Source organism: Xenopus laevis, chromosome 2S (genome assembly GCF_017654675.1).
Source record: "Xenopus laevis strain J_2021 chromosome 2S, Xenopus_laevis_v10.1, whole genome shotgun sequence".
Taxonomy (NCBI): Eukaryota; Metazoa; Chordata; class Amphibia; order Anura; family Pipidae; genus Xenopus; species Xenopus laevis.
The window spans coordinates 103,830,673-104,119,030 of NC_054374.1; the positions used below are offsets into that span (position 1 = coordinate 103,830,673).

The 288,358-nt window shown below is 38.3% G+C and overlaps 5 protein-coding genes across 18 annotated transcripts; 3 read left to right on the plus strand and 2 right to left on the minus strand.

Moving 5' to 3' along the window:
• Positions 1 to 3,477: 3,477 nt before the first annotated feature.
• On the plus strand, positions 3,478 to 55,412 carry mgat4a.S (alpha-1,3-mannosyl-glycoprotein 4-beta-N-acetylglucosaminyltransferase A S homeolog). Of its 3 annotated transcripts, none has more exons than XM_018249799.2 (16): positions 3,478 to 3,658; positions 6,103 to 6,405; positions 27,998 to 28,165; positions 29,201 to 29,341; positions 32,120 to 32,253; positions 33,910 to 33,956; positions 35,230 to 35,343; positions 36,607 to 36,682; positions 39,200 to 39,314; positions 42,195 to 42,325; positions 43,546 to 43,653; positions 48,246 to 48,439; positions 52,817 to 52,895; positions 53,100 to 53,166; positions 53,781 to 53,893; positions 53,982 to 55,412. In XM_018249799.2, the coding sequence occupies exons 2-16, from the start codon at positions 6,312 to 6,314 to the stop codon at positions 54,009 to 54,011; spliced, it is 1,611 nt and encodes a 536-aa protein (XP_018105288.1). In that variant the 5' UTR covers positions 3,478 to 3,658; positions 6,103 to 6,311; the 3' UTR covers positions 54,012 to 55,412. The 3 variants fall into 3 exon arrangements, with proteins under 3 accessions (XP_018105288.1, XP_018105290.1, XP_018105289.1); XM_018249800.2 differs by having other exon boundaries at positions 3,502 to 3,519; XM_018249801.2 differs by lacking the exon at positions 6,103 to 6,405.
• Positions 55,413 to 68,268: 12,856 nt separating this feature from the next.
• unc50.S (unc-50 homolog S homeolog) lies at positions 68,269 to 79,892 on the minus strand. Of its 3 annotated transcripts, none has more exons than XM_018248423.2 (6): positions 79,683 to 79,892; positions 73,626 to 73,911; positions 72,496 to 72,616; positions 70,928 to 71,067; positions 70,742 to 70,843; positions 68,269 to 68,482 (listed from the first exon to the last, which is right to left on the minus strand). In XM_018248423.2, exons 1-6 carry the CDS (start codon positions 79,725 to 79,727, stop codon positions 68,346 to 68,348), a joined length of 831 nt encoding a protein of 276 aa, XP_018103912.1. In that variant the 5' UTR covers positions 79,728 to 79,892; the 3' UTR covers positions 68,269 to 68,345.
• LOC108709722 (cytochrome c oxidase assembly factor 5-like) lies at positions 75,901 to 81,521 on the plus strand. Its single transcript, XM_018249802.2, has 3 exons — positions 75,901 to 76,152; positions 80,197 to 80,280; positions 81,206 to 81,521. Exons 1-3 carry the CDS (start codon positions 76,051 to 76,053, stop codon positions 81,245 to 81,247), a joined length of 228 nt encoding a protein of 75 aa, XP_018105291.1. The 5' UTR covers positions 75,901 to 76,050; the 3' UTR covers positions 81,248 to 81,521.
• A 10,147-nt stretch (positions 81,522 to 91,668) lies between these two features.
• Positions 91,669 to 171,295, plus strand: inpp4a.S (inositol polyphosphate-4-phosphatase type I A S homeolog). Of its 9 annotated transcripts, none has more exons than XM_018249803.2 (26): positions 91,669 to 91,877; positions 113,807 to 113,867; positions 114,899 to 115,039; positions 116,812 to 116,856; positions 119,888 to 120,006; positions 121,276 to 121,392; positions 121,767 to 121,846; positions 122,532 to 122,646; positions 123,480 to 123,570; positions 125,096 to 125,243; positions 126,089 to 126,219; positions 127,330 to 127,434; positions 135,029 to 135,137; positions 135,868 to 135,909; positions 141,477 to 141,660; positions 141,755 to 141,973; positions 142,797 to 143,049; positions 146,565 to 146,600; positions 147,664 to 147,836; positions 148,246 to 148,369; positions 149,150 to 149,276; positions 151,559 to 151,699; positions 152,107 to 152,204; positions 153,373 to 153,485; positions 159,700 to 159,854; positions 170,413 to 171,295. In XM_018249803.2, exons 3-26 carry the CDS (start codon positions 114,949 to 114,951, stop codon positions 170,543 to 170,545), a joined length of 2,949 nt encoding a protein of 982 aa, XP_018105292.1. In that variant the 5' UTR covers positions 91,669 to 91,877; positions 113,807 to 113,867; positions 114,899 to 114,948; the 3' UTR covers positions 170,546 to 171,295. The 9 variants fall into 9 exon arrangements, with proteins under 9 accessions (XP_018105292.1, XP_041440157.1, XP_041440154.1 ...); XM_041584223.1 differs by lacking the exon at positions 135,868 to 135,909 and adding an exon at positions 138,812 to 138,829; XM_041584220.1 differs by lacking the exon at positions 170,413 to 171,295 and adding an exon at positions 164,984 to 165,867.
• A 15,889-nt stretch (positions 171,296 to 187,184) lies between these two features.
• tmem131.S (transmembrane protein 131 S homeolog) lies at positions 187,185 to 280,034 on the minus strand. Of its 2 annotated transcripts, none has more exons than XM_041584227.1 (41): positions 279,453 to 280,034; positions 259,381 to 259,442; positions 255,568 to 255,608; positions 247,414 to 247,482; positions 238,469 to 238,592; positions 236,054 to 236,170; positions 234,033 to 234,155; positions 232,059 to 232,139; positions 230,940 to 231,090; positions 230,789 to 230,845; positions 229,793 to 229,854; positions 228,283 to 228,391; positions 227,914 to 228,022; positions 226,807 to 226,960; positions 226,537 to 226,707; positions 225,096 to 225,206; positions 224,644 to 224,778; positions 221,299 to 221,403; positions 219,350 to 219,436; positions 217,790 to 217,942; positions 217,192 to 217,267; positions 216,708 to 216,822; positions 213,908 to 214,046; positions 213,647 to 213,756; positions 212,372 to 212,438; positions 211,589 to 211,740; positions 210,297 to 210,439; positions 206,964 to 207,147; positions 204,089 to 204,274; positions 202,620 to 202,778; positions 201,569 to 202,152; positions 199,943 to 200,121; positions 199,608 to 199,738; positions 198,946 to 199,067; positions 198,682 to 198,837; positions 195,751 to 195,910; positions 194,468 to 194,586; positions 194,253 to 194,352; positions 194,020 to 194,123; positions 191,174 to 191,334; positions 187,185 to 188,001 (listed from the first exon to the last, which is right to left on the minus strand). In XM_041584227.1, exons 1-41 carry the CDS (start codon positions 279,748 to 279,750, stop codon positions 187,711 to 187,713), a joined length of 5,757 nt encoding a protein of 1,918 aa, XP_041440161.1. In that variant the 5' UTR covers positions 279,751 to 280,034; the 3' UTR covers positions 187,185 to 187,710. The 2 variants fall into 2 exon arrangements, with proteins under 2 accessions (XP_041440161.1, XP_041440160.1); XM_041584226.1 differs by having other exon boundaries at positions 195,751 to 195,913.
• Between the last annotated feature and the right edge of the window lie 8,324 nt (positions 280,035 to 288,358).

The following is a 288,358-nucleotide window of genomic DNA, read 5'->3' on the forward strand; positions in this document are numbered from 1 at the left end:
TTAAGGCATTGAGTAAAATTGAATGTCAGATTTGGCTTGCTACACTAGATGTGGCGAGCTTATACACATCTTTACCTCACATGAGAGTTGCTTTGAGGAGGTGCACGTTTATCATGGTGTCTTGTTTACCAAGCACTGTGTGGCTTGGTGGGGGTACATCGATGACATGTTCCTCCAATGGAAGGGTGAATTGGATTCCTTGTCCGTCTTCCGTGATGGGTTAAATTGTGATCATGAGAATATCAAATTTACTATTACAGCCAGTTGCTTAGAATTGGCCATTCTATAACATACTTAAAGTTACCTTAAAGGTGAACCACCCCTTTAAATGCTTTTTTACTCACCTAAGTGCATTTTATTTTTTCCACCCCAAACACAACCCTGTGTTCCATAGTTGAACACGCGTCAAGGGCAAGAGAATGCAACATGCTGCGTTTAAACAAACATGCTGAAATGCAAATGGAGTAAAACACAACTCAGAACGCTCATGAGTACAACCAGGCAGCATAAATGTTATCAATGCACAAATGGGTTTATTTGTGCACAAAGCTGAGCTTAAACACATATGAAATGCAGGGGAAAAGCCTGTGTGTTAAAACCCTAAGAGCTGCAGAATAAAAAGCTAAATAACTTAAAAAAACAGAAATAAAAAAAAGAAAGCCAATTGCAAATTGTCTTAGAATATCACTCTCTTCACCATAAAAGGTAACTCAAATGTGAATAACCCCTTTAATGGGATACTAAAATCAGCCCTGCCATAGGAGAGTATGACTAAATAAAACCTCTGTACCAAGTCATCTGATGGTCAGCATTTTCCTATGTATTTATGGGGCACTACATAGTGACTCATCATAGATACCTACCCTATGGTCAGTGACCTTCTGCTGACTAGAAAACTGTGAATGTTGGTACTTACAAGCACCTCCCCCTCTATCTCTGGCACTGTAATAAAGGCACAATCCCCAGCTATAACACAATTCCCCTCTCCCTGGCAGCCCCAGTGCAACATTGTCAGTTCTTTCACAGTATGCATACAGTATGGCAGCCGACACACCCCAGGGCCCCATACCCACCCTAGCGGTGCCTCCCCTCAGGGCCACAGCTCACCAGCCAAAGGGGTTTCCATGGTGACAGTTGGATCCACCCACACACTCAGCACCACTCCCCCTGGATATGAGGTCTGAATGCAGGTCAGAATGTTCTGGGGATTACAGTCGAGGGAATCACTCTCACTGAGCTTTATCAGTAACTGACACGGAACATTAGCATCCATTGATATAATAACACTGTCTCATTACAGAGTGTCAGTGGGACATATCGGGGAGGGATCACGGGCCTGGTGCACTCCCTGCACATTATGAACGTGTAGTCTCCGGCTACATAATAACTCTTGCCAGTCAAAGGGGGCCCGGCTATTTTGATAAGTGCACCACGGCCAGGCTCTCCTTCAGGCCCGGGCCCAGTACAGTAGTACCCCCTGTGCCCCCCTGATGGCAGCCCTGGGTATAGTTTTCCTTTAAGTGGAGTGTAGCAGTAATAGCAGGCCTGGATTTGTGGAAAGGTCACCAAGGCCCGGGCCTAGGGTGGCAGGATTTTAGGAGGTGGCATGCTGCTGAACCACACACACATTGGTTCAGAAACACTGGGGATGCATTACATTTCCCGTGCGTCAATCCTCATTGCTCTGGTCCCAATGATGAAAATTTCCGTGGATAAAAGGGAGGAGACAGGGCGAGGAGACAGGGCAACAGACGTTAGCAGGCCTAGGGGCGCCAGCTTTGTAAAACCAGCCCTGGAAATGTGTTCGAACTTTCACAACCTGCCAAATTTTGTAAAAAGACATGTTAATTAAAGGGGAAGGAAACCTGGTTGGCGCAAAAACCCTCCTCCCCTCCCGTGTGTTGCCCACCCTCCCTCCTCCCCCCTGGCCTACCTGTCCCGCTGGGCAAATGCCCCTAACTTGTTACTTACCCTTCTGCGCAGGTCCAGTCCAGGGAGTTCACAGACGACATCTTCTTCCACGCGATCTTCTTCCTGCTTTGAACGGCGTTTTGGCGCATGCGCAGTAGGAGCATTTCACCGGTACGCATCTACTGCGCATGTGCCAAAAGTCACGAAGTACTTTTGGCGCATGCGCAGTAGATCGTACCGGCGAAATGCTCCTACTGCGCATGCGCCGTTCAAAGCAGGAAGAAGATCGCGTGGAAGAAGATGTCGTCTGTGAACTCCCTGGACTGGACCTGCACAGAAGGGTAAGTAACAAGTTAGGGGCATTTGCCCAGCGGGGCGGGTAGGCCAGGGGGGAGGAGGGAGGTTGGGCAACACACGGGAGGGGGGGGTTTTTTGTGCCGACTAGGTTTCCTTCCCCTTTAAGGGGTGTGACCATAAAATGGGCGTAGCCAAAAGTCAAATGTTGGGAGATATGCAGTAACTTAACTAGCGCACCCAGGGCCTAGCTAGGTGCAGGCCGGGCAGCCATGCCCCCCACCCCTTCTCTGGATTCAAATTTAGCGCCAGATTCCTTATTGTGTCCAATTGGCCCAAAGGGGGTGTGGGCCTGGGTGCGATTGCAGTTCAGTTATACCCCAGACAGACACCAGTGACTGTGGGGTACAGCAGGGAGGAATGTAGAACTGTCAACATTCAGGAAAAATTATAATGACCTTCTTATCCCTGTTATTTTTACTTACTAATAACTATGTCATGAAGTATCATTTTTGCAGGCATACATGGTTCCCATCTGGCCTGTATGCTAAAACTATAACCAAGTGGCAACTCAACTACCAACCAGATGGTAAATTCCCAGTCGGGTGTAAAGAGCAAGTGTTTCTAGCTAAGCTTGACTGTATGGTGGATAATAATATCAGGTTCAGGCATATGTAATATATGTACCACATGTACACTTCCACACTTGCTTGACGTCACGTGATTACTTTTATGTATGGTACAAGCGCACAGGAAAATGCGGGATTGTTTTAACTTCATTTTAACTAATCTTTAAACATAAAAACCCTATTCAATGCAGTGGCTCCAGTAAGACGCAGAAGTCTCCAGTGTCGGACTGGCCCACAGGGATACCAGGAAAACTCCCGGTTGTGCCCAGGTGTCAGTGGGCCCTCCTGCTGCTAAACATTTGGCCTATTTCATGGCCATTCCCTATTTCTATGAGAATAAAGAGGCTAAATAGATTGAATAATAGATTATAATATATAAAGAAAAGAGACTAGCAGAATAGAGGTTGTGTGAGGAGAGGAATTATAATAGTACTGAGAGGTGGGCCCCTGGTCTAAGATTTTTGGGAGGGCCCCTGGAGTCCCAGTCCGACACTGGAAGTCACCTTATTACAGGCCATTTCTTTTGACAGCAGCACCAAAGAATAAAGCGGCCACACACAGGCCTAGCACAGACACACTTAGCCCTGCCCCTCAATCCTCATTTGGCCGGCGCTTTCAGTGGGTGGGGCCAGATGCAGCGACGTAAGTGCATCTTTCTTGGTCGTGTCAGAGAGTGCGCTGAAGGGTGAGTCGGGAGGGGTCTGCATCGGACTGGAAGAATATGTCAGCAGCGAAATGGGCACAAGGATAAGCGGAACACAGCAGCAGCAGCAGCACGGATCGCGATATAGTCCTATTCAGGAAGTTCCAGCGGGCTCTCGCCGGTATGGTGTGTGTAGTGTGGCTTTGTTCCATGTATATGAAGGGACGTATTTGTAGGCACCAGCTGGGGTCGCTCCCCACGTACAAGGACACGGGTCTGTGTGTATGTGCAGGTGGTGCCTAATAACGGCCCATATGGAAAGCTGACTATGTACACGCCTTGTTACTGGCTTGTGCGCAGAATAGCATCGAATAACGGGGTGACTGGCAACCTGCTGTGGGCTCTCGTACTCGGGCTGACCCTTGAGCAGGAAAAGGCAAAGCTTCGCCATTGCTCGTGAGAAACTACAACTCCCAGCATCTCTTGTTCCTGCGGATTGCTAGTGTTGCGGCGGCGGCAGGGAATATGCTTTTCTGTGCCTTTAGCATATCCAGCATCCCTGGGGGGTGCACAGAAGACATGAATGTATTGCATCATAGAGCCATGAGTATCCTGAAGCCTTATCACTGGTGCTTGCTGATGTCATTTCTGTCACATGAGCCACTAAACTTGTCTATTCTGATAAATAATACACAGTTACAGGTCTTCGACCTCTTGCTTTTGTTAGGTCACTGAAATTATTATTGATGCCTTCTAATATCCTTTTATATTTTACAACAGTAGGTATTTAAATCACTATGTAAACAGGGCTTAGGATTGGCATCAGTTATAATTTTTTTTATTAAGCGCTGTCCACTCATTAAATCTAGTGTATTATAAAACATTCTGTACTCCTATATTATAACTCTATTAAACTTCTCCGGTTTCTTGTGCCTTTATATGGTCATTAAACCCCTCTATGACTGTGCCTTATTGCTAAATGTTCCCCTTATAAACCCCCACCTTCTCTATATTTACAAAATATATAGTGAATAAAGTACCCCTTATTGTAAAATATAAGGATATTATAGTCACCGAGGAGTTCCAAGACCATATAAAAGCACAAGGCCAAAGGTCGAGTGCTTTTATACAGGTCATGGAATGCAGACGTTACTTATAATATCCTTATATTTTCCAACAAGGGGTACTTTATTTATTATAATACACAAGCATTATTGAGTCATGTGACAGAAATGACATCACTACTCACTGTTTATAACTGATTACATCACTAGTCACCATTTATAAGGATATATTTTACAAGATATTCATGGCTTTTGTGTATTATATGTTATTATACACTACTATAAGCCTTATAAGGTATTTTTACAAGTGTGGGTATGAGCACATATATATATATATATATATATATATATATATATATATATATATATATATATATATATAAGTTCAGAAAGTACCTGCACTTTAACCCTCTCAGTTCGTAGTGGGTGCCCGGTCAAGTGGTATTATGCAGCTTTTCAAGATGGACCAGCACTCCAGTTTTGTTCAATCAAACGTGAATATTTATTTGAATAGTCACTCTCGTGTCCAACGTTTCGGCCCACATCTGGGCCTTTATCAAGGATAAAGGCCCAGATGTGGGCCGAAACGTTGGACACGAGAGTGACTATTCAAATAAATATTCACGTTTGATTGAACAAAACTGGAGTGCTGGTCCATCTTGAAAAGCTATATATATATATATATATATATATATATATTTGTAATTATTTAAAGGGGTGGTTCACCTTCAAGTTAACTTTAAGTAAGTTGTAGAATGGCCAATTCCAAGCAACTTTTCAGTAGGTCTTCATATATTTTTTTTATAGTTTTTGAATTATTTGCTGTTTTCATCTGACTCTTTCCTGCTTTCAAATGGGGTCACTGACCCCATCTTAAAACAAATCATCTGTAACGTTAGAAATTTATTGTTATTTATACTTTTTATTACCCCTCTCCTATTCATAGTCCAGTCTCTTATTCAGATCAATGCATGGTTGCTAGTGTAATTTGGACCATCGCAACCAAATTGCTGTTATTGCAAAGTGCAGAGCTGCTGAATAAAAAGCTAAATAATTAAAAAACCACAAATAATAAAAATAAAAAAACAATTGCAGATTGTCTCAGAATATCACTCTCTACATCATACTAAACGTTAATTAATTCACAGTGGCTTGCTTGGGCAAGACAGCTGTATTACTGACTGACAGTGGAGTAACTATAGATGAAGCCGACCTTCCTGTATAGTATTAAAATCCTGGTGAGACCAGCAGAGCAGCGCGTGCCCCCAGGGCCCTCCAAATTTTTTCCTAGACAGCACATGCTTTCAGGCATAGAAATGGAGAGAAACAATTTTTAACAGGCATAAGTTTTTTTTAAAATTTCAGCACACATCCCTCTCACAACTTGTAATACTGATCAGTTACTCATGAAGAAATCGGATCATAGCTGGCATTGGCAGTAGTTGAATTTTAATTAAGGTGAATGACATAATAGGAAGTGGGAATTGTTTCTTGCTGTAACTTACTGTAAGATTTGTTTATTCAAAGATGCCACTTTGTGTTTTTTATTTTTAATAAACAGGGGAACTCTAAGAAGAACAGGAGATTAGAGAAGCAATGTTAACAGATTCCTTTATATTTATTAAAACATGAAGACTTCCACTCTTTCCTGGGGGCTGTTGCTGCAGCTTTATTAATGCATTGTTTGGATTGTGGATAAGAGCTAATCGTCGCCTTTCAACAGAGAAACTGCGTGCAGAGAACTGTAAACCAGTGTGATGGTGCAATGAAATGAGGCTCCGAAATGGAACTGTGGCAACCGCATTAGTGTTCATTACTACATTTTTAAGCCTTTCCTGGTATACTGCCTGGCAAAATGGGAAAGGTAAGTCACATGTCCTGTTCTTTTAACAATTCATGTGTTTCACTTGTTATAGTATAGATAGAACCTGAATACAGTCTGGTAATAATATTGCATGAAATTTTATTTTTAGCACATGTCTTGTCCCTATCTTGTTTGGAAAACAGAAAGGATAGAATAAAACTCTATCCCCACCAAAAAAACTTAACCTACAGATGCTAGGTTTGACCAGACTGCAATTTCTAGGTTGTAAATTAAGAAACTAAGGAGAAAGCAGCCAGGATACATTTCGGAACCATCAGAATCATTGTACGTTATGATTGTTTTGGAGAAACTACGGTTTGTTCTCTTTACATTGTTCTCACACAAGCATTAATTAAAAGTGGTAAATAAAAGACACATGTCTGTTTTACTAGCAAAGAAGGACCATCACATTTCTACTTTTACTTACAGCTGGGGGATACACTAAAGGTGGCCATACACGGGCAGATAAAGCTGCCGATATCGGTCGTTTGGACCGATTTGACAGCTTATCTGCCCATGTATGGGGGCTTCCGACGGGTCTTCCCGATCGATATCTGGCCACGATATCGATGGGGAAGGTTGGATTTTTACCCGACCGACCCGTCGGAGCCCCATTCGGCCGAACGTTCGAATTACCCCCGATATAGCCATGCCGTTAGTGGCATATCGGGGAAAGATCCACTCGTTTGGCGATGTCGCCAAACGAGAGGATCTTTGAGTCTATGGCCACCTTAAGCAGGGAGACCCATTCCATCAGTCACCCTGAACTAGGGTCAGTGTGATCCTTCTGTAGATTAGAATTCAGTGAAAGGCAGTACTGGAGCTACCCAAGCCCAGAATGAGTGACAGAACTGGCTTATTTCATACTATTAGTGGGCTGGGTGATGGGTTAGAAGGGAATTTTTAAAAAATTAATTGTCTGAATTCTTTTCTATTAGTCATACTGATGTATTCATTTTGTTTATGGGAGTTTATTGATCATTATAGTGATTCATGTGTAATTAAGTCTTGGCATTTTTCTAGTTCATAACGTTTATCTTTCTTATCACTCATTTCATTACACATAAAATGTGCAAATAGTGAAAGGAAAGTCTTCTGATTGCTGGAGGGTGTGTAAGGGTAAGGTCACATGGGGAGATTCGGGGAGATTTAGTCACCTGGCGACTAATTGCCTCTTCTTCTGGGCGACAATCTCCCCGATCTGCCTTCCCCTACCTTCCCGCCGGCTATAATGAGAAATCGCCAGCGGGATGGCACTCGCGGTGCTTCGTTTTCCAAAGTTGCCTCACGAATCTCCCCATGTGCCCTTACACTAAGGGGCAGATTTGTCAAGGGTCGAAGTGAATTCGAGGGAATTTTCGAACTAAAAAATTCAAAGTATTTTTTTGGATACTTTGAACATCCAATAGGATACTACGACTTCGAATTTTCTTTGACTAAACCTGCTGAAGTGCTATGTTAGCCTATGGGGACCTTCCAGAGCATATTTCTACGTTTTTTTTGTATTCGAAGGAAAATCGTACGATCGTACGATAAAATTGTTTGAATCATTCAATTCAAAGTACGATCATCGTACGGTAATACTACAATCGGAATACGATCGTACGATGTATAGAATCCTCCGACTTCGAATTCGAATGTCAGAGGATTCTATTCAATGGTCGAATCTCGAAGTTTTTTTCTACTTCGAAATTCGACCCTTGATAAATCTGCCCCTTAGTGAAATGTGTGTTCGTTCCTCAACTCACATTTATGGACTGTAGCTCAGAGATAAACAGCTGTTTTGTAACTACTTTAATTGTGTTTTCTTTTTTTTAAACCCCGCTTTTATGAATTTGCTGTTTTTAGAAACAAATCCAGATTTTTTGCTAGATAAAAGAACACAAAATTCCAAGCAAATTTGTAGTATACATTGATTACAATGTTTCAGTGGTTTTAACAATATTTCTAAATGTAATTGTTGCACCTTGCAATTCTTTGTATTGTTTCTGACCAGTTCAACAATGCAGCAGAAGTCCGACCTATGGACTTATAATTAATGTATATTGGAAAGCTGAAAAGAGATCAAGCAGTATTCGTAGTGAGAAGTGGTTGTTGGCCTTTTCTATAAAAGGTTGTTAATGAGTTAAGGCTTTGATTAGACAGGGATCTGCATTGTGGAGAAGTTTGGAAGGAATGGGATCAAGTGGGCAGGTAGTAAGGTGAGAGGCCAAAAGTTTTGACAATTCCTCATCTGTCACAGGAGCACAGGAGAGACTGGGGAGTGTGGAGGGAGGGTGGTGGAAGTCTACGGGGGTTGAGTAGTGTTATGTCACTTCTGATGGTGTCAATTTTGTTTTTGAAGTGCTCAGCAATACCTTGAGCAGAGAAAGATGTACACGGAGGGAGTGGAGAAAGGGTAAGAAGTGTTAAAGGTAGTGAAAAGGTGTGCAAGTTTTTTAGAAAGTGAGTTAATGAGTGTAGTAAAGTATGTTTGTTTGTCTTATAGCTCCAGAAGTCTGATTCTAAGCGGGAATTGGGTCAGTGACGCTCAAGTGCACTTTTAGAGTGCTTTTGTATGAGCAGTATGCCAAGGTTGAAGTGGTTTGGGTCTAGCATTGTAAGTGTGATTGGCATGCATTTTAATGACTTGAGTATTCTCTTTGCTGTGCCAAGGGAGCAGCATGATCTGAGGGCTTCCATACCATTATACACGTCTTCGATCATCTGCTCTTACGGATATTTAGCAGTATAAACCTTTATTTCAGAATGAATTATTGCACCAACAAAATAGAGTAACTGTAGTCTCACTCAGATTTATTGGTTCTATTACTCCATTTTTTATCTGTGTTGTTATTCATAAATTAAGTAGTCATGGAAAAAAGTAAAGTAAAATAATAGCACAGTTTAGCTTTTTGGCCAGATTATTTTGTGTGTGCGTGTGTCTAATCTAGAATGCTAATAATATGCTACCAAACTTGCTATTTAAATACAGCAGTGCTTTCTGCTTGTTTGTACTGACCTTGGGCAGCATACACAAGGGAACAAGCTGCCCGCTATCCATTCAGGACACTTGATATGGACGAAAGAAGACAGGTGGCGACTTGATAAAAAAAAAAAGTGGCTCCTTCAGTATAAATGTTAAATGTAACTTCTTGTTGTTGGACACTTTTTGCTAATATTAAAGGCAAAAACTCCAGAGATGTGTGTCCTGTATTTTACTTCCAGTAGTGGGCCGATTCAGCTCTTATGTCCTTGTAAAAGTTGCTGAGCTAGGCAGATCTATATAATGCATATAAACAATGTGCTCTGAAGAAATCTGCATTGTTTATCAGTTGTGTGCAAACTAGAAATGGCATTTGGAGTTGCTTAGTTTCTATCTCAGGCAACTATAAGGTCGTAGAAAAGTTTTGTTAGTACGGGTATGAGACCTGTTATCCAGAATGCTTGGGACCTGGGGTTTTCTGGGTAAAGGATCTTTCTGTAATTTAGATTATCATACTTAAAGCCTACTTAAATTAATTTTAACATTAAATAAACACAATAGGATTGTTTTGCCACCAGTAGAGTTCAATCAGCTTAGTTGGGATAAAGTAAAAGGTATTGCATTCTGGATAACAAGTTTCCAGATAATGGATCCCATATCTGTATCTTTAGTGGGGTATGACTAAAGCTGGCCATAGACGCAAAGATCCGATCGTACGAATCGAGGATTTGTGCGATTTTTGGACCATGTGTGGAGAGTCCCGTAAATTTTTCGTCCGGCGGAGATCGGTCATTTTGACGATCGGACAGGTTAAAAAATTTCTGTCGGCTGCCGATAATATCTCTGCATGTATTGCCAATCGTATGATTTTGAGTGGGAAACTGTCATTAGCTTTTGTCGGCCATAACTTTCATACGATTGCTGTCAGGGGCAGAACATCGGCTGATCTGTTCTTTTCTACTTTATTTGATCTGAATGGTTAGTGGCAGGTCGGGAGATTGGGATTGGGATGTCTTTGCATCTATCGCCAGCTAAGTGATCCCCAACCATTGACTAGTGAGCAACATGATGTTCAATAACTCATTTCATGTTGCTTCAGTGGCCTTAAAGGAGGTGCTTATTTTTAAAGGGGAACTATCGCGAAATTCATAATGCTTAAAAAGCATCCTTAGGTAAAGTTAAGTATTTGTCTAAATGCTTTTTATTAAAATTTTTTTACCGTTTTTGAAATATTTTCATTCTTTATCCCTCACACTGCTCTGAGCTTCTCCTCTCCTGCAGTCTGGCGTCGGAGTCATATGCAAATGAGTGACAGGCACACCTCCTGTCTTATTGGCTAGTCTGCTTGTCACTCAAAGGCAATGTTACTAGGCTAAACATGCCCAGCGATTTTCCTTTCAGCAGCTCCAATGCAGGTTTTGCCCATCAGTGGCAGGGACAAAGCTGCACAGTCACAGCCAGCAGCAGCCCTACAAAACCCTTAGAAATCAATACTTTGTAAAAGATAATTTTTATAGTGCCGAGCCCATGTAGCCAGCAGGTGAATGGGCAGTATCAGACAGATCAATGGTTGCTGGATGGCTGCTGCGTGCCGAGCTGATGTCCTGTGCAGGCTGATATGCTCGGGCACGTCAGGGAGAGGAGGGCAGCAGGAGGCTTGAGGCTCAATCTCAAGTCGGCAGCAGCAGCTCAGCACCTCTCCCTACACACAGAAACACAAAAGTAATAGTCTGCCGGCTGAGAGCAGCTACCGGGACAGGTGAACAGCCCACAATACTTGTGAGGGGGGAGAACTTTCTCAAACACAGCTGCACTGGTTGGTTTCTAACAGCAGGACAGATGGATCAGATTACATCTCCCCTCCTTCAAACAGCTACAATGGTGCAGTCTGGGCTTGAGCTTCAGAAACTCAGCATGTGATATACGGAGATCCAGAGGAGCTTGTTAGAGGAAGAGGTGAGGTATAAGGGCAACATAACTTCATTCCACTGTTGTTCTGTTAACTCTTTCTATGGGAAAGCTTCATGCTGCCTTCAGGGGCACACAGACAGTTTACACAATCTATACATCCCACCCCAGCAGGTGTCTCTATTTTCCTTCTAGCTATTAAAGGAGTAACATACCCTTTTTTTCTCAAATGAGCATTGGTAACTAACTTTATTGTCATATAAACATCTAGTAAAACATATTGGCAAAGTTTTATTTCTGTTTATTCATAAAAGAGTGAAATGGGCGATGAAGGTAATGTTAGCCCTGTTAAGTGTTAAACAGTAAGGACAGTCAAGCTTAGAGCTGCCCTCTGGGTATGAGCAAACTTTTTTGCTGGGTGCAGGTTTAAGGTGAACTTCATAGTGTCACAAATGTCAACAATTTTCAGATATATGAATTTCTGTTTGGCTGTAAAAAAGATGCAGGCGTCATTATTATCCACCCCTTTCCCATCAATCAATGGGATAGTAGCTCACCACTTGTCTATCTATAAAGCTGTCCAGACCCCATATTTGGAAGTGCTGAAGCCTAATCTACATTAATGAGAATTTGCCTCCTGTGTCCATATACTGTATCTGAAACGTCATAGTGCAATATGGAACCCATGTTGAATGATTGTATTTTCTTTTCATAGCCACCTATCATCTATCATAGGCGCAAGTCTCTTGCAGTCTCTGGCTGATGCAGTGGCGCTGCTCTCTCTCAGGCGCTCACATAACAAACCATAAGCAATCACTTGCGGTTATCAGAGGGACTTAAGGTGGCCATACACGGATAGATCCGCTCGTTTGGCGATGTCGCCAAACGAGCGGATCTTCCTCCGATATGCCCACCTTGAGGTGGGCAATATCGGGCTGATCCGATCGTGGGCCCTAGGGCCCAACGATCGGATCCTAGCGCTCGCAAACGGGCGGTCGGATCGCGGTACCGCATTAACGAACAGATGCGGCCGCGATCCGACGGGATTTTTAACCCCATCCGATCGAGATCTGGCCGACTTTCGGCCAGATCTCGATCGGGGAAGCCCGTCGGGGGCCCCCATACACGGGCCAATAAGCTGCCGACACAGTCTGTCGGCAGCTTTTATCGGCCCGTGTATGGCCACCTTAAGGCTTGAAAGCTCATGCAGCGTCCCTAGGATATTTCATGGTCATTGGCTTCAGCAATAGCTTCACGTTCAGATGGCAAAGTGGCATCTAACCCTTTGCTTGCCAAGCATGTACAGCCTATGTGCTGGCAGGCAAATGCTCAGGCTGCCAAGAACGTACTAGGTACGTTCTTTAGCAGCTGAGCTGTTCTCGCTGCATCTGTGGCTTTTGCCACCGTCTAATCTGAGACGCGATCGTTTCAGGTCTGACTTCCAAAGTAGCAGACGCAAGCGCATGACGCATCTGCTACTTCACTTACCTCCTCCTCCCTGCAGAGCCACCCACGCACTTTCTGCTTCGCAATAGCTCTGCATACTCCACCTCCAGGGATTGCAGCGATTGTATCTCATTGTGTGAGATAAATGCGGCAAACTGCAACATTTTTAGGCAATTTTCAGAAATGTAAAAACCTCTGTTTAGAATAGATTTGTAGTTTGGTATAGAAAGATGTCTTTATCTTTGTTGGTTTCATCAAAATGTCTACTTTCCAAAAATATATGGTTTTGGGGGGTCTTTCTGCTGTTAGGAGAATCTTCTGGCATACAATGCGCAGTCACAGGTCTTTGTGCAAAGAAGGCAAATCGGCAGCGGAGAAACTCATATGCACAATTTTTATTTGGGGCCCGCACATGCCAGCTACTTTGGTATATCTGTGTAATGTGTACTTTCTGAAAATATATGGTTTTCTGGGGTGAACATACTTTTTTCTATCTCCCCCCCCCCAAAAAAACTATGTAAATGTGTTGATTTTGCAGTACCTTATAGAAGTCTTCATTTTGGGGCCCCTATATGCCACCTGCTTAGGTAAACCTATACATATTGGGCATCAAACTGTTCGATGGACTCCTGGGTACATTCGTCCTAATGATGTGTGGGAGATATCATTTTTCAAAAAATTCACCAATTTCTATATAAAATTATAAATTTAGGAAAAAATTGCAACTTGGTAGTTTGGAGTACAACGATATATTTACCCATTTTTGATTTCCCAGAATCTGCTCTTTCTAATAATGGGTAGTTTTCTAGTGTAAACCTACTGTTAGTGGAATGTTTGGCCTTGAAATCAGAAGTATGCCATTTTGTGGAGCGCTGCTTTGGAAATCTGGCCATGTACTGCTTATAGATATTGATATATACAAGTGAGAAATCTCCATAAAACTATATATTTTGGTATTGTGCATTCAGGAGACAGAATTATACAAATCGGCTGTGTTCTTGTACATAAAATAAATTATGTTTCTGATATATGTGATTGTACTATGTGAAACATGATTTTACACTTAGAAGCCTATATATTTTTACAGAAGTGGACACCAAAATTCTAGCATATTTTGAAAACTCAGGTTGTCCTGAAAAAAACAATATATTGTTTTCCTGGGTAAACTAAAAGACCCCCCCCCAGGAAAAGCCCTTAAAGTGAAAGAGTACAAAAAGTCTAAAAAAACTGCTTGGCAGTAGATGTTGCATTTAGGACAAAATGGCTGGCAGGGAAAGGGTTAAACTCACATCCAAAGCTTTGCCACTGGGTAGCAGACTGAGCAAGTGCACCCTTTTTTATTTTTGCCTGAAAAAAATGTTTTATTGCCATTGTGAATAGCGTATTCCCTAACAGTACTGCGCATACCTTTTGCATGCTAATTCTGTTATTATATTGCAATTTTGTGATTTCGGTGCATTTTTAGCCATTTTATAGTATTTTTTAGCTATTTTATTGCATTTTCAGCTCTGCATGGGTGTTGTTTGCTTGCTTCTGTCTGTAAAACATATGTGGCCAAGCTAAAATATTCAAACAGTAATTCTGACTGCTGATTATACTAGGTGGGAAAAAAGCATTGCTTTTTGTGGTTTTTATTTACCATTGTTCTTTGTTGCTTCTTTTTGCCCATGTAAATTTTGTCTAACATATATCCATTTGGGGGTCACTGTGCGCAACATAGTTTGGTAAATCTATGCATATTGGGCATCAAACTGTTTAGTAGACCCCCAGCATTCATATTTAGGATGCTTTATGCTGATAATGATACATGGACGTTGCTGGAAAGTTGAAACTTTGAGGCAATTTTCAGTTATTTCACCAAAACCACCATTTTTGGGAAAGCCTTTTGACTCCGTAGTTTGGTGCAGAAAGGCATGGGTCACCATTTTAGGTTCAGTAGAATGTGTACTTTCCAAAAATATATGGTTTTGGGGGGTAAACATATATTTCTGTGTTTTTACCCCACAAAAATGCAGTCAATGTGTTGATTTTTCATTAGCTGAAGTTACCCACAGGACTATTTTTATGCGCTTACTTCATATTGGTGTCTCTAAAAGCCATAAACTTTGGTAAACCTATGCACAATGGGCATCACCTTGCTCAGTGGACCCCTGGCAATCATATTCAGGGTGCTTTTTCTTGGTACCTAATACAGTGTGGATATCAGGGGCAGCAAAATAAAATCTTTGAAGTGTTTTTTTCAGAATTTTAATACATTTTCATCAAAACTGCTAAATTCAGACAAGCTTTTATGTTTGGTAGTTAGGAGTAGAGAGACACAGTTACCCATTTTGGAATCAGCAGAATGTGTACTTTTCAAAACTAAATGGTTTACTGGGGTAAACCTACTGTTTCAGGATTTTTTGGCCTTGAAAACTAAAATATGCCGTTTTCTGCCTTAGTAGTTTGAAAATTCGGTAATATACTGCAGGGAGTTTTTGCTATACAGAAGTACTAAATCTCACTAAAACTATACATATCTGGTATTGGCAATGTTCGAGCGACATGAGGCTTTCCAAAGCAGTTGGATTTTCATGAGTAAATAAAAATATTTTTTTGGTATAAATTCATATATTATTAAAAATAGGAATTTTTCATTGGTATTTAGCGCTATAAATCTTTTTGCAGAGGTGGAAATACATGAAACTCGGATTTAGAAAGCTCAGGTTCTCCCGAAAAAAACAATGTATGTTTTTCCTAAGGAAACTAAAGGTTTCCCCTCAGAAAATGAAAGAAAGTGAAAGAGCACAAAATGTTTCAAAAACGTCTGGCATTTCGTGAAACCGAAATGTCAAATTCTGCTGGCACTTAAAGGGTTCATGTAAACTATCCAATCTACAAGCATTACACCTATAATAGTAGCTCTCTAAAGGTTCTCCCTAGTGATGTGCGGGTCAGGTTTTACCCACACCTGCCCAATACCCGCCCGCCTTCCCCCTACCTTTTATAGACCCGCACCGCCCCGCCAATAATGTCACAAAAGGGGAGGGCGAACAGGCGCGCATCTATAAAAAGGAATAGGAAGAAGAGCTCAACCCAGACCTGCCTGTGACCCGGAAAGGGGGGTGCAAGGTTGGCCCGAACCTGCGGGTGTCAGGTAGGCCCACACATCACTACTTCATGCCCTATGTTTGCTCCCTGGCCTTAGGATAGGCAGCCAACCAACCCTCACATAGCAGCAAGGAGTGTGAAATATGCGGAGGTCACACCATGCACTTTAAATCGTTACTAAACCTGGGGCGATCCTGGCCCCTCCGCCGCCTGAGGCAGCTTGCTGTTGCAGGGGTGAGTGTGAGAGTGGATGGTAGTGGTTGCAGTGGTGAGCGTGAGTGGATGGTAGGAGTTACAGGGGTGAGTGTGTGAGTGCATGGTAGGGGTTGCAGGGGTGAACATGAGTGGATGGTAGGAGTTGCAGGAGTGGGTATGAGAGTGATAGAAGTAGCAGGGGTGAGTGTGAAAGTGGAAGGTGGGTGAGGCAGGTGTACATATAAGGAGGGTAGGTGTAGCTGGCAGTACCAATGCCAGTATGTGAAAGTAGCAGTACCAATGCCAGTGAACACCTGAGGTGCCTGTAAGGAAGTCCTGGTAACAATGCCAGTGTGTGTGGAGGTGCCAGTGGTTGTGCCAATGTACAGAAGTGCCAATGTCACAGTTAGGGTTGCCACCTGACCAGTAAATATTATGGTTGATCCAATGTTATTAACCCTTTAAGTGCCAGCAGAATTTCACATTTTGGTTACGCGAAATGCCAGCCGTTTTTGAAACATTTTGTGCTCTCTCACTTTAGGGGCATTTTCTGAGGGGAAACCTATAGTTTACCTAGGAAAACTATACATTGTTTTTTTCGGTAGAAACTGAGCTTTCTAAATCTGCCTGAGTTTTCATGTATTTCCACCTGTGCAAAAAAATTTATAGTGCTAAATACCAAAAAAAATGAAAAATTACCATTTTTCATCGTATATCAATTTATACCAGAAAAATATTTCATTTTACGGATGAAAATCCAACTGATTTGGAAAGCCTTATGTCTCTCGAACATGCCAATACCAGATATGTATAGTTTTAGGGAGATTTAGGACTTCTGTACCTCAAAAACTCCCGGCAGTATATTGCCGAATTTTGAAAGCACTAAGGCAGAAAACGGCATGCTTTAGATTCCAAGGCAAAAACTCCTGAAACCGTAGGTTTACCCCAGAAAACCATACATTTTTGAAAAGTACACATTCTGCCGATTACAAAATGGGTAACTATGTCTCTCTACTCCCAACTACCAAACATAAAAGCTTGTCTGAACATAGCGGTTTTTCAAAAAAAAATTCAAAATTCTGAAAAATCATTTCAAAGGTTTTATTTTGCAGCTCCGCATATCCCAAACTATATTAGGTACCAAGAAAAAGCACCTGAAATATGATTGCCAGGGGTCCACTGAACAGTTTGATACCCATTATGCATAGGTTTACCAAAGTATCTGGCATTTAGAGACACCAATATGAAGTTAGCACATCCAAATTGATCAGTACTTTACTTCAGCTACTGAGAAATCAACACATTGACTGCATTTTTTGTGGGGTAAAAACACAGAAATATATGTTTACCCCCCAAACCCATATATTTTTGGAAAGTACACATTCTACCGAATCTAAAATGGGTACCCATGCCTTTCTGCTCCAAACTACTGAGTCGCAAGGCTTTCCCACAATTGTCGGTTTTGGTGAAATATCTGAAAATTGCCTCAAAGCTTCAACTTCTCAGCACCATATCACCCATGTATCGTTATGCACCAAGAAAAAGCACCCTAAATATGATTGCCAGGGTTCCTCCGAACAGTTTGGTGGCCATTGTTCATAGGTTTACCAAAGTATCTGGCATTTAGAGGCCTCAAAATTAAGTTAGTGCATACAAATAGTCCTGTGGGTAACTTCAGCTAATGAAAGATCAACACATTAACTGCATTTTTGTGGGGTAAAAACACAGAAATATATGTTTACCCCCCAAACCCATACATTTTTGGAAAGTACACATTCTACCGAATCTAAAATGGGTACCCATGCCTTTCTGCACCAAACTACGGAGTCAAAAGGCTTTCCCAAAGTTGTCGGTTTTGGTGAAATATCTGAAAATTGCCTCAATGCTTCAACTTTCCAGCATCGTATTGTCCATGTATCATTACCAGCATAAAGCATCCTAAATATAAACATACGGGTCTACTAAATAGTTTGATGCCCAATGTGCATAGATATACCAAACTATGTGGCGCACAGAGACCCCCAAATGACAATATGTATAGACATTTTCACGGCTGACGCGCTGGCTGCTGCAACATAACCACCCGGTGTGTGTATTATGCGACATTAGACCACCTAACAGTACAGAGACCCCAGAAAACCATATATTTTCAGAAAGTACACATTCTGACGAATCCAAGATGGGCAAATAAGTGTTTCTACTACAAACTGCCAAACTGCAAAGCAATGCTGAACATAACGGTTTTTATCAAATTTCTGAAAATCGTAACAAAGATTGAATTTTACCCCATTATATGCTCCACGTTTCGTAACGTATCAGCATAAAACATCCTAAATATGAACGCCAGGGGTCTACTGAACACTTTGATGCCCAATATGCATAGATATACCAAACTATGTGGCGCACAGAGACCACCAAATGACAATAGTGTATATACATTTTCATAGCTGACGCGCTGGCTGCTGCAATATAAGCGTCTGGTGTGTGTATTATGCGACATTAGACCCCCCTAACAGTACAGAGACCCCAGAAAACCATATATTTTCAGAAAGTACACATTCTGACAAATCCAATATGGGTAAATAAGTGTTTCTACTACAAACTGCCAAACTGCAAAGCAATGCTGAACATAATGGTTTTTATCAAATTTCTGAAAATCGTCACAAAGCTTGAATTTTACCCCATTATATGCCCCACATTTCGTAACGTATCAGCATAAAACATCCTAAATATGAACGCCAGGGGTCTACTGAACACTTTGATGCCCAATATGCATAGATATACCAAACTATGTGGCGCACAGAGACCACCAAATGACAATAGTGTATATACATTTTCATAGCTGACGCGCTGGCTGCTGCAATATAAGCGTCTGGTGTGTGTATTATGCGACATTAGACCCCCCTAACAGTACAGAGACCCCAGAAAACCATATATTTTCAGAAAGTACACATTCTGACAAATCCAATATGGGTAAATAAGTGTTTCTACTACAAACTGCCAAACTGCAAAGCAATGCTGAACATAATGGTTTTTATCAAATTTCTGAAAATCGTCACAAAGCTTGAATTTTACCCCATTATATGCTCCACGTTTCGTAACGTATCAGCATAAAACATCCTAAATATGAACGCCAGGGGTCTACTGAACACTTTGATGCCCAATATGCATAGATATACCAAACTATGTGGCGCACAGAGACCACCAAATGACAATAGTGTATATACATTTTCATAGCTGACGCGCTGGCTGCTGCAATATAAGCGTCTGGTGTGTGTATTATGCGACATTAGACCCCCCTAACAGTACAGAGACCCCAGAAAACCATATATTTTCAGAAAGTACACATTCTGACAAATCCAATATGGGTAAATAAGTGTTTCTACTACAAACTGCCAAACTGCAAAGCAATGCTGAACATGATGGTTTTTATCAAATTTCTGAAAATCGTCACAAAGCTTGAATTTTACCCCATTATATGCCCCACATTTCGTAACGTATCAGCATAAAACATCCTAAATATGAACGCCAGGGGTCTACTGAACACTTTGATGCCCAATATGCATAGATATACCAAACTATGTGGCGCACAGAGACCACCAAATGACAATAGTGTATATACATTTTCATAGCTGACGCGCTGGCTGCTGCAATATAAGCGTCTGGTGTGTGTATTATGCGACATTAGACCCCCCTAACAGTACAGAGACCCCAGAAAACCATATATTTTCAGAAAGTACACATTCTGACAAATCCAATATGGGTAAATAAGTGTTTCTACTACAAACTGCCAAACTGCAAAGCAATGCTGAACATAATGGTTTTTATCAAATTTCTGAAAATCGTCACAAAGCTTGAATTTTACCCCATTATATGCCCCACATTTCGTAACGTATCAGCATAAAACATCCTAAATATGAACGCCAGGGGTCTACTGAACACTTTGATGCCCAATATGCATAGATATACCAAGCTATGTGGCGCACAGAGACCCCCAAATGGATATATAGTAGATAAAATTTACAAGGCAAAACAAAATAAGGCAGTAAAGAGTGAAATGAAAAAAAATCCAATAAAACCACAAAAATCAATGTTTTTTTTCCAGAATAGTGTTATCGGCCATCAGAATCACAGTTTGAATATTTTAGCTGGGCCAAACAGGTTATACGGCTAGAAACAAGTGAACACAACATATGCAGAGCTGAAAATGCAATAAAATGGCTAAAAATTCAATAAAATGGCTAAAAATGCACCAAAATACCCAAAATTGCAATATAATCACCGAAATAACATACAAAAGATATTGCACAGTACGGTTAGCGAATACAGTATTCGTAATGGCAATAAAACATTTTTTTCAGCAAAAAAAAGAGACGATGCGATAAGAAAAAAAAAAAAAGCCACAATGCCATGTATGTGCGTGTGCGTGTGTACAAATGGTAAATTACATGTTATGTGCGCGTGTGTGCGTGTGCACGTGTGTGTAAGTGCAGTGAGTGTAAGTGACCCCCCCAATCCCCAAAAATGTATGTGTAAGTGTGTGTAAGTGTGAATCTAAGTGTGTATTACTGTAATAAGTGTGTGTTGGTGTGTTTGTGTGTGTAATTGTTGCACTAACCTGAAAAAGTCGCTGAAGACTGTTGCACACGATGTGGAGGGGTCCCAGGAAGACATCTGCGACGATCTGCGTGTCTCTGTGCTGTGGGGGCGGAGGTGATCATCGCAGTGCAGGCTGCAGCAGCAGGACACGTAAGTAACACGTGCCTGCTGCTGTTTTTGGGCCCCAGGGGCCACTCGATCCCCTGCTCTGCTCGTTGCCTAGGGGCAGGGGATCGAAGCGGAACGGAGCGAGCGGCTCTAACAGCCGCTCCTCCGCTCCAGAACCCGGAAGTGCTACAGAACGTAGAATCTACGTTCTGTGGCATTTCAAGTTACTTTTCCACAGAACGTAGATTCTACGTTCTGTGGCACTTAAAGGGTTAATAGGGAAAAGAGATACATATATAGGAAGGCCAGTATTTTTGTCCAGAAAAGGTGGCAACCCTAGTCACAGTATGAGTTGGCGCAGTACAAATGTGCGGAAGTGTCTGAGTATAGAAGTGTCAGTACCAATGACGGTATGTGTGAAGGTGCAAATGGCAATGCCAGTGTATGGAATTTCCAGTACCAAATGGTAATGTGCGAGTACAAATCAAACTGTATGTGGTGGTGCCAGTGCCGATGTATGGGAGTCCCTGTGTATGGAAGTACAAATGCCAATGGTAATGTATGTGGTGGTGCCAATGTATGAAAGTGCCTTGAAGTGTTTGAAGTACAAGTACCAATGCTAGTGTATGCAAAAGCCAGTGCTAATGGCAGTGTGTTTGGAAATGCCAGTGTATAGAAGTGCCAGTGCTACTGCCAATGCATAAGGTTCCAGTACCAGATCACTGTTTGGGCCACTTCCCTGGGCAGCCCACCCTGTGGCACCTTCCCAATCAGTGCCAGATAGCTGAGCCCAAAAGTGCCTGAGCTGTATCAATGTCCTGCAGCCTGGGCTATGATTGCTACCAGTGAATAACCCATGCACATGCATACTACTTTACAGGCTCAGATCTTCCATACAGGCCATATGCTCAAGCATGAAATAAGGATGAACTCTTGGTTCTCTTGTAAAACTGGAGTGTTTGCCTCAGAAACATTACTATTGTTTAGAAAATAAAAATAAGATGCTTGCTAGCCATGGAAGCAAATAAGCGGGCAACAGATAAATGAATACAATAGGTTTAAATACTTATAAAATAACTAAATCCATTGTATTGTACAGAGCTTATTTGCTATAAAACCTGTGCCTTTTAGCCCTATTTCAACTTGAATTGCGGCTCCATGGCTGTTTCTGAAGCAAACACAAGCAAGTTTCTGGGAGACTAAATCACACACAAGCACACTGTCACACACATACATGTATAGACAGAAAGATGGTGATTTCAAACCAAGGTGCTAATTTGTACCAGTTCAATTACCCATATTTTGAATCAGTAGTAAGTAGACTGTTCAAAGTGAATTGCTGGCTGGTTGTTATTGACCTACAGAGACATATGCAACATGTGAGGCGAGGTGCAATGTGCAAAAAAAAAATACCATGCACTGTCCTGCCTTTGATCTGGGAGAGTGTGAAAACCTAATTCTGCCAATAAAATCAGCATTTTCACACTATAAAAGAATAACAGCCTTACTGTTCTCAGAATGAGATTCCAGAGAATGCAGTTGGTGTGTGGATGCTTTGACTTCAGCATGAAGAGGGTGGGACTTTGCTAGTTGCTACGTGACATCACAGTTGGGGTATAGCCACTCCCATTCAGCAATTGCTTGAACTGGCTCTCAGAGAAAGCATTCTAACTCCCTGTAATATTATTGAATGCCCTTCAAAAAGTGAGCATTTCTGTTAAATGAATATATTTGAGAATATTATTATTTTCATCCTATCTGTCCGCTGGGAAAATTAGATTTTCGCGATAGTTCCCCTTTAAATTCTTGGCTTGGATACATGTTTTGGTTGCATAGTAATCAGATAAAACTGTAGGCTGCCAGTTCACATAGGGACCTTGAGACTGCCAATCATGGTCCTTACTTGGCACCCTTGAAACTTTTTTTCCAGGCTTGTGTTGCTCCCCAACTATTTTTATATTTGAAAGTGACTCACAGGTAAAAAAAAAAAAATGTTTGGGGCCCTGGACTAAGGTTTAACAAGTACAATGAAGTCTCAAAATGTTTTTTTTGCTTTTCTCAATCTTATTCTAGGTAAATATGAAATCATGTGTCTGTGTTCCTTTGTCTATATCTTTCAGCTGTGTGCAGATATGACTAAGCTAATGAAACATGAGGAATTTTGATTACTTCTGTGGTGCCCTCAGGGCAGCAGTAATAGCACCCCATCACTGCCTGCAACAACCCCTTTCTACTTTGTGTAGAAGAGAAACATGCAGTGTAAAAACAAAAACAGGGTGAATAGATAGGCTGTGCAAAATAAAAAAATATTTCCAATATACAGTAGATGGTTAGCCAAAGTCACTGGATGTCTAATATAATAGCCAGAATACTACTTCATGCTTTCTCTTGGTTTCCACTGATTGGTTACCAGGCAGTAACCAATCAGTGACTTCAGGGGGGGCACATGGATCATAACTGTTCGCTTTTGAATCTGAGATGAATTCTGAGGATAAATTTCAAACTCACTGAACAGTTATGTCCCATGTGCCCCCACCCTTAAAGTCGCTAACTAACTCAGAGTTAGAGAGCTGAAAAGCAGGAAGAAGTGTTCGGGCTATTATGTTAGACATACAGTCACTCCAGCCTTTATAGGTTACATATTTGGCTACCTAACTATATTAGAAACATTTTTAATTTTGCACAGCCTATTTACCCAGTTTTTATTTTTAGACTGAACTGTTCCTTTAAGGGGGGGGGCGCAAAGCTTAGTGCAGATTTACTATATTATGTACTACTATTTGCTCAAGAGAAAATTACAATGAAACTAGAATGAAGTGTGTTCCAGAAAGGAAAATAAATTGTTAAATCCTAAGGTGCGAGTAACATTTTACTAAATGATTGCTTGCCATTTCATAAATCTGTCCCTAAGTTGGTGATATATATAGAGTGAGTTTTCTAACATTACCATGCCAGACATATTGGTTTTATTGAATACATTACTTGTTTTGATAAAAACAGTGATTTTAAAACCATAACATTAAATTTATAATGTATGCTGTTCTGTGGGACAATTCACAATCCTGTTTCTTCATTGTATTCTCGAAAATGAGGGAAAAATGCATTGCTTTAAAAGTAGTCAAAATTCAATCAGAGCATGCCTTTGTTTTCTTTGGAGTAGGTGGTTGCCTTATGACTTTTCCCTACATGATGAAACATGTATTTTCTGTGGGTTCAACAAATAACAAGTTTGCAATTCTGTGTAATGAAACTGGCAGTTATAATTGTTGAGATGATATTTCTGGGATTAGAGTTTGAGTTCGATGGGTTGGTAAAATTGCTGAAAACCGTGGGCTTCATCATATGAAAGTGAATGAGAGTTCTTGGATTAGGCGTGTAGGCGTCATCTGGAGAAGGCTTTTGTAATGCAGAATAAATACTAAAATGTAGTACTCTTGCAGTAAATTTAAAGGGGAGCTAAACATAGAAAAAGTTAACTTGTGGGGAGTCCAATTTATCTACATTACGTGGTAGGTTTATCAAAGTGTGAATGTATCACTACGCGAAATAAAACACACTCCCTTTCTATTCATTCCTATAGGATTTTTAAAAGCATATTCATCAAATGGTGAACTCCATTGATAAATAAGATTCTAAAAATCCCATAGGATTTAATAGAACATGGGTAAATTTTTTTTCTGTGGTGAGTTCTCTCACACTTTGATAAATCAGCCCCTCAAATTTTAGTGGTTTTAGAGTTTAATAAAACTCTTTCTCTAAAATCAAGAATACCTTATACTTTATTAAAATATCTGATTATAAAAAGTAGGAGCAAAAAATAACTGCTTAACGATGCACTAAAAATTTTGAAAACCTTTTTTTTTTTTTTGCACAATTTCCAACAAAAATTCTAGAAAAGTCTGGCAACAAAAAGGTACAGTAGGATAAGTGTCACTCCCATAGTTGTCTTTAGGACCTTGAGTTTTATTTGCCAAAGTTTTGTATTATATTTTTTTTGTGGGTTTTACACTTACATTTTTTTAGTTTTTTTTTAGAAAAATAAAAAAGAGAAATTTTGATTTGTGGGGGAAAAAAAATGTGAATGTTAGTAAATAGGTCATATCTGTTCAGTGAGTTTGCAGTTGATCCTCGGCATTCAGCTTAGAATCAAAAGCAAACATTTATGACCCATGTGCCCCTCCGGCAGATCGGCCAGATATCGATTGAGCAAGTTTAATTTTTTTTTCTGCGATCCAGGACAGCATTGGCTAGTTGATGCAGTCAAGTGACCTGTCGGTGCCCATTCACAGCACTGTAATCTGATTGTTTGGCCCCAGGCCCCGAAATCTCCAAGTCCTGAGCATTCTGGATAATAGGTCCCATACCTGTATATTTCCTGATACTCATGAGTGCCCCTAGTAAAAACAAATGTTGTGCGGTTTAAAAATTGTAGGCAATTTGCAAATTTTTGGCAAAGCAAAATGGGTCCGATTCACCCATCGCTACTAGCTGGTTAAAGATTATTGGTCTGGTGTCTGGCTCTTAGAAGAAACCTAGGATCAAGTAGCAGAGACTGGTGGTAGCTGGTACATGCCTTTTTTAGTGTAGCCAGAGTTTTGTTCTAGGCCACTTTAATTATGGTTATTTTGTTAATATATTAGTTTGCATGGGAAAGTTATGTCTCATGAGCTCATCAAGAAAATTGTCCAAATTAATAAGATCCATGCAGCAAGTCTCACTGTACAGTTTGAATAAACAAATTGGTTCCCTTATAATTAATGACAACTCTTCCCCACCCCCTCCCAAGAGAACACTTAAGCATGCATGAAAGATATGCTGTATTAAATAAGGCTATACCCGGGGATTTACTTTCTTTGATGCAGTCCTTTTGCTCAGTGGTTGGGGTTCAGCAGAATTCCAATCTTGAGAAATAAATCTAAAAAACAAAAATGTTAAAGGGGCTGTTCTCCTTTGAGTTCACTTTTTTAGTATGATGTAGAGAGTGATATCCAGAGTCAATTTGCAATTAGTTGTCATTTTTTATTATTGAAGGTTTTCAAGCTAGTTAGCTTTTTATTCAGCGTTATTATTTATTATATAGGGGTGTATTTTACAGTTTGATCGTGGAGGTTATTTAATCTGTTTGTAAGAAGCTGAGTCTACTAGGAGGTTAAACGGGTTACTTATGTATCACAAGTTTTGCCTCAATAATACTAACCCATAGCAACTATCCAAATAATTGCTTTCAAACAGGTAAATAGTAAACACTACCTGCTTATTTCTTGCAACTTTTGTTACATTAACCTCCGCTGCTTTTTCTCCCATAAGACAAGCTGAAAAACCTGCTTTGGACCAGAAGCCATATCAAGTTGCCTGGTAACAGGAGCTGAATTCCTTTTTTTTTAAGCCATTTTAGCAATGGCGCAGTCTACACAAGCAATCTGTTTAGAACACATCCCATACCCGTGTTTATTATATTCTCTAAATGTAAATGTTTTCTGTTAAGTAGAAATTCTGGACTTAAAACTGATCTAAATGCTTATGTAGTACTTACCTGGTGATATTAGGGGGCATTTACAAAGACACATGCAATAGAACTAAGAACCTCCCTTAGAGCTGTTTCTAAGAGTACTTGATTCTGGTTGCACATAGCACCTATTGCTGGAATGGATTTCAGGTGCAGAGCGCTGGGCTGACACTCACAAGGCTCCGTTGTGGCCTGTACTTTTAAGTGCACAGACCTGTAGAGATTTCTTAAGGTGCATGGTGCCAAAAATGATAGATTTGATCCAATTTTTTATATCTTGCACCCTGCCCTACACGAAATAAATGACCCATGATGCCTCTTGTAACTAGCGTCAAATGGCAATTGTGCCTCTATAAAAAGAATCACCAGACACTCGACAGCAGGTGAAGCGAGGCGAACCCCTGCGTGTTTAATCCAAATCTTGTGATCTAACGTTTTGGGGGCGGACCCCTTCGTCAGACATGCAAAACCTCATAAATAGCCATCCCAATTAAGAACAATTACAACGTGTTGACACAACATACTTGCCTAAAACATTAAATTACTAGTAATTACTTGTGTATTACTAAATGTGATAAAAATTGGGAAATAGCATTATTAATAAAAGACTGTACATAAAATCATCCTGTGATCCGCATATTGTGAAAGTGTCCAATGTTTTCTTCTTTTCCATTATCGGTTAATCCAACATGTTAATTCAAGAAACAAAATAACCTAAAAACCAGTGATAATAAAGTTAAAACCATTTACACATATCGAAAAGAGTACAAAGTTTAAAAACAATAATACTAATAACAAAGGAAAAGAAACAACTTTACTCTGAGTGAAAACTTTCCCTGGTCTTAGTCTCGTTCACTGAAACAATCTGAAGGGGATAAATGAAACATTGTAACTACAATGAGTTAAGTGCAGGAACATAATGGATACAATTATAAATAACAATTCAAGTTAAACTACTCGTTTAACCCCCGTTTCTGTTTTGTCTGTAGCAGCCATATTCAGAAGCACTCCCTTGTAATAGCCTCTTTTTTATTTCCTTCTGGTTGCTGCCACTTACTTTTTCTAGCCATCTCAATTGGCAAACCCTATGTCCCTGTTTGTGAAAATGTCGTGCCAGAGACGTTTCTTTTCTTCTCTGACCCTGTTTTTTCGTCTTTGGGGGTATATAGTTGCGGATAACCAATTTGTGTTCATTTAAACGTATTTTTATACTTCTACCTGTCTGACCTATGTACGCCAACCCACAAGGGCATTTAATGCAGTACACAATGTTAGTGCTGTCACAAGTAAAAAAAAACCTTTGACATTATGTTTCGTTCCTTTGAGGGGGTGTTGGACACTGTCACCCTGTATAATACCATTACAGTGTCCACAATTTCTACATGAGGATCCCAAATTGCTTTCTTTTTGTGTGCCTGTTTCTTCCTGTTAAAATGATCCCCTATACTTCTCCCTCTTTTATACGAAAACACTGGTAACTGCGCACACAAGCTCCCATATATAACATTAGCAATTGTGCTTCTATACACGCACCTAGGAAAAAAGACATTTCTTACATAAAATAGGGCTGCTGCTGCTGGATAAACATATATAAGCTTTACATGGGAAGACAATTTTTCCACTTTTTTACTGATGTTGACCCTGCAAAGTACTTGTCTAGGGTCACTAGGAGTTGCCACAGACAGTCTCTCCAGGACCGAGAATGATGGGAGAACAGTATTATATAAATATTTTCCTTTTACTATTCAGGCAGTGTTTCTGCTTGGTTCCCACAGAAAAGTTGATGGCCTACCAACGGGAATTTCATGCACTGAAGGAGCGTTTACGTATTGCCGAGCACAGAACTCTGCAGCGCTCATCAGAGCTGCATGCAATTCTTGACCATTTCCGGAGAATGATAAAAGAAGCCAATGGGAGTAGGGATGCGTTAAGTCATTTTTCAGGTAAAGTCCCACATTCTTCTTCTTTCTCCCATTTGCTGTTCGTGCATTACTAAATTTTGCTATGTCTGTTGTCCTTGGAAGAGAAATTACTCTAGAAATGATGCAGAATGTTTAACAAGTGCAGGATATTACCCTGTGTATGGGGCATTTTTGTTTTCTGGTGTTGCTGGCTGGTAGGGATGATCAAAATATTTCCCTCTTTCGCAGAGAAAAAACGGCCATAGATAATGGATAGTAATAACAAATGTTGTGCAGTTTAAAAATTGTTGCACGAGAAATTGCTAACTTGCCAATTTTTTTGCTGGTCTGCAAATTTTTGGCAAAGCAAACGGGTCAGATTCACCCATCACTACTAGCTGGTTAAAGATTATTGGTCTGGTGTCTTATTTGCTCTTAGTTAGAAGAAACCTAGGAGCAAAGAGCAGAGACTGGTGGTAGCTGGTACATGCTTTTGTTAGCGTAGAGTGCTAGCCAGAGTTTTTTTCTAGGCCACTTTAATCATAGTTATTTTGTTAATAGATTATAGTTTGCATGGGGAAGTTATATCTCATGAGCTCATGAAGAAAATCGTTCAATGCATAAGATCCATGCCATAGATTTGTTGCCCTTGATCTACAGTTGGGCTTACAACACATGTTACTAGTGCAGATTCAAACTTTCTTCGAAGCGGCTGTAAAACCAAAAATACAGTGTTGTCTAATAAAAGAAATTATAATTCCAAACATAATATGTTTATGGTCACCAAAGTCCCCAACATATACATATACACCTATGCACACACACACAATTTCTTGGGAAACCTATTAGCCTTTTTGAAGTACATTATTTTTGTGTTGTAGTTTTTATTTCTAAATGACACTGTTTACATTACAAATCATTCCACCATTTAAAGTTTTATTCTTGAACTAATATTTGCATTCTTATGGAACAGTTTATGGCCTGTTTTTTTTTTCATTCAACTTCAAAACTTTTTTTTAAACAATACTAAAATAATTACTGAATAATAAAAATGGCCTGTAATTGTTTTTGTTTCAGATGAAACTCAGAAACTGATAAAGGATTTAACTAACCGAAAAGCTCTTCAAGTGCCAAATATATATTACCATATGCCTCACTTGCTAAATCATGAAGGGAGCCTTCAGCCTGCTGTGCAGGTTGGTCTTGGTAGAACTGGAGGTAAATCATTTAGATTGGGATTTCATCACCTAATCAGAACATTCTTTACATCACAAAACTGCTTCATGTCTACAGAAATAATGGATTTAATAGATTAGAATAAAATTGCTGCTTGACGTTCTTGAGATTTATTAATGCAGTGTTGCAGATGAAATTAGGGAAAACGTAGAGGAACCTGCCTTAAAGGAATTGTTCAGTGTCAAAATAAAAACTGGGTAAATAGACAGGCTGTGCAAAATAACAAAATGTTTCTAATATAGTTAGTTAGCCAAAAATTTAATGTATAAAGACCGGAGTGACTGGATGTCTAACATAACAGAACATAACCCAACTTCCTGCTTTTCAACTCTCTGCTTTCCACCGACTGGTTACCAGGCAGTAACCAATCAAACTTAAAGGGGGCCACATGGGTCATATCTGTTGCTTTTAAATCTGAGCCGAGTGCTGAGGATCAATTGCAAACTCACTGAACAGATATGTACCATGTGGCCCCCCTTCAAGTCGGACTAGCTCAGAGTTATAGAGCTGAAAAGCAGGAAGTAGTGTTCTGGCTATCATGTTAAGACATCCAGTCACTCCAGCCTTTATACTGTACATTACATTTTTGGCTAACCATATAAGAAACATTTTTTATTTTGCACAGCCTATCTATTTACCCAGTTTTTATTTTCACGCTGAACTATTCCTTTAAATGAAATTAACTTTTATAGCTTGATATGATCTAGATAGGAAAACGGAGTCTAATGCAGGCAATTTCTGGCAAGTTTTTATGCCCATTTGCAGCATGTGTTAATGATGGTACAACAAGGTGCTTCCAATGGTCATGCATTTGCTAATGAGAGAGGATAGGAGTATAATATTGATATACTTTATTATGTTAGTGAAGATTATTAAGAGCAGCGGAATTAACTTTTAAATAAGTAATAAACACTTAAAAATAAAAAGGGGTCAAATATTGTTGGCTTCTATGACCTTAAAGGAAAACTAACCCCTAAAAATGAATGGCTAAAACTGCCATATTTTATAAAGTGAACCTATTGCACCAGTTTCAGCTTCTCAATAGCAGCAATGATCCAGGACTTCAAACACTCGCATGCTCAGTGGGCTCTGAGCAGCTGTTGAGAAGCTAAGCTTAGGGGTCATCAAATTATCCTGGTCTGTAATATAAGCTGATGCTACAGGGCTGATTTAAATTAAATTCTGATGCTAATTGCACTGGTTTCTGTGCTGACGTAGTAATTATCTGTATTAATGACTAATGACTAATGCCTTATATTGTGACATTTCTATTCTATGTGTACTGTATATTGTGAGTGGGTCCCTAAGCTCAGTAACTGACAGCAGCACAGAGCATGTGCAGTGAATCAGCAGAAATGAAGATGGGGAGCTACTGTGGCATCTTGGGAGACACAAATCTTTACTGCTAAAGGGCTGCGGTTACCTTGGGCTGGTACAGAAGTCCAAAACATAATATACAACATTTCTACCTACTTCTTTAGTTTAATTCTTCAAACTACATGAGTATTTCTAAATATCACCTTTCTAAAATGAAGTTAACTTTATATGTAAGTAACTATATGTCTCCCTCTCCTGTTTAAAAACAAACAAACAAATAAACAAACAAACCTGATCTAAAATCCCTTTTTATTTTCCCTTTATGAACAAAGAGCAACTGGCCATACCCAAGCATAACAATGAAGGGAAAGCCATTTATATGCAATTGTTATATTGTGCCAACTCTACAGTACTGGAAAGGCAATGGAGACTAATTTCGAAAGGATATTTACCCCAAAAGTGGATATTACTGCAAAATTCCTTCCTCTTTGGTTGAATGTTCAATAGAAAATATATATTCAGTAAGGCTTATCGGGACTGAATGGGAAGGTTAATCATTAAAGGAACATGAAAAAAATGAAAGGAATGCCAATATAATATGTTTTCTGCACTGGTAGAAATGCTGTGTTTGCTTCAGAAACATGACTATAGTTTATATAAACAAGCTGCTGTGTAGCAATGAGGGTAGCCATTCACGCACAGGATACACCGTAGATAACAGATACATTCTGAAGAATCCCTTATTATAATACAGAGCTTATAAGTTACCTACTGATTATCCTGTGCATTTTCTCCTGTTTAAGCTTTGAATGGCTGCCTCAATGGCTACACAGCAGCTTGTTTATATAAGCTATTGTAGAGTATCTGAAGCAAATACACCAGTTTTACTAATGCAAGGCAACAATACATTCCTTTAAAACACTTTAAATTTTTTAGTGTTACTGTTTCTTTAAGTGCTCCAGTGTGTGTGTGTTTGTGCTGATGATGATCTGAAATGTCACAAATAACCTGATTTTTTTTTTTTGTATGTGATGTAATTAAAAGCAACTGTGTAAGCAACTGTTAGATTGAGATGAATATTAATTGTAAATAGAGAAGTGGAGCAGGATGATGATGGAAATCTAATCTTGTGTACAGAATGTTTAAAATTTGTTCGGTCTGAGACACAGTAAAGTCATTTAGGGGGGAAACAGAATGGGTGAGAAATTCAGTAATTAATAATAATTAATTAATAGAAGCTTCACATAAGCCATATTTGATGCAATGCAATATATAAACTGAAATGCATTCTGTATGTCGATTTTAAGTATTCTTTTCCAGAATTCGATAAAAGTTCAGTGTAATAAGGTTTTTTTTGTGATAAAATATGATTTTCTCTATAAATGTGACAAAGCCATTTTAAATTTGTCTTTTTAAAGCTTTTTGTATTTCTTTTTTATATAGTGTCAGTTGTCATGGGAATTCCTACTGTTAAAAGGAAAGTTAAGTCTTACCTGAAAGAGACCTTGCATTCCCTGATTGATAAACTGTCTCCAGAAGAGAAACTAGACTGTGTTATAATAGTCTTCATTGGAGAGGTAACCACCTAAATGATTGATTGTCTAATCAAGTGCAGATTGAATAGTGTCGATTAATAACTGCCTTTCTATAACATTGTTTAGTTTATTTTTGGGAAAACAAGTAATTGGCTCAGTGTCACCATAGAATGCATAACATTACAGTCATGTCAAATATAATGTGCTCAAAGGGCCATTCCTGTGTATTGTTTAAAAGTTAAACCCCAAAAATAACATTTTCAAAAGTGATTAGCATGCCATACGGGTGACCAAACCTTACTCCAAAGTAATTCAAGAAACTTGTAAAAAAAAATAAAAAAAAAATTAAAAAGAGAGATTAATTAAGACAACCCTGACCTACACAGTTATTATGGGACAATGCACAGAAACTAATGAAAGATTTGGGATGCTTATAATTTACATTTCCTTGTCTTAAAAATATTTCCCAAAAATACTTGTAGTGAATATATGAGATGTGGGAAGCTTAAAGGAACAGTAACACCAAAAAGTGTTTTTAAAGTAATGAAAAATAATCTAGTATTGCACTGCACTGGGTAAAACTGTCATGTTAGCTTAAGGAACACTACTATAGTTTATAGAAACAAGCTGCTGTGTAGGCATGGGGTCAGCCATCCAAGCTGGAAAAAAGGAGAAAAGGCACGGTACACAGCCGACAAAAAAGTTCTGTAGTACACAATGGGATTCTTCACTTATCACTGTGTATCCTGTGCTTTGAATGGCTGTCCCATGGCTATACTAAAGCTTGTTAATACAAACTATAGTTGTGTTTCTAAAGCAAGCAAACCCGTTTTGCTAGTGCAGAGCAACAGCACATTTCTTTAAAACATTTACATTTTTTGGTGTTACTATTACTTTAACTACTGACCATAAATTACGGTCTTCCCCCAAATCTAGAGAAAAACTAGGTGAATTCTGAAGTCACTGATTTTCAGACACCTTACCGTTCTATTCTATTTAGGCTTGTTGAACATTTCAGAAAAAAAAAATTGTTGTTTTGTTTGTGAAAAAAAAACAATAGATGTACTAAATGTACTCCATTGTCATAGTGTACTCCAGAACAGGAAATATGTATAGTACAGAAATTTAAAAGTCACCAGGCAAATGGATAAAATAGGTTACATTCCTTTTCATCCAAACTAAATGAATAGGGGCATCTTTTACACACTCTTATTTACTAAACTCCAAATGCCAAAAACCTGAAAATTTGTGTTTTTTTAGTGGGGGAAAATTTTTTTATTATACCCCTAGGATGGAAAAAGTCAGAATCCAAAAATCCAGCATCTCAGACCTACTGAGGTTGCATATAAGTCGATAAGAGAAGTTCCAAAGATTTTTTGATCTGGCCTGGGTTTCATGCAATAATCCGAAGTTCTTGGGGTTTTTAGGCAAGAGTTTTCAGGGATGGAAATTCCGAAAAATTCGTATATTTCAAGATTTTTTTCCCACAAACAAAATTATTAAGAAAGTTTACTAATAAGTAAGCTGAAAAAAAACATGCGAATTTGGTCTGATTTTTGTTAGAAAATATTGAGATAAATTCGGACTTTTATAAATAACCCCCTAAATGTAGTATATTCTAATGTACCTAAATACTTTGCCTGGGGATTTTAAAATTGTATTTTTAAACATGCATTCTAATTTTTTCTTTCCCTGCAGACAGATCTGGAATATGTTAACAGCGTTGTTGCCAATTTGGAAAAAGAGTGAGTTCAATATATATACAAATGTGATATTTTATACATTTTATTTTTGTGTGTTCGCTTTAAAGACATGTAAAGCCTGCATTTTCCTACCATGTATATAAGTTGGACACATCTCCCTCACCCAAAAGGCATTATTTGTACTGTATACATCCCCTCTGTTTGCCAGCGTCATTACATTTCCCTAAAACAAATAGCAGCTTTCACACGGGAGCATTTTCCCTCTGACACATCATCAGTGCATTTATATCTGCAAACAGCACATATGCAATGTAAAGTTCTTGCAATTGAATAATGCAGGCTAACACATGCAGAATTTACTATGATGACAAGTTCTGCTTGGATTGAGTACTGTAATGGTTACTCTGAGCTCAGGAGAGGGGTTAGGATTTGAAAATAGGAGCAGACAGCTAGAGCAGAGTTTCTATGTGAACCATCAATGCCATTTCTTCATTGGCTGTTAGACTGGAGGTTTTATTAATCTGAGTTGGGAAGAACTGAGCATTCTCATGAGCCAACAACCAAAGCAAATTCCCGAGGGAGGGGGCAGAGTGGGTTAGAGAAGCAGAAGGAATCCTAACAACCAGAGGCAGTTCTGTAAATATTTCTGTGGCTGTTCACTACATTTTTGTGTGAGGGGTTTACATCTACTTTAATTATGCAGAAAGCAGGGTAATGGAGAAAGATAAGTCAAAGTGTTGTTCAGTTGCCATATAATGCACTGAGACAGTAAGTCAAATTAAATATTACATTAAGTGGTATATTGTTATCTTTATATTTTATTGGTTTATTCATAATGTGCAACCTTGTGCAAAAGATTTTAGGGCATTTTTTACCCCATGTTAGTTCAGATCAAGTAGCATAAGCAATAATATCAACATTGCAGCTTTCAATTCAACTTTGAAGAGTAAGAATCTGTTCTTAGTTGGTCTCTGTAATCTGTAATAATGGCTTTATAGTAACAGAGGGTAGAATGTGCTCTGAATAATTCATGAAGTAATTCATAGCAACCCATCAGACACTATCTTACATTTTCCTTGTGCAGTTATAATAACTGAAGCAGACTGTAGTTATGAGTTTGGGCAGGCATCTCTAATTCAGATAGAAGAAAGCAAATGTCTGATTGCTTAACATTCATTACCATGTGGGTCAGGTTCTGCCTGCATTACTACATAACCATCAGTTAAGAGTTTTTTATTAGTTGTAATTAAATTGACTTCTGCATAAACCTTCCTTTGTGCAATTTCCTGTAATTCACTAAATAATTTAATTTCAGGTTTGCCACAGAAATCAGCTCTGGTTTAATAGAAGTAATCTCTCCTCCTTCAACATATTATCCTGACCTAAATAATTTAAAGGAGACTTTTGGAGACTCAAAGGAAAGAGTTAGGTGAGTAGCAAAATGATAAACTATAGTTCAGATACAGTAGAGTGTCAAAGTGTCCAGAAAGTATCTGACTGCTGTTATAGGTGGGTATGGGTGCACTGTCTGAGCCATTAGCTGGGGAGCAGATCAGTTTGAAAAATGAGTGTCAGGCAGTCTGTGAGCAACTCCACACCAAGCTTATAAGATCAATTTAGTGATATATTGAGAAAGTTACAGCCTTACGTGTTTCTACTAGCAAATACAAATTGTTGATCACACAGAAAATTGTATGTACACACAAGCTTTTACAAAATGAGTGCAAAATATTGTTTTTACCAAACAGTCTCAAAGAAATCTGAGACTGTGTTGATGTAAGTCTTCAAATGCAGATGTTTGCCCATATATCTGAGCTGAAACACTGGGTTGCTCTGTGAGTCTAGAGGTTAAGTAAGCAATTGTAATTGGTGAAGTGGATCACATGAATCCTGAGCAGAACAGATGCATACAAAGACTCCCTTCTTCAGCTACAGTTAGGTTTGTCTTTGTATACTTAAAACAAACTTAGACCTGTCATAATATGTGGGGTTAGCTACTTGATGTTAAAGGGACAGTTACACCAAAAAATGTAAGTACATTGGTACAGCTGGTGTGTTTGCTTCAGAAACTCTACTGTAGTTTTTATGAAACAAGAAGCTGTGAAGCCATTAAGGTAGTCGTTCAAAGCTGAGAAAGGAGAAAAGGCACAGACGAGAATCCCATTATATACTACAGAGCTTATCTGTTATCTACTGTGTGTCCTGTGGTTGAATGGCTGTCCCCATGGCTACTCAGCAGCTTGCTTATAGAAACTATAGATATGTTTCTGAAAGAAATGCATATGTTTTACCAGCACAGGGCGAACATTACATTATATTGTCATTCTTTTAAAACACAAATTTTTAGATGTTACTATTCATTTTAAGAGGAATATGGAGAAAGGTTGTGGTCTAAATTTGGGAAGTAAGCTATGGTGGGGAGTGGCTTTTGAATTTTCTTTGCATTTGTTTTGAGAGAACATACACAGGCATTAAATATAGGGGTTCATTTGTGACTGTAGATGCACGTGTGGATGTGCTAAAATTAATGCAATTATTGCACTTATTGACATAAGTTTAATTTTTACTTTTATACTTGTGCAGCATCCCTATAAATTAACCATTTTATTATTGTGACAGCAGACCCAAATTAGTTTAGAATACTTTTGCACAAAAGCAAGCATTTGAATCACTTTTTACTTTTTTCTTACAGGTGGCGAACGAAACAAAATTTAGACTATTGTTTTCTTATGATGTATGCGCAGAGGAAGGGCATTTACTACATCCAGGTAAATCCTAAAATCCAAAGATGAATGCTAATTTATAATTTACCAACAATCAAATTTCGTTTTTTTTTTCCACAAAACTTGAGAAAAAAATTTGTGGTTTTCTCCCATATTTCTAAAAACCACAAAAAACTTGAAGGCAAAACTTTGCCAAGTAAAAGTTGTCTAGCTGCTATAGAAGTTTTTATTTGGATCTTTTAATAAATTCAGAGACAATCTTGGTTTTAGAGTTTGTGAGCTTAGTCACGGGTTTCAAAAACTTCTAAAACCACTAAAATCCAACCTTAAATAAATAAGGCTCCATGAGTAAGTAGTAGATCAGTGTCAGCATGTCGTGCCATCAGAATATGTTCTGCTGTTGAATGTTGAGCAGTTAAAAGCTATTTTGCTTTGTGGAGTGGAAATACTCAGCAAAGTTGAACACTATCACCCATCAGAATCCTTACTTCCAAATATGTACAATGTGTGTGGGGAGAAATGATTCAGGCAATTCTTTTCTGCACTGGAACATATTGTTCTGTAATGTTTTACTGAACAGTATTGAAGCTACTCCTCAGAATTTAAATCAGAATCATAAATCAGCCTCCTTGTCTTTTAAATACTGGTTTGATGTGGTGTTACTATTATAAATTTTGTTTACCTTTCCTCATGCATCTGCTGATTATTTTTTTTAAATACTCAGCTTTTAAAGTATAATTTATAAAATACAAATTTTAATTTCCCCTTCATACAAAAATGTAATCCCTTTGTCATGTAATGAGAACTACAAATCATGTCTTTGGCTGCTGCTGTTTAAGTTATACCAGCTCTGTATAAATCTGAATGGAGGTGTTGATTGATTAATGATTTAATACTAATACATAAGGAAGAACTTCCAAGATCAAATCCTAGGAGTTATTGTTGTTAGACAAAAATTAAATGCAGCTCTTTAAATACAAAAAAATGCAACCAGGAGGTCATCAGGAACTGATTGGGGCTTGAGCAGGCCCTGTAGCAATGATTAAATTGTTGGACCTGTGTCAGTTTTGACATACTACATTGCAGGGAACTGCATGTGTAGGGCATGTATAAGGGGCTCATTTTAAAAAAATTATGGTAAAAGAAACTCAATTTATTAAATAAAATGATTTTAGCAAAATCATGTTTGGCAGCTCTAGGAAATACTATTTTGAAGCTCTAGTCAATCATCCATATAATGCTGTCATTGCAATTTGAGTTGAATCTGTATTTTTACCTCTTTGTGACATGGGATGGACATTTACACACATGGTACGGACATTTACACACTAAAGGGTAAATGTCAACTACACTGCATTTTATTGGTTCATTCAGCAATTCAACAGTGCCCGATATGTAATTTAACAACTGCATAAAATATTTTGGAGAAGATTTTATATATGTCAAATGCTAACATGGCATCTATCTTTTAAATTCCATTTTGTACAAACAACAACAAACAAACACTATACAGGTATGGGACCTGTTATCCAGAATGTTTGGGACCTGAGGTTTTCCGGATAATGGATCTTTACGTAATTTGGGTCTTCATGCCTTAAGTCTACTAGAAATTCATTTAAACATTAAATAAACCCAATAGGCTGGTTTTGCTTCCAATAAGGATTCATTATATTTTAGTTGGGATCAAGTACAAGCTACTGCTTTATTATTACAGAGAAAAAGGAAATCATGTTTAAAAATTTGGATTATTTGGATAAAATGGAGTCTATGGGAGACAGCCATTCTGTAATTCGGAGCTTTCTGGATATCGGGTTTCCAGATAAGGGATCCTATACCTGTATAGACTTTGTAATGGATTCATTCGATTATAATATGTAGATCTTGTTATGGAGAGTATATCCCCTTTTTTCAACTTTGGTAGCGCATGTGCTGAACATGCTTTTTGCTAAAAATTTTTATTAAAAACTAAATATTGACTGATGGTCTAAACAGGGAAAAAATGTTTTAGAATGAAACTAAAGCCACATTTTGATTCCATATTCCAAAAAGCAAAGTCAAAATCAGCAGCCCACTGAAAACATCTGTATAAATACTCCCCACCACCACCCCTGCTACAGCCTGTTACCTTTTTAGCTAAACAGCAGCTAATTATACAAAGGCTCCACAGTGGACTGCTTCTTTCTTTTTGACTTTGCTCCTTGGGATCAGAAAGTAGAATGTGACTTCAATTTCATTTTTAAAATTTGCCGTGTTTAAAGCTAGAAATAAACACCATAGCTGTTTCCTAATTAAAAGGAATAGGCATAATGTACTGTATGTTCAACACACGCCCTATTTACTGAATCGGTGTTAGAAAGGGTGGTACGGTATATTGTCCCTTGCCAGAATTATGCCAGAAATAAAGAGGCAACTTAAATAAACCCCTGCACGATCCCCACAAAATAAAATAACAGTGAAAGTCTTTATAACTCCAAATTCCTATCTGCTATGAAGTAATTGCTGGCTAGCTTTCTCCAATTCAGATTTCATGTGCCTGTACTTTGTGCCATTTTTTTTGCACAGCTAGAAGATGATATTGTTGCCAAGCAGAATTATTTCAGTACAATAAAGAATTTTGCACTTCAGCTTTCCTCTGAAGATTGGATGATTCTAGAATTTTCCCAGTTAGGATTTATTGGTAAGTTAGAAGGAACTGCTTTGCTTAATGCAGCCTTCCATTTTTTTTCTTTGTTACTGGTGCTACATACATGCTACATACATTGACTTTTTCTATTTCTGCACCCATGCACGGATCATAATAAGGTTACACATATATTACATGTTGCTATTTCAACCTTCTTTAAATAAACTTTTAGTATGAACTGGAGAAAGTTTGCAATTAGGCTTCACTTTTTATTATTTGCAGTATTTGATTTATTTCGCTTTTTCCTCCACAGAAAATCTCTAGGTTTTACAAGCTATCTGCTGGCTAGGGTCCAAATGACCCTAGCAACCAAACTGTGGTGTGAGTGAGACATTAGAATATGGATAGGAGAGACTTTAATAGAAAGAAAAGTAATAAAATATAACTATCTATTAATGTGTAGCCTCAAAGAACAGTAGTTTTTTTTTACTTCTGGGGTCAGCGACCCCTATTTGAAAGCTAGAAGGAAGTCAAAAGAAGATGGTAAGTATTTAAAAAACTATAAAACCTGAAGACCAGTTGAAATGTTGCTTAGAATTGCGCATTCTATAACAAACTAAAAGTTTATCTGAAGGTGAACCAATCAATAAAGGACAGTTAATGAGCTGCATTACTTATAACACTAATAGAATACATAGGGGCTTATTTATTGTGACAGGGTCAGGTATTTTGATGGGAAAAAAAGCTAAAGAACTAGTTTTTCTTAACAGCAGTTGCTTATTGAGCACTATATTGTTTTCTCTATCACCATAGTTTAGCCAGTAAAGTGTTGCTTGCAAGAGCAGAATATTTGAGAGCCTTGGAACTGAAATCTACCTCACTGACAGGCCTTTCTTTCTTTGCCATGAGTATAGCAGGAGCCTAATACAAATATAAAATTTATGTTAATAATAAATACTTAGACTTGACTTTGTGTTATTCCTTGTTTGAGTGTGATGGTTAATAAAAAGCACCCAAAATACTTTTTCAGAACTACTTGGTGAAAAACACAAAATGGGTCAAATAGATTAGCTGAAATATTTGGGCCACAATAGTACTGAAAGAAAAAGCTGGAAGCTGCAGAATAGTAGAGAGCGCCTCATTAGCAGCTCTCAAAGCAGATTAAAAATGTTGTCTTACAAGCAGCCAGCAAGGGTTTAATACCACATTACCTGGTCAGAAGAAATAGATTGTAAAAGCATTGGAAAACATCAACATTGACACTAGCAAAAGAGTGACTATTGTCAAAGTACAAAAATGATTGCATTTAATAACTAGTAGGGAAACTGCTTCTAATTAGAAGGAAATGCTTATTTAATGGAGGCTTGGATGATCGACGAGATACATGTCTGGTTATATGTTTCTGCACAAAGAGAGAGAAAAAATTTGCCAGTACACGGTTTGCCTTTGAAAATAATTATCACAAAAAAATGAGGTGGTAGTACCACACTTTGGCCAAAATGTGCTATGTCAAGTCCCCTCATTGTACATAAATCCTGTTTGTGAGCATTATAAGTTTGTAGTGCATTTAAAATCAAGTTCCCCAGGAACCAGAGTGACTGAGTAGTAAGACCATTGTGCGCTTATCCTTGGCTCAGGAGCTCTAGTGGGAAAGCAGGGAGCTTTTAAGCCCCAGCCAACAAACATACAACTGTGAATAATTACCTTCCTACACTATCTATAAGCATTCAAGTCCCCCAGTAAACAATGTGCGTAATAAGACCATGATGCACTTCCCCTTAACTCAGGGGCTATAGTGAAAAAGCAAGGATTGTATGTTTGTTGACTGGGGCTTAAAAGCGTTTTTTTGTAATATTTTTTAGGGATGCACCGAATCCACTATTTTACATTCGGCCAAACCCCTGAATCCTTTGCAAAAGATTCGGCTGAATACCGATCCGAATTTGCATATGCTAATTAGAGTTGGGAAGGGGAAAACATTTTTTACTTTCACGTGATTACCCTCCCGGTCCTTAATTTGCATATGTAAATTCGGATTTTGTTCAGCCGGGCAGAAGGATGCGGCCAAATCCGAATCCTGCTGAAAAGGCTGAATCCCGAACCGAATCCTGGATTCGGTGCATCCCTAATATTTATAAAGGCAAACCGTGTGCTGGCAAATTTTCACTTTGTGTACAAATATTGGCTTTTTATTATTAACGGGAGCTGGTCAACTTCAGAGTTGGTTAGACTGAGTGCTGGGACAATGGTGTTTACGGCAGCTGGTCAACGCCACATTGTGAGTTAGACCGATCGCTGAAGATTTCTTTCTGTATATATTATGTCTGCCTAGGTCATGTCAAGCACCAACTGAATTATGCCATGTCTTGGTCCCATGTTTATGTAGCTACCCTTCCATTAAAAACCGAGAATCCTGAGAGAGGAATACTAAAAATGCTCTTATGAATTTTTTCTAATCTAATTGTTGCAGAGAAAAATCTGCTGTAAGTTCATAGAAGACCCTCACATTTCTTACCCCCACATTTCTTTCCCCTTTTCCTCAAAACCATGGAGAATAAATGTTACAACAACTCTCTTCCTGCTCTCTCCATCTCTATGCATTCACTCTCTTCCACTACTTCCCTGATATGTTCTCTCTCTCCTCTGCCCTCCATACCATCATGCTTTCTCCAGTTCCCACCCACTCCTTCCCTCAATGTCTGTTCTCTTCCTTTGTACACCTCCATGCATTTGGCCTACAACTTTGTGATCTCTCCTGCTCCAAGATCCACTTTCTTCCATGCTCTCTCTCGCTTCCAAGCATCCCCCACAGTTACCTTTCCATTTAGTGGATGGTGGGAGATTTTATGTGACATGGCATTCTCTCACAAGAACCGTCTCTTTTACTACATTCACAAAATGATTTAATGATGCTTTTTGCTTCTTGTTTTTCAGGTAAAATGTTTCAGGCCCCAGATATTACACTCATTGTTGAGTTTATATTGATGTTTTATAAGGAAAAACCTATTGATTGGCTTTTGGACCATATATTGTGGGTAAAAGTTTGTAATCCTGAAAAAGATGCAGTAAGTACGATAATAGTGCACCTTAATGATTTGACTTTACTGGCTGTATCCAAATCTAAATTGCATGCAGATTAAAGGAATAGTTCAGTGTGAAAGTGAAAACTGGGTAAATAGATAGGCTGTGCAAAATAAAAAATGTTTCTAATATAGTTAGTTAGCCAAAAATGTAATGTATAAAGACTGGAGTGAACAGATGTCTAACAAAACAGCCAGAATCCAACTTCCTGCTTTTCAGCTCTATAACTCTGAGTTAGTCAGTGACTTGAAGGGGGGCCACATGGTACATTTCTGTTCAGTGAGTTTGTAATTGATCCTCAGCATTCAGCTCAGATTCAAAAGCAACAGATATGACCCATGTGGCCTCCCCTCAAGTCTCTGATTGGTTACTGCCTGGTAACCACGGTAACCAGTCAGTGTAAACCAAGAGAGCTGAAAAGCAGGAAGTAGAGTCTGACTGACATGTTATATATCAAGTCACTCCAGCCTTTTTACATTACATTTTTGGCTAACTAACTATATTAGAAAAATTTTTTATTTTGCACAGCCTATCTATTTACCCACTTTTTATTTTTACACTGAACAATTCCTTTAAGCATTTAACCTGCTGTGAATTCTAAAATCTATGGTGCCGGATGGAAAGATCCATGCGGTTTCCGTTTTGCTCTTTGATCAATGCCGTGCTCTGTGCTGTCTGGTTAAAAGTCTATTAAAAAATCATGTAAACATTAAATAAACCCAATAGGCTGGTTTTGCTTTTAAAAAGGATTAATTATAGCTTAGTGTGGATCAAGTACAAGGTATTGTGTAATTATTACAGAGAAAAAGGAAACATATACTTTAAAAATTTGGATTATTTGAACAAAATAGAGTCTTTGAGATATAGCCTTTCTGTAATTCAGAGCTTTCTGGATAATTTGTTTCCAGATAACAGAACGTATACCTGTAGTTCTAAAGGGCTTTCTATACACTGCACCCTACACTTGTATAGTGGAACATACAGGGAAATGCAGCTGAATTCTATCATTTCCCACTAGCCATCTAGCAGAAGCTCCTGTGTTTGGAAGCCTACAGCACTTAATGGATAATTATTTATTTATTAAAGACCTGTACGCTGTACATTCACATTCTCTGGGTTTTAACATTGACCAAATAAACAATAATAACTCTGGTATGTCAAACCATTCTTGTATTTGGTAATGCTTTATGGTTTCTATTTAAAGAAACACTGCGACAGACAGAAGTCCAATCTGCGAATTCGTTTCCGCCCATCCCTTTTCCAGCATGTTGGACTCCATTCATCCTTAGCAGGGAAAATACAGAAACTTACAGTAAGTGGCAGAGTATCTATTGTATATTCACACCCTTGCATGACTTGTAATGAGGAAGCAGATGTTTTGCACGTTTTCTTAACAAACCACTTAGACTTGTTCGTTGTCAGCATTTTAGCCAAATTCTGCTATTTTCTCTTGCCTAGATTGGGGGACACAGGCACCATGGGGATGAAGATCCTGTTGCTTGGAGAAAGGACACTAAAAGGTTAAAGTGGCTCACCCTCCTGCTCTCTCGGCTTCATCCCCGCCTAACTCTTCAATCCTCAGTTTTCTTTTAGTGTCCTCAGAAGGAGGACGGACACTTTGTGGCTGGGAGCAATGGTACAGATTTAAGTATCATGCCACTACTGGGGTCAGTGTTTCTCTTCCAGAACCCCTCCAGCTAAGGACTTCTGATCTGATAATGCTCTGTAGCCTTCCCGCTCTATGGCGTCTGCAGGCTGGGGAGCTCCCCCCCCGACACTACCCTGGGCAACTGGTTCCCGCTGTCCGGAGGCTGCACCAGTAGCCACAACGGAGGGTATACCTTTTATTGAGCATTCCTGGCTGGCACGAGGAGGTAAGTCAGTTCCCTCCTCCCTCCCCCCACTGCTATTTTCTGACAGATTTCCCTAGGCATTTCATTTCACTTTCACTGCTTTTCTCTGACAGAGATTTCCCTAGGCACATTAGTTTCACTTCTATTCTCTGACAGAGAATTCCCTACAGGGGGACATAGGACACAGCTTCTTCTATCCCTCTCCCTCTTGTTCCTGTAACTGCATTTTTACCTTCCTCCCGGGTTCTCATCGCTATTTCCCAGCGACCTTTTGCGCCACTATCTGGCGCTGCGCCTATTTCATTGTGCACGCGTCACTGCACACACGCCTCACAGGCGCCATCTTATTAAGGTACTATACCAAAGCCCGGGAAACCTCTCAGGTGGCCATTTTGGTTCCGCATCTATCTCCAGCGCTGAGCATTTCCAGCCTCACTGTCTCTCACAGGGAAGAACAAGGCACCATTCCTTCCTACCTTGGTGAACAGGTAGTTACACTTCCCTTACTCTTTCTCTAGGGGATTAACACTTCCCTCTCTCTATGGGACCTACTGTGGGGTTTTTCACTACTTCCCTCTGTCTCCACAGATCACACTGTAAGGGAGAGGTGGTTCACTCCTCTGGACTCTCCTAATATTCCCCAATATCTTTACTTACTGGGTGGCACTATCTACATAGTATGGCCATGAAGGGCAGGGCAGATGACCAGTCACTTCCCAAGCAGGCAACTGCACGTACGACCAGTGCAATTTAGTATTTGGCATGGGCTACTTGCAGACCTAAATTTGCTAGCGTTTCGGCTGAGCCAATATGTGAAGCCTGTAAGACTGCACAATTACAATCCCACACAGCCCTACGAGCCAGCTCTGCGATAGCTACAGCTAATCAAACGAGCTCGGATTCTGAATTGGTGTGCGCTCTATCTCTAGTGGGTCTACAAAACCTAGCCAGAATTCCAGAGACTCTAGATAAGGTCCTACAGCACCTATCCACACAACCTCACAGACCAGTCACTCAGCAGTCGGCCACAAAGCGACCTCCCCTTTCCCCACCTGTTTTGCCTGATGAACAGGAAGAGGCATCGGGAAGAAGGACAGATCCTATCCGCAGATGAATAGGATCAGGATATCCCTAGATCACAAAGAGAAGTCGAAAGCCTGATTCAGGCACACCCCACCTTCAGCAGAGCCAACCAAAAACATTTTTAGGGGCAAAAGATGTCTTGTGTCTTTACAGCCAATGAACAGCTGGATGACATTGTTAAAGCACAATGGAAAACGCCAGACCATAGAGTCCAATTTTCCAAGCGCTTTACACAAACTTGTCCTTCCAATCATAGAATTCGCTCAGCTATCCCCGAGGTGATTTTCCATCTCAAGGCTCCCTACCGGAGAACCCAGGCACACAGCGTTCCAAGGGGTTCTACAAACCCTGACTGCCTCTGCGGTAGTAAAGACGGTCCCTCAGAGGGAAAGGGGCTTCGGTTTCTACTTAAACCTGTTTATAGTACCCAAAAAGGATGGATCTTTACGCCCGGTGCTATTCCTAAAGGCACTAAACGACCATGTAAAGAAGCACTTCTTGCAATGCTGCCCAACATCAAGACCTTCCTCCAGGGAGCATTGAGGATGATACCTCCATACCGTCATACAATCCCTCCCTGGGATCTCAATATGGTACTTTCCGTATTGCAGGAGCAACCGTTCGAGCCAATGGATTCAATTCCATTACCTCTGCTGACTCTTAAGTTAATTTTTCTATTAGCCATCACTTCGGCTAGACGAGTTTCAGAACTAGCAGCTCTATCCTGTCGTCCACCATTTTTGATTTTTCACAAGGACAAGGCGGTGTTGAGACCTACCCTGGATTTTCTTCCTAAGGTGGTGTCAGAATTCCATCTTAACCAGGACCTGGTGGTTCCTTCATTTTGTCCTGAACCAAAGACAAAGTTGGAACAGTTACACAACGTAGATGTGGTTCGTTCTCTCAGAATATACACCAGGGCTACCAAGAGCAGAAGGAAGCTAGACTTCCTCTTTGTCTTACCAGAAGGACCACGGAAAAGCATTAAGACATCTAAGGCCACCATTGTAAAATGGATTAGGTCAACAATCTTGAAGGCCTACGAGGTAAGGCCACACCCTTCTGGGTTCAGCTCATTCTACTTCTTCGCTCAGCACTTCTTGGGCGGTTCGCCACCAGGCTTCAGCAGAACAGGTCTGTAGGGCAAATTGTACAAGGTGCACATACTTTTGCCTCAGCCGAATCGAACTTTGGGAGGAAAGTGTTGCAGGTGTTTATTCCCTAAACACTAGGGGTAAAAAGTCCCACCCTCATGGGTAACTTTGGGACGTCCCCATGGTGCCCGTGTCCCCCCAATCTAGGCAAGAGAAAAATAGATTCCTTTTCTCTTGCCCTACATTGGGGGACACAGGCCTTCCCTCCCTCACTGTATTAGTTCAAGTTAACGTTGATCAGTTAATAGCTTATATAATTGTTATTGTTCAAATACCAACAAGTTCAAACAGCAGGTGGTTCATACTGTGCTTAGCTTGCATTAGGGAGGTGCTCCTTCTCTTCACATGGGCAATTGGTAGGGCTCGTCATCTCTTCTTCGTCAGAAAACTGAGGATTGAGGAAGTAGGCGGGGATGAAGCCCAGAGCAGGAGGAGGAGGAGCCACTTTAACCTTTTAGTGTCCTTTCTCCAAGCAACAGGATCTTCAACCCCATGGTGCCTGTGTCCCCCCAATGTAGGACAAGAGAAAAGGATTTAACGGTAAGTACACAATCTATTTTTCTGGGCATAAACATACCTCGTGGTTCCATGGTATAATGGTATTGACATTGTTACTGTGGTGCCTAAATGGTATAAATAGCTATTTTCTGGCATTATTGTGATAGGTTACAGGGCATGCTGTTAAAGGAACAGTAACGCCAAAAAATGAAAGTGTTTTTAAAGGAAAACTATACCCCCCATACAATGTAGGTCTCTATTAAAAGATACTGAGTAAAACAGCTCATGTGTAAAACCCTGCTTCATGTAAATGAACCATTATCATAATAATATACTTTTCTAGTAGTATGTGCCATTGGGTAATCATAAATAGAAAATTGCCATTTTAAAAAATAAGGGCTGCCCCCTGAGATCGTAAGATTCACTGTGCACACATACAAACCACATGTAAGGTCACATGAGTCAATTAACAGACAGAGTTCTGCCTTTTGCTTCCTCACTTCTTCCTGTTACAGTTAGTGTTGTAGTATTTCTGGTCAGGTGATCTCTGAGGCAGCACAGATAGAGTCACGAAATGGTGGTTCAAGGCAAGAGATGTAAAAGGGCAATATTTATGTAAATATATATTCCAGTTTGGTAAGATTCTTTAATATGTCATACAATTTGATATAAACTATCTGTTGCTTAAGTATTCATTTTGGGGGTATAGTTTTCCTTTAAGTAATGAAAATATCATGTACTGTTGCCCTGCACTGGTAAAACTGATGTGTTTGCTTCAGAAACACTACTATAGTTCATATAAACAAGCTGCTGTGTAGCAATGGTGGAAATTCAAAAAAAGGCTATATGGCACAGGATAAATAATGGATAACTGATAACATTATGTTCTACAGAGCTTATCTGCTATCTGCTGTGTAACCTGAGTCTTTTCTCCTTTGAATAGCAGCCCCCATTGCTACACAGCAGCTTATTTATATAAATAATAGTAGTGTTTCTGAAGCAAACACAGCAGTTTTACCAGTTTTACCAGGGCAGGGCAACACTGCATTATATTTTTATTAATTAAAAATACTTTCATTCTTTGATGTTATTGTCCCTTTAATGCTCTGGGTCTGGCTTTGTCTGCTCAACTTTGATAATGTAGGAAATAAATTAGCAATGTGTTCTGCTCATTCTTTATGTATGAAATATTTTACCTGAATCTGTGACCTTCATGTTTGTGTAGTAGCCTTTAATAAACATAACCACAGCATTTTGCTATTGAGAAGTGCTCTCCTCATCCTTTAATTTTTACCCTTATGTTTCCTATCAATTAGGATAAAGATTTTCTGAAACCATTGTTGCATAAAATTCATGTGAACCCACCTGCTGAAGTCTCCACTTCCCTAAAAGTCTATCAAGGCCACACGCTGGAAAAGACTTACTTAGGAGAGGATTTTTTCTGGGCCATTACACCAGTTGCTGGAGACCACATTTTATTTAAGTTTGACAAGCCAGTGAATGTAGAAAGGTGAGCTTTTATGTTGTCTCCCGCTGCCTTGTTGTTCTGTGCAGCATCCTGTTGTGTAACATTTGTATACTGAATAAAAGATTGCAGGTGCCAGCCATAGGAGATAATGGAACCTGAATAATGTTATATCTATCTAAGCAAAGCTTTGCACTGCTTGTATACAATCATGCTAAATCCTTACTTTACTGCCAAAATGGCTTGTGGTCTATAATATGACTTTTAAATAGTGACAGCAACATGTTGCACAAAAGCGTAATTGCTATTAAAAATGCACTTTTTGTGCACAACACATACATTAAATACCAATTTCTTGCTTTGAAAGTGACATTAATATGTATGAATAATGTAATATAAAATGTAGTTTACAGTAATTATGTAGATTATAGAAATGTGCATGATGAACACAGACTGTTTTGTAACTGTAAGCAGTGGAGCCTTGGGGCCTGTTTACTAGCATAGCTGCTAAACTACTCTAGTTTTGTTATCAAAGGCAATCGATCAGCAATTTAGTTTAATTAGTCTTCAAAGAGAAAATTAAGGGAAAATCATATAGGCTATTACTGGTAAGAAGCTGTACACAGATAGCATTTGCCCACTATAGGGGTTATTCTGAAAGTCCCTGGGCACAAGTGCAAGAGCACTAAGGCACAAGAGCACTAAGGCACAAGAGCATGACTGTAGTGCTCATTCTTAGAGCACTTGTACCCAGGGTGCATTGCAAATGCACCCTTTTCTATTCCAGCTATTTGTTTTGTGTTCGATAAAAGCCTGTTTTAAATTTATTATGATTATTCTTAAACACTGCATAGTTTTGTGATTCAAAAAAGTTTTGTGAGGCAGTCATTTTGGGGTGCAGGATACTCCCTGCAATAGATGTTACAGTACACACCAATGGAAAAGACACAACCTCAGTGGGGTCTTCATTTTAACTCTCTATTTAAAAGTGCCACATCCTGCACAAGTGTTGGACCTATGCATGCCAGCTAAACTGCTCATCACTGTAGGAAATTTGATGTTCTTAGCCAGTAAATAGTAGGGGTGCACCAAATCCAGGATTTGGTTCGGTTTTAGGCCAGGATTCAGCCTTTTTCAGCAGGATTCGAATTCGGCCTGGCCGCACCGAATCAGAATCTTTAAAATAATATGCCCTCATGTGCATATACAAATTAAGATCCAGATTTGGTATTCTGATGAATCTTTCACAAAGGATTTGGGGGTTCGGCTGAATCCAAAATGGTGGATTCAGTGCATCCCTAGTAAATAGAGGGTGTGCTCTGTGGATCTGGAAATCTATGGGGAAATTAGTATAATTTGTCCTTTAAGCAGAATAAAATTTATAATTTTATGATGGGCACCCAGGTCTGACATTAGAAACCAACTCTTCTTTTGGGGTCCTCTTTGACACACTGAACCATACACAATATTGCTTTTTAGAGAGTGCATTTTTGGGCGCCATACAGTTGGTACATACATACCTTTAGCCTCTAAATGGCTGCCTTGTAGTCATCCAAGCATATCTGTCTGTATAATTCTCCAGCAGAACATTTAAATTACAGGTGTTTTAGCTGTGCCTATTTTAATAAAACACCTTTCAGCCTTAATGGCTATGCAATTAATCTGATGTATTAGAAAAATGCTGATGCTTGGCAGCCCTGTCTGCATTATGTATCTGTAGTGTTTTATTCTGAGCCAAAGGTGCCTTTAAGGATTCTTCAAATATATTTAATAGAAAGAATGCAGTAGAGAATGCTTTGGCCTTTTGAGGTGTGTGTGCAGAGTGCTATAGTTGGGGCTCACTCGTCTCTCCCGGCAACAAACACGTCCATGTTCCATTTCAGCTGCAATTCCAGGTGGTTACAGTGATCTTATAACAGGGAGTTGATACATCAGCATGTTTTTTTTTTTCAATATGAAAGATTCATTGTTTTTATAGATTATTCTTAATTGGAATTCTTTGACTAGGCTTAGAACTCCTGGAAATGAAAATGCCTTGGCTTGCATAAGATATTCCAGGAAGCCTGTGACAGAATGTTTCCATAAGTTATGTGCTCTGCATTACATCCACATGTCTCTGGGCCACATTATAATATCATTATTATGCCATTATCCCTATATATACCCATATGCTTTACAGAGAATTCACTGCAAAATAAACGAAATGCTGATGATTTAAAGGAAAACTTTACTCCAGAACAATGTCTCTCTAAAAATATATTGCATAAAACAGCTCATATGTAAAACCCTGTTCATGTAAATAAACCATTTTCATAATGATATACTTTTTTAGTAGTATGTGCCATTGGGTAATTCTAAATAGAATATTGCCATTTTAAGAACTAAGGGCTGCCCCCTGGGATCCTAGGATTCACAGTGCACACAAACAAACAAACAATACATGTAAGGTCACATGAGCCAATTAACAGACAGAGTTCTGTCTTTTGCTTCCGCACTTATTCCTGTTACAGTTAGGTGCAGATTTATCAAGGGTCGAATTAAGAATCTGAAAAACTTCGAAATTTGAATTCAAAAAGACCAACCAAAATGTATTTAAAAAAAAAAAAAAATAGGCCAGTTTTCAATTAAATAGATCGTACGAATCGATGTAATAACGCATTCGATCAAATTAGATTCAAAGTTTTTCCTAAAAAAAACTTCTATTTTTCAAAGTCCACCAATTGACTCCAAATAGGTTCTAGGAGGTCCCCCATAGGCTAAAACAGCAATTTGGCAGGTTTTAGATGGCGATTGGTAGTCGAATTTTTAAAGAGACAGTATAAATTTCAATATTCTAAGTTTTCAATTTTTTCAAATTTGAATCGAATTTGAATTATTCACTAGTCGAAGTACACAAAAATTAGCTGACTCCAACAATGGGTAATTCCAGCCTTAGGGGCATTTACTGCTAACACCGGTGCGAGGGGACTATGGAGGGTAGGGGTTAGAGGTTTTTATAAGCAAAGGGGTTTAGTTCTTCTTTAACACTTTCCTGCCACACACTAGATGTAATTTTGATACATTTAACCATACAGTATTCATGTATCTTAAACCTCAACCTGTAGACTGCAGTAAACTGCAAGTTCCCTTTTGTATGATTTTGTGGCATATTGATTTTGCCAGAATTAAAAAAAAAAAAAAATTGTACCCTGTGATCTGGTTCCTTGGGCAACTGCTAAAAGACTTGGCCTTGCATTTCCCAATTTGGCATACCAATTGTGTTGCCAAATAGATTTTGACACCAGCGACAATTTTGACACTGGTGTTAATCGTCGCCAGCGCCGAAACGCGTGAATTCGCGCCATAAATATTGTTCACACCTTTTCACTTTTTTTTTCCAATTACTTTCTATTTTCTATTTGTGATAGTTTTTCCAATATTGAAGTGTAAATTTAAATTTTTCACCTTCTAAAGCAGCTCGGGGGGGGGCGTCGCCAACACATTAACTGTTCTAAATTGATACATTTAGGTGATACATTTGTGAGCAGAATTTGATACAATAGTTGCTAATATTCCACACATACTGTTAAGAAATGTATCCACTCATTGTATCAACTAATTGTAATCAGCAAATTGTAACAGTTCAGAATCTGCACCTGAATTATTTAACTGTAGTCGGTTGGGTTCTAGCTAGGGATGCACCGAATCCAGGATTCAGTTCAGGATTCGGCATTTTTCAGCAGGATTCGGATTCAGCCGAATCCTTCTGCCCGGTCAAACTGAATCCGAATCCTAATTTGCATATGCAAATTAAAGGCGGGGAGGGAAATCACGTGACTTTTTGTCACAAAACAAGGAAGTAAAACATGTTTTCCCTTTCCCACCCCTAATTTACATATGCAAATTAGGATTTGGTATACGGCCGAATCTTTAGTGCCGAATCCAAAATAGTGGATTCGGTGCATCCCTAGTTCTGGCTGACCTCACACCCCCATTTGCGGGCGGGTCCGTGTCAAGCTCTTCTTCCTGCTCTCCCCGCCCGCCACCTTGCACTGACTGCTTCTGACTTCCGGTTTTATAGCCATGCGCCTGCTCACCCCACCCCTTTTGTGCAGTCATCGGCGGGGCGGGTCTATAAAAGAAAGTCAGGCTCGGCCGGCTGCAGGTGGAGGGAGGGCGGTTATTGGGCAGGTGTGGGTTGGGTTAAACCTGACCCGTGCATCACTATTGAGCTGCCAGACTCCAGAGACAAAACCATTCAACTTTTAACTTTAATTTTGAAAAAACTGTAAAAAATAAAAGTAATTGAAAACATACTTTATTTCTGGTGAACAATCTGAAAACAACAGAAAAAAAAAAAGTGTTGGAAGGTGAACAACCCCTTTAAGTTGGCACTGTATAACTATGCCACATTTAATATATATGTATTTATTTTGGTTTTAGATATCTTTTTCGCAGTGGGAACCCTGAACATCCAGGAGATCAGTTATGGAACACAACAGTGGAGGTCTTTCCTTATCGGGTATGTGGATATAATGTGCTGGCCGTATTGACTGTTTTTCCACATTTATGATATCTGTGCCTATCTCAACCATGATGTATATGGGAGTCTCCTTGCAGCAATCAACAATACTTAATGTTGTTCCTAGATGGTAAAAAATGTGTCTTGGTCATGTTGAGCAAAAAAATGGGGCTAATTATAATAATGTTGCATTTTGTGTCCTAGAAAGACATTGTGGAGCTGAGGACTGACACCAAAGAGAAACGCTTGCCAGATGGCTTCTTTAGAATAGGTACAATTCTGCACCTTCTTATACTGCTACCTTCCAAATTCACATTTGTATTCATATCAGATGTGGTGGTGAGGGACAAGTACACTGTATATCTGAGTGGTGTAGGGTGCACTAAGGCACATTTACATTGCACATCTTCCCCACTGTCACATTTATTTATAAACTGATAAATATATCATTTATTTAACTGGGGCCAGCACAGTTCATTTAGGGTGATCTTTAGTTAGGACTATTGAGTGCTTTTATTGAACTATAATTAATGTTGTATTAGAGGGTCCTGACTGAAGAACTGTTCCACTGCAGTATAGTTAGGACGTGTCTTTCACATACAGAAGAAACTAAGGAACTGGCGTACTAGCATTAGCACTAGCAGCACAGCTCTATACCTCAGCAGTAGAAACGGCACGTTTTTGTAAATACTGCACAAACACTGCAGATATGAATAAAGTGCTTTCTAGTTAGTACAGTGCTTAAAGCTGCCATTAAATTAATCGAATTTAAAGCCCTTTGACGAGAATTGATCTGCCAGTAAGTGAGGATGGTGCAATAAAGGTGGGGAATGCATATAAAATCACGTTTATTATGAAAGCTGACCACTGTTTTTGTATTCCAAGGTAAATTTGAAGACGGCTTAGCAGAGGGGCCAGTGAACTCAAATTTAAACCCCATTTCTGCATTTCGGCTTTCAGTTTTACAGAACTCTCCTGTCTGGGTCATTCTGAATGAGGTTAGTATTGCCCTTTTATCCACAGAGCCTGTCTTTTTTTATTGAAGTTAACGAATCTGTCACATTCATTTTCTTATTGCTTTTCTAGATCCATATTAAAAGGAATCCTGGAGACTAATACCCAAAAAAAAGATCATATCAGAACTGTCAAAAAGCAGCCAATGTTCTGTCATCATCACTGCCTATTAGGGACTTCTGCATGCACCTCCATATCATCCTGTTGTTTGGACTCTACCTCTGTGAGATCTACTGTAGCTAGGATTACACCTGCTCTTGTGAAAACCCAATGGAAACAATGTGATTTTGTTTACCCAACAAACCATCCATATCTTAGGCGTAAACCATTTTTAAGCCAACATACAGATTTTTTTTTTTTTAAAGGAATATCCTGAAATATGTACATATACATTCCATGAACCCCCCCCCCCAATGCTTTTTGTGCAGGAATCAATTATCCAGTTCTATTTTGCTTTTATTATGATACAAATTATTATGATACAAATTTTGTAGATGATCAGGGAAATATTAAATATATTAATATAGATATATGGATACAACCAGCTTATACAGATTATTTATTATGGCTTAGAAAATTGATATGTTCAGTAATATATTTGATTGATATCTGTTTCTTTAATTATATTTAACATGTTATTTGATTGCTGAAGGTTGCCTATTTTCCTTGCTATGTAAGTATAGGCACTGATACCACAACATTTATGCTTTTTTGCGAGTAAAACAATTCAAAGTGGACAACTATATTGTTTTTGTAGTTGCACATTCCCAGTTTTCTGCAGATAACCTTTCAATTTCTCTAGTAATTCAACAAAGGGTTCTTATCCCTAAAGAGCAATTGTAGAGAAAAACAAACATTTTGTGTACTTGGACCATCCTGTTATTGCCGGCAATATATTGTATTCTAAGATTTGACTGTGACTGCAAACAGGATCTCAAAGGTTGTCTTCTCTGGCATCTGAGCAATTACTCGCTGCATGAATGGTGTTCCTTGTGGGTAATTGCCCATAGTGCATATAGAGATGATCCTTTTAGCAGTGGGGGTTGGTAGGGGCAGTTTTGAAAGATGGAGCCTCTTTGCAGCTGAAATACTCCATTGGAGAAATGCCCTATGTGCCAGGCTTAGACTTTTTTTTTCTCCGTGCCTCAGAGCAAATCATCAATATCTTGCTTTGTAGGGAAGTTTCTATTCTGCAATGAACTGCCTTCAGAAAAGTCCCTTGTGTGACATGAGCCTAGCGATTGACATAACCACTCAAAATGTCAGTCAAGTGGTCACTTCTGATGCCAAAAACTCATCTTGCCAATAAAATATTAGGAAAGTTGACAATTTGTGCTTACAGTTAAGTTAAAAGTAGCTTCCAAATTTTCTCATTCCTTTAAATTGGAGATCCGTAATTAATTTGTGTTTTTGGTTTATTACTTCTGTTGTTAAAATATTCTGCAATGCGTTCAAATTGCCTAAACCTGGCATTGTTTATAAATACACACTTTATATAAATGATTGAATGCCTTTGTTCTTGTGCTTCTTATATTTCTAATATTTCAGCTTTGCAATAATGGTGGGATAGTTGCCAGGCATTTTGGGAAGCTGAATAGAAAAGATCTAAATGATGAACAGCATGGCTAGGAAGGGAATAGGGGTGTTGGTAGGCTTACTGGATGCAGTTGAGGAGAGCGATGGGGTGGGCAAGCATTGTAGGTTGCTAGCGGAATATATTGAAAGTGCTTTGGAGCAGGCACTGAAATGAAGGCAGTCTTCCACCTTGTTGGTGAAGCAAAGTAAGAGTCTACTGTGTCCACAGCCTTACGCGGTTTGTTTTATAAACACTAAGGAGCCGATTTACTGGGGGCGAAGTGGCAAACGCTGGAGACAATTTAGTAACGGGTGCAGGCACCAATTCCCTAGCGAAAGAGATAGACGCTAGCACTCATTTGCACTCTATCGCCAGGCAACAATTCGCTCTGGCGAATGGACGTTACTCTGCAAATTCACTAAAATGCAGATTTTACGGAACGTCCCCTCTTTCACCAGACTTGCCTATGCCAGCTCAGACCAGGTGAAGTGCACTGGAGTGCATAGATCTTCCTCATTCTTCTGTTATTTACATCATATTCTTTAGTGGAAAAAAGCATCAAATTTCAAAAAACGCTGGTGTCTTTTCTTTTTTTCAGAGTGATAGCCTGCAAAAGTCCTTAACCAGTTTCCCCCATACATTTGGAACATTAATTATACAGTGGGCTCATGTGTAGGACATTTATAACAACTCTATTGTCTTTATCAAGGTTCCCTGAACATGTTCAATTAACAGTGGAAATGTAATGTATTTGCTGCAACATAAAGACGTCCATTCAACTTTAAATTTCCCCACCGTATGCAAATTAACCTGAGCGCAAGACTTCTAGCTAATTTGCGCTAGGCAGAAATGAAGGCTAGCGAATCTTCGCTTTGAATTGCTCGCATTGGTGAAGTAAGGCTAGCGAACAGTGTTCGGAGTCCATGATGAAACTCCGCATTTTAGTGAATTAGCATTGTCTGAGCGAATTTTCGTCTGGCGAAGTGTACCGATGGGTGCGAAGCGGTCGCTGGCGACTTTTCGCTGGTTAGTGAATCTGCCCCTAAGTCATAGGCTTGAGCCTATTTAACACGAAACACATAAGGCTGTGGACACAAACTCTTACTTTGTTTCAACAACCTGGTGGAAGACTGCTTTCATTTGAGTGCCTGCTCCAAAGTATTTCCGTTTATCCGCTCCCCATGCTGAGGGCTCAGGGCGGTGCACCCTTTTGTGGTGAGTTACAACCTCCATTTAAGTTTCATTATATTATAGTCCTGCTAGCGGAATATAGCCAGCAAAGGTAGTCCTAAAGGTATTACGGTTGATGTAAGGCCTTATGGGCAAAAAAAAGTGGGATTTAATTTGTTACAGGCTGTAACATTTAGGTGGGCCATAGGCTTCAATGTGAAATAAGCCCTGGAAAAATTACCCTTATCTAGGTGTAAGATTTTCAGAGCATTATATTAACCTTTTAACTCCCTATTATCCTAGTGTGAATATGGTATCTCAGCTAATGGGAGAAACTGTATAATGTGTGTTTACTGTATAAGGGCAAGATTCTTGCTCCAATTCCTGCCAGACTGATTGTGGGAAAGGTTTCACATGGACATGATTTATATGTGCACACCTCTTTTCAGTCAAAATGTTGCCACGTGTATCGTGCATCAAGGGAATGCAACCGTTTCACATTAAAATGCATTTTTGCCTTTTCGTATTGTAGTTGCAGGGGTGTTAAAAAGGTGGAGTAAAGTATAATTGAACATAAAGGCCTCACTAGGGTTTCAAGAAAAACAAACTTTTATACGATTTGGCATTTACAGTGGTTACTATTTGCCCCCTTCCTGATTTCTTATTCTTTTGCATGTTTGTCACACAAAATGTTTCTGATCATCAAACACATTTAACTATTAGTCAAAGATAACACAAGTAAACACAAAATGCAGTTTTTAATGAGGGTTTTTATTATTTAGGGAGAAAAGAAATCCAAACCTGTGTGAAAAAGTAATTGCCCCCTGAACCTAATAACTGGTTGGGCCACCCTTAGCAGCAATAACTGCAATCAAGCGTTTGCGATAACTTGCAACGAGTCTTTTACAGCGCTCTGGAGGAATTTTGGCCCACTCATCTTTGCAGAATTGTTGTAATTCAGCTTTATTTGAGGGTTTTCTAGCATGAACCGCCTTTTTAAGGTCGTGCCACAACATCTCAATAGGATTCAGGTCAGGACTTTGACTAGGCCACTCCAAAGTCTTCATTTTGTTTTTCTTCAGCCATTCAGAGGTGGATTTGCTGGTGTGTTTTGGTTCATTGTCCTGCTGGAGCACCCAAGATCGCTTCAGCTTGAGTTGACGAACAGATGGCCGGACATTCTCCTTCAGGATTTTTTGGTAGACAGTAGAATTCATGGTTCCATCTATCACAGCAAGTCTTCCAGGTCCTGAAGCAGCAAAACAACCCCAGACCATCACACTACCACCACCATATTTTACTGTTGGTATGATGTTCTTTTTCTGAAATGCTGTGTTACTTTTACGCCAGATGTAATGGGACGCGCACCTTCCAAAAAGTTCGTCGGTCCACAAGGTATTTTCCCAAAAGTCTTGGCAATCATTGAGATGTTTTTTAGCAAAACTGAGACGAGCCTTTAATGTTCTTTTTGCTTAAAAGTGGTTTGCGCCTTGGAAATCTGCCATGCAGGCCGTTTTTGCCCAGTCTCTTTCTTATGGTGGAGTCGTGAACACTGACCTTAATTGAGGCAAGTGAGGCCTGCAGTTATTTAAATGTTGTCCTGGGGTCTTTTGTGGCCTCTCGGATGAGTTGTCTCTGCGCTCTTGGGGTAATTTTGGTCGGCCGGCCACTCCTGGGAAGGTTCACCACTGTTCCATGTTTTTGCCATTTGTGGATAATGGCTCTCACTGTGGTTCGCTGGAGTCCCAAAGCTTTAGAAATGGCTTTATAACCTTTACCAGACTGATAGATCTCAATTACTTTTATTCTTATTTGTTCCTGAATTTCTTTGGCTCTTGGCATGATGTCTGGCTTTTGAGGTTCTTTTGGTCTACTTCTCTGTGTCAGGTAGCTCCTATTTAAGTGATTTCTTGATTGAAACAGGTGTGGCAGTAATCAGGCCTGGGGGTAAGTACAGAAATTGAACTTAGGTGTGATAAACCACAGTTAAGTTATTTTTTAACAAGGGGGGCAATCACTTTTCCACACAGGCCCATGTAGATTTGGAGTTTTTTTCTCCCTTAATAACGTAAACCTTCATTTAAAAACTGCATTTTGTGTTCAATTATGTTATCTTTGACTAATAGTTAACGGTTTTTGATGAGCAGAAACATTTAAGTGTGACAAACATGCAAAAGAATAAGAAATCAGGAAGGGGGCAAATAGTTTTTCACACCACTGTAAATGTCTTTTTCTGGGCACCACATTTATGATTTTGCAGTACCATTTAAAATCACTAAATCTGCCAGAACATATAACTTTTAACATAACTCCATTTTTGCTTGCATCAACCAGCTTTAGAACATTTGTTAATTTGGTGTTGAATGATGATCTGCCATAAATGATCATTTTATTTAATTTCGACTTCAATTGCAGATTAGCTGTTTTTTACCACCATCTAAACTTGCAAATATACATTATTAAAGGAAAACTATACCCCCCCGAACAATGAAGGTCTCAAAAAGATATTGCATAAAACAGCTCATATGTGAAACTCTGCTTCATGTGAATAAACCATTTTCATAATATACTTTTCTCTTACAGCTCGGGGGACACAGGAACCACGGGGTTAAGCTCCTCCTCCAGGAGGCAGGACACTGATAGCAAAGCTGAAACTCCTCCTTCTCCCTCTTCTATATACCGCCTGCTTAACTCCCCTAAATCAGTTTTTCAGTGTCCTGCTTCCAAGGAGGTAGGGACTAGGCCTCTAGGAGGCCCTACTGGTAGTGATTCTACGGTAAATGAATAGCATTGACACCCGGGGTGAAACTGGAGTCAGGGACAGTCCTGTTCTCCAAGGTTAGCCCCCATCGCGGGATTCCTCGGCTGGGGTCTGTAAGTCTTGCTTGCAAGCTGGCCATCCATCACATAGGGCCTGCCAGCATGGCAGGACCCTGACTGGCCAGTCTGAGAGGCTTCTGAGGGGAGCTCTGGGTCCCTGGAATATCGGTAAGTACACCGCTAGTGCCACTTCAGGGACCGCACTTATCCTGCAGCCCTCTCACCAACGCACTGGGGGGAGGGAGAGGTAGCGGTGAGCAGCCCCGTGCAGGGGGGGAGGAGTACGCCGTCAGGAGGGGGCATTAGGACCCAGAGCAGGCGGCAGTTCCTGTGCGCTTGCCTGACGACGTCATTTCCTTCCCGGCTCCTCGCGTCTTAGCACGGCTCTGCAGTCACGGTCGGGCGTGTGGTTTAGCGCGCACGGTTCTTCAGGAACGCTGTTGGCGCGCGGAGAGCCTTATCCACGGCGAGGTGCGGGAATATCCAGGCACGTGTGGCTGCTGCTTCATCTTCTTCTCCGTCGTCTAGCAGGTGCGGTTGGTGGGGGAGGAGGTTAGGTGCGGGAGTACACGCTCCAGAGGCCTAAGGCTGCAGGGAGGCCATGTTTCCCAGGGGAGGGAAGACTAGGTCCTCTGCCTCAATTACTTACCTTGCCTGCGCTTCATGCGGCGCCAAATTTCCCAAGGGTCAAGGGGACCCGACCTGTGCAGTTTGCACAGCATCAGGGGAGACTTCTAATCCCTCCATAGCTCTGGAGGTCTCAGAATTGGCGAGTGATGCTCCTGCTGGGGGCTCTTCAGGGGCTTCAGCTTCCCATTCCTATTCTATGGGGGACAATCCTCCTACTTGGGCGCTACAGCTGTCCCAATCCCTGGCTAGCCTACAGGGAATTGCAAACCTGTCATCGTCTCTGGATAAGTTTGTTGCGCACTTATCTGTTCAACCTCAGGCTAAGCACAGGAAGGCCCCGAGCAAGAGAAGGGTACCTTTGTCCGTATCATCGGAGGATTCAGCAGACGATATCGGTGACTCTTGAGTTTAGCGAGGGTGAGATTTCGTCCGCATCTTCAGAGGGTATTCCTGATCCTGACAAGGAGGTGCCACATAATATTCAGGGAATTATCAGAGCAATCAAGACCTCCCTTCAGTTGGAGGACCCATCTGGAGCGGGGTCGGGAGCCAAGGGACCGTTTAAGCGACAGCGTAAACAGAGTGCTGAATTTCCTTTTCACGATCAGTTGGGTGAGGTTATCCAACAGGAATGGGACTGCCCAGAGAAGAAGTTTCAACCTTCACGCAGGTTTTCTCGTTCTTATCCCTTTGCCAGGGATTTAACAGAGAAATGGGGCGTTCCTCCAGCAGTAGACGCTCCGGTATCACGCTTTTCCAAGAATACAGCTCTTCCTGTCCCAGATGCGGCAGCCTTTAAGGATTCCACCGACAAACGCCTTGAGGGGTTCTTACGTTCAATTTTTATTTCCGCAGGCTCCACCTTTAGGCCTATCATTGCAGTGGCGTGGGTCAGCAGGGCTATGGCGGACTGGGCTCAGGAGCTCCTAGATGGCCTCAAGAATAATTTGCCCAGGGCAGAATTATCTTCCCTAGCTGATCAGATGGTGGACGCCAATGCATTCCTGGGAGACGCTCTTCTGGACTCATTGCAGGCATCCGCTAGAACGTCGGCCACTGCAGTAGCAGCGCGCAGAGCACTCTGGCTGAAGCACTGGACGGCGGATCTCAGCTCTAAGAAGGCTCTAACATCCATGGCCTTTAAGGGCAGACGTCTGTTTGGTGACGAGTTAGAGAAGATAATTTCTCAGGCCACTGGGGGAAAGAGCACTTTACTGCCCCAACACAAATCCCGCATCCATACCGGCCAGAGGCGCGGCAGGTTTTTTCGTGGCCAAACCTCCAGATCATCTAGAGAAGCTCGACCCACCTCTTCCTTCCGATCCAAGAACAGGTTTCAACATAAGAGCCATCAGGCCTGGCAGCCTCGGAAGAACCAACAAAAGCCCTCCCCTGACAAGTCCTCTTGGCAATGACGGGACAGGCCCTCCGGTGCCAGATCAGGCAGTGGGGGGTCGATTGCTTTGGTTCGGGAGGTATGGCACGACTCGGTGTCAGATGCGTGGGTTCACGAGCTTGTAGCGGAGGGGTACAAGATAGAGTTTCTATCTCGTCCTCCAGAACGATTCTTCCTTTCCAGGATTCCTCAGAGAGACCCAAAGAGAGAGGCTTTTTTCACAGTGGTTTCGGGACTTCTTCAGGCCGGAGTTATCGTGCCAGTCCCAGAGGACCAGATCTTCCAGGGTTTCTACTCAAATTTATTTGTGGTGCCCAAGAAGAATGGCTCCTTTCGACCAGTTCAGGATCTAAAGGGTTTAAACAAGTTCATCAGATACCGTTGATTCCGCATGGAAACTATTCGCTCGGTCATAAGATCCTTGAGCAGGGACGAATTTCTGGCATCCCTGGATATCCAGGACGCTTACCTGCATGTTCCCATCTGGCCAGGGCATCACAAGTTCCTACGGTTTGCTTTTCTCCAACGGCATTACCAATTTGTGGCTCTCCCGTTCGGACTCTCTTCGGCTCCACGGGTGTTCACCAAGATCATGGCAGCAATGTCGGCGGTCCTACGCCTTCAGGGTATTTCCATCACGCCATATCTGGACGACATCCTGGTAAAGGCGGCATCCCTGGAACAGGCTCAGAAGCATCTGGCAATCACCATCAGGACATTAGAGCAATTCGGGTGGTTGATCAACCGGAAGAAATCCTTCCTAATTCCATCCCAGGTAATGCAGTTCCTGGGACTTATTCTGAACACACGTGCCCAGAGAGTAGTTCTGCCACAGGAGAAGCAGGAGAGGATGCAATTGCTTGCTCGGCAGCTTATCCAGATCAAAACAACGTCGGTGCGTTTTGCCATGCAGGTACTGGGATTCATGGTGTCAACCATGGAGGCAGTACCATTTGCGCAGTTTCACCTGCGACCTCTGCAACTGTGCATTCTGCGGAACTGGCGGAGGTCCTCTATGAATCAGAGGATCAGGTTGGATCAGGTGACTTTGCAGTCTCTACGGTGGTGGATAGACCCAGTAGATTCGATCAGAGATCGGCCCAAGGAAGTTGGTCTCCCGCGGAGTCCAAGCTACCCATAAACGTTCTGGAGCTACGAGCAATATATCTGGCACTGCGTCATTGGGAGGTACCCCTGACGGGTCTTTCAGTAAGAGTACAGACAGACAACGCGACCGCAGTCGCATACATAAATCACCAAGGGGGAACACGCAGCGCCGCAGCCTGGTCAGAGACAGTTCAGATTCTATCCTGGGCGGAGGAACGGATACCAGAGATTTCCGCAGTGCACATTCCAGGCATCCAGAACTGGGAGGCGGACTACCTAAGCAGGCATCGGCTGGACCCAGGAGAGTGGGAGCTCCTGGCGGAGGTGTTCGACATGGTAGTCAGCAGGTGGGGTCAACCAGAGGTCGATCTGATGGCGTCTCGACACAACAGGAAGACTCCAAGATTTTTCGCCAGAAGCAGAGACCCGCAGGCAGCAGGAGTCGACATGATGACCCTACCATGGCGGTTCAAACTCGCATACATTTTCCCTCCAATTCCAATGCTTCCTCGAGTTCTAAGACATTTTCAACAAGAAAGTTTGCATCTCATCGTCGTGGCCCCATTCTGGCCTCGGAGAGCCTGGTTCACGGACCTAATATCAATGTCATCGGGAGACTGGTTCCACCTACCAAGACGTCCCGACATACTGCGTCAAGGGCCCATATTACATCACAACCCAGGACTACTATCCTTGACGGCGTGGCTGTTGAGACCGCTATCCTGAGAGGAAAGGGCTTTGCAGATACGGTGATCGATACAATGATCAGGGCTAGGAAGCCGTCTTCGGCCAAGGCATATTACCGGGTGTGGAATGCCTACGCATCCTGGTGTGAGACCAGGGGAGTTCCCTTTGACCAGCTCGATATTTCTCGAGTCTTGCTATTCTTACAGAGGGGTCTCGAGGGCGGTCTAAAGTTGGCTTCCCTCAGGGTGCAGATTTCCGCATTATCAGTGCTCTTTCAGGAGAGAGATTGGCACTAAAGGACGACATACGTGTCTTCCTCCAGGGGGCTGCCCATGTATTGCCTCCTTTCAGACGATCGGTTCCGACATGGGATCTCAACCTAGTTTTGAGAGCCCTCCAAGATCCTCCGTTTGAACCTCTAGGGTCGATTGAGCTCCCGGTGTTGACCTGGAAGGTCATTTTTCTGGTGGCCATCTCATCGGCCAGGAGGGTCTCTGAGTTGAGTGCTCTCTCCATAGATCCACAATACATGGTTTTTCATTCCGACAAGGTCGTTTTGCGAACGGTACCATCCTTCTTACCTAAGGTGGTGTCTGCATTTCACGTCAACCAGCCTATTGCGGTTCCATCCTTTTGTCCGAATCCAAGGAACGAAAAGGAGGTTCGTCTACATTCCCTGGACGTTGTCAGGGCGTTATCTACATATGTGAAGAGAACAGCTTCGTTCAGGAAGTCCGAATCTTTGTTTGTAATTCCCTCAGGTCCTCGGGTAGGGACAGCGGCATCGAAGGCCACCATTTCAAGGTGGATCAAAGAGACTATTCGGCAGGCTTACATAGCGGCCCGCAAGAGCCCCCCGGAGGGGGTCAGAGCTCATTCGACTAGGGCCCTAAGCACTTCCTGGGCTTGGAGGAATGAGGCCTCCGCTGATCAGCTGTGCAAGGCTGCCACATGGTCCTCAGTACACACTTTCACTAAATTTTATCGTTTTGATACCTTTTCATCTGCTGAAGCGGGTTTTGGCAGAAGAGTCCTGCAATCAGTAGTTTGTTCAGACTGAAGCAGGCAGTTGGTTTCTGTTCTTCCCTCCCTGAATTATCAGTTAATGGGACTGCTTTGGTAAGTCCCCATGGTTCCTGTGTCCCCCAAGCCGTAAGAGAAAGGAGATTTTTAGTATAACTTATCGTTAAATCTCTTTCTCTCTAGGCATCGGGGGACACAGGAACGCCCACCCTGAAACAGGTCGTTTGTTGGCCAGACATGGGAAAGGTTCTCCCGTGGCCTTGACTTTTGTTGCGTGTATATAGTTTCTTGTTATCTGCTTGCTATCTAACTGATTTAGGGGAGTTAAGCAGGCGGTATATAGAAGAGGGAGAAGGAGGAGTTTCAGCTTTGCTATCAGTGTCCTGCCTCCTGGAGGAGGAGCTTAACCCCGTGGTTCCTGTGTCCCCCGATGCCTAGAGAGAAAGAGATTTAACGGTAAGTTATACTAAAAATCTCCTTTTTTAGCAGTATGTGCCATTGGGAAATAATAAATAGTTGCTTAAGTGTTAATTTTGGGGGTATAATTTTCCTTTAAAACATAAGTTTGCCATATTATCCCCTTTGAAATGCCATGCATTTATTATATTGGCAAATGTAATTAGTGGATGGAGACGGAGCATGTGCTGTGCAAATAAGAAAGATGGCAGACTGTATCGTGAGCATCATCAGGGGCATGATACTGTTAAATGAAATAGTACCAGAGGATTACCAGGAAAGAATAAAGGCTTTCATTTTCTGTTTTTGGCCATCACAAAAATACAAAGGTTCATATGCGGATTTTCATTAAGGCAAACCTGCCTGACCCCCACGCAAAAAAAAATTCTGTGTTCCTTCTGACGGCACGGAGATAGTGCTTGTAATGGGAAGGGTTGTGCAGTGTTCTAGTTCAAACGATTTTTAACATCAGGCTGCTAGATTTTAAACATCTTCCTCATCATAGAAGATGCTTTAAAGGACAAGGAAAGAAAAAAAAATAAAATCCCATTTTTACTTTCTTTAATGAAAAAGAAACGTATCTCCAATATACTTTAGTTAAAAAATGTGTACCATTTTTATAAGAAACCTGACTGTATGCAGTGAAATTCTCCCTTCATTTACTGCTGTGGATAGGAATTGTCAGACGGTCCCTAACTGCTGAGCAGGGAAACAATCATACTTATGAACAGCAGGGGGAGCCCCGCCTTACTTCCCAGTCATGCAGAACTCAAGCAGCTTTGTATATGATGATCCCTAAGCAGCCCAGACCACACTGAGCATGTGCAGAGTCAGGGTCAGGCAAAGATATTTAACAAAGTTACAAGATGACAGCCCCCTGTGGCCAACTTTGAAAGCATAAATCATTTGTTTGATTAGGCTTGTGGTGCAGTAAGTTCATGCTTATGTTTAGTATACAAAATACAGCATTTCTAGCCTTATTATATTAGACTTTCCTTGTCCTTTAAACTGTAAAACATCGGGGCAGAGACAGTTCATGACGGATTGCTTCCCTGGCGTCACATATCGCCAGTGTCGAACAAATTTTTTTTCTGGCGCTGCGCAACGCCGCTTACGCGCCGAGCCGCGCTGTTGCTGAGCCGACGTGTCTTAGTAGGGGGGGGCCCCTGGACAGCAGTCCCGGTGGGCCCCGAGCCCCCCAGTCCGACCCTGCATATTGCTGGAGCCGGGAACACGCTGCGAGAAGAAGGTACACACCAACTTATACTGAAGGAGCCGTGTGCACACTAACCCTGCTTCGTAGCAGGCTTAAATTGTGACTTGAGACCCAGACGCGTATTCTTGCCTCCTATTTGTTTGCTAAGAAGTCAGATGCTTGGTATGTCTGCTACAATCAGCTGCATAAGTATTTGTTTTTATAGTGCTGGATGGGGAGTATGGGAAGTGGCTGTGGTGCAAGAAGTTTGTGTATGGGGAAAGTTGATGTGCTTAAAACATCAGCACAAATTCAATGAGCAAATGCTAGAACACTTCTTGATGGGTCACATACAGTATAAATGCCTCTCTTTTATAAGTGGATTGGGCACTTCTGGTTACCTGTTTGGTTTAAATAACACCTTTGCAAAATAGCACACAATAAACGTTCTCTGCCTCCGTTTCCGATTAACCTGACATCTGCCTGTCAGTGCACACATACAAGGTTGGCCATTTTCTAACCAAAATCCTTGTGTGTGGGGGCTAGCGCAGCTCATTGCATTTTCTCCACACTGTGCACCATTAGCCTTAAGCCAGAGAGGTATTTCAAAGATAGGCTGGTAGGGCTGTGTAGTGTATGTGTAGTTGCCATGAAATACATAGAGTAGGTATTTTTACTTCTGTATAGATTAAAAATGAAATCATTCTGAATGTTGGCAAATTATGATTTAATAAAATAATCTGTAACACTAAAGGTAAAATTGATTGAAAGGAATCAATATAATGTAATGTTGCTATGCATTGGTAAAACTACTGTGTTTGATTCAGAAAAACAACTATTATACAATCAAGTTGCTGTGTAGCCATGGGGGCAGCCATTCAAAGCTCAAAAAAAAATGGTGGCTACACTCATTCCTCTCTTTAATCTGCCTGAGCTCTAGGTACCTTTAAAAACCCTTTGACTTCAAAACACACTTAATATCTCACCTTGCACATACAAAAGTTCCAGAACAGCAGACTAACCTTTGCATAGGCGGAGGGTGATTTTTTTGTTTGGGGAGGCTATAGGTGGCCATATTTGCACAATCAATTGCCGACAGTCTGAATGGTTAAATGAATAGCAATATCAAAAAATGAGTGTTTTAAGAATTCCATTGTATACTACAGAGCTTATCGGTTATCTGCTGTGTATCCTGTGCATTTTCTCCTTTTTCTAATGCCAAACTGTAAAAATCAACAATAACTGCAACAGGGTCTGGATTTGAAGGGATCACTTTGTGGCTTTGCCCACTGCTATCATTTGGGAATATCACAGGGCTGAGAATGTGGTACCTATCTCATTCCAGCAATCTTAAAAATGTCAGTAATAGCACGAAACATAGTGTTCTATGTGTCTGAAGCTAAAACAGCCCTTTGTGTTTAGTGGTCCAAATAAAGATTTTTTTTTAAAGTTCCCTCCAAAACTTTTTCAGTTTCTTATTCACAGCAGCAAACACTTCTTAAAGCGGACCTGTCACCTACACATAAAATGCCCTTTGCAAACTTAACATGAAGCCAAAATTCTTTCATTAAAACACTCATACCTGTTATAAAGGTGTTTAAATATCTGAGCTGTCAATCAAATATTACTCAATCAAGTGATTCTTTATTTGGTAGCACTACATGTTTCGGATCTATCTGATCCTTCCTCGGGTGCCAGTGTTCACTGGCACCTGAGGAAGGATCAGATAGATCCGAAACATGTAGTGCTACCAAATAAAGAATCACTTGATTGAGTATACTGGTTCTCCAGAGTGGTGATTTGGATTTATGAAGATAAGGAGAAGTGGCGGCTCCTATGCTCTGTTGGAGGAACCAAACACAATAAGGATAAAAAGAGGACCTTTACTTACACCTGATCTAACCAATCAAATATTACCTGTCCTGCCTCTATGCCTGAGGCAGTCAATTACTTTCACTTTCCATTCAGCAATTCCTAGATGTAAATAACTATAGTGTAAGTAAAGTTTATTTTGTTCATCTAACTTGATAGAAAATTATTAAGAATTATTTCTTAGGGTGACAGGTCCCCCTTAATGCCTTGGGTTACAGTGTTCCATAAAAATGCCAGTACTGGTGCGAGTGGCATAAAAACAGATATGGCTTTTGTTTTTTCAATGGGGTTACTATGAAAATACAGCATGGAAATGTAAAATTCCACATTTTACATTTCCAAACTACAGTTTCTAGTTCTTAAAGTTGAATAAGAAATGAAAAATCGGTGAAGTAAAAAGCAAGAATAAGCAGACGAGACACTGATATTTCTTAAATCACCTCATTTATCTACAACAAAAATATTTACAATCTGTACAAGATGGAACTGTCCAGCCCAACAGTTTTACCTGACTCTGTACTTGTAAAACAAACAGAGCTTTGCTGTAAAGTTCCATCCCAAAGCCAAGGAAAGTATGTACAGAAGAGCCAAAGCCGCAAATGGGTACAGAAGGACCACTGTGTTTTTCAGGAACGGCAGAGCTAAGGAGAAAAACAGAAGACAAACCAGGATTTATTTAGTTCAGGATTAAACAGGCAGAATAACATGTTGCTTTTTTAGTGGTTGGCAGACACATATCTAAAGTAAGGTTTAGTGAGACTACACACAGATGAACTAGAATATAGGTCTTTCTTCATATCTACTGCATTACATTTGGACTGGTTTCCCTTGTAGCCCCCCTCCCCACAAGCAGAAATGACGATAACACAAATAAGGACCCATACAGGATACTTTACCCCCCCCCAAATAAATGTATCCAGAAAGCGCTGAATAGAGGAAAGGGCCATCTCCCACAGACTTCATTTTAATCAAATAATTCAAAATGTTCAAATTGATTTCCTTTTTTCTCTGTAATAATACAAAACAACATCATACTTGATCCTAACCAAGCTGCTTGAATCCATATTTATGTAATATTTTAAATGATTTTGGCAAACAAAGTATGGTGAGCAAAATTACGGAAAGCACCCCTTTCCAGAAAACCCCAGGTCCTGTGAATTCTTGATAATAGATACCATACCATGGAATAAGGCTCATAGTTAATATTCAGTCATATTCAGAACAATTGCCCTTTAAGCAACCAGCAAAAGGAAAGTGTTAGAGGTGCAATATTCACTTAAATAGGAATCTATCAAAGTGACCAGCATAAGAGAGAAACAAAACAGCTGTATTCAAATACAAAGACTGCATATTGCACAGAAGTAATAAACGGAAAGCTTAAAAATAGCATGTTCCTCCCTGTATGTTTGGTTATTTAAGCAATATTCACCTTGAGAACATGTATACAAATTCTAATCATAATACAGGATTTTTGGGGGAATATTTGAGCTAGAATCACAAAAGCAACTCAGTGAATAACAGCTTTGGTCATATTATCTGTCCAATAACAAAGATACTAATTAAAGGACCAATAAATTAAAAATGTTTTTTTTAAAAAAAATTCATTAGTATACAATGAAAAAAAAAAAACCACAAAGACAAATGAAATTTTGAAATCACTAAGGGGCACATTTACTTAGGGTCGAATATCGAGGGTTAATTAACCCTCGATATTCAACTGGGAATTAAAATCCTTCAACTTCGAATATCGAAGTCGAAGGATTTTAGAGCAAATAGTTTGATCGAAGGAATAATCGTTCGATCAAACGATTAAATCCTTCGAATCGAACGATTCGAAGGATTTTAATCCAACGATCGAAGGATTATCCTTCGACCAAAAAAAAACTTAGGCAAGCCTATGGGGACCTTCCCCATAGGCTAACATTGGGTTCGGTAGGTTTTAGATGGCGAACTAGGGGGTCGAAGTTTTTTCGTAAAGAGACAGTACTTCGACTATTGAATAGTCGAACGATTTTTAGTTCGAATCCTCCGATTCGAAGTCGAAGAAGCCCATTCGATGGTCGAAGTAGCCCAAAAAACACTTCGAAATTCGAAGTTTTTGACTTCGAATCCTTCACTCGAGCTTGGTGAATTGGCCCCTAAGTCTTTATTAAGAACGAACTTACTGAAACTCTGCTTGCGCTCCTCTTCAGAAAAGGTGATCCGCCAATCCATCATGCAGCGCTCGATTTCTCCTCCCTGCCTTCCTTATAGGAGATAGCCAGTGAGGAGAAATTGAGCTCAGCACATATGATCAGCGCATTGCCTTTTCTGAAGAGGAGCGCTAGCGGAGTTTCGGTAAGTTCTTTCTTAATAAAGACTTAGCGATTTCAAAGTTTCATTTGTCTTTGTGGTTTTTTTTCGTTGTATACTAAAAAATTTTGAAATAAGAAAAACATTTGCTGTTACTGGTCCTTTAACAATGATGTTAGTTCAATTGTTTTATGTGCAAAGAAAAACTGGCAAGCCACAAGGAATGTGGTCTGTGCAAATGGTGTGGATAGTATCTTAGTAACTCCTTCAGTTTAATAAAAACCATTACTTCCCTCTGTTTTATTAGTTACCATTAATAGTTACATTTGGGAAGCTTGGTACCACTACTGTAGATGGAGCACACAGTATTACAGTATAACGAATACCCTTCAATGAATAAGGGAACAAACACCTTAGTTTATTCAGCTCAAAAGAGATCTTGGTGGAACAGTAGAATGATTGCCCTTCAGGGGTTCAGTGGAGCTCAGCAAATAATGAAATAACCCCTTTTCTGAGTGCCTTTGTTTCTTAGATGTGCAGTGAAATCTAGGTGAGCTTCAATCTTTTCATGGACTTTTATGCAAGTATAACATTTCCAACATGCTTACCGCTGTATCCAAGGAATGTTATATAGATGTAGTAGCCAATTGCAATCAGCCATAATGTATTTCCAACAAAGCAACCAATAAACCAACCAGTTAAGATCACATCTAAAGAAGAAAAAAACATTTTTTTAGCTTGGAACAAAAAAAGATTTTCAATGAGAAGCTTCAGTAAGGTAGGTGTGTACTCACGGTTGATAAAAAACAGTTGGATGAAATGTAGGATGACCAGAAGAGGGTAAAAGGCATTCAAGTGTACATCAAATGTATAGCCCCACTCTACATCATAATCTTTCCCCTGGCGATTGACCATATACTTGTTAGACACAAACCTGGCAAAACACAAGATAAAATAAATGTCAAATGAGGTTTTATTGTTATCCTTTATTTATATAATGCTGAAACATACAAAGTGCTTTACATAAATTACACATTATTATCTATTGTCACTTACAATGTAATTGTATCAGGAGCCAATGAACCAACCTGTATGTTTTTGGAGTGGGGGAGAAAAGCCACATAATCACTGGTAGAACATACAAACTCCTTGAGGTTAGTGCCCTGGTTGAAATGAAACCCAAGGACACTAGTGCAGCAAGGTATGGATCTAACCACTGGTTTTGCAATGGCAGGCCTTGTGCTAAAGCACAACATGATTCACATGATTACTTTCCAATATTGTGCTCCTAGCTCAACTAGGAATGGGTATGGAAATATAACTGGATATTTTTGTTCTGACGCTTCCATGCAAACTAAACTAATAGTTAAATCCACTAATAATGGTGACACCATTCTTTGAAAAGAAGTTTAAAGGGCTTCTGTCATGATTTTATTTCTAAATTACACTGTTTACTCTGCAATAATTTGACAGTACACTGTATGAAATGTAATTCCTGAACCAGAAAGTGTATTTTTTAGTTGTAATACTGGTGTGTAGGAGCCATCTCAGGTCATTTTGCCTGGTCATGTGCTTTCAAAAAGAGCCTGCACTTTAGGATGGAACTGCTTTCAGGCAGGCTCTCCTACTCAATGTAACTGAATGTGTCGCAGTGGGACCTGGATTTTACTATTGAGTGTCGTTCTTCGATCTACCAGGCAGCAGCTATCTTGTGTTAGAGAGCTGCTATCTGGTTACCTTCCAATTGTTCTATTGTTAGGCTGCTGGGGGTGGAAGGGACGGGGGTAATATCACTCCAACTTGCAGTACATCAGTAACGATTGACTGAAGTTTATCAGAGTACAAGTCATATGACTGGGGGCAGCTGGGAAACTGACAATATGTCTAGCCCCATGTCAGATTTCCAAATTAAAAATAAAATAATCTGTTTGCTCTTTTGAGAAATGGATTTCAGCGCAGCACTAATAACCGATGCGTTTGGAAAAAACAAACAAAAAAAAAACCCCCATTTTTTACCATGACAGTATCCGCAGGGCTGTAGAGCATTCGATCAAATGGGGCTCATTGCATTAGTAGGGTAGGCATGTTTGGCTGGGTGGGCCTGGTGGGGTCAGTTTGTATCTGAGTTTTAATGTTAATTTAAATAAAATGATATTTTTTTACTGAAAAAAGCCTCGGGACAGTTATCTTTGGATAAAGGAATTTTTTGCATATAATTGCCTGAGAACTGGGGCGAGTCCCTTAGGCTTAACTAAGTTGGAAATCAGATGTGGACTCCCAATTGATGTATAATAACATGTTTGGCTGACACCTACAAAGACTCTAAAACCAGATGGATGGAAAAAGAATGAGCATAACATACCACATAGAGGTTGCAATCAGTAGTCCAACACCAACACAATCTATAAAAACAACCCAAAGGAGCAGTGTGAAGGTCTCAAAAAAGCTCATGTCAAGGACAAATCCAAACCCTACAGTAGAAACTTAGGGAGAAAAAAAGGAAAAAGCATTAGATGATACGTCGCATTCAATTTCTTTGTATATATACAGTGCTAATACTCAAACAATGTATTTATTCACCTCAAACAAAATTACATTACAAATTTACATTAGTAAAAGGGAATTCCCTGCACACTCTGCAATTATCACTCTGGTGAGGAACAAAAGATGACTCTGGCCTTCATCTGCTGTGGGAAGTATTACCAATGACCAGCAGCCATGACAGCAAGGTTGTCTTCCAATATTAAATAAAAAACAATACATTAAACCACAATAAAACCAAAGGATGGTCCAAGTTGTGGCCATGAATTCTTCTTCATATAAAGAAAAATAAAATGAACAGTATTCACTCAGGTTGATGGCCCATAATAAGTTACCATAGAAAAAACAAATGGGAAGCCCAATGCTCACCAAAATTGCTGTAGTGTTGACTACAGTTTTTGGAGGCCAGGAACTAGGCAAAGGTAGGTTTAGGCCCCTTGAAATGTTCTATACTGTGTCAAAACTGTTTGAATAAAGACAAATGCTGCAACATTTTTGGTGAGTGCTGGGCTTCTCTTTTGCGTGTATTGTGTCTTGTAATACAGGTATAGGATGCCTTATCTGGAAGCCCGTTATCCAGAAAGCAGGTTGTCTCCCATAGACTCCATTTTATCTAAATAATCCAAAAATTTTTTCTCTATAATAATAAAACAGTACCTTGTACTTGATGCCAACTTAGATATAGTTAATCCTTCTTGGAAGCAAAACCAGCCTATTGGGTTTATTTAAAGTTTAAAGGATTTTCTAATAGACTAAAGGTATGAATCCAAATTTCAGAAACATCGGTTATCTGGAAAACCCCAGGTCCTGAGCATTCTGGATAACAGATCCCATACCTGTATGGTTATTTTTATGCACAATATCACACGTCCTGAAGTAGCACCACCTTAATATTAAGCACATCAAGTGTGAGGAGTGCTCCCATGAAATTTGATGGCCATAATAACTTACCACATAGCCAGATACCCAAAAGAACCAAAAATGCTGGATCATCTCTTGCCCACTGGTCCTTTGTCTGCTTTCTGTAGTGAAAGTTTCTGTAAACTTTTTGTGGTGAAGTAAAAAGATAAAGCATCTGCCAAAGAGCAAACTCAAAGTCCATCTGCTTGAAGTGAAAGAGCCGCCGGAGGTACTTGTAACGTTTGGCTCCGGCTGTATGTCTGGTTGCATCTCGTGGGCTTAGTATCCCGTTGTCTGGGCTCCTGGGGCTAACCGAAGTGGTCGGTAGCATTTTCTTCTGTATGAAAAAAAATAAATCATGTCAACCACTTACCATTATAACCAACAAGAATTTCTTGTGAGTATGGCAACTGTACCCTGAAAAGTTCCTCTACAAATGTACAGTTTCCATTGATTGTAATAGGAAGTGATCTATGAAATGATTAGGTATTGGCTAGACTTTCTTCAAAGGAACGTTAAAGACAATACAAGAACAGTCATAGATATAGGCACCCAAAATATAGAGTTTGTTTAAAGGAAAAGTACACCTCCTATTACTAAAACCTTTTACCACTGCAAATGCCTGCAAAGCCTGAACCCCTACATAAATATTTTGAAGTGATCAGTTTCTCCCCTATTCCTCATGCTTGAAAGGCTCTGTTCCAGCATCTTGTAGCTGGCTGCCAAGTTGATGGGTCATGTTTGCCGTCAAGTGCTGTTGTTCTTCACATTCACCAAACTGTGCCCCTGTGTTAAATACCTTACAGGACTATAGGTTTTTTTCAGAATTCACCTGACTCCAAAAAATGGGGGAAAAAAGACATTTCCAATTTAAATATACAAAAAAAGTATAACCTACTGAAATATCAACTGCTCCTGAAATAAGACAAATGAAATTTGAGGAAAAACATTCTGGGAAGATTTGTTTTTTTTTTTTTTAAGTCTAGCATTTTAAAAATAAAATGCTCTATCAACATTAAACTTCTGCCAAAGTAGATTACAGGTCCTTCATGACTTTTTAAAGGAACATTAACAGAAAAAAATGAATAATGAAATTATAATGTAGTGTTGCCCTGCACTGATACATCTGATGTGCTTGCTTCAGAAACTCTACAAAAGTTTATATGAACAAGCTGCTGTGTAGCAATGGGACCAAGCTTGAGAAAAGGCCAAACAAGGCCTGAAACGTCGCTGTATCCAGATTGTTGCCATGTGTATCGAATAAAGGCTTTTTATTTTTAAACACAGACCGGTGCTGTGCCTCAAGTATTCCATAGTATGCGACTGGATGGTGGCCATTAATCGCACTTGCACTGGGAAATTCCTCTTGAATTTAAAGGTATAAACGGAGCTGACTCAATCAAGTTTACTAGCAATGGGACCAGCAATTCTAAGCTGAATTTATACACAGCGGCTTGTTTATATAAACGGTAGCTGTGTTTCTATAGCAAACACACCAGTTTTACCAGAGGGGGGAACAGTATATTATAGTTTTATTCCTTTAAAAGACTTATTTTTTGCTGTTACTGTTCCTTTAACCAAAACTTTAATATGTAATAAAAGGCTGAGAGTACGCCTAGGTGCAGCAACCAATCAGACGTTTGCTTTTCCACAGTTGGCCAGCAAATGGTACGGTTGCTATAGGTGACTAGACCTGTTGCAGATGTTCCACCTTTCATTCCGTTTCCCCAATCATCTGTAGGGTCTCTAATACACTCTCTTCACTTTCAGTGCCCAGCTTTATTCTGTCAGAGGAATCACCCAGTGTATGTATAACAAATAAATATGCAGATTTAAAGTTGCCCCTTCGCTTTGCAGGGGAACACTGTATTCTGTCCCAGGATGCCTGTCCCTGGGAATGTACCATGTTTAGAAAAGTGGGCCAATGTTTTCCCACATCTTAGCAGAGAGCAATTGTCCTGGTTAAATATCCATCTCTATCAGTCAGACCTAACTGATATACTATGCACCAGTCTATTGATCACATAATAAAGTACAGAGGAGAGCCACCTACAGGCGAGGTATTCCCCTTGTAATAAACATCTCAGTTTTGGATCACGGAATTCATACACTAAATAATTGCTCAAATGATTGAACCCGATTAAAGTCAACAAAGCACTAGTTACCGTTACTACGAGAAGAGGAAAGCGATGCTCGCCGTGCCCAACTCAGGCGCCTACAGCACTGACTGCCGCAACTTCCTGCAACACAACCCAGTACACGTAGCGCCCAGTGACGTCACGCTGGGAGCCCTAGCACAAAAGCGCTCGCTTGGCACGCTGGGAAATTATCTGTTTCCGAAAAGCGGAAATGACCACAAACTATTCTGACGGAAATGGTCGCGGAGTATAGTGCGTAAACAAGATGTCGCTGTCCACAAGAAGGTGTCAGTGAAGTTCACGTTCTTATCACTGGAAGTTGGTGTACGTGATTAAACATGCCTAAATATTATGAGGAGAAAGAGGAGGAGAAGCACCCGTGTGGCGGAGTGAAGGAGGATTTGAAGAGCTGTCTGTTACAGAGTGACTGTGTGCTGCAGGTACAATTCAAGGCTGTCACATATAAAGGACACATCGGTGATGTCTTTGGTTGCCTTGACAGTGACTGACACTGATACCACAAGTGGTGATTGTTGCCCAGCATTCTGATTTTAAAGCTTTTCTTAATTGACGTCTCTGCAGAAAAAAATATCTATAAATCAGCCATGTAAATAATAATAACCAGCGCGAGGGATAAAACAATGGCGTCTTATACTGACAGGGGTTTTGGATTTTGCATGAATAAACCTAATCATGTAAAACGCAAACCTATCAAATGTGGAAACAGCAGCAAATAGTTCAGTTATCCATTTAGTTTGTCCCAGCGTGATTCATAATAGTTACAAGCTACAAGTAATTTACAAAACTATTTTTCTGTCATTGGTATTTATATAAAACCATCAGCAATTTCTATGGGTTCTTTTTATTTTAAATCATTAAAAAGTACTTTGTACACACCATTCAGTCTACCACATTGCTACCTCAAAACATCAATCTAAACCCAGCACAATGTTTGTTTGGTTCTCAGGCTCCTCATGTTTGGGCAACGATTGTAGAATCTACGTTCTGTGGAAAAAAAATACCGAAGTGCCGCAGAATGTAGATTCTATGATCTGCTGCACTTCTGGGTTTGGGAGCGGAGGAGCAGTTGTTAGAGCTCCTCCATCCCCCTTAGAGCGGCCCCAAGGCAGCAGCAGGCACATGATTTTTTTATTTGCATTGAGAATAGTGTATTCGCTAACCATACTGTGCAATACCCTTGGTGATTATATTGCAATTTCTGTGATTTTGGTGCATTTTTAGCCATTTTAAAGCATTTTCAGATTTGCATAGGTTGCTGTTCGCTTATATCTGTCCGTAAAACCTATTTGGCCATGCTAAAATATTCAAACTGATTCTGACTGCTGATTACACTTGGCGAAAAAAAAAAGCATTGATTTTTGTGGTTTTGTTGGATTTTAGTGATTTCGTTGCAATCCGCTCTGTTGTTTGTTTCTTCATTTTGCCCATGGAAATTTTGTCTGCTATATATCCATATTGGGGTCTCTAAATGCCAGATACTTTGGTAAACCTATGCACAATGGGTATCAAACTGTTCAGTGGACCCCTGACAATCATTCAGGGTGCTTTTTCTTGGTACCTAATATAGTGTGGGGTATGCAGAGCAGCAAAGTAAAAGCCTTTGAAGTGATTTTTCAGAATGTTAATACATTTTTATAAAAAAGGCTACTTTCAAGCTTTGGTAGTTGGGAGTAGAGAGACAAAGTTACCCATTTTGGAATCGGCAGAATGCTTACTTTTCAAAAATATATGGTTTTCTGGGGTAAACCTACTGTTTCGGATTTTTTGGCCTTAGAAACTAAAATATGCCGTCTTCTGCCTTAGTGCTTTCAAAACTCGGTAATATACTGCCAGGAGTTTTTGCTGTACAGAAGTCCTAAATCTCCCTAAAACTATAAATATCTGGTATTGGCACGTTCAAGAGACATGAGGCTTTCCAAATCAATTGGATTTTTATGCCTAAAATAAATATTTTTCTGGTATAAATTCTTATATTATGAAAAATAGGAATTTTTCTTTCTTTTTCTTGGTATTTAGCACTATAAATCTTTTTGCAGAGCTGGAAAAACAGAAAAACCTGGGCAGATTTAGAAAGCTCAGGTTTTCTCCCGTTTTCTTAGGTAAACTAAAGGTTTCCCCTCAATGAGAGAGCACAAAATGTTTCAAAAAATGTCTGGCATTTCGTTTAACCGAAATGTCTTATTCTGTTGGCGCTTAAAGGGTTAAACACAAAAACCAATACCCCCATTGGAGACTACCTACAATAATGCCTTGTTACTCAAGTAATCAATTACTTGGACAAACCTACTACCTAAAAGCAAAACGAGTTCAGGAGCAAAGAAAAAACTTTTAGAAAATATAGTAAATACCTTTTTCTACATGCAGCCAAAACTAACTATAACCTTAGTATGTAATTGTATCTTTGATCTTGAGTATACAATGTCGTATGAAATCAGTTTTTCAATAGCCATAATGAGATTAATTCGCTACCAGTTCCTTAAGGTGTTCTAGAAATATGTATTGTAGCTAATAATCAATATGCCACATATTTATCATAAGCACTCTTACAGATACACTTTCTTTGTGTGCTTGCCACACATTTAGGATGCAAGTTATATTGCACCAGCAAATTGTTTTCATTATATTCTACCTGATTGTACCCACCACCATTCAAATTTGTGTTCTAAAACAGTCTCATTCCATTGCGTTTTTTCTTTTTAAATACAACATACTGCAATTAGAGTGCAGTGTCTTTTTTATACATATATATGTATATATATATATATATATATATATATACAATATTTTTGCAGTACACGTATGGGACCTGTTATCCAGAATGCTTGGTACCTCGGATTTTCTGGATAAGGGATCCTTACATAATTTGGATCTTCGTACCCTAAGGGGCCGATTCACTAAACTCGAGTGAAGGATTAGAATGAAAAAAATTCGAATTTCGAAGTATTTTTTTGGTACTTCGACCATCGAATTGGTTAAATTCGTTCGAATACGAACGAAATCGAACGAATCGAACGAAAAATCGTTCGACTATTCGACCATTCGATAGTCGAAGTAATTTCCCTTTAAAAAAAACTTCGACCCCCTACTTCGGCAGGTAAAACCTACCGAAGTCAATGTTAGCCTATGGGGAAGGTCCCCATAGGTTTGCTAACCTTTTTTTGATCGAAGAATTTTCCTTCGATCGTTGGATTAAAATCCTTCGAATCTTTCGATTCGAAGGATTTAATCGTTCGATCGAACGAAAAATCGTTCGATCGAACGAACGTTTAGCGCTAAATCCTTCGACTTCGATATTCGAAGTCGAAGGATTTCAATTCGAGGGTCGAATTTCTAAGTATTTTTTACTTCGAAATTCGACCCTTAGTGAATCTGCCCCTAAGTATACTAAAAAATCTTTTAAACATGAATTAAACCCAATAGGATTGTTTTGCATCCAATTGAGATTAATTATATCTTAGTTTGGATCAATTACAAGCTACTGTTTTATTATTACAGAGAAAAGGGGAATCCTCTTTAAAAATTTGAAATATTTAATTATAATGGAGTCTATGGGAGACAGCCTTTCCGTAATTCAGAGCTTTCTGGAAAACAGGTTTCTGGATAATGGCTCTGATACCTGTACTGTATACTTTGTGGTTTAAAGGAGAAGGAAAGGTTAAAACTAAGTATGCCTTATTCAAAAGGTCCACCTAAATATACCAGTAAACCCTCAGAGTAATGTTGCTCTGAGTCCTCTGTCAAAAGAAACACATAGGTTTCACTTTCTTTCCTTCTATTGTGTGTACATGGACTTCTATCAGACTTCGTGCCTTCAGCTTAAACCTCCTTGCCCCGGGGCGTGAGCTTGTTCAGTTATCTCATTTCAGCACTTAGGGCACAGGTCAGATACATTATCGTATATTTTCGCCAAGTGATATGGAGTCAGGTAGGCTCTGTTTGAAAACTTTACCTGGATGTATCTATCTCTCATTGAGATGGAAATATTAGGAACCATTTTGAGAGCATCAGACTTTTTCCAGGGGCGAAGGGCCTGCAGTTGACAATATAATGTAGAACCAGGAGAGTAGTTTAGTCAAGTCTTGTCTGTAGAGGTAAGTTTCTAGTGTAGTTTCATCTGAGCATTTGTTTTTAGATGGGGTCAGTGACCCCCATTTGAAAGCTGGAAAGAATCAGAAGAATTTTTTTTTTAAAAAAACGATAAAAAAATTAATTATAAATAATGTAGACCAAATGAAAAGTTGCTTAGAATTGGCTGTTCTATAATATACTAAAATTAACTGAAAGGTGATCCACCCCTTTAAGGAAAATAATACAAAACACAAACTAACCAGTTACAAACAATAAAACATGCAAAACAAACCAAGCCCTGAGGCCCTGCCACTAACCGCTTACACATTACCATACTTGCATATTGTAAATAAGCTTTCACAGTGATTTTTTTTCCTGTTTTTAATTTTACTTAGGAAGGAAAGAGCCCAAAGGAATGTTTAAAGGAAGGATACTGCAAAGCTCTCCAAGTAACCTTTTTTGAGTGCAAAAGATCAATCGTAAGTCTTGCTACAACGGAGACAAATTTGTTTTTCTGTGATTCTTAATTTAGCAGAATTCCTTTTAAAAAGCATATTATTGTTTACTTGTTAAGTCATTACTATAGGTTAACTGTTATCACCTAAAACAATAAAAAAAATCTTGCTATTCGATAAGCCATCTTCTGCTGTCACATTTACAATCACTGGCTAGCCCTATTGTACATCAGTTGTTATGAATGCTGGGGTATTCTCTAGGAGAGGCAAAACCATCACAATGCTTTTCAATATTTGCATCTACTGTCATACAGCAATTACCCTAGCATAGGTTTTTAAGAAAATAGACATTGTTTACCTTGGTTTCTGATGCCTAGAATTGAGTAAGTTTGTTTTCTAATTAAATGTTTTAGTTTAGATTATAATGTTGACCAGCTGAAATAATATTTTGGCAAATAACTAAATAAATAACCTAACTGAACATTTCAAAGCCAGGACCCATCTTTCTAATAGGTTGTCTCTGCTTAACATGAGGCTCAAGAGGTTTTATAAGGGCATATGTTCATTTATCTTAATTTCCTTTTATGCCAAATATTCAGCATTGGCCCCAATGTTACACTGTACCTGTACTTAAGTAAAATGCATATATAGGATTCATCACTGTAGGATATGTTCGCAGAAAAGATCAGGATCTAATGTAAGCTTCCTTAGACATGAGATGTGTTACTATTATCTGTTATCGTTGGTTTTACCTCTTTTAAGGGCTTGTGTACAAACATAAGTGCTAAATTGCACTAGTGTGGATGCTGATAGCAAACAGTCAGCAATAAGTTGATCAGTCTACCATGAGCAACAGCACTGGTGCAATTTAGCACCTATCTTCGTTATTCAGCCCTTTTGTAAACTACTATGTTTGTAGTGACACTTAATATTTTGTTTGTTCTTTTAGCTGGACAACAGAGCAAGATTCAGAGGAAGAAAGGGATACTGATGGCTGGAAACTTCCTGTTTCATAAAAAGATGCCTTTAACATACAGAAATTTTCCTCATTGTTGGCACTTGATGAACAAAAACAACATCCTCTCAGTCGCAGATTTAAGAACATATCTGACCTGTGAACTATTACAGGTATAAAGCCAAACACAGATCATCAAGTCTAAAAATTGTAGCCGTTGCTAATAACAAGGGGGTGGAGACCACTGTTTGTGAAATTACACATTTTATATATTATATATAACTGCATTAAATACTTATTTGATTTGTAATATAGATTCTTGCATTTTTTTACTACAAAACAAAACTTTTAAAAACTGTAGCCTTTGATGATTCCTTTGTCTGGATTCTGGATGGTGGTATTTTTGACCATTTGTCCATACAAAATCTCTCCAGTTTAGTTAAATTTGATGGCTGCCGAGCATGGACAGCCTGCTTCAAATCATCCCATAGATTTTCAATGATATTCAAGTCTGAGGTCTCTGACCGACATTCCAGAATATTGCACTTCTCCCTGTGCAAAAATGTCTGTAGATTTCCAAGCAGACCAGGACTGAGAATAAAAATAGGCCCTGGCATTTCAGATACCCAGAGGCCCCAACAGGCCACACAGAGGCCCAAACAGCCCCCCACCAGCCCACTAAATAGTGACTTTCTATGGCATCTTACAGCAGCACCTCTGGCATTTGCCAGAACCCACAGATTGCCAGTCTAGGCCTGTTTCCAAGTGTGTTTAGGGTCATTGTCTGGTTGGAATACCCAACCCCTGTATAACTTCAACTTTGGGACTGATGTTTGAACATTATCCTGAAGAATTTGTTGATATTGGGTTGAATTCATCCGACCCTTGACTTTAACAAGGGCCCAGTCCCTGAACTAGCCACACAGCCCCAAAGCATGATGGAAAATTTGACAGTAGGTAGCAGGTGTTTTTCTTGGAATACGGTGTTCTTTTTCCGCCATGCAAAGCACTTTTTGTTATGACCAAATAACTACATTTTTGTCTCATCAATCCAAAGTACTTTGTTCCAAAATTACTGTGGCTTGTCTAAATGAGCTTTTTAGATCACTTCTTTCTCATCACCCTGCCATACAGATGTTCTTTGTGCAAATTGTGCTGAATTGTAGAACGATGTAAACCAACTGCAACAAAATGTTCTTGCAGGTCTTTGGAGGTGATCTTTGGTTTGTCTATAACCATTCTCACAATCCTCTGCATATGCCACGCCTGTATTTTTCTTGGCCTGCCAGACCTGGGTTTAACATTCCTTACAGTTGAAACTGACAGTTTAAAACTCTGAGATAGCTTTTTGTAGCCTTCCCCTAAACCATGATACCCCATTGGGGGGAGGAGCAACCAAAGAGAGTAGTCTTATCCAGATTTCCTAATTTGGAAGCCCTTCTGAAAATTGTCTGCCCGGGTCAAAACATGACAACCCTTCAAATCTTTTGAGAGTTGCTTTGAAGATCCCATGCTGTCACACACTGAGAAGAATCAAACAGAAGCACAACATGCAATTGGCCACCTAAATACCTTTTCTCATGATTGGACACACCTGCTTATGAAGTTCAAGGTTTAACAAGCTAATCCAACCAATTTGGTGTTGCCAGTAATCCATATAGAGCAGTTACATGTATTCAAATTAATAAAATTACAAAAGGCACCCAAATTTTTGCAAGGCCAGTTTTCCACATTTGATTTAATTTCATATAACTGAATACTGCTGTCACGAACGCCACCCTAAATCCAGAACCCAAGCTAAGCTCCCTGGTCTCGGCTCTTGCTTCTGCCTTTAACAGCCGCCTTTCACCTCGGGAGGAGCCCTCGGCTGGATGGTGCCAGGTCTTGCTAAGAGAGGAGCAAAGATACATGTTCTGGACGAGCAAAGGGGCACGATCGTCTCCCCAAGGATACCGGATGGAAGAACACAACTTGAATGGCAGGCCAGACAACACAGTGTGGAACAGGCCGGGCCAGCACAAGCAGAGTTAGAACGGTTAGACAGGCCGGATCAGGACTGCAGAGCGTAGAATAGTCAGACAGACAAGGATCAGCTTGGAGAGGTCAGAATAGTCAGGCAAAACAAGAGTCAATTACAGAAGATCAGGCAGGTTTCACTTAGGAATAGCAACAGGAACAAACTAATTGAACCTAACAACGGGCAATGTGTTTAATTTCAAAGCCCCTTTAAATAGTTTAAATCTCGCCCTTGCGCGATGACGTGATCACTCCGGCGCATAAACCAGGAAGCGTGCAGCCGTGCCATAGGAGGACCAACGCTGAAGAGAGCAGGACGCCTGCACCTGGCGTCCCCACCAGAGGCCACAAGACCACCAGGGATAACCACTGGACCACCAGGGTAAACGTTCGTTACATTTACTTCACTAAAAATCTTTGTTCATAAAACACCCCAGTACTCAGATGTTCCTGGGAAACTAAAGACACTGGGGCTCATTTATTAACGCAGCGCAGCGCTAAAAAGAGCGCAGTGGCCTGACATTTGCCCAGCGCATGCGAGTATTTAATAATGTAGCGCACGATACCTTAACAGTGCGATTTGTGCGCTAATGTAGACACAGACAGGTGCGACGTGTGAAACTGCGTATCAGCTGTCGCAGTGCTTATAATAAATTGTGCGCACAGGAAGATACCGCAAAGGTAAGGATTAGTTGTGCTCATGTATGAATGCGCTGCTTTAATTAGTTGCGTCACATATTGCGCATATTGCGTTCACTTAAGACGCATCTGCATTTGTTTCTGTGCTAATATTTGTTTGGTTGCAAAGGTGTTTAGCCTACCTGATACCCTTAAAGGAACCTTGGTCAATATAAACATGTTGGGTGGAAGGCGTGGTTAATATGCACTTTACAGGGGTTGTTCATCTTTGAGTAAACTTTGAGTTAACAAACATCCCCACCAACAGCAGCACCATTGTATTTGCCAGAACACAGTTTAGCAGTGTGGCTCTGCACACATATATAAAATTCTCTTTTAAGCAACATGAAACGCAAAAATGTGAATATACTAGCACAGCTGGGCAGGAATGCGCATTTTGAAGAGCGTTACTATTACGCCACGAAGAGGCAGTCGTAAAAATTGTGGTGCTGTTGCCCGGGTGCAGTTTTGCACATATACAGACGCAAATCTGCGACGGGCGCAGTGCAAGCGCATTGTAGCCACGCCCACAGCCACGCCCCTAACAACCACGGCATCGTTTGCGACATAAATGCCCAATCTTTTGCGCAATGCGCATAAACAAAACCATCGCAAAAGCTCTGTGTTATGCGCAATATCACGCAAATATATTAGCGATCACGCTCGTGATGGCGCAGACAATCTTTTGCGTCCACTTATGCGCTGCGCTGCTTTAATAAATGAGCCCCACTGTTATCTTTTTTGTTGAAAGTGGAGTAAATTATTATGCAGACTTAGAGGGGTTCCTAAACTTTTTCATATGACTGTATATTTTCATACATGCAAATGCATTGGGAACACTGCACATTCTAATCAAAATCAAAACATGAAGAAAAATGTATTAAATTTTAGTTATTCCTTACAAAATGTAAAGAAAGGGGAATATTAGGCTGTTCCAAATAATAGCATTGTCTGCATTCTTCTATACATTCACTGTATTAACTGAAACATTTTCAAGATTTTGCTGTCCTTTGAATCAAAGAACTAATATTTAGTTTTAAATTCACTGTTACTGAAAACTGCTGCAACATCTGTGTTGTATGGAGTCCACCAACCTCTGGCACCTGTTACATTCCACAATTCTTATGCATTTCTTGCTTTTGCCTCAGAAACAGCATTTTTGATGTCACAAGTTTTCTATTGGAGTAAGGTCTGGGGATTGGGCTGGCCACTCCATTGGTCTGGAACCTAGATGTTTCTCATTACTGGTGTGTTTGGGGTCTCTGTCTTGTTGAAACACACATTTCAAGGACATTTTCTCTTTGGCATAAGACAACATGACCTCTTCAAGTATTTTGATGTATTGAAACTGATTCTCGATCCCTGGTATGTGATAAATAGGATCAACACCATAGTATGAGAAACATCCCCATATCATGTGTCACCATGTTTCACTGTCTTCACAGTGTACTGTGGCTTGAATTAAGTGTTTGGGGTTGTCTGTGGCCCCTAGACCCAAAAAGAACAATCTTGCTTTCATCAGTCCACACAATGTTGCACCATTTCTCTTTAGGCCAGTCATTGTGTTCTTTGGCAAATTGTAACCTCTTCAGCACGTCTATTATCAACAATGGGACTTTGCGGGGGCTGCATGCCGATAGCTTGGCTTCACATAGGCGTCTTCTACTTGTAACAGTACTCAGAGGTAATATTAGGGGGCCGATTCACTAACTTCGAGTGAAGGATTCGAAGTTAAAAAACTTCGAATTTCAAAGTTTTTTTTGGGCTACTTCGACCATCGAATGGGCTACTTCGACCTTCGACTACGACTTCGAATCGAAGGATTCGAAGTAAAAATCGTTAGACTATTCGACCATTTGATAGTCGAAGTACTGTCTCTTTAAAAAAAAAAACTTCGACCCCCTAGTTCGCCATCTAAAAGCTACTGAAGTCAATGTTAGCCTATGGGGAAGGTCCCCATAGGCTTGGCTAACTTTTTTTGATCGAAGGATATCCTTCGATCGTTCGATCGAACTATCTGCGCTAAATCCTTCGACTTCGATATTCGGAGTCGAAGGATTTTAATTCCTAGTCGAATATCGAGGGTTAATTAACCCTCGATATTCGACCCTTAGTGAATCGGCCCCTTGATCTATGATCTTCCTGAAGCTAATCATTGGCATTTTAGCTATTCTATCCATTCGAATGGTAGTTTTCTGTTTTCTTCCACGTCTTTCAGGGTTTGGTTGCCATTTTAAGCATTTGTCTTTATTTTACTTCCTTGGACATTTTTAATAATAATTGGGCACTTCAAGCATTTGCACCAACATCTCCAATACAGGCGTCTATTCAACCTATATGTACCCTCCCTATTTAAACTGACCTAAGCATAAGAATACTAACGAAGTTTCTCTAGCCAGAATTGAACGCTAGCAAAAGATCTCTAAGAAAAGCTTGCGCTGACTAATTAACACGATACTTTGCCAGCATTCGGCTGCTGAGACCTGGCAAAAATTTAAGTTTTACCCCCTCCAACATCAGTTCCACTTACTCCAACCTACATGCAGAACTTAGCTTTGAGTGTGCAAGTGCCTGCTTACTGATCGGCAAGTATGTTGGAATCAGAAGGTACACTACAAAAGGTCGCCAACTCTGCTGCTCAGCTCTGTAGTTCTGGGGGGCACAGAGACAATTAAGCAAATACAATTGGGAGGGATATTGGGGGGCCTGTGCACAGAATGGAGCTTGGAGAAAATAGTGTATGACAGAAGAGCTGAGACTGAAGCTTTACTTTATTTTGAATTTTTTTGGGGAAAATGTTGGTAAAAATTTTTTTTTTTCATTTTTTTTTTTGTTGTTGAAAAGACAAATTTACAGAGGTGTAAACTTTCTTTCAACAAACAATGAAAATTGCAGAGTGAGAGGGAATTTTAGCAGATATATTCACACCAGCTTTAATATCACTTTTACTCCAAAAAAAAGTTTATTTTCCCCATAATGTCAGTGTTAACCCACCTGTGGTCCTTAAAATACAACTCCTAGCACCCACTAACAATAAAAAGCCATTCTCCCCCAAAAATTGTTTTGCAAACTGATGTACTAAAGTATTCAGAGATGTCTTTTGGGTCTGTGATGCCCTAGGCACCAGACCTCTTTGCACATGCAGTAACATCAGCAGAAGCGTGATGTGCTTGTGTGTGTGATGTCAATTCTGCTTATGACCTGCAAAGTTTTAATTACCATATTGGCATCCAATGGGAACCCCCTAAAGCTGCCTCCTAGCTATAGGCCCTCGAGTGGCTTTATGGTATATATGCCCTCTGTCGGACTGGCCCCCCGGGGTACCAGGAAAACTCCAGTGGGCCCTCCTGCTTCTAGACATTTGGCCTATTTCATGACCATTCCTTATTTCCTTAACAGAGAGGCTAAATAGATGGAATAATAGATTATATTATGTAAAGAAAAGGGACTAAGAGGTTGAGTGAGGAGAGAAAGAAAATAGTACTGAGAGTGGCCCCTGGTTGCAAATGTAGTTTACCGAAGAAAAATTTGTTTTTTTCACCGAATTTACTCCCACTCCCCTGCCAGGGACTCAACAGATAACCTTACATAACAGGACCATTTTCAAAATTATTTCTCCACCTCTCTTTACTCACTTTTGTATTCTTATAATCTCTTTATTGCTTACCATCATCTGATCATCTCTCTATTTATTCATTGTTTTTATATAGACATTGGGAATGAGACCATGCTATAAGCATAAAAGGCCAAAAGAAGAGACCATAACTTGGAAAATCATAGAATGAATCAGGTTGTGATGTAAAGCAGATCGCAGGTCTGGGCTCTTATTACATGGGAGCAGGAACTGGGCTTCTATATGTTAAAGGGATACTGTCATGGGAAAAAACATTTTTTTCAAAATGAATCAGTTAATGGTGCTGCTACAGCAGAATTTTGCGCTGAAATCCATTTCTCAAAAGAGCAAACAGATTTTTTTATATTCAATTATGGAATCTGACATTTGGCTAGACATTTTGTCGATTTCCCAGCTGCCCCTGGTCATGTGATATGTGCTCTGATAAACTTCAGTCACTCTTTACTGCTGTACTGCAAGTTGGAGTGATATCACCCCCTCCCTTTCCCCCCCAGCAGCCAAACAAAAGAACAATGGGAAGGTAACCAGATAACAGCTCCCTAACACAAGATAACAGCTGCCTGGTAGATCTAAGAACAACACTCAATAGTAAAACCCATGTCCCACTGAGACACATTCAGTTACATTGAGAAGGAAAAACAGCAGCCTGCCAGAAAGCATTTCTCTCCTAAAGTGCAGGCACAAGTCACATGACCAGGGGCAGCTGGGAAATTGACAAAATATCTAGCCCCATGTCAGATTTCAAAATTGAATATAAAAAAATCTGTTTTCTCTTTTGAGAAAAGGATTTCAGTACAGACTTCTGATGGAGCAGCACTATTAACTGATGCGTTTTGAAAAAAACATGTTTTTCCATGACAGTTTCCCTTTAAGAAGGGCATGGCTTTGTTGTGTTTCCTGGATTAGCCAGGCTCCCCTTCAGCTGCCGAAGTAGTAGCCGCTGCCAAAAGTTCCACTGAAACCAATAGTCATTTTTTTCACTTGTACAGGGGCCCCGGTCACTGTTTTGTTTTTTTTTTACTTGGGAGGGGGGCTGTCCTTAAGGTTTTTTTGTACAGGTCCCTTGACACCAATGATTTTTTTTAACTTGTGGGGGAGCTCAGAAAGTTTTGTTGTACAGGGCTGTGAATTCTGATAGCGGGCTTGCTGGGCGCTCAAATCCATGTAACTCCAACACTTTTGGGAAAAGTGACGAGGGGTCTAAAGGCATTAACCATAATTTTTACCGGCCAGGCCCTAAAAGCGTGGCCGCGGGCCAGCCCTACTTGCCCAGGAGAGTCCGTCTTTCATATGGGCGGCTTCGTTTCCAAATATCACCGTATTGTCCGCTCCCTTAGGGCTCTTACACATGAGCGTTTTTACCTGCGCTCCCCTGCGTTCCGTTTTTCGGCGTTCAGCCGCAGGGGAGCGTAGGAATAGACGCATTTAATTATTTCAAATGGGGCTGTACTCACACAGGCGCATGTAGGCGCCGAACGCAGGTTGAGACGCAACATGCTGCATTTTCCCTGCGTTCGGCGCCTACATGCGCCTGTGTGAGTACAGCCCCATTTGAAATAATTAAATGCATCTATTCCTGCGCTCCCCTGCGGCTGAACGCCGAAAAACGGAACGCAGGTAAAAACGCTCATGTGTAAGAGCCCTTATGCTGAAGGCTTGGGGCAGAGCACCTGAGCCTCCTTTTCTAAGTGGTGAGTCTCTCTAAAAATATATTTTGTTTTTTATTAGAAGTCCAGCACAAATAAACTAATGTTTTCACTTTTGAAATGATTTATTAATGTTGTTAAAGGTAATATACATATCCAAAAAGATATTGATATATATATAAAAATCTTTAAGGTTCATTTTTTCCAGTATATATTACATGAACAGTTGTAAAAGAAAGGCTATTTGGTGAAATCTAACATCTATTAGGATGAGTGGATGATATTTACCTTTTTTTTTAAACAACAATAACAACAAAACAAATAAAATAGTTTACTTAAAATTAAACATGCCCATTATTTGCCCTGGAAGTAAATATGTAGAACATCCATAATCACCCATATGTTGGTGGACTCTGGTTGGCAGCTATTGTCTTCATCAGGTTGAAGTCGTTGTGGTTAGGATTGAGTTTGTACCTCGTAGGCATTCTAAATCATACCATGGAGGATAAAGAAAGGTGGAAACTGTGAGTATTCTAATATTGGAAGTGAGGCTTAGAATGTATGTGGTCCAGGTGTTAGTTTGAGTAACTATTCTTAAGTGCCTCCAATAAAGCGTTCAGGAAGCATATAAAAAAAAATACAAAAGTTTATTAGGACATGGCCTGACGTGTTACTCATAGGCTAAATGACATACCCCTGTACAATGCTTATATGGGGCTGTGACCAATCAGCAGCACCACGTGCATCAACCAATCACAGTCAATAAAGGCAAGGCCTATTAAAGGGCTAATTTACATACAGGCTTCAGCTCATAGATTGCAGTATACTCACACAAAAGAAAAAAGAAAAACTACAAGGAAAAGACAACACTCCAAAAAACTCAAAAAAATATATGTGATAAGGTAAACAAGAACCAAAAAATACAAAGTAAAAACATGAAGGCAATAATGAAAAAGTGATCACATACCTCCCAACTGTCCCGTTTTGAGCGGGACAGTCCCTCTTTTGACAGCTCAACCCACTGTCACGGATTTGTACTGATAAGTCCTGGGTTTCTCTTTGATCTGCTGCACTGAACTGCCAGAAACAGATACAAAGTTTCTAAATGAATTGTGTCTTGGCAGACAGCCCAGAATAGATACTTGACACACTTTTGTGACAGTTTGATAAGAATTTAAGACTAGCAGCTTAAAAGGACAATTCACCTTAATTTGCAAAACTGTTATAACATATAAGAACCACAGAAATGTGTTCAAACTTTCATAACCTGCCAAATTATGTAAAATGAACACGGTAATTAGGGGGTGTGCCTCTTTCTGTTTCCTAAATGTTGGGAGGTATGACGACACAAGTATGTAGAGATCTGAACCTGCATAAAAAGGTGTTACAAACATTTCATGTATAATATTCATTCCTAAGCTTATCCCATACATGTGGGGGCAGATTTACATATGGTTTAATATCGAGGGTTAATTAACCCTCGATATTCGACTGCCGAATGTAAATCCTTCGACTTCTAATATCGAAGTCGAAGGATTTACCGCAGATAGTTCGATCCAATGAAAAATCTTTTGATCGAACGATTAAATCCTTCGAATCATTTGATTCAAAGGATTTTAATCCATCGATCGAACAAAAAACATAGGAAAGCCTATGGGGACCTTCCCCATAGGCTAACAGTGCACCTCGGTAGGTTTTAGGTGGCGAAGTAGGGGGTCGAAGTTTTTTTTAGAGACAGTACTTTGACTATCGAACGGTCGAATATTCTAACGATTTTTAGTTCGATTAGAAGTCAAAGTCGTAGTCGAAGGTCGAAGCAGCCAAAAAAAAACATTCGAAATTCGAAGTATTTTTTATTCTATTCCTTCACTCGAACTACGTGAATGTGCCCCTAATAGTATGTTCAGTTACACATAGCTTCTGTTTTCAAAATGTTGGGAGATAACTATACTGACTAGCTTATCATGCGTTTATTTAGAACAGTGATCCCCAACCAGTAGCTCGCGAGCAACATGTTGCTCTCCAGCCCCTTGGATGTTGCTCTCAGTGGCCTCACAGCAGGTGCTTATTTTTGAATTCCAGGCTTGGAGGCAAGTTTTGGTTGTATAAAAACCAGGTGCACTGCCAAACAGAGCCTCAATGTAGGTTGACAATCCACAAAGGGGCTACCAAATGGTCATTAACAGCACTTATTTGGCACCCAGGAACATTTTTACATGCTAGTGTTGCTCCCCAACTCCTTTTACTTCTGAATGTTGCTCACGGCTTGTAAAGGTTGGGGATCCCTGATTAAGAATCTATATTCAGCCTTGTCCTCTGCTGAACCAAACTATTGCATCACGCCCAGACATCAGTAAACAAACACCAACCTGGAGCTCAAGCTCTAGCACCTGCCGTAATACGCGGCAGCCCATTAAAATTCACGTGACTCGCGGCACCTCGGTGCTGTCATCTGGTAGTCAGGGCGCCGGTGGGCGGGACAAGTAACGTCAGGCCTCTTGCTGGAATCAGTGTCGGGAGCTACAGCGCTGCTCTATAGAGATACGCATAATCAGTCTGCAAGGAGTGGCTGCTGCTGCTGCTGCAAGGCGACCGGATCCCGTCAGCAGCCGCTACAAGCACTGTCTTCCTGCATCTTCTCACAGCTGCTGAGGGCCGCACACTGAGTGCTGGATTGAAATGACGCTGTAAGGTATGAATCTGTTGGGGCTGGTGTATGCATATTTAGTCATGGGCCGTGCGATGAAATGCAGCTTCCATTAGGTTGTATGTAGAGGGATATACGGCCACTTGATGTCCCTGAGAGATGCTGCTGCTATGGTCGTTTCACTGAATAAACATCTATATGATTCTTTGTGCTCCTTATAAATTGGTGACTATGTAATGTAAATGTCTGTCTATCTTTGTGGAACGCTAGCTTTTGTAACCTATGGGGAAAGAGGAACAATGTGGTTCGTAAGCTTTTGTAACCTTGCCATTGGCAGCATCCCATGGATGGAGGAGTCGGGAGTTGTAGTTGTGTAACAGCTGCCCCAGCTTGCTTATACTTCCATGATAGATCTATGCGCAGTATGTGTGTATCCCCTTATACGTTCCTGTCCTGTTTCTCCCATAACATCCTTGAGCTGAGAACGTTTCAGTAGCCTGAATTCTGTGCTGCTGATGAGACCAAGCTGTCATTTCTAGTGGGATCTTGACCATAACAAGCCAGAATAAGTGGCATCACAGTGTTTCCATGGGAGTAATCCAACCCCATGGTCAGGGCCGGATTTACATAGAGGGCACCCCTAGGCCCACTGCCGTTCGTCGCCCCTGCCCCCTCCCCTTTATTCGTGCAAATTTTCATCATCAATGGGGAAATTTAAAAAATAATTGTATCTCCAGCGCATCCCCAGTGTTTTTGAACCAATGTAGGTGTGGTTGGGCAGCATGCCGCCCCCCTAAAATCCTGCCACCCTAGGCCCGGGCCTAGGTGGCCTTTCCACAAATCCGGGCCTGCCCATGGTCCCTGCCCATATTCTGCTGTTAACATTCAGTGACAATAGCCTGCACCCCTTTCATTGCTCTCATTTCATCAGTGTCGGACTGGGACACCAGGGGCCCACACAAAAACCCTTAAGGTGGCTATAGATGCAAAGATCCGCTCGTTTGGCCACATCGCCAAACGAGCGGATCTTTCCCCGATATGCCATTAACAAACATGGCTATATCGGGGGTAATCCGATTACGATGTGCCGTGGGCTCAGGCGGGATCGGTTGGGTCAAAATCAAACCTGATCGATCTCCGCCGGACGAAAGATGTCGGCACACGCCACACACGATCCGAAAATCGTACGAATCCTTGATTCGTACGATAGGATCTGTGTGTCCATGGCCACCTTTAGACCAGCGGCCCATTCTAAGTATTGTTTTCTTCCTCTCCTTCCTCAATCTCTCTAACTGAAAAACCACAATAAAAAATGAAAACCAATTGCAAACTGTCAGAATATCACTCTCTTTTTGGGGGGGGGGGGTAAGTGGATTTCCAAGCTTAATTTGGAACCCCTGAGAAGATAGGTTAAGGGTGAAGGAAATCATTCTAATTGCTTGTCTGAGATCCTGGACTGGTGCACATGTCTGCTGAAAACGGCACCAGATCAGGGTACTACTGTAGGAGCACTATATCACAATATATGTCCTCGTTTTGTATTCTCTCTGCTGCCTGAGTTGGGTATGTGCATTAAAGCGAAAACCCAGCAATAATTATAATCTGCTGATTTGGCAAGGTCTCTAAACTAGTGAATCTTTAATCAATATGCTTACCATAACTTGTGAAATATTGAACTGTTCCAATTCTTTGGCCCTTGGCCCAGTGATTGGATCATAACTGCTGTAATGCCAGCGGGTAGATTGAGAACCGCACATTAGTGATGTGCAGGCCACCCCGATACCTGCTGCTCAGACTGGTTCCTGACGACTTCTACATTTTTCTCGTCGTGAGCAGGTTTGGGTTGAGTTCCTCGGGTTGAGCTCTTCTTCCACTCTCCCCTCCTGCGATATTACACTGCTTGCTTTCCGCTCCGGCAGCCTCCATTTTTAGGCGTGCGCCTGCTCTGCCCCGTCTCGCCTCTTTTGTGATGTTAGAGATGGGTGGGTTGGGGGGGGGTTGGATCTATAAATGGAGGGCCCGTCAAGTTAAAAGAGTTGTTCACCTTCCAAACACTTAATCAGTTGAGTTGTTTTCAGATATTTTCCACAAATAATGACTAAACTGTTACAATTTTACAACATTGAGTTGATCCATTTCTCAGCAGCATATGTGGAGTATTAGCAACTATTGTATCAATTCTAACAGCTGCCTGTAATGAAACCCAGAGATTCTGCTCAGCAGGGACAAAGATAAGAAATGTATCAACTATATGTATCAATTTAGCACAGTTTAGAGGGACGGTGACCCCCCTCCGAGATCTGCTTTAGAAAGGTGAAAAAATTAGACTTAAACTTCAATATGAGAAAAAACATATAGTAAAGTAATTGGAAAGTCTTTATTTCTGGTGAACTATTGGTGAAACCAACTGAACTGAAAAAAGTGTTGGAAGGGGAACAACCCTTTAATGTCAGGTGCATGTTGACATTTTTCGTTCCGCACAACTACCAAATCTCGACTGCACTGTACAGAGGCGCAGATTCATCTATAATTGTGCTACTGCAGATGAAGAAGAATCCTTAATTGTGGATGTATATGATAAATTGTGAAAGGGTTAATAACTGTATAGCGTTATGTAAAAATATAGGGAATTGCATTCTTCCATTCATTTTCAAGCAAGCAAGAAATCATAACCGGCATAAAAATTACAGAAATGAACTCAATTTGCACGAATGTAGAACACCTTCTACCAACTTCTAAGGTATCTTGGAAAGTTTTAGGTGGCGTGTATGCATGTGACATCACTCACATGAGCTTAAAGGAGAACTAAATCCTCTGCAAACATAAGACCCCTTTCACTGCTCACCATCGCCTCCCACACCTGCAGAGTCCATTACAAGTAAAAGTTTCCCTGTTTGTAAATTTGTCCTATGGATGCAGTGAAGCACAGCGGAAATCACTGGTGCCATCTTCTGTACCTTGGGGTTTTCTTCAGATCAGTTCATGCATACAGAAAAGGCTGGTGCATATGCAGTTGAAGATACCCTGGGATTAGCTTCAACTGTGCATGTGCCACCAAGCTCCATGATGACGAACTGATCTGAAAAAACCCCAGAAAATACGGAAGATGGCACCTGTAAACTGTTGTGCTACTTTGCATCTATAAGTCATATGGATTTCAGCGCAGAATTCTGCTGGAGCAGCAATATTAACTGGGGTGTTTTGGAAAAACATGTTTTTCCATGACAGTATCCCTTTAACAGTTTTATTTCTGCCATCTTGAGTGCGGTAGTTATTAGTCCACATCTCTGGTGGAGGAAGCAATTTTACTATGAAAGGTGCTCTTTTAAGGGGATTTCTAATAAACAAAAAAATAAATGTAATTCCAGTATATATTAAATAAAAAATGTCTGTGGTTTTTAAATTTTTTTTGTAAATGTAATTTCTGTTAAATAAATATCTGTATAGCTGTTGGCTATATTCTGTACACTACTGCTTCTGACTCCTGAAACAGTGTAGTATAAGCCAGTTTATTAATAGATCTTGAGGAAAGCTTTTTCAACATTGTTTCAAGAGCCAGAGAACATGAAGGGATAAGCAAATACAGGTATGGGATCCGTTATCCAGAAATCTTCGAATTACGGAAAGGTCATCTCCCATAGACTCAACTTTAGCTAAATAATCAAAATTTTTAAAAATTCTCTTTTTCTCTATAATTCTAAAACAGAACCTTGATCCAAACTAAGATATAATTAATCCTTGTTGGAAGCAAAACCAGCCTATTGGGTATATTTAATGTTTACATGATTTTCTAGTAGACATAAGGGCTGAAGATCAAAATTACAGAAAGATCCATTATCCGGAGAACCCCAGGTCCCGAGCATTCTGGCTTACAGGTCCCATACCTGTACTACTGTTGTTTGCAGTTTTATTTACAAGTAGTTTGAACATCCTGTACTACTGTTATTTGCAGTTTTATTTACAAGTAGTTTGAGCATGTATGTACATTCACACCTTTCTGCTTTTCTTGTATGCAAAAACAGTTTTGGGTTGGGGGAGTTCCCCCTGTAATTCACATAGTTGTTTCAGGCTATATATTTCTGACCAGCGACTTGCACAAACAAGTAAAATGTGATATCTTACCAAAAGTAATAACTCTGAAGAATAATTATTGTGTACGCTGTAAATGTCAATTTCGGTGCCTTTACTGTGTTTCCGCATGAGTGATAAAACTGATAGAGGTGCCATAACCATAGTTAATGTGTGCTAATATAGTGCAGAACAAACAAGCATTCAGTTATAATGTGATTTCATTTGCTTAAGGCTGATGAATCATGGATGATTTGATCACTTTTTTCTGGTTCAAATGGTGCTAAAACAGTACTCGTGTCTGTGTTATTTGTGTCACATAAGGTTGATCTCACGCCAGGATATTTGTAGCATTTTGGAAGCTTGAAAATTGTATTTTTAAAGAATACCAGTGTCATTTTGTTAATGGTGCTTCAAAGCAAGGATTTATTAGTAGCACAGACCTTTGCAGAACAAAATAGACTTTTTGTATTTTTTTTGTCAGTGATTTACAACTAATGGAGCAAACTTTTTGATTGTTTTAAAATTGTTTTTGTTTACAACCCAATCATGGGGAAAAATATATGGAGCAAAACTTAAATATGTTAATAATTGTTAAAGAAAAACAGCCAATCACAAATCGAAATCATATACAATGCCCTTGATTTAGGTCAGCAAATGTTTCACTTTTGTCATAAATTAATATTGAACTGTATTCAAAATTGTATCTTTTCTTTGCTTGTATTTTACTGGTCCATTTGTGGCAACATGAAATATAATTGTGATTCAGTAAAGGCATGATCTGTCAATTCTTGCTGATTCATAAACTCAGCAGCAGCAGCGTCAGACCACTTTTTACAGGAAAACTCAGTTTTCAATAGTTAAATCTTATCAAACAAATCTTTTTGATTTCCTATTGTTGACTGGGGATATAAGTGTTGGACTAACTAGTTGATTTGCTCCAAATTTGCATATGTGTCCACTTCATTAGACATGTGCCACTGGATGGCATGGTGTACACACACTCTACCACAGGAATTAATTGCATAGGAGTTAAATTAATTAGTAGTTGATGGTTTTCAGCCTGGCTGCTAAAAATAGATCCTGATCTGCCACTGTAAATTACTTTACTTCATAGTGCTCCAAGTAGGGATAAACTGAATCCACTATTTTGTGAGTCATCTGAAGCCTGAAGCTTTTTAGCAGAATCCTGAACCTAATCCAAACGCTATGTTTCATATGCAAATTAGGGAAATGGTTAAAAATAAGCACACACATGCAAAAGAGATATTGTAATGTCCTTGTTTGGGGAATACAAATCATGTAATTTGAAGAATTTGGTTCAGCCAGGCACTTGGATTTGGCTGAGTCCTGCTGAAACGGGTCAAATTCTCTCTGAACTCTGGATTTTGGGCATCCCTACTGAAAAGTAATGTTTTTCGTCCATTTTTGTTGATTTTTCTACTATTCCCAAATGCTTGAAAACGTGTTGAGAATTCTGGGAGCTACAGTTACTTAAAGGGATTTTGTAATGATTTTTATGGTGTAGTTTTTATTTCTAAATTACACTGTTTATACTGCAAATAATTCACTCGACAATATAAAATGTAATTCCTGAACCAACAAGTGTATTTTGTTAGTAGTAATATTGTTGTGTAGGCAGCCATCTCAGGTCATTTTACCTGGTCATTTGCTTTCAGAAAGAGTCAGCACTTTAGGATGGAACTGCTTTCTGGCAGGTTGTTGTTTCTCCTACACTGGTTTTTATTACTTGTTGCAGGCCATACAGCAAGCTCTGTAGCAGTTTATTCATCAAAAACCCAGGGGATACAAAGCCAGCCCTTGAGATTATGGCTCAGGCAGTTTTACTGAACAAATAGTGGCAAAGTGGAATTCTCTGGTTGTTAGGGCTATACTGACAGTTACATAGAAATAGATTCAGAAAGCTATTGCATGCATAGTGCTATTGTATATGCAGTGTTGTACATTTAACCAGTACAAAAATAGACAAGATAGTGAAAAGTGCAATAAATGAACATAAAAACATTAAATGATTGATTTTAAAGATTGTGTTGACTCAAAAGAGGAAGCTGGTCCCTGCCCCCCATAGCTTAAAGCAGGGGGTAATCTACCGGTAAGAGTAGGTAATAAGTGCTTTTTTATATGGTGGATTTTATCAATACTGAGGATGTGGTCTGCTCTGCCTACCCATTGGATTTCTAGACTGATGTTTTTGACTTCACTATGTCAGTTTATTGGCCCAATACTTGTACAAAGTTGGGCAGTGCTAAATTCTAGATAGAAAGTGTACCGGAGTAGTAACACTTGATTGTTGTGATCTAATGTTCACTAGGTCAATATCTACTTATATTGCAAGGGGACATTAGGACATTAAATGCTACATGGCATTAGCAGTCATTGCGTTTTCTTTTTTCCATTGTTACATCACATTATTTAGGGTCAGATTCATCAAAGTCTGAAATTAGAACTCCCCACAGAAACTCACTCACTTTCTATTCATTCCTATGGGATTTTTAGAATCGTATTTATCAATGGAGTTTACTATTTGATAAGCATACTCTTAAAAATCCCATAGGAATGAATAGAAAGCAAGTGTGTTTTATTGTGGTGAGTTCTAATTTCAGACTTTGATAAATTTGCCCCTTAATACAATATAACACATTCTGTATTATCTAATACAATTTAAGATAGTCTGTACATAGTGTGTGCATGCTTATGCCTCAGTTACCAAACTTCTTGTTTTATTGTGGCATAGTGATGCTTCCTTTTCTTGGCCCATTAACTTTCCTTTTGTGGTTTAGAGGTATGAAACTGTTGGCTTTACTGTTTAATGGAAAAGTTCTATGTATTATTTTGAAATCTGCCATATTGTTTTGCAATCTGGTGGAACAAGGGTCACAGACTTGTTTAAATAATATATACAGGTATTGGACCTATTATGCAGAATGCTTGGGACCTGGGATTTTCCAGATAACGGATCTTTTAGTAATTTGGATCTTCATACCTTAAGTGTACTAGAAAATCATGTAAACATTAAACAAACTCAATAGGCTGGTTTTGCCTCCCATAAGGATTAATTATATCTTAGTTGGGTTCAAGTATAAGATACTCTTTTATTATTACAGAGAAAAGGGAAATAATTTTTAAAAATTTGGAGTATTTGGATTTTGGAGTGTATGGGAGATGGCCTTTTCGTAATTTGGAGCATTCTGGATAAAGGATTTCCAGATAACGGATCCCATACCTGTATATACTTTTTACAACATTCACCCAGACAGTGATTGTAAACAATTTCTTGTCTAAAGGTGGCCATACATGGATAGATCCGCTCGTTTGGCGATGTCGCCAAACGAGCGGATCTCCCTCCGATATGCCCAGGTGGGCAATATCGGGCTGATCCGATCGTGGGCCCTAGGGCCCAACGATCGGATCCTAGCGTTCGCCAAACGGGCGGTCGGATCGCGGGACCGCATCAACTAACAGATGCGGCCGCGATCCGACGGGATTTTTAATCCCATCCGATCGAGATCTGGCCGACTTTCGGCCAGATCTCGATCGGGGAAGCCCGTCGGGGGGCCCCCATACACGGGCCAATAAGCTGCCGACACGGTCTGTCGGCAGCTTTTATCGGCCCGTGTATGGCCACCTTAAATCATTAGTAGCTCAGGTAACAGCAAATTTGGAATATTTTCTCCTTCGCTGTAACGGAAATAACTTATAGGTCAGACAGTTGTCATATTCTGCTGATTAGGGGAAATGTTCTAAAATTATAAAAACAATTTGAACAAATAAGAATATAATTTACAATTCACAATGTAATATTCTTCCTGTTATTGCGTTGCGTTTCAAATTGCAATTGCTCACTTTTCAAGAAGAGTATTTAAGGTGGCGTAATCTTTTGGCACAAACATAACTTTTTCAATAAAAAGTTTTGTTACATACACTGCACACTGGCGCAAAACTATAAAATTGGTAAGGATGGGGCACACTTGCTGATTAATGGTAATGCTACAGAAATGTTTGTTAGAAGTGTTATGTGTGCAACGATCTGAGGGATCATGTCGATAATCACATACATATGTTCTAGGGAGGAGGGCGATTCCCTGCCAACCATTGACATACAGATAGTCCCTAATATATATAGGGCCTAACTTCAAGTGAGAAATAATTATCTCCACTATTTTATTTGTATTATTTTTTTCTTTTCAAAAGAGGAAAGGTGATATTTTTGACTATGCAACTTGTAATCGTGTAGTCTCGATAGAATACATTAATTTGCACCTAAGAATAGTATCCTTTATAGATGTAAAAGTAATCTGTAAATGAGTTGATACCCAAAAGACAACCTAGTTTCACACTGTATTTTGCAATGCAATAAATAGTATATTGTGTCTTTACCATTAAATGATAAAATTACAGTGTCTTAAGGTGTTTGTGTAGACAGCAAGAGACATATCGTATATCTTAGATTTGGAATACAGCATTTATTACATTTGTAAAGTTGTTTTCTTGACGTAGTTCACCATAATGTGAAAACATGTAAATGTCCCATTACCTGATGGAACCGTGATTTGTTACATGTTTGGCTGTTCACATCATTACAGGTACCATCCAGCAAGCTCCTTTATTTTCATTAAGGATGTATAAATCTTGTACGTGTGATAAAGTGTATTTGGCACCACTGCAAATATGGCAATTACAATTTATAACGTTTTGTTATGATGACATGATATACTGTAACATATGAGAGTATATATATATATATACTGTATATGTTCTAACCAGGCCCGGGCCTAGGGCGGCAGGATTTTAGGGGGGTGGTATGCTGCCCAACCACACCCACATTGGTTCAAAAACACTGGGGATGCTCAGGAGATACAATAATTTTTTTACATTTCCTGTACGCCAATCCCCATTTCTCCGGTCCAGATGATGAAAATTTGCATGAATAAAGGGGAGGGGACAGGGGCAACGAAATGGCAGTGGGCCTAGGGGCGCCAACTATGTAAATCCAGCCCTGGTTCTAACCCTTGTAACAATGTTGCAGAAGTCAACTGATTCACAGACTTGAAAAGAAGCATGCAAGATGTTGTGGACATTCGAGTTTTAGCTGGCTTCTGCTACATTGATTCATGAGTCCGTACCAACAATACATCAATATACCAGTTCTTATTTTATATAAGCTGCATGAAAATGTCACCAAGAACATTCTATGGATTTACCATCAGAGGGAAGATCTAATTAATGTATCTTATACCACCCAATTTTATATTGTCTGGAGCCTGAATAATAACCCCAACTTCCGTGGGTACTTCTGTAATAATGCTAAATATTTATTACATTAATGCAAATAAATCCCAAGACATTTGTAGATTTTTTTGCTGACTTTTATGCTATTTAGGTAACAGCCCACAAGGGAAATCCAGTGTGAGGGAATTTTGTAGCTGGTTTATTAAATTTTGGCTTAGTTGCTAATTTATGTCAGTCATCACAGATTATTTTCCATAGGCTGCAAAGCCCCTTCAAATGCAGGAAATTATAGGAAGCTCCCACCAGATGAATATTTCATATAAATAGGGCATTGAATATAGGGGTTTCTAGCTCCCACAAAATCACACCATGCACAGCATGTTCTTAAAGGAGAACCAAACCCTTGCTCTAATAAAAACCCGTACCCTACATAGACCCTGCTCCCTCCAGCCTAGGTGGTACTTTTGGTAAATGCCCCTAACTCTTTATTTACCCCTCAGTGCAGATTCAGGGCATCAGAGTTCATGGGCACCATCTTCTTCTCTACGGTAATCTTCGTGAATAGAGCTGTGTAATGGCGCATGTGCAGATAGAGCAATCTTCTGTTCCGCACATGTGCCAAATGTCATGGAAATTGCTGAAGTACCGGAAGAAGACACAAATATTACCGAAGAGAAAAAGATGGTGCCCTTGAACTCTAATGCCCTGAATCTGCACCTCGGATAAATAAAGAATTAGGGGCATTTACCAAAGGTACCACCTCGGCTGGAGGGGAGAACAGAGGGGGGTCTATGTAGGGTAGGGGTTTTTATTAGCAAGGGTTTGGTTCTCCTTTAAGACCAAAGACACTGTTTTTTATACAAATCTATATTTTTGCCACTCATACTGCACTCTATAAAGGCTAGTGAAAGGGAAAACAACTGTTTTTGTTACTTGCCTTATACAGTCAGTGTTAAATATAGCTATGTGACCTAGGTCTGTACAGCATTGCCTTAGCAACAGCAGCATCCTAGCACTCCCATGTGAATATTTGTGTATGCTGTGATGTCTCTTTTCTATAAAGGCAAGATCTGATTATCTAATATTGCACACAAATACATTACTCTTGGAAATACGTAAGCTTATCACATGTAGTGAATGTCATGAACAGCAACTACTACAGGTAGGATTAACTTAATTATTTTACAGTGTATTCATTTTCTCAATTATGGGAAGATCGCCCATAGACTCCATTTTAATCAAATAATTAAAATTTTTTTAAATTATTTCCTTTTTCTATGTAATAGTAAAACACTACCTTGTGTTTGATCTCTACTAAGAGATAATTAATTCTAATTGTGCTTTTTTTAATGTTTAAATGATTTTACAGTAGACTAAGGAGGGCTATTTACTAATGTCCAATTTTTTTCTGGTCGGAGTTTTAAAGGCATAAACACCATTTTTTTTGGAAAAAAAACTAGAATGTTTTGAGATTCATTATACCCCGATACTGCTTAAAGTCATAAAAAGAATAAAAAAAAGACTCCATCTCAAGCCTACCAAGGTCATGTAGAAGTCAATGGCAAACATCCCTCTCACAATTGGAAGATATCCTGAACTGCCCTGGGCTTCGTACGAGAATCCGAAAAAATTGTGGTTTTCTGACGATAATCCGTAAAAGTCTGAGTTTTTAGGCATCAAATCTGAAAAAAAATCACATGGCTTGGCTTTTTTCACAATTTTTCAAGTCTTTTCCCAGTTTTTTACGTAAATGTTTTGATAAATTAGGTAGAAATGTGGATGGGCGTTTGGTCAAAGTGATTTTACTAAAATAATGAGAAATTTTCGGATTTTAGTAAATAACCCCCTTACAAAAAAAGGACAAATAACCCCCTTACAAGTAAAGGACAAAGTTCTATTTTAACTTGTGTTCTTTGTGATATAGCCAGTGTTTGCAGCTATTGTACTGTACTTCTACTCCTTCATCAGATCATTGTACAGGTATGAGAGCTGTTATCCAGAATGCTCGGGACCTGAGGTTTTCCGGTTAATGGTTCTTTCTGTAATTTGGATCTTAATACCTTAAGTCTACTAGAACATCATGTAAACATTAAATAATCCTCCACAATAATCCTCCAATAAGGATTAATTATATCTTCGTTGGGATCAAGTACAATGTACTGTTCTATTATTACAGAGAAAAAGGAATAAACTTTTAAAACTTTTGATTATGTGGATAAAATGTAGTCTATGGAAGACTGCCTTTCCGTAATTCTACGTTTTCTGGATAACTGGTTTCCGGATAACAGATCCCATACCTGTACTAAAATGAACCCCCTTAAAGTTTCGCTGTGCCTGCTTGAGGTGTTCCAAATCATGCAGGTTATCATTAAAGGAACAGTTCAGTGTAACAATAAAAATGGGTAAATATGCTGTGCAAAATAATAAAATGTTTCTAATATAGTTAGTTAGCCAAAAATGTAATTTAAAAAGGCTGGAGTGACTGGATGTCTAACATAACAGAACAATACTTCCTGCTTTTCAGCTCTCTAACTTAGTCAGCAAATTTAAGGGGGGGCCACATGGGACATAACTGTTCAGTGAGTTTGCAATTGATCCTCCGCATTCAGCTCAGATTTAAAAGTATTTATGCTAGAATGAAGTGTTCCAAAGAGGAAAACAAATTTTTAAATCCTAAAGTGCCAGTAACATTTTACTAAATTATTGCTTGCCATTTCATAAATCTGTCCCTAAACCAGGGTAAACCAGTCAGTGGAAACCAAGAAAGCTGAAAAGCAGGAAGTTGTGTTCTGTTCTCTTATGTTAGACATCCAGTCATTCCAGCCTTTATACATTAATAATTTTTGGCTAACAAACTTATTTTGCACAGCCTATCTATTTACCCAGTTTTTATTTTTATACTGAACAATTCCTTTTAAGCGAATGCTGATGCCATAAGTGGGGGGTAAGGCTACGTCCAAAATGTTAACGTGTATTATTTGCCAATATATATAAGGTAGCAGGGTCCAACTTATGAGTTCTGCCAAATGGGTCACATTTTCACTATCCATTACAGATGTTTTGGATTTTTATTTAGTGACTAACTGAAAGGGAATCCAGAATACTTAATATATTATCTATTCCTAGAAGAAATATAGGTTAAGCACATTCATCTTTCTAAAAGGTCTTAGCGTACCTGTTTCATTTCAAGCATTACTGTGTCAGTATGTATAAATATGACTTGAAAATTCTCTAGAGATTTTATAAGTAGGATTGGATTGGTCTGACCTAATTTTAGAGTTGCCTTGCAGTACGAACTCACTCCTAGAATATAAATCATGTTCTTTTCTACGTGAAGGGAATTTTACCTTAATGTGTTCGCAAAGTTACAGTGTTCTCAAAGTGACCTTTGTATGGAACTGAATGTGTGAAGGTTCATTTAAAAGAAATGCATTATTTTAATTTACTTTAATACATATACTTGATATGTTTGTATTATGTATTACAATATATTCAAATACTCCTTTTCTACGGACATGTTAGTAGAGCTTGGTTCAGAAGATGTCATGTATAATGGCCTTGAACGCAGTGAAGTTTACACAAGCTGTATTCCATTGGAAAGATTTCTCTTATGGGCAGTTCAATTATTTTCTGACTCCTGGAACCTCAAGTGAATAAGGATAATTGCTTCTGGGAGGATCACTTCTCGTCTGAATGATAAAAGGAATACAGGTATGGGGATCCATAATCCGGAAACCCGTTATCTAGAAAGCTTGGAATTACGGAAAAGCGGTCTCCCATAGACTCCATTATAATCACATAATTTTAAAAAATGATTTCTTTTTTCTCTGTAATAATAAAACAGTACCTTGTACTTGACCCAAAATAAGATATAATTAATCCTTATTGGAAACAATAGCAGCTTATTGGGTTTATTTAATGTTTACTTGATTTTCTAGAACACATAGGGGGTTATCGTCTAAAACTCGACTTTTTTCCGGTTTAATAAAAACAAACTTGACCTAACTCCTATCCACGAGCTTACCTTATTTATAAAGAAATCAGGTTGAAAAAGTCCCATTTTCTTGTTTTTTAATGAAAACAAACTTGACCTATTTCCCATCCACGAATTTAGCTTATTTATAAAGAAATCAGGTTGAAAAAGTCAGATCGGGAAAAAACTCAAAAATATAGTGCAAACATTTCAGTTGTGTGTCTCTTTCAAAATTGTTGCGTGTCAAGCAAGGTTTTCGAGTTTGTTGCTGAAAAACTTGAATTATTTGAGTTTTCGAGTACAAACCAGCATAAAACAATCACTATCTGCATCATACTAAAATTTAACTCAAAGGTGAACACTTGACCAGACAAACCCAACCTTTAATAAATAGGCCCCTTAATGTATGAAAACCCAGATTAATACCATAGTTTTGATGGTAATGCAATGTCTGCTGAAAATATCAAGGTTGTTGGAAGCCACATAGACTTACATTATTACATAGAAACCCCACAAACCTGCTCTTCTCTCTGCCCCAAACTCATCCTCTTTATTTGATGCAGTATTGGTGACACAGGTCAGTAGCAAGAGGCAGAGGGGCACATTTGCAAAAAAAAAAACCCCATAATTAATGGTTACTTAGATGAAGAGGCACAGATATAAGGCATTGCATATTTTTAAATAATGATCATCTGTGACAAATTCCTATGTAAATAGCAAATTAAATTAATTTAATTAATTTATAGTTGTATTGCGCCAACATATTACACAGAGTATTTTCAATCAGTCACTTTCCCACTGGAGCTTACTATCCAAAAATGTTTTAACTAGTTTGAGGGGCAGAGTTTCAGAGCTCCCATTAAGTGTATAGGCTATCAATCAGGGCACATTACATTTTTTTGTTCTTAGAAATAAAGACATTTTTACTAATTCATATTTTCCTTTGTTTTCATTTTATAAAGGGGTAGATGTACTCAAAATGCCTAGAGTCCCTTTTCTTGTCTTATTAAGCATTTCCTAATTAGGTGCTTAGAACTGCTTGTTCCTACAAAATCATGTTCATTTAGGAACGAGCAATTATTTATTGCTGTGAAAAAAAGCAAGCTAGCAATCTTTATAAAACAAAACCAAGTCCTAGCATTTGACATTATTTATTCCATTTATAATACATTAGCGGTTCTAATATACAATTAAAGCATTAGATTACAATTATAAGATTGTAATATAGGTGTGTGTTGGCGGTACTCTTACTCCAGTATAATAAATGAGTGGAGTAGTTGTACTGCTTGTGCTATGTTGGTGCTTTACTCTGATGTAAGAAAATGTAACATTTACAAATCGGGACGGGGGGATAGTGATGCCAGTTATAACCTATAATTGTAACAGCATGAGTTGTAAAGCATTAGCCATGAATCCAAAAATAGAAAATGAACAATGGAATACTTCCCTTGCAAATACAAATCCCAAAGGTTTCTATGTATACCAATAGTAAAAATGCTGCAAGTTTTAATTGTGGTTTCAGGGGAATGTAACAAAGGCAAGTGCTTAATGATTTCTGTTTCCCATTATATAGACCAGTGCTATACAAAATGTTATATGCTGTGGGCCAATTTATGCCAACCGATTTGACATATTTAGGGACCACATCATAGAACAACCATTTAGAAATAGGCTACATTCATAGGCAGATTATCATTAAGGCTTGGGGAGGCTTTTTTAACTCTAATAAATTTGAATATATTCGAAATTCGATTGGGAGGTTGTTTAAGAAAATAATCGAATATCTAAAACTTGAACCCGAAAAATCTAAACGAATTAGACTAAACTCAAATCTAGTTTTTTCTCCATAAAAAACTTGAATGTCAGAAAGGCTATTAACATCACCGAACCTCTCCCATTGACTTCTACATGAACTTGGCAGGTTTTAGGTAGTGAATAGTCTAATTCAAATTATTCCTAGGGTAAAGGTTTGATAAACCTCGAATTTCAAATTTGGATTATTCCCAATTCGAATTTGTGAGTTTTGACCAAAAAAACTATTGGAAGATTTGAATTTGAATTTCCTATTAGATAAATCTGCCGCAAAGTCTACTAATATATCATTTGTATATCAAATAAACCCAATAGTACTGTTATGCCTTTAATAAGGATTAATTATATGTTAGTTTGGATCCAGTAAATGTAATGTTTTATTATTACAGAGAAAAAGGGAATCATTTTTAAAAATTAGAATTATTTGCTTATAATGGAGTCTATGGGAGATGGCCTTTCAGTAATTCTGAGCTTTATGGACACCGGATAACGGATCCCATACCTGTAGAACACATTTTACAGGAGCCTGTAGTACAAAATGGATTATTATTGACATTTTTCGAAGTATTGCTGAACTTTTAAGACTACTGAAATTATTCATCCTTTCCGTTTGTGTTTCTTTTGAAAACTGAAAGGGATCTTCATGGTCCCTGGTGGATTATGTTGCCCCTGTATACAAATCCTGTGGGTTTTCACTCAAAGTGTTTTATTTGCAAATATACATGGCCATTCAGTTGTGTTTTTTTTTTGTGCATGCATGTTTGCACCTCGCCATCCTTGTGTATGTTGCACGTGAATTCATACATATGTACAAACATGTGCCAAACATGACCCCCATCTATGACATATAGATAAGTACAGGCCTTTTCAAAAATGTTCTACCAAAGTGTGGTTTCAGTTTGCTGTGCTTACAATGTTACACATTTTGTAGTTATCCATAAACACTCTGTTTAGCTGACAAGCTGTCAGTCTGTCATTAGGTGAGCTCTGCTGTATGTTTGCCTCATACTAATGATTGTGCCCTTCAGAGAAGTGATTTCCTGCCACTTTAAAAGGCCAATATGGTAGAACACACACTTTATCATATATCTATTCCCATTATCTATATCACCTAGGAGCATGTGCAGTAGCACAAGATCCCAGTTTAGTTTCCAGTGTGTATGGCCTGCTCATTGATCAGCAAGATGTATGCTGGGAACAGAATTGACACATCTAAATGTGGGGCCAACACTGCTGGGCAGTTCTGTAGTTCAGGGCATGATGGGGGATTGGGCTGAATACTGATACAGTACTAAAACTAAAATTTGACAGGGTGGCTATACTCCTTTAAATAAAGATCTGTAATACAGTATATATTTATTCAAAATGCTAACATTTCCTCATTCATTTAGCAAGAAATAGCAAACGAATGCAAATGTGCAGTAAAAACATGTTTTTGTCACCTATTTTATGTTGGAAATAAACTACTTTTATATATAAAATGTCATAAAATATAATTGTTAAAAACCTGTTGTTATTCATTTCTAGTTATACAGAAAACATGGCTTGTACCGACAATAGGCTGTTAATCCTCATTAACATGCTAATTAGCCCTCCATACTGCACCTTAAGGGAGGCTTATACAGACTTGTTAGCCAAGGACCAGATCAAAAAATGTTTGCTGACCAGAAGTCTTGAGGAAAGCAGTTTATATTTACTGTAATGTATTTTTTCATATTTGCATCTAGGCTGCAGAGTTTCTGGCTGCTTAAGTACAATAAGGGGCAGATTTTTGAAAAAAGATTTAATGAAAAAATATTCGAATTTCAGTATTTTTTTGGGTACTTCTACCATCGAATTGGTCACAATGACTCAAAAATTTAATACGAGTTTATTTTTAGTCGAATTCGAATTCGAATTCTTAAAGGGCCAGCGTATGATCTGATAAAGCTTGAATATGAAATTAGAATATTTAAAAAAAAAAAAAAAAAAAAAACTCTAATGGAATTTGGATAACTCCCTAGTCGAATTTGACCGTTTTGACCAAAAATGTTTTCAAAAATTTGAATTTTCACTTCAACCCGTGATAAATCTGCCTCATAGTTGATACATTTCATTTTTTTTCCTGCTGAGCAGAATCTCTGGGTTTCATTAAAGGAAGTTGTTAGAATTGATATGATAGTTGCTAATACTCCAGAGATGCTGCTGAAAAATGTATAAACTAATTGTGAGCCTGAGCCTGAGTTACTGAGCTGCCAGACTCAAAACACCAGAGACAGTCATTACATTTTAAACTTAGATTTTGGAAAAATGTTAAAAAATAAAAGATGGAAAGTAATTGAAAAAAGTCTTTATTTCTGGTGACCAATCTGAAAACAATTGAACTTAAGAAAGTGTTGAACAACCTTTTTAAGCATACTGGTTCTTTACTTATAAAAAGTAGGTTGGAGCTGCCACCCCAATGGCAACAAATGTGTGCTTCCCATATTCTCTACACTGTACTATCACTGCTGCCACATTGTTTTCAGAGGTTATGCCATGCACTCCTGATAAATAGTAAGGTGTCAAAGAAAGTATGAAGACAGACAGAATCACCAAAATATTATTAAACATCATGTGATCTAATTGCTTTTTCTCTAAAACAGGGTCCATTTTAAGTCTTCCATTCCTTTCAATTTGCCCAATAAAGGTGAGAGGATAGCTTTCTGTTACCTTCACTGTATAGTCAGAGTGAACCCTGAAGATCAGGTAGCAATGAGCAGAATAGGGATTATACAGGCATCAAAATCTTCTCATCTGCCAATTTCTTGCTCAGTTCAATTATGCAATGATGGTGGCTGTTAGCAAGAATTTGTGCAATTCTTTCGCTGTTCAGTTGGGCTCATTCCCAGTACATGTAAAACGTATTCATTACTTCCACTGGACATAGTGCTACAAGATTGTAAACCCATATGTAATAAAAGGTACACTATTTGCTCAGGTGCAGTAACCCACAGTGACCAATTAGATGTTTGACCAGTGAATGCTTATTCCTGTCTGGTTTGCATGCTTTTGCTTTCATCTCAAGTTATATACATTTCCCCAGACCAATTCTAAGGTTCCTCCTTCAGCTACATCCTCATTTTGCCAATGCAATATCACTTCTGCTTTCTTGTTTGGTTTTTAATATTCCCATGTCATATTTTTCAAGTTGTTTTGGTTCAGCACTCTTCCTTTTGAGTCATACCTGAAAGGAAAGTATAAATGTATCACTTAAAATTACATTAACAGTAAGCACAGAAACATTATTTTGCATTAAATAACCCCATTGAGGGATATAACCTGGGGTTGACCTACAACTGTTGCAGGCAGCAAATAACTGACCTGTGACATATCTAACAGTATCAGCCATTCTCTTTAATACGGGTTAAGCTGCAGGGGAAATTCCACACATCATTTCACAGTTGCAGCAACAGAAACCTTCCTAAACTCTTGGAGGCTTATGGGGTTAAGTACAAACTAACAAGATGCACGGCTATCTAAACACAACAGACAATTCTGTATTTTGTAGATGAAATCTGCACCAGTCATGTAAACAGAGAATGTTTTTTTTCTGACATTTTGGAGAACATGGAGAAGGTAAACTGCAGGTATTAAAGGATAAGGGTATCGAGGCAGTAAATTACTAATAGATTAGCTGCAATAGTGCAAGCTAGAATGCTATATTTATTCTGTAGAATACTTTATGATACCTGAGTAAAAAGCTCTAGAAGCTCTCTCTGTTTAGCTGCCATATTAGAATGGTGTGATATCACTTCCGCCCGAGTCTCACTCATAGCCCTGGGCTCAGATTACAGCTGGGAGGGAAGAAGAGAGGTAGAGAGAAACAAACTGAGCATGCTCAAGCCTGTGCCCTGGAGGTTTTAGCTAGAAAAGGAGACAGAAACCCATGTGTACACAATAGAAGGAAAGAAACGTGGTGTTTATTTTGACAGAGGACTCAGAGCAGCATTTCTTTTAAGGATTTACTGGTGTATTTATATAACATTTTCTTCTTCTTTGTCTTTTGAGGAATATTTCCTCAGATTCAATATCTCAGACCACCCCAGAAAAATGACTGGTCTGAATTGCTGACTACCATAGAAGTTTAGCTTAATTAGCTAACCTACTCACTGGGAACTTAAAAGTTGTCTGACATGGTGCAATGTATTGTAATTTGAGATAAAATACACAATTCATCATCTAATGATCATAGCAGCAGTTTATATCCTGCTATACAGTACACTCTAGCTGTATCTTTTGAACAAGTAGAACAGCTGCGTGAATACAGCATTTATCCAGTTAAGGCAGTAACATGTGAAAGAGAGTGCTAGATTTGGGAAAATACACCTCAGGGAATAAGTTTAATCACTTACGGTTTAATGTTTCATCAATTTCTATTGCAAATGTTTAGTTTTAAACTGTCTTGCTCAGGGGGTTACTGATTAAGTAGGTTGATTACTGCTTCCAATTAAACAGCCAGAGCTGTCTTTATTAAAGGAATTGTAAATGAAGTCAAACCCTTATTTTTAACAACAATGAAATTGTTTAGAAAATAAATTGTGAGAATTGAATTGGTTTGAATGTTAGTATCAGGGCATTATCAAGGATTTAGATGCATTGATCTGATTATAGACATCAATGTAATGGAAGGTGTTTTCTACTGTTTTTGTGTTTTCTTCTGGTCATGTGACTTGTGCCTGCACTTTAGGAGAGAAATTCTTTCTGGCAGGCTGCTGTTTTTCCTTCTCAATGTAACTGAATGTGTCTCAGTGAGACATGGGTTTTTACTATTGAGTGTTGTTCTTAGATCTACCAGGCAGCTGTCATCTTGTGTTAGGGAGCTGCTATCTGGTTACCTTCCTATTGTTTTTTTGTTTGGCTGCTGGGGGGGGGGAAGGGAGGGGGTGATATCACTCCAACTTGCAGTACAACAGTAAAGAATGATTGAAGTTTATCAGAGCACAAGTCACTTGACTTGGGGCACCTGGGAAATTGACAATATGTCTAGCCCCATGTCAGATTTCTAAATGGAATATAAAAAAATCTGTTTGCTCTTTTGAGAAATGGATTTCAGTGCAGAAAAATAATAATAAAGCAATAAAAAATGTCAGCATATAATAGGCCTTTTAATGTGGTGAGCTTGTTACCATTGCTCTAGTGATAATGCTGCTTATGTTAGTAACAGACATTCAAACCAAAATATATATCCTATTTACAATAAATTAAATAATACAATAAATCATGTTGATTTATTTTGTAATCCATCTGTGAAATATTAACACAGGATATTCGGCCCAGATAACTAGGATTTATTTGTATGAGTCCGACCTCCATCAAACACAACACACAGCAGTGCCCTCTGTTGGCTGTATGTTGATAATATATGGTAAAATGTTTCTGTGCCTATGCTACAGGGCAACCATTTTGAAATAAAAAATAACAAAAGTGGTATAAAGGTGATATGCTAAAAGCCATATCTTGAACAAAGCATCTCTCTAGCAATGAGCGAAATTTTTCATCAAATTTTCGTGAGAGGGGTTCGATTTGCCCATCACCGTATCTCACACACTGGGGTATTATTGGTTTATTGATAAATAAATGCCAGATAAGTATATGGGCCCTTAGGTGTGGCTTTTTATGCACTTTAGCACTTGCACCTGCATCACTGGTAAATGAGCCCTGTTATGTTTTTAAATGCATAATTTGTTATTGTAATATATAGTTCACTAACCTTAGTTAGAGAGTAATCCAATTCCGCATAACAGTGATACAAAATTGTGGAGGGTAATGTACTCAAGGAAAACAAGTATGAACTTAAAGGGTTAAGCAACTTTTCAATTGGCCTTCATTTTTTCTTTTTTTAATAGTTTTTGAATTATTTGCCTTCTAATTCTGATTCTTTCCAGCTTTGACTGACCCTTCAAAACAAATGCAGTGTAAGGCTACACATTTTTTGTTATTGCTTTTTATTACTCATCCTTCTGTTCAGATCCTCTCCTATTCCTAGTTCAGTCTCTCATTCAAATCAGTGCATGGGTGCTAGGATAATGTGGCCCTAGCAACCAAAAATTGCAAACTTAAGAGCTGCTGGAAAAAGCTAAATAACTACAAAACCACATAAAAATGAAAAGTATAGTCAGGTGATCCCAGTGGTGGCCAATAAAAGAGCAACCAAGTTTGGAGTTTTAACCTTGAAAGCAAGTGAGCTGCAGTTAAACTTAGTCCCTGTGTAAAATGTATAATGTAGTAATAGAATTTTAAATTTTATATATATATATATATATATATATATATATATATATATATATATATATATATATATATATATATATATATATATATATATATATATATATATATATATATATATTGCAATATATGGACAAATAATTCCTGTTTTGTTTGATGGGTAAAGCATTTTTTAGTAGCTAGAGGCATAAAATTTGTCAATGTCTTAAATATATTGATAATGGGTTGAGTGCAGAAGTTGTATGAATTTTGTGGTCACATCCTCATTGCACCCCCACTTAATGGTTTGATAACATTTTTGGTGAGCACAACTTTCCCTTTTTTGAGAGCAAAGTACAGTTCCGTACATTTATGTATCAGTTTCTTAGTAATGATAGAGTCACCAGCTGTCTGGTTTTGTATTGACTTGGTCAATAAAAATGATGCTTGATGCCAATGTTAGTAATAAGAGAGATGTGAAGGCATGGATTGGTTTCAGCACTTGTAGAAACAGAGACCTGATCTTAGTAGGATGAAGAACCTGCCTAAATAAAAGTATCAGGAGTTTCCTTTCTAATGAAAATAACCAGATGTGTAGGCGAGTTATGTGTAGAAGTAATTTTTTCCCGTTTTTTCATTTTAGTCGATATACCAGATGATGCAGATGATGTTGATATACCAGAAATATAGCACTAAATGAAAAAGTAAGTAATATGCACAATACCATAACATCCTCAGAAATAGCAGCTTGTCTGTATTTAATTAATTATACAATGTGACATTTTTAGTAGTTTCTTACTATTCCTCTCATGCTTAGTAAAGCTATCGGTGCAGCTGAATATCCACATACAGGTATGAGATCTGTTATCTGTTATTTGGAAACTCCAAATTACGGGACAACCATCTCCCATAGACTCCATCTTAATCAAATAATTAAAATTTTTAAAAACTATCTCCTTATTCTCTGTAGTGATAAAACAGTATTTTGTACTTGATCCTGCCTAACAAATAAGTAATCCTTACTGGAGACAAAACAATTCTATTTTTTAGTAGTCTTAAAGTATGGAGATCCAAATTTTTGAAAGATCCATGGTCTGGAAACTGCCAGGCCCAGATCATTCTGGATAATAGATTTCACACCTGTATAATGTTCAGTTCCAGACCCCTCATATCCTGGTAAAAGCAAATCTGCCACTGAAACTTAAGTAAATAGATAGAATAGTTGTTATACAGTAAGTCTAAAATTTGAAATGCATTGGCTATTTTAAGGTCCAGTTCATAGGTGGGTGGTTATATTGATAACACTAAGGCTACATAGTCACACTCTTGCACCATTTATCAGAACAGACAGGACTGATGTAATATTGGTGCAAATACACACAGCTGGGAGCAGTGTGTTTGGGCACAAGTTCATTTAATGCATTGCATCAATATGCACAACAATTGTGTCCATTTGCCCCACCACAACTGCAGCTGCAGTCGTATCTCTGTCTGATATACTTATTTATTAGTGGGGAAAAGTTCTGGTGCTGGGCCAGTGACAGACTTTAACATTTTAAGTTATGTGCAGTCTCAGGTGCCTTGCTTTAGCTTCCATTGTGCATTACTTTAACAGCGATTGTGGTAAATTCATGTCTATTGATACTTCTTCTCGAATGACCCTCCAAATACCTATTTGTATGTAGCCTAAACTATATTTCCTGTGTTTTTTTTTTTAATTTTCTTTCTTTTTTAGGACTTTAAATTTCACATTCCAGAAAGGAAGCTAGCCTTCCTTCTGACAAGATGTCGGTAAGAGAGCGCAGTCCACGTCATGGTGCCAGGCCTCACTCCACTATTGATGTCAGCTCTGAAATGATGGGCTTGTCATTGGCAGGTAAGTGATTTTAAGGGCTTTACAAAAGGCATTTTAGCTTTCAGACACTATTGTTTACATATAGTCCCTTGCTGTCTGTAGATGCCTGCTCTAGGTTTAATGTTGGACTGTGGTCCCAAAGGGTTGCAAACAGTGAGCAGCTAGACAGACAGAATGAGCACATATAGATAGGGCTGCCATCTGTCCAGTTTATGGATAGCCAGATTTTTTAAAAGCTGTCTGGTCAAAATGACATGTCTGGTTATCCAAATGCAGTCAATCACACATCAATCAGCCAATCACTGATCAATTTTATTGTCCAGTTTCCACTTGGACAAGGAGCTGCACCTTCAAGAGGTCTGCCTGTCACCTTTCCGTTTGTTTGGGTGCTTTACATTCAGTAGAATTAGGAGCAGTAATAGGAAGGTGTGCTTCGTTTGTGCTCAAGGCTACAAATTCACTTCAGAGTGTGATATTTTAGGGGCCTGTTTGAGATTTCTTGTGCTTCTTCATGCAAGAGTTCACTGATCACGCAGGGTTTGGGCAAACTTACAAACATTGTCAGCACGAAACCCAGTGTGAGTTTTCTAATGCTGAAAATCATGAGCAATCTTAAATGCCCCCCCCATCCAGGCCCGGACTGGCAATCTGTGGGTTCTGGCAAATGCCAGAGGGGCTGATATAAGGTGCCATATCAAGTCAGTATTTAGTGGGCTGGTGGGGGCTGTTTGGGCCTCTGTGTGGGCTGATTGGGCCTCTGTGTACCTGAAATGCCAGGGCCTATTTTAATTCTCAGTCCAGACCTGCCCCCACTCATGTTGCAAGTTGAACAAAGAATAATGCCTTCATTTGCAAAATAAACAAGACTGCGTTTTTATATACAGTATACTGAAAAACCTATGGTTTATTGTGATTTTCTAAAATATAGAGTTATTTAATTAATGAAATGTGAACGAGATTACATAATCACATTGCCTCTGTTTCAACAGTAGTTCAATGAATAAGGCTTGTACTGAACATGAACATTTTTTTCTTTTGTTTACATTACACTACATTACGGTTTTGTTATTTCTTGCACTATTCAGGGCAAAATCTTAAATTGAAAATAAAATCACATTCCACTTTCTGTTCTTAGGAGCAGCATAAAAAAAACATCATTAGTTCTCTGTATGACAACCAGTGGTGTATTTATATATATATATATATATATATATATATATATATATATATATATATATATATATATATATATATATATATATATATATATATATATATATATATATATATATATATATATATATATATAATGTATTTATTTTTGGATGTGAGGGGTATGGGGCCGGGCTGGTTGGCGGAAGTGATGTCACACGCACACGCCATGTGCCTAGGGCAGCATCGGAACTAATTACAGTCCTCATGACAACAGTGCCCTGGGGGGGGCAGGCAAGAGGTACATGCCTAGAGACCACCTCCAGCACTACACCCTAGACATGTGCCTTTTCTGCCTATTTATTCAGGCTTTCATGGTTCAAACTAGGAAGAAGAATGTGCCTTTACTTCCACTTTAGTGCAAGAAATAAAAAAAAAATACATACTTCCTATTTTAAAGAAAATGCAAAGATATATTCAGTACAAGCCTAATGCATTACACTAATATTGAACAAGGGGCTACACCGTCACTTTCAATTCAAATATTGAAAAGATACTGTGTTCTTAGCATTTTCATTTGTCAGTTTAAAAAATCTCAACTGTTTTGCAAATTATTTTTACTTATTGCATTATATTCACAGGAAACTTCCAAGACCCTGATGAGCCAATATTAGAATTTAGTTTAGGTAAGATTCCTATTTACATATAATGCTGACATGCTCAATAATTGTTAGCATGGATTCATATTTTCAATCAACAACCTCTAGGACATATAATTACTTGTTTTCTAATATGAATTTAATGCCCCGAATGTTAAATTATTATCCTTCATTTCCTGATTTTGTCTCAGGAAAATTCAGCAGCTCTCAATACCTGATCATGTTTACAGACAAATACAAGAGGTGCTCTGCATTCACCCCAATATCAGAATATTAAGGACATTGATGTTTTGTGCCTTAAAGAAAAACTATACCACCAAACAATGTAGGTCTCTATAAAAATATATTGCCGAAAACAGCTCATATGTAAAAACCCTGCTTCATGTAAATAAACTATTTTCACAATAATATACTTTTTTAGCGGTATGTGTCATTGGGTAATCCTAAATAGAAAATTGCCATTTTAAGAACTAAATAAATATGTTAGGTCACATGAGCCAATTAACAGACATTGTTCTGTCTTTTGCTTCCACACTTCTTCCTGTTACAGTTAGAGCTGCACTATTTCTGGTCAGGTGATCTCTGAGGCAGCACAGAGAATATAAAATGGGGGCTCAAGGGCCATTTTAAGATTTAATATAATATAAATGTTAGGTCACATGAGCCAATTAACGAACAAAGATCTGTCTTTTGCTTCCACACTTTTACCTGTTACAGTTAAAGCTGCAGCATTTCTGTCAGGTGATCTCTGAGGTAGCACATAGAATATCATAAAATGGGGGCTCAAGGGAAAAGATGTTAAAGGTCAATATTTACGTAAATATATATTCCAGTTTAATAAGATGCTTTCATATGCCTCTTAATATGATGTAAACTATTGGTTGCTTAAGTATCTATTTGATGGTTTAGTTTTCCTTTAAGCTGCTAAAAATCCTTTTCCCTTTAATCAAAACATGGATTATTTGTCCATATATTGCAGTATATTAGTATAAGGGAAGGTTCAGTATAAAAATAAAAACTGTGTCAATAGGCTGTGCAAAAAAAAAAAAAAAATATATATATATATATATATATATATATATATATATATATAATTTTTTTTTTTTCAAATACATATAGTTAGCCAAAACAGAACACTACTTCCTGCTTTTCAGCTTTCTAACTCTGGGTTAGTCAGCGACTTTAAGGGGGGCCATATGGGACATAATTGTTCAAGTGCAAGTAATGGTCTGGATGATGCTTTCTTCCCCCCCCCCCTTCTTACTACCCACTCTCTGATTTAAATGTATTTTTCCCTCAATACCTCATATCAGTTAGGATGTGTCCATATTGTTTGTTCCATCTTAAATGTCCTTCTTTATTACACACCTTACCTTACTTCTTTATAATGTTCCTGTGATTTGTTTCCTTGCCCTATAAATGATTTTTACCGCTTTCATTTTTTAATGTTTGTTTACTCTTTCTTGTCCTAATTTAATTTTTGAATATCTCTGTTATTTTCCTTTTCATTTTCCTCCTGTATGTGATACTTTAGTTCTAGTTCTGTTATTATGAGCAATATTCTTTTTCTCCATCATCCAATTCACCTCCTTTATTATCCATTGATCTCCTCTTTTTTTTTACTTAATAATCTCTGCACCATCTACAATTTTACAATTTCTATGTCTATCAGATCTGATGTTCTTTTTTACAATTAACCTCCTTGGGTTTATTGTACATTCTTAAAACGTTTTAATCCATTGTTTGAAAATTTCACTGATACAAACACATTCTTTTGAAAGCCTTATTCATTTTGGTAACTTTTTATTCACCCAATAATATTCTATTTTCCTGCTCTATTTTTAGCTCTTTAGTGTTGTTCTAATTGCCAAATAATTTCTCCCAATTCAACTTGTCAAAGAGTTTTCCTTTATCACAAAAGGAAGAACACTTGTTGTTACATATCAACCTGTGTAACAATATATTTTCATGTGCTTTAAAATGCGATATATTGTGCCCAAAACCCTCACTTCTAGTGGAATTGTTATAGTTTTTTGTACATAAAGCACCTACATAAAAATACTGCAGAACTATTAGGTGGCTACATAATGTGCATCCCTGCACAGCTTAACAGTTTAAATCTTCCTTTTCGTGATGGAGTGCCTATTTTAATGGAATAATAAAATATGGATTTTTAAGCAACATTCAAGTCTGAATTCCTCCCTCCTTGCTGCACCGTGCTTGTTTCTGTGGTTTTAAATCTTTTTAAAGGACTAGGGATTTTAAATTGTTTGTAATATTTATATAACTGGTTTAAGTTATTTGATAAGGTGCATTGTATGTTATAACTGTAATAGAACAAAATATGTAGCTGCCACTTTAAGAGAGAACAAGGAACTGAAGGAAGGAATTGCCCATGAGAAAGTTTACAGGTGAAACAAGTTGGGTAGGTAGTACTGCAGCACACTGGAGATTGAGAAGGAACTCAGCAGAGAGAAAAGCAGCTTAAGGCCAGTACAATAAATAAAAACACACATGAGTGCTGTAGAGATTCAAGAACAATTGTAAGTGTTGCTCTTTATATTTCATTTGATAAATAGCATCATATTTTTGGCTTTTCTATGTTTAGCATATGTCCTACTCTTTGCACTAACATTGAACAAGGACGTTTTCTGACCTTTAAGTTAACGTATGTTACTGGCATACGTATGGATTAAACAACTGCAGCAGCACTCCGATCTTTGATCAAACTTTTAATTCGTGCAACAACGGCAACGTTTCGGTCTATACCAGCCCTTTATTTATTTGATAAAGGGCTGTTATAGCCCGAAACGTTGCCGTTGTTGCACAAATTAAAAGTTTGATCAAAGATCGGAGTGCTGCTGCAGTTGTTTATTCCATGTGAAGAGAACCTGTGCAGAGAGCTGTGCAGAGAGGAGTACAGCGTGCACCCGAGGCTTCAAACAGCGAGTTGTGTGAGTGTGGCACTTTACTTTGACTATGTAATAACTGGCATAAGTAATGCACACTGGCAAGTGGGTTTAACTAATATTATTTTCTTAATTTGTCTTTCTTAAAGCATGCAGTGAACTTACTACACCATCACTGGATAGGAAACCAAATAGTTTTGTAGCAATTAGTGTTACAACTCCACCTCAGGCTTTCTGGACTAAACATGCACAGACCGAGATCATAGAGGTGAGAACTGAGTAACTGTTTCTGCAAAAATAATTAATACTTTTACAAAATATAATCAAAGAGAATTGTATTTCACTGTGATCACACTGAATAGACAAGAAAATTAGGCATATGCAGCCTGTGCTAAACTTTAATCTGTTCAGTGTATAAACAGGGTATAGTGATGTAGTCATTATTACAATCCCTTGGCACAAGGGGTACACCAGGCTGTCTTAAATGCTTGAAACAGTGGTCTATATTTCAATTGTCAGGACTCCATCACATATGTAATCTGCTAGAGTTAGAACATGTGTGCCTTACATGTAAAAATGATCCATTATGAATATTACATATCAGATGTTTAGGATGGGATGATGGTTTTAACAGAACAGTCCTTTCTATATAAAGTAGTGGTAATGGTTGCTGTTTTAAGGAATGTTTTTCTATATTTATAGGCTACAGCTAGACCTCACACCACCCCACCCATGTACATTTTCAAACATAGGTTTGTAGCATATGGCATAGACCATAAGCTTTAGGAGTGATAAGTAGGATTGTGACAAAGAAAACTGGCTTTTATATATGGCAGAATTTGAAAGCAGATTTACAAGTATTTTTGAAGAAGCAAAGGAAAACTCTGATTCAGGGTGATACTCTACATATTTTTCTTTATACAACTCAGAATGAATATTATCATTATTTATGTATATAGTGTCGACATATTGTGCAGCTCTTTATAGAGATGATACATCATTGCCCTCAGTCACTGCCTCATTGAAGACCTTCTTCACAGCATTTCACTGCCAGTATATTTCAGCTGGTGCAAAAATGCCTAGTCCCTCCCCCGCCTGATGCCATAGTTAACTTTAGATGCCTTCCTGTTTTTTGGTCTGAAAATTCTCATTTGAATGTTTTCTGGCATAAGTGCTTGTTACAAGTTATGACAAGTGTATCAGGAGTTTCTCCACCATCATAAAATGCTATGCATAACATGACTAAAGTCCCTATTATATTTATATACAGTATACTGGTTAGTATAATCAGGAACCAATTAATTTGTTTTGGAGAAATCTCATATGTGTCTTGCACTTTATCTTCATCAGTAAGTGCTTCCTGTCTTTATTCTCTGTGAAAATGCACCAGAGACTTTTGTAAAAAAAAAAAACTGGAAGCTTTAGTATGCATCTTCTCTTTAGAAGTGGTAAGATGAGTTTGAAAAGGTAATAAACGAGACTAAATCTTGCTCCTCTGCTGTTTCTGAGGCTGAATTGACAATTTCTTTTTTCTCAGGGGACAAGCAATCCAAGATTTCTCAGCAGCATTGCCTTTTTCCAAGACTCTCTGATAAATCAGATGACCCAGATCAAGTTGTCAGTTTATGATGTAAAAGACAAATCTCAGGGAACTGTGAGTAAATAAAATGCAACCTGAAATATAAATTCTTTTCAAATATATTAAATTATCTAGATCAAATTATGCATAGGTTTTGTTAATGATGTATATCATAATCAGTAAATAAATATTTGCACTTTATACAAGTCATGTGTTGTGCAAAACCTTTATTTAGCAATAGTGGCAACAGTTCACTGTGATCTTTCTAGAATTAGCCTTTTGCTTTTTTCCCCTCACTTATAATCAGATACAGTACCACATTTTTATGATAAACCAGTAGTTCCTCCAATACTACACAACATTAAAAGAAAAGTATTACAGAAGAACAATCACAGCATTTCCAACTTATTTTGTATAAACACGTCTGTTCATTTTCTCTGTCTATTTAGATGTATTTGTTGGGTTTTGGGAAGTTCACTGTAAGAGATGTTCTACAGGAGAAGAATCACAGGCTGTGTTTACCACTATGGTTGGTATTTCATATTTATGGGAAGATTTATCAAAGGTCAAATTTCGAATTCATGTGAATTTTTTGAACACTAATAAATTTGAATATGCTGAAAATGGGAGATTATTTAAGAAAAAACTCGAACATCTAAAACTCGAACGAATATTCCTGATTCGAAAACGCTTCCAACCACAGTAGTCTGTTCATTGATGTGGTCCCGCGATCCGACCGCCCGTTACAATTTGTTAGGATAGGGCCCATGATCGGATCAGCCCGATATTGCCCACCTCAACATCACCAAACGAGCGGATCTCTCCGTGTATGGCCACCTTTAGTCATATATCAGTGTGTCTGTGTTTGACCAACTTTAGCTTCTCTGTGTAGATGTGCCCTTATCTAATGTGTAGCCAGACGTGAGTATCTTTAAGTCAAACTAAAGTAAACGAAAGGAAGTGGAGCCACAACTATTCTCTACTACCTGCAGTTCAGATTTGTTCAGGCTGTTGTCACAAAAAAAACTGTGAAAAGTGACCATGCATATGTATGGCTGTTTGTATGGTATTGCTTAGAAGTGTGTTCATGTTTAAAGCTCCCTTGACACAGTACTGATTCCAAAACCCACAAGAGCACCTGGATCGTGCATCTGTCTTTATTAAAGCAGTTACCGTGAACATTGCTTATATTTCCCCCTCCATCCCACATGCAGTTCTGCAGAGCAAGAACCTGTGGGTAAAATCACTGTAATAGGCTGGCAGATGGAGGAAAAGACTGACCAACGGACTGCTGTGACCAGATCACCTGAAACTACCATTAATGGAAGGGTAAGTAAATTCAGATAATGCAATTAAAACGTATGTAAATAAGTCAGGAACATGCTCGCTGAAGCTTTTCTGCTTCAGTGCTTGTACTTTACCTGGATGCTGGAAATGATTACTTTTTCTTTTTGTTATTCCCTTGAAGGCTACTTAAAAGTAATAATTAAAAAAGGCTATGTAATTGTTTTGCTGTTTATATGGCTTTATGCTTGCTTATTTAGCATCAAGTATAAAGATACTATAAAATAAATAGCAAATCAGTCCAAATTAAGTATGGTTGCTTTATATAGCATCCTAGTGTTTCGATACCCATTAGGATTATTTATAAGGAAATATAAATGCTCTGGAAATGAAAAAACAATTAGTGCAAGTCACCCCCATATAGATTGTAAGTGTACTGGCCTGGGGCAGAGACCTCATCCCAACTATGAATCAAGACACCTAGCACTAAAGTTTTTATTTTTACTGTGACATTTATAATACTTATACTCCTTTTTGTGTCACAAAACAAGGAAGTAAAAAATGTTTTCCCCTTCCCACCCCTAATTTGCATATGCAAATTCGGATTTGGTTTGGTATTCGGCTGAATCCTTCATGAAGGATTCGGGGGTTCGGCCGAAATCCAAAATAGTGGATTCGGTGCATCCCTAAAGCAAAGTACGTTTTTTGTTTCTTAAGGGTTATTGTTAGGTTTATATTTTAATCTTCATATTAATACCAATGTTTAATAGTGAAATCATGCAAAATTGTAGGGATTAGTCACACTTTGTTTCTTCTACAAAAGAAAAATTGTAGTTGCAAAAGCATTTTTTTAAACTCACTTTTTCTTCCCCTTTTAGACTGTTCTTCCTGTTGATGAAAGTTTAACAGAATCTCTAGGAATTAGGTCAAAATATGCATCGCTAAGAAAAGACACATTACTGAAAACGGGTAAATACAATAAAAATTCTTACAACAATCTTCAAGGAAATATATGGAGTGCATAAATATAATGGCCCACTAGCATTATATATTCATTATATTGAAAAAAAATCCAAATAGTTAAAATTTGCAAATAAGGACATTTGTAGCTGTAATTAGAACAAAAATGAATGAAATGTGATTCCCTTACAGTAAACATTCATTTCCAATACAATTAAATTGGCAGGAATTCCTATAGTTGTGTTCCTAAACTGTAGCATTGCTCCCCCCAATAGAAATTGACAATACACAATTTACCCACATTCTATTCATTCCTATGGAATTTTTAGAAGGATATTTATTCATGGGTGAAAATTAGACCTCACCATTTGATAAATATACTTCCAAAAATCCCATAGGAATGAACAGAATATGGGTGAATGTGGGTTTTTATTTATTAAAATCTGAAATGTTATAATATAATTATAATTGCAGGCACATGCTTGCTAGGTTCCGTTGCTGTGAAAGTTGAAAGTAGCAGTCACAACATGCTTACTGGCACAATTTCCAAGTATAAATGTCGCATGTGGATTAGCAGCATTAGCTTCCAAATCTTGGGTAAAGACAGGTGGATATTGTATAAGCATCTGTGAAATTATGTTAACCTGTCAGTTCTGCAAATTGGTTTGAGAGGAAGAACTCCTTTGCTAAGAAGTAGTAAATATGACTTCCATCCTCAGAAAGAGGGCATTGCAAGCCACCAGACAATTTTAATCTCTCCTTACAGCCTGTGTTAACACTACATGGCTCAACTTCATAGTAAGCGTCAATTGAAAACAGTTGTTTCTTTATGACATTTTGGCTATTGTATCCTTCATTATTGTCTGGAACAATAAGTCCAGCAATAGCATAGCCACTGCACCTGCAGCTGGAGTTTCACATTCTTCTAGTGAGAAATGCAATGGTGGCGACTCACTGGCGCTAGCTCATAAGTCATACAGCACTTTGCATTAAACATACGCCTTCAGTGTATATTTCTGTTCTGTTATAGGCCATCTTAAGGTGAAAAAAATTAGCTGTCTTTCCCTGTTTTGCTTCATGCCTTACTTCCCTCCCTCCCCTATTCTCTACCCTATGTTTCTTTCAGAACTCAAGACATACTCCTTCTTTTCTTCCTACTTTATTTTTACCATTAACTCCCCGTTTTGTAGCCTGTAATTTTTTTTTTTTTTTTTAAACTTGTAGTGTCTTTCCGTCCCTTTGTGGTCTCCCCTTCTACCCATTTTTGTTAGCAGTACACCCTTCACAAGGTGTGTTACTTTGCAGCCACCTAATTATTTGTGATTTGACTCCAACTTATTATAAGTCTGTAATCAAGGATCTGGTAAGCATTTATACATGCATGTCATAAAAAATGTGAGTATGTTATGGGAGAATTTTTTTTTTAACCCTTTGATAAATATTATTTAACTGGGCTGTGGTTTACTTATTGTAAAATAAAAGATCCCAGTATAGCTTGTTAACAGCTCAATTATCTTTGCTTCTAACTTTCTAGTGTTTGGCGGTGCAATATGTAGGATGTATAGGTTCCCTACCACAGATGGTAACCACCTGCGGATACTGGAGCAAATGGCCGAGAGTGTACTCTCTTTGCACATTCCCCGACAATTTGTGAAACTGCTTCTGGAAGAGGATGCTGCCAGGTTAGCCATTGTCAATTACCTCTGATCCATAACAAGATGTTACTCAGAGTATATATGTCATTACTGAATGCTGCTTATGGGTTGCAGTTTTATGTTAATCCCACACATATGTAATAACTGTTTGTGGTCAGGCACTTCCTGCTCAGTCATCACAGATGTCTTTTTGTAAAGATCATTTCGCACCAAACAAGTGAGAAATAAGTGCCGGTAATGACTGTATAACACATCCTTTGTTTTAAATTACTAATGTCAAGAATAATTAAAAAAAAAAGCATGGTGGTTCAGCTTGAGCTTCAAAAGTGAGAATCCTTTTTAGCATCATTAGAGTATAGCCTGAATGTGCTACTTTTCAGTTCTACAACTATGAAGCTTCACAAATACAGGCAGTCCCCAGGTTACATGCGAGATAGGGTCTGTAGCTTTGTTCTTAAGGTGTAAGTTTAAACATATATATATATTTACTTAGACAGATGTCTTTATTTATTGTAACCTTTCTGTGCATATTTATTTTTACCTTTCTGTGTTCCACAGTAGGCAACACACACCAGAGGGGATTGGGGCAGGTAGTTTATTAAAGCTAAATGCTAATAAAATTAAGCAAACCACAGTATGTTACTGTAACCGTCCCCTTCTGTAAGTGTGAGTTGTATGTAAGTTGGGTGTATGTAACTTGAGGACTCCCTGTATATTTCCTTTTTTTTAATACCCATATTCTCTAAAAACAACAAGTTGTTCAGTCATTTGTAATGGTTTGTTTCTGATTAAGGTTTGGTGTTCATATATATCCTGCCCATGTGTATTTCCTGATTAGTTAATAAGCCACTTTTCTCCTCCTATTCTGCCAGGGTTTGTGAGTTAGAAGAACTCGGGGAGCTCTCTCCATGTTGGGAAAACCTTCGCAGGCAGATAGTGACTCAATACCAAACCATTATACTGACATACCAGGAAAACATGACCAACCTCCATCAGTACAAAGGTCAGCTGAATATACTTTTCCTCAAAGCCAATGTTATGTAAATAGCAGAGGTTGTGATGTAACAATACGCCATGTACAGCTTGAACAAGGAAGCTGATCTCTATATATTTTCATGTCACATGCTGTTTTTTTTTAGGTTTCAGCTAGAGACATTCTTGTCATTGGTTCTTATCAAATTGTATTATCTAGGTATGTAACTAATCCAGTATTTAAATTTTCTTTCCAAGGAGCCCTCGCTTACCTATAGCTTAACTACCATGGGCAAAAGAGGAAAGTAAATATTTTGTCACAAAAAGTGACACTTTGATCAGAGATATAATTTTATAGTTTCAGTCAATGATCACAAGATTTTTACATGCAGTAGATAGGTTTCAAATTGTAGAAATGCCAATTGGTATGTCTCTACAGTGCTAGCTGTCAACTTAATATTTGGAAATTCTGCCTCCTGTTATTTGTTTTCTGCCTCCTTCAACTTGGCTTAAGGCTAGGGCCAGGCAATTTTCCACAGGCAGAGTCTGCTGCCCTACTTCTTCCCTTTATTTCTTCCAGCAGGGCAGATTTTGGCACAAACTGCAAAGTATATAGTGTCATAGAAACAAAAAGTCTTACACACACACACGCACCCCCACACACACACCCATATACACTCAACCAAGGAAAAAAGGCTAGGTTACAATTTGGAATAAAATGTATGTGTAATGCATATAACGGAAGTTGCTGTTCTTTATAAAGGTTTGTATAGCACTTCATATGAAGATTTCTTTATAAAGGTTTGTATAGCACTTCATATGAAGATTTCAGAAAACTATATTCTGCTGATTATCTGACACCTAAACTACAGTCATTCAGACATAACAACTTGCCTGTATTTATTGAAGGCACCCTGATTCAGACTGCTGTCACTTGCTCTCAGTAATTTGCACCCAAAATCTAACTTACACGGCCAACTGAAATACATAAACTTTCTGAAAATGACATCTCTGGTGACGATAGCTGGGCATTAATTTATTCATGTAATACTACATTTTCCCCACCATCCTGTAACACCTTAACATCAATCATCGGCCATAAGTTTTGTTGAAAAACACTTCTGTTTTTTTCTTCTTATAGGTGTGTCATTTAAAGCAAGTAGCTTAAAAGCAGACAAAAAATTAGAATTTGTTCCTACGAATTTGCATATTCAGAGAATGCGAGTTCAAGATGAATCTGCACCAGGTATTTATGTTATGGAATGTATGCATTTCTTATGCTATATACCCCATCTGCACTCTGCAGTGTCTGCTGCGATTGCATTTACCGTTATGGCATATCTTACCCAAAAACTTGATATCCAGAAAGCTCTGAATTAATGGAAGGCCATCTCTGAGACAATTTTAAGCAAATAATTCTAATTTTAATTGATTTCCTTTTGTGTCTTATAGAAAATCAGTTCCTTGTACTTGATCCTAACAAAGCTGCATGAATCCATATTTATGGCAAAGCAACCCTGTTAGGTCTATTTAATATTTAAATGGTTCTTAGTAGGCATAAGATATAGAGCCAAGTTATAAAAAAATCAGTTCCTTGTACTTGATCCTAACAAAGCTGCATGAATCCATATTTATGGCAAAGCAATCCTGTTAGGTCTATTTAATGTTTCTTAGTAGGAATAAGCTATAGAGCCAAATTACAGAAAAAAAGCCTTATCCAGAAAACCACAGGTCCAAACATTCTGAATAATAGATCCCATGCCTGTTTTTTATTTTTTAATGTTTCTGTTATTGGATGGATATTGAGTATTTACCAAATCTATGCAGTGTTGAGGTTGCAAGTGTACAGTTGTCAAATAAACACCCTTAAAGGGATTCTGTCATGATTTTTATGGTTTACTTTTTATTTCTAATTCGCACTGTTTGCATTGCAAATTATTCACTATATCATTTTATTCTTGAACCAAAAATGTATTTTTTTTAGCTGTAATACTAGTGTGGAGGCAGCTATCTCAGTGCATTTTGCCTGATTCTAAACTTTTAGGATAAAAAAGCACTTTGCTTTGAGACATCTATTGTTTCTCCCCCTCCCATTGTATTTACCACAACCCAGGCCATGTTCCCAAATCAGGGTTTTTTCCTGTTTGGGAGCTATTCTCATGTCAACCACTAGGTGGCAATGCAAACAAATCCTTCAGCAGAAGTGTCAGGTAGCCCATTGTTCTTTTGATAGGCTGCTGGACTTCCGGTTATGGCGCCTGAGAGAGCGGGAGGGCAGGAGTGAAGCTCCGCGCATTTCCACTTACAACAGCTATTTAAATTCGGCAAGATACTTCATTTACTTACCTTTAAGATCCTCTGAGTTCCTGTTCTCTTTTGCGAGTCTTCCGAAGTGATCCGGTTGCGGCTGGGGAGAGCACAGGAGAGTTTTGACTCGGTGCTGGCGGGTGCCCATGGCCTTGGCTCTGAAACGGAGACTTGTTAACCTGTGATCCGGAAAGGAAAGAGAATTATTTCGAGGATTTCAGTAACTATAACTTATATATTAACGATTTAAATAGTTCCTGGCAAAACTAAAAGATTTGGGAGTCATATAATTTTGGGACAAAATGGCTGACAGAAGTATCACCTCATGATAACTCCTTTTACCAAGCCTAAAAGTCTTCAAAATACAGAAAACCAAACTGAGGGAAAGTGAAATATTTATTGAGGAAAAAGTCAGTGACTAAGTTTTTGTAAAGGAGCAGTAATAACCCCAAGTATAACAAAAGTTATTACTGTGAGACGCATTTGTTTATGAAGCAAGATGGCCGACAAGGGGTTCTTTATTTACCTCAGGATGCACCCTTATATTATGCCTTAATGCTTCTACACAAAAAGTATTGAGCTGGAGGAAAAGTTAACCAGTGTGAAGGGAAAGACAAAGCGAGTCTCATTGTTTTATTAAAGAGATGATAAGATCTTCAGTCATACCTAACTTTGACTAATGAAAGACGCATCTGTGTGAGAAAAAATAGGTGGTTAAACTATAGCCTCATGTTACACTCTCTTCACAAATAGTAATATTTGTGTATAAAGACTCTTGTAATGCAAATAAACAGAAGCTGAGGTAAAAACAAGTGAATTATCTGAACCTATTTACTGCATCTTCATACCAGACTGCAAAGAGTATTGCAACTGTGAAGAAAATATATATTTGGGACATTTTATTCCACCCCAAGTTTGAAACACACACCAGTCTACATTGAAGTAGATTAAGTGTTTTCTTGAGATACTGCTTGCAACTATAGTGGATTTCGATATATATATATATTACATATATATATATATATATATATATATATATATATATATATATATATATATATATATATATATATATATATATATATATATATATATATATATATATATATATATATATATATATATATATATATATATATTTTATTTTATTTTATTTTATTTTATTTATTTTTTTTTTTTTTGACGAAAATCTACTGCTGAAATATGGATACTTCTCCTGCCCCCTCAGTTTTCTCTACTAAAAGTAATGGGAAAACCTATGAAAGAAGTAAATTGAAGAATTCCAAAAATTCTGAAAATGACAATGGCTCTATTAAGAGCCCACAACAAAAATCTACTGAAAATTCTCTTCTAGCAGCCGAAGTTGCAAAACTACTTAACCCAACGATTGAAAAGGCTATTCAATCAGCTATTGAAAAAGCACTTGAACTTCTACAAGGCACTATTAAAAGTTTGTCTGAAAACCTTACCTCACAGAATCGCCAGATGCAGGAATTACAATCTCTGGTTTCTGATATTCAAGATGACACAATTTTCACTTCTACGAGATTGGATGATCTGGAAAAGAAGACAAAAGATATGCAATCTAAAATTGATGATCTCGAAAATAGGACAAGAAGAAATAACTTAAGATTTATAGGAATTCCGGAATCTTATAAGATGAGTGACATTATCACTATGATTACTTCAACGATTCCTAAAAAACTAGGGATTTCACAAGACTTGACAAACATTAAGCTGGAAAGAGTCCATCGCATTGGACCTTTGAGAGAACAAGCTCCCCTCAAACCAAGAGCAGTTATTGCTAAGTTCTTAGACTACTCTGAAAAAGCTATATTTCTTCAAGCCTATAAGAAAAACCATACATTGGATATTGATGGCTTCCGAATCCTCATATTCCAAGACTATTCAATTTTGCTCTCTCAAAAAAGGAAGGAGTTCACTACAATTTGCCAATCTTTATTTAAGATGAACATTAAATTTGCACTCACGTACCCAGCTAAATTGAAGATTTTTCTGGCAACTGAAACCCACATTTTTGAAAACCCAAAAGATGCTTCAAACTTCATATTCCGGCTTGAGAAACAATCCTCATCCTCTATTAAGGATCACCCTAAAGATGCAAGATTTGGTTTTCCTGCTTCGACTAAGGAAAGGAGGCAAGAAACAAAAGTTTTTTCTCGTCCCACACAGAAGATTCAAGATAAGAATACAACAGCAAATCCAAGATCTAGATCCAGATCCCCTATTACACAGGAACAATCTAATTTGGATAATATGATGACCTAATTTAACTTGATATTTCAATTAAAATTAAAATTTGAAGGTTTTGAGTTTGTAAGTGGTAGATGATGTGGAATTTTCCCTGCCACTTATCTTTGTAAGAGAGTTTAAGCTTTCTCTCTCTTTAGGAAAAAAGTGAAGTCACTGAACCTAAAATTAATAAAGAATTTATTTTGCATTCTAAAGCTCAAAAAAAGGCATATTTGAATTTCGTTATGCATCCTACTAAACAACATAGTGAAAAATATAAAGAAGCATTAGATAAACTTAAACATTGGGTTAATTTGAGGGACCAATCTTCTTTCGCCTATTGTAAAGCTGGGTTTGGTAATTTACATAATAAATCAAATAGATTTCTCGCCAATATGTTTAAACATAGTAAATGGTCTCATAAACCAATGTTGATTAGAAATCATTTGGGTAAGATGACTAACCTCCCAAAAGACATAGTAAATATCTTTAAATGTTATTTCGAATCTATTTATTCTCCTTCACAGCTAGATGAAACTGAAAGTCTGAATTTTCTTTCGAAGGTTAATTTCCCAAAACTATCTGAAGAGCAACTAGATGTGCTTAATCAACCAATTAATATTCAGGAAGTATTGTCTACCATAAATTCTTTAAAGGATTTCAAAGCTGGTGGGCCAGATGGATTAATTTCTCCTTTTTATAAAACACTAAAATTGGAACTAGCCCCTTTTTTGACCGATCTATATAATGAAATTTACTGTCATGGGAAAGTCTTAAATTCTAGTATGGTTTCTCATATCAAATTAATTCCAAAGGAAGGCAAAGATCTTTCTCAACCGGCTTCCTTTAGACCTATTTCTTTAATAAATCTCGACATTAAAATTTTAACAAAAATAATAGCTGATAGGCTTTCTTTATTGCTTCCTAGTATTATCTCTCCTCAACAAAATGGTTTTGTAAAAAATAGAACAGGGGTTAAGAATATACGTACTTTAATAAACATTATTTACAAAGCCAAGAAAGCTATGATTCCATGTTCAATATTGAGCTTAGATGCTGAGAAAGCCTTTGACAATGTCTCTTGGAAATATCTCTCAGAATGCTGTGACAGATTTGGTCTTAAAGGTCAGTTTATGTTATTACTTAGCTCTATTTATTCTAATCCCAAAGCAAGAATTGCAGCAGTTGGGGAATTATCAGAGACTTTTGATCTCTTCAGAGGAACTCGTCAAGGGTGTCCTTTGTCCCCACTTTTGTTTAATATCTCTATGGAGCCTTTAATTAGATTTCTGGATTCTTCAAATATATTTCAAGGTCTGATGATCGATGGTAAACATTACAAATCATTAGCATATGCTGATGACCTTCTCTTGATTGTTAGTAATCCAACGTTATCACTTAAAAATATTTTTAATTTTTTTGACTATTATAAGACTTTTTCAGGATATTTCATTAATTCCAGTAAAACAGATATTCTGAACATTTGTTCAAACATTCCGAGGCAATTGCTAGCTGATCTTCAAATTAAATCTCCTTCTGGTAAAATTAAATACTTGGGAATTTTGATCCCTTCTGATCTCTCTAAATTATACCCTTTAAATTTTTCTCCATTAAGTCACATAATGCAAACTCATTGCAAAAAATGGATGGATAGTCCATTGAACCTAATGGGAAGGATAGCATTATTCAAAATGCTAATTTTTCCAAAAATTGCGTTTCCTATTCTGAACCTTCCGCTATTGCTAAAACATCTTGATGTGCAGAAGTTAGACCGAATCCTCAGAAATTTTATTTGGCATAACAAAAAACCTAAAATTTCTTTATCTAAACTTAGAAAACCTAAAGGTTTAGGAGGACTTAATGTCCCAGACTTCAGAAAGTTTAATATTGCTGCTAATACTAGATATATTGTGGAATGGCTGTCGGGTACTGAGAAATTTACTAATCTGAATCTGGAATTATTTTTAGACTCAAAAGAACATATTATATCTTCTTTACATAAAAACTGGTCTGAGCAACATATAGATATTAAGAGAAATCCAATTTTTAGGGATACAACCAGTACTTGGAAAATTCTATGTAAACAGAATAATCTAAACTTCAATGTCTCACCTTTTTTATCTCCTTTCTTTCTGAAGGGGTTTCCCATAAAGCAAAGAAATCAATTTTCTTACAAATGGAGAAAATTCGGTATTTCTCAAATTACTCACATTTTAGATCCAATTTTGGGAGACCCAGTCCCTTGGAAAATGTTTAAGGAAAAGTATAGTCTTTCTGAGAAGGAAAGGCTCAGCTATTTGCAGATTAGACAAGGCTTTCAATTAATCGATAATAGAACAAAAACACAATTAAGTCATCATCAGTTTTATAAAGGTTTATTACAGTTGGTTGATGATATTAAACTAAATAATATTTCATGGATCTCATTACATCTTTTAAAGTCAGTCTCCAAGGATTTAGATCCACTAGAGAACTCGAGCAAAAAATGGTCTTCATTTTTGGGAACTGATGTTTCTTCCAGGGAACTCCTGCATTCTTTCCAAAATTTTAGAAAGAATATATGTTCTGAGTCTTGGAGAGACCAACATTTCCGGCTCATTCATTTAGGTTATGGCTTATTGTTCCAAAACTGTGATAGCTCTCAGAAGATTTCTTTTTGTCCAAAATGTACAGAGAAGAATGTTGACTTCTTTCATTATATCTGGGATTGTCCGATTATTAGAAACCTATGGGAAAAAATAAAAGGTTTTATTAAAAAATTGACTAATTTAGATGTCTCTTTAAATCCTCAATATGCTCTAGTAGATGTGAAGGACTTTTTTCAGGTATCTTGCAATGGCTCTTCTATTAATGTCTCAGATGAAATATTATCTTTTTGTTGGTTAGTTATGGCAGCTACTCGGAAATCTATATTCTTGTACTGGATAAAAGAGAACCCCCCTTCTTTGAAGGACGTGCTGTCTTATCTATTTAACTTATGTATTCAAGAGGTAATTAGATTTAGAATGGATGATCTTCTCCAGAGAAATAGAATAAGGAATAGATGGTCTCTTTATATCTCATCTTTAGAGGCTGATAAGAGGTCATTTATCCTTGGTCTTATGGGACAAGATCTATGCTAATAAAATGCTAAAAGAGATATTTAATGCCTTCATTCACAAAAATGTTTCTTCATATATTTTTTGGCATTATCAGACTTTAATTGGTAGGAGATAATACCAGGTCTATTTTTCTAAATTATCTAAATTAATTTTATTTTACTTTATTATTATTATTCTGATATTTCATTATTTTATGTTATTTGTATTTCCCCTTTTTCTTTGTTTGTTTATTTATTTTGTTGTCTTTCATGTCAAATGTTTACTGTAATGTTCATGAATATTTCTTTTGCTCCTTATTGAAACACTGTATGTTTATCATATTGTCATATACTTGTATTTTATTGAAAATCTAAATAAAAAGAATTTCAAAAGAAAAGATAGGCTGCTGAGGCTATAGTGAAGGCAACTTAGAGTGACTAAAGTTTACCCAAGCATAAATCACATAACTGGGGGCACCTGGAAAACCGACACTATGGGGCCGATTCGAAGGATTTAAATCGAACGATTCGAAGGATTTAAATCCAACGATCGAAGGATTATCCTTCGATCAAAAAAACTTAGGCAAGCCTATGGGGACCTTCCTCATAGGCTAACATTGACTTCGGTAGCTTTTAGCTGCCGAACTAGGGGGTCGAAGTTTTTTTTAAAGAGCCAGTACTTCGACTATCGAATGTCGAATAGTCGAACGATTTTTAGTTTGAATCCTTCGATTCGTAGTCGAAGGTCGAAGTAGCCCAAAAAACACTTCGAAATTCGAAGTTTTTTTTACTTCGAATCCTTCACTCGAGCTTGATGAATCGGCCCCTATGTCTAGCTCAAAATTAAATATGAAAAAATCTGTTTGATCTTGTGAAAAATGGATTTCATGCAGATTTCTGCTGAAGCAGCACTGATAACTGATGTGTTTTGGAAAAAAAAAGTGTTCCCACAACAGTATCCCTTTAAATTGAAGGAGTTTGCAGTTTAATTTTTTCATATTAAAATTATTTTCAAGGCTTACATTTTTTGACCATTTATAAAATGTATAGTATTTCTTGCCTGCATACCAAAGCCAACTACGAGCAAAAATAAATTAGTTATTTTATTTTCATTATATCAGAACTGCTCTGAGCAAAACAAAAAAAAAACAAAACTGTGAAATTAGTTATGTTTAATTTTCTGTTTATAATTTATCTTTAGATCAAAATTATGATATAGTAACAATTGGGGCACCAGCTGCTCACTGCCAAGGCTTTAAGTCTGGGGGCTTACGGAAGCAGATGCACAAATTTGAAGAAGCTAAAAAACAGTAAGTTATTTATTTTTTACTGTAAATAGAAATTAATTTTTTTTAAAAACGGTAATAGTTATGTATCAAAATGAAAAAGGAGATAACCAGTGCATATACACAAAGCATTTTTTCTATTATATACAGTAGGTTAATATACCACTGTATACTTTTGTCCTTTTAATATAGGTAACTCCTGAGGGGAGCAGTTGTAGCCAAGGCTTTTACTCAGTGTGACAGTAGGGTAATGATGTTTTCAAGAAGCAAGGCCTCGTGTTTTCTAGCTAATATTTAAGCTGCAGAAAGCCAGGGACACATCACTAAAATCATACATTACCAAACCATTGAGTTTTCCCTCCCCAGGGTGCTCCTATTGATAGGGAAAGGCAGTCTTTGTTTAAGTTATCGTGAGATTTGAGATAAATTAATTTTTGCAATTCTAAGTATTTCACCAAGCTCAGCCAGTAAGCTAATTAGGTTATACCTGATGAGAAAAGGGTAACTGATAAAACAATGTATTTCTAACTATGTTTGAAGGTATTGGGAGCCCTGGCTATGATGGATTTAAAGGAAGGCTTGAGTTAAAAATGTCTGGACAAAGAAAGTCAAATTGACTTGGGATGCCAATTTGTTTGAGACCCCCCCCCAATAATATTGCTTACTTTTTAACTTTAGACTGCTATTTAAAAAGGCTCTTGCCTGGGAAAGTTCCATTTGAACACCATGACACCATCTTGTTTAATTTTCCTAGGGTTCCCTTACAGAGAGAACTTGACTTTCCTCGTCAATGCAGGTTCAAATTTGGTTTATACTTGTACCACATGCTCTCTTTTATCAACACTTGTCTTGAATCTATCCCCATACCTTTATGTTCTTTCTGATCGACAATGCATTTTAAAATGTACAGTAGCTTAAAAAATGTAATGTTTAACTTATTTATATTAAATTACAAATACAAACATTGTAAACAGTATATTAGAATTAGGTTATTTCTGATTTCTGTTTATCTGGAATGTATGTTATTATATATGCATTAACCTCTTCTTGTTGGTTTGTGAAACATTTGTGCACAGAAATCTGGAAATCTGTACTCACAATATTTTCAACTGTCAACATTATGGCTTATTTAAAACCGTAGGTACTAGAGTTCAGTTGCCATTAGAAATCAATCAGCAATTTGCTTTAGATTGTCTACTGCCAGATAGAAAATGAAAGCAACGATTTGAATGGTTGCTATGGGTATCTCCACATGTACATTGTAGCACCTATGTTCATAAATCAGTCCTCATTCTGTTCAGCATCTCTATGATAACACTCTGTAAGGCTCATTTACTAATAATGCAGTGTGCAAATTGCAAAAACAGATACATGGACAATGCCTATTGATTAGCAACTGCAACAACTTGCTTTTGATATGGACACAAATGTGTGTGTTTCTTAATGAGAATGGTGGTGAGATTTAGTAAATGAACCTTTATGTCTTAAATGGGTTGTTCACCTTCAAACAACTAGTTGGTTTCAGATACATCGCCAGAAATAACAACTTTTTCCAATTACTTTCTATTTTCTATTTGTCACCGTTTTTCTAATATTGAAGTGTAAACTGTCATTTTTCAAAGCAGCTCTGGGAGGGGGGCCGCCGACTCTGTAAACTGTTCTAAATTGGTATATTTAGTTCATACATTTCTTATCTTCATCCCTCCTGAGTTTCAATAAAGGCAGCTGTTAGAATTAATACAATAGTTGCTAATACACCAGAGATGCTGCTGAGAAATGTATCAACTACAGTGGTGTGAAAAACTATTTGCCCCCTTCCTGATTTCTTATTCTTTTGCATGTTTGTCACACAAAATGTTTCTGATCATCAAACACATTTAACTATTAGTCAAAGATAACACAAGTAAACACAAAATGCAGTTTTTAAATGAGGGTTTTTATTATTTAGGGAGAAAAGAAATCCAAACCTGTGTGAAAAAGTAATTGCCCCCTGAACCTAATAACTGGTTGGGCCACCCTTAGCAGCAATAACTGCAATCAAGCGTTTGCGATAACTTGCAACGAGTCTTTTACAGCGCTCTGGAGGAATTTTGGCCCACTCATCTTTGCAGAATTGTTGTAATTCAGCTTTATTTGAGGGTTTTCTAGCATGAACCGCCTTTTTAAGGTCATGCCACAACATCTCAATAGGATTCAGGTCAGGACTTTGACTAGGCCACTCCAAAGTCTTCATTTTGTTTTTCTTCAGCCATTCAGAGGTGGATTTGCTGGTGTGTTTTGGGTCATTGTCCTGCTGCAGCACCCAAGATCGCTTCAGCTTGAGTTGACGAACAGATGGCCGGACATTCTCCTTCAGGATTTTTTGGTAGACAGTAGAATTCATGGTTCCATCTATCACAGCAAGTCTTCCAGGTCCTGAAGCAGCAAAACAACCCCAGACCATCACACTACCACCACCATATTTTACTGTTGGTATGATGTTCTTTTTCTGAAATGCTATGTTACTTTTACGCCAGATGTAACGGGACGCGCACCTTCCAAAAAGTTCAACTTTTGTCTCGTCGGTCCACAAGGTATTTTCCCAAAAGTCTTGGCAATCGTTGAGATGTTTTTTAGCAAAATTGAGACGAGCCTTAATGTTCTTTTTGCTTAAAAGTGGTTTGCGCCTTGGAAATCTGCCATGCAGGCCGTTTTTGACCAGTCTCTTTCTTATGGTGGAGTCGTGAACACTGACCTTAATTGAGGCAAGTGAGGCCTGCAGTTCTTTAGATGTTGTCCTGGGGTCTTTTGTGGCCTCTCGGATGAGTTGTCTCTGCGCTCTTGGGGTCATTTTGGTCGGCCGGCCACTCCTGGGAAGGTTCACCACTGTTCCATGTTTTTGCCATTTGTGGATAATGGCTCTCACTGTGGTTCGCTGGAGTCCCAAAGCTTTAGAAATGGCTTTATAACCTTTGAAATTGAACTCAGGTGTGATAAACCACAGTTAAGTTATTTTTTAACAAGGGGGGCAATCACTTTTTCACACAGGCCCATGTAGATTTGGAGTTTTTTTTCTCCCTTAATAACGTAAACCTTCATTTAAAAACTGCATTTTGTGTTCAATTATGTTATCTTTGACTAATAGTTAACGGTTTTTGATGAGCAGAAACATTTAAGTGTGACAAACATGCAAAAGAATAAGAAATCAGGAAGGGGGCAAATAGTTTTTCACACCACTGTATATGTTGCAAAATTGGAACCATGTAGAGTCTGCACCTGAATTACTGAGCTGCCAGATTGAAACAACAGAGACAGGGGCATTCAACTTTAAACTTAGATTTTGGAAAAAAAGTAAAAAATAAATAATGGAAAGTAATTGGAAAAAAAGTCTTTATTTCTGGGGAATAATCTGAAAACAACTGAACTGAAAAAAGTGTTTGGAAGGTGGACAACTTCTTTAAAGTGCTTGGTGTTTTACTTCCTAAACTGCTTTGCTGGTTTCACAGCCACCACAAATTGCCTAGTGTTATATACTATTATAGAAACCTTCAAAACATGTTAGTGTGAATTATACAAACAACTTGGCCAGACACTGCTTGGAGAAGTTAATGCAAAATACTGTTTTGCTTGATTTATTTTAGTGACGGGTGGATTTTTATTTGGTTGTGTTTGTGGCATCCAGTAATCTATTCTTGTGTTGGTTCTGTTTTTCTTTATAGCAGTTTTGAGGAAAGTTGGTGAGTTTTGTAGCATCCTTAAAATCATTTTTATGTCATGCATACCTTTTTTTTGCTAAATCCTTCATTTTGTGTTTGTGATTGGCCAGTGCTTATGACTCCTTTTGTGCTTTGATTTGGTTTGCATTTAAACCCCTAACGATCTAGAACCAGACTGAAACACTATTGCTGTTTTCTGCACCACAGCAAACCTATTTTAGCTCCCTAAAGCTCAGCAAGGAACAGCACCTTTAAATACAACTGTTTGCATGTTGTCTTGTGTTGCAAACACTAACGCTGAATGTTTTTGAGACTGAAATCTTTAAATTTGCCCAAGGAGACATAGAGCACTGAATATTAGTTGAGCTTTCCTGAATGCATACACCTACTAAGTTGGTCCTACAATTCTGCATTCCTTCAGTCATTAAAGTTTCCACCCAATAATATTACAATTTTTGGAATATGCCATATGTTATAACTGAATCAGTGATGATGTAAATATGAAGAGAGAGAGACACCTTATTTAAGAATGCCATTTAAAATACAATTAAGAATACTTTTCAGTGGGGTGGTAGAGCTCAGTGCTGAGCACCTTTACCCATCTAAATGTTTACTTCCCAATGAAATTCAGATGGATTTGTAAATTGCCAAATAGTAACTGCACTGTATACTCTGTAATAAAAAAATAACCGAGCATAATAAACTGACACCATAGAATCGGAATATTCACTGCATAATATTGTTAATTTAATTCTTTCAAGACAATATGTAAAATTCCACTGTAAAGGTAGGTAAAGACATAGGAGACATGTTACCCATGGTCAACAATTAATTTAATAGGGAAGAGGTGGGTTTTTACCATTGGAAGCAAATAGGTACTGATGCATTAGGGCAGAGACAGACGAGAAGATTCGGGGAGATTAGTTGCCCGGCGCCAAATCACCTCTTCTGAAAATGAAGCGCTCCGAGTGCCATCCCGCTGGCGATTTAAACTCTAGCCGGTGGGGAGGCAGTTCAGGAAGATTAGTCGCCTGAAGAAGAGGTGATTTGTCACCGGGCGACTAAATCTCCCCGAATCTTCTTGTCTGTCTCTGCACATTTATGCAAAGCCATGAGACAGGCTGTCTATAAGGGACCTCAATTTATGAATCCTGGCATGCCGAGTTCATTAGGGTTACAGCTGTAGCATTAGATCCCAACTCCTTGAACTTGAACTCCTTGAATTTTCTTGAACAAATAACTTCAAGATCAGTGCAACATAACATGCAAAATAATAAATATACAAGCAGAAACAAGTAATAAACGGAAACAGAGCCGGATTTACATAGTGGGCGCCCCTAGGCCCACTGCCGTTCGTCGCCCCTGTCTCCTCCCCTTTATCCGTGCAAATTTTCATCATATGGACTGGAGCAATGGGGATTGGCGCACAGGAAATTTAAAAAATGATTGTATCTCCAGCACATCCCCGGTGTTTTTGAACCAATGGGGGTGTGGTTGGGCAGCATGCCGCCCCTCTAAAATCCTGCCGCCCTAGCCCGGGCCTTGGTGGCCTTTCCACAAATCCAGGCCTGAACGGAAAGTAACTGAAAATGTAATAAAACCATTAAAATCAATAAAAAAAATTGTGATTGGACAGTGATTAGTAGTCAAAATACCCGATCACTAGTCACACTACAAAATAGCAATTATATGGTTTGCTAGATTAAGTATATAAATCGGGTCTATAATAAAGATTGGCAGTGCTATTATTAGTATTTGGTCCCATAGCACGTTGTACGTTATTAGGAATCATTTATATACAAACCAGGTAATACAGGAGGATTTTCTGCTTAGCTTGCTTATAATTAAAGAAATATCTGGTAATTTGGCCCCTTTTTGCAATAATCAAAATAAACACAAATTAGAAAACATAGGTGGGTTTAATAGTGATTAGATGGGCTTTTTCTGTGAAATGCCCATTGGTTAATGTCATATGAAACATTTTCTCCTTTATAGACATAGCTGGTGCTATGGTTAATTATCTTGGGCAAAGCATGTGTTTGAGACAAAACACTAGTGAGCAACGATTAAGATGTTTTCATTTGAACAGATATCTTGTAAATTCTACCTGCAGATTGTTTTTTGTAGGTGACTAGACCTGTAGCATACATTGCACCCTTTTATTCCATGCCCATTCTATAGTTCTGTGCCACCTGTAAAGAGTTAAATTGTCAGGGCGAATAACTGAGTACAGCTACTGCAGAAAAAGCTATGAGCCAATTAGCAGTTAGCTTTTACTAGAGCAGTTAGAATAATGAATCAAAGTTCCTAATGGATTTTAAGGGCTACTGCTCCAAAGCAAACCTTTACCATTGTCCATTTTTATAACCATTTATGTATATTAAACTGAAATCAGTGGAATTATCAGTGACATGTACGTGTAGATAAGGTACCCTTAGAAACTCTTGTATGCCTGGGGTTTTATGTGGCAAATCACTTAGGGCAACACTTTATCACGTTTATTAAAGCATGATCTCCATGAAGTTAGTCTGACTCCAGATGATCCATGTGGTTAACATCACATATTTCATAAATGTGTCATGTAAGCATATACTCTGGAATTCATTCCTTTTTTCTATTGGGGACATAGGAAAAAAAGCCCTAAATTAATTGTTTTTCTTCACCCCAGTACTACATCGTGCCCACAGTCTATTGTGTACATACCGCAGGATATAATTCGAGCAAAAGAGATCATTGCCCACATCAATACGCTAAAGACTCAAGTCAGTTATTATGCAGAGAGATTGTCCAGGGCAGCCAAAGACCGATCGGCCAATGGACTCGAGAGAACACTTGCCATCTTGGCTGATAAGGTGAGAGATCTTTTTTTATGAGTTTAATTTTTTTCTGGTGATGAAATGGTATCATATGATGAAAATGAGGTATATGGAATTTTTGCAATTTCAGACTAGGCAACTAGTCACAGTCTGTGACTGCAAACTATTAGCAAATTCAATACATGGACTCAATGCTGCTCGACCAGACTACATTGCATCCAAAGCCTCTCCTACATCTGCTGAAGCTGATCAAGTCATGCTAAGGAATGACCAGGACACCTTGGTGGCAAAGTGGACAGGGAGAAACAGCAGGTCATCTTTGCAAGTAGACTGGCATGAGGAGGAGTGGGTATGTTAAAGCTTTATAAAATCTTCATGGGAATGTGCTTTTTTCTGCTTTTGCACCTTTCTATAGTATAGACGGTTCAAATAAAGTTTATTATCTTTGTACAGTAGAAATCCAATTTGCCACCCAATTATTTTGGTCCCACACAGGAAAGCTTTGGTTCTTTTTGTTCCTAGATTTTAAGTTGAGATTTTAAGTTTTCAAGCAGTTGTGACATGGCCCTCTGGCAAACATAAAAATCTGTGTTGTACTGTGTATGAGGTTATTATTATCTTCCCTATATTAACTGTAAGAAACATATTTTTCCACAGTAGTTACTGTTACTAGAGTTATCAGTTTTAGAGCTTTGAGATATTTTATCTGGAAACCTTTTACTGATAACTAGTAATATGGTTCCCCAAAAGTAAATAATGAATAATTTATGCCTGATTCACTGTTTAGATGTGGATACAATTCAGTGCCTTGTAGTTAACTAACCCAACATAATCTTATGTAGAGCATCGAGGTAAGAAAAAAAATCCCGTACTTAAAAACATCTTGGCAACAAGTATTCCATCTAAAAGATGGAAATACAGAGATGGAATATGTCATATTGAAAGCTGAAATTTTTTAGATCAGGGGTTCATAATTTGAAGCAATATTTCTTAAGGTTACTGAAAAACATTTAAATGTTAAACTTGGTAGTTTCCACCAATATAGATTTGTGGAGCTTATTCAACAAAACTTGCTTAAAATGTAGATGTCCTGATAATGGGTTTCTGGCTTTTACATCTAGCAGTGGCATTACATAGTGACTTTTGCAACTCTTGCCTTTGTCAATTCCCAGGATAAAGTGTGGTCGAATGTGGATAAAAGTCTAGAATGTATTATTCAGAGGGTAGACAAGCTTCTACAGAAGGAACACTTGCACAGCGACAGCTGCGACGATGTCTTTCAGTGTGAAATCAGTTGTTCTAGCAAGAAAGGTAATCTGAAAAATCAAGCATACTGGATAAATCCAACAGCCTCCGATGATGAGGCCCTATCATCTCCATCATCATCTCCATCATCTCCTGCATGCCATCCTTCCCAGTTTACAAGTGCGTATGAGTCTTTCTTTTCTAAACCCAGAATATCAGAAATGTCTCTTACATAATCAGGAACTGCAGCACTTTCTTATTCCTTTAGTTTGTGATTTATTCAGCAGTAGTGCAATGTCCTTACCAGTAAGTTAGAGGTCTCAAGCAATATCGTGCAGTTACTGCAAATGTGAAATTAAAGGGACAATAAATTGCTCCTCAACAGTTTTCCCATACAACATGTCACTGAATAATGAGTGCTGTATGTTTCTAAAGACCAATTAGAAGTGATTCTAAAAGTGCAACAATATCTCACTAAGATAAGAGAGCATTTAATGTAAAGTTGCAGACCTCAGAAGACATAGGCACTTAAAATACAGTAATCTGCTTTTTGTAACAAATAATAGATGGGGAAAGAAAGTACAATAAAATGTAATCTCTGAACACCTGAACTACCAGTTTTTGCTTAAAACTGATGCAACGTGTTCTTCAAATTGAATATGCTAATTAGGTTTCAGACTTTTACTTGCATTTACCCAAATCTGTAATGGAGGATACAGTATTTAGCTGAATACAAAAATATATCTCAGAGAGAATCCTAGGGGTCAAATCGTTCATGGACAGCAGATTCCTAATCATTGGCACAAGCTTTTGTTTTTGAACAAGGATTGCTCAGAAATACTGGCTCCCATGGCAACATGAAATGCCTGTAAAATGAAAATTTAAATACTGTATTCTTTTGTTTTTAAAATAAAAATGGATTTGTGGAGTTTAGGAGAGAAAGATATGATTGCTGACACATTATAAGCCTAGTTTACTTTTTTCGGTTTATTTGGGGTGTTGCTAGAACATGTGCGTTTCCCTTTCAGCATACATATACTGCAACGGTAGCATTAGATTTAGGAACAACTGAAGAGACATTTCTGATACTGTGGATACATCACATTCTTTATTTACTTTCCTGAAGCTGCTAATATTTGGAATCTATTCTCTGCTTTCTTCATTGTGTGCGTGTCTCCTTGACATTCTGCATGTCTGTCACAAGTAACTGTCTAAGTTTCAAGTAATTTTCCAATTAAGTCCAAGCTAGGGTCTTGATGTAACTCCTGTTGGTATACCTAGAGCAGTTTATTTAAACCAGTCACTAAATCCCTGAAACAATGTTCAATTATAAGCAGTACCTTATAATTATAACTAGTCCCTCTTGTCGAGATAAGCCATTTACAACAGCACATATCTCAAATTCTATCAAGATATCAAACCTTTGTGTTGAACCAGGCCCCCTGTGAATACAGCATACATACACCTGCCGTACAGGTACAGCATACATAGACCTGTCCGACAGGTACAGCATATATTCATACATCTGTCATACAGGTACAGCATACATACATACACCTGTCCTACAGGTACAGCATACATACATACATACATACATACATACATACATACATACATACATACATACATACAACTGTCCTACAGGTACAGCATACATACATACACCTTCAGTGGCGGAACTACCGGGGGAGCAGGGGGTGCGAGCGGGCCAGGGCCGGCACCCCCTCAGGGCCCCCCGGCAGCTAGCGCACCACTCAGTTCTGTACGGAGGGGGGCGGGGCCCGGCTGCACGTCCCGCGCCAGGGCCCGACCCCCTCTAGTTACGCCACTGTGCACCTGTCTTACAGGTACAGCATACATACATACACCTGTCCTACAGGTACAGCATACATACATACATACATACATACATACATACATACATACATACATACATACACCTGTCCTACAGATACAGCATACATACATACATACATACATACATACATACATACATACATACATACATACATACATACACCTGTCCTACAGGTACAGCATACATACATACACACTTGTCCTACAGGCTCACAAAATGTTTATCTAAAGGACAAGGACATTCTGGGATACCCTTGTTTTTATGTCATGGCTAGTGGTGGGTGAATCTGACCAGTTTTGCAGAAATTTGTGAAACGGTGATAAATTTGGCAAATGCATTGAAGTCTATGGGTGACAAATTTTTTTTGACACGTTTTTTTTTTTCACTTGGTGTCTATGAGCATCTTTTTCACAGCAAAACCTGGCAAAAAAATTCTCATGACTAGTCATGGCACATTGGAGTACACTATGAAAATAAAAATAATGGCGTACACTGTATTTTGTAGTTTGGTCACATAATAAGTATAACAAGGGTCTCCAAGTGACCAGAGGTATTAATGTAGTGCCTCAACTACAAGCTTACCAGCCTATGTTCTTAAAAGTGGCAGCTACTAGGCCCCAGGACTTGACAGATCCCATTGAAATAATAAAAAAAAACATACGGCAATGCCTTATGCTGGGTTTATCATGGGAGGAAAACATGGGTATTTTGGGGTCTACAAGGATTGGGGTTTGGGCTAAATTTAGTTACAGGTGTCGGTCATATTAAATATTTACATTCCTTCTAATTATGTATATTAAAGCCTAGTATTGATGGAAATCCCTTGTTTAAATTATAGACTGTATGAACACAAGCAGGACCCAAGTGTCTAGTTTAACCAAACGTCATGTTTGTAAAAGACTTTATTTGTGTACTAAAAGCCTAACAAAGTAAGATTATATGATTGTCTTTCACATTTTACGCAGACAATATCGTAACCATTAAATACAGTTGAGCTATGCTACAATGTTGGATCTGATCCTTCCCAGCAAAAAATAGTGAGGAATTATGTTCAAGTCTATGGCGCATTGTATAGAGCAATTATATCAAATACTTTTTGACATTGTTTTAGAAGACATTCTGATGTTCCTTACTGGAGGGCTAAAAGCAGTGGCTGCAGAACTCAAGCTCTTAGGAAATAAGGCTGACCGGATGCTTGACTAATGGGGTGGTCTTATACCCAAAATGCCTGAAAAACCTTATTCAGCAGCTCTTCAATTTGCATATTGACCAATCTGGTAACTAGGGCCCAAATTACCCTAGCAACCATGCATTGATTTGAATAAGAGACTGGAATATGAAGAGGAGAGGGCCTGAATAGAAGGATCAGTAATAAAAAGTAACGATAACAATACATTTGTAGCCTTACAGAGCATTTGTTTTTTAGACACAACATAATAAAAGTTACCTTAAAGGTGAACCACCCCTTTAATACATACATACAAATCTAACAGAGCTAATGGTGATTGTGATTAATCCAATTTCAGCTAAATTACAGGTTGTTAATTGTAGAGTGGGTTTTAGTGAAGTTATGCTGCATGTAGCCAATTGTGAGGATTAACTGAGCCTTTGCACTAATAACTATTTTAGTACTTAGACACCTATCCCTGATAATCACAGCTACTGCCTGTCTCCTACCCTGTTGCCAACTCTGTACTAATTGCAGCTGCACATTTTAAGCGCATAACTTGATTTGCTTACGTATGTTTTTTGTTTGGTTTTATTTCTCAGTATATAATTTTGCTTGTTATTTTGCTGCCCCGTAACCATTGCACGTTGCACCTCCATTTCTGTGCAGATTCCAGTTCAGCATCTGAAGATCCCTGCCCACCAGGTAAGTGCCTTCTCCATTCATGGCTTTATTTAAGCAGTACTATGGCTGCACTTTTATTATTGGGGACCTTTCTTTTTGCCACCAAAAGTTATGTCTCTGATGATTTATTCCTAAGTAGTAGTAGGTAAAATGATAATTTAGAGAAGTAAAAAGGATGTAAAATGAGAGCAATGATCATTAGTGTATTAAAGCACCATTGGCTCTTTTGCCCTACATTGCAGCTGATATATTTAGTAATTCCTCAGCTGAGTAACCTTATGTTCAGTGTTCTCATTGACTCCAGGGCAGACATATTTGCACAAAGAAACAGTGTTGAATACAAGGACTGCAGAAAGACTAAAATCTGCCAAAAGCACTTCTTCCTACTCTGTTTTTTCATTAATGACATCTGAATTGTTTTTTAATCTCTGCTTCTCTGTTGGGATACAGCAACTCCTACCTGCCTGTGATGAAGTGAAAAATTGTTGTTATTAATGTCATTATGTCGTTTGTCTAGTATACATTTTCATAACACTAACATTTAAAATTTCTTGCTAAACAAAGATGAAACCCAGGTTGTATCAGTGTGTGGGGGTGTTGAATGGATATATAAGATGTGCTTAATTCTGCAACAAATTAATAAGCTGTGTGAAGTTAGTTTACTGAATATACTGCTGTAATTTACTCTTTCCCTCCAATCCAGTTCTCTTATCTAAGACCGGAATCTTACTACTTCCGTGTAAATTAATACGATACCACCCGCCATCTGTCCCAGTGATTTCAGTATTGCTGGTGCAAGTGTTAAATCAGTAGTGTGTTTTAGATATAAGTACATATGTATATTTTTCCTCTCAAAATAAACTATAAATGGTTTAACAAATCACGTAATCAGTACAATTATTGTATTATGTATATTTTTGTATGGTCCCCTTGTTTAATTCTTCTTTCTTGTAAATGCAAAAATATCTGCATATATACAGTAATTGCAGTATCCAAAATACACAACATGTTGTGGTGAATGTTGAGTTTCAAAGAACCATAATATACTGGTTTTGTGATGTCAAACAATATTCTTGTCCATCAGGTGAATGGAGTGAAGCCCTTTACCCCTTGCTGAGCACACTTACAGACTGTGTAGCCATGATGAGTGACAAGGCAAAGAAAGCCATGGCGTTCCTGCTGATGCAGGACAGTGCTCCGACTATTGCCATGTATCTCAGCCTCCAGTACCGCAGAGATGTTGTCTTCTGCCAGTCTGTATGTACCAGCCATTTTCTTTGTAACCTTTTACCCAGTCAAAATTTCTACTCGGAGGGCAGCATGCGCAGAGAAGCTACATTTTAGAATGTATTAAGGTTGCAGCTGCAGAGTGTTGGGGAGAAAACACTTATCTGCAAATGAATTTCCTGACCTGAAACAATTGTTCACAGAAATGCAGCTCTTATGTGGATATTAGGGATGCACCAATTTCAGGATTCGGTTCAGGATTAGGCAAGGATTTGGCCTTTTTCAGCAGGAGTCGGATCTGGCCGAACTGAATCCTAATTTGGGTCATTGCTGCTTCTCCTGTTATTTGTCCATAAACACAATGATAGAATATAGTTATGTAATCATTTAAATTGCATATTGTAGAGCTTTATGAAATCCATTTGCTCTGTCTTTCCAGCTGACAGCGGTTATCTGTGGCTTTATTATCAAATTGAGAAACTGTCTTCATGATAATGGATTTCTGCGGCAGCTCTACACTATTGGCCTGCTGGCTCAGTTTGAGAGCCTCCTAAGCACATATGGTAAGTTCATCATTCTCAATGTGTCCATTTTGCTTCTGTAAATGCCTAGGTTGGGATTTTACCAGGCTGAACTGAACAAAAAGCGTATAGAAGCATGTACTAGGTGTATAGTGTGGGTTCCAGGAAAGCATTAAACACGATAAATACTCTTATGGATTTTTCTTTTTAAATAAATTGTGTATTTGCATGGTGTCTTTTAGTGGGAGGAGCTATTTTTCTTTCCCTTTCTTAAGCATTTTCAGGCATCTTCAAACCAACCATCTTGATATAAAAATTAAACGTTTTGTTGGTATCTGCAAAACAGAGGGGTTTAGACCCCCTTTGTTGCCCCTTTAGAAGCAGGCTTACAGAAGATTTAAACCATTATAATACTTTAAAAACTATATACAGTATGTACATTAAATTATTTTATTATAATACATACGAGTCACGAATAACCTGTGTTAAATACATAGAGAAAATTGTACCCCTGTTGGGAAATATAAGCATTTTAGAAGTCATGAAGGTTCTTGTTTATTTTATTTTGATAAACGGTGCTTAGTTATGGGTTGCAAGACGTATTAAGATTTGTGTATAATAAAAAATGAACATATCTCTGTATACCTGTTAACTGTATATAGGTTCAAGGCTGCATTTATATGGTCATGAAACACCTTGTGAATTGTAATAAACTTATAGTTTACAAATTGAAAGTTGGATCATTAAAAGCCCTTTTTAAATTTTGAAGTCTGGAACATGCTTTTCATGTAAAATGCTAAAGATCTTTATTTTGCTGGTTAGGAGAAGAATTGCCAATGCTGGAAGACATGAGTATAGGAATCATGGACTTGAGGAATGTAACATTCAAAGTAACTCAAGCTATATCCAGTGCCTCCTCGGATATGCTGCCTGTTATAACTGGAAACCGGTAAGTATAGATCACAGCTCTGTTTCTTTGTGCGTCTATAATAAGGTGCGCTGTCCCTGCATAAGGCAATATAACAAGGCTGTAATCTGATATAGCAGTTATTTTAGATACTTTGCATGATAAAGGGATTATTTTCTTTATGACTATTCTCCTTATGTATTTCACATCAGATTTGTGTTATACAAAAGAACTATAAGCTTTCTCACTGGGACTTGCCTTCTAATGATTCTTGGGATCCATGTACCGTAGAAAATATTTAATTTTCCAATGCACCATGTCAGACAGTGCATGGTACATTAACAGATGAGAAAGTAAAGAAGAGCCACTACTCCACTTAACTTTTTCAGACTACCAAAAAAGTACTGACATTACTAAAGCACCTTATACACGTGTAGCTATCAAAAAGGTTTTGTTATGAAGACCAAAGATGTGAATATTTAGTCACAGGGCATAGGTAATGTGCATATTTTCAGTTATAAGAACTGTAACAACCAAAAATGAAAGGTTTCTAATGAAATGACAGTATAATGTACTGGTGTGTTTGCTTCAGCAGCACTACTATAGTTTATATCAGGGGTGCCCATACTTTATTTTATTAATAGCATTGTTAGAATTCTGCTCCATGGAATACTTAAATATTATATTGATTTATGAGAGAATTTATTGTATCTTGCTAGATTTCAGAAACAACTATTTCTTATGTAACCTTAAAGGGGTTGTTCACCTTTAACCTAACTGTTAGTATGATGTAGAGAGTAATATTCTAAGACAATTTGCAATTGGTTGTCATTTTTTATTATTTGTAGTTTTTGAGTTATTTAGCTTTTTATTCAGCAGCTATACAGTTTGAAATGTTAGCAATCTGGTTGCTAGGGTCCAAATTACCCTAACAACCATGCATTGACTTGAATAAGAGACTGGAATATGAATAAGAGAGGGACTGACTAGAAGGACAATTATTAAAAAGTAGCACAAAAGTAGTGTACAATAAATATAATATAGTTGTAATATCCGTGGACGTCGTGTCCAAATCAATGACGCGGTTCGCAGATTCAATTTGGAACGCAAGCAACTATACATAGTTACCATTCACTGACACAACATATCTTAGCAACCGCTTTATACAATACAAAGTATTAACATTGCAATGTTTAAAACATTGTAACACTCTTGAATCTGCGAACAAAACAATAACAAATCATTTGTAGCCTTACAGAGCATTTGTATTTAGATGGAGTCAGTGACCCCCATTTGAAAGCTGGAAAGAGTCAGAAGAAGTATATAGAAAATATTCTCAGATGGAGGGCACTCTAGTGTACAATAAATATAATATAGTTAACTTATGGGTGCAATTAAGCCCAAAAAAAAGCCCCCATACAAGGCCAAACACAGAATTTGTATTAGCAAGAAGGGCCTGCACTCCAAATAAAAAGACCAAGTGGTATTTGAATAGTCATATATTTAAAAAGAAGTAAATCACATACATAGGTCAAGGCCAAAACATGTTAAAGGGAGCTACCCCTTTAACAGAATAAATATCTGAATAAAAAGCATGAAATAGGAGGATGATTTAGTCAAGCTGTTCATTGACAGTGTCTTAAGATCTACTGATCACCAGCTAAAGGTCTACTGGTAGATCCCAATCTACCTTTTGGGCACCCCTGGTTTATATAAACAAGCTGCTGTGTAGAAATAAGGGCAGCCATTCAAGCATAGGATACACATGCATAGATAACAGTTAAGCCGTGTAGAATCCCATTGTATACTACAAAGCTTATCTGTTATCTGCTGTATAACCTGTGCCTTTTCTCTTTTTTCCACTTTGAATGGCTGCCCCCATGGCTACACAGCAACTTGTTTATCTAGACTAATCAAAAACAAACACACCAGTATTACCAGTGCAGAACGACACTATATTATATTTTCATTACTTTAAATTAGGGATGTACAGAATCCACTATTTTGGATTCAGCCGAACCCCCGAATCCTTTGCAAAGGATTAAGCCGAATACCGAACCTAATCCGAATTTGCATACGCAAATTAGGGGTGGGAAGGGGAAAACATTATTTACTTCCTATTATTCAAATTATTTACTTGTGTAGAACAAATAGTCTTCTGCACATTCCATGCGCTTTTTATGGGTCATGTCATACAACAAAATTGTCTAGAAGAGAGTAGAACCATACTTTTTAGGCACCCAAAGTAGAATAGTCTAGGCATGTTTAGTCAGTTACTAGTGCAGAATGTTGAAGTTACAATTTTGTGTTTCTTTCTTCTTAAGTGATGGATTTAATGTCCGAATCCCATTGCCGAGTGCTTTATTTGATGCTCTTCCACGTGAGCTTCAGAGTGGCATGCTGCTAAGGGTTCAACCGGTCCTTTTCAATGTGGGAATCAATGAACAACAAACGCTGGCAGAAAAGTAGGTAGTCATTCTAAAAGACTGCTTTGAATGTCACTTCTGATTTAACCTTATTTATTATTAAAAAATCATGATTTAACCGGATTGGGGACAAACAGGATTTTTTTCAGGCTTTTTCCCGAAAAGCAAGTATTTTTTAAAAGTCTGAAATAGTCAGATTTTCATGCTAATAAATAATAAATCTTTTGAATAACATTTTTCGAGTTTTTGGCATTCGGCTTTTAATAAATAACCCCCTAGGTTAGGTAGTTGTGCTACTTTACTTAAAGTTTCACTTGAACTTATTAGAATGAATGTTGCAGTTCTATGTTGTGTCACCAAGTAGCTGTCACCTGTGTGTTTTTGCCGTTTTAGCACCAGTATCTCTTAATCTCTTTCTGACAAGTATGCTATTGTGGTTTGTACAGGTTTGGAGATACATCACTTCAGGAGTTAATAAATATGGAGAGCCTGATGCGGTTAAATTCCTATTATGAGCAGTTCAAAGAGGTTTTACCAGAAGATTGTAAGTATTTGGGGGAAATATAAGGTTGTATATGAAATGCAATTGTTTTTGTTGTTTTTTGGGGTTTTTTTAATATATTTTTTTTATATCCAGAAGTGACTGTTAAGGAATTGTACATACAGGTGTGGGACCTATTATCCATTATTCTCAGGAGCTGGGGTTTTCCAGTTAAGGGATCTTTCCATAATTTGGATCTTTATTCCTTAAGTCTACTAGAAAATAACGTAAACATTAAATAAACCCAGTAGGCCAGTTTTGCTTCCAACAGTGATTAATTATATCTTAGTTTGGGTCAAGTACAATGTACTGTTTTATTATTACAGAGAAAAAGGAAATCGTTTTTAATTAAAAGTTCGGATTATTTGGATAAAATGGCCTCCATAATTCAGAGCTTTCTGTCTAATGGGTTTCCGAATAACTGATCCCATACCTGTACTATATTTAAAATAAACTACCAGTAAGAAGGGGAAAGAAGATTTGGCTTCTAAGCTATATTACCATATGTATATTTTATGTGTACCAAGCACTACAATTATATAACATTACTATATACAAGATGACGGGTACATTCAAGATCAAGTGCTGTTAAATAACAAAATGAAGTCATTCTATGCCCCCTAGACTGGGTGGGTAACATATGGACATAAATAGGAATGTAATAAGTGCTGCAATTAGAAAACTATACCCCTCAAACAATGTAGGTCTCTATAAAAAGATATAGTATAAAACAGCTCATATGTAAAACCCTGCTTCAAGTAAATAAACCATTTTCATAATAATATACATTTTTAGTGCCAATGGGTAATCATAAATAGAGAATTGCCATTTTAAAAAATATGGGCCGCCATATGGGATTGTATGATTCACGGTGCACACAAACAAATCAAACAAACTATACTTGTTAGGTCACATGAGCCAATTAACAGATAGAGTTTTGTCTTTTTCTTGCACACTTCTTCCTGTTACAGTTAGAGCTGTAGTATTTCTGGTCAGGTGATCTCCGAGGCAGCACACAGACCATCATGAAACTGTTTGACTGCTCTATGTAAAACAGAAAAAAAAACTCTATGTGACTGCCATGCTTAAATTCAGTCATCTTTTTTGTATAGGTTACAGTATTACTGAAGGAAGCTGTGTGTGTATTAACTTACATTTTTTTCTTTTGTAGTTCTTCCTAGGTCACGTAGTCAAACATGCCTCCCAGAACTACTTAGGTTCCTTGGTCAAAATGTTCATGCACGAAAAAACAAAAATGTGGACATCTTGTGGCAAGCTGCAGAGGTATTGTGTGACTTATTTAAATTATGGAATAGGAAATGTTCTGATACATCATATATTTCATTATACCCCTAAAGATGGCTGTTCATGAATCCATATATTTGGCAAGATTGGTCAGTATTAGTTTTACTGTATGACATGTGAGTTTAAAGGCAGCCATACATGGGACAACCAGGTACCCTCTCCGCCTAATTGGGTATCTGTTGGACTTTTGTGGGGCATCGAACACATACCAATAATCACACAACATTTTGTTTTGTGTAATACTGTGTATCACCATCTTTAGAGGCTATGTGGAACAGAGTCCTTATTATGTGATTTTTTTACCATGATCTAGTCTGCTGGGGTTGCAGTTCCCTGCAGCGTATTTGTTTGCCCTCTGGGGTCCCTTTATATTATTGTTACTTTATCTTTCAAACATGTTTATAGAAGGTGAATTTGCCAAGGTCATGATGACCTATTTCTCTGTCATCATAGGGGGACACAGGGACGATGGGGTTAAGCTCCACCCTCCAGGAGGCAGGACACTTACTAATAAATTTGTGGGCGTGCCTAACCGGCTTAACCCCCACACTCCAGCTTATCCAATCAGTTTTTTAAGTGTCCTGTTACCAGGAGGATGGACGTCCAGCGATGTTAGTCAAGGATGACTATTCTCTTTCTGTGGTCTTACTCTGGGCAGCGCATGTTTGTCCTTAGTACAGTCCCAGTATTTCTCCGCCCACCGGGGTCATTTCTAGCCGTTATAGGCTATAACGACCACCCAGACGTATCCCTGCTAAGTTTGGAGATGGCAGATGGTCTGGCCGGGATGGGCACGAGGTGAGTACCTGCCTTGGGCATAACAACTCACCTCACAGGTATGGCTTGGCAGCCTCCCCCCTAGCAGGGTAGCCCTCCCCCCGTTCCCCCCCTTATCCTTACTGTTTTTGTAAGAGGTGCAGGGCGTGCTCCTGTACTGGCCGGTTCTTTCCCTCCATGCTGTGTCTGGGCGCTCGCTGCGCCTTCTGTCTAAGTGAGGAGACGGCTGAGGGGGGAGAGGGCCGGATCACGCTGCGCTGGAACGCATGCGGCGTATGCGTTCCGGCGGCCATCTTGCGCACGTTGTGCGCATGCGCGCATGCGTTCCAGCGGCCATTTTGCGCACTTGTGCGCATGCGCGTATGCGTTCCAGCGGCCATCTTGCGCATAGTGCTTCTGCTGCGCACCGGATGGTCCATTTCTCCGCTCCTGCAAGTACTAGAGAGTTGTAAGCGGTTGCTGACTGCCCCACACACTCCTACTTACCCAATCTCCATGGCAGAAGGTAGGTCAGAGGGGTTATTTACCAGGGCAGGGGGGAAGGCTGCCAAAACAGCGCAGATTAAATTTTTTGCCTGTGCCAATTGCAATGTTAAGCTGCCTCGAGGGCAGGGGGAGCCGCTCTGTAAGTCCTGTTTAGTGGGGCAGAGTACAGCGCTCATTTCAGAAGATGTTTCAAGTCCACCAGCGGCTCAGCCAGAGAATCCTTCAAGGGAGAGTATTTCTCAAGGTCAGGGGCTCAGCTCAGATGCTGATGTGCCAGCACCATTGTGGGCCATTCATTTAACACAGTCCCTTGCTTCCTTGCAGGGTCTTCCCTCTATTGCTGACAATTTAGGAAGAATGTTAGCCAGACTTGATCAAAAGACTAGCTCTAAGCGAAAGCGGTCTGAAGAAACTAAAGTGCCTACTACGTCTGTTCATTGTTTGTCTGACGAATCTGCAGCTGAGCAGGCATCCTCACAATCTGAGGGAGAATTACTTCCTTCTGAAGTTTCGTCTGGGGAGGAGGAAGAAACTGTGGAGGATCACAGAGATCATGATAGTCAGCATGATGTGGAGGGTATTATTAAGGGTGTTATGGATGTGTTGAATATATCACAAACGCCCAAATCCCAGGATGATTTAGGTTTATTCAAGAGGAAGCAAAAATCCGAAGTTTGTTTTCCTTCTCATGAGCATCTTCTTCACATAATACAAGAAGAGTGGAGTGTTCCAGAAAGAAAGTTTCAGACGACTAGGAAATTTTCTAAGTCTTATCCTTTTTCGAAAGATCTGATAGAAAAGTGGACTAATCCCCCAGCAGTTGATGCACCTGTATCAAGATTGGCCAAGTCCACTACATTGCCAGTCACAGATGCGGCATCCTTCAAAGACCCATCTGACCGAAGATTGGAAGGTTTTCTTAGGTCAATTTATTCTTCGTCTGGGTCAGCTCTTCGCCCATGCCTGGCTTCGGCTTGGGTGGCCAGAGCAATACAAGCGTGGTCCGAATCACTTGTCAAGGACATCCAGAATGCAGTTTCCAGATCCGATCTGTTATCATCAGCCAATGCGATAGCAGAGGCATCGGCTTATTTGTGCGACACCGCACTAGACACAGTTCAAGTCACGGCACGTACTTCCGCTCTTTCTGTTGCAGCACGTAGAACATTGTGGCTGAAAAATTGGTCAGCAGATCTGAGTTCTAAGAAGTCTTTGACATCTCTTCCATTCAAGGGACAGCGCCTGTTTGGTGAAGAGCTCGAAAAAATTATTTCGCAGGCGACGGGAGGAAAAAGCACTTTTCTTCCACAGGCCAAAAGTAAAATAACTACTTCCACCAGACGGGGAAGGTTTTTTCGTGGCTCAAGTAGACGATATACACGAAGAAACAATTCACCACAGCGGTCACACTTTCGAGCCAAAACAAACGACAAAAGTCGCATGCATTGGAAGACCAATCGACCGGTTACCAAGCCCGCAGCAGATAAGTCTTCTTCAGCCTGACGGGGTACCCCTTCCGGAGTCGGGGGAACGTATTGGGGGCAAATTACTCCAATTCCGGGAGGTGTGGATCAACCATGCGTCAGACATGTGGGTGAACGAAATTATTTCCGAAGGTTACCACATAGATTTCTCAACCATTCCTGGCAAAAGATTCATCATGTCCAGAGTTCCTGCAGATCCAGACAAAGCTGCTGCATTTCTAAATTGCATCACAAATTTAGAACAAACTGGAGTGATTGTTCCAGTGCCACATTCAGAGAGATTTTCCGGATTCTATTCCAACATTTTCATTGTGCCAAAGAAAAACGGTTCCTTCAGGCCGGTACTAGATCTCAAACAGCTGAACAAGTTCGTCAGATCAGTACGATTCAAAATGGAGACTCTGAGATCAGTGATAAGAGGGATGGAGAAAAATCAACTGCTGATGTCTATCGATATCAGAGATGCGTACCTCCATGTACCAATCTGGCCGCCGCATCACTCCTTCCTTCGATTCGCATTCAGGAACCAACACTACCAGTTTGTGGCTCTGCCATTCGGACTCTCTTCAGCCCCCAGAGTGTTCACAAAACTAATGGCAGTATCGGCGGCGGCGTTACGTCTGCAAGGGATTTCAGTCACTCCTTATCTGGACGATCTGCTTCTGAAAGCCAGATCAGAGGAAAAAGCAGAGGAAGATCGGAGCAAGGCAATCAGTCTTCTGCAGAATTTTGGCTGGACCATAAATTGGTCGAAGTCCAATTTGCGACCCAGTCATCACATGACATTCCTGGGTCTCGAGTTCAATACCATTACACAAATGGTGCATCTTCCGTTGGACAAGCAAATGAAGGTCATGAAGCAAGTCCGTCTACTCCTCCGAGATCAGAGTCCAACTGTTCATCTAGGAATGAGAGTACTGGGACTCATGGTTGCTACCATAGAAGCCGTTCCATTTGCACAGATTCACTTACGACCATTGCAAGCGAACATTCTAACGTCATGGAGAGGGGGAGCTCTAACTCGCAAGCTCAATCTATCTCAGTCGACAAGAGTAGCCATCCAGTGGTGGCTGCGACCGACCAATCTCTCCAAGGGTCAATCCTGGGCGACGCAAGATTGGAAGATAATTTCCACAGATGCCAGTCTGAGGGGTTGGGGAGCAACCTGGGACAACTTGTCTGCCCAAGGTCAATGGTCTCCAAGGGAGTCCAAACTTCCAATCAACATCTTAGAGCTAAGGGCAATAAGACTAGCTCTGGCCGAATGGACAGAGTTATTACAGGCAAGTCCGGTTCGATTACAGAGCGACAATGCTACCGCAGTGGCGTACATAAATCGCCAGGGAGGTACTCGCAGCAAAGCGGCGCTGTTGGAAGCTCAACAAATTCTCAGTTGGGCAGAAACCAACGAAGTACAGCTGTCCGCGATCCACATCCCAGGAGTTCTAAACACCAAAGCAGATTACCTCAGCAGAATTCGTCTAGATCCGGGAGAATGGGAACTTCACCCAGAAGTGTTTGCAAAACTAGTACTCCATTGGGGACAACCACAGGTCGATCTAATGGCGTCAAGAAGCAACACAAAGGTCCCTCGATTCTTTGCTCGTTACCGAGAGAGACTGGCAGCAGGGGTCGATGCCATGACGCAGAAATGGCAGTTCAATCTAGCGTACATATTCCCTCCGCTACCCATGCTTCCACGAGTCCTCAAGAAGATCAGACAGTCAGACATCACGGTAATTGTGGTGGCTCCTTACTGGCCTCGGAGGACTTGGTTTTACGACCTTCAGGAAATGTCAATAGCACAACCGATACGTCTCGAGAACAGGCCGGACCTTCTGTTCCAAGGGCCCGTTGCACATCACAACCCAGGGTTGTTCGCTTTGACGGGATGGCTGTTGAGGCAGACATCTGGCGAAAACAAGGGTTAACAGAAGAAGTTATTGCCACATTACTGAGAGCTCGTAAGTCTTCATCTTCAAAATCATACTACAGAGTCTGGCAATCATATCGGAGTTGGTGCGAGGAGTTCAATCTATCCTTTCACAAGCTTAGCATTCCGAGAGTTCTGTCTTTCCTGCAGCGCGGGCTCAGGCGAGGTCTAAAACTCAGCTCTCTGAAAGTACAAGTTTCAGCTCTGTCAATTCTATTCCAGTCCAAACTAGCCTTGAATGATACAGTACGCACTTTTCTACAAGGAGTGGCACATATAGTTCCTCCATATCAGCCTCCAGTTCCAGCATGGGATTTGAATGTTGTTCTTGAAGCCCTTCTGGATCCACCATTCGAACCGATGGGATCTATTTCAGATACTTGGCTTACCTGGAAGGTAGTGTTCTTAATGGCAATTACATCCACTAGAAGAGTGTCAGAACTGAGTGCACTATCGGCAGATCCATCTTTTCTAGTGTTCCACAAGGATAAGGCAGTCCTACGCACAGTTCCGTCTTTCCTTCCTAAGGTGGTCTCGTCATTTCACATTAACCAAGACATTGTTGTTCCCTCTCTCTGTCCGGAACCAAAGAATGATAAGGAACGTCGATTACACAACTTAGATGTAGTTAGAGCCTTACGATGGTATATTGAAAAGTCAAGGTCTTTTCGACGGTCTCAAACTCTCTTCGTATTACCATCAGGGCCCAGGAAGGGTCATCCTGCATCTAAAGCTACCATTTCTAGATGGATCAAGGAGACCATCAGACAGGCATACATGGCCAAAGGGAAGATTCCACCGGAGGGAATTCGAGCTCATTCTACAAGAGCAATCGGAGCTTCCTGGGCTTGGCGTAATTCAGCCTCATTGGACCAGATTTGCAGGGCGGCTACCTGGTCCTCTGTACATACTTTTTCAAAATTCTATAAAGTTGATATTTTTTCTTCAGCTGAAGCATCTTTTGGGCGCAAGGTGCTGCATTCTGTGCTGAAGTAATGGTTAATTCGTTTTCCCGCCCTGCTGTTTTGGGGGCTGCTTTGTTAAGTCCCCATCGTCCCTGTGTCCCCCTATGATGACAGAGAAAACAGGATTTTTTATACTTACCGTTAAATCTGTTTCTCTGTGATCAATAGGGGGACACAGGGCGGCCCGCCCTAAAACTTTTGTTTATTGACCATTTGGTCATGTCGGGATAATTCCCTGATTTACCTTCTACGTGGGTTATTATTATTTTGATTAGTACGTAATCCTGTTACAGCATTTTTTGTGACAAACTGATTGGATAAGCTGGAGTGTGGGGGTTAAGCCGGTTAGGCACGCCCACAAATTTATTAGTAAGTGTCCTGCCTCCTGGAGGGTGGAGCTTAACCCCATCGTCCCTGTGTCCCCCTATTGATCACAGAGAAACAGATTTAACGGTAAGTATAAAAAATCCTGTTTTTACGACATTTTAATTAGGAAACTAGAGACATTTCCTAGTTATTGCACCTGCTTTAATATACCGCCTTTTTAGATATGTCGACGGCTGAATGGTGTGCGCTTCACAAGCTGTAAGAGCGCCAAGGACCGTACAGCTATGTCAGTGACACTGGAGCAGTGCCTGATCCTGCAGCATGAACATGGAATGGCCCCCCAGGTTTTCACACAAGCACTAGAGTGCATGCGAAGGTAAGAACTGTATTGCTTGCTGCTCATTCCTCTACCCTTATGTTCAGGAACTATGTGAACTACAGATGTGTTTTCATACACTTTTGGGATGAAAAGAAGGTTTTTACTGTTTTCAGAACTGTTTTAAAGTTAATATTTATGGGTTTTTTAGGTGCCTCTAAAAAACGTCTTCTGGCACCTGGCTTCTGCTTACATATTATACTGATATGGCCTGTGTAGGTTTCTGATTTAGTCAGTGACTGCTCACAGGTAGAATTAGCATTGTGACTTTTTTTTATAACTGGGAACACATCTGCAGGTTAAACTGGTTCTAGAGCTTTACACTACTTTAACCCCTAAGCTCTTTCATCTTCCCTTAAATCAGGCAACCCCTGCTATATGATTGTTTGCCACAAAATCCCATTAGCCTGCTCCATCACACTCTTATTTTGCCATCCTCACATCTATGTTATGTGTCAAGCAGCAGCAAAAGTGTTACTGTGGAATAAAAAAAAACGATAGGGAATTTGCTTCCCAATCATTTGCCAAAAAAGGACGAGAGACCTGTCTGAACCTATACCATGCGTGTACTCACTCCACCCTTATTTTTCATCTTTAATCCTCCGTCATCGTTATTAAGGGGGAATATAGTAAATGGCATATGAGCAAAAGTCTGGAAGAAAAACTTTTTGCTTTAACTTTTGCCCTGCCTGTTGCTCGTGTAAGATGAAAACAAGAAAAATGGCAGATTCCTATAACTATATTCCCTGCTAACAATATCTCCCTGTCCTACAGCTGTAACCTCTCTTATCCTTTTAACCTGTCTGTGTTAATTTGACCCTTTCCTTAGTTTACCAATCACCATAGTCACAAACTTGAGTGGGCTGGGTATGTGCTGATAACTGAGGTGGGTGTTTCATGGGAGTATTAAGTATTGATATATTATTATTAAAAATATTTAAGATATTGACCGCAAATATCATAATTCTATTATAATACTCAAAAGCCATGAATATCTTGTAAATTATATCCGTATAAATGGTGACTAGTGATGTCATCAGTTGTAAACGGTGAGTAGTGGTGTCATTTTTGTCACATGACTCACTAAAACGTGTGTATTATAATAAATAATGTACCCCTTGTTGGAAAATGTGAGGATATTAGAAGTAACCTCAGAGTTCGATGACCTTCGGCCTTGTGTTTTTATATGGTCATGGAACTCCTCGAGGACTTATAATATCCTTATATTTTACAATACGGGGTACTTTATTCACTGTATAATTCCAGAGACTGTGAACATGTTGCTTTTCAGCTGGTGATAACTCACATCATTGTAAGTTTTCCAGACCTATTTAAACAGACAAATGTTAGCTGTGCAATGTGAGATCCACAGCTTTGTCAGGCATTCAAGGCTAAACCAGTGGTGTAACTAGATATTACAGGGCCCCACAGCAAATTATTTTTCAGGCCCCCAAAATGTCTAGAAGTTGACTTGTTTTACCAATATTTATTGAAATTGTAGATGAGTTAGGGCCTCATGGGGCCCCTATACCTCCTGGTCCCCCCTGCAGCCACAGGGTCTGCTTCCTCTCTAGTTAAAGGGGTTGTTCACCTTCAAACAATTAGTTGTTTTCGGACCACCAGAAATAACGACTTTTTCCAATGACTTTTTATTTTCTATGTGCGACCGTTTTTCTAATATTGAAGTGTAAAGTGTTATTTTTCATCTTCTGTAGCAGCCCTGGGAAGCGGGGGTCGCCGACCCTGTAAACTGTTATAAATGAATACATTTAGTTGATACATTTCTTATCTTTGTCCCTGCTGAGCAGAATCTCTGGGTTTCATTACAGGCAGCTGTTAGAATTGATACAATAGTTGCTAATACTCCAAAGATGCTGCTGAGAAATGTGTCAACTAAATGTTGCAAAATTGTAATAGTCTGCACCTGAATTACTGATGAGACTCAAACACAGGGACATTCAACTTTAAACTTAGATTTTGGAAAAACAATAAAAAATAAATAATGGAAAGTAATTGAAAAAAGTCTTTATTTTTGGGGAACAGTTTAAAAACAACTGAATCGAAAAAAAGTGTTTGGAAGGTAAACAACCCTTTTAAGCCCCTGGGCTGAATATTTTTAAACTATAAATGTGTAACACTAATCTGACTAGGCAGACCAAAAAGGGGTTAATGTCCAGCTAGTTGTTTAAGCATGGGTTACATGCGACTCAAAACACTTCAGGCTAGGGCCTCCACTACATGGAAGATTTCCCAGGTGGAGTATTATAACTACAACTCTCACACTGCTACACCAAATATAAATAATGAGCACCAGAAGATTTTTATGATGAACCAAACGAATAACTGTTTATTTGTACAAGACAAATGAGCCCAGGATTTACTTACAGAGGTACAAGGCATACACAATGCCACACAGCAGGCTGAAACAGTTTACATGACACAGCAGAGAATAGTGAGTCCCATCAGGCAAGGTAGTCAAGTATTACATCCATTCCTTCTGCAATATACCTCAGAGTGGTCCGGCTCCCACCCAGTAGAGGTGGTCATGGAGAACACCTAATCCTGACACCCTATGGGTCCCTACAAATGTTAAATAGATGATTATCCCTCTCCCTAAAGGTTTTCTAAGGGGCCTGTCCAGTGTCGGACTGGGACACTAGGGGCCCACCCAAAAACCTTACACCAGGGACCCACCTAAAAGCCTTAGATCAGGGGCCTACACTCAGTACTATTTTCTTCCTCTCCTGCCTCAACCTCTATTCTCCTAGTCTCTTTCTTTTACGTACTATAATCTAATATTCCATCTGTTTAGCCTCTTTGTTTTCATAGAAATAGGAAATGTCCATGAAATTGGCCAAATGTTTAACAGCATGAGGGTCCGACACTGGCCCTGTCCTTAGAGGTACTTGAAGTTGCTTTTAATTTGTAGTTCGTTGCATGATCTTTTCCTTCAACTTGTCAGGCATAGCTCCATTAGAAATGTATATTTTACACTGGAAATGCAAGTCATTTGTATATTTAGGTATGGCACCTGGAGAAAAATGAAATCATTTTTAAAAATGTGCATTATTTGAATAAAATAGAATCTATTTGAGCCTTTCTGTAATTCAGAGCTTTCTGGATAATGGATCCCATGCTAGTACATAGGCAAAGTGGTCACTAGGAGGCTAACAAGTGTTTGTGCTACTGCATAGGTAGATTATCTTGAGAATGTGTTTGGAACTCCACCTAGCCCAATTATCTGTGGATTTAGTCCTCTTCAGCATCAACAGGTGGGGCCAAACAAGTAGTTTGATGCCTGCTTACTCGGAAACTTTATGTACTGCGGATTGCACTAGTGCCCAGGCACTATGGAATATATATATATATATATATATATATATATATATATATATATATATATATATATATATATATATGTTTGTGTCTCTATGTAGGTGTAAGTATTCCATTAGATGCAAGTTTATTTTCTATAGTACACAAAACAAAAGAAAACATTGACGGAGCCTGCTGCAATGCTTCCCAACTGCTAGAAGCACACATATGCCAGATCTTAGTCTAACCTGCACTCTGAACTATTGACAGCTTTTCAACCTGTGTAAATATATATTTTTAATAGTGAATACATTCCTTAATCATCTATTCTCCTAAAGTTGAAGACTTATAATTGACATTTCTCAGGCTCAGTTTCACTTGCAGTTCCAGGGATATTATCATAACATGGTGTGGCCTGTAAAATTCCTTATAAAACCCTATAAAACACATTCCCCATGTACCAGGCGCTTTTTTGGGGTTTTGTCCATAAAGAACTGTTGATTATTACATAAAAAAAGACTTCTGCTATATAATATGCAACAGAGGCCTACATACAATATAGTGTTAAGGAAGTAGGCTCGTTATCTAGGTAAATAAAGAGTATCAAATTATTTGAATGTGTCCTGATAATATTCTTAAGGCTCTTTATTTTTATCACTTAATATAATTTGAGGCATACATATTTCCCACAGTACATCATATATTTAACTTGTTAGTCCCAACATTCATTAACATCCCTGCAGCTCAAAATGAATTAATGGCACTAAACCTTATTTCCCTTGAGTAATACCAATAGAACATTTTCTTTATATGCAGGAACAAACATATTCAGTTAAAAGGCCCACCAATAAATTGTGCTTAGTGGAGGGGAATATCTGTTGTTGTTTTTTTTTTTTTTTAATATATTTCTCTACAGGATATAATCAAACCTATAGGGTTGTTTTTGATTCAGCTATTTCTATGTAAACCATTACCAGATATTTTTGACTGCCCTTGCCCTAAATGATTCGGTTATTCCAATTGTCCAGAAAGCCATTTGCTGTTCTTGATGGGATTCTAAACACTGATGCAAGTGTTAAGTAATTGTGTAGGTATCCGCCTAACTGAACATTCTTGTCAATGACTGAATAGCACCAGCATATGCAGTAGGCAACGCATTTCCACTACAAATGAATGAGAAGCTGCAGAAGGGAAAGACAGTTTTGCTCACAGATTTTCCCCTTGAGATGACATGTGCCATGATTTTTAGTCGAACTTGAAATTGCAATCAGAGGAAAATAATGAATTAACAATTTCAATTAGATGTATACAGGGGGAAATTAAATCATGAAGATGTAGTGGGCCTATGAAATATCCCTTGTGGTTTATTATAGCAAAATGATTGTTAACTGATGATGAAAGGGTCAAATCCTCCAAGTGAGGAACATGTTGCGCTTGCTTGTCTAATGGCCATTGCTTTGCAGCATGCTGATGCATGTCTCACAGCTGTCTAACCCAATATCCAACATGGAAACCCATCCAGTTCTGTCTTTCTTTCCTACATTCTCTAATCGAATATACTGCTTTCTTCTTATGCTTCTCTTTTTGTTCTCTCTCCTCTCTCCTTTCATTTATTTATTTCATATATCATATCTTTAACCTGCACTCGATTTTATTTTGGATTCTCTGCGTCTCCTTTGTTCTATGGCCTTTTGCGTCTGTTTTCTCGTTATACGTTGTTCTGTTTTCCTGCTTCTTTACATTTTCTCCATTATTTTTCCACATAATTTTTGTTTTTAATTCTCATATATTTCTTTTGCTGGACCCCTTTACAGCATTGGAACAAGAGAAATAGTCACGCAGAAGAACTTATGTGGCTTGGTTCCGATCCGAGATTTCAGGCTAGACCCAAGCCTTCTCTACTCTATTCCTTTATTAGCGATGAGCCCAAACTTACTGATAGTCTGGCTGTGCCTCAGTATAGCCTACTTGGTGGCCAGATTTCGCTGCAAATGAAGAGATGGCAGAAAAAGAAATGTTTGGCAATATGGCACCCCCTTTAGGCTGGGGGGAAGAAATGTATCACAGACATGACCAACGAGTGTCATCTGTATATGCCTTACAAGTTGACATTTCAGTTTGTTTTATAAAACTTTCTCGGAATGTAGAAAGGTCTCAGTGGAGAAAAAGAGCAAATAATTTTTGTGCATACGTTTACTCATAATACCTTCTTACCTCACGTCCTTGATGCTGCTTCCTACCATTGCGTTACGCACTGTGTAGCTCACAGACTACTCAATTCATGCTCGTTCCATCCAGCATGCTGTAATCTAAATGTAGCTGTAGGCAAAAATATTAGCATGACTCTGGTTTCTTTCTATAATCTAACAGCGTGATACTGCTTTCTTAAGCCATAATTGTTGGACTAGTCTCTTGATTATGACGTGTATATTTAATACACACACATATATCCACACAAGGCAATGGGTGCTAATGTCTATGTATAATTTAAAGATACAATACCTAATTTACCTTTTAAAACTCACATCAGACACAATAAATACAGTGGTGTGCAGTCACAAAAACCAGTCAGACTAGTGCATATATATACCGATTCCCCCTTGTTCAGCGTAAGTTTATTGAATAGGACTAGTGTGAAAGATTTGTGGTTTTAGATATTTCTTAAAGGGGTTGTTCACCTTCAAACAACTAGTTGTTTTCAGAATAATAACTTTTTCCAATTACTTTCTATTTTCTATGTGTGAGCGTTTTTCTAATATTGAAGTGTAAAGTGTAATTTTTCACCTTCTAAAGCAGCTCTGGGAGAGGGGGTCGCCGACCCTGTAACTTGTTCTAAACTGATACATTTAAATGATACATTTCTTATCTTTGTCGCTGCTGAGCAGAATCTCTGGGTTTCATTACAGGCAGCTGTTAGAATTGATACATTTGTTGCTAATATTCCAGAGATGCTGCTGAGAAATGGATCAACTCAGTGTTGCAAAATTGTAACAATTTAGAGTCTGTGCCTGAATTAATGAACTGCCAGACTCAAACACCAGAGACTGGGATATTCAACTTTGAACTTTGCTTTTGGAAAAACAGTACAAAATAATTTAAAAAAATTTAAAAAAGTCTTTATTTTTGGGGGAACAATCTGAAAACAACTGAACTGAAAAAAGTGTTTGGAAGGTGAACAACCCCTTTAAGCTAAACAGGGGAAATGAGAGCTACTCCACGTCTGATCTTAGTGAGACAGATAATTAGATTCCCAATGCATTGATAGGCGGCTTGTATACTGGTAATCTTATAGTCTACTTCACATGGACCAAGTAGTAGCTTCAGTTTCTTTAGTTGCCCAGTTAAAAACTGAAACTCACTATAAGTGGGCTATATAGGAGAATTGTACAGCATAACATATATACAGTCGTTTACAATTGTTTTTTGCCTAATGTGGATTATAAAGCATAATATGTATAAAATGTCTGAGCATGATAAATACATGAACCTGGTGACTTTCTAAACCCTAAGGAATTGTAGCAGGGGCTACGTAATATAGTGACTACAATACATCCTATTGTAAAATAGAAGGATATTATAAATCATCACCCCTGTACAACGGTACATTATTTATTATAATACACAAGTTTCAGTGAGTCTGTGATAAAAATGACATCACTAAGTGTTTACCTATGGCTCTTGTGTATTATAAAATATAATCACTTAGTATAATATATAAAGTATATATATAAGTGGGCACTTTTGTCCAGAGCAGTCCAACATTGTTGCTAAATATACTAAGCTTGAATATTGTTCACAGATGCATGCTGTTTTCTTATCAATATTTATATGTATATTTTTTAAAAACAAGGAAGCTTTTTGAACACAAAATGTTATATAATGTGCTCTGCTTTTAACCTACAGCCCAGTAGTGCTTCCAAGTTGTACATCAATTCTTCCAAACTAGGACAGAAATGTTGCATGCTACAGTTTGCAGCTTCTTTTGCAACTTAGGAACCTGGAATATGTAATTCACAACTGCTAGAAGGCCAAATGTTTGACAGAACTGATCTTGTTTGGCAGTTTTCATGTGCTTTGTGCCAGCTTTACTTTTAGGTTCATTATACACACTTTTTGCAAAGAATCAATTTTATTCTTGTTGGGGAATGAAGCTGGCATAAAAAATAATGGGGTGATCCTATGATATTAAGTGCCTTTTGCACATAACTGCCTACAATCCAAATAATGTCTGATTATCTGCAAGCTTTTGTGCCAAACAATCATATTGTAATTTGCCCGTATCATTTATGTATCATTTTTTATAGTTTGTCAGGCTTGTAATATCAAAACAGACTGTACATTAAATATAACATTGAACTATACAGCCGTGATCTCTGGCGTTTTTGAGATAGAGAAGAAGTGTAAGTCCTTTTATTGAATAAGAACCAGATTAGAAAGCAAACACTGTTATTAAAGGGGGTTAGATGCATTATTTTTGCAGCCCTAGTAGAGTTGATTCTGAACAAGAAAATCTGTAGTCAAGTTGAACAACAATGTAGTAGTGTGCCTTGCTAAAGGCTGCTGGATATACTGGCACCCTGACTGTGAGACTATGCAGAGCTTTCTCTTCCTATCCAGAATGTATTAAAAAAAAAAAACAAGTCATGTCTTATTCACTGGAGGGCGCCATTATATTAAGCTTTCCTTCAGTAAATCCAACTGCTGTGCTTTTTACCTGGCCAAAAAAATTCACCAGCCCAATTAAAAAAAAGTAGCCCTTTGCTTGCAGTGTACTTACTTCTCCCAGGCATCCCTAGTGGATATACTGGTAATGGTAAAGAGGTGTTTACAGTCAAGTTAACTTTAAAATGTCATATTGTTGGTGATTTTTACATGGGTGTTTCTTTTTTAATTATTTGCATTCACCTTCTGACTCTTTCCAGCTTAAAGAGATTCAGCGACCCCATCAGACAACTAGCTATTGCTCTGAGACTTCAATTTCATTTTTATCCTGACCTTTTATTACTTATTCATCTATTCAGGCCCCTTCCTATTCATTTTCCAGTCTCACATTCAGATCACAGTTTGGTTGCTAGGAAAAATTATCCGCTAGCAACCAGATTGCTGCTAATATTGTGAACTGGAGTCCATGATTAAATAGTTAATTCGGCAATCAAAAAATTGAAGGCTGAATGCATATTTTGTCTTAGAATATCTACATCATTCATTTAACTGTATCTATTCTTACTTGCATTAAAATCTTTCACTTACTTATAAAATGGTTTTAACAATGATATTATACATATTTTAGGTGTGTGTAAAAGGGTATTTCTCACTAGTGTAGCCACAAAACTGCCACATCAGACAGGCATATGAAGTGAGCCATGACTGGGTCATTTTTAGTGTCTTTAATAATAATGAAAAAAAGGGGACATACTGGGGCTAATTTATCAACACTGGGGAAATTTGCCCATGGGCAGTTACCTAAAGCAACCAATCAGTGATTAGCTTTTTGAAGCCAGCTGCAAGTAGAACAATGAATGCAGCAATTTGATTGGTTGCCATGGGTTACTGCCCATGGGCAAATTTGCCCAGTGTTGATAAATGACCTCCACTGATGTGCATTTAGGCAGTGGTATCTTGTAAATGGCATCCTTTCCTGTTTGAAGGCATATTTGTTGTAACATGTTAAAACTACTTCCATCCCTTGGCTAACAACTGTTTTAGGCACCGGCTTAAACTGCTACGGTAGGTGTCGTCATCAGGATCGGGGTGGATAGGTTTGAGCAAAGAGCATCAGGCTGCCTTTTATTTTGTTTCTCAGTAACCATAGAATTTTAATAAGAAAATAAATTCTTGCTTTTTTTCTACTGCCGGCATTCTCATTTTGCATTTTCAGTAGCATTACGTAGTTCAGATGTGGGACCTGTTATCCAGAATGCTCGGGACCTCCAGCTTGCGTAATTTGAATCTTGATACCTTAAAGGAGAATTCAACCCTAATGTTTTACTTACCCCTTAGTGCCGATTTAGGCATCGGAGTTCACGGGCGCTATCTTCAATGTAAAACAGTTCAATGTAAAAATAAAAACTGTGTAAATAGATAGTCTGTGCAAAATAAAAAAATGTTTATAATATAGTTAATTAGCCAAACATTTAATGTATAAAGGCTGGAGTGACTGGATGTCTTAACATAATAGCCAGAACACTACTTCCTGCTTTTCAGCTCTCTTGGTTTTCATTGACTGGCTACCAGGCAGTAACCAGAGACTTGAGGGGTGGCCACATGGGTCATATCTGTTGCTTTTGAATCTGAGCTGAATGCTGAGAATCAATTGCAAACTCACTGAACAGATATGTACCATGTGGCCCCTCTTAAAGTCACTGACTAACTCAGAGTTAGAGAGCTGAAAAGCAGGAAGTAGTGTTCTGGCTACATCCAGTCACTCCAGCCTTTATACATTATATTTTTGCCTAACTATATTGGAAACATTTTTTATTTTACACAGCCTATCTATTTACCCAGTTTTTATTTTCACACTGAACTGTTCCTTTAAGTCTACTAGAAAATCACGTAAACATTGAATAAACCCGATAGGCTGGTTTTACTTCCAATAAGGATTAATTATGTCTTAGTTGGGATCAAGTACAAGGTACTCTTTTATTATTACAGAGAAAAAGAAAAAAAATTTGGATTAGGGATGTACTATTTTGGATTTGACCGAATCCTTCACGAAAGATTCGGCCGAATACCAAACTGAATCATAATTTGCATATGTAAATTAGGCATGGGAAGGGGAACATTTTTTTACTACCTTGTTTTGTAACAAAAAGTCACACGATTTCCCTCCTGCCCCTAATTTGTGTATACAAATTAACATTCAGAATCGATTCAGCCGGCCAGACGGATCCGGCCTAATCCTGCTGAAAACCCCGAATCGAATCCTGGTTTCAGTGCATCCCTAATTTGGATTAAATGGAGTCTATGGCAGACAACCTTTCCATAATTTGGAGCTTTCTGGCTAATGGATCCCATACCTGTATAATCTCTCATGCCTTATCCCGATCAAGATTCACTGTCACAATTTTCAGAAGCTAATTTTTCCACCAGAAACACCATTGCTTGTTTGCTAGTACAACATCTTGTTTTGTGTTAATTTGTATTTTATCCGCCTCAGTTGTAGACAGCCCAGCCCCTTTTGCAAAATGCTACCAATTTGCTCTGTCCAATTGTTATCTTTGTTGCCTTTCTTTCTTTCCATCAGCGAGGGCTGCCGTCGAGAAAACACAATGAAGAATGTGGGCTGCCGAAAATACGCATTTAATTCTCTGCAACTAAAGGCTTTTCCCAAGCATTACAGGCCTCCTGAAGGAACCTACGGCAAAGTGGAAACATAGAATTTGCAGAATCCTTCTGTACCATTATTGTTCATATTCAAATAGATTTTTTAAATACTTTTTCAAGCAACTTTTATTCTATTAAACTAAGCATGTAGTAGGACTTAATGGTAATGTCACTTCTGCTTAGAAATACTGCCCACAAACTGCTGAATGAATGCAACACTTCAAGGAAAAGTGCTACTTCCCTCCTGAATGAGCAGTGACCATGATAATGTGAATAGTGATGGCCTTGCTGTTTTAATGAGGTTTCTCATCAGTATTCTTGTTGTTTCTTCACGCCGTAGCTCAACATGACTGTGTGATCCTCCAGTAGAGTAAACCGCAATCCACAGCATGCCGATCAGGAGAGACTTCCGGCTAAAATGAAAGGCAATGGTTCTTTTATATACGTGTTTAAAGGTAAAATATAAACAGAAAGGTAAACCTGTTTAGTTAGGAAGCCAGAATTGAAGACTTTAATCAAGCTAGGTAGAACAATACAGGATTCGCAAGCAGTATGTTTATGTTCCTGTGTTGTTGTTTTTTGACTGCACACATTGTGTACATCAAGCTATGTAATGTTTAGTTGTACTAATGTGTTCTTCACATTCGAATCTTAGAGGGTCACCGTTCTTGTAATGGTTTGCGTAGGATCTGCTTCTTTATGACACAAATACACCAAAGTTATTGTTTTATTCTAAGAGAACTCAGCTAATGTCACTGTTTGTTTACTTTGTTAAAAGATGATAAAGCTGCTGTGCGGATAAACAAGTAAACCAGCAATGGCAGGATTTTTACAATAATTTTCTCGCACAGCTGTTTTGTTTTCAAGGCACCTGCTCACTGCTTTGGTACTCCTTTAGGTATGTGGAGTTCAACTCTAAATACATCTGCCTATAACAATTCCTCTTTTGCATCAGAGCTGAGTTCACACAGGGAAGGACCAGTTTGCGGCACTTTACACAACAGGGTTAAAACTGATTTTGAGCAACTGTAAAGAAACATTTTATAGGGTCATCAGATGATTCTGTCCATTGTAGGTGTCTGTTCCAAAACAACTTGTAAAACCGGCACAGTGACAACATGGAAAATAACACCTTTTAATGTGTAAATGACTTGTATCATTTAGTGTAGTTTATGGGAGGAGCGGTATAGTAGTTGATTACAAGGGGGAAACTCGCAGGAACGCACTATAAATACCAAAATGTGTGAGTAGTATGGTTTCTTTCTACCAATTATATGTCCATTCTCAGAAGTACCCAAGATGTGTTCTAATGGCCAAAACCAAGCATTTATAATCTGCCAACCCTCAGTTATAAGTCCCTCCTGGAAACCAGACTACTGAACCTGAACCTTTAGTAAGATTTACCTTAGGGGCAAATTGTATATAGTATAAATACTGTAGCTCATTCTCAGAAGACTAAATAGAGTGCTGCTACTCAGGCCATGGTGCTGTCCACCCTGTGATACCAGTGTTGCTGCAAGAATCCAGCTTGCAAAATATTTACCTGCTGAGTAGATTAGGAAGAGCTGATTTGTCAGGATCATACAGAGAAAGGATGGCACTGCTTAGGGTAGGACTACACAGACGTTTTCAATGCGATCCGACACGCTGCGACAAAACGCAGGCGTCAAATCGCATGCAACGGAAATAAAGTAAGTGAATGCATTGTCGGATGAAGTCGCAGCATTGCTCCCGACGGGGCACTACTGTCTGATGCAGACGCAGCGTCTGCATCCGACAGTCATGCCCCGTCAGATCAACAGTTGCAGCGTTGCTCCGATGCTGCATCCGACAGTCGTGTCACGTTGGATCAACACTGCGACTTCATCCAACAATGCATTCACTTACCTTATTTCCATTGCATGCGACTTGACACCTGCGTTTTGTCGCAGCACATCGGATTGCGCCGAAAACGTTCCTGTAGTCCTACCCTTAATGAAATTAGATAATACTATGTGACTTCAAGCAGACCAAGGGGTATATTTATCAAAGAGTGAATTTAAGAGATTGCCACAGTCCTCTAAAGTGAAATTCCGCCACTCTCCATTCATTTCTATGGGATTTTTAAGAGTGTTTATCAATGGGTGAAAGTGAAAGTTCATCCTTTGATAAATACGGCTTTCAAAATCCCATAGAAATGATTGGAGAGTTGTGGAATTTCACTCTAGATGATTGTGGTGATCTCTAACTTCACTCTGATAAATATACCCCCAAGTTTTCATTTATGCGGGCATTTGTCCAGAAGGTTGATATTTGTTTCTGGAAGCTCTCAGGAACTGTTCTCTATGTGGGCAGTAACATGAGTAAGTGAGTCAGCTCTTTATGCCTTTTTATTATAAGCAACTGCCACTTTTGGGACATTTGGCTAAACGCCTGCTGTTCTGTAGTTAATGAAACTGTATACAACTACACAGAAGATACAATGAAATACTTTGGGAGAGTTAAAAAAACGTTTCTCTAAATGTAGAGACAAATGATGTATCCATATATTGTATCGGTTTGCATTTCACTAGTTAAAGCTTAAAAAGGATTATTACACTTTATATTAGAATGTGGCCTATATTAAAATTAATTTTATGTTTGTAATCAAGAACTGAATCAGCCTGAAGTAACAAAGTTGAACAGCAACCGTGACCCTATTTGAATAATCAGTTTTTAATAGTGCTGTTATTTTCCATCATGTAAACAGATCTGTTGACTGTTCCTGGTTTTTACTTTTTTTGCTGGACATGTCCCACATTTCGACAGTCTCTAAAAAATCCTCCTGATTTTTAAATGGGCCAACTGCATAGATGTATTTTATAGCCATAAATAAACTGTCAGTGTCTGCCCTTATTCTGTAATCCAGAATTATTAAATGGATTATGTAATGATTTTTATGATGTCGTTTTATATTGTAGTGTAAACAGTGTAATTTATAAATAAATTCACTCTACAATATAAAATGTAATTCCTGAACCAGCAAGTGTATTTTTTTTTTAGTTGTAATATTGGTGTGTAGGCAGCCATCTCAGGTCATTTTACCTGGTCATGTGCTTTCAGAAAGAGCCAGCACTTTAGGATGGAACTGCTTTCTGGCAGGTTGTTGTTTCTCCTACTCAATGTAACTGAATGTGTTACAGTGGGACCTGGATTTTACTATTGAGTGCTGTTCTTAGATCTACCAGGGAGCTGTTATCTTGTGTTAGGGAGATGTTATCTGGTTACCTTCCCATTGTTCTGTTGTTAGGCTGCTGGGGGGGGGGAAGGGAGGGGTGATGTCATTTCAACTTGCAGTAAAGAGTGATTGAAGTTTATCAGAGCACAAGTCACATAACGGGGGGCAGCTGGGAAACTGACAATATGTCTAGCCCCATGTCAGATTTCCAAATTAAACATAAAAAAATCTGTTTGCTCTTTTGAGAAATGGATTTCAGTGCAGAATTTTGCAGGAACAGCACTATTAACTGATGTATTTTTAAAAAAGAAATTTTTTCCTGTGACAGTATCCCTTTAATATAGAGTGCTTGAAACAAAGTTTCATTGTTATAACCATAAACGTAATGCCCACTTTCAGGTGAAAATTATTTTTAACTATTGGCAACTATGGCAGTGTAGTAAATGTGCCTTTCAGATGGAAGGTAATGTATCCTGCCTGTGTCTGGTGAAATGAATCTCATGCAAGACAAAAATACAGAACTAGAACAAGTAAAAGAAAAAAGGTTTTTAACAATACGCAAATTTGCACGGTATTCTTTTCTTGCCATAAGATCTTGTTACAAATATATAATGACTGGACGCCAGACCGTTGCTTTCCTCTTTTATCCCTCCCGGTTTTGCACAAATCCTTCGTAGCAGTTCCAGAGGCCAGTAATGTCACGTTTATTTTTACATTTATTTATAAATACAGTCGTGTGTGCACTCCAGATAGCTTCTTAGTAAATCCTGCAGATAACATTTTGATAAGGATCAGCCTTATTACTGTAAACTAGGGATATTGCACCTGCAGCTGTGACATCTCCCAATGGCCACGGGACAATTCTGGGGATTTGTGTTTTGGCAAGAGCTGAAGAAGCCCTGGTTACAGATCCCTTTTACTAATTGTAAAATGATGTTAATTCCATTACCTGTTCATCCATGTGAAGTGAAGATATGTTTTCATTACTAGAAAATTGGTGGTTGGGGAGCACCGTCCATCAAACACAGAAAATGGTGTGCAGGGTCAAATAATGAATATAATAGAAAAAGAAGAAAAAAGAGCTGACCCATATAGTTGCACCTTCCCATCAAAATCCAAACTCCAGTGAAGCCAAAAATTATTAAAACATAACCTTTAATAAATTCATTAAAACCAAGTCTAGAAAGCACAATTAAAAATATGGTTAGGTATAGGGGGCTGATTGACACGGCATCAGCGGGTTTTGAACGACATGTGCTGATCTCACATAGATCAATTGCGGTTGGGAATCTGAGTGGTAAATTCTCAGCACACGAGCCAAGTATAATTCAAACACACACGGCCAAAAAATCATTTGCCAAAAATGTGTTGCCAAAAAGTGGACCAAACCACACCAACCCCTTCACCCACTTGGGGATCCCTCCCTTGTGGTATTAAATATTAGGGATTGGAAGCAAACTATCTGGGCTTTTGCTTCCAATCCCTAATATTTTATCTTTTTTCTTCTTTTTCTATTATGTTTTCATTACCTTTGCAATTGTACAGATATTCTTATGTTATAGAAAATTTAATACATTTCTACTTGCCACGCACTGTACACTTTATTTATTTTATTTGGACAGTATTATATAGTATATATGGTTTTCTATTGTCTCATGTAATGCTGTAAATGTGCTAGTCTTTGGGATGAAATAAAGGACTGACCAACACTGCTGACTATTTGCTTTTTTTTAACCTAATACATTGGGCCATGTTTGTCAACTGTCTCACTCTTTCTATTCTCAGTCCCCTCCAGAGTTTCTTGCAAACATACTCCATCCAACTACCCGCTGTTTATTGGCTTTAACCCCCTCCCCACAGCCCTTCACCTCTTGCCCCGTAGGCAGCGGCTTAGCCCTAATTCCATCCCTGTTTGTCAGCAGAATATTGGAAGGATATTTGATAAAGTGATTACCCCATAACTTATCATCTGAACGTTGGTGTTGGAACATATACCCTGCTGTTTATATTACAAATGGATTATCCTTTCTTTTTTTTTTCTGTCTGTCTGTCTGTCTATCTATCTATCTATCTGTATATATCTATATCTATCTATCTATCTATCCATCCATCCATCCCTCCCTCTCTCTCTCTCTCTCTCTCTCTCTCTCTCTCTCTCTCTCTCTCTCTCTCTCTCTCTCTCTCTCTCTCTCTCTCTCTCTCTCTCTCTCTCTCTCTCTCTCTCTCTCTCTCTCTCTCTCTCTCTCTCTCTCTCTCTCTCATCATATATGTATGTATATGTACTGCTCCATTGTGCTCTCTCTCTCTCTCTCTCTCTCTCTCTCTCTCTCTCTCTCTCTCTCTCTCTCTCTCTCTCTCTCTCTCTCTCTCTCTCTCTCTCTCTCTCTCTCTCTCTCTCTCTCTCATCATATATGTATGTATATGTACTGCTCCATTGTCTTGTTTATGGAAAATAAACACATTGTTAAAATGAAATATACATTTAGGAACATTTCCTGAGCCATACATAGTTGGAGAAGGGATGGGAGAGAGAACATACTTCTAGGAAGGAAGGAGGCAAAAAGAGCAATGAGATGCATGGAGGGTAGATAAGAGACATTCGGGGAAGAAGTTGACTGTTCATGTGCATTGAGATTGGTTGTTAATATGATAGCCCAGTCCATCTGTATGTGTGTCCATCTGTCTTAATGTTACTTATGTGTTACTTATTTGTTTGACATGACCCCTTTTGGCATAAAACAGTGACAGTGTTTTCTTCTCTCCCAGCAGGTGCACCTGACTGGACCCAGGGCTGCACATTTAAAAATAAATAAATAAATAATAATAAAAAAAAACATTTAAAGAAAAGTAAATAGAAATAATACATGAAAAGAGGCTAGATGGGCCTCTGATTACTTTGGGCCCTTGTACCATAGCTAAATGGCAAGCAGAAATTGAAGCTCCTCCGTGTTTCTTATTTGGTGCTCCTTACAAGGTAGATAATGTATGTATACAAAATGTAATGTATACAAAAATTGTATTTATATTACTCATATTTAAAGGGGCAGTATACCCTCTTGTTAAACATGAGTTCAGTAGGATCCTTACAGCATTTCTTCATTCAGGAAGTGGTAACAGAACAGCATGTCCTGCCTTGGTCCAGAGGCTGCTTACATTGATTTGAAGGGATTTCTGCAGGGCAGCAGCCTTACAATGGTAGCGATTTCACCTTTCTTTTATTATTCCATGAGAGATGGAGACTTTTTGAGCACAAATGAGCGTGGAGGAGCAGTGGACTCATGCAACAAGGATGATGGTTTTGATGAAAACCAGTAATATGGAAAACTTTGAAAGAAGGCTTTGGCCAATTTGAGCTCAGTAGGTTCTGGCCTTTCTACTCCCAGACTAAAATATGGAGTTTTTTAATTGTATATCAACTACAGGATATGTGCCAGGCTCAACTCAGCCCATGTTAGAGAAACCTGGTTATTTTTGTTTACCAACCATTCTTTTGCATGCTTTTACATAGATGCAACCTAATATACTCATTTGGAATCACTAGATTGATTTCATATTTCTGTTGCTATTGTACAGGTGATTTCATTAAAGGAATTGTTTAGTGAAAAATAAAAACTGTTTATTAGTTGGGTAAATGGATAGGCTGTGCAAAATAAAAAATGTTTCTAATATAGTTAGTTAGCCAAAAATGTAATGTATAAAGGCTGGAGTGACTGAATGTCTAACATAACAGAACACAACTTCCTGCTTTTCAGCTCTCTTGTTTTACACTGACTGGTTAAAGGCGGTAATCAATCAGTAACTTGCGGCCCCCCTTCAAGTCACTGACTAACTAGTTAGAGAGCCGCAAAGCAGGAATAATGTTCTGGCTATTATGTTAGACATCCAGTCACTCCAGCCTTTATACATTACATTTTTGGCTAACTAACTATATTAGAAACATTTTTTATTTTGCACCCAGTTTTTATTTTTACACTGAACTATTCTTTTAAAACCTTCAATATTGATCATGATGTATATGTAGGGGAGAAGAGAAATCCTTCCCCTGCTTTTCTGTCTGTGACATCATTCAGCCCAGTAACAGGCTGGAGAGCGACCTGATTGGCTGGACACCGCAGTGCATCCTGGGAGGAGAGGGTGTGCCAGACTGTGAAGCTGTGTGTGTAGGCCCTGCTGGATCTGTGAGTCTGCAGGAGTGCAGAAGAGAGGCTGTCTGACCCTGCCACGCTGCTAAAGCTTCAGAGGAGGAAAGTGCCATTTGAGAAGAGTTTCCACTGTGATCTGCCTCTGAGAGAGATTGCTGAATAAATCCCTTGAAGAGAGGATTTGCCACAGTACTGAGCCTAACAGGAAGACAGGCCTTGTGTGATTTTGCCTGCTACGTGGGAAGCTGCTATTTTCCAAGGGAAAAGGTACTCTGTGGAAAGGTAGCGCTACCAGGGGAATAAGAGCTCTGGGGAAAGGGACATTGCAATTTGAACTGTGTGCTTTTAACCCTTCCAGACAAGTGGGACTGTGATACTATAAGAACTGTGTTTGAACAGATAGTTAAAACCTAATAGGGATTTAGGTGGTGTCCCTTATATTCCCATACAGGCGTGACTTGTGTATTAGTTACTACTTTACAGTTTATATAAAGTTAAATATTGTTATCCGCAAAGTGTGTGTTTATTATTTCCTAGGGGATTCCTCTGAGGTAAGTTCCTCAGTGCTCCCTAGGTGGAGGCACTGCGCTGTGATTCCTAGTTCCCAGTACTTTTCGACTTGCAAAAGGGACTCAGGGCCCCTGAATTGCCAAGGAAGCTATTATTTAAAGGGACAGTAACCAAAATAGCGTTACATTGGAGGCACTGCTGAGATGTCGACTGGGAAGCTGGGGATGTTTGATGAAAATATGTCTGCCTTTGAAACTCCACAAAGTGTTCGCCAATGGTGTACTGCATTGGGACTTAACCCCCGAAAGGTTGCCGCTGTTGGGCCCATGGTGCCCAGAGTGAAGGAAGAATTTATTTATCAAGTTCTGGATGGGGAACAGATTTTTTACCGCCCAAGGGTGGCTGCGTCACGGCGGGATTCTGCCGGGGTCCTGTTGAATGTTCTTATTGACAGCCCCAGAGAGATAGATCGTGACCGTGTTCCCCCTGATATTGATGCTGAAAGTGAAGGGCCCTGGAAGATTGTTCTGCCTGATATGTCTGATGACGCAGATGAGTTAACTTCCCAGGGTGATGCCCTTACTACCCAGTATGCAGTGAAGGCACCGGAGAGTGTGCAGCTGAACAAGACGTTGTTTGATTCGCCAGCTGAAAAGAGTCACATAAAGAGATGTCCATCCTGTGAGAGCGTGGTCTCCAAGGGGAGTCGCCATAGTTCTGGTGGCCGGCTGGATACCCCAGAGATTGTGAGCGCGCTGGGACAACTTACTGACCAACTGACACAGCTAGCCTGGAATGGTAATTTTAAGAGACTTAAAGTGTTTTCAGGTACCAATCCTGTACCCTCAGGTGAAGAGTCCTTTGAGTGTTGGAGAGACTCCACTGTTGTGTCAGTGAGAGATTGGACTGGGCCCGAGACTACTATGAGAAGGAAGATCCTTGAAAGTCTTCGCAGCCCTGCCGTGGATGTTGTTAAGTCCTATATGGTCGGTCACCCCGATGCTACTTCGGGTGATCTGATTGAAGTCCTGGAGGTGACGTTTGGCCCTGTAGAGAGTGCTACAGAGATGCTCTATCGCTTCCACTCTACCGTCCAGAAAGAGAAGGAAGATTTGTCTGCTTATCTTGTGCGGCTAGAACAAGGCCTGAGACTGCTATTTAGCCGCGGTGCAATTACAGACGATGAAATGGATTCTATGAGAATTTGCCAATTGAAAAGAGGGACCCTGAATAGTGACCCTGTTGCCATAACAATTAGAGCACACTACCAGGATAAGCTACCCCCTGGGTATGTTGCTCTGATGGAGAGAGTTCGGCGAGAGGAGGCTGATGCCTATGTGAGGGTCAAACGGAGTTCCACTGCAGGGCATACAGAGAAATCCCCTGCTGAAGCAAAATTTGCAGAAGAGAACAAGAAACTTCGCAAAGAGTTGGAGGACTTAAAAGCTCAATTGTCTGAGAGAGCCAAACCCCCAGCTGAAACTAAGAGAGTTCCTACGTGTTACCGGTGTGGAAAGCTTGGCCACATCCAGTCAAACTGCCCAGTTCCTGATGAAGGTGAAACCCAATCTGCACTGTGTAAAGTACGCCGTAGGCGTAGAAGATTCCATGGGAGATGTTACAAGTGCCAAGTGATGGGTCATCAGGCCCGAAGTTGTAAGACTTACAAAATTTCCACCATACAGAAGTCTTATTATGAGCCTTCTGTCTGTGAGAGTGACTCCCCTGAAGAGGATAGGGTGTTGAGTCGAGAGAAGACTACTGTGGAGAACCCTATTGGCATGAAGGTGGCCCCTGAAACCTTTGATACCCCCGATAGATCTAAAGTACTGGGTCTGGGTGAGCGCAGGTCTCCAGGTAAGGCCAATGTTAGGGTCCCAGGTAACAATAGTGATAAAGACATTTTTGACTGTTTTGCTGTCCAGGCATGCCAGGGCATACGGCAAGCGAGGACGTTGCCGATTTGTCCAAGGGGAGAATGTAGGGGAGAAGAGAAATCCTTCCCCTGCTTTTCTGTCTGTGACATCATTCAGCCCAGTAACAGGCTGGAGAGCGACCTGATTGGCTGGACACCGCAGTGCATCCTGGGAGGAGAGGGTGTGCCAGACTGTGAAGCTGTGTGTGTAGGCCCTGCTGGATCTGTGAGTCTGCAGGAGTGCAGAAGAGAGGCTGTCTGACCCTGCCACGCTGCTAAAGCTTCAGAGGAGGAAAGTGCCATTTGAGAAGAGTTTCCACTGTGATCTGCCTCTGAGAGAGATTGCTGAATAAATCCCTTGAAGAGAGGATTTGCCACAGTACTGAGCCTAACAGGAAGACAGGCCTTGTGTGATTTTGCCTGCTACGTGGGAAGCTGCTATTTTCCAAGGGAAAAGGTACTCTGTGGAAAGGTAGCGCTACCAGGGGAATAAGAGCTCTGGGGAAAGGGACATTGCAATTTGAACTGTGTGCTTTTAACCCTTCCAGACAAGTGGGACTGTGATACTATAAGAACTGTGTTTGAACAGATAGTTAAAACCTAATAGGGATTTAGGTGGTGTCCCTTATATTCCCATACAGGCGTGACTTGTGTATTAGTTACTACTTTACAGTTTATATAAAGTTAAATATTGTTATCCGCAAAGTGTGTGTTTATTATTTCCTAGGGGATTCCTCTGAGGTAAGTTCCTCAGTGCTCCCTAGGTGGAGGCACTGCGCTGTGATTCCTAGTTCCCAGTACTTTTCGACTTGCAAAAGGGACTCAGGGCCCCTGAATTGCCAAGGAAGCTATTATTTAAAGGGACAGTAACCAAAATAGCGTTACATATATATAATGGCATGTTATACATTGTAAATGCTTGATATGTATAGTGGAAGAATATTGTTTCAAAGGAAGGGCTGCCACACAAGTGCCATGAATATGGGTTTCAGGGGAATGTTTCTTCAGAGAGAGATAGAGAGAGAGAGGAACAAACTGTCAGCTGGAGCTTTGCTGTTTATTCTGCAGGGAGGCAGCTTATTTCAATTCTCTCATAAGACATAACAAATACTGGGACTGCCGAGGGGGCACAAGATGCGGTGCTTATTGATCTTGTTCAAGGCCCAGGCCTCTGTTTTTCCAATAAGAGTTTCTTGTACAGAATGTCCCTGTATTTTGTACCACACACCCATTTCTCTTCTATTATAATATGATTCCCAGTCCCTGGCGATGAAAAGCAGCCATATGTCCTAATGCTATGGAAATGCTGGTACAGACACTGTATGCTCATGTCCTGCAATCTGGGGGAAGTTCATTGTGCATGTGTGTAACTGGTGCAGACCATTATATACTTGATGGGGGTGCCACAACAAAAAATAGTATAACGGTTTCCCCGATCTGAGTGGGAGAATCTAATTCTTAGCAAACAGTGAATAGGTGACAACTGGGTGGAATTTGTACTGTGCTGGAATTGTTCCATGGCTATTGTGTCTGTTTGATAAGACATTATTTTAGAGATGACAAACTGTGCCAGTGTGGTGGTGGATTTCTCATGGCTCTTCCTGCACCTTATAACAAAGGATTTGCAGTGCTTGATATATAGTTGTGTTCAGAATAATAGCAGTCCAACATTACTAACCTGATCATTCACTGGTTTTGGTAGAAATTCTATTTATACATGGTAAATAATTTACTAGTAGGAGTACTAGAGTAACAGAAAACCAACAGACCCAACAGTCATGACATGCTGCTGATTCTGTGTAACTGAATCATTAATTGAGGCTTGTTCTAAATAATAGCAGTGTGGAGTTCAATTAGTGAGGTCATTCATTCTGTAAAAAAAACAGGTGTCCATTCCGGCCCTTATTTAAGGAAGGAAGGCAGCTGATGTTGTACATACTGGTTATAGTGTATTTCTTTCTGAAAATCTGAGTAAAATGGCTCATTCCAGACATTGTTCTGAAGAACAGCGTACTTTAATTAAAAAGTTGATTGGAGAGGGGAAACATATAAAGAAGTGTAGAAAATTATAGGCTGCTCAGTTAAAATGATCTCAAATGCTTTAAAATGGCAACCAAAACCTGAAAAATGTGGAAGAAAAAAGAAAATTACCATTGGAATGGATAGAAGAATAGTCTAAATGGCAAACACTCCAGGAAAATCAAAGGAGATACTGTTGTGATACTGTTAGAAGTAGAGGACGCCTATGTGAAGCCAAGCTATCGGCAAGAAGAACACACTGACTGGCCTAAAGAGAAATGGAGCAATATTGTGTGGACTGATGAAAGCAAGATTGTTCTTTTTGGGTCTATGGGCCACAGACAGTTTGTCAGACGACTCCCAAACACTGAATTCAAGTCACAGTACAGTGTGAAGAGTGAAACATGGTGACACAAGCATCATGATATGGGGATGTTTCTCATACTATGGTGTTGGGCCTATTTATCACATACTAGGGATCATGGATTAGTTTCAATACATATAAATACTTGGAGATCATGTTGCCTTATGCCGAAGAAATGCCCTTGAAATGTGTGTTTTAACAAGCCAGGACCACAAACACACCAGTAAACAAGCAACATCTTGGTTCCAGACCAATAAGATTGATGTTATGAAGTGACCAGCCCAATCCCTGGACCTTAATCCAATAGAAAACTTGTGGGTGAAATAAAAATGCTGTTTCTGAGGCAAAAGCAAGAAATTAATAAGAATTGTGGAATGTAACAGATGCCAGAGGTTGGTGGACTCCATGTAACACAGATGTGCAGCAGTTCTCAGAAACACTGATTATACAACTAAATATTAGTTTGGTGATGCAAAAGAAAGCAAAATCTTGAAATATTTTTCAGGTTGTACAGTGAATGAGTTTATACAGAAGAATGTGGACACTGCTATTTTTTGGAACAGCCTAATATTCCCTTTTTTTCACAAATTAGATTTTTCTTCATGTTTTGATTTGGAATAGAATGTGCAGTGTTCCCAGTGCATTTGTGTGTATGAATATAAAAGCTATTATAAGGACACAAAAGCTTTTCATTCACTTTTTTAAACCCACTGCTATTATTCTGAACACAACTATTGTAATATGCTGGAAGGACTTCCCTACGGTACAACCCTTCTTATGGAATACTTACATTTCATAATAGCTGCAGCTGTGAATGGATGATTGGGCCATAACTTTGCTCCATGTTGCTACTGTAATATCATTTACAGTTTATTGTTGTGGTATTATTTATGCAGGGACCAAACCTGCTTTAGTAATGATGCCTGTGATGCTGTAGCCACTCCTCTGTTTTAATCAATACATGTTTTCTGTTTTTTTTATTACCCCACTGCTATGCCTTGTTGGTAGGACAGTACTTATGACCTCCTACTCTAGGTGTCAGCCACTTGTATGAGCAGAAGAGCACCGTGCAGATGATTTGCCAGAAGACAGGGTAAAAACTCAGTAATTGAACTACAGATCAACTGCAAAGGTCCATCTTTATTTCTTTCACTTCTTTTTTGACCCTCTCCCATTGAGCTTCCATTCTGACTTCTGGACTGTGACCTGGTTGCTGAGGCAATTCATTCCACATCCCAAATTGTCTTTGAATACTACCGTCTACACCGGTGATCCCCAACCAGTGGCTCATGAGCAACATGTTTCTCCCAGTGGGCTCAAAGCAGGTGCTTTTTTTTTTTTTTGAATTCCAGTTTTGGATGCAAATTTTAGTTGCCAAACAGAGCCTCCTGTAGGCTGCCATATACATAGGGACTACCAAATATCCAATCACAGCCCTTATTTGTCACTCCAGTGACTTTATACAAGTGTTGCTCTCCAACTTTTAACATTTGAATATGGCTCATGGCTAAAAAAGGCTGGTGGAGCCCGAGTCAGAGTTGGAAGCAATTTTGGGTATCTGGAGTGGGAGTCTCCAAAAATGTACCTACTCTGAATCCTAAATATACAGAAAATAATCATCAGTTTTAAGTGCTCTATGAAGGAGGATATGGCAGAAGAAATTCTGTTTCTAAGAACAATCAGGGCCTCCATCAGAAATCACGGGGCCCTATACATTTCCTGGGGCCCTGTACAACAACAACATTTTCTGGGACCCCTGGTCCCTTGCCCAGCCCCCACCCCAGATCCTGCCCACCCCACAGTTAAAAAGCCACAGAGACAGCACTAAAAACGCTAAACCCCCGAACACACAAAAGTTATAAAAAAATCATTGGTGGTCAGGTCCTCCCTATAAGTTCAAAACAATATTGGTGCTAGGGCTCCCCATGAAAGTTTTTTTTTAAAAAACATTGGTAGCCAGGGCCCCCCTACAAGTTAAAAAAAATCATTTGTGGCCAGGGTCCCTCTATAAATTAACAAAAAAACATTGGCGTCAGGACCCCAGATGAACGTTTTTAAAAAAAACATTGGTGGCCATGCCCCCCTTAAAAATTAAACAAAAAAACATTGGTGGCCATGCCCCCCTTAAAAATTAAACAAAAAAACATTGGTGGCCATGCCCCCCTTAAAAATTAAAAAAAAAAAACATTGTTGGTCAACCGCTTGAGGAAACATTGCTGCGTAATTGTCCAAGATGTAAGAAAGGCTTTTCAACTTCACTTTGTCTGGCGTCGTCTACATGAATCCTGTGCATCATATTCGACAACATACACACCTTTGACTTTATCATAAATATCACACTGCAGAATTCTGATTATAACAAGCTGCAGAGCAACTGCATAAAAATTGCGCCACATTGCATACCCATTCATTACCCAACATGGGGGCAAATTTACTAACCTCCGAAAATTCGCCAGCGATGGCTTCGCTCATATCGCAGCACTTCGCCAGGCGTAGAATCGTCAGGACAACACCAGTTCACTAAAATCCAAAGTTCCGTCCAGGGCGCTGAACGCTGGCGAAGTTGCGCTAGTGTTACTGCGCCAAGCGAAGCAAAGTTGCGCTAGCGTTGGCTAATTTGCATAAGACGGGAAGTTAAAGTTGAATGGACATATATGTTACAACCAATACATCACATTACACAAGCCCGGGAAACCTTAATAAAATAAAGTTGTTATATTGCCCTACAGCCCAGTGTATAGTTTATGTTCCATATGTTAGGAAATGTAGGGGGGAAGCCGGGTACCCAAAAAATAATGTATTCTCTTTTTCAGCCTATAACCCTGAATAAAGGAAAAGACACCAGTGTTTTTGGGACTTAGAAACATTTTCAACTATTTTTTAGGAAGTCCTATCTACTCTATTGCACTTCGCCAGCTTCGAAGTTACGCCAGCGACCATTAGTAAATCGGCGAAGTACCGAAATGACGTCACACTGCCGAATTTTCGCCTGCGTTAGTCACTTCACCCTTTAGTTAATTTGCCCCATGGAACAAACAAACCACAAAAACTGAATTACTGAAAAAAGCTTCATTTATTTAAGGTACAACATGAAGTTGCATGAATTGCCCCACTAACCTTGTTTTTAGTCACAAGATTTTCGGTTGAGCAATTCAACTTAAAGGAGAATTCAACCCCCTAGGCGCAAAAATCCCTCCTCCCCCCCGGCCTAACCACCCCCGGGCAAATGCCCCTAACTTGTTACTTACCCCTCCTTCTAAGTCCTCTCCAGCGGAGTTCACGGCAGCCATCTTCTCCCGAGCGCTCTTCTTCCTGTAGTCATCGCCATTTGGTGGCACATGCGCAGTAGGAGCATTTGCCGGTTCGGATCTACTGCGCATGAGCTGAAAGTCCCAAAGTTTCTGAAAAAGAAATCGGAAACGTTGTGACTTTTAGGCGCATGCGCAGTTGGAGGCATTTGCCGGTATGAAGCTACTGCGCATGCACCTGAAAGTCACAAAGTTTCCCATTTCTTTTTCGGAAACTTTCAGATCATGCACAGTAGATCCGAACTGGCAAATTCCTCCTACTGCGCATGCGCCACCAAATGCCGATGACTACAGGAAGAAGAGCGCTCGGGAGAAGATGAATGCCGTGAACTCCGCCGGAGAGGACCTAGAAGGAGGGGTAAGTAACAAGTTAGGGGCATTTGCCGGGGGGGAGGAGGGAGGGGCCTACACAGGGGAAGGGGAGGGATTTTTGCGCCTTGGGGGTTGAATTTTCCTTTAAAGGGATACTGTCATGGGAAAAATTTTTTTTTTCAAAATGAATCAGTTAATAGTGCTGCTCCAGCAGAATTCTGCACTGAAATCCATTTCTCAAAAGAGCAAACAGATTTTTTTATATTCAATTTTGAATGGGGGCTAGACATATTGTCAATTTCCCAGCAGCCCCTGGTCATGTGACTTGTGCTCTGATAAACTTCAATCACTCTTTACTGCAAGTTGGAGTGATATCACCCCCTCCCTTTCCTTCCCCAGCAGCGAAACAAAAGAACAATGGGAAGGTAACCAGATAACAGCTGCCTAACACAAAATAACAGCTGTCTGGTAGATCTAAGAACAACACTCAATAGTATAAACCCATGTCTCACTGAGACATATTCAGTTACATTGAGAAGGAAAAACAGCAGCCTGCCAGAAAGCATTTCTCTCCTAAAGTGCAGGCACAAGTCACATGACATGGGGCAGCTGGGAAATTGACAAAATGTCTAGCCCCATGTCAGATTTCAAAATTGAATATAAAAAAATCTGTTGCTCTTTTGAGAAATGGATTTCAGTGCAGAATTCTGCTGGAGCAGCACTATTAACTGATTCGTTTTGAAAAACAATTTTTTTTTCCATGACAGTATCCCTTTAACTATAAAATGCATCCCGGTACATAACCAAAAACACAAATGGAAGAGCTGCACAGCCATAATCTCTCGCTTCTGAGACTCTCATCTTGCTGCATTTTGTTCACAAAGCTGACAAGGATACACATTTTGAATGACAGACAGCATAGCACAGACAGCTATGTGCCTTTATTAGAAACATAATACTGGGGGACCCACGCTTTGTCACATAAAAAAAATAGAGATTTCTTTTTGCTGGGATATGTATATCAAATGGGACTAATCTTCTTTACTCTGGGGCAATTATTACAGGGCTCAGTGGCAACATAAATAAATAAACATAAAGGGAGATGAAATTGTGGCATTCGCCAGAGGAACAGACAAACAGTCTGTGTTGTGTTGGTTACTTTTGTAAGGCAAGGATTTTGCCAGGACTTTTTTTTTTTTTTTTGCCCATCTTAAAACAGAACAGCAATATCAAGTAAACAGAATAGAAGGCAAAAGAGAGAATTAAAATCAGCCTGAAGTTATATGTAAAAGGAAGATTCAAAGAAGGCCTGGGAGTTGGAATTAAAAAAAAACAAATAAAACACCGGTAAGATAAAAAGCCTGTTTGAAAGAACAAAAGGACAAACGTCCAATCAAATAACTGAAAGTGTTTTCCTCTGCCGTGAAAAGACAGAGCAAATGAAGCAGAAGTCTAATTATCAGGTTGGTAATGGGTGTTGGGCCATGGATTGGAGCTTCTTCTCCCAATGGTAGGACTCCAAATCCTCCATGGATCGTAAGTCTGGCCTCCAATGGTGTCAGGGTTGTGTGAAGCAGCTGCTGAAGTGGCGTTGGAGGAGGAGCACGCGCTTTCACTGGTCATCAGATCAATGGGAGGAAGAGTGTTAGTGGTGTAGGGAAGGCTGCTGGGGTTGCTGGACCAGATGGAATTGCTGAAAGGGTTGCTGGTAGGCCACAGGCTGCTGGTGTTTCCAAGGATGGCCTGGAAAAAATAGAAAAAGAAAATACAATTTCCAGCCTTCTAGAATAATAATAAGTTATATATTAAATGTCATATCATAAACACATCGTATTGCTGCTTAAATAAATCCTTGTTAATAATAAAAATGCAATGTTTCATAGCAAAACTTTATTGCCGAGAAAATGAGAAGTCTCCCTGCCGCCTCTTTCAGCCATTTATAACAGAGCACTGTAGGGAAATATTATCCAGAATGTTCAGAACCTAAGGTATTCTGGATAACAGATCTCTCTGTAATTGGATACCTTAAAGGGGTGGTTTACCTTTAAGTTTAACCATCAGTATGTTATAGAATGACTTATTTAAGTAATTTTACAATTGGTCTTTATTTTTTTATAGTTTTTGAATTATTTGCCTTCTTCTGACTCTTTCCAGCTTTCAAATGGGGGTCACTGACCCCATTTAGAAAATAAATGTTCTGTAAGGCTACAGATTTTTTGTTATTGCTTCTTTTTATAACTCATCTTTCTCAGTCCTCTCCTATTCATATTGCAGTCTCTTATTCAAATCAATGCATGGTTACTAGAGTAAGTTGGACCCTAGCAACCAGATTGTTAACATTTCAAACTGGAGAGCTGCTGAATAAAAAGCTAAATAATAAAAAAAACACAAATAATAAAAAATGAAATCCAACTGCAAATTGTCTCAGAATATGGCCCTCTACATCATACTAAACGTTAATTAAAGGTAAACAAACCCATTTAAATCTACTAGAAAACCACATAAACATTAAATAAACCCAATAGGCTGGTTTTGCTTTCAATAAGGATTAATTATATCTTAGTTTGGATCTAGTACAATGTACTATTACCATTAATACAGATAAAAAGTAAATAATTTTTCAAAATTTGGATTATTTGATTATAATGGAGTCTACAGGAGATAGCCTTTCTGTAATTTGGAACTTAGACCCCTGAATTTTTAGGACCTGGAGTTTTCCAGATAAGGGTCTTTTCTCAATTTGGATGTCTATACTTTAAGTCTACTAAAAAGTCATTCAAACATTAAATAAACCCAACAGGAAGGTTTTGCCTCCAATAAGGGTTAATTATATCTGAGTTAGAATCAAGTACAATGGAAGGTTTTATTATTACAAAGAAAAAGGAAATCAGTTTCAAAATTTTGAATTATTTGATTAAAAAGAAGTCTATGGGAAATAAGAGTCCCTCAATTTGGAGCTTTCTGGATAATGGGTTTCCGGATAACGGATCCCACACCTGTGCAAGGTTCACAGCTCAGGGTAAGGCTAGAATGGGTGATATGTGTTTCACTGGTTTTACTGGAGTTTCGATTAAACCACACGTTTAAACAGATATAATTTCTTTGCATGATCGTTTAGACATTATAGATGAACAGTTATAAAATGGAAAACAGTGACACATAAGAAGTTTGAACAAACCATTAGTAAAGAACTAAGACCAACCCCCTCCCCCGTGTTTTTATGTGGACTGTTTCCAGTAGCAATGCAGGTAGAGTATTGTATAGACAATGTTACAACCATGTATCACCTCACCCAAAATAAATCCATGTTGATGGAAACACATGTAGGTGGTCCTTTAGTATGCCCAGGCACTAGGTCTCCCTTCCTGGCTCCACTGGGATTAGTCTATACAGAGTTTGTCCACTAGGTGGCACTGTTTGATAATATAAAGGGGGTTAGCACCATGTGTTCAGGGTCTTTCCCTTGGACCGTGCCTCCCAGTGAGGTGTTACAGGACCAGGGCTCTGGTTCCTTGAAAGATAAGTATTAGACAGCTGTAGTAGTCACACTGTGATAATCACTCTAGGAGTGAAAGTTCAGGGCAGCTAGAGAGCAGCTGCAGCTCCAACGAGGAGAAATAGCGAGGTTAGGACCCGTGGTGTGTGAAACACTAAATCAGGGACACCAGTGGGTGAGTTGAGGACCAGATAGTGTACCATGACCCAAGACCCCAGGCTGAATACAGTGGGTGAGGTGAGGACCAAATCGGGTACCAAGAAACAAGACCCCAGGACCTAGTGCTCTCCACCCAAGAGGGGATATTACCTAGTGAGAGGGTAACTATCTTTTGAAGTGTGAATCATTGCTGCTGGCTATTTGTATCGCATATTGTCTGTCTTGGAGCATACGTTATCCCACTGGAGGGATTATCGCAGTATTCTACTACTCTGTTCAGTTCAATAAATCAGTTAAAGTTTGTGTCTGACTAATTATCCTGCTGCATTGACCTACACCAGGTACCGGGAGTTGCAGGGAGTTGCACGTGTACACTGGGGTCTGGGGCACATTACAAGCAGTTTTAGACTGGTCACACACAGCCTTAATACACAGCAAAAGTACACTCAAAGGTGTGCAACACACAAGAATTTTCTTTTTTTTGTAATATTGACATCTCCTTTTAGGTCTGGTACGCTAAACTACAGAGGTCCCTTAGTCCAGAGAAATAAATATTATATTAATTATAATGAATGAATGATCATGAAAATGACCATTTTATTGTTTGAGTTAATATTGGTTAATTAGTGTGTGATGAGATCAGTCTCATTTTGCCCAGTGCATCGGTGTCTCTTTCGTTCATACGAGCTGATCTTAAAAGTTATGTCCATGGAACACAACGACAAAGGTGGAGCTCTGTTTGTGCAACAGATCAATGACGGCTAAACAAATTAGAGGGAGTTGTTAATACAGTAAAATTATACTTCTGCTTCATATGAAACATTTTTAAGCATAGGAAAGGCAAAACATGGGTGTCATGTTTTGGAGTCATTCATTTCCACAGCATGAGCACTTTTTAATAAAGGTGGGCATTCCAGTAACATTCTGTTTGAAGCAGCCATATTGCTGGCAGATGTGAAGGGATTCCCTCATACACCAATATTATGTTATTATTGTTTTATAATGTGTTTTTTTTGTAATATTAACATTGACAACATAGGAAATGAATGTTACAGTTGTCAATAAACTTTTTACAGGACCTCTAACCGGCGAGGCTAATAGTAAGGAGTCGTGCAAAGACATAGAGCCTAACTCTCAATGCCCATAGAGAAAACACAGTATGCTCTTTAAATGAATCATTTCCATAAGCAGGAATGTGATTGTGAAGGTAGTCACTCCCAGTAAAAGAGCAGTCTTGTAGGCAAGCACAATGCTACTTACAGGTGATGTATGGGTGGGAGATCCTGTGCTGGTTGGCCAGGTGGGGATAGGGTCAGTGCTGGGTGCATCCCAGATTGATGATGTAGATTCAAATTCACGCCATTTCTTCTGAGGATCAGGGCCGTAAGCTGACCTCGGAAATGTCAACTTATTAAACACCTCTGTTGGGAAAAGACAAACAAGACTGTGTGAAAAATAAGGCACGGGGCATGAAAAGCCAGTGGGCAAGAGAAGAGAAAGCTAATGGGACACTATCACTTTTTTCAGTGATATTTTAGTATATAAACATATATAAAACCAAAATGAGTGAATGTGAAATTGACGAGAGTCCTATTCTAAGCATTTTTGCAATTTACATTCTTTGTTTGTTTTTTTTATAAATATCTATTATTATTGAGTTATGTTAAAACATCGCCACCTGCTGGTCAGTTTCCAACCATGAAGTAGTCAAGGAAGTTGTCAAGAGAAAGAATGGGGACTGGTCTGAAGTTCTTCTGGTTAGGGACCACAAAATGTTTTTGCTAACCAGATGAACATCACACCAGTCCTTTCTTTCTTTCTCCTGACAACTTCCTTGACTAATTCATGGTTAGAAAGTGCATGTATCCCTTCATATCTTAGAAATAAAAAAATATTGGGATGGGATTTGTGTGCAACAAAATCATCATCATCATTTATTTATATAGCGCTGTCAAGATACGCAGTGCTTTATACTTTGTATAAATATAAACCTGCAGCATTTTTTCTCTAGGGTAAATTAGAAGCACACCACTCTCATCATGTACAGTTGTGTTCAGAATCATTGCCCACATCATTAACCCGACCAATCACTATTTTAGGTAGAAATTATACAGTAGAACCCCAATTTTACGTTTTTTCGGAAAAATATGGTGTGAAATCCAGGAAAATGTAAAATCAGGGAAATGTATTATGCATGATATATAGGTGGGATCACAAAACAACAATCTAAAATGAGGGAAACTTTGAGGGGATGTAAAATTGAGGTTCCACTGTATTTCTATATGGCAAATCATTTACAAGTAGGTGTAGTAGAGTAATAGTAACCCAACAGACCCAACAGTCATGCCATGCTGCTGATTCTGTGTAATTAAATCATTAATTGAGGTTGTTCTAAATAATAGCAATGTTCAAAATGATAATAACTTGTTACAAATAATAGCAGTGTGGAGTTTAATTAGAGGGTCATTCATTCTGTGAAAAAACAGGTGTCAATTCTGGCCCTTATTTAAGGAAGGAAGTCAGCAAATCTTGTGCCCGCTGGTTATAGTGTATTTCTCTCTGATAATCTGAGTAAAATGGCTCGTTCCAGACATTGTTCAGAAGAACAGCACACTTTGATTAAAAAAGTTGATTGAGAGGGGAAGACATATAAAGAAGTGCAGAAAATGACAGGCTGCTCAGCTAAAATAATCTCAAATGCTTTAAAATGGCAACCAAAACCTGATGGAAGAAAATGGAAAACTACAATTCGAATGGATAGAAGACTCAATGATCAATTCCAGAATCAGCTCAAAGAAGATCTAAAGTTACCTGTGAGTACTGTTAGAAGTAGAAGACGCCTATGTGAAGCCAAGCTATCGGCAAGAAGCCCCCACAAAGTCCCATTGTTGAAAAAAGACAAGTGCTGAAGAGGTTACAATTTGCCAAAGAACACACTGACTGGTTTAAAGAGAAATGGAGCAACTTTTTGAGGACTGATGAAAGCAAGATTGTTCTTTTTGGGTCTAGGGGCTGCAGACAGTTTGTCAGACGACTCCCAAACACTGAATTCAAGTCACAGTACAGTGTGAAGACAGTGAAACATGGTGACACAAGCATCATGATATGGGGATGTTTCTCATACTATGGTGTTGGGTCTATTTATCACATACCAGGGATCATGGATCAGTTTCAAAACATCAAAATACTTGAAGAGGTCATGTTGCCTTATGACGAAGAGGAAATGACCTTGAAATGGGTGTTTCAACAAGGCAACGACCCCAAACACACAAGTAAACGAGCAACATCTTGGTTCCAGACCAACAAGATTGATGTTATGGAGTGACCAGCCCAATGCCTGGACCTTACTCCAATAAAAAACTTGTGGGGTGACACCAAAAATGCTGTTTCTGAGGCAAAAGCAAGAAATGCAGTAGAATTGTGTAATGTAACAAGTGCCGGGATTGGTGGACTCCATGTAACAAAGATGTGCAGCAGTTCTCAGAAACACTGATTATACAACTAAATATTAGTTCAGTGATTCAAAGGAAAGCAAAATCTTGAATTTTTTTAAAAATGTTTCAGTTTATACAGTGAATGTTTGAGTTTGTAAATAAGAATGAAGACATATTTTTTCTGGAACAGCCTAATATTCCCTTTTCTTCTTAAATGAATAGCACAAATTTGATTACATGCTTTGATTTGGAATAGAATGTGCAGTGTTCCCAGTGCATTTGTGTTTATGGAAATAAAAGCTATTTATTCTGAGGTTCTGAAGTTTACTCACTTTTTTTCAAACACACTGCTATTATTCTGAACACAACTGTACATGCACTGCCAATCCCCATCTTAAGTACCAAAATCTTGAGGCATTGACCCCCATATATAATAAAAAGCACAACGTAACCCTTAAGTACCAATAAGATATTTACTTTTAAAATGGTGACCAATAAAAGCTACCTACCAATCAGTTTAGACTTTCAGCAGACATTGTACATAAGCCCTAAGAGTTTCCACCAAAATACACAGTTTAAGGTAAAAATGAAGCAGCTAATGGTCATGACTCCTGATAATGAGCAGTGAGGAATGAAAGTAGTGCAGTTGCTTGTAAATCACAATAAACTCACCCCCTGTTAAGTTGAAGGAATTGCTGGGTCCAAAAGCAGAGAATGACTTGAGTGGAACTAGGTCCGGGCTGTTGGGACTGCTGATGGGGCTCCATAGGCCAGAGCTAAACAGAAAGATAAAATGTAAAAATCAGGCAATTTGTAAACATATTAATTAATAATCTAAGTTTTGAATAAGCTATACAAAGTGAAACAAGAGATAAAAGCTGGAATGAATAGAAAGTCATCCTTACCTATCAGAGCCATTGCTATCAAGGGAAATAGTATGTGAGACACAAATGTTGCTAGGGGCTTCACTTTTAGCAATGGCTGGCTTAGCCACTCCATTGCCACCTGTTAAAAATGACAGAAACACTATAAACCATGTAAACATTTCTAATAATAAAATATGCAGATTATTATTTATTAATAAACTGTTTCCGCGGCCCGCCTTTAAACAGAAAATTACCTGGGTTTTTGTCATATCCTGCAGCTACAGCGGCAAAGGTAGGGTTGCCATTTTGTCCAGGTAAGGAGGCTGCTTTAGTTAGCTTGTGTTTGCTACCAGTGACTTTGCTTCTTAGATCACTAGAACAAAAATAGACATAGCCTATTTTACAGAAAATATTCTGAAGAAATATATTTTGATTCTGTAATGTACTAACCTAGAATGGAAGTTTTAATTTTCTGTATCAGTGGGCTTTGCACTTTTATTCTTTTGAAAAATACTAATGGCATATAGATAATTCTATTCCTCAGAGAGAAGTCACTTTGGTTATTACATACAAGGCATATTGACCCCAAAACCATGGGTACCACTATCATGTACAGGCCAGGATTTGTGGCAATTCAACAAAAGCCTGGGCCTAGGGCAGCATGATTTAAGGGGCACCAATCGCATCTTCTTCCTAATGCACTTTGGCCATGGGGACATTAAGAGGCAGATTTATTAAGGGTCGAATTGAAAATTCACATTTTCAAATTTTTTTTATGGTCAGAACTGTCAAATTCGACTAGGGAATTATCAAAACCTTAAAAAATTGAATTCGATTTTCGAGATTTATCATACTTTGGCCCTTTAAGAATTCGAATTCAACTATTAGCCACCTAAAACCTGCCGAATTCCTGTATGAGTCAATGGGAGCGGTCCAGTGACCAATTTGAAGATGTTTGTAGCCTTCTTGACAATCAAGTTTTTTTCAGAGAAAAAACTCTAATCACATTCTATCCGTGTTTAAATTTGACATATTCGAACCAAAAAAAAAACATGAATCCAAAATTCGACCCTTGAAAAATGTGCCTCCCCGTGTGTGCACGTATGTGCATGTACAAACCTGGAGTGGGCAGGGAGATCAGGGGAGCTGACAGACAGCAGCCAGCCTATGGGTGCCAAAAATAGAAATGCGGCCCTGATCATGTAGCACCAAACTAGAGCAACTGAGCATGGCAAACACTTGTGCCGGTATTGCATGAGAATGCTGATTTTCATGTTCCCAAACCTTAATAGAAAGTGCCACACTGCAGTGACTGTCTCTCAGAGAGACCAGTAAATACAGTGTTGCCCAGTGTCGGCCAGGTCAGGTTTCAACCTGCACCCAACCCCATTGCCTACCAATCTGCACCCAAAGTCCTCCACTGATTTTATCCGAAACCTGACCCAACCCCTCTGATGATGGTTCAAGTGCATTACAAAATGTTGAAGGCTCTGTTCTATTTCTAACCTGCCTGTAGCCATTACTGGTGATTACTTACAGATTGTGTGCGCTGTTGACAATGCTGCTGTAGCTGCCTCTTGCCACAAAGTTTGCTGACGGGGGCGGGGAAGGAGAGGTAGGAGCAGGTGAGGTTTGTCGTTGTTTCAAAAAGTCATCTGCATAGTGTGTTTGTAAAGACAGTTTGTAAAGGCTGTCTGCTGCTAAAACAAAATGGCAGAGAGAAAGAGAGAGAGATTACCGAGTATTAGTAACAAGAAATATAAACTGGCCAAGTAAAGGGATACTATTGTGATGTCTTGAAGTGGACCTGTCACCAAGACATAAACAAATTTATAATAAAAGTCCTTTTCAAATTAAACATGAAATCCAAATTTTATTTGCTGTTAAAGCATTTCATAGTTGTTGTAAACCCATTTAAAAATCTCACATGTCAATCAAATATTATATCAAATAATGATGCAAGGTTTGGCTTAATAACAGTGCCCACAAAATGGCTCCTGCCTGCTTGCTATAATTAGAACATATCAGACTGAATGAAACAAAAGTCAAATAATTTATACAGTATAATTAAAGTTCATTTTGTTTGACTAAGAAATTGAAATATTTTTTTAGGTGATAATATTATCACATCTGAGCTACCTCTTGTATATGTAAAGGCAGTGGCGTAACTACAGATGAAGCAGACCCCGCAGTCGCGGGGGGGCCCAGGAGTACAGGGGGCCCGGTACAGGCTGCTACCTCTACCTTAGGTTTTCGCCAGTTCATTGTGTCGCTGGATGTTTGTAGGGTGAGGGGGGACACTGTGCCTTTGAATTTCTGTGTGTGTGTGGGGGGGACACTGTGCCTCGGAATTTCTGTAGGGGGGGGGACACTGTGCCTCAGAATTTCTGTAGGGGGGGGGGAACACTGTGCCTTCGAATTTCTGTGGGGGGGCACTGTGCCTCGGATTTTCTGTAGGGGGGGGAACACTGTGCCTCTGAATTTCTGTGAGGGGGGCACTGTGCCTAGGAATTTCTATGGGGGGGGACACTTTGCCTCAAAATTTATGTGGGGGGGGAACACTGTGCCTCAGAATTTCTGTGGGGGGGGGCACAGTGCCTCGGAATTTCTGTGGGGGACGACGACACTGTGCCTCAAAATTTCTGTAGGGGGACGACGACACTGTACCTCGGAATTTCTGTAGGGGGGGGACACTGTAATCGGGCACGGTTGCATCATGGACGGCATGGAGGGTTGCATCAGGAACCGGAAGTCCCTTTCCTCTCTCTGCTAGGGGAACACTGTAGCTCTGAATTTCATAAGGGGGGGGGGGAAACTCTGCCTCGGAATTTCTGTTGGGGGGAGGAAAACTGTGCCTCTGATAATTCCAATCCTTTCCTGGTACCTCACCACTAGAGGCATTAGGTCCTTTCTAGGGATAGAAACGAGCTCACTGCCATGTGAATCATCTATTTCCTATCCACTAGGGCAGGGCTGTCCAACTGTGTGGTCCCTCACATGAAAGCCTGCCTGCTGTGTCTTCTTACCATGTGTAAAATATAAAGCCCCTGCTTTGGTTAAACCTTAAATTCAGACTCTAATCACATGCATTGTTCATCCCTGTAATCCCCCCACATTGTTTCACCTGTCACACCTCTATTGTTCACACTCTAAAACCCTGTACACCTGAGACCCAGACTGAAAATGCCCACATTGTTCACACTTTATTCAAAATGCTAATGGGGCACCAGCACTGTGTCACTGTATGTAGTACATAATAGTGTGGTCCTGATGGGTTTCCCTGTCTCCTGCTCTTTTTTTTTTTGCCCTATGCTCCCTGTATGTGCCATACTCTGTCTGTGGAACATAAGCCTGGCATTTGTTCTGGGGTTTGGTTAGCATTTGAAAATTATTGTTAGAGGTCCCTAAGGTATTTTAATCATGTGCTCGGGGAGGGGGGGTGCTGTGTTATCCACAGGGGAGGAGGAGGCTTATGGATTTAAGCGTATGTCTTAATAGGACTTAACTTTTTTCACATATGAGTGATATCCCTGCAGTGAGCACCAACCATTTCTTTTTTTGGTGTGCTATTAAGGTAGACGTGGTTTTGTGTATCATTGGTGTTATCTAAAGTGGGTGTGGTCTATAACAGGGAGGGCTAACACTGGTTTCCATTATAGGCCCTCCACCATGTAGACCAGAAAAATTCCAGCCCTCTGTAGCAAGGAAGTTGGACAGCACAGGGACGGCCCTTTCTGAGAATAAGAACTAGTCGCTACCCTTCAGTCTCCTGCTTTTGAACTTCCTGAGTCCAGGCTGCATTGGGTAGAGAAAGGGGAGAGGGGGGCTGACAGGTGCAAGGCCAGTAAAAGAGCCAAGCGGTGACAGACTCGCTGCCCCTGAGTGATTTAAATTTCCAGCCCACACTGGCTCTGTAAGCTGGGCTATAAAGTTGCTAAAAAGCAAATTGTTGGCTCAGTGACCCCCCTCCTTCCGTCTCAGTACAGGGAGATAACTGGTAAGGAATTGGACTTGAACTATTTCATTGCTGTCATTAGCCATTTTAATTTTTAACCCATGGAAATTTGATATTTATTTTAATATATGTGCTGAGGTTATTATCTATGAATCCACCACAGTGGTATTTATACATAGAATTGCTAGGGGTATTTGTATGTGAAATTGACACTTTACCACCCTTCTATAGTTCTGGGGTATTTGTATGTGAAATTGACACTTTGCTATCATCCTATAGTTCTGAGGACATCATATATGACATGCTCCCACTATTTTGTGCAGAGGGGGCCCTAAAAAATTTTTTTGCAGGGGGGCTCTGGCATCCGAAGTTACGCCACTGTGTAAAGGAGTGTGTGTTTGATGTGTGTGTTTGGGGTGGTGGTGGCATTTGCATGTTTTAATGAAGCCGCCTTGTACATACAGCAAAACTACAGGCAATGCATTGATCCCATTGATGGACAGGTATACTTACCGCTGCCTGCTTTATGAATTGGCACAGAGTCCCACTCTGGAGGTGGGGAATCTTTCTCTCCTTCTGAACTGCTGGTGTTGCCCAGTTCCTGACCAGTGCGACATGGCAGAAATTTTGCAAGAGATTGCCTGTTGTCCACTAACTTATTGTTGGTACCTGCAAACACACAACAAGCAGAGTTAGATGCTTAGTAGGAACAGTGCAAGATAACAAAACACTCATTCGTAATCTGCATTAAAAACAAAAGAAAATAAAGCAAAATACCTCGTCCTTTCTGCAAAGTCTTTGGTTTAAAACCATTCAGCAATGGGTTCTGCACTGAAATCTTCGAGAAATTTTTCATTTGCTTATTTTCAAGAGGTGTGGTATATGGTAATTCCAAGGAGCTGAAATAGAAAAACATATGGTTGAAAATGAGACTAACCAGCAAAGCATCGAGGAAAGGAACACAGTCAAGTCACACTGCTTCCCATGCTCTGGGTACTCTGATACAATGGAATCATTTAAAACACACAGATATAAGGTAGGGATGCACCAAATCCACTAATTAGGATTCAGCCGAATCCCAGAATCCTTTGTGAAAGATTCGGCTGAATACTGAATAGAATCCAAATGTACATATGCAAATTAGGGTCAGGAAAGGAAAAAGTACGATGAACGATTTTCCTTCCAGCCCCTAATTTACATATGCAAATTCGAATTTGGTTTGGCCTAAAAAAAAGGCTGAATCCCGAACCAAATTCTGAATTTGGTGCATCCATAATATAAGGTAACTCGTTCCTAAATAATAAACTGACATGGCATGATGTTTAAGGAATATTCAAGAAGTTATTTGGAATCAGTGACCTCAAGAGTGGGTACAGGAACTTGCAAAATACAGTTGTTGGTGGAAAGGCTACATATTATAAAGTTGTTCTGGTCCTCACCTTTGCTTAACCTCAGTAACATTTTCTTTTTTGTTGTTGTTTAGGGCTTTTCTGCTTTTTGGCTTCACATTAAAAATTTCTTTTTCTGTTTTTACAGGCATGGCTTGTTTTCCCTTTAACTTTTCCCCATCCTGCAAAGAGAGGAATGCTACAGGATAAGAATATTATGTATTCCAAAAATATTTTTACATGATATATTTGAATTTCATAGATCATTTTCACAAATCCATTGTATTCTTATAATCGGATTCTGTTTCCAGCTTTTGGCATAAGTCCCTCTTCATGTAAACATAAATTTTGAAAACTGCTGTGGCACATATACAATAACACCGCACCTCTTTGACAGGAGGCTCAGCATCAGGATTAGAGGTTTCTGTAGTGGTTGAGGAGCTATCATCATCAGCGAGAGAGTCTTTAAATTCATCCTCAGGCTGTTTGCCTTTTATTCTTCTGTCTTTCTCTTCTTGCTTCTTTTGAAATTTGAATTTGTGCTGAACAGACTTTGTTTTCCCTGCTGAGAAAGTGGAAGGAAATGTCAGGAACTAAGCTAATTGGTGCTTCTGGCACAGCCATGATTATAAAGCTTAAACAAAAGTATTACCTTAATTCTAAAAATAAGCCAGAGAATATGAAGGGTTTTTTATTACACCAATTACGCAGTGAAACTTACAAGATTAGTGTTAAAAGTTATAGTTAAACAAAGAGGAATAACTTTGTACCACTCTATCTAGCTTGGTAAGAACTTTTTTGACTTTTAAGAGATACCGACATCAGAAATTAAATCAGTGTGATCTATAGGTAACTTTGGATGTACATTATATTTTAAAAAGTAGGTTTTTAGGGGCAGATTTATCAGGGGTCGAATTTCGAAGTAAAAAATACTTTGAAATTCGACCATCGAATTGAAATACTTCGAATATCGAAGTCGAAGTATTTTTCACCAAATTTGGCCATCGAACGATCAAAGTAAAATCTAGACCATTTTTCTAAGTCTTCACACATCGAAGTAAAATTGCCGATCGTACGCTAAAATCGTTCGAATCGTTCTATTTGAACGATTTTAGCGTACGATCGAACGATTTTACTTCCATGTGTGAAGACTTAGAAAAATGGCCTAGAAGGTCCCCATAGGCTAACATAGCACTTCGGCAGGTCGGCGAAGTATTGAAGTCGAAGTTTTTTTAAAGAGACAGTACTTTGATTATCGAATGGTGGAATATTCGAATGATTTTTACTTCGAATCGAAGTAAATTCAAAGTCGTAGTATCCTATTCGATTGTCGAAAATTCCCTCAAATTCACTTCGACCCTTGATAAATCTGCCCCTTAGTATCACTTTTACATTTAAGTCAAGATCAGATATAAATGGATATGGTAAAAAGGCTATTCGGCATATTAAATAAGAAGTGCCTCCAAAATCAACCCAATATAATTGTATTTAGTTCTGGTAGCTCTACAGAAATAGACAACACAGGACTCTAAAGTAGTGGTTCTAAGACTGTGGGACATTTGAGACATTTTGCAACTGGTTTTCATTTTTTATTATTTGTTGTTTTTGAGTTATTTTGCTTTTTATTCAGCAGCTCTCCAGCTTGCCATTTCAGCAATCTGGTTGCTAGGTTCCAAATTACCCTGAAACCATGCATTGATTTCAATAAGAGACTGGAATATGATTATGAGAGGGCCTGAATAGAAAGATGAGTAATATAAAGTACAATAATAACAAATGTGTAGTCTTACAGAGCATTTGTTTTTAGTGACCCCCATTTGAAAGCTGGAAAGAGTTAGAAGAAGAAGAAGGCAAATACTAAAAAGATACTATTCACCTTTTCAAAGGAAAATTCTCCAAGCAATATATCAACTCCACTTATAAAGGCAAACAAATTTTTTTGGTGGGCGGCAAAATCTGTCTTTATAATCTACATTCTCATAATAACGCAAAAGTCTTGTCGTGCAATTTACCTTTATTTTTAAGTGCTGAAGATGGAGTCTGTTCTGTAAACACATCTGAATGAGTGACTTCTGACTGATCAAAGTCTCTGTCCATAGCTTCTATAAGATTAGAAATATCAGAATCATCTGAGCTGTGCCTGTAATTATTGCTGCCAGCCTGAAAGTACTCTGGATGGGAAGAATTACTGGTGACAAGTCGTGAGATTTCTGCTCGCTGCTCTGCTTGTGGTGGAGGCACTGACGGTGATTGTGTAGATGGGAGCTGGTCCTGTGAGACTTGAGTTTGATTTGCTCTTGTGCCCCTGAAGCGCTTGGTTAAAGCTTGGTTTTGAGCAGCTGTATTTGAGTCTATTTGCACATAAGGGGCTCTACTACCGGGTTGTGCAACAGATGCTTGTGAAGATAATTTACTGGATATATTGGAGTTGTTCTTTGTTCGACTGATTTCTGTATCAGGAGCACTCCTACTGTTTTGCAGGTTGGATACTGGGTTGCATGGCTTCTGGTTACCTGCACCAGTCTTGCTAGAGGTACTCCCTGTGTATAGCCCTCTGTTAGAACTGTGATTTGAGTCTGATCCAAGAGAATTAAAGCTAAAACAGTAAAAGTAATACATTATTGAATAGGAAAACAGCATCTAATTAAAATCTTCAGCAAAAACAGAGTTCCAAACAAAATACTGTGTATAGTTTGTTAAAAATGAACCAATAGCAGTAATAGTAATTCAAAGCCATATCAGCTCTGTAAATTCAGCTTCTCAGTGGCTACAGGATCAGGAGTATGGGCAGCCAAAGAAGTGCTCTCATAAGAAGTCTTACTTTCCCGTATCTAAATTTGAGACATATTTCTATTTGGTGAAACACACTAAACGGACAATGTACTGACCTCACAAGTGCAAAAAATGCACGCACCTTTTCTCTATTTTCCATTCAAGCTGCATGAAGCAAAATAACCTTCATGTCAGATTGTAAGCTCCACTGGGGCAGAGACTGTATTTGGAAATGAGTTGGTGCAATATAAATAACAGATAATATTATACATCCTTTGCAAAGTAACTTGCCTGCTTTCTGACGAAATGCCCACAATTCTTCTGAGGTCAAAGGGTCGTCCAAAAACAATGGAAGGGTGTGTGGATTCAAAGGAAAGCCGCCTTTTAAAGGGTTCCCATATCCCTTGAGCTTCTAAGTAAGCTGTTACAATAACTAATAGAAACAGCAAACTGCAGGGGACAATAATAGGAAAAAGACAGTTAACATTTTAGACTTACTTGTGAGTTAATGAATTTATTTTACTAGGTAATGAAGTTAACATATTACAAAGAAAATGTTTTTCAATAAAGTCATTATTTCCCTGCCAGAAAGAAAACTGCGTTATAGGTGCTTTGTGAAATGTGAGTTACTAGGTTAGCTCAACCTTTCAGAAAGAGCCAGCACTTTAGGATGGAACTGCTTTCTGGCAGGCTGCTGTTTCTTCTACTCAATGTAACTAAATGTGTCACAGTGGGACCTGGATTTTTACTATTGAGTGCTGTTCTTAGATCTACCAGGGAGCTGTTTCAGGTTTATGAAAGGAAGGTTCACAACACTGCGCAGTATGTTGGCGCTCTATAAATACATGTTAATTATTATCACAGCTTTATTTAAATTTACTGAAATTTAAATTTGCAACCATGCATTGTTTTGAATAAGACACTGGAATATGAACAGCGGAGGCTATGAATAGAATGATGAGTAATAAAAAGTGGCATTATCAATAGATGTGTAGACTTACAGAGCATTTGTTTTTTAGATGGGGTCAGTGACGCCCATTTGAAAGCTGGAAACAGTCAGAAGAAGGCAGAAAATAATTAAAATAACTATAACAAATAAATAATGAAGATCAACTTCAATCTTAGAATTGACCATTCTAAAAATTACAAAAAGTTAAATGAAAGGTCAGCCACCCCTTTTAAGGAAAGGCTATGGTTTTGCAGATACAAAAGTTAAAAGGAAAGCTTCCCCCAAAAGAGGTTTCAAGTCTGGGAAACAAGGAGCAGGGTTTTCAGATACATGGAAAGAAGACCATGATGGGTTTCAGATTTAGGAAAAAAAGCAGGATTTTAGATTTCAGAAGAAGAAAGTGGCTGAAAAATAAAGACTGGCAAAGTTTGGTAAAACAGCCCTGAATATACAGAATTTTCCAAATGTTGCACAAATCAAATTATGTCTAGCAATATGCTAACGAATACATGTAAGCTAAAGATTAGAGACCCATAACAGTGAATATGTCAGATCCTTCATACATTTAGTTGTGTGTGAACGGGCCTGTGCTCTCTAACGCTACAGTCTACTCCACACCAGATTTTCTATCCAGCTTGAGGAGCAGAGAGCAGCTTTTGCCAGGGTGCAAGTCTTTGTTAGATTAGTGCTCCGGGGAAACACCTGGACATTATGAAATGTTTTTCTTTTTTGATTATCAAATATGAAAAGCCTCATTTTCATGGCTCACGTTACACATGCAAAAAATACAAACTAAAATAGAGGTACGTACCTCATTATCCCTGAGATGATGACATAAAGTGCCAGTTCCCAGTTGGGTCGTGGAAGTGCTTCTGCACATGTAGCTAGCATGTGATATGGAAGGGATGCATTTAGTTCAAAAACAAATTCAGAACCACCTGCTGTTACAATTCTAAGTTCACGGATCACTCGTGAGGAGGTGAAATCTGGTGTAAACCTTTAAAAAGATCAGAAAAAAGTGAAATGATAAAACTTCGCTACACTATTTGAGCACACATAAAAGGACATTTTTCCATAAAGAACATAATTTGTTGCCAATCTTCAGGATTTGTGTGGGTACGCATTTAGGGAATAGTGATCATAACATGATCTCCTTTAAGATTATGTTGCAGAGACTATTGTATAAGGGAGAGACTTGTATCCAGTTTAGTCACCTCAGCACCTAAGAACCCAAGGGATGGCTGGTAACATTAAAAGGAACAAATGAGGAGCCACCACATGCAAGACCTGTAAAGTTATTTCTATGGGGTCCAGTTTTAGCTCAAACATTACAGGACGCTCCTATCAGAACAATAGCTTTTAAAACTGTAACACTAAAAGGGTAGTATATTTGTTGGAAAGTAAATGCTGTGAGAAACAATATGTGGGCCGCACATATAGGATAAGGGAGCATATTAATTGTTAAAAAAATATGAGGGGTCCACTGTGGGCACACATTTTGCTTTATGTTCCCCAAAAGTTATTCAAGACCTGACCGTTAAAGTCATTGAGCATTTGATTTTCAATATTTTGGTTTTATAAATAAAAAATAGAATTTGTATACAACATGCCTGATTTGATATTTTTGTATGCCTATGATTAAGGGAATAACTCACGAAACGTGTAAGGCATATTACACCTGCAGTATTACTGCAATAAGTCAGCTCCTTTTCTACTGGAGTGCTGTCCTTTATCTTTAGAAAGGGAGAGACTGAGAAAATACATTTTTGCCAATACAACAGCAACATATTACTGGGAAACACTTTTTAGAGGAGAACAGAAGGAAAACTGAACATCTTTAAAATGTGACCTATAAAAATACTGGTCAGTATGTTCCCCTAAAAAGCAAGGAAAGACGTAGCAAATGTTGGTAAGAAATAAATGCTCATTTAAGTTAGCTGGGTCAGCCGAAAATGTAATTACAAGCATCTGTATGGCAGAGTGATGAGAAAGAAGCCATTTCTGTACTCACGCCACAAACAGAGTCGCTTGTTGTATGCAAAAGCTGATTTAGACAAGCCAAAGTCATTTTAAACAAAGTGCTTTGGACTGATGAGACAAAAATGGAGTTATTTGGTCATAACAAAAAGCGTGTTGCATAGCGGAAAAGGAACACCGCGTTTCAAGAAAAACACCTGCTACCTAATGTAGCAGGTGGAGGTTCCATCGTGCTGTGTGGCTAGTTCAGGGACTGGGGTCCTTGTCAAAGTTGAGCAGGGCCGGAACTAGGGGCAGAGTAGGCATGTGTCTAGGGCGTAAAGCTGGGGGGGGGGGCGCCAGGCACGTACCTTCTCTGTGGCCTAACCCATGTCCGGCCCCCTACTCCCCAACTACCACTGCTATTTCTGTGTAATTGCGCTTGTGCGACAAGTCAGGTTGCCTAGGGGGCCTGGCCGGCCCGGCCTGTCTCTGAAGTCGAGGGTTGGATGATTTTAACCCAATATCAACAAATTCTTCAGGATAATGTTCAAGCATCAGTCACAAAATTGAAGTTACGCAGGGGTTGGATATTCCAATAAGACAATGACCCTAAACACGAAATCTACAAAGGCATTTATACAGAGGGAGAAGTTCAATATTCTGAAATGGCCATCACAGTCCCCCCAAATTTAATATCATCGAATATCTATGGGATGATTTGAAGCAGGCTGTCCATGCTCCGTAGCCATAAAATTTAACTGACCTGCAGCGATTTTGTATGAACGAATGGTCAAAAATACCGCCATCCAGAATCCAGACACTCATCAAAGGCTATAGGAGGCATCTAGAGGCTGTTACATTTGCAAAAGGAGGCTGAACTAAATATTAATGTAATATCTCTGTTGGGGTGCCCAAATTTATGCACCTGTTCTAATGTAATGTTAATCCAATAAACTTGATGTCACTGCTGAAATACTACTCTTTCCATCATAAGCATGTTATATATTAAAAGGAAGTTGCTACTTTGAAAGCTCAGCCAATGATAAACACAACTCCAAAGATTTAAGAGGGGTTCCCAAACTTTTTCATATGACTGTACAATGATCAAGAAGAATCCACTGGAGAGCCTTGTATTTGTGCAAAACTTTTTAAGTTTATTTTAAACACGTTTCAGACCAACTGACTCTTCCTCATGTGACACTAGGACCAGGGGTGCTGTTATCATGAGGAGAGTTAAGAAACTAGCCTCGGGCAGATGCAACCAGCAAATAACCAAAAAAAAATGCTGCTGATGGTAATTTCAAGATACAAATTTCACATTTTTAAATTAGCAATGAGGCCCCCTCTTGATCTGCCCAACACAAAGTATTGGGGGCAGCATCAACTTGGCCACCTTAGGGTGCCACTGAGCTCCAAAACATCCCTGACTTGAAACAGAATCAGGTTGGTACAAGGCCAAGAAAGAATACAAGGCCTTCCAGTTGATTCTTCTTTATCATACTAAAAGAGCTTAGCTCTATGTTTGCCAAATTTAATTTGGCCGAAAACTATAGGCTTGACATCAATGGTAGAAAAGCTAGTGAATCAGAAGGGAAATCAGAAATCTTACTTTTAAATTGCAGAGGAACTTTTATTTGTATCAGCATTATATCAGCCCCACAATACTAGGGTACACACAGTACTGTATACATTAGTGAAAGATACCTATGGTTGTCAAGAATACTTACAATATGGTAACCTCCTTTGAGGCATTAGGACCAAGTAATTCGTTGCAATTCAAAATCTTGAATCCATACCCTTCACAGGAATATCCACTGATTTCCATGGATTTAACAATCACGTCAAGCTGTCCTGTGTTTTCAATCTTAAATGTCCTTTTCATTGTGAAGTTTGGTTCTCTGTGTTTAACTTCTAACCAAAGGAGAAAGACAGGCCTTACAAATATATTTAAATATCAGTCTACTCACCTATAGATGCTAAACAATATCACTGCATAAGCTGAACACATTACACGGATTGTAAGTACATACTTGGTTTCAGGTTGCAGGTATAACAGAGGGCAAGTTTAGCACTGCTACTTTTTGGAAATTATTTCAGTGAGAGACGAGGGGTAGACTGTACAGAGCCAATATTTTGTTAACAAGCAAAGTGACAATCTATACTTTGAGATATTTTAAGACTTTTTAAACCTATTTAATATAACTATAATCAATTTGCTATATCACAGATCTTGAGATTTACTTTTAATATTAGCAAAAGGGAACAAAAATAAAAGATATACAAAGAGCATGCCCTGCCTTAATATTTATAAATTTAGTGTTAAAAGACATTATGGAAAGCAGGAGGAAGAAATTGCAGTTGTCTGAACTGGTACCATTCATTAAAGGTACTCTCTTCCAAAACCACTCCTTGCACTTCCGCATAGTTGCACTCAGTGCCGCTGCCTCCTATTCCAATTTGAGCCAAAGGAAATCTAAAAATCCGATGTCGGTTTTAATTTCCAGTTTTTGCCATCAAAATTGTGTCATTTTCAGCTAATTGTACTTAATTTTCCTTAAAGTGCAACTACATGTGCTTTAATGCATTGGCTGCAATGGTGTCAGCTGTTTCACCACCTTGTAGGTGCAATTGGGATAATCACTGCATTGTGGGTAAAACATTGCTTTTTTGTACTTTGCACTTGCACGTGTTAAAATGCTTTGGATACAACTGTGTAAGGGCATTGCTTTCTTATTGCTGTAATTACACTGGGAAAATGGGAAGAAATGGTGCATTGTTGGTTAAAAAAACAACATGATGCCGCGTATGTAATTGCATTGTGCACAAAGAAATTGTTCTTGTAAATTAGCCCTATAAAATGGCACTCACATATTAACATCTTCAAATGGTTTCAACGGATCTCTGCCATTGACTTGTACATGAATTTACCAGGTTTCAAATTCAAATGTGTGAATTGTGACACCAAAATTTTTTTGAAAATTCAAATTTACTATTCGACCCTTAATAAGTCTGCCCCTTATTCTTCTTCCTTCCTTAGGGTTCCATATTTAATACATAGAGGAGAGTGAAACATTGGCTTTATCTTTAATACACGTGGTTTGTGGACTATGGAATCCTGACGTTGATGGGACATACATACAGGGGCCTATTTATTATGATGTATGTACTGATCAGGTTTGTGTATGGATTTTCAGCAACCGCGTACCACTGTGTAAAAATCCCATGTGAAAGTAAGCAGCCACTATGGGAAATGATGGCATTAATGCATCTTGTTTACAAACCATTTTTTTGTGTTTATGCTGTGTAAGATAAAACAAACACATTGATAATGTCGCAATTTATTTTACACAGCTGTTAATCAATTTACACAGCATGATAAATAGGCCCCATATAGTATTCCATGGAGGAAGAGCTGTTTTTTTGTGCCACAATCAATAATGCTCACTGCTATCATCCATCAGGAGAATACAATACTCTCACAGGAAAGTCTTAAATAATATTGCAACAACATGAAGCTGCAAGACAAACAGACTTAACCAACATGAAGGATAATGGGTCCTTCATCCAGAGAACTGAGATGATAGTGAGGCGGGGGTGAAGATTCCTGCATTTATCGCAAAATTTAACCTCAAATTAAGAGAGATCTGTCAAATTATAAACATGAAAATAATGTTAGCTGAACAATATCTGTCAGTAATATTAGATTAAAAATAACCTAGTAGTGTAATTTTAAAAACAAAAAATAAAGGGAGGAGGGGATTAATGAAAAGAGAGTGTGATAAGTTCAATACCACAAACCCAACGGTTTGCAAATAAGACAAACTATAACTTAGGGACATTTCTAAATAATCAAAATGGTCATATATCTATTACTGGTCATCCAATAAAATCATTATTATATTATAAAAAATGATCCGAGAAACCAACTGATTGCATAGACAGTTAGTTAAAGTATGGAAATCATAAGCTTTCAGAATATTAGTTGAATTAGCATTTCCTGACGCTAATGTCTACTTTATGAGACATGTCCCTGTCAGATCAGTTGAGGCAAGTGGGGAAAAAAGATCAATGTAAACTGCATTCTCAGGGGCAGGAATTTTTAAAAAAAATTTTATGGTCAAAACTGATTTGAGTTTTTTTTTAAAAAAATTTGAATTTGATTTTCGAGATTTATCATACTCTGGCCATTTAAGAATTCGAATTAGACTATTCACCACCTAAAACCTGCCGAACTACTGTATAGGTCAATGGGAGAGTTGCAGTGACCAATTTGCAGGTGTTTGTAGCCTTCCTGACATTCAAGTTTTTTTGGAAAAAAACTTGAATCGAGTTTGGTCGAATTCGATTCAAGTTTTTCTAGTCGTTAAAATCCGTCCGAGTTTTACATTTTCGTTTTTTTAATAAACTTTCGAATATTCAAGTAAAAAAAACGTTTTTTTAAACTGACATGAATTCGATATTTGAGGAACAAAAAATGCGATTGTTTTAAAGTAATATAATGCAGTGTTGCCCTGCACTAGTAAAACTGCTGTGTTTGCTTCTATTATTTATATAAAGAAACTAATGTGTAGCAACGGGGGCAGCTATTCAAAGGAGAAAAAGCTCAAGTTACACAGCAGATAAGCTCTGTAGAACATAATGTTATCTGTTATCCACTATTTAACCTGTGCCATATAGCCTTGTTTATATGAACTATAGTAGTGTTTGTGAAACACATCAGTTTTACCAGTGCAAGCCAACAGTACATTATATTTTCATTACTTTAAAACACTTTCATTTTTTGGTGTTACTGTTTCTTTAATAAATGTGCCTCCCGTCTCATATAGCAGTTGGCCATATTGGTTGGACGTTGACACTTGACTGGACACAGCCTTACAGGAGGAGGAAGAAGAAGAAGCATGTGCTAATTATTTATCAATGGTAGGTGGTGTGGTGTGTGCGTCTTCACAACAAAATGCATGCAAATCCAAAGGCTTTCTATGACCTATGGTCCACAGAATATAATGGAAATGAGGTCACATCATTTAAGAAAAAATACAACAGATTAGCTATTAACTTACTATCTGTACAGTCTTTCAGAAATGCTTCTGTGATTTTAAACCGCAATGAGCTTCCAGGGCCTGGTGCTTTTCCCGCAACCTTAAGATTTTCCTTTGCTCCCTGCCCTTCTACTATGATCACATCGATTACAGTTAAATTATTTCTGGAAAATAACAGAAAGCATTGTAGTTTAGTTTTTTTTCAAGACTGGTGAGTATAATATTGCACATGCTACAAAATCGTGTATAATCAAACATACATTTTGCCTTAATATTTTCCTTAGGATGCAGATGGTAAGTTAGATCTATCTCTCCTGTTCAAGTGATGTCTACAATGAAAACCAGAGCCACCTTGCTGTAGAATAATGTAACTTTCACTAATGTCTTAGCACCAGAGTTGTACAAGACTAGTTCTGAGTTGTGATTGGCAGTAGATTTATTCATGTTCACATGAAGGTTTTGAGGTTTTAGGTGGCATAAGATGCCACTGTTGTTGCATTCTATGGCCACCCCCTTATATATCTCTTTCTGTAGATTAATAACCTTGCGATGATGAGAGAAGGGGGCGCAGTAGAATAGCAGACATGTGGCATGGTCAGCTGAAAACAAATAGTATACAGCTTCCACATGTACAGCTGCAAATGTATTTTTGAGTAGTAATCACTATACAATATTTTAATTTTAATTGCCCTTAATGGGGGTTCATTTTTTATTCTGCATTCTTCTTTACTAATTCAAACATTATTTATTATTTTCACTGAGTAAAGTTGAACCTGGCCAGTAACCCATGGCAATAAATCAAATTTGCTTTCTTTGTTCTTCTGGCAGCTAATTGAAAAGAAAAAAACCCCAATTAGATTGGTTGCTATGGGTTATTGCCCAAGTGTGCAATGTTTATGAATAAGCCCCAGTGTGGAGCTATTTACTAACAGTGCATAACATCCATTTCCAACAAATCAGCAAAAAACTTTCCATAGTTCAAAAGTGCATTTTTATTTGGTTTCTATTTGTTAGTAAACTGGTGCACATTTGGTCAATGTTAGAGATAAGCGCCAGTTCGTTGTCATTTCTAATGATTTTCACTATTCAAACAAAGTGCAAATATAAAATGCTTCCCTGAAGGTTGAAAGCCCAACCATATTCACAAATAATATACTTTACTTTATCCATCCGTCTAATAATTCATGCCTGTATATGTCTTTTCATGTCTGTAATTGTAAGCCTATAGGAGTTTGCAATCCTTCAGCTGCTGTTCTGTTTCTTTTCAAGCGAGTTCTAATTACTGTGTATTCCTTTTAAGCAAGTATACTTACCTAACAATAAGTAAAGAGGATACTGTTTGATTTTGAACTGGAGTGAATTTTAATTTCACATTTTGTTTGTCCCCAGATTTCAAAACAAGGTTCAGTACGGAGTGGTGCGAGGAGCCCTCCACAAAGCTGTGACTGCTCTGTACAGGTTTTACCTTGCAAGGGTAAAAAAAAATATAGGTGAATTACCTTACTGAATATAAGTTTACACATTAGCTAACTAGCACATGGTGTCTAAAGTTATTTCACTTTACCCTTACAGAAAAAAACACTCAAGAAAGCATTATGGGGTAGTGGACTACCTGTTCCGTGTTTATCAGCGAGTAATAATGCAATGTAATAATAATAATGCCATGTAATAACATCAAGAGTGGTGCCAGGCAGACATGGGTGCTTTGACTGCAGCTGTTTCCCACTCAAAGGAATCACTGGTCAAAATGAACCAAGTGCCACTAAATTAAATAAGTCATTCCTGCAAACATTGCAGGCATCTTTCTCAGCCCTACATGGGTGAATATGTAACATGCCTTCACTAGGGTATTTCCTTATACAACTCTAATGAACAAGAATACATCACAAGACTCATCCGACCATAACTAAGTTAAAAAGAAACAAATACTATAAGTATTTCCCGGTACAGCATTTCTATCCAGTTTAAGGGAGCATTATGTGAAATTTTGCAATACTGTAAAATGATTTAGGCAGAAATGCACAAACATAAATATAAAACACGCTACTACATATTAAACTATTCCATAAATAAAACAAAAATTCCCTGGAACTTACATTATTTTTGCACACTTGGAATTCAAGGGTTTTCATGTCTATATCAAATGATTTACTAATGTTGAATCTGTGGGAAAACAAAGAAAGTAAAAAAAATAAAAAAAAATTCAGTTTTTCTTAATCTTAAAAACCCAACCCAATGCCGTTACTAAGCGTGGCTTGCTAAAAAGTTTGTGGGATATCATGAAAGATAAGAAAACACACAGATCATTAGTGGGCAATTAGCGCTTAGCTATTTACAAATGAAACACTATAAAAAATGTAGTCAATTGTCATCATTTATTAGTGGCCAAATGGATTAATGGGCACCAACGGAGACATGGTTGTTATGGCAACTGCAAAACAATTAGTTCTGGCCAATGATTTATTAAAACTGTATTACAACTTGTACCCAGCTTAAAGTGATACTGACACTAAAAATTTATTTTCAAAATATTTATCTACGTTAAAAGTTACCAATAGGTCACGTTGATAGTTTTTCACTAATAGTTCTGCTTTTGTAAATAATTGTTACTTCAAGTTTTTAAACCTGACTGTCCCTTCTCAACCTGTCAGTTAAGAGTTTCTAATGCTAATTGCCTACTGCTGCAGAAATATTGCAGCCCCCACATAGAGGAACATGGGGGTAAGAAAGGTAATTTAAAAGAATCTGGCAAATACTTTTATGGCAAAATTATAAATAGTATGCAAAGACAATGTTATCATAGATGTAAAAAAAGGTTAATTTCTGGTACAGTTTGGGATTCGTTATACTGAAACCCGTTATCCAGAAATTTCCGAGTTATGGACAGGCCATCTCCCAAAGATTCCATTTTATCCAAATAATCCACATTTTTAAAAATGGTTTCCTTTTTTGCTGTAATAACAAAGCAGTACCCTGTACTTGATCTATATAATAATATAATTAATCCTTATTAAAAGCAGAAAGATTTTCCAGTAGACTTCTTAAGGTATGAAGATCCAAATTATGGAAAGATCCGTTATCCGGAAAGCCCCAGGCCCTGCGCATTCTGGATAACAGGTCCCATACCTGTATCTCTTTAAGAAGGAAGCAAAATCAGTAATCAGTATTGTGAACATACCGGTCTATTATTCTTTCTAACAAAAACAAATTGTTAGAATAGAGAGCCAGTGGAAGAATCTGGATGTAAACTGGAGCATCAGAAGGATTTTCTAACAAAACTTCTTCTACCTATTGCATAAAAATACAGATGGTCCCATACCTGTATCTCTTTAAGAAGGAAGCAAAATCAGTAATCAGTATTGTGAACATACCGGTCTATTATTCTTTCTAACAAAAACAAATTGTTAGAATAGAGAGCCAGTGGAAGAATCTGGATGTAAACTGGAGCATCAGAAGGATTTTCTAACAAAACTTCTTCTACCTATTGCATAAAAATACAGATTAAAAATGTTCTTTAAAAAAAAAAAAAAAAAACGAACAACAACACATTGTTACTAAAAATCATTCTGGAGACATGGGGAATTTTCTATGAAAACCTTTCTGATATGAACTGCAGCAACATCAACACTCACCGTTGAGCTGTTGGTATTAGTCAATGGAAAACGAATGTATCTTGCTGAACTAACAATTGAAGGCCACATAAGTTCAGCTTTCACATCTGAAAGGATATTTTTCTGGAGGTCAGCGTCAACCTCAAATGCAACTTCAAGTCTGGGGGCACAAATAAAGATACCGATTAATTCAGCACTGGAAATCCTACAGTTGTGTTCAGAATAGCAGCAGTGTGATACACTTCGGGCGATTTAGAAATACGTTGGAAATACCACCAGTGATTCCAATAACTGGCAATAGAGAGGCATTTTCGGGACATTTGACAATCTCGGGCGACAAATCTTCCTGTATGCCACTACTCTTATTAATACAGAGGCTTCTCAGTTGACTGTTACATTTGTTTAACATTGCTCTTTGATATGAGGAAGTAAAATGTTTCATTTTCAAATGTTGCCTTTTTTAGAGCTATAAATAACAAAAAAAAAACAGATATATCCCAGTAAAAACTATAGGCAAGAAGTATGTTCAGCACAAGCTCTACTCATTGAACGAATGTTGGAAAAGTCAGTATAATTGACACTGATTTCTACTTTTCTCGCAAAAACGTATGCAGCCTTTTCGAGGTAGCAATAAGACTGATTGCCATTTATCAAATCTGTTTTAAATAAGTGAAGTGTCTGAACTTTGTCTGCACAGTGCAGCTTTTTAGACTGTGGTAGTAAAGCAATTGTAAATGTGGCAGACCAAACCTTGCTCTGAGGTCTGTAAATGAGAGCAAAATGCATATGCAGATGATGTGATCATTGCTGTTCAAGCTACAGTATATAGGGCTATACAGGGGTGAGTTGAAAGAAGATGTGCTTAGAAACTGCAAACATTAGTTAGTAGACCCTTATTAAGAGCACTAGTATTGAGGTTTAATCAACTGTGCAAGCAAAATGAACGAGGTGGTTGCAGACAATTCAATTTCACTTATTTCTTTGTTTAGGTAAAGTTTAATAAAAAAAAAAATACAGAATAAACAGACAGCAACTTGAAAAGCTCTAGACACAGAAGTGGGTTGGCAAAGATCTGGGTTCCCCCCTACTGGCTTAATTTTTGATTGTTTTACAATGTTTGTGGCCTAATCTTTTGGTTTATAATTCAGGGATACCTTGACCTAGGACAGATTTCCGACTGAGTCTCAGGGCCTATGTGTGAGGATACTATACTGGGAAGAGGAAATCTATCCACCTCTGACAGTATTCCCAGCATTTGGCTGGTTGGCCTTTCCTGATGAGTGCAGATTCATGTTTTAAATCCATAAACCCAATTATCAATACTGTGTGCTTTATATCAAGATTGTGATTGCTGTATGTTTAATCTGTATGCTTTAATAAACGTCCCCTGTGCTCAAAAGAAATAATTAAAAAAAAAGTGAATTGTCTGCAACCACATTGCTCAAATGTTCGCAGATTCTAAACACATCTTCTTTTAACTCATCTCTTTATAGCCCTATATAGCTTTTAACAGCAATGATCACCATTGTCTCCAAGACATTAGAGGACATTATAGACAAATAGCAGGGGAACTTTTTACCCATAAAGAGGATCACCGTAACAGAGCTCACCCCTTCAGACTAGAAGAAAAGAACTTTCATTTGAAGCAACGTAGGGGGTTCTTCACAGTCAGGACAGTGAGGTTGTGGAATGCACTGCCGGGTGATGTTGTGATGGCTGATTCAGTTAATGTCTTTAAGAATGGCTTGGATGATTTTTTGGACAGACATAATAGCAAAGGCTATTGTGATACTAAACTCTATAGTTAGTATAGGTATGGGTATATAGAATTTGTGTGAAACTAGGGAGGGGTGGGCGTATGGATGCTGGGTTTTCATTTGGAGGGGTTGGACTTGATGGACTTTGTCTTTTTTTCAAACCGATTTAACTATGTAACTATGACAGTCTCCATTTCAATGGCCTGCATTTTGCATAATTTCAAATTACAATATAACAGCTCTTTAAAGGAAGTGTTCAGTATACTTCCTGCTTTGCAGCTCCCTTGGTTTTCCAGGCAGTAACCAATCAGTGACTTGAGGGGGGCACATGGGTCATAACTGTTTGCTTTTGAATCTGAGCTGAATGCTGAAGATGAATTGCAAACTCACTGAACAGTTATGTCCCATGTGGTCCCATTCAAGTCGCTGACTAACTCTGGCTATTATGTTAGACATCCAGTCACTCCAGCCTTTATAGATTACATTTTTGGCTAACTATATTAGAAACATTTTTATTATGCACAGCCTGTCTATTTACACAGTTTTTATTTTTACACAACTATTCCTTCAAAGTTTTGTTTATATCTAATCTACACTCCAATACTGTCCCAGGATTACAAATTGCCTCTTGGTCTTTTCCAACTGTCCAAATTTTACCTTATTGTTATCACTGCTCGAACTGTGTTAATGATCTTTCCAGTGCTGCCTTTGTTGATTCCTTCTGATAATACACTGCTCACATCAGCCAAATTGTACAGTTTTAGACCTAGCAGCATGCTAAAATTCAACCTATCCTAAATTAATCAAAATTCCAATCTTTATTGGAAAATTGCAACACCTATTACGCCCTACCACTAATGTTAGCCTTATGCACCTATTCCTCAATTCCAATATTTGAGAATAAATTGCTAACATCCTTTCAGAGGCATCTACTTCTACTACTACTACACATATCTCCATACAGACATAAGCCTAATATATGAAACTAGATATGTTGGCCTTCCATATAATATACATTTATAAGCTGGCTGCAAATACATTCAACTAATTAAAGGTTGACTTACAAATTATCAGCATTTTCACGAATCTCTGACCACTTCTTGTATAAATTCTCATAATTATCCCAGTCTGAATCCCACATGTACTCCTGCATTGCTAAATGTTGTCCCTTTGATTCACCTAAGAGGTAAGAACGCTGTCAAAACCATGTAATGACATACAGCCAAATAAAAAAAAAAATAAACAAGTATTTAATTTAGAAAGATGCATGCTTGAAGTATTTTTAGAAAGGGAGCTTTATTGAGAATTTTACTGTTGTCTTTTTTGAAAACAGAAAACTAGGTTAAAAGTTGAAGGTGCTATATGAGATCATAAACTTTAATTAAATTAAACATAATGCGTCAAGTGTATGGATAGTAATATACATTTTCCACTGGGGGGGGCCTAATGAACAGTTAGCAGTCACATATTTTAATGCATACGTAAGCTATACAGTGATAAAAGAAAATACTTGCTTTTTATGTACCAGAATTTATAAGGACTACTTACTTTTAAGTAAAAAAGGAAGTCCAACATAGCAGTGGTCTCCACAATTTAAAGCAGCATCAAAATAAATGTGTGCAATCTATAAAAACAAAAGAACAAAAGTCCAAACAGAGCAATAAGGTATAGTTTACAGACCCTGCAAAGCAACAGTATTTCTGAAAGAGGATGGAAGTAAAAGCTTTCCCTCATTATGCTTGGCAGTTTAGATGTAGCCCATAACTAAAAATGCAATCCCTTTGGTTTTTTAAAGTGAGCATGTATATTTTCTTGACAGAATAATCTGCCCATGTTTTATACAATAATATAAAGAATATTTCTAAAAAAAGAAAAAAAAAATTACATTCTGCCCAAGGTTAAATGTATGTTCAAAGTTCTATTTTTCTATAAAAATTGAGTGTAATCCAAATATTATTACCATCAACAAATGTAGTGTTAATAGGAAAGTACTGTGCTGTTTCCTTGCATAGCTTACAGCTGTAATGGGGTTTGGTCACTTGTTTATGATTGGAAGATAACTTTCCCCGGTCCTCCTCTGCACTGGATTACCCAGGACAAGTTGTTGTTTCTGTTTTACTTACAGAAGTGTAAAATATCAGATTACCTTTGATTTCTTTCCAGGCTCTAATTCATCTTTATTGCTCCGTAATTTTTTATAAAAAAATCTAACATCCTCCGATAAGGAGCGTATATGTTGTATTTTCACCTTCTGTGAGAAGGAACTCATTATATTTAAACTTTGGTGGACTACTTTTCCCTGCAGTAAGAAAAAAATAGTATGACATTTAGACTTTCTTTCGGATATACAATGCAGTTAAAACTGTTACACTAAACAAAGATTTGCATATGTCATTGAATATGCTACTTGAATATATATACATATATATATATATATATATATATATATATATATATATATATATATATATATATATAGAGAGATAGATATAGATATATATATATATATATATATATATATATATATATATATATAGAGATAGATATAGATATATATATATATATATATAGAGATATATATAGAGATATATATATGTGTGTGTGTGTGTGTGTGTGTGACATCTTGTTTTTCCAGCTCAGTTACAAAAAAAAAAAAAAAAGATTTGGGGTGCACACACAAGTTCTTTTAGGAATGCAGGCCTTTGAAATCTACTATGACAAAGAGCTGTTGAAATTACATTTTCCCTCTTATATTGTGTGTGTGTGTGTGTTTTATTTATGAATCATTTAAAGCAGGCATCTTCAGTTTTTTGGGTTCATACTTTGCTTTGTGGTCTAAAATTTGGCTACATCATCCCCCTTTCCTCCTTAATTCATTAGACATTCATAGACCCACTGTGTTTTATAGTGCAAATATGCACCCCAACAGACTATAACATTCGGCATTCGCCATCCACTTCTTTGGGTCCTCCTAAAAAATGCAGCCCCGCAGTCTGGGTATTAATGATTTAAAAAACATCAGCTTATAACCATCTGCTGAGAAAATGCAGGTGGAGAGAGAAGCTGAGGCTGTGCATTGGGCAAAACTGGTCTTATAAGGAGAACTAAAACTTTATCAAAGAAGTAGGGAAAAAGTTTTGCACATTATGTTTTGAGCTTCTGTTCCAGCCCAAGGCAACCACAGCCCTTTAGCGGGGAAGATCTGTGTCTCCAAAGATGCCCCAGTAGCTCCCCACCTTCTTTTCTGCTGACTCACTGCACATGCTCTGTGCCGCTGTCACTTACTGAGCTGTCACTTTATATATTATAAATATCACAATACAAGGTTTATTAGAAAATCATTCAGCTTATTGATACACAGTAGTTCAGATACCAGCATAATTTGCATCAGAATGTAAATATCAGCTCTGTAGCATCAGCTTATATGAAAGGCAAACCATATTTTTAGCGTGATGATTTGCGACAGCCCCTAAGCTTAGCTTCTCAACAGCTGTATAAATCCCGCTGAGAGTGTGTACCGCACAGTTCAGTATATAAAATATGGCATTTCTGGCTATATTCATTTTTAAGGTTCCGTTCTCCTTTAAATTAGCAATATTTACTACTGAGTGAATACAAAAAGAACAGTCAGACACAAGACAAAATAGGCACATCTTAAGAAAGCTTATAAAATGATACAGTTTGTATTCTGAAATAATTATCTTACCGGGAAGGAAGGTGGAAGAGTTATGCGCTTTGGAGAGCATGTCAGTGAGCCCACAGCTACCACTGCCTTTACAGGAACAGTTAGAATCTAAAAGGAAAGAACAGCACTGAATAAAATGAGGTGCAGTGTATTCACATACATTACTTATTACTAATCATCAAATTACCAATTTCTTTACTATAATAAAAAAGTAACTGTATTATGAATACTGTGTCACAATATCCTATCGGATATAATCAGAGCTTTATAAGATGTTAGCACGGGTCTCTCACCCTTATTCCCTTTTAAATAAAAACTACTTTAACAAGGCACCTGTCCTTTTTGCTTTTGATTTATACACCTCATTAGTTGCAGATTACGCTCTTGTGCTCTCTCATGTCCTATTATTGCTTTATACAAAGTTATCAGGCCCTATACAGGTACAGGATCCATTATCCGGAAAGCTAGGAATTATGACAGGTCGTCTCCCATAGACTCAGTTTTATCAAATTTTTTAAAAATGATTTCCTTTTTGCCTGTTATAATAAAACAGTACCTTGTACTAAACTAAAATATAATTTGTCTTATTGGAAGCAACCTATTGGGGTTATTTAATGAGTGTGTGAGAGAGTATGTGTAATTCAAGCAGCTGCAAACAACCAAAAGTTCAGCAATACCTGGGTGACAGTCCATTTAAAGTTGTAAATAAATCATCAGGTGACAGCACTCCAAGGAATATTACAACCAAAACAAAAAAGAATGATCAAAGTTGAGGTTTATTTAATCCAAATAAGTCTCAACTTTGATCATTCTTTTTTGTTTTGGTTGTTATATCCCTTGGAGTTCTGTCACCTGATGATACATATACATATTTTAACTGCCTATGCTGTTTAGCTGTATGGAGCTGCTTTGAAATATGTTTTTATGCCTGGGTGCACATCGCAGAGAAGTCATATAGAATATCATGTAAAGCAAGGCACCTTGACAAAGGTCTCAAGTCCTGTGAGAGTGCCTTGCTTTACATGATATATATATATATATATATATATACATATATATATATACATAGATATAGTTTTCAAAGTAAAACTCCCAAACTTGGCTGCCCTTTTACCCACTGGTGTCTAATAAAAGGGCAGCCAAGTTTGGGAGTTTTACTTTGAAAGCAGCTAGTAAGTTGCAGGTAAAACGTATTCGTCCCTTTTATAAAATGTATAATTAAACCATAGAATTCTTAATGAATCAGATAAAATTGAGCATAGGACTGGCCAGATATGGGATGACTTTGACGTAGTTGGCCAGCTTAAATATATTGCAATATATGGACAAACAATCCCTGTTTTGTTTAAAGGGTAAGGCATTTTTCAGTAGCAGTATGCACAAAATGTCGGTGTCTTAAATATATTGATAATGGGTTGAGTGCAGAGGAATCTTGTATTTGTCTATATATATATATATATATATATATATATATATATATATATATAAAACGGCTCATATTCAAAACATTAAAAGAACATACTGTTCCAAAAAAAAACATATTTCAAAGCAGCTCCATACAGCTAAACAGCATAGGCAGTTAAAATATGTATATGAAAGCCAAAGGAAAAAACTGCAGTTCATTTAGAACACAAAAATCAAATTAAAATCCTTTAATTTCATTTATGACACAAGGAGAATAGTTAATTGTAACAACCAAGATGAAATAAAGAAACTTTGCAAACTGCACGCTTGCACTCATTCCCTGAAACATGCCATGGTTTCAGCTTTCAGCTATTTTTAGAGCAAGAGGGAGGTAAGAGGTGTGGAAGCAAACAGCAGGCTCACTAGATATCAATTACTGGCAACACACCCAAAAAAAATAACATCACGTTCTATCAGCAAAGAGTTCAGTGCAGAAAAAGTGAGAGATAAAAATATATTGTTTTAAAAATGCAAAACACATAACGCTGGATCTTAAAAAGTAGTACCTCATAATCTGTTGTTACTTGTATGCCTCCATCATAGGATCCTTCCAGATCTTTAGCGATTAGGGAGACTCGGAACACCGCATAGAAACCTGAAGTTAATATAACCTGAAAGCAATATGAAATCTTACTGAAAGCAATGTGAAATCTTACTGAAAGCACATTATTTATTATTATTACTACACTATATAAATGTAATTGCATGTGAAAGTAGTATTTGTTTATCCGTCTTGTTCTCTAGTTCTGACAATATAGCAGAAGGAAGGGCTCCTCCAGTCTGTTAATCAGCTGCATTCTGCTGCATTGTTTCAGGAGACAAATTGTCAATGTAGACAAAAATACTCCCTTTAGGGCTGGGACACACTGGGCGATTTGGGGAGATTTAGTCGCCTGGCGACTAATCGCAGCGACTTTTCTCCCCGAATGCCTCCCCTCGCTCTGCGCCTGGCTAAAATGAAAAATCGACTGCGCTAATCACACGCGGCGATTCGTTTTCCGAAGTCGCCCGAAGTTGCCTCACGAGGAAACTTCGGGCGACTTCGGAAAACGCGCAGAGCGAGGGGAGGCATTCGGGGAAGATTGGTCGTGGAAAGTCGCGGCGATTAGTCGCCAGGCGACTAAATCTCCCCAAATCGCCCAGTGTGTCCCAGCCCTTATGGGGAGAGACACAAAAACCCAGGAAACAGGTTTTGAAAAAAACAGAAAAAGACATGAGTGACATCTAACGAATTTCCTAATCTTGATTAGAAAGAAAAAAAGAGGTGTCAAATATTATTGGAATCTATTCTATGCATTTCTTTGTGGCTACATCAGACATTGCTTGCTGTATGATTTTACTTTTCTATTTTATTGGGCAATGAATCTGTTGCAAAAATGTCCTTCAGTTTTCATGGATTGCTTACAGTGCCAATAAACCTGCTAATTTGATTAACAGTTTAATACTCGTCATTAGCCAGTTGTTATCTTGGAAAAGCAGTCAGCACATCGATTAACTCTCCTTTAGAGAATTGGTGCACGTTCCTCAGTGGCCACTTTCCACTGATATCACAACAACCTTTGTTTGCAGAACAGCACCAGACTGTAAATCTTTTTGTTTAAAAAGCCTTTATTTCAGATAAGGGCATCACAGCAACGTTTCAGGCCATGCGGCCTTTTATCAAGCTTGATAAAAGGCCACATGGCCTGAAACGTTGCTGTGATGCCCTAAGCTGAAATAAAGGCTTTTTAAACAAAAAGATTTACAGTCTGGTGCTGTTCTGCAAACAAAGATTAGCCAGTTGTTAGCAAAGATTGCCTCACTATGCTCATATTTCTAACAAATTATCTGCATGAATTGTTTGCTTTACTCATGAACCTGCTAATCATATGAACTGTTTTACCTTATTCATAGGGTCCAAAAAATATCACACAAACTGTTTTGTCTGAGAAACTGCTAATCATTTGCGGTGAACCGGCATATGTTGTTAATACCAGCAAATAAATACTTGCATGGATTGTTATATTATCTCAAATTAGGCATTTAGAAAAGTAAATTAGGTATTATTTAAAGGCTATGATACACGGTGCTGTCGTGCACTGACAACGGTCTCTGCTAAAGCACTAGTGTCTTAGCACTGACAATTATCAATTTTGTCTATTTTGTAGCCATGAAAAGTAGCTCTGTGTGTCATTGCCCTAAATACTGTGAGCAACATAGAAAAAGTCTAGCTCAAAATGAATAAAAATTAAATTTTGAATAATGTGTTTAGTTTCTAAACATGAAAGCAAGATTTAATGATTACTTATTTTATATGGTTGCTTTATACCTATTTATAAAGATTACATTTTTAATACTTGATTTTTTTTACTGGAATTCTTCAGTATATAATAAAATGGGAGCATGGGCTGGAAGTTGCAGTCCATCATCATCTACGGACCTAAAATTAAAGTAGGGATGCACCGAATCCAGGATTCGGCCTTTTTCAGCAGGATTCGGCCTTTTTCAGCAGGATTCGGATTCGGCCAAATCCTTGTGCCTGGCCGAACCGAATCCAAATCCTAATTTGCATAAGTAAATTAGGGGCGGGTAGGGAAATCACATGACTTTTCGGCACAAAAGAAGGATTTTTTCCATTTTTTCCTTTCCTGCCCCTAATTTTTTACCAAGGATTCCGCTGAATCCGAAATAGTGGATTTGGTGCATCCCTAAATTAAAGGGGTTCCATTGTAATTTTTATGGTGCAGTTTTGACTTCTTAATTACACTGTTTACACTGCAATTAATTCACTCCACCATGTAAAATTTCATTCCTAACTCAGCAAGTGTATTTTTTGTAGTTTTAATATCGGTGTGTAGGCAGCCATCTCAGGTCATTTTGCCTGGTCATGTGCTTTCAGAAAGAGCCAGCACTTTCAGACAGGCTGTTGTTTCTCCTATTCAATGTAACTGAAGGTGTCGCAGTGGGACATTTTTACTATTGAGTGCTGTTCTTAGATCTACCAGGGAGCTGTTATCTGGTTTCCTTCCCATTGTTCTGCTGATGGGCTGCAAGGGAAGGGAGGGGGTGATATCACTCCAACTTGTAGGCAGCAGTAAAGAGTGACTGAAGTTTATCAGAGCACAAGTCAAATGACTGGTAGCGCCTGGGAAATTGACAATATGTCTAGCCCCATGTCGGATTTACAAAATCAAATATAAAAAAAAAATCTGCTCTTTTGAAAAAACGGATATGAGTGTAGAAGTCTGCTGGAGCAGCATATTAAACGAGAAGGAAAGGTTAAAACTAAGTAAGCCTTATCAAAAAGGTCCATCTAAATATACCAGTAAACCCCAAAGTAGTGCTGCTCTGAGTCCCCTGTCAAAAGAAACACTGCATTTCTTTCCTTCTATTGTGTACGCATGGACTTCTGTATCAGACTTCCTGCCTTCAGCTTAAACCTCATTGCCCTGGGCAAGAGCATGCTCAGTTTGCTCCTCTTGCCCCCCCCCTCCCTTCTCTACTGTAATCTGAGCCCAGTGCAGGGAGAGACTCAGAAAGGAAGTGATGTCACACCACATTAATACTGCAGCTCCTATCCTGCACAAACCGAGAGCTTCTAGAGCTTTTTACTCAGGTATGGTAAAACATTCTACAGAATAAATATATCATTCTAGCTTGCACTTTTGCAGCTAATCTATTGGAAATAAAATGCCTCCGTAGCTTTCCTTCTCCTTTAACTGAGGAATTTTGAAAAAAAAAAAAAAACAGTTTTCCCATGACAGTATCCTTTTAAAAAACAGAAACTTAATCTGAACTGCAGTAACACTGCATATAATAGTTATACTTTGAAGACTATTAAGGAAAACAAGAATAAATTTTACAGCACGTACTGAAGTGCGGTCTGACACAGTGGCATTCTCAAACTCTGGAAGGCTTGCAATGATAGAAGTTCTGTTGCCTTTCTCTGTAGTGAGCAGATCTATGGAAAGACTTTCTCCAATTACATGCCAGTTTTTGATGGCTAACTGAAAAAATAAGCAAAGAACAATTATTCAGGAGTGGTCATCTTCACTAATAAAGGTCCTTGATTATGACATTTAGATTTATAAAGTAAAAACATATTCCACAGCTCCGAGCAATAGAAAGATGCATATATCAACCATACAGATTACATACAAATAGCGCTGAAGAAAGGGCCCTGCTTGTTAACAATTTAAAAGGAATATAAAGTACAGGTAAAAAGGTAAAGGTGAAAAGATATTTATTTTCTTATTTACACTGAAAGGAATTATGCAGGAGATAGGAGAATGTTAAAAATAGAAGGATAGGTATGGCTGCTTACCTCTATAGGGTTGCTATTCATGATGGCAATTAGAAGACTGCTAGATTCTAAAGCACTAAGGATGCCAAAATCTAGAAAACGTTCCTTCAGTTTAGGAGGTAAAACAAAGTACTGAAAAAGAAGCAGATGACATCAATGTCAAGGTACAAATGCCAAAAGAATACAGTATATTTCTTGAGTTTAAACATGACAGGGCAAAAAAAATATTTATGTGCATATTTGGAATGTATCCTGTAGATATCTTGTTGACCAGACACTGACCAAAATTGCTCTTAAATAAAGTGAATGTCACTGAGTAAATTATTTTGAAGAAAAAAAAAGAGGATGTTGCTTAGATTAATTGAATAATTGCCAAATATGGTCAATATGCTGGCTTAGTGACACTTGCAAGCTTAATCTTACTTGCAGGGATGTATTTTCTATGCACATGAGGGACCAAGCTATAGTGGTGGTTTTGGGGTGGGTGGCTCTTGTGTGCCTATATAGAAAAACCATCAGCCTGCCTCCATATACTTACTTTGAAAATCCAGGAAGGGGCAGGGTGTGGGTGTCTAGAGCAGTGCAGTCTACCCTGGTTAATTTCATGGGGCAATAGCTCTGATATTAGGCTATGATTTTGACATAAAGCAAGACAGGCTTCTATGGTCAGGTGCCTACCAGGATATACTGTAGATTCCCCCACACAAGCACAAAAAGGGTGAATAACCTTTAAAGCAGTAAAGCAAAACATTTGCTTCCAAAACTGAACTACTTTACACAATATTTTATACTGTTTTCTGGCTAAAGTAAAATGATGCCCTCTGATGACAAAATCCCCTTTAAATTGCTACATTTGTTGCCTTTTATTGCCCAGTAGTGCCAAATGTATTGGTGTGCTTTCACTTGTAGCAATGTTCTCTATTAACAGTATTGCAGTTGTCTGCTTGCATAGGCATATGGCACCAATATTAGTGGTTATGGGAGTTATGGAGAGCTTGCCTATGACTAAGTGCTAGGTAAGCATGAAACGCATTAGGCACCATGAGGGGATTGTTTGATTTTTAAAATATGTAATAAACTTATACTTTTTTAACTTATAAGCATGCTTTGGAATAATTATTTAAAGCTATATGATTGTACCTCTGTTTGGTCACTAGAGGACTCCAGCATGCGATTATAAAGTTTACTGGGCTCTAGAGCCAAGTTAATTAGATATATGGGAATTGTAGCTCTGTGGTAAAAGGAGTGCCAACTGTTCAATATTCTTGTTTTACAAATATGCACAAGCAGGATAAGGGTAAATATGTTGCCATCATATGGAGAAATGGCCAGTAAGTCTGGCAATTTACAAAAAAGTTCCCATAAAATGCAACATTATTGTTAACCTGGAGACATATTGAAATAAACCAAAAAAAAAAAAAAAAAAGAAAAAAAGCATGGCAAGGAAGCACAAAATACTTACATTTAGAAATCCAGTGTATGCACGCAGTGGAAGATGGAACTTTGATGCATTGGTAATAAGTAGTATATTGCTGTCTATATGAACTGAAGATGTTGACGGTGTGAAGAGAAGTGAAAATATATAGCGAGATTCACCAGCTGGAATTAATACATGGGAGCTGAAATTCTGAATCTATGTTTAGAATAAAATGAAACAGAAAATTAGCTATGAATGGAGCACACAAAGTACATATAACATTACTGCAAAGCTTTAAAAGAAACCAACACTTACTTTAAACATTGGTTTTGCATCTTCAGGCAACAAGACATCATGTATGAGGATGGCAAAATTAAAGGTGTTTGTTAGGAATATTGCTCTATCCACTGGATCAGATGGACTATCCCTTATGTGGAATAGTGTGGCAGCATGGTCAAATCCCAAATACCTTTTTGTAAAAATCAAATAGAAAAGATCCACTCAACAAAGATGATTTTAAGTACAGGTTACACAAAGCATAATTATGTATACTGGGGTGGCACTTTTTCATCCAAACTGCTGTAGAACTAAAGCATCTCAAAGCTAATGACCAGAATGCCTACAGAGCAATAGGACTTATATCACAAAGTGTGTTTCCTCTACTTGCAGAAAAATCAGATCCACCCCATGTGTAAAGGAGCAGGAATGAATGAGTTATGCCTGGAGCTGCACACACAGGGCAGATTTTGTCCAAAGACACTTGTGTGTGTATTTTCATGGTTCCCATGTGCATAGTGGCATGCAGATATCATTCACCCTCTCACTACAAACATATGACAGGCGCAACACAGATCAGCTTTTTCTCACACACTGTGTGACATACAGCAGTTAGGCTGCTATCCACTCCCAAGGGAATAATGCAGAGAAACCTGACGTTTGGTCTAATAACACACAAAAAAAAACAGATTCTTGCTTTCAGATACCAAAATTCTACCTGCTGTTTGGTGCTGGGTAACTATATTTTCTTTAAAAATATAGCCCCTTTCTGACATGAGCACATTTAGTTGGGCTTATGCAGAAAGGGTGCATAAAAACTATAAATACAGACTATAATGGTTTTGTTTCTGTGTAATCAGGTATATGTGTGTAAAAAAAGAAAAATAGCTTCAAATCAATAGGTCATACCCCCTATGTATGATAACAGGCCTTGAAAAAGGGGTCAATGGTTCTAGAAACAGTTCTAGTCTATGTGTGAGTAACAGATCACTTTCCAATGTTTTATGGAATATGAATATTCTAGAGAGTTTCCTACAAGTTAGTGGGAGAATCATGATTGGAGAGAAAATCAAGTATTTTTCTTTTAAAGGGGATGATGTGCAGGTAGGTTCTAGGGTCACTTAGTACACTGATGCTGGTACTAACCCATCCAGAACTTCTGCCTGATACGGAATTTCCAATTTGGAATAACTTTTCTCTTTAGCTTTGACAGTAATTTTTCCAGAAAACTGTGATGGCTTCTTTGATTTTGATGCTGTAGCAATCAGGAAAAAAAGAATAATTCATTTGAATACAAACATATTTTACAGTGACAGTATAAGCAAGAATACTCTAGTATGTAATATTCCCTCACATTTAAAAAGTAAACTTGTAAAGCATGCACGATGCAGAACTTAGCTGTGCTTCAAATAATAACACAGAAATGCCTCCTGGCATTGTTGAGATTAAAATAAGCGGAATGGCTACATTAAAGTACAAAAAATAACTGATAACAATAACAAAGTTACTACTCACCATCAAAACTGATACTTGCTACTTTGGTGTATTTGCTCTCCGAAGCTTTTAGCGTTATTGGCTTGAAGTGCACTGTTACTGCATCATTCTGAGGTGTTGACCGGACACTCTGTACAAAATAAATAGTGGTTATTACAAAAGAAAGGTGTATAGGCAAAGCTACAGCGGAGACAGATTAATAGGAAAACCACAGTGAAAAGGGAAGTTAGAAGGGAAAGAGTCTGACCAAAAGGAAAACATCAAACTTAAAAACATTTACAAAAAGGAATCAAAAGGATCAAATGCAAACTCCTTGATGAACAGGATGTATAATATAATTACCCAGAGAGCCCCTCCAAATTCTACTTCTTCTAACTTTAAGAGCCGAACTTCCGGGTTTTAACCCCAGAAATTCGCCTCCGCTAGTGCAGAGAGCACCATTGTGCTTACTGCACTAGCATTACTGCCCCCTTAGACCCGCTCCAATGCTAATTTTTAAGCGAAGAGCGGGAGAGGAGGGGGGCGGGATGTGGGCTGCCGCAGCCCCAGAATCGGCGCGGTCTGTTAATCAAATTAACTGCAAAACCCTTAATAAAATCTTGTTAGAAAATAATAACTAATATGTGGTATTAGGAATCTGCCAATTACAAAAAAACAAACACCAAAAGGTTTTTTTGATGGCTTTTCTCCAGAATTTCAAATCTAAAATAAACTGAGGGGGCCACCCTTCTGCTTTTTAATGAGCACATGATGCAGAAAACTTACACCAAAATGTAATGCAAAATTCTGCTACATATCTGCAAATGCACGTCTGTGCCCCCTGAAATCTACTAAGCTTTGGCAGAGTTTTTTTTTTTGATGGCTTTTTTGATGGCTTTTCTCCAGAATTTCAAATCTAAAATAAACTGAGGGGGCCACCCTTCTGCTTTTTAATGAGCACAGGATGCAGAAAACTTACACCAAAATGTAATGCAAAATTCTGCTACGTATCTGCAAAGGCACGTCTGTGCCCCCTGAAATCTACTAAGCTTTGGCAGAGTTTTCAGGAATAATGGAAATAGTTCAGAGGTTTTGTTCCTTTACATTCTGGAGATGTTAACAGAACAATTCAGTGTAAAAATAAAAACTGGGTAAATAGATAGGCTGTGCAAAATAAAAGAATGTTTCTAATATAGTTAATTATCCAAGACTGGATGTCTAACATACCGTAATAGCCAGATACTACTATTTCCATTTATTCCTTTAAAGTAGTCCTTGGGTAAACAACTTGCTTTAAATTTTCTTCATAATTTCATGAACATCTTGTACTGCTGTAACATAACTCAGGAATTGTATTGCTGCCAGTCACAGTGAGCTTAAGTCCCCAAGCAATGCAAACCTTCAAAACTCTCAAAGAATCTAAGTGGCACAAATGTATACTTTTATTCAAGATTAATTTATTTTTCCCTAGCTGGCCAGAGATTGGACATTACACCTTACTTGTCCAGTAGTGCTCTATTTATTTTGATATAAAAACAAAAATATTACTTACAGTTATAGGAACATCCTTCATTCCTGAATTTAAAAGGTGGAGATTTAAAACTTTTGGCGCATCTGTGAATAAGATTAAGAACATGCTAAATATAGTTGTCCATACAAGTATGATAACAAATGTATGCTTTGTGTCTTTAGAATTAGAAAAAAAAAAATTAGTATGTATTCAGCCCTTCACTTCATTTGAGAATTTAACTTTATATCTAATAGTAGATAGCTACCGATGTACAGTATTGTGATTTACCCAAGGTGTATTGGACTCAATTACAGCACTTAGAGGGGTTGTTCAACTTTAAACACTTTTTTTTAGTTCAGTTGGTTTAAGATAGTTCACTGAAAATCCACTGATATTGCATAAAACAGCTCATATGTAAAACCCTGCTTCATGTAAATAAACCATTTTCATAATAATATACTTTTTTTAGTGGTATGTACCATTGGGTAATCATAATCAGAAAACGGCCATTTTAAAAAATAAGGGACACCACCTGGGATCGTAGGATTCACGGTGCACACAAACAAATCAAACAAACCATACATGTTAGGTCACATAAGCCAATTAACAGACAGAGTTCTGTCTTTTGCTTCCACACTTCTTCCTGTTACAGTTAGAGCTGCAGTATTTCTGGTCAGGTGATCTCTGAGGCAGCACACAGACCATCACAAAATGGTGGTTCAAGGCAAGAGATGTAAAAGAGCAATATTTAGTTAAATATATATACCAGTTTGGTAAGATTCTTTAATATGTCACTCAATTTGATATAAACTTTTGCTTTAGTATTCATTTTGGGGGTATAGTTTTCCTTTAAGTCTACAAAAACTTAATAAAACATGAATTAAACCCAGTAGGATTGTTTTGCCTTCAATAAGGATTAATATTATCTTAGTTTGGGATCAAGACCAAGGTACTATTTTATTATTATAGAAAAAAGAAAATATTTGACTTAATTCATTAAAATAGGAAACGCATTTATTTATTTACAATTGTTCATACCTTGTGTTCGCAAAGTACCAAAATCTAACATCTCTGTTGAGGAATATATCCCAGGGGCTGAAATGACACATAAAACAAACTTAATTTTTTAAACCTTGCTGGCTAAATATAAAAGCCAAACAAGAGAGAGCGAAGGCTTTGTCAAACAAACCTGTGGTGACTTCTACTTCCAAAGGCAGTATAATAAACTCTGTGCTGTCTGATGCATTTGTTTTAATCCTAATAAATGCAGTGTGATTGTCTGCTTCTCTTGAAGAAAAGCTTGCACGCATTACACCTTTTGTTTCATAGGGTGGGATTTCCTAAAAACAAATATATAGAAATTTCACTTTAGTGGAAGATAATCGTTTTTTCTCATCTCTAATACATCCTTTACACACAATATAATTAAACCAAATTGTGCTGTCCTTTTGATCTTGCTGTGTTATAAGTAAGCATGCTATGTGCCTTAGGTCAAAGGGAAACCCCATTAAAATCTACAGTGCTAACACAATGTCAGAACCACAGCATTTATGTTGAATTGCAAATAAAGGGTTAAACACACGTTTTTAAACTTGTGTGCCCTCTTATGGGCGTTCTCAATATCCTGCGTTCCTCTGTGGTGGATCATTCTAAGAGTTAATGCAGCCTGTTCATTTCAACCAGTTTGTACTTACCCTGTGGCATGGAACTGCCAAATGCAGATGGAACACAACTTGATGCATTCCACCTCTGCTCAGTGCTTTCCTATGGCAAAGTGAATACAAACTGGAATGACATTGAAAAGTCAGGTTTCTTCATGAAATACCCAAGAAGGAAAGTCACCTAATATGAACCTATATTATCTTGCTGACAGCAGCTTATTTTTTAATACTTTAAAAAGGGTTGCTTACCTTCTAAACACTTTTATTTTCAGTTAGTACAACAGCAATAAAGATTTTTTTAAGTTGCTTTTTTATTATTTATTTATTTTTGAAGGTTAATGTTTTGTCTATCTGTGATGTTTCAATCTGTCAGTTCATAATCAAGTTGCAGACTCTGATCTATTACAATTTGCTACATTTCGTTGATACGTTTAATTAGAAATTATTAAATGAATTCCAGCAAAACCAAAAAGTACACTGTTTTTTTATGTGAAATCACTATTTGCCTTTGAGTTTATCCAAAACAGAAAAAAAGCAGCACTGGTGCTACAGCTGTATATAATACTGGACAATAGTAGCACAAAAGTCATTAATTTTAATACATAATAGCTCTATTAAAATTTGCAAAAAATATTATTGCTACTTACCCACAGCTTCCTGGTACCCCCCTGCTGACCCGTTGGTAGCTCCAAGTGCAAGTCACCCCCACTGGAATACATTTCTACAACCTGTTAAAGAACAATATTCTAATATGACTTACATGAACTGAAACATTTTTATATGTATTTAATTAAATTGCATTTGTTGTCCATATTAGTATTAGTCCATATTAGTTGAAATGTATGTAAATTCTTTATGATTTCAATACGACAGGCAAAACCAGTCCAGTTTTTTCTGTGCAATATTAGATTTAGTGATAAGCACATTTTTGCACCTGTTATGGATTTGCAGTGAAATCTGCTGTTTCACCCACAGTGAATTTTTGGTACAAATCTGCACACATTTTTGCCATGTCCCATGTGTTTCAAATTCTAAGCATCTTTTTCATTTGGTCATCATATTTTCTTTTTTTTTGAATGATTTGTCGTCTTCTGACTCTTTCCAGCTTTCAGATAGGGGTACTGACCCCATCCAAAAACAAATGCTCTGTACACATTTATTGTTCTTGTTACTTTTTATTACTCATCTTTCTATTCAGGCCATCTTCAAATCATATCCCAGTCTCTCATTCAAATTAATGCATGGTTGTTAATATAATTTGGACCCAACATGTTATGCATAACCATGTTATATAAGCATCCATAAGAAACATTCTGTTATGTATTAAATTATTAAATTAAACAGTTTAAAACCAAAAAAAAGATAAAAGATAATTTGGACCTAGCAACCAAACTGCTGAATAAAAAGCCAAATAACTCAAAAACCACAAATAAAAAATGAAAACCAGTTCTCAGAATATTACTCTCTGCATCATACTAAAAGTTAATATAAAGGTGAAAATCCCCCATCAATGAACTGTGTAATTTTAATACATACAAATATTCTATTTTAATTCTTTCCCCCCTTTTTTTTTTATAACTTGTTTTTATTATATGATAACAAAGTATAATCACATGAAGTAATTGCACATATTTCTATGAAGCAGGCATTATAGTGATTATGACATATATTTCAAAACATTTAAAAAAAAAAACTTTTCAAACAGTCAGCACAATTATGGTGAATAGCATGGGGAGTGGGTCCAACGAAGATTAGTTTAAATAAGAGGTTAGCAATCTGTTAGTCTGATGACTTCTGGGAGGCGCAATGTCCGGCTGCAATTGTTCCTGTTGTAGCGTTGCTAGATATTGGGATAATTCTTTCTCCCTTTTTTAATGCATTTTTAATGCATCTTGCCATTAGTTGAATTGCCATTGTTTTTCCCAATGGCCTTAATGGAATAGTGCAACAAAGATCAGCCAAACACCACAGGCTAGTGTAGCGGGGATCTCCCCTGCACGTTTATTTCGTCAAGTGATGTAACGTTTCGGGGGCGTGCCCCTTCACAAATTCAAATTCATCATCATGTTTTGCTGCCTTAATGGAATAGTGACATGTTGCAGGTTTTAACAGAAATGTTTCACTATGCCTATATAAACCCTAGCTTTAGTCTTTTTTTGTAATGAAGATACCCCCCCCTGCCTCCCACCACCTCATTACTTATTAACTTGTGTCACTCTCTAACACAGTTTGTAGGAGAGTAGTTTTGTAAGTAAAGATGTGCCTGTGGACAAGGCAATGATAGGCTGAACAAAAAAAGTAAACAGTGCCCAAGCCCATCAAAACATACCCCAACATACCTCAGGAAGCTACTCTCCGTCAAGCTATGTTACAGTTCAACAAAGGTTACCCATGACAGAGGTACTTTGCTACACAATGCAGATTTCAAATAGGATGTTTAGTTTTGGAAGACAGTTCCTCAACAATGTTGACGATACTAAGTGCTAGACATACTTTAAGTCCAAAACTTTGTCTTTTACAAGTACTATTACAAATACTGTGAAAAGAGTATATAGATAGCACAGAATGTACCATACACGTTTTTAAATAAAATTGCATATTATACGCATTAATGTACATACCTGTAAAGGTTTACTGTGTGGATTGTGAATATTAATTAAAGGTGAAAAACTGCTATTGACAGGGACTCTTGCCCCAATGAAAGGGCGTAGTCGATAAGGGTTCGGAATCCCAATTCCAAAAACCTGCAAGAAAAAAGTTTTTAAATAAAAAAGATGTGACAAATATTTTTGCTGCCAGAGCAGCATTCTACAAAATCACTGATGTTTATAAAACAGAAACACAGAGAACATCACGTTGGTATCAATTTCATTGACCTGAATGTTGAACAGAATATTCCCATATCATATTTTACCCAACATATTTAGTCAGTTTACATCATCCCCAAGCGTCCCGGAAGTGACACGAGGTGTGGAGACAACGCAGGTCGAAGTCAAACGGCACCACCGGTTCATTAGAAACAGCACAGACAAACTAGGAAAAGAGGGGATTTGATATGCCGTTTTTAACTACACAAATATGAGTGTAATCTTTTAAAAATTTTAAATGTAATAAAAGTAAGTAAGAAGCAACACCCAACAGCCCCACTTCGGTTTCTTTAATGAGTGTGACTTACAGTTAAAGTTAAACATTTGTAAGTACCCATCTGACACGTGGTGATTGGTAAGGATTAAATTGACAGCTAAAGAAAAATGTGGGAGAATATAAAATAGTGGAACTACAACACTGAAAAATTACTTAACTTAGATTTCCCTCTGTGCTGAATTCTTATCCCCTGAGCTTTTTTTAGCACTGACTCATACAGATTTCGACACAATTTTCTACTAAAGGAGAAATGAGGATTGACGAGTAGGAACAAAAGGGGAACGCCAGAGACTGTGGTTACTCTATATTAATTAAATCTATATTTAGTCAAAGGCTGTTCCACGCAAGAACCCCTCCTTATGTAAATAGTATATTCTGCTCCCACCATCCACCTCTTCATAAAATGTTTCCTATCATAACCCTGTTAATTCTACCCCTCTGCTTCAAAAGCCTTAAAAATCAGTCTCTTGACATAAAGGCAATGAAAATTAAGGTATTAAAGTTATACCTTTACGCAGAAAATGTATGCCTTTTGCTTTTAAGTGCAGAATAATTCGTTTTTGTTCTAGTCATTTTTTTTTCTCGTTTGAGCAAGAGTAAGGGGTAATTTACCAATGTTTAAAACTTGAATTTTTGCACTAAAACTCACAAATTCAAATTATATTATCAAAAACTTGTAAATTAGAGGCATTCGAGTTTTTTTTCACAATTGTATTCCATAAAGTTTTTTTTACATTCAGATTTTTTTCATAAATAAGCAAACATTTGTGTTTTTTTTAGAATTAAGAATTCTTTGAAGTAGAAAAAACAATATACACCTGGGTGCAGAGCCACAACACCGTTATTCAATTCCAAAAGAAGTCCTCACACTTAGGTCTTAAAGATCAAAAACATATATTATATATTAAAACATATATATAAGACCTGAGTGTGCAGACTTCTTTTCGATTTATATAATATATATATTATTTGGGACTTTATTAACTGGATCTAATAAAAGTGATGATTTTTTCAACTTTTAAAAAGTTCCCAGTGTGCACCAGTTTATACCAGACATTTTTGACTACCGCTCCATACAGTGAAACCTTAATTTTACATCCCCTGATTTTAAGTTTCCCCTCATTTTTACATTTTCCTGGATTTCACACCAAACAGACTGTTGGTTCAACCATTTTATATTTTTTTCAAATTAATTTTATGAATGTGTTTCATTTTACGTTTTACGTCTTCATCTATCATCAAATAAATAAATAACTGGATCCATAATTAACCTGCCTTATGCACACATTACCAGGTAATAACCTAGGCTATGGAAATCACCATGGCAAGTTGGTGAGCTATAAATACAGGTGTAGAATTTATTACCCAGAATTCTTGGGACCTAGGTTTACCAGATAAGGGATTTTTTTGTAATTGGGAAAGGAAAGATATACGTTCAGAATGAATACTTAACCAACACATAATTAGTATGATGATATTAGTAATTAAAGTCGCTTACCTGATAAGTAAATACCCCATGATTTGAGGTGTTGATAAATAAAGTATTTTCTACGTTTCCCACTACTCTTGCAAGAAACACCACATCAAATGACGTATTCCCACCCGGGAGAATTTTCTGGAAAATAAAGCGAAGTAACCAATATGATGAAAAAAAAATCTTATTTTCCACGTTATATTAAAACTGCAGTTCACCTTTAAATTCACTTTTTCAGATGTTGACAGTAATAATCTTAAAAAGACAGACTGGAAGCTTAATAGGAGATGACTTTTATAGAAATGTAATAAAAAGTTAAATTAAACAATAAAATAAAAATGTACGTTCTCCACACTGTAAATGGGTGTACCATGGCTCCTGTAGTTTCTACCAAGTTTGAGCTGATTTGTTGAACATCTTCCAGTTTTAAATGGAAGCAAGCTTGATGTACTCCTTATTTTAAATGGGTGAATCATCTTTACGTTAACTTTAAGGGGCCAATTCATTAAGTTCGAGTGAAGGAATAGAAGAAAAAAAACTTCAAAGTGTTTTTTTGGCTACTTCGACCATCGACTACGAATCGAAGGATTCGAACTAAAAATCGTTCGACTATTCTATGTACTGTCTCTTTAAGAAAAAACTTCGACCCCCTAGTTCGCCACCTAAAAGCTACCAAACCCAATGTTAGCCTATGGGGAAGGTCCCCATAGGCTTGCCTAACTTTTTTGGTCGAAGGAGAATCGTTCGGTTCGAATGATTTAATCGTTCGATCAACAATTATTCCTTCGATCGCAGTATTTGCGCAAAATCCTTCGACTTCGATATTCGAAGGATTTTCATTCCCAGTCGAATATCGAGGGTTAATTAACCCTCGATATTCGAACCTTGATGAATTTGCCCCTTAGTATGTTATAGAATGAACAAATTACAGCAACTTTTCAGTTGATCCTCATTATTTATTTTTTTGTAGTTTTTAAATGACTTATTTTTCTGACTCTTTTCAGCTTTCAAATGGGAGTTGTCCACGACTAAAAACAAATGCTCTGTAAGGCTACAAATTTATTGTTATTGCTACTTTTTAGTTCTCATATTTCTATCCAGATCCTCTACTGTTCATATTCATGTCTCTTATTCAAATAATTAAACGGTTACTAGACCCTAGCAACCAGAGTGCTGAATCTAGAGAGCTGCTGAAGAAAAAGATAACTCAAAAACCACAAATAATGAAATTTGTCTCAGAATATCACTCTTTGCATCATACTAAAAGTTAAATCAAAGGTGAACAACCCCTTTAACATTGCCATTGCAATGGATAGCACGTAGGGTTTTTGCGCCCAGGGAATAAAACTTTAGCAAAGGCTCACTCTGCCAGCATTTACCTGTGTGCCTGTGATTGTCGTTTTCTTAGACTGTAAGCTCCGCTGGGGCAGGCAGTTATAATAATGATAGATATGCTGGATAACCTTTGTATATAGCTGCAGTATATGTCAGCACTATATATATGACCAAACTATGAATAATAGACTAGCATATCATTAGTTTTAGTGCCACACGGAGGAAGCTGCAATAAGTTTCTAAGTGTGTGCTTCTGTCAACGACTTATGTAAGGTACAGATGAATATGAATTCACATCTAGAGTTTTACTAGCGTGCCAAAAATAATAAGAGCAATAAATGCCAGATGACCTCTGTTTGCTATGAGCTGGGTAGCACTATTATATGTGCTTGGCAGTACTATTAATAGGTATTAGGAGAACTCTAAAATGATAGCTGAACACTAGACATTTATTGAGCCTTTACTACAAATTCTATCATTATAGTTCCAGAACACTTTATTAATGGAGATTTAAAAGTTATCACAGAATACAGCACCCTCCAAAGGTATTTAGACCATTGACCTTTTATCCTATGCAGTGACATTTTGTTAGAAGTCATATTTTTATTCTGATACTCAAACTTAGATAAGAATGTGAACATTAAAAATGTGTTAAAAACTTCAATATCTTGTAAAGCCATCTTTTGCAGCAGAAACATCTTTTGGATAAGCGTTGCACAGTTTGGAAATGCATTTGAACTATTCTTCCAGGCAGATGTTTATTCCGCTGTCAGATGATGTTTGTGAATTTAAATTCTGATTTTAATTTATTTTCACCTGAGTAAACATAACATAAACCCAAAATAAACACAAAATGTTCCATTAAAATTAATTTTGCATGTGCTTTGCTATAGTAGGATTGTAAAAGGACAAAGCTCCAAATATTTTTGTAAGGCACTGTTTTTGGGCAATCCCTTGCAGCAAGAACTACTCTAGAGCACTGTAAACAATGCAATGTGTTTGGTCTTTTCAGTCAAGCACTGCCCCAAGCCCAGCAAGAGAGGGATGCATAGGTTATGGAGCAGGAAATTACAATGGTGGAAAGATGGAAAAGCTCCTACTTACCCTATTTTGAAAAAATGACGCATGAAAATGTGATGTTGTTGCTGATATAGATATTAATGTAATAGTTTCTTCTGAACTAGGATTGTGCAAGTACACTTTTTCCATTTTTGGCATTCCCACTGGCCTGAAAAAAGGACACAATGTATTAATAGTTCAAAGATTTACAGAGAAAGTTAATAAATAATTAGCAAGAGAACATTAATAATCTGACACACACACATACTGATACTGCCCAGTTAAAGGGGACCCATCACCCAAAAGAATTATTCCAAATTCTATTTTTTAATGTTAGTCAAGCAACATTAACTTTAATTACACTGTATACATTCTGTGAATGTGGTTTCCATCAATCTGGGAATTCATAATTATAGCAAACAGGCAGGAGCCATTTTGTGGACATTGTTATTAAGGCAAGCATTGCATCATCTCAGAATCTTGTTTGTGCACCAGAATGGGGGACCTAATGTCCATCCCCATGTACTGGCTACACAATTAAATGGTTAAGAGAACAGGGGGAATGTGGGGAGAGCAGTGACATCTAAAAAGTGAAAGTAAAGCTTGCCCGGAAGCAGCTATGAATGCTTTAATAAAAAAAAGAATTTGGATTTTATGTTTAATTTGAAAAGGACTTTCATTATACAGTTTTTTATGTCTGGGTGACAGGTCCACATTAAAGTACTAGTAGACTAAGCAATCTATCAAACAATATCAAAACAAATTAAATAAAATGAACTCATAGACGAACATAAACAAATCAAGAAGCCATTCAGGGAAACAAAATGTAATCGTCAAGTTTTTACTGAGAATTGCATATGCATTTTTTCCGTTCATGTAAAATTCTAAAACGTATATTTTAGTGTTTTGAAAATATACAATGCCGACACAACTGAAACTTCAAGGCAATAGAAAACCAGTAAAGTTTAACCTCACCACAGACAGGTGTTAAAAATGTAGGTTACAGGAGGCAAAAAAAAAAAAAATCTTTTATGCATCAGTAAACTCAGACTTCTGTATGTGTTGGTTAGCCTAAGAGTTTGGCTCAGCCACACAAATGATAAAATAAGAGTGCAAAAAATGTTTATAATTAATATATTTAAGAAATAAGAACAAGAGCTTAATATTGCGATTTTACAAAGGGCCACCTAGGCTTCTGCACTGGCACCAGTCAGGCAAAGTGGCCCCAACAGTTCTGGGAAATGCAACCAGAACCAGCAGTGTGGAACATACAGTTTTTGGCATTTTTGCTGCAGTTGTAGCTGCATGCAAGCGTGTTTCAAGCAATGATATAAATGAAGTACAACTAGAGTTGCCACTGTCTGATTTTTGCTATTTGGAAGGGCTGTCCGGGTGAAAACTGCCTGTCCAGATTTCCAAATTAGGAAATCCAGAGTCATCCTTGTAATGGTTTAGGACCAAACATAGAGCAGTGTACTGTAAACCATCTGTATTCATAGAGCCATGATTCAGTAAACATTGTGGAATGCTACTAAAGAAACCTGGACTTTCTTTTTAATTTGACATAACTAATTAACTAGGTATCTGAAACACTGTTATTTTGTATCCAGAGAGCAATATTTAGTATGCCACTTCACTATGCAGTTATATTTTTTAAGTGACTATTGTAAATTAATTTAAACTGAACAACCACATGACTGCCTGAAAGTGTGCAACAGTCTCAAGCACCTCTCCAACAAAACAGAAAGAATACAGCCACACGGAGTCTCTCATAGAATTACTGTATAAAGACAGTAACAGCAGTACATAATCATCAGCTAAAGTTAAACATCACAAATAATTCTTGTTTGCGTAGTAAGTGATGTGGTATACAAGATTTAATTAAAAGTTTTGTTTTCTCAGAAGCAGCTTAACAAGGAGGGAAGCGGTCATTTGTTCTCCTAATATTCAATAGATTAGTTGTTACATTTCTTTTCATCAACCCTAGAACCCAAGAACATGTTTTCCAACCTTTACTGGAACTACAACTGATGCTAATATTTCTGTGATGCTGTTGAAAAATGATAGTGATAGCCTTTCTTGCAAATGGTACTCTGCACAGGAGAATAGTAATCATAAATTGATATAGAGCTAACAAGTAAGGCAGCTCTTTGAAAAAATGTTTTAGTAAAGAAGAATTTTACAGTAAATGAAGAAAACAAAAACTGTGATGCTGTGTTAGGCAGTAGAAAAAATAACAAATAAAAAAACAAACAAATACAAAAAGTATTGTAGAAGTGATACCTATATTGGCTAACAATAAAAATAGATTGCAAGCTTTCGGAGCACCAAGACCCCTTCGTCAGGCAAAATACAAATTAAAGCTACAAAGGCACAGCATATATACTGTTTGATTAGTGAAAGGTATTCATGGGCAATAAATTAGGAATTACAGATAGAGATCAATTGTAGACATAATACAATGAATTAGGGTGGGATGTAAATAGCCCAGGTCAGTGTGACATGAAACCTGATCCTAAATTAGGGCCCGTCTTAATGTGTTATATAACTCCATACATTTGAATTCATAAATTTTCCTTTCCCGTTCACTATTAAAGTTCCCTTTTAGAATTAAGACCTGTATGTCCTGAAGACTGTGATTTTGACTGCAGAAGTGTTGCCCCACTGGTGTATCGCATGATTTGGTGTTGATTTTATGTCTGTGATGGTTCATCCTTGTGCGCAATTTTTGTCCTGTTTCACCAACGTATATGGCTCCTGTAGAGCACCTAGTACATGTAATTATGTATACCACATTGGATGAAGCACACGAATAGTAATCCAGAATAGTGTAGACGTTTTGTGTATTCGGTATAGCAACTTGATCTTTGCACTGGATGTATTTGCATTATGACTATGAAGATTTTATTTGATGTATTTGCAGGTTTCACATCTGCTGCTGTTGCAGGGAAATGTACCTGCTTTAGTTGTTTTAGGAAGAGCACTTCTGACAATCATTTTCCTCAGATAAGGTGGTTGTCTATAAAACAAGAGAGGTAGTTACGGGAATATTTGTTTTAGGTGGGTATCTGTATGGAGAATGGGTTGCAGGTCTTTGGCTATTTTTCTAATAATGTTCAGTTGTGGGTTGTAGGTAACTAAAATAGGTACCCTGGTGTTTTCTGTCTTTTCTTTGTAATCCAAGAGTGTGTCTCTGGGTATTTGAGTTGCTCTGTGGATTTGATCCCAAAAAGTTATATAATGGTATAACAATGCAGAGAAGCATATAGAGTTTAGGATAATGGTAGATTCAGTGGTTAGCCCTATGATCTGGGAAGCCACCAAGTGTGAATATAATCCCCTCTAGCTGAGCAGCCTCTAAAACATGTTGCTGGAAAAATCAGATTGATGGTGTCCTTGTGAATAGGGGTATGATCCCAACAAAACATCACCTTATATGTAGTTTCCTTAACTCCAACATTAGGAGAAAGTTTCCTGGTAGATAACCAAACCTTTGGCCTGGTTTCACGTAAAATGGAGGGCCTAGATCAGCCTCCCATGCCAACATGTAGCCATGAGAAATCATTGGCTTTACTTCAATGAGTTGAGAGAAAATTAATGAAATAGTATTCCTCAGTTTAAGAGGGTTGCGGCAATAATGTTCTTCTAATTTCACTTGGTGGGGAGTCCTGCGCGGGTCCATTTTATGGAACCCATACCCGCATTCTTACCCCCTTGGACCCGCTACCCGACCCGCAATTACCTTACCCGCAACCCGGACCCGTGACCCACTGACCATCAAGAATTAGGAAGTGCTGTCATTGTAAACCGGAAGTGACATCAACAGAGGTAGGCGTGATTAGAAAAAAAGGTGTAAAACGGGAAGTGTTGTCGTTGTAAACCGGAAGTGCCATCATCAGAAGTAGGCGTGATAAAAAAAAGGGCGTAAAACAGGAAGTGTTGTAGTTGTAAACCGGAAGTGAGATCTTCAGAAGTAGACGTGATCAGAAAAAAAAAGAGTAAAACTGCAAACCCCCAGAACCGCTGACCTGTGTCTATACCCACAACCCGCAGGGAACCACAGGTTTTTGCAGGTAACCCGCGGGTACTTAAGCCAATATCCCTTCATCTGTCTGAATAGATAATATAGGATGGAAGAATGAACTGCATTGGTAACATTAGAAATGACACATTGGGAAATATAAATATAGTCAATCCAGGAATAGGAATCACAAGGAGCTGAATAAAAAGTATAATGACTCGAGTGAGGGTAAAAGTAACGCTGTATATCTATCAAAAATTATACCTGGAGATATTGTTTCAGTAATGTGGTGCTGATTGTTTAGGATTCATTACTAAATTGAAATCTCCTAATAAAGAACACCTCTGAAACAATTGATGAAGGCCTATTGAAGGTGCATATATATTCATAAATTTAATAGGCTTGCCTAAAATAGTACCATTAAGTCATTAAAATAGTACCATTAAGTCATTAAAACCTACTTTCAGGGTCACATATGACTATTTCCGGAACCAAAGATACATGAGGATGGAACTCTATAGAAACTCCACGCTTTTTCTTGGTATGTGGTGGAGAAAATGTATGGATAAGACTTGTGTAAATAGGGGGAAGGCCCTTTAGCAATCCAGTGGGTCTCCTGCAAGGCTACAACATCAGCCTGTGGTTTAAGATAAAATTAGGCTGCCACTATTTGTAGAAAAGTTAAAGCCTTTAATGCTATGAGTAGCTATAGTTATTTCTGTCTCCATACTGCATAAAATATAATAAATTCCAATGCAAAACCCTTGTGATTAACGAAGAAGCTTAGCAATAACATTATAATATGTAAAGAGGGTCTGAAAGGGTTTAAATTTGAAGAGGGGTGCAACTTGTTTAGCAGAGCCTCGAGACTTGTATCTAGGTCTGCTTTAGTTAGGTTTTGGAACCACTGGAGAGTTAGCTTTAGTGCTGCTGGTTGGAGAATCGCCACCATCTTGGGCCTTGGTCTCAAAAGGGTGCCACTTAAAATAGTTGCCAACCTCTTTTTGTGCTGATTGGTGTTTAGTTCTCACAATATCTTCTGTTTCTCTGAGTAAGCTTAGGGTGGGCGAACTGTAAGCAAGGTAAAAAAACAAAACAAAAAAAAAACCTGTAATGGACCCTAAACGATCCAAAGTTCCAGGATGTTGCAAGAGCCTCTAGCTTAAGCGTCCACTCTGCATGGTCAAGCTCTGCCCCCCCCACGTGTTGTAGCACTGTACCAGAATGTGCAAACATTTTCTTCAAATATATGACAATAAGGGGGTTATTCACTAAACTCCGAATGCCAAAAAACCTGAAAAATTGTGTTTTTTTTAAGTATAAAATCTGAAAATCATACAAATTTTTAGGGATTTATTATACCCCGAGGATGGAGAAAAATCAGAATCCGAAAATTTGGCATCTCAGACCTGCCAAGGTTGCATATAAGTCAATGGGAGAAGTCCCGAAGATATCCTGATCTGTGATGGGTTTGGGGTTTTCAGTTTTCGCGTGGAAAATTCGAAAAATTTGTACGATTAGATTTTTTCACGTTTAAAATTTTTTCGAGAAAGTGTATTGATAACTAAGGAGAAAAAACCCGTGCAGATTTTTGTCAGAATAGTTTACAGAAAATATTAAGATAGATTCGGACTTTGATAAATGTAGTGAAAGGACATAATGTAAGGGCCCTGAGTAAAATGAATTTGCTTTCATCATTGTAACAGCAAGAGACCTGTAGATGCTACCCGCTGACTGGCTGCAATTGGTTAATAGATACAGAGTAAACTTAGTACATGTTACTATTGTACACACCTTGCTAATCACATGTGTGTTAATAAGTAGAATTACATATAAGCATAAACATAAAAAGAGCATAAAGCATAGAAAAATAATTGCAATAACAATGTTTTGCAAGGTCTAAGGTTACAGATAGTTTAATGAAACGTATTAGTCTTTTAGCAAAAGTATGAAATATAACAGGACTTTCACCTAATGAAACCACAAGCTAGTGCATTTGAATGAGTGGTTTAAGGTTTTTGTACAGAAACTGCAGAGCAAAATATGACTCCACTAATAATGTGAGATGTATGTATTAACAGAAAACATGCTTGTTTATGTAGAAATAACGGCATCAACCCACAAATCCCCAGAGGTATCAGCAGATGTAGGGCTGTAACAACAGTGTGCCCCCCCCCTGCACCAGAAAATTATTTGGAGGGCCTGGCACGCATAGGGTCCCCTGCGTGCTCCCACCTCCCACTAGAAGAGGAAACAGACCCAGCAGTCCAGGACCCCCATGACCACGGGAGTCTGCTTCCTCTATAGTTACACCAGTGAGCAGATGTACACTACAACGTTACACAATATCCACTTTGCTCTTATGCTTTGTGTTTCAAGACAGGTTTTTATTCCAACAGTTTTAAAGAGACACTTAGCAAAAAGAGGGGGGGGGGAGGAATGGTCCCCTGCACTGTAGTACTCCAACACTTGTCCAAAACCAACTGCCCCACCTAGGGCTCTGCATAGGACAGACAGAGTATGGCACACACAGGGAGCATAGGGCAGGCAGAGTATGGCACACACAGGGAGCATAGGGCAGGAAGAGTATGGCACACACAGGCAGAGTATGGCACACCCAAGGAGCAGGCAGAGTATACAAACAATCTCTGTAGTGATGTGAATGTGTCTGCAATATATATCTATCTATCTATATATATATATATACCTAGATATAGATATATATATCTATATATATCTATATATATATATATCTATATAGATATATATATATATGCAGTAAGGAGGATCAGCACTCACTGTAGGTGGGACCGAAACGTCGCATTAAGATGTATATCACTTTATAATAAAAAGTATTTTTTCATCTTCAATACAGTGAGTGCTGATCCTCTCTACTACATACATGCATTTTTGATCATGCACCGCTGGCTATACTGTGATTTGAGTGCTGGTACTGTGGGATAATATATATATATATATATATATATATATATATATATATATATATATATATATATATATATATATATATATATATATATATATATATATATATATATATATATACACACACACACGGTATAGATAGAATTGAAATAAGTGAATAATGGTAACATTACTTGCGGAACAGTTACTGTCATTGTGAAACAGCACATCCAAATAAACTATGGTGTATACTATTTCAAATAATGTTTTCTTCACAGTGTATTAATATATATCTATAAAACTATTATGTGGAAAAACCTGGAGCTACATATGTTAAGAATTATTAGAATAATAAATACCCCTGTAAAGTGGTATGATTTACAGGTAGCTTTAGTATTTAGCAGAGAGGGATTAAAATAAGATACATACTCTGTCCCTTGATTAAATCTAGCTTTAGGACAAATAGAAACAATAAAAACTTTTAAGAGGTGATGACTATTCTCATTATTTTCTTTATAAAATCTGTCTAGAAACCTGCTGTTTCACATAATGAGTTCTCTGTAGGAGGAGGTAGGCCCCAAGCTCTAACTGTAGGCATACAATAAGAGAATTATCAACATTATCATGAGTCTGTAGGAGACACACCTGGCAGCTTAACCAAGCATACAAGAGCTTCCATCTACTAGAATACATATTTACAGAGAGCTTTTAGCATTAAAGTTGCAAGAAAAGTCATGTCTACAAAACACGGGGAGGTTCCAAACTTACAGACCCTAAGAAAACATATTTTCAGAGCAATGTCACATAATGAATGCACAGTGATATTCTATCGTAATATACACATACACAGTATACAGATGGAGCAAATCTTATCAACTAGAACACACCACCCTTTCTCCAACTGAAATAAATATTTGCTATGCAAGTGTATATCTGCTTTTATATGGATGTGTTTGTGAGTATGTATAAATGAGTGTCTGCAGACATGAATTTATGTGTTTGGGCATCTGTACATAATATTTACAAAATCCTTGAGAAATTCCATTTCCACGCACAAATTTTATAACTGCAACATTAAAACCATAACAGTACTAATTGATGACTAATTTAAGACGTTGTAACATGACTACTGCTCAATATTAAACAGATTTTCTAAGTTGCACTTTTCAAAACATAGCCTAGCTATCCATTAGCCTAGCTATTGCCCCAGAGTCATGATATCCTGAAGCTCCTGACTGATTCAGAAACTACTCCAGCCACGGAGCTGCACAAGCTAAGAATCTATAAAAAAGGCTGTCTAGATTTAGCTACAGAAAATCAATTATATATCAAGATTTTAAACTAGCAGAGAGAATAGTAGCTTCAAGCTCCAGAGCCGTGCTCCATCTTGATTTTAGCTTTGCACATAAATATATTGCAAAGAATCCGTTTTGCTACAAAACCAGATCTAGCAATCCCTACCGGTAATTAAGTGATGTGGAAAAAAAACTTCAATTATGCAGGTATTTAATCCTGAAAAACTGTGTTTTTGATTTTATTATGAATTATGTACAACAAGCAAACATCTTTAGAAAATTACGTACAAAACGATGTGGAAAAAGTGAAAAGTTTAAATTAGACAAAGTGAAAACACATTCTGTAATTACATATTGTCATGGTATTGTTTATTATTCTATGAAAGTGTGTGTGTGCTAGAATATGTATGTGTAAAAGTGTGTATATGAGCCTTTAACATACGCATCTGTGAACAGTGTTCAATCATAAATCAATCATACATCAGAAATTACAAAAATTACAGATGAAGTCAGAACATTGCTCAGCAAGTGAGACACACATTTTAATTTTTTCAAAAGACCAGCAAGATGTGTACATGATCGAATCAGAAATCACTGCGGCTCCTGTTTTTCAGAAATTGGGTATGATACAACTACAAGGATGGCAGTGGTGTTCTTATTGTGTGCCTGCATTTGGCTGTTAAAACAAATACATTCTGAGCATGAAAATGAGGCAAACAGCAGAATAAAAAGGAAAAGCATTCACTTACTGTTCATGGAAGTCCAGCATGGGTGGCTCGAACCTTATCGGTCTACAATTTCCTCTGTGTAATGACATACTGTGAAAATAAAGAACCAGTTTTAATACAAACAGTGATACAGAGCCCATCTTCTTTACAGTCAATTCAGAACAGGTGTGAGCGAGTGTGTGTCTAACAAAGCAATACCCAGAGGACGGCACTGGTTCCTGTACAAGAAGAACTTGACAAACTTGTTTAACAAGTGAATGATGATTCTAAAATGCTGAAGCTATTGAACGTGACTACTTGGTAACACTGTTCATTGAGCATAACCATTCATTATATCCTTTAGCCATTTATAAACACACTATACAAATAAAGATACATATTAAGTTTGTACTAAGGTCAGTGAATGAAAACCAGTGGCAGCATTACAAGGAAAAATATTTCTATTCACTAGCAAAGTATCTATAATAACGGCATACTAACAGAAAAGGTTTGTGCAAATTGAAAAAATGTGCTTTAATATATGGTGTTTTGAATACGATATCACAATAACAGTAGAACCCCCATTTTATATTTTTAATTGGACCAGGAAAAAACTATGTAAAATACGTTTTTACTTTGAGATACAATATTTACTGTGTTAATAACAAGGGTCAACATTGCAGCGTACATGTTACACTATGGGGGGCATGTGCAAGGCCTCTCTGTCAGTCATATACACAACCTAAAATAATAAGTGATTGGTGCAGGACTGTATAAAGGGGCAGAATAAGTGGAATTGACCATTCACAGGCAGAACCATGGCAAAATATACATCTGGTTAGTATTTTAAACCTTTTTATTTCACAAATAAGATTCATAGAGGAAAACAGTTAGTTTTTGGGTACATCAGGACAACATTTTGATGTAAAATCCGGGAAAACATTACTTAAAATCAGGGAAATGCACCCATTGAAATGCATTATAAATTGGTGGGACCACAAAAAATGTAAAATGCAGGAAAACTCGAGGTTTCACTGTATAATGATAAAAAAAGGCAGCCATCTTCAGCCTGTGGTATTCAGCTGCAGAAATATACAGTTTTTGCAAAGCTTCCACAAACAAAGTTTCAACATTTGCACTAAATTGAGGGTATTAGATGCCTTGTATAATAATAAGTACAACAATTTATGTTGTGTCAGGTGTAGTCCTTTGATAAATGTCTCGGATTGGTGACTGCAACAATGAAATAACAGCTTAACATTATGAACAAGCTTCCCTAATTTGAAGAGTGGGGTTGCACAACATATGTCAGCAAAGAACTCCAACCAGAGAGCGCACCACTATCTGAAAGATAGAGCAGCCAATAACAGTGAGCCTGTCTAGGATGTCAACAATGATATGTTCTAGAAAAGATTTCCAGCCTGTGACACAAACTATTTTAGGCTTTTGGATGTTAGGGGATACAGGGTGTTTAACATTAGCAGGTGGGCTACATGTTAGCAATTCTTTTTAATAATCAGCAGATAATAACAATCAATGCTGCTTATCTCCAACATAATTTATTTAATGCCCATATCATTGTTGCTCCAAATGAAAGGGCAGCAGTTTATGCGAGCTATACATTCTTTAATAATTTATCACTGATCTTCTTACTGTCCAAAAATTAAACTGTTATGGGCATCATACAATCGAGAATACAGCAAAGTATTTCTCCGACTAGTGACCAGTAGGCTGGGGAGTTTACTATAAGAAAAAAACATAATGGTAAAACAGAGAGCAGAGGCTGATGTGCTTGGTTAAGAGAAATTATCATAAAAATATATTTACTGGTACGAAGAAGAACTCTGGGAGATTCACAACCTTTTATATTGCTACCTGACAAAGCAAGGTAAACGTTTCATTGAAGAATACATGGTAGCATAGTAGAACTAGAGAAATGGAAGCAAATTCAGTAAGAGAAGTCATCTATTAAAATATACCATTGACATGTTTGGAGAAAGACACTGCCATGCCAGTGGCTAGGTGCTTCTAACACAGACTATATGTATGAATGAATGAATGAATGTTGCAGGGAAGTCAGATTTCTGAATTAATAGTTTTCATGTTGATAAACAGTTGCACAACTCTATAACCTATATTTGTAATATTCATTCATATCATATCATATGGCAACAAGTGCCCAAAACACTTGCCCTAAGATGCTATAAAAAGCAGGCCAATGAACAACACTATAGTAGATAATGACAGCCATAACGACGATCCAACTAATTAAAAACTCATGTAAAAAGCAGAAGCTGCTTCTAGAGACGGTTAGGTGGAGAGAGCCTTCCCCAATATTTACAATCAACTTCATATAAATGCTAAATCTACTGTATGTTCTGTATTAAGGACCTACTCCGCTGTGGAAACATTCTTAGGTCAATGATATAAACGAACCACAAACCAACACACCCAACCTACAAAAACATAAACTTAGCCTCTATCTCCTCTCTGATATGACAGAACATTGGTATACTTTTTCAGGGTTCGTCTTTGGGCTCCATGAAGGTCCAGCCCCAGCACATAACACCACTCCTAGGGTTATATTTATCAAACAGATTTGTGAGTTTTTTGAGGATTTTTCTACCTCGAATTAACTCTAATTAACTCGAATGTTTGCGTATATATGGAAAAATCTAAATGTCAAAAACTCGAATGCAAAACAACAGAGAAAAAACTCTAATGATTGAATTCATGTCCCGAAAAAAAAACTTGACTCGATCAAATTTATGTAACAAAAAACTCGAACTGATCAAGTTTTCGGATAAAAACCCTCAAATCAACCAATAAACTTGAGCTTTGCCTAGGGCAAAGCCCATTGACTTCTACATAACCTTACCAGCATTTAAGATAGCAAATTTTTACATTGGAATTTTCAATTCTTTTTTTGCTTATTAACTCCCAAACATTCGAGTTTTTAAAAATATAATTGAATTTGTTTGCATGCACACAAAATTTGTGGAATATGTGGAAAAAAATCACAATCGATTTTTGATTAGTCTGTCCCTTGCAGCTTGTAAACAGACACCAAATCACTCTGAAGGTGGTCATCCATAAAGCTAGGTATAGATGCAAAGATGAAGTCATATGAAACTTTGTTTTGTGCAATTTTGAAACTGTCTATGAGCTCAGAATAATCGTCCCGTCATTTGGTGATTGGTCATTTAGCTGATCGGACGGGTCAGAAAATTTCTGTCAGCTAACATATCTGCACATCTATGGTCAGCTTTAGCAGTCAGCTTTGCCAATCCAGACGAATGCAGTAACTTATCGCCCATGTATAGCCAAAACAACGCAATGCCCAATAGGTATTTGAGCCAATAGGCCACATATAAATCAGGAAGGTTAGAAAATCCCATCAGGATGGAACAGTTGGAGGCTCTTGAAGAAGTCCCCTCCCAATAGAACTGCATAAGTTCCTGCAATTATCTGATTGTTGGCCTGGGAAACAATTTTATAGCATCACTTGGACAGCCAAATTGTGCAAAAATCTCTATATAGGGAAACAGAGGGATAAATGGTGTTGACAACTTGTATCTGCAACATATTTTCTTGATTAACCATTTTTGTAACATGCCAGCCCTACCAGTATTATGGTAAATAGGGGTTTATACCACTGGCCAAATATATTTGCATAAAAATGAATGTTTACTCTTTTCCAAAAAGGACTATTAAAAATAGATGGAAAGTAATTTTTAGCGGTGTATTGGCACGGCTTCCCCTATTTTCAATAAATACTGCCTGCAACAAAACTACTGCAGCAGTATAATCAAATGCCAAACTGCAAAGTTCTATTCAGCATTTACGCTATCTTGACTTCATAAAACAGCACAAGCTATGATTGGCACAGAATTAGCATGTGCGTAAAATGCAAAGATATCGATGCCAAAATGCTCCATCTTTTTTCAATCAGGTTTTATTGATCAACTGGCATCCAAAGCATCTGATAAAAGCCTGAAGGAAAAAGAAAACACTCCATCCGAGACCAACAACTTGGGGTCTAGCTGTGTAAAAAGTGGAGTGAAACATTACTGGTGATAATTGCCGATTGGTTACTCTGGGCAACATCACTGGTAATGTTGCACTCCACTCTTTATACAGCATAATAAATAGGTTGTAATTTTGCAACAATTAATGCCTCTGTAAGTCCCCCTGTCCTCTCCTGAAACACATAAAATATTATAATATTCACAGACTGACATCACTAACCTGATCAATCACTATTTTGCTAGAAATTAGATTTCTACATGGCAAATAATTTACTAGTAGGAGTAGTAGAGTAACAGAAAACTAACAGACCCAATAGTCATGCCACGCTGCTGATTCGGTGTAATTGAATCATTAATTAAGGGTTATTCAAAACAACAGCAGTGTTCAAAATAATAGCAGCTTGTTTCATTCAGTGTGGAGTTAAATTAGTGAGGTCATTCATTCTGTGAAAAACAGGCTTCAATTACGGCCCTTATTTAAGAAAGGAAGGCAACAAATGCTCTGCATGCTGGTTATCGTGCATTTCTCTCTGAAAATAAGTAAAATGGGTCTTTCCAGATATTGTTCTGAAGAACAGCGTACTTTGATTAAAAAGTTGATCGGAGACGGGAAATATAAAGAAGTGCAGAAAATGATAAGCTCCTCAGCTAAAATGATCTCAAATGCTTTAAAATGGCAACCAAAACCTGGAAGAAAACTTTACCATTTGAATGGATAGATGAATAGCCAAAATGGCAAAGACTCAGCCAATGATCAACTCCAGGAAGATCAAAGAAGGTCTAAAGTTACCTGTGAGAAGCCAATGCAAAGTCCCATTGTTGATAAAATAGACATGCTGAAGAGGCTACAATTTGCCAAAAAACACATTGACTGACCTAAAGAGCGCAACATTTTGTGAACTGATGAAAGCAAGATTGTTCTTTTTGGGTCTAGGGGCTGCAGACAGTGTGTCAGAAGTTTGACAGTTTTGTGAAGCATAATGGCGCAAACATCATGGTATGAAAATGTTTCTCATACTATTGTGTTGGGCTTATTAATCACATACCAGGGATCATAAATCAGTTTCAATACATCAAAATACTTGAAGAGGTCATGTTGCCTTATTCCAAAGAGGAAACGCCTTTGAAATGGGTGTTTCAACAAGACAACAACCCGAAACACATCACAGTAAACAAGCAACATCTTAGTTCCACACCAACATGATTGATGTTATGGATTTGCCAGCCCAATCCCCAAAACTTAATCTAATAGAAAATGCTGTTTCTAAAGCAAAGGCAACAAATGCAGAATTATTGTGGAATGTAAAGGAAAATAAAACCTTGAAATATTTTTCTATTTTAGTCTATTTTAATAGTGAATGTTGGAGTTTGTAAAGAAGAATGCAGACTCGCTATTTTTTTGGAACAGCCTAATATTCCATTTTTTTCACTTTCTGTAAAGGAATAACACAACTTTGATAAATTTTTCTTCATGTTTTAATTTGGAATAGAAAGTGCAGTGTTCCCAATGTATTTGCAAGTATGGAAATAAAATCTATTATTATAAGGATTGTGGGCTTTATTCACTTTTTTAAACATACTGCTATTATTCTGAACTCAACTGTAAGTGATCAAGCAGGAACATGAGCAGTGCAGCCACAAATGCTCAATGTTTAATCAGCACCAGGGAGCTGGAGTCAGAAATTATGTTGACAAATATAGTGGCCACCAATAACTGTGCATGTCAGATTTTTGAGCAGGACTATTTAAGGGAGTGTTTTTTGGTTGCGTTTGGGAGGAGGCAAGAGGGTTGCTTGCGTGGGTATCCACAGGGTATTGCTATCCCCTTCCACAATATTCGGACCCCAGGATTCTGTCTCCTGGGACACCAGCCTTTTATCTGTGTTTCCAACAACTACTCCATTTTGCAAAAAAAGCAATCCTGACATGGAAGGACATAGAGCCCCCAACTCTTGACTTTTGGATTAAACTGATAGACAACATGCTCCCAAAGCAAAAACTTACCTACATGACACGTGGTTGTCCAGCCAAATTTTGGAAAAGATAGGACTGCTGGTTGGCTTACCCACAAACAGGCTCGGCAGCTCGAAAAAAGGGTAACTTTCCCATGTGTAATACGTTATTGATATGGGCTTGCTATATGTTTAAACTTAGATAGACCATCTCTTTATTCTTCTTATTAATTGTCTTCTCATCTTTCTACTCTAAATTTGAAATCAATAAAGAAAAACTATGTATATTGTTTTTAAATGGAAGGAGCAGATGATATATTTATAAAGGAATAAAATATTCCATTAATATAATTAAACCAATGTTCAAACGCACACACATTAGGGGGAAACCTGCTTGCTAGAAACCATGTTTGTCTTGATATACTTCAGGTGTCAAAAAAAAAACCCCAGATCATAAGTTACATTTTGGGGGGGAAAAGTCTGAGACAAACCGAAACAAAAGAAAGTGTCTCTTATTTAAATATAACCTATGGTTACAGAAAGACCCAGCTAACTACATAGCGATGTTCTGAAAGAGGATATGTGTGGGAGAACATCCCTTTGTATACTATTCAGATTTGTGCATTAACCCCTTTGTTGCCAGATATAAAAAAAATATAGCAAAAAATGACAAGCTGTTTTACAGTCATTGAAAAATAGACTGGCAGCAAATGCTGAAAGCTCCACACCAGAAATAAACATTTGTAAGATTGCATGCATGGCCAAAACATATGTTGAACGTAAAACCAGTTTCATTAATATGCGCTCCTTGCACTTTCTTATAGTTGTGCTTGGCGCCTCTCAGCTCTTCCTGCGTTTGGTTCTGAATCAGGTGCTTCTGTGCCTATCAATGCAGGGGATCCCTGAAGTTACCACCACCACCTCCTGACCAGGTCGTAGCTATAGGGTTCCCTACAAATCCACCATCAATATGTGCAGCACACTTGCACCTAAAGAATCAAGCACAGATTTCAATCACACATTGAACACCAGAAATTATGCCAGCCTTCTGCTGAATTGTGAAAAATGTGTGCCCAATTGTGATTATTTTGTTGAACCCGACTATATTCCTGCAGGTGCAGTGGGGGCCTGTAACAGCTCCTTGACACCACTCCTAAAGGATTCAGCTGCCTAAACTGATAAAGCCCCATGTTACTAAACAGCTACCACTGCTCTGTTTCGAACATCATGTGCTGGTGGAGAAACCTCCTTGAGTTTAAAGGAATTGTTCAGTATAAAAATAAAAACTTGGTACATGGATAGGCTGTGCAAAATAAAAAATGTTTCTAATATAGTAAGTTAGCCAAAAATGTAATTTATAAAGGCTGGAGTGACTGGATGTCTAACATAATAGCAAGAACACTTTTTTTTAGCTCTCTTGGTTCTGACTGGTTATCAGGCAAAAGCAAGTTTACATGCCAAGTATCAATTGCAAACTCACAGTTTAATTACAGTTATGTCCCATGTGACCCCCCCCAAGTCGCTGACTAACATTAACAAGAGCTGAAAAGCAGGAAGTAGTGTTCTGTTTTGTTATGTTAGACATCCAGTCACTCCAGCCTTTATATATTAAATTTTTGGCTAACTAACTGTATTAGAATTTTTTTTTATTTTCCACAGCCTATCTATTAAGCCAATTTTTATTTTTACACTGAACTGTTTCTTTAAACAGAGCAATGGCCAAAGCTGTCCTTGGAGCCACCCAGTTACTTTAGGAAAAAGCACACGTTTGGGGAGCATTAAAGGGCACCTATCACAGTCAAAATCAAACACATATTAAAGGAAAACTATACCCCCAAAATGAACACTTAAGCAATAGATAGTTTACATCATATTAAGTGGCATATTAAAGAATCTTACCAAACTGGTATATACATTTAAGTAAATATTGCTCTTTTACATCTCTTGCCTTGAGCCAACATTTTGTGATGGTCTGTGTGCTGCCTCAGAGATCACCTGACCAGAAATACTACAACTCTAACTGTAACAGGAAGAAGTGTGGAAGAAAAAGACAGAACTCTGTCTGTTAATTGGCTCGTGTGACCTAACAAGTATGGTTTGTCGGTATGCTTGTGTGCTCTGTGAATCCTAGAATCCAGTTTACCAGTTTTACTGTGCATTTACTTTATTATGAAAAACAATACCAAGGAAAGAGAATGACAGACTAATAATCTCACCTTTTCTGCTGATAGGAGTGGAGGCCAATTGTTGTTTCAGCCTGTAAATAGAAAAATCAAGATTAATCTCACACTAAATAAAAACCTGACTATTGTGAGACTGTATTTGAAGCAAAAAATGTTCCATCTGCTCCCTTTAATCCAAGGCACACATCTCCTCACCCTTTTATCTGCAAATAATTCTGTACACCACTAGAAGCAACTATATGAACACATCTATATGGACCAAACTTAAGCACACTAAACATTCAAAGTTACCATTATTTTTACAGAGTTCCCGAAGATAATGGAGGAGGGAGTAAGACCTCCATTCCAGTAGGCCACTCCAGGTAGACTGGTATTCCAGCCAGGTAGCTGTATACTTTATGTATCTCAAAGCATCAGCAGAATCCACATCAAAGCAGAGAACTTGGCCCAATTGGGTATGGAATACAGGTTATTGATGCAATTATGTGCATCCTGACTAAGGGAGAGTTGTGCCCCTTGAAATGTTAATGTTCAGGTGGTCACAATAAAACAGTAAGCTTCCCGTCTGTATAAAATATGGTGTTTATGCAGCTTCTTTATCTATTTTGCAGTTAAGTGTCTACCTTTATTTTGGAACATCATCCATATCTTGCAAAATACAAAACAGCACAATGTATTTTTACTCCTGTAAGTGGTCAAAACAAAAGTCTGGTTTCAAGGCCTTTAAAACAAAGAAGGAATGTGTTGCATTCATTAAAATATCTGCATTATGTACAAAAAAAAATTATGCCTCTGGTATATCCATATTATTGGTACAATTTCAATGACAGCCAATAGGGGTGCACCTTAGAGTCATCTAACACAGGTTGAAATGGCATCAAATATTGGAAAGCACATGTTCAACAGAACATTATAAGACAGGACTGCAAACTAAATGACACCAAACAAACGTGCACCAAGGCTTACTGTTTGACATGTTGCCTTTCACCCATAAGTAAGAAAATAAAGAAAAAGCATAATTAAGCTGTAAACTCATGTGGACAATTGGATAATACTAATAATTACAAATAGTTCAAAGGTTTTAAAGTGATCCAAGGATTAAGATCAGAGTAACTAAAGCCATGGGTATAGCCACAGTAAAAACAATTCCCTTGTTAAGCATTCAATAACAAAAACCATGATAAGACTGAGCTTTCAACTATCTGACTTATTTTATTTTTAGAGTACACATTCTCCTTAAAGGGGACCTGTCACTTAAGAAATTATTCAAAATTATTTTCCATTGTGTATGTCAATCAAAATAAACTTTACTCACACTAAATCTCGTTCCCTTCAGTTTTGGAATTTACAATCACAGCAAAGTCGGCAGGAGCCATTTTGTGGGCGCTGTTAATAAGGCAAGCTTTGCATCATGCCATAATCTTGCCTTATTAACAGGCAAAATCAAAACAGAATGCCTGTGCCTATTCACAGGGTACACAATTAGAAAGTGAGGAGGAATGTAAGCAGTGCAGTGATATTTAAAAAGTGCTGTAATGATACGGGGGCTGGCCCGAAACTCACGGGGCCCGCAGGTTGGTGGGTTCAGACTCACACAAAGTATTTGGGCAGTGGGTGTGTTCGGGCTGAACTCTTCCTGTTGCCTAAACCAAACTGTGCCCCGCTTCTGCATCAATTGATGTCTGTTTATAGACGTGCTCCAGCCCTGCCACACCCCTCTGTGATGTGAGAGACAGGGGCGGGTCAGGCACTGGTATATAAATAGAAGCAGACCCACAGGCCAGGTTCGGGTGCGAGTTTAGAACATGTTTAGTTACTTATTACACATTTTTATGGCTTGGTGAAAGGTCCACTTAAATAAAAACACACACACACATATGATGCAGATGATACCATGACTCAATTAAAACCATGATCCCATGACTCAATGAAACCCAACTGCATGTAGGTGTGGTTTGTATCGTATACTATACATATTACCTCAGCACTTTATAGAGAGAAAACTACATCTCAACTGGTTTAAATGAAGCATAGATTTTGGGGTCTTTGTTTGGTGTATTTATATGGGGAGGTTTTTATAAATGCAAAAACTAAAACTAAATGGTTTATTTGTAAGAGGTCACGGCAGGACTCCCCAAGAAAATTGCTCTTTTTTTTAACCTAGTTAGGACTGGCAAAAGGAAACTTCCTTAATGGGGCATGTCAGTTCATGCACATTTTCCTGTAAATTATACAGGTGATGTCATGTGTTATAATCAGTTCTCAGTGATGTCATTTCTGTCACATGACTCAATAAAACATGTGTATTATAACAAACAGTGTATGCTCTCTAAAATATGAGAATATTAGAAGTCATCTGGGAGTTCCATGACCATGTAAAAAAAAAAAATCAGCCTTCAACCTAGCATTTTTATATGGTGATGGAACTCCTTGATGACTTATCCTAATATTTTACTAGGGGGGACATTATTCACTATATAAAGTCCTCAAATAACTGCACTTGCACTAAAGGCAATGTTACTGTTCCACTTTTTTCTGATAGTTCACCAGAAATAAACTTTTTTTTTTTTCAATCACCTTCAATTTGTGACTGTTTTTCTAGTACTGAAGCTTAGTTTCATTTTTAACCTTCTTATGTCATTGTATAGTGGCTGTGGGAGGAGGAGTCACCGACGCTACAAAATGTTGTAAACTGATACATAAATGGATACATTTCTTATCTTTGGCTCTGCTGAGCAGAATCCCTTGATATGCATTAAAGGCAGCTGTTAGAAATTGATAAACTAGTTGCTAATATGCCACAGAATGTACAGAGAGAGACAGAGAGAGAGAGAAAAAGAGGTCAGTCAACCCAATTTACAGAAGTCTATATGTACATACATTGTTACCAAAGGTCTGTAAATCCTTTGTATTATCCTATGATGAAAGCGGTCTTTCCTTTTTGAACTGTTTTTCTGAAGAAAACTGCCTTTATTTTTCATATACTGCTGCCGGCTGCATAAAATCCATTTTTCTTTAAGAGACTTTTTGCTGTCTTGACAGCACTGTCATATATAACAATTTCATGTTCCAGCTGGTTGATCACCCAGCGAGAAATCGTGCAGTAGTGGATTCCGATATCTGATAATCCCAAACGTATAGCAAATGTGCAAGTGATAAAACCTCTGGGTAATAGTGACCACAATATTGTGTCATTTAATGTTTGTTGCAAAAATCAATCATAAACTGGGTCAAAGACGCTTTCAGGAAAGCAAATGTAGTTATCACATTAAGATCAGTATTTCAGTGCATAGACAGTGACGTTAGGTTTTATGCTAAAAGCATGAATATTGCCTTTTGAAATATTAAATCATCAATGTTATCTGTTAACATGTAAGAGGCCTACCCTATATGGTTTAACTCAGAAGTAAGGAAGCGAACAGGAATGAAGCATCATGAAGCAGAAAATGCCTGGAAAATTACCGACACTCTATGAGCTTGCCTTTGTTTCCAAGAGGTTTGCATTTTGCCCTTTACAAAAACAGCCTGAATATTTGTTATACTGAAGAAAAAATAATTTAGAATTTCAATCACTGCATTGAAACTGAATGGCAATGGAAGTCAAGTGGCACATATCTATGCAGAAGGACAGAGAACTAAGAAACAATTCCATTCATACAGTGTGTGGTTGGGTAATTTAAAAAAACATTCATAACATAATAGCAAGCAATCATAATTGCCAATGATCACTCTTCTACAGATATAGTAATGTTACAAAGTTGCTACCAGTATAAAAGGCACCTACGTCTGCATATAATCCAGGTCTGAAAAGAATGTGTGACAAGGATAACAAGAAAAGAAAATTACCTCTAAAAGGCCTCCATCATCAAAACGTAGCACTTCAATTACATTTTCCGATTGGATGAATGCTGTGGTTGGGAAAAAAAAATAAGCATTTACTAACAGAAAAAAAATATTCAAAGATATTCCACAAACGTCATTTTCAATTATTTTTTTCAATTCTTTGTACAAAAGCCCAGCAGTTACACAGGAAACGTTTCATCCTGGCATATTTCAGCCACTAAACAGTGCCTATAAACACCTTCCATGGGTTGTACTTATTTAAGGCAACAGTTTGCCCCAAAAGCACAAACCAGAGTAAATTTCTGGCCAATCAAATCATACCTAATCAGCTTAGTGTTACTTATTAAAGTGAATGGGGAACTGCATGAGATTATTACATGGGGCTTTGCAACAGGATGGATTATGTCAGGCTGTAAAGTGCCCCGACATCAGCCTTAAAGAGATATTTCCAACAGAAATTAAACCTTTTATGATCTATGATAACATTGTCTGTACATGCGATTTATAATTCTCATTAAAGTATTTGTTCAATGCTTTTCCATTACCCGGGCCTGGGTATATTTCTCATCATGTGTAAAACAGTGGTGAAAAACATATAAACAAGGGGTAGTTCACTTTCACATAATGTCTTAATTTGAAACCGCAAAAAAATATTTGGAATTGGGAGCACACTCTATGGGGCAGATATATGAAAGGTCGAATTGAAAATTCTAAGTAAAAAATAAATAAATCGAATTTCGTTCTATTTTTGTGTACTTTGACTAGGGAATAGTCTAGGGAATAGTAATTTAGTCTCTTTAAAAATTCGACCATTCTCCATTTAAAACCTGCGAATTGCCTATGGGGGGACCCCCTAGAACCCACATGGATTCAATTGGTGGACTTTTTTTTAAAAAAAATACTTTGAATCGAATTCGATCGAATACGGTCTTACTTTGATTCGAACGATCGAATACAGCCCATTCACCAGCAAAAAAAAAAACATATATTTTTGAAATATATTTCGGTTGGTCTTTTTCAAAAAAAATACCATTACTTCGAAAATCGACCCTTGATAAATCTGCCCCTATGTATACAAACTGCTTTATCTCTGGTGGTGAGACTCCCTGAAGTATAGCCCACCAGTCAATCTTGGTGAGTTTTGGACATGAACTACATTAACTGCTGTGTTAGTTTTATTGTGCCATCCCAAAAGAAGCAACATTTTGCCAAGTTACCTGTTCTGTACTACATTATGGCTACTTCATATGTTGAAAGGAAGTGGGTATAAACTAAAGTGGACTGGGAATGTGCCGTACTGCTGTAAAATAAATCATACTTTGGAAAAATTTCTTATCAGCAAAAACTGTGCTAAAAAATGTGGCCAAATTTATGTAGAATTTAATCCAAAGAGAAGAATTATTTAAAGTGGTAATGTAACTGATTGCAGAGAAGCTAAATGTATAGCAACCTTTAACCAGGTCTTGTCTTGAAACCTGCATATTCTTGCAAATGCAACTAGGGTTGCTGTACACTAGAATTCTTTATTGTGGTGGCTCATTGTGTAGAATTGACACCAATTTATTTTACCAGCATGCAGGGGGAGTTGCCACTTGATGCCATCATAGGGTGGTAAATTGGCAGGCCAGTGATGTCACAGGAGCCGATATGGGCGTACTAGGGAAATGTAAGTTGTGGGACAGAGGAGGAAGGTTTAAACGGGAGGTTGTATACTACATTGCCAGTAAATATCTTGCGTTTTTTTAGCTAAGCCAGGAAATAATGGTATACTAAGGATATTAGTTTGGGAATACATTAATTATCAGTGAGCATCCGCACTTTGGCTTCTGCTTTATGATCTCTAGGTACTGTCAAAGTTGTCTCCAGGCCAATATTACCATTACAGGTATTTTGGCAACTGATTTGACTGAAGAAGGCAGAACATGTCAGCAAATAACAACTAGTAATATTATTTATATTAATGTTGTTTTAGAGGCAGCGTTAGTTTACTTACTTGTGCCTGCATGGGGTAAATATGTCCTTATGCTTCTGATTTTATCCCCTCACTATCAAACATCAAGAGTTCTGTTCTGTCTTATAAAATAAATTACAACACTGCTGCTGGGAATGCCTGTGGCTGATTTGACAGTGAGAGCAAATAAGTAAAAGGGTGCTTAACTCAGGGAACAAAAACACCAAACCTACAGTATAAATCAAATAAATAATGATTAAATATAAACAATTAAATACTAATAATAGACACAACTGTTTCTCTGCCAGCATAGAACAGCCCCAAAATGCACGTTGCCTCCTATTGAGTTTATTAGAAACTGCCTGTCATAGATGATACAAAGCTGTGACAGGCTGTTAATATGAAGGATGAAAAAACTAACATGTAACATTAAACAGAGAGCCAGTAGGCTGTACAGTTCCACATCAGGTTATTAACTCATTTAGGACAGATATCTGTGGGCTTTTCTTATCCACTGGGCAGGGAGGGGGAGAATCAGATAACAGAGGGTTCCTTACATATACTGTAAAATGAGAAATATATTCCAGTTTTGTTTTTTAAACTCAAACTATATTCGATACAAAACAGATATATACACTGCTTCTCAAGTATAGGTTTTTAGAGCTGTTTACAAAGCTAAAATTTTTTAGAAATTATTAGCTTATCTGAAATATGCAACCAATGAAAACTTCAGGTACTAGATTATCCGCTAAATAAATTTACTTTATTCTAAAGGCAATTTTTTTTTAACTAGTATATAGAAAAAGCATACCTGCACAACATCACATATGTGGCCCTTGCAAACAAACTGAAGGTGCTTCACATCATAGTAAGTACAAACTATGACCTGTGTCTGACAAAATATCTTACATCTGCTGCTCTACTGCTTACAAACTATTTCATTTCTACAATCTACAATGATTTCTACACATCTAAAAATGCATTGTCTAAAATCAAGCTAGAGCACTCTATGCAAGCTAACGGACTACAGCTTCAAGAAAGCAAATAGGGAGCATCCTGCCCAAGAAAGCAGAATTGAAATCAAATGCTACAATTTTTTAAATTAATCTTATGTAGTTTTCCCAGCTCGTCCCTTAACTTCTTATCTAGTGGGCTCACCTTCTTAATTAGGTCACACCGTTAAGGCCAAATATTCGACAATTCACCTAGCATGAAGGAGGCCACAACATCCTCAGTACTGTGCTGCAACTTTTTATTCCAAATTCCACAACATGTTTCGAGTTGACAAGGACCCTTTTTCAAGTGAAAAAGGGTCCTTGTCGACTGGATACATGTTGTGGAATTTGCAATAAAAAGTTGCAGCACAATACTGCGGGTGCTGTGGCCTCCTTCATGCTATGTGAATTGTCAATTTAAACTGCTGCTTACAACTTGCCACTGCTGTAAAACAATAATACCCACTTACCCAACTAATCTTGTAGGCCTGGTGACTTTGCTGAAGCTGAAAAAGTTTAAAAAGCATTTGGGGGGGGGGGGAATGTTAGGCACCCCCACTGATTAAAAAACATAACTGATAGCCCAGACCTCTAGTCCTGTCAGCAGAAAACTAGAAAACACAGAAGACACAGAGGAGTGAAAAGGTAGCTTTTTGCTTAAAGGATAAAGAAACCATATTTTAAAATACCCTAAAATTACCCTAAATAGCCCCTAGACTAGCATACATTTCTCCCTGCATTGTGTAGATTTTGTATAACAAGCAGCTTAACTGCAGTTCTCTCAGCTACTTCCTTGCATAGCTGAAACTCTGTCCAATCCAGCAACATATTAACACGGCACTATGCTCTTACTAAATGGGAATCAAGGAAACACAGACTTATGGGTGAAACAAGATGATGGGTTTTCTTCAGAAAAGCAAATGCATGGAAGCCTTATTTAGGTAAAAGGAGGTCTTTTGTTGGTCAGATCAGATAAACAGTGTATACCTTGTTTTTAATGGAAACTGTAGAACTTTGTAGAACTATACAAAAATTGCATGAAAGGACAAAAGATTTTTTATATTGACAGAACACAGGACATCTGAATATTGAACACTTTTGGCAAATTCAACAGGAAACTGCAGAAAACATAACCACATAAGATAAATACATCTCTGTTCAGGAAGCAATATTCTTTATTACACATTGACAAAAAGACACCAGTTAAGCATTGCAAAGAACATGCGTTTTACAGACAGGCAAGAAATAATACAGCACATTTTCTCTATTGGCGTTTCTACTCTTTTCCGTCCCATCTTGTGAATGCACTGACAGGCATGGTATTAGCCTGTAAGTATGCACATGTGGCTGATTTTGTGATAAAAATGAATTCTTTCCTTTCCAAATGTGTCCATGAGCAAATGGAGAAGGTGAGCCTGTGCCTGTCGGCATATACACAAGATTGGGGGGATGGGAGTGAAAGTGCCAAGCTGACATAATGGCTATTCAGTTGCTGTTGCATACAAATTCCAGTACCTACTAATAAGAAATCATTGTCATAGGCTGTTGGCAGTTAAAATCCAATATGGATTGGACAGCCATATATTACATAAATAATGGGTCCCCATAAAGTCTACTTTGATTTGACCGCACAACCTCTAAAGATAAGGGGAAATTTTACAATCAGATTTCAAAACATAAAACTATTATTACAATTAAAAATATGTAGTCAACTTGCCCCCATTCAATTTAAGTAATTTTTCCTGCAGACAAAAATGATTATATTTGGTCAAAAGATCCAATAACTGCGTCTGGCAAAAGTAAGTAAAATCTGTTCTCAATATCTGCTGCGACCCCTTATGCAGCAATAACTGCAACTACACATTTGTGGTAACTCTTGATCAATCCTGCACTTCGGCTCGGGGAATTTTAGCCCATTCCTCCATACAGAACAGCTTCAGCTCTTGGATGTTGGTGGATTTCCTCACATGAACCACTCCCTTTAGGTCTTTCCACAGCATTTCAATTGGATTAAGGTCTGGACTTTGACTTGGCCATTTCAGAACATTTACTTTATTTTTCGTTAAACATTCTTTCATAGAACGACGTGTGTGTTTAGGATCACTGTCTTGCTGCAAGACTGTCTCTTGAGATCCAGTTCTCTAAGAAATGTCGACATTTTTCATTAGAAATCACTGGTATAGTTCAGAATTCATTGTTCCATCAGTGATGAAAAGCTGTCCAGGCCCAGATGCAGCATAACAGGACCAAACCAAAACACTCAAATCACTGTGCTTCACAGATGGGATAATGTTCTCATGCTAGAATGCAGCATTCTTCTTTCTCTAGTAATTCAAAATAGTAAAGGAGAACTCCAGCAGCATCTCTATGAAACTTTTATTCCATGTTGTGGTTACTTGACATGTTTCAGGTAGATACCCCTGATAAAGGGTATCTACCGGAAACATGTCATGTAACCAAAACCTGGAATAAAAGTTTTGCAGAGACTCTGATGGAGTTCTCCTTCCTTTACTATTTTGAATTACTGTCACAGTGGAGTTGTTGGCAAAGAACAACTTAATTCAATTCCCCTTCAATTGTACAGACCACCAACAATTCTTTACCATGTTCTTCTTTCTCTAAATGTAATGCTGCTCATTTAAACCAAAATGTTCTATTTTGGCTTTATCCATCTTCAAAACATTATTCCAGTATCCTTCTGGTTTGTCCACATGATATTTAGCAAGCTTGAGACGGTCAGCGATATTTTTGGGGGAGAGCAGTGGCTTTTTTCTTTGCTACCCTGCCATAGTGGACTCATGAACATCAACATTCACCAATCTGTGACAGACCTTCAGTTACTTAGTAGTTACCCTGGGTTCATTTGTAACCTCTTGGACTATTAGACGTCTTGCAATTAGTTATCTTTGATGGTCGACAACTTCTGGGAAGGGAAACAACAATCCTCCATTTGTATCTGTCTGTCTGTTGATTGATCTCTTTAGAGACAGTCTTGTAACTTTTCCCAGCTTTATGGGCATCAGCTCTTTTTCTGAGGACACCTCCTTTGTTCGAGCCATGACACGCATCCATAAATGTGCTGTATGCGTGATCAGATTTTGTTAGATTCCTGTTCTATAAATGTGTTCTATAAATAAAACAATGTGTCTCACTCATTGACTGAAAAAAAAACAGACTGTTTTCACCTTCCAATTATATGATAATCCAAGGATTCATTTACTTTTGCCACATGCAGGTATGCTATTAGATCTTTATTGAACCATGCGCTTGAGAAAGGGGGTTGGAGTACTTGAAAGGGGTGGTTCACCTTTAAGGTAACTTTTAGTATGTTATAGAATTCTAATTCTCTTTATTTATTTTTTATAGTTTTATAGTTATTTGCCTTTTTCCTCTGACTTTTTGTAGCTTTCAAATGGGCGACGTGACCCTTTATAAAAAACAAATGCTCTGTAAGGCTACAAATGTAGTGTTATTGTTACTTTTTATTACTCATCTTTCTATTCAGGCCTCTCCTATTCATATGCCAGTCTCTTATTCCAATCAATGCATGATTGCTATGGTAATTTCGACCCTAGCTACCAGATTGCTTAAAATGCAAATTGAAGAGCCAATGAATAAAAAGCTAAATAAGTCAAAAACCTTAAATAATAAAAAATGAAAACCAATTGCAAACTGTGAGGATATCACTCTCTACATCATACTAAAAGTTATCTCTAAGGTGAACAACCCCTTTGGAAATGTTGTGCTGTTTGGGTCAAGAAATAGTTTTTAATACATTCAAGTTTTTAACAACATGAAGTGAGTGACGTTTCAATTATTTTTTCAGTGTTTTTTGTTACTATGGCAGGGACTGTTATTTTGGTTACGTGTTCCATGTATTAAGGGTGGCATATCTATGTTTTCTTTCATTTTTAAATAAATTAGTGTGCAAATTACATCTTCCTGTTTGGCACTGCATACACACGCACACACACACATACATACACATATACAAGATGTAATTTGCACACACTATGATGTCAACAAAACACTAACAGCACCATAGTATCCATTCCTGCGTTTCCCTACAGAGATTTGTTTTGCATTGGAGAGTCCAGCAGAGTGGACCAGTGACGGGCGGCTGCAATCAAGATTCTTTACACCAGTTTAAGATTTCACAATTTAAGCACTGAATGAACTTTGTTGGTATTGTAGGACTATATTATGGGAACTTGGGTTAGTAAAATTACCCTTTTTATTTTCATGACTTTAAATAAAATGCTAGGATTACCAAAAACATTTTCCTCTGTTACATAAGTGGAGTCTGACCTAAAAATGGCTTTGTTTGTAGTCCTCTGCATCAGCACAGGTTCATTTAACATCAAGGGTTTGCCTCAAAGTTTTATCCACTCAATCAGATTTTCTCTCTATTTATTTAAATATCATTCAAGAAAACAGTTTAAAGAGCAAATGAAAAGACTGACTTCCAGATCACAAAAAAATCCTGGTGTTTCGAATGATTGCTAGAAATACTAGCCAGAGGGAAGGCCTTACTGGATGATTAAGAATGTGAAGTGCAATTTACTGTGTGTGGTTTCAGCCACTTCGTCCTTTGGTAAATCTGCCCCCCTTAAGTCTACTAGAAAATCATGTAAACATGAAATAAACCCAATAGGCTGGTTTTGCCTCCAATAAGAATTAATTATATCTTAGTTTCGATCAAGGTACTGTTTTATTATTACAGAGAAAAATGAAATCATTTTTAAAAATCTGGATTATTTGATTATAATGGAGTCTATAGGAGACGGCCTCTCTGTAATTGGGAGCATTCTGGATAACAGGTTTCTGGATAACGTATCCTATGCCTGTGTATATATTCCTGGAGAAAGATCCTTGTGTGGGACAGAAACATTGGATCAATAAACCTTTTTTAACACACTTATATCAATATAAGCAAACAAAAAATAAACCGCACTCACAGGACTTGCTTAGTGCAAAAAAAAGTGGTGGTTTATTACATCCTGCGAGTGCTCTTTATTTTATCTATCTATCTATCTATCTATCTATATATATATATAGGAACAGAAAGTAGCCAGCACATCACGTAACAAAGTGAACGGTGCCTGGGTGCTAACAGCAGAATACGTGGTGAATAGTCCAAAATTAGGCGAGCACACACAGGTCTTAAGATTCAAAAAAGTTGTGCTTTTATTATGAAAAAATCCTAAAGTTTCGGCTAGCAATCTAGCCTTTCTCAAAGTGCAGGGGAAGTGAGGCAACCAAACATTTAAACACTCAAATGGCGGGAAGGGTAGGGGGGAGTGACGTCATGGTACGTCAGCGTGGAGAAAGGGATGATATAACAACAAAAAAACTTATAACATAAAAAATAGTGTACAAAGTGAAAAAGTACAAGAATTTGAGAACACATCCAACAAACTAAGACAGGAGGTAATAAATAATATCAATATTATGCCGCTACTTAGAGCGATACGACAGAAGAAAGCATAGGTTCAATCCGTGCGATAAGTGTTACTGCCTTTCAGCTTGATACAATGTCATGCCGAAATAACAATTAAAATATAGTATCCGATTATTTTGTTGCAGCTTGCTTACTTATGTAACATACCTTTGTAACTTAATCGCACAGTATCTGTGACGGGCGAAGGTCCCGATTTCTAACTATGTAAAAACAAAGCTTAACAAATCATGGAAGTTTAATTACCTATCAGTAAAATCAGGCGCTACAGGGCTGAACTCCTCCGGTCATCGGTGCGGGAGCTGCTTTACTAGTATGTGTGAAGCGCACATCTGTGCGTCAGCTGGGCTGTCAGGTTGGAGCGGGTGCGTGTCTATGCGTAGTTGTTAGACTCTATACGCATAGTAACCAATTTGCATACTGTGTCACCGAACGGTCTATGAAAAAAGAATTAGAGTCGGAAACTGCAGGTGTTAAAGGAAGAGTTTAGGCAGGAGGAGAAAGTAATGAACAATGAAAATGAAAATGAACAATATAAAGGAGAGAACTGAATAATAAATAAGTATGAATAGAAAATGAAAATGGAAATGAAGGAATTAAGATGATTATGGGACAATAATATTATGCACTCGGGTTTGGTTGCCCTTCGTGGGTCTGAGTGACATAGCAGGTCCAGCTGTGGTGCCACAGATGTCTGTTTATCAGTTATATTTCAGATTAATATGGCAGATGTCTTTCAGATTAATATGGCAGATGTCGTTAGATTATCATTCAGTTGGTAAACGACTGTTGCGGGGTACACTAGGGTTGTGGGTACGGTAAGCCACCGGTTAATGCTGGGGCGATACTACACGTGCCCCCCCAGAATGTGTGTAGCCCAGGAGAGATGTGCCTTGAAATTAAGTTAATACTGAGGATTTTGATGGGGTACACTGGGTAGTAGGTACGGTAAAACACCAGACTTAAGCTGGGTCAAATATACACATACCCTCCCAAAAGAAAGTGTGCCCACCTATGTAGTAAGGGTCTGGGCCGACCGCCCCTATCCAGGGGCCCCGAATGTTATACAAAAAATATATACAAAATGTACCCCATGATTAAGGGGTAGCACCACATTATACAGAGAGCACAAAAAGAGTGTGCTAAAAGAAAAGATTGCAGAACGAAAGAGACAAAGTAAAGGTAAAAAGTGTAGACCGTTATTGACCACCGGCTAGTGTGTAACACTGTTTAACCCTATTTGGAGCTCTGTAGTCACTGCTCTCAAAGACCTACTCTACGTGGGTAAAACCATAACTACATTTCGGGATAGAATGGCGAACCATCGATCAGCCATCCGAGCAGCACTACAGAAGGGTTCAGGCGATACTCCAGTTTCCCAGCATTTTGTGGACTCCAGGCACACCTTGGCATCACTACGGAGCATGATCATTGACTTTGTCCCTATACCCAGTCGAGGAGGTGATCGTGAACGCTTACTACTTCAGCTGGAACTTAAGTGGATACATAGACTGGACACCATCAACCCTAGGGGACTTAATGAACTTATCTCATATGCTCCTTTCTACTAATTGAATGTACCCTCCCGTACTCCTACCCCTGTTTAGGTTCTTTGAGAGCAGTGACTACAGAGCTCCAAATAGGGTTAAACAGTGTTACACACTAGCCGGTGGTCAATAACGGTCTACACTTTTTACCTTTACTTTGTCTCTTTCGTTCTGCAATCTTTTCTTTTAGCACACTCTTTTTGTGCTCTCTGTATAATGTGGTGCTACCCCTTAATCATGGGGTACATTTTGTATATATTTTTTGTATAACATTCGGGGCCCCTGGATAGGGGCGGTCGGCCCAGACCCTTACTACATAGGTGGGCACACTTTCTTTTGGGAGGGTATGTGTATATTTGACCCAGCTTAAGTCTGGTGTTTTACCGTACCTACTACCCAGTGTACCCCATCAAAATCCTCAGTATTAACTTAATTTCAAGGCACATCTCTCCTGGGCTACACACATTCTGGGGGGCACGTGTAGTATCGCCCCAGCATTAACCGGTGGCTTACCGTACCCACAACCCTAGTGTACCCCGCAACAGTCGTTTACCAACTGAATGATAATCTAACGACATCTGCCATATTAATCTGAAAGACATCTGCCATATTAATCTGAAATATAACTGATAAACAGACATCTGTGGCACCACAGCTGGACCTGCTATGTCACTCAGACCCACGAAGGGCAACCAAACCCGAGTGCATAATATTATTGTCCCATAATCATCTTAATTCCTTCATTTCCATTTTCATTTTCTATTCATACTTATTTATTATTCAGTTCTCTCCTTTATATTGTTCATTTTCATTTTCATTGTTCATTACTTTCTCCTCCTGCCTAAACTCTTCCTTTAACACCTGCAGTTTCCGACTCTAATTCTTTTTTCATAGACCGTTCGGTGACACAGTATGCAAATTGGTTACTATGCGTATAGAGTCTAACAACTACGCATAGACACGCACCCGCTCCAACCTGACAGCCCAGCTGACGCACAGATGTGCGCTTCACACATACTAGTAAAGCAGCTCCCGCACCGATGACCGGAGGAGTTCAGCCCTGTAGCGCCTGATTTTACTGATAGGTAATTAAACTTCCATGATTTGTTAAGCTTTGTTTTTACATAGTTAGAAATCGGGACCTTCGCCCGTCACAGATACTGTGCGATTAAGTTACAAAGGTATGTTACATAAGTAAGCAAGCTGCAACAAAATAATCGGATACTATATTTTAATTGTTATTTCGGCATGACATTGTATCAAGCTGAAAGGCAGTAACACTTATCGCACGGATTGAACCTATGCTTTCTTCTGTCGTATCGCTCTAAGTAGCGGCATAATATTGATATTATTTATTACCTCCTGTCTTAGTTTGTTGGATGTGTTCTCAAATTCTTGTACTTTTTCACTTTGTACACTATTTTTTATGTTATAAGTTTTTTGTTGTTATATCATCCCTTTCTCCACGCTGACGTACCATGACGTCACTCCCCCCTACCCTTCCCGCCATTTGAGTGTTTAAATGTTTGGTTGCCTCACTTCCCCTGCACTTTGAGAAAGGCTAGATTGCTAGCCGAAACGTTAGGATTTTTTCATAATAAAAGCACAACTTTTTTGAATCTTAAGACCTGTGTGTGCTCGCCTAATTTTGGACTATATATATATATATATATATATATATATATATATATATATATCTATCTATATATATATATATGTAGATAGATAGATAGATATATATATATATATATATATCTCTATCTATCTATCTATCTATCTATCTATATCTATACGCACACTATTACACAACCATGAAAATTTAAAACCTGACTGTACAATGTGTAAAGGTACACTACGGTATTATTATTATTTTTGATAGACTTTCTCTATCAAATATTGTAACTTATACTGCACAGTACAGTATTAGAATATGATAACCACTGCCAAACACTAATTGCATTATGATCTTTACTTTTCTTTTTTCCGTTATTTGCTCGGGATACACTAAATGTGAGCCTTTTTTGTCAGGATTCATATCTAAGACAAAACCTAGTCCCTGGCTAAACTGAATCCAAACACTTTCACAAATTTGCACTTCCTAGACAAAGAAGATAACGGTTTATCCCTATGTTATCTGGAAAACCCTAGGTCCCAGGCATTCTGGATAACAGGTTTCATACCTGCATGGAAAAGTTCAAATTAAATTCCTGGTCGAATCTGTTCATGCATTGGTGTAGGGGATTTCTAAAAATGCAGCGTTATTATGTAATGCATGGCAATAGCCTAAATCAGCAATTCGGTCAAACTCTAGTATATTCACATATGAGCTCTGTGATCATAAACAAACCACTACTAAGCCATGCCACCATCTTTGCACTTGCAGACTGACCATGAGTCTATGTTCTCAGTCATAGACTCACTATGGCAGTTGATATGGCAATAGATAACCATGCAAGTGGAGCAACAGATTTAGAGCTACATAACAAATGTTTTCTGTGCTACTTACAGAGCTCAAAAAAGCAGCCTGTTTTAGTGCTCTGTAAGCAGCCACAGAAAGAGGATAACTCTGTTGAGGTTGTGTTTGACATTGTGACAGGTGTCCTATAAATTACTTTAAAGCATATATATGTCATACTTGAACAAATGGAATATCTGAAAATTGACCAGAAAAACAACCTTTGTGTATTTCAGACAACACGGTATGCTATGAAAGTCATTGGCCTTATGCACAACTTAAAATTCCAGTTGCAACTTTTTAATTTATAATGACATTGAACTTGATTTTGATTTGACTTTCTCACATTATGGTACTTACTTAAATGAAACCCAACTATATTCATGTGCTTTGAAACCTAACAAGTGACTGTATTTGGCATAAAAGTGGGTAATGCAAGAATGAACACTGAATCAGTGCATCAGGGAGACTGGGGTAATTTCTTGTTTTGCCCTTGTAAGGTAAATACCAGAAACAGATAACCCTCTCTAAATAGTTTGTTGTATACTGGTAATCCAATTACATACCAGACAAGGACCGACATTGCAAAACGCACACTAAATTTAAATTGGTAATAATTTCAGAGTTTCTTAGAATATTGGGGTCTACACAATTTTTTGTTTTTCTTTATGTTATGTTAGCTATCATGATTGGGCACGACTGGTTGAACAGGGAAAGGCATATCAGAGATTTGGGGAGGTTTAAGAATATCACCAGGTTTGACTACATAATAAGGTAAGATTGTTTAAATCAGTTAAATGTACTACATGACACTTTATACTCGTGCAATAATGTAGGATAGGAAGGAGCTTACAATCCGCAGACTTGGCTGCAAAATTCCTTTATTGCCACAATAAGTGGATCATGAGGCTGAATGCATTGTCCCCTAAAGGTTTAAATGAGTGGCAATAAAGGAATTTTGCAGCCAAGTCTGCGGATTGTAAGCTCCTTCCTATCCTACATTATTGCACGAGTACAAGTTTGGCCTGGCTAGTGTGGCCTGAGTAGGAAAGTGAGCTACACAGGTGGAGATCATTTGTACTAAACTTCATTTTTACATGACACTTTATAGGCACTGGTGATGTTTCTTGCTATAGTACCAAAAAATAGTTCAACTACCAGGGTACCATTGAATAGCCATATAGACATTCTGCACAGATTACAAACATGATAAATCTTTAGTACATGGCACTCTGGTGCCTCTGCAGCCAACGCATACCAAGCCTTAAAATCATCTTTTCAGTTGATCTGCTGTTTACTAGCACAAATATTGTGGCAAAGTGTAAAAGAACACTAGTAACCCACTAGACAATCCATACCTGGATGATCCAGATCCATCATCTGAAAACGACAAAGACATTGGGAGACAAATTGCTGCATTTATTGTTCTACTTGCAGCTGGCTTTAAAAAGCTACTCACTGATTGGTTGCTATAGGTAACTGCCCATGGGCAAATTTGCCCAGTGTTGATAAATGAGCCCCACTGACTCCTCTGAGATAAGAGAAAAAAATATGTTTTCCATAAAATAACACTACTCACAGGGGACAGAGGAAATTTGCCAAACTAATCTGTAAAAAAAATTAAAAAAAAGTAAAAAAAAGTGTACAGACAGCATTAAATTTATGGAATCTAAACATTCTGTTTAGGACATTCTTCAATGAAGTCTCTTTTCCCGAGCATGCTATCTCTACACAGACTTGGCAGTATCCTTTTCTGTTTATTAGAAAGTGGTAATGTGAAAAAAATAGAAAAACTGGGAGCTCTGTAAAAATGTTACTGCAGGAATTCATATTCACATTGCTCCCTGTGTTTAAAGGCACCTGCCTTTCTACACTGCTCACAGGGGATGAATAACTAAAGCAGTTTTTTTGCATTGCGAAAATAAATGTTATGCTTAGCAAGTTTCAAATATACTATGAAACTATTAGACATTTTAAAGTATGTGCAACTGTAGTTGCAATTGAAAGCAGTGTATTTATCTCTTTCTGTTGTTATCTCACTGCTAGGTGACTCTTGAAACAATGTAACAGAAGTTCTTCGCCAGGTCTATACATAAACTGGCTTCTGCTATACTGTTTCAGGAGTCATAACCAGCAATGCAGACAAAAAAATGTTACTGCTGCCAACAGCAATGTTCTGATTTTTATTTAATGTATTCTGGAAAGTTGTTTGGAATAACTACCCATTAACTTTTTCCAGTTGATGCGATATTAACTCTTGCCAGTCTATTATCGCAAATTAAAGTCGATCCGTAAAAACTAGTGTATTGTGGTTACATCACTGCAACGAATAGCTTCAGAATGGAGATTAAAAGTTATTTTTTTTTTTTTAGCAGATTCTGCCTAAAAAAGTGCTAAAAGATCTAATGTGAGTAAGTTAGACAAGGATATTACTGTTTATACTTACTGAACAAAACTAGCCACTGTAAAACCACAACAGGAATCTTTCCATGGCAGTCCTGTTCCAATAACTTCAAAGATATCTATGCATGACACATTAGATTGGTCAGCTGTACTTAGTAAACCTCAGCCTCCCAGGGGAACGTCGAAAGTAATTTAGAAAGCAGCAGTTTAGAGAGGAGTTGAGCTTGTAATTTGGGGCTTTAAGACAACTTTTACCTGTGTTTTTTATACATTTATACATCCCATCAAAAATATGGCAACTAAATGACATTACCTGCACTCCCGAAGAAGTTTACTTTTTTTAACTTTCGAATGTGCTTTGTAAAAAAAAAAAAAGCCGGTGGTATGCTAAATCTGCAGCTACAAGTCTTTCTTCCTGTATTTAGTCACTGCACTTGCCTATTTTACACTGGCACACAATACTTATATAATATAAATATGGCACACATCAGAGCAGCTTCATTAATGTATTTTGGTATTCATTAGCCCCAAAATGCTTTACAGCCACAACTACAGCTTTGGACAGCTTATTCTCCATGCATGAGAAACACCACATACTAAAAGCTGTGCACCCAGAAGTTTTTGCCTGGAGTTACATACAGCCATGCTTTCTTGTACATAGTTAAAGGAACAGATACTTCAAAAAATGAAAGTGTTTTAAAGTGATAAATATATAATGCAGTGTTGCCCTGCACTTGTAAACTTGCTGTGCTTCAGAAACACTAATATTGTTAACATAAAAAGCTGCTGTATAGCAATTAGGAATGCACCGAATCCAGGATACGGTTCGGGATTCAGGCAGGAATCTGCCTTTTTCAACAGGATTCGGATTCGGCCAAATCCTTCTGCCCGGCTGAACCGAACCGGAATCTTAATTTGCATATGCAAATTAGGGCAGGGAGGGAAATCGTGTGACTTTTTGTCACAAAACAAGGAAGTAAAAATGTTTTCCCCGTCCCACCCCTAATTTGCATATGCAAATTAGGATTCGGTTCGGTATTTGGCCGAATCTTTCACAAAGGATTCGGGGGTTTGGCCGAATCCAAAATAGTGGATTAGGTGCATCCCTAGTAGCAATAGGGGCAGCCATTCATAGGAGAAAATGCTCAGGTTACAAAGCAGATAACAGATAAGCTCTGTAGAACGTATGCTGTTATCTGTTATCCATAATGTAACCTCTGCCATATAGCCCTTTTGCAATTTCTGCCATTAATACACAGCACCTTGTTTATATGAACTATAGTAGTGTTTCTGAAGCAAACAGATCAGTTTTACCAGTGCAGGGCAACACTACATGATATTTGACACACTTTAAAACACTTTAATTTTTTGGTGTTACTGTTGCTTTAAGTCTTAAGTCTAAGGGTATCAGCATGCAATGATCCTGTTAGTATCAACACTGTAAAAGAAAGCATTCATAAGATTTACACCTTCGTAAAACCATAAGATTTTTCTAACCCTATTTTATGTACATACATATGCACCAGCTATTTACAGAATACATACATCCTCCACATTCACACACATTATGGTTGATCAGGAGCCAATAAACCTATCAAAAGGAAACCCACACAAGCATGGAGAAAATATATATTTTCACAGAATCACACTTGAACCTCAGCTATGTAAAGCAGCAAAACTAAATGCTGTTGTTACTCCATAAGGCCTTGGGAAAATTAACCATACAAGCCGAGGGGGAAGATTAACCGCAATAATATCAAGAATAACATTTTCTTTTAGTAATATGAGGGCTAAGGATAATAAACATCGACTGCATAGAAGTTAAAATTTTACATCTGCAAAAAAAATCTACTAACCGGACCGGGAAAATAAAATTGCACAAATGCTCCAACCACAAAGCTGGCCTGGTCAGTTAAAGCAAACCAGTTACAAAGGAGACCCTGACCCATGAAATGCACAGATGTGGAACACATGAAAATAGCATTAGTAAAGTCAGACAGAGCAATTTTTTTTGTGAATTCTTTTATACGCACATACAGTTGCTTTTCTCATAGAAACCAGTTAAACCTTGTACATAGACTCCAGAGAAACATTGGCCTCATTGAGACAAACAGTCACAAAAATGGCATAATACTTTATTAGCTTTACTGGGCTATTAGTTTTAAATGCTGCACATTTTACGGTTACCCTCTAGAATTGGTCTTAAATGATTACAGATACAGGTATGGGATCCTTTATCCGGAAACCTGTTAACTAGAAAGATCCAAATTGTGGGACGGCCATCTCCCATAGACTTCATTTTAATTAAATAATTAAAATTAAAAATGATTTCCCTTTTCTCTGTACAGGTATGGCATCCGTTATCCGGAAACCCGTTATCCAGAATGCTCCAAATTACGGAATGGCCATCTCCCATAGATGCCATTTTATCCAAATAATCCAAATTTTTAAACATGATTTCCCTTTTTTTCTGTATAAATAATTTAAACGCTTGTATTTGATACCAACTAAGATATAATTAATCCTTATTGGAAGCAAAAGAATCTTATTGGGTTTATTTAATGTTTAAATGATTTTCTAGTAGACTTAGGGCTCTTACTGACGAGCGGTTGAAGCTGCGCTCCCCTGCATTCTGTTTTTCTGCGTTCAGCCGCAGGGGAGCGCAGGCATTACATTTTTTCCAATGGGGCTGTACTCACACAGGCATGTGTAGGCGCGGAACGCAAGTTGAGACGCAACATGCTGCATTTTTCCTGCGTTCGGTGCCTACACGCGCCTGTGTGAGTACAGCCCCATTGGAAAAAATGTAATGCGTCTATTCCTGCGCTCCCCTGCGGCTGAACACAGAAAAACGGAACGCAACCGCTTGTCAGTAAAATCCGACGATCCAAATTAAAGAAAGATCCCAACTAAGATATAATTAATGGAATTTAATTAATTAAAGCAACACAAGCCTATTGGGTTTATTTAATATTTAAATTAATTTTTTTTGTAGACTTAAGTTATGGAAATTACGGAAAGATTCCTTATCCAGAAAAACACCAGGTCCCAAGAATTCTGGATAACAGGTTTCCTAACTGTACTATGCAATATTGCTTTTATTGATCCTGGAACTGTTAGTAATTTATAAATAAACATTCTGGGTCAGCAGATGCTTTCTCAATTTGACCTGAAAAGTTGTGTATGCCATGCTTTATCAAATATTGAGTTGAAGAGAACTGCTAAGAGTGATCAATCTATCCATTTAAAAAAACGCTCCATCTTTCACACTTTTGTCCAAATGGTGTAAAAACCTTGGTTCCCAACAACCGTATATATAAGCAAATGAATCACAAAAGAGGTAGTATATTTATCATAAATAGATATTCTCAATGGAATGCTTCAAAGACCTCTGACAAGAAACTCTTTTTTTGAAGACTAATTTGTGGATGAATTCTTTTATCTTGGTTAGTCAAATATGGGCTATAAAACATTTCACAGGCACTAGGAGGAAGCCCAATAACTCAGTTATTTGCAATTGTGAGAAATACACAAAAGAACTGTATGAATGATACGCCAAATACTGTATCCTGTTGTCCTTTTGTACAATAGTGAACTTAGTAATTCAAAATTTAGGTTCAGAAATATTAGTAAATCATGTATTTTGCGTGAAAACCAGAACACTTATTTTGATAAATTTGACAATAACAGAAAATGAACCATTTGAGTATTCCCAAGATAAACGGTCTCCTATTTTTGTATGGCCTTTTTCCAGCTTTCAAATGGGGTCACTGACCCAGCAGCCAAAAAAAATTGCTCTGTGAGAGCACCATTTTATTGTTGCTATCATTGCACATCTTTTTATTGAGACAACTTTCTCCTATTCATCTTCCACTCTCTTATTTAAACCACTGATTAGTTGCTAGGGTAAACTGGCCCCTAGAAACCAGATAGCTGCTGAAATTCCAAACTGGAGCAGCTGAATAAAATGCTAAATAATTCAAAGATGACAATAAATAAAAAATGAAGACCAACTGCAAACTGTCTCCACTTTTCATTGTGTCTACAGCATACTAAAATGACATTTAAATAGGAACCACCCTGTTTAATTAATAATTTGCCGAGTTCCATTAATTGAGCTGCGTACAGAAAGATATTTTATTATAGGTACAAAAGAGATTAAAAAGTGGCACATTTGGGATTTTAAGGCATCCCAGTACCCTCAGATTTACCAGATCCTTATCATTCAGCTAAATGAAATGCAGTTGTGTTGAGAACACTTACATTTCCTTTCCTTTCAGTGCAGTGATTGGATGAATCTTTTGTGGAGGAGACAATATTCAACATTATCTAATAATCATTACTTTCCAAAAAAAAAGGCTTGTTTTTGGAGTCTGTAAAATCCACCTGTAGTGTTTCTGATTGCTGTCATCAAATATACATAGGGGATCTTGTATGTTCTATTTGAAGAGGTATAGCATTCCTTTTGATGACCAACAATTGTTTTGGGGATGGGGAATCTTTTATTTTTTTTTACAATTACTCATCATTTCTCACCCCCTATTGCCAGGACAAGCATGTTGTTGATGTGTCAAACTCAAAGGCCCTCCCAATGGCTTACTCAGACCAATATCTTTCACACCATGCAAATGTGACAAATCCCTTCAGAAACTGTCACCAGATGAGATTCAATTTTGAGGACCAGATGATGATTAAGCTTGTTGTACTCCCTGTCCAGAAACTGTGTACCAGTCTCTACAGACACACACACACACACAGAAACTGAATAGATTTCTTATTGCTGTAAGATTAGTATGTTGCTTTTTACATATATTAACCATGACCCCTATTGCTTCCTTTTTAAAAACATGGCTACAGAACAGGTATGGGATCCGTTATCCTGGAAACCCGTTAACCAGAAAGCTCTGAATTTTCAAAAATATTTCCTTTTTCTCAATAATAAAACACTTCCTTGTACTTAATATCAACTAAGACAACGGATCTTTATAAAATTCAGAACTGGCTTATAGGGTTTATTTAATGTTGATATGATTTTCTAGTAGATGTAAGATATGGAGATCCAAATTACAGAAAGGTCCATTACCCAGAAAACCCCAGGTGCAGAGCATTGTGGATAACAGGTGCCATAGCTGTAGTACAATTACAGTAGTATCCGATTTCCTCCTGTCAAACCAGGCAGGAGACAGGAAGCGCTCGGTGTGAGTGTAGTGGATATGAAGAGAACTGTATGAGAGCAGATAGGTGTGCGGGAGGCTTGAGAGCTTACCCTCGGTGTGGGTGCGGGCAGGGTGCAGGGTGAGCAGGGCGATGAGCAAGCTGTAGATGCCATTGCAAGGAATGCGACGGCTGCTGCTGTCCTGGCTGTAGTTGTTGTGTCCGTGTGAGGAGCAGCAGGAGCAGCACAGGAGGCTGACGGGCCGGATACGGGCCATGTTGTGTGAAGCAGCAAGGGACGAAGTCAGGAATGAAGCATAGGCACAAGACAGTGCGACTCCCCGGCTGTCTCTGTTCTCCTTCAATCTGGGTGCAAAAGGTGCCTCAATCCCAGTTAACCCCGCGCTCATACAGTCTCTCTGACACCAACTATGTGGCTGCTTCCAGACTTAGTGCCAGCTGGCCGGGTAACTCCTCACTGAGTTTCGGCTCGTTCCTCAATACCCACTGACTGTTTGTTGCCTCTCCTCGTTGTGGGGGTGTTTCCGCGCTGTCACTCAACCCAACTCCCACTCTATATAATATAGTTCCTCTCACCTACACATTACTCCACCAAAGCACTAGAGACTTCACAGCTAGAGCGCCTAGCTCAGTCCTCTCTTTCCCTTACCCACGTCCGGCTTCCGGTGACACAGTGTGCGCCGCCTCTACTCTTTGCACAACAATTACAGCGACACTTAGCTGCTAACAGCAGATTATTAATAGACAGAATTTTCGATTGAAAGGCATAAGCAGAGATGCTGCCAAATCATTTTATGATTATGTGTAGGCGATTCTTGCAGGACAAGATGGGCGCATGCTTATTAATCAGAGTGCTACGTGCCTATGTATCGCATAGGGGCTGATTTATCAAGGTTCGAAGTGAATTCGAGGGAATTTTCGAATTTAAAAAATTAAAAATTCAAAGTAATTTTTGGATACTTCGACCATCGAATAGGCAGCTACGACTTCGACCTTTGATTCGAAGTAAAATCGTTCGACCATTCGATAATCAAAGTACTGTCTCTTTAAAAAAACTTCGACTTCAATACTTCGCCAACTTAAACCTGCCAAAGTGCTATGTTAGCCTATAGGTACCTTCCAGAGCATATTTCTAAGTTTTTTGTATTCAAAGGAAAATCGTACGATTCGAAGTACGATCGTACAATTGGAATACGATAGTAAGTTGCAAAAAATCCTATGAGTTCGACTTCGAATTTAATAGTATTCAATTCGATGCAAAGTATTTTGCACTTCGAAATTCGACCCTTGATAAATCTGCGCCTTATAGTCAAACAGTATAGTAAGGGACCGATTCACTAACTTCGAGTGAAGGATTCGAAGTTTTTTTTGGGCTACTTCAACCTTCGACTACGACTATCGAAGGATTCGAACTAAAAATCGTTTGACTATTCGGCCATTCGATAGTCAAAGTACTGTCTCTTTAAAAAAACTTCGACCCCCTAGTTCGCCATCTTAAAGCTACCGAAGTCAATGTTAGCCTATGGGGAAGGTCCCCATAGGCTTGGCTAACTTTTTTTGATCGAAGGATATTCCTTCGATCGTTGGATTTAAATCGTTCGATTCGAAGGATTTTATCGTTCGATCGAAGAAAATCCTTCGATCGTTCGATCGAACTATCTGCGCTAAATCCTTCGACTTCGATATTCAAAGTCGAAGGATTTTAGTTCCTAGTCGAATATCGAGGGTTAATTAACCCTCGATATTCGACCCTTAGTGAATCGGCCCCTAAAACAACATAAATCATCTATCATTCATACACTGCTGTTCAGTATATCAGGTGGTGTATTTCACTCGTCATTTATGCATTAAAGGGGTGCTTCACCTTTAAGTTACATTTTAGTATGTAATTGAATGGCTAATTCTAAAAAAAGGTTTTCCATTGGTCTTCATTTTTTTTTTATAGCTTTTAAATTGCCCTCTAAAAACAAATGCTCTGTAAGGTTACACACGTATTGTTTTTGCTACTTGTTATTACTCGTCTTTCTATTCATGCCTCTCTTATTCATATTCCAGTCTGTTATTTAAATCAGTGTGTGGTTGCTAGGGTAACTTGCACCCTAGCATCCAGATTGTAGAAATGGCAAACTGGAGAGCGGCTGAATAAAATGCGAAATGACTCAAAAACCTCAAATAATAAAAACCAACTGCAAATTATTAATATCGCCATTTATTTATATAGCGCCGACAAGATACGCAGTGCTTTACTTTGGTTATAACAAACGGGGAATAAATGGTGAATAAATTAGGGTTACAAATTAGAGTTTACAAACTAAAGGTTAGGGTACAATTGAGACATTAGGATTTTAGAAACAATTTTGTGATTTATGATACAGCAATGCTTGATTAATTACGGTACAATGAATAAGCTTCTTTAAACAGGTGGGTCTTCAAATAGTCTCAGAATGTCACTCTCTGCATCATACTAAGGGCTCTTACACATGAGCGTTTTTACCTGCGCTCCCCTGCGTTCCATTTTTCGGCGTTCAGCCGCAGGGGAGCGCAGGAATAGACGCATTTAATTATTTCAAATGGGGCTGTACTCACACAGGCGCATGTAGGCGCCGAACGCAGGAAAAATGCAGCATGTTGCGTCTCAACCTGCGTTCGGCGCCTACATGCGCCTGTGTGAGTACAGCCCCATTTGAAATAATTAAATGTGTCTATTCCTGCGCCCCACTGCGGCTGAACGCCGAAAAACGGAACGCAGGGGAGCGCAGGTAAAAACGCTCATGTGTAAGAGCCCTAAAAGATCATTTAAAGGTGGCATCTTGAATACAAATGCATTTTTGTATTTTATAAATTCTTTTAAATTTAATAGTCAGTTCTAATATGATGCTGTTAAAATGTGCAACACTGTGTGCCTAAGCAGCTTAATATAAACACACACACTATACGAGCAGGAAAGTTTTTTCATAGACAGATGGGGGAACCCGCATGGACCTGCAGAAAATGCCACGAGGAAGCCGGCTATATCACCCTCAGGGACTCTGCAGTAGCCAAATAAAAATACTATATGCGATTACCCCATAAGAGAAATGTGAGTGTGATGTTTGTTTTTATGTGAAGTTTCTAAGATTGAAATAGTATTACACTATTCTTGGCTTTATCTTTGCATTGGAGCCCACGAAACCTGAGCACCAGGAGGGGGATTGACACGAGGACCTATTACATGCGCTACACCACAGCAGTGGTTTGTGATAGGCATTTAGGCCATCCGGTAGAAGTGTTACGTTTGGGATTAAAGCACAGAAATAACTGTTGTATTCACCAACCCCCCCCCCCCCCACGGAATTAAAATTATAATAGAAAAAAGGGGCCCCTATAACACAAAAGGAAGGGGAAACACTCCCGTAGAAATCCATTTTTTGGAGCACTGGGTAATTACGTAAACATACTGCACTATATTGGTTTCTAAAATTTCCATTGCCTTAGGCGCTGATCTCTATACAGGAAATTCCTTTTCCTTGGGACTTCATTGACATAACGGGTAACGCTGAAGATGATATGAAATTTTAAAATATAGATTACAGAAACTTTCCTAGCCACATGTTAAAAGATGCTGGAGGATATATACAGTATCCTGTATATTTGACAAGTTATTCCAATGATATTTGCTCTTTTATGATGTATTTTGGTTAAATTCAACTAACGGCATTATCAAATGCGCAATAAAAACCTTTAAAAAAAAAAAAAAGATGCTGGAAGAAGGATACCCCCTTCTTCATAGAGATTATAATCTATTGAAAGGGACAGTATACCCCCTTTTTAACTTTGATTCAAATGAATAAGGCTTGTGTTGCACATACTTTTTGCCTATTGTTTTAATTAGCAAATATATATCTACATGGTTTCTTTTATTTCTTTCTCTTAACAGGGCAACATTTGGAATCGAAACAATAGTCACTTTCTGATCCCAATGAGCAAACAATCTAGCAGTCCACTGATTACCTCTGTATAATGGGCTGCACTTTATCTAAAAAACATAAAAGACTGTAGCAGGGGGAATGAAGGGGTTTATTTATACTGAGGGCTTCTCAATTGTGTGATTTGTTGTGACGTTGCACAAAGTAGAATGTGATTTCATTTTATTTTCAGATTTTGCTGTGTTTAGAGCAAGAAATACGATAAAACTATAGATATTTCCTGTTTGATGAAAACTGTATCTTCTGTACAAGCCCAGTGCATTGCACTCAAGCTGGAAAAGGTGGTATACTCTCCCTTTAAGAAATCTTTGCTGTAACTCAGTCAGTGGAGTAACCGCAACTGTGGGTTCTGCTTCCTCTATAGTTATGCCACTGAAAGCACTGCTGGCATAAGCATATTCTTATTGCACTAATGTTAAATAATATTGCATTATCATACAAAAAAAACTGAAAAAGCTGTGCATCCTGTATATACCTATTTATATTATAAAGAGAACCTGCCTGCATAATAAATGGGTGTGTGGGCATTTTGTACACGTTTACTTGTCATTCTTAATAACATAGTTCACATAATTAATGCATAATTTGTTTAATACAAGCTTAAAGTAATAGTGACTCACTGGATGTAGTCATAGCAAGTTTGTTGTCAGAAACACTGGTAGAAAACGTGATCTAACTTGAAGGTCTGAGTAATCAATAAATACATTTGGCTATTAACTAAACTGTCTGTAGGTGAAATTGGTTGAAAATGTAAAATAGCTTTAAAAAAAAATTTTTACAAATTGATATATGAGGTATAAAATGATACAGGCATGCTACTTTTCAGCAGTAAATATGGACATAACTGTAGTAAAACAACACTATTACCGTAGAAAGGTTTTAAGTGTTTCAGAGAATGCATCAAAACAGCGTATAATTCTGTAATCCATAACTTTGAAACCAGTAGTAAGCTGCCTCAGTTCTGGGAGAACATACAATCCAGGGGTCTAATAGTGTTAAGTGAAACTTTACAAGCAAACAATGTGATGTAAATGTAGGGCATACTGGTGCAAGCAATTACTGTATTTCAATGATAATGCCAAATCAAGTTTCTTTACCCTATAGTTTCTTCTTGTGCACTTCCTTTTTAGAATCTAGTTGATTTTCCTTTTGACTATGACATATAAAGACTATGACATATATAAAATATATACAACAAAATCTAGCCAGGCATGGATTAGGTTTGTAGTTGTTGTAGACAGATTTTTCTAAAACCACACACGCAGGAAATTCAGTTGCAAATAGTCTCAAAGTCGTATCATTGTCATCTACTGCCCCAGGAACCTTCCTCTTTATCTGTATTGTCTTTTCTTTGAAGCTTGTAGTTTGGGGTCCTTGTAGATGTTTTGTTACCCTGCACTAGTAAAACTGGGATGTTTGCTTCAGAAACACTACTATAGTTTATATAAGCAAGCTACTGTGTAACCATGGGGGCAGCCATTCCAGCTCAGGACACATAGTAGATAACTAATATGCACTGAAAAATCTAATTGTTTCCTACAGAGTGTATCTGTTGTATGCTGTGTTTCCTGCGCTTTTTCTCCTTTTTCAGCTTTGAATGGCTGTCACCTCAGCTACACAGCAGCTTGTTTATATAAATTGAAGTATAGTTTGTGAAGCAAACACAGAACTTTTACCAGTACAGGACAACAGTACATTACACTATACTCTAAAACACTTTAATTTTTTGGTGTTACTGTTTCTTTTAATTGCACAAATAAAGATACCAATTGTTTACTACAGTGTTAACTGCTGTGTTTCCTGTGACTTTTCTCCCTTTTCAGCTACCCAGCAGCTTGTTTATATAAATTAAAATATAGTTTCTAAAGCAAACACAGAACTTTTACTAGTACAGAACAACATTACATTATTGGGGAAATGTAATAAATTCACAAAGAGCAAAACAACTAGCACAAATAAGAATGAAAAGTCTCATTTCGCAATGTAATACTCTTCCTTAAACTGTTATTACATTGCAAATTTTAATTGTGCATTGCTCACTTTTAAGAAGTGCTTGAAGGTGTCGTAATCTTTTTGTAACAATTTTTTCAGTAATAAGTTTTATTACATTCACTGTGCACTGGTGCTAATTATAAAATTTGCAAACCTTCTTCCACTGTCGGAAGTGGTCGCTAAACAGTTTCCGGGTTCACAAAAGCTATATCAAATTCGCACAAAGGCAAATTTGTTCACACAGAGGCATAACTTATTTTTTCCGTTACCGACTTTTATTACATTCCCCCATAAATTTTACTCTAAAGCACTTTCATTTTTTGATGTTACTGTTCCTTTAAATGCACAAATAAAGATACCTTGTGAACAGAAGAAATGTTGACATGTCAAATAATTTTGATACAATGACAAAGTGCACAAGAATTAATTCTAGTGATGATGGGACTTAGACAGGATATGACACGATCCTCTTGGCTGTATCTGATTCAATTTGCTGATTGACTTAGAATGTGCTTCATTAATTGCATATAGAGAAATACAAGAGGTCCTCTGCACTCAACTCAGCAGAGGACCTCTTGTATTTGTCTATATGTATTTTGTGGTCACAGCCTCATTGCACCTCCACCTAATGCTTTTAAAAATTAGTGGTGAGCACAACTTTCCCTTGTTTGTTATTTTCATTAATTGCAGTAAAATATGGAGTTATAGCAAAGTAAACTTTTCTGATAATAAACTTTTCTAACCTTGCCAATTATGCATGTACCTATCTCCTTTCTTTCAATATCTTAGTCCTGGGTTACTTTAGATCCTGCTGTCAATACATGCTGGCCACTTCACCTTTAGTATAAAGCACTGCCTTTGTTTTATGCTGAAGGGTTCTGGTCCAGAAGGGATCTACAGTTCTGTACTTTCACTTGCTCATCAACAACTTACTCTGGGCTCATTGGACTGGGAGCAACCAAAACTTGTCACATATCTCATAGAAAATTCTCATTTTTCCAGGTGCGTTGTGGACAAGTGGAGGCATTTTTATTAAAAGTTGGATTTAATAGCTTTAGAGGTTTTTGAAACCATGACTAAACTCACAAAAAACACAATTGTCATTGAATTTATTAAAAGATCCAATTATAAAAAGTACAAAAGAAAAAAAAGCACTGAATGTAGTGTAGATAATTATAGGAAAACAATTATTTTTTTGTGAATTGTGGGAAAAAAATGCAATTAGATTTTTTTGTAAATAGACTCCATAGTCTTTCTGGTGTTTGCCCATGGGTTAGTGAGCTGGAGCTAAGTATACAGTACAGCAGGGTACTATTTTATTTTTTCAGCCCCCATCCAGAAGGTATTTTGGGTAATAATATAGTAATGGGGCACATGTTGTAGTCAAATGGGAATGCTGTATGAGAGGGGAGCTGGGGTACAGGAATAGTGGTAGACATTTTAGATCTAAAGCTAGGGCTTGTGACTGCCAGGCACTGTATCAGCCTAGGAGTGGGGCTTCAGCCTCATACTGTGTCACCTAGGAGTGGGGCTTCAGCTATATACTGTGCCCTCTAGGAGTGGGCTTCAGCCTTATACTGTGCCCCCTAGGAGTGGGGCTTCAGCCTTATACTGTGTCACCAAGGAGTGGGGCTTCAGCTATATACTGTGCCCCCCTAGGAGTGGGGCTTCAGCCTTATACTTTCTCATCTAGGAGTGGGGCTTCAGCTATATACTGTGCCCCCCTAGGAGTGGGGCTTCAGCCTTATACTGTGTCCCCTAGGAGTGGGGCTTCAGCTATATACTGTGCCCCCTAGGAGTGGGGCTTCAGCCTTATACTGTGTCACCTAGGAGTGGGGCTTCGGCTATATACTGTGCCCCCTAGGAGTGGGGCTTCAGTCTAACTCTGAGCCCCCAGGAGTGGAACTTCTGCATTGCCTGGTGTCTCAAAAGGGGGCAACCAATTATGCCTTCCCATGTGCCTGTTCCAGTTTGTTTCCCAATATGCCTGTTTCCGGACCAATTTTGCTGCTTTGTATGTTCTTATGTGTACTTATATCTTTCATTTTCAGTTTGAGAATACACCAGGCAGGTGCAAGTGGCAGCTACATTTGCGTCACTTCTGGCTCTTATGTTAAAATGACATTAGTGCATTAAACGGGGTTGGTCACCTTTGCGATAACTTTTAGTATGATGTAGAGAGAGATATTCTGACACAATTTACAATTGGTTTTCATTTTTCATTATTTGTGTTTTTTTTTTTTATTTAGAGTTTTATTCAGCAGCTCTTTCGGCAATCCAAATTACCCTATCAACCATGCATTGATTTGAATAATTTGAATAGGATATGAATAGGCGACGGACTGAATAGAAAGACGAGTAATAAAAAGTAGTAATAATGATACATTTGTAGCCTTGCAGATCATTTGCTTTTTAGAAGAGAGTCAGCAACATCTATTTGAAAGCTGCAAAGAGTCAGAAGAAAAAGGCAAATCATTATAAAACTATAAAAAATAAATAATGGAAACCAATTGAAAAGTTGATTAGAATTGGCTATTCGCTAACATATTAAAAGTTACTTTAAAGGTGAGCCACCCCTTTAAAGAAACAGTTCAGTGTAAAAATAAAAACTGGGTAAATAGATAGGCCATGCAAATAAAATATATTTTGTTTGAAAAATGTAATATTTAGCCAAAAATGTAACGTATAAAGGCTGGAGTGGATTTCTAACATAATAGAACAGAACACTACTTCCTGCTTTTCAGCTTTCTCTCATCTCACTCAGAGAATTTAAGGGGGCCTCATGGGACATAACTGTTTAGTGAGTTTGCAGTCCTCCCTTAGCATGCAGCTCAGATTCAAAAGCAAACAGTTATGACCCATGTGCCCTACCTCAAGTCACTGATTGGTTACTGCCCAGTGGAAACCAAGAGAGTAGTATTCTGACTATTATGTTAGACATCCAGTCACTCCGGCCTTTATACATTTTTGGCTTACTAACTATATTGAAAACATGTTTTATTTTGCACAGTCTATCTATTTACACAGTTTTTATTTTTAT

Bases quoted from the DNA above. Each gene is read 5' to 3' on its own strand.
- mgat4a.S (XM_018249799.2), top strand. From the start codon at position 6,312: ATGAGGCTCCGAAATGGAACTGTGGCAACCGCATTAGTGTTCATTACT. The intron at 28,166-29,200 runs GTAAAGTCCCAC...TTTTTGTTTCAG, and splicing joins TGCGTTAAGTCATTTTTCAG to ATGAAACTCAGAAACTGATA. The intron at 42,326-43,545 runs GTAAGTACGATA...TTCTATTTAAAG, and splicing joins GTAATCCTGAAAAAGATGCA to AAACACTGCGACAGACAGAA.
- LOC108709722 (XM_018249802.2), top strand. From the start codon at position 76,051: ATGCCTAAATATTATGAGGAGAAAGAGGAGGAGAAGCACCCGTGTGGC. The intron at 76,153-80,196 runs GTACAATTCAAG...AATTTTACTTAG, and splicing joins AGAGTGACTGTGTGCTGCAG to GAAGGAAAGAGCCCAAAGGA. The intron at 80,281-81,205 runs GTAAGTCTTGCT...TTGTTCTTTTAG, and splicing joins TTGAGTGCAAAAGATCAATC to CTGGACAACAGAGCAAGATT.
- unc50.S (XM_018248423.2), bottom strand. From the start codon at position 79,727: ATGGTTCCTAATATTTCCATCTCAATGAGAGATAGATACATCCAG. The intron at 72,617-73,625 runs GTAAGTTATTAT...TTTCTCCCTAAG, and splicing joins TTTGGGTATCTGGCTATGTG to TTTCTACTGTAGGGTTTGGA. The intron at 71,068-72,495 runs GTATGTTATGCT...GTGTTTTGCCAG, and splicing joins CTGATTGCAACCTCTATGTG to GTTTGTGTCTAACAAGTATA.
- inpp4a.S (XM_041584220.1), top strand. From the start codon at position 114,949: ATGTCGGTAAGAGAGCGCAGTCCACGTCATGGTGCCAGGCCTCACTCC. The intron at 135,138-135,867 runs GTAAGTTATTTA...TAATTTTCCTAG, and splicing joins TTTGAAGAAGCTAAAAAACA to GGTTCCCTTACAGAGAGAAC. The intron at 153,486-159,699 runs GTATTGTGTGAC...CCGCCTTTTTAG, and splicing joins TCTTGTGGCAAGCTGCAGAG to ATATGTCGACGGCTGAATGG.
- tmem131.S (XM_041584226.1), bottom strand. From the start codon at position 279,750: ATGAGCGCGGGGTTAACTGGGATTGAGGCACCTTTTGCACCCAGATTG. The intron at 207,148-210,296 runs GTAAGTTAATAG...TCCTTTGGTTAG, and splicing joins TCTGAAAGACTGTACAGATA to AAGTTAAACACAGAGAACCA. The intron at 194,124-194,252 runs GTAAGGATGACT...CTTTCTGTTTAG, and splicing joins GATAGCAATGGCTCTGATAG to CTCTGGCCTATGGAGCCCCA.